Here is a 263,118-nt window from a genome sequence, read left to right on the forward strand (position 1 = left end):
TAATCAGCTTGCAGTATAACAACTGACCGCTTGGCATTTTTCACGTTTTTATCGGGACAGCTCCCAAACCCCTTCCTGTCAGAATCAGTAACTGTAGTCCCTAGTGGACTCTGATGTCTAGACTAGGATACCTCCTAACCTGTTTCTCTCCAAAACCCAGCTGTATCTCCTTGTCCTTTGGCTGTTGAGAATTAAAACTCCTTCCCATCGGAGTTCCAGTCAGCTTTTGAATCTGATTGGTCTGCTCTGATCCAGGAGCACAGAAGGCAGAACCTTCTCCTGTCTGTCACACCCTCTGAGCAGTGTTCCCGTTCATGTGAGTAACCGAGCAACTGCTCACAGATTCTGACTCCTCCGCTCACAGTTTCTCGGCTGTAGCTTACAGGTACTAACTTTACCTGCAGAGTAATTTAGTTTGATATTTGGAAACCATGTATGAATGACTGCTTGCATTGTTTTCTCTAAGTGAGAAACAATACAAATTAAAGTAGTTTATAGTTTGTACATTTTATATGGTTGTAGACTGAATTTTTTTTTTAAGGAGGTGCCCTCAAAACTTTAATGCAACTTCTTGTTTTGGCTCATGAGTAGATTTTTGGCTCACAACGCTGTACAGCTTAGAGGGAACATTGCCTCTAAGCTCAAAGGATAGGCCGGAGTGCTCATTTTATTACCAGTTAGAAGTACATTTGGGCTTTGAAATTGACCCATGAGATGGATGGAAGCTGACTGGCTGGTCTTGCGACTTACAAGCTAGCATACTTGCTTTCTGGTATATTCTGATTTGAATTATGCTTTGGATTGAGCACATTTATTAAGATAGGGTGTAAGTTTACATGACCCCATCCCACCCCATCAGTTCTTATGCAATTTCCTGCCCTGGGCGATTGCCAGTTCCAATCACACACGGGCTAGATGTACAATTTAGATAGTTATATAGTAATCCAGGTGGGTTGTCACGTTTTCCTCTAGCCCTGCTTCTGTGTCTCTTAACAGTAGCTTGCCACACAAAAATGAAGCAGATGAAGTTTTTTCTAGGAAAGAGGTTAGAAATCTGCTTAATTGCCACAGGAAACTGTTACTTGATTTTTGTTCTGATAATTAACAAGATGTGTCTCATTGGGAATGTATTATTGGCTTATTAAAATCTGATCACTAACTGAGAAGCAGAAGCTTAGCAGAGGGTTTTTTTATGTTGCTTAAAGCAAAACACAGCAAATTCATCCATTCTTTGAAGTACAAAAAAGCCTGTAAGATCCCAAATGCAACTTCTTCCCCTAGAAAATATAACAGGGCATTTTCTTAAAAAGCAAACACATCGTGCATTAATCACTGTTGCTTGATTTTTGTTCTGATAGTTAACAAAATGTTTGTGTGTGGGGGCATCTTACAATTAAAGTATGAATTTTGCAATGCTTTATATAATTCATTTCAGAATTTGGAGGAAACCAGCTTATGAGCAGAAGGAAGGCAGGTCTTCATTAGAAAGGACCAGTATTTTATTGCATTTACTGAATGCAGTAAAATTGAAATGGGTGAAGCTATGGAACTCCATGACCGTGATCCAGAGAGTTTATCTGGATTAGCCCAATGTGTATGCAGCAAAACCTCTGACTTTTTTCTTTTTGAACAGCAAACCACATGGTGGGTAAGAGAGCAGGAATGTTGCTTGCAGGTGTGAGTGTGTGTGACAAGGGGAGTGAAAAAGTGCAAAGCAGTGATTCTTAATGTCCAATCTACAAAATGTATTTGCATTTTTGAGCAGTCCCGTCTTCCCTCTTGGAATGGATTCTGTCAGCCAGCAGTGGAAAGTTGTTTTCCAGCACTGAGGATATAATTCCATATCCTAGATTTCGCCTTTTTAAAAAGCATCCCTCAGAAAATAGGAATCCCAACTTAACATTACGGAGTGGGCCATCAAGCAAAAGGCCTGAGATTTGTGTATAGGATGCACATATTTTAAATATATCTGTTTAAATAAATGTGCCTTGTGTTGGAGTGCTATTTTATGTCCTCCTTTTAAAAAACTTGTTTAGTTGGTTATGAGCCTGTAGTGGGAATAGTAGATTAAAGGTTAAGAACCTCTGGAATAATTGAAAGGCATTCTGTATCTGATTTCATAACCAGGGCTTTTTTTCAGGGGGAACGCGGGGGAACGAGTTCCGGCACCTCTTGAAAATGGTCACATGGCTGGTGGCCCCGCCCCCTGATCTCCAGACAGAGGGGAGTTTAGATCGCCCTCCGCGCCGCTCGGCGGCACGGAGGGCAATCTAAGCTCCCCTCTGTCTGGAGATCAGAGGGCAGGGCCACCAGATATGTGCCCATTTTCTCCGAGGGCAACCCACTGAGTTCCACCACCTCTTTTCCCAGAAAAAAAGCCCGGTTTATAACCATATAAATCAGCAGTAGCAAGCTGGTACTTGAACCCAAAGCATATTGTTGTAAAGAATTTCCTGATGAACGTCCATGAGAAAAATTTGCCAAGAGCTGCTTTCAAGAATATTGGTTCGGGTGGATTCAGTGAGGTATTTAGTACATTTTACTGGCTTGATGGTGGATGCGTGTTTGTTTTTCCACTGTCAACCAGATGGTGTCGCTACAGCTTAATAGATCAGGAATGGATGCGCCTCTTTCCAAGTCTGTATCTCATGCACTGTTGAAATTAGAAATCTGAAATTAAGAAAATTATTATGTACAGAAATGATTTAAAATATTTGATAGAGCAAGTGGGTTTTTGTGAGATCTGAAATTGAACCTTCCATGCATAGCTTACTTATATTATGGGAATGTATAGTCTATATTGTAGGTAATACTGGATTTTGGGTTTGCTCCAGCTATGTTATAGACTAGGAGGGAGGCAAAATGGGAGCACCTGCTTTGCCTGCAGAAGGTCCCAGGTTCAATCCCCAGCAACTGCAGCTGAAAGGATCTTGGCTAGCAAGACTGAAAAAGACCTGTGTGTGAAGATTCCTCACCGGTTGAGAAATCAGCAATGGACTGGGCAACCTTGTGGTTTGAGTTTGTAGTATGTCAAGTAAATATGTAAAATTTCAACAACAAAAAAATGAAGCCATGGGGAAAAGCGAATTTTCCTTCAGGAAAACAATACAGAAACTGGAAAAACGGAAATACTCCCCTCTCCATATCCAGCCTTTATTTCTGTTATTGCTCTAACAGTACAACCTGGAAATGTCAAATAGTATCTCTAGGATTCACGGAGTTTTATCACAGAGTTTCCAATGATTCCTAGAGCTACCCTTTGTAACTTCCAGTTTGTACTCAAAAATAGGGTTGCCAGCCTCCAGGTAGTGGCTGGAGATATCCTGGAATTACAACTGGTCTCGGGGCAAGATCTTGGGTTCCTGGCGCCCAGGACAACCCAAGACCGGCCACCCCTGCACGTGTGTGCAGCACGCACCCGGCACTGCATGATGATGTCAGTTTGTGATGTCGTCATGCAGGGTGGCGTGCCGCCAGCAGAGCGGCAGCAGTGCCGGCGGCTGAGAGGCTGCCCACGCCACTCGCCTGTCCTACTGAGGGGGTGGCCGGCTTGCTGCGCGCTCCCTGTCCTGCAGGGCAGGCGAATGGCGCGGGAGGCCTCCCAGCCCTCCATGCCACTCGCCCAGCAGGACGGAGCGTGCAGCAAGCTGGCCACACCCTCAGCCGGGCAGGCGAATGGCACAGAGAGCTGGGAGGCCACCTGCGCCACTTGGCTGTCCCACTGAGAGGGCAGCCAGCTTGCCGCGTGCTCCCTGTCCTGCAAGGCAGGCGAATGGCACGGGCGGCCGCTCAGCCACCGGCACTGCCGCCAGCCCGCTCCCAGCAGCTGGCAGCTGTACCTGGCACCCCCTTTTTGGTGGTGCCGGGGGCAGACTACCCCTCCTGCCCCCCCTCGATCCGGCCCTGACTGGTCTCCAGGCCTCAGAGATCAGTTTGTCAGGGCTTGCCACCGCTGCCACTGGGCGTGGCACTGGGCGGTCTGCACCTGACGTCATAGGGGGGCCAGGGATTCTGCAGGACCCTGCTCTGTGGAAGGAGGGGCGGTATACCTCACCCAGACTCCCTCTCAGTCCACTCGCTGGCCTGCTCAACCTGGCCTGCTTACCCTCTGTGTCCTCTTTCACTTCTTCCTCCCAGAGCTCTCCTCCAAACCTCCACACTTGCATCACACCACTCCACATCATCACTCCCTACTCACACCCACCACCACAGGGCTCTTCCCAGCCAGCTTTTATAGGGCTTCCTTCTACTGTCCCACCCCTCTTCCAGCCTGGTCTTGGGCTGCACCAAGCAGTTGCAGCTGGGGTGGCTGATCTGGCCCCACTGACCAGCACCAGCTGTGCCTTGTTCCCTGGCTGCCCAGCCTCCCTGCCTTGGCTGATTGCTGCAGGCATGTCCAGCTGCAGTCCCCTGGCTAGCAGCCCGGCCTGCCTGGCTGAGCTGATGGCTGAAGGTGGGTCCAGCTGCGGCTCCTTGGCTGGTTGCCCAGGGCTTCCTGCAGAGTGCCTCCAATAGCCCCACCTGGAGTGGCTTGGCTTTTGGCAACTCCTGGGCCAGGCTACTATTTTCTAGCTGGGGCGTGGCTTTGGGTTGTTGGGGCTGCTGCTGCTTCTCCTCCTCAGGTAAGGTTTTTGGGTGGGTGACTGCTGGGCCCCCAATCCCTCTGCCCTTGCCCCCTTCTGCCTTGCTTAGTCCCCTTTCCTTCCCCAGGGGAGTGGGACTCGCTGGCCTCCTTCTGTCTCCCCTTGCCTCCTGAGGCCCTGGGCCTTTGCCCCTTGCCCCTGGCACAGGCAGGTTCTGGCTCCATTTGCCCATGGGAGGGGTTGACCTGCTGTCCCCTGGCTGCCCCCTCTGCTTGCCAGTCAGACCGGTTGACCTACTGTCCGCTGGCTGACCAGTTGACCTGCTGGCTGCCCCCTCTGTTTGCCCGTCGGCCCGGCTGACCTGCTGTTCCCTCTTGTCAAGTCTGGGGGCTGGGGCTCAGACCCCGGACACAGTTCACCTGGAGAAAATGACTACTTTGGGGAGTGGACTCTGTGGAATTATGCCATGCCAAGGCCCTTCCCAAACCCCACTTTCTCCACGTTTCACCCCCCAGATCTCCAGGAATTTCCCAACTGGGAGCTGGCAACTCTACTCAGAAATGACGTAGTGACATTAGCAACACTCCGACCTCACACGCACGCATCCTTGTCTCTGCCCCCAGCTCTACCACTGCATGCCAGGCTCACCTTGGCAGCCCCGTCTCTGTGGCTCATCAGGTTTCATGACTGACCCGCTCCATCTAGTCTGCTATTAGATAGAGCAAAGATAATGTAAATCTGGTTATTTTGCACTTTCCTTTTTCTTTTGTTGTCTTACCCTTTGTATTATAAACTTAATATAAATATTATAGAAGATTCAAACCCTTAAGTAGGATAGAACAGATTGTTCTTCAGCATACAGGCCTGTTATATTTTAATATACTGTTCCAAGTATATTAAGTATTTAATATACTATTAAATATTTATTTCGAGGCTTCATATCCATTGGAAAATTTTAAACTAATGCCCACAATACAAAAGAAGTCGCTCTTGAACAATTGGCTTTTCCATTGTGAGATTATAGTGTGCTTACTGCTTTTCTCACACCTGAAGTGTTCGGCTGAGCAATACTGATATGCCTGTATCAAAATTGGTATGTTTGTCAATCTGAAAGGCTCAAAGTCTTTTAACTAGTCAAGCAACATTTTCTTTTTTAAATTTTAAATTTTATTGGAAAAGAAAAAAAACAAAGACAATAATCGATAGATAAAATATTATCAGCAAAATATATAACAATGCACAAAGACAATAGAAACAAAATATATAACAGCTTATTATACTACAAAACTATTTCTCCTCTCCATCCCCTTATATACACTCAACATTTTATATTCAAAATTTTAAAATGTTAATTTTACATTTGGTAAATAATACCAATAATAGTTTAATAATAGTTTTTCTTAAGTTTCAGCGATGTAGTCAAAAAATCCATTTTTTCTGAAATTCTAAGATTGGTCTATTATGTATATAAGAAGTTAATTTGTCGATAAACGCATATCCAAGCAACATTTTCAATCAACTCTGTCACACAGTGAGTTGATGTCTACATTTTAGTTTCTTATTTTTGTTCAATACATACTTCAGCTTTTTCCCTTTTTTACTCTTCCCTGAAATTAATCTGACTTCTTTTATAATGCTCTCCTATTGTATTCTGTTTGTTAAAGCGTATTAAATTTAAATACACTGGCTGCCACTTCTTTAGTTTTAGCCCTTAGGGTTGTGTCATAAGTAATAACCCAAGAGAGATACCTTGGTAAGGAACAGGGACTATAGCCTAAGGGAAAGTCTTTTGAACAGCGCTGATAGACAAATTTCCCCAAAGCATTCATAGAGTGCCATAAGGGAAAGCTGCACTTGTCCAGAGGTGCTGCTGTGGGATTAATGTAAAGCTTAGAGCTTTACCTTCAACCAGCCTGCCTCCCTAAAGTGGATAGTGCCCCAAGTGAAGCTGTCAGATTATTGAATCCCAGTTATCTAGAGTTCGTCTCCCCCTTCTGCAAGAAGCACAATTTCTTGAGTTCAAAAGGTTTATTGAAAGCCTAGGCTCTGACACAAGTATCCATATTCCAAGGCCTAGAAAGGATCTTGACTGAACACAGTCATTGTCGAGAATGAAAAAAGAAAGCACAACATGTGATACATCAAACCCTTCACTCCCAGCCTCCCCCTCCCCCATCTTCCATGGCGATGGGACCTTTGCTGTGGGAAGGCTCGGCCCGTCAAGGTCTCTGGCTGTAGAAACAGATAAGAGTATTCTCTCCCATGGAAAGCGCGGTCAAAATAACACCTGGGCCGATTCCAGACGGCCCCCCCGCCTCGCGAAACATCGCGCGTTGTCGCACGGAAAACGCGAAATATCGCGTTTTCTCGTGCGAGTTTTGCGTGACATTGCGCAAAACTCGCGCGAGAAAACGCGATATTTCACGTTTTCTGCACGACGACGCACGACAACACGCGATGTTTCGCGAGGCGGGGGGCCGTCTGGAATCGGCCCTGGACCTGGAGGGAGAGAAAGACTTAACGATTACAGAATTAAACATGGCGTAACTCTGACCAAGGAACCACAGAACATATTAGATCCTGACATTTGAGAGGTTTGGACTCTGCTCTGTTTTGACTAGCTCATGTGCACCACACACTCTTTCAAAAGGGCTGCACCAACTTAAGGGCAGAACGCACACCCAACCACCTTCACACAACACATGCATGTACACAATCCTATAAATGCAGCCATAATACTGTGTGATGCAAGTACAGTTTTGCTGGAATGTTTTGCGGCTTTGCATTGTCTAGTCCTGGTTACAAGGTAACATTTAGCACATGCCAGAGGAGGGGAAAATGGCCTTATAATCAACTTGGCCATCCTGTGCCACAAAAATCCAAAGCTTACTACTAAAATCTCCTACAGATTTGGAATTGGAATTATTTCCATTTAAGTATAACAGCCAGTATTTGATATACAGAAGTAGCTGTGCCATGAAATAGAATATACAAATTAAATAAAGCATTCGTTTTTGTCTCTTTTTTTAAAAAAAAGGACAGAATTTAATGTAAATCTTTTATTGGCTTACATCCTCTTTCTAAGTGTTTGCATCCTTTTTTACATTCATCATATTATAGGAAACAACCAGTGCAATCCTAAACAGAGTTACTCCAGTCTAAGACAATTGATTTCAATGGGCTTAGACGAGAGTAACTCTGCTTAGGATTTCAGCGGTAATAGGTCACTTAGAACCTTAGGGCACGATAGTGCTTCACGCATGCGCAACCAAGCATTCGCCACTCAATGGGCTTTCTCGTCAGACTGTCGCGTGGGGGTTGTCATCAGCAACGGTGCTCGACGTAGACTCGTACGCATGCGCTTACAGCTCAAGTCCCTCCCCTGAGAGGGCGGTGGCTGTCGATTGAATAATGGCGGCGGCCGCGCCGCGTCTGGCTGAGGAGCGCGTTGGGCAAGTGGTGCTGCCGGGAGACGTGTTGCTTCTCCCCTCCCAGCCGGAGGAGGACGGCGAGCGGCTGCGTCTCGCTCCCAGCGGGCCTCAGAAAGGGCGACTGGTTTGCGGGCCGGGGCTGCGGCGCGGTGGGGAAGGTCTGCTGGTCACCAAGTGCGGGCTGCTTCGGTATCGGGGCCCTGCCGGACAAGCAGGGGGAGGGACCGGAAGTGGCTCGGGCGGAACGTATTGGGTTGACTCTCAGCAGAAGCGGGTAAGGATAAGAGGGGAGGCGCATGCGTGCCGGAGCAGCCGGCTAAGCGCTTCTTCGGACGTCTGTTTCGACGTGTGTTTGCTAACAGCCTTTCTGCTCCCATTTTTAAATTTTTTTTATTTATTTCAAATAATAAATTCAAACATTAACACACAAAATCATATATCCACAATCATCCACTGCTTCAGTCATCATTAATCATCTAGGTCATATATATGAACCTAAACTCAACATCTAGATTCTATAAAAGAAAAATATAATGAATACATAATGAAACTCCTATATTTTATTGGCTTGTTTGCTTGCAATGCTCCAGACTGATCAGTTTGCTGTACACATTGTTACTTAATTTTGTATTCCTGATTCTAGTGCCTTTGGTAAGGGCCTTCAGTTTTATATTCATAACTCTATTCCCTTGTTCATTTCCATTGTTTATTGTCTGCCTTTCTAACTGAGATCCAAGGTGGGTTACACAGTGCTAGTGAAATAAAACACAACCGACAGGTAACATATCCACTGAGCATGTATAACAGTCAGAATATTCTGTGAAATACATACAGTAGGGCACAGTAGCAGAAAATTTGAAGATAAGCATGAAGTCAAGCATAGAGATGAAATCTTTCTGAAACAATTCATAACTAATTTACATGGTATGTTAAGCAATGTGGGAGCTCCCTAGTGGCACACATCTGCATCAGCATACAGTATCCAGTAGCATAGCATATAGTCCCTGTCCCCACCAAAGCATTCCTCAGAGCTATTTCTTATGACAGTCCTATAGTCTGGGTAGAAAGCCCTCCTGAATCATTCAGTTTTGCATAATTTGAGGAAAGTGGGAGCTTTCCTGACCTCCTCATGCATTATCTATCTTGTATTGTATGTTCACATTGTTGCTTGCATTGTCATTCAGTTTTGTACTATTACTGCTGTATTGTTAACTCTATGTCCTATACTGCATGATTGCATTCCCCGCCCCACTGTGGTAATCTGCCTTGAGTCTCAGTGAGAAAGGGGGCGGGGGATAAGTAGCTATTGGCTGTGAAGCTTGATCCCTTTCTTCCGAGACTGTCTAGTTTAGTTCCTTGCCTTGGAAGTATATAGAGTTTGATGTTTTTGTTCCCCTATGGTATTTCAGACCTGCAAAGGGAAGTAAAAAAAATTGCATATAGCAGTGCTAAGAAAATACTTAAAATTTCTAGGAATTGGCATTACACTTAGAGGCATTTGGAGATTTCATAGCCCAGAAATACAGGATTATGCCCAATATCTTGTACTTGCATCACCATCTGTTGTAATCAATGATAGATTATGACTCTGCTGTGTTCTAGATACAAGAATTGTGGATCCAATCCAACTGTTACACACTTATTTATATGGTGGAGTGCACACCAGCACTTTTTGAAATCTGTGTGACTTAATAGTGCTTAACATGAGCTGGATCATGCCCTTGTCTACATTATTGCGTTTTTGGAAGAAAGCTTCTAATGCTTCTTTTCAGAGGCATTAATGTGGTAAACCTTTCTCTGTTTCTCTCACATCTAGCTTTGGGTTGTAGTGTTTCGCTCATACTTTTGAAAATGAAAAGAATCAGGAAAACCTCTTATTTCAGTTGCTTTAGAGAAAGGTTCCAAAACTAGATCTTGCCTTGCTTTTATGTAAATAAATCATTTTTAACATATCCCCATTACATTTGCCAAAAAACAGGTATTAAGTATTGTCAAAGATTTTAATACCTGTATTAGTACATCTATACCAGCATTCAAGTTCACTGTTTAAATGCAGTTACTAAGGTGTAAGACTTTATGTTTTGGAATGCTCAGTTTATAGATACACTGACTTTGAAAATGAGTTGTGCGGTTTCACTGGTGTTTTTGACAGTGGGTTATGCTTCATGACACTGCTGCATAGCATTGGTATTTGTTGCAAGAGAAAGTTGCATGGATGTGAAGCAACTTTTTAATACCCGCATTTTTTTCATTACTAGTATGTCCCAGTCAAAGGAGATCATGTGATAGGCATAGTGACTGTCAAAGCTGGGGACATATTTAAACTGGATGTTGGCGGAAGTGAGCAAGCTTCTCTGTCCTACTTAGCCTTTGAAGGGGCAACCAAAAGAAACAGGCCAAATGTACAGGTGAGTACTCTAAAATATGATTGGTGGCAGGTAAAGGAGGGGAAAGAGAGCTGTAAGATGAAAAGCTACGCAGACGATGTGGTTATATCAGTGACAAATCCACTTATCTCCCTGATTTATGTAATGGAACAAATATTAAGATTTGGGCAGCGTTCTGGATACAAACTGAATAAGAAGAAAACAAAGATGATGTTACTTTGGACAACGAAAGAGGAATGTGAAAAGATCGGAAATATAACGAACTGTGCTATTACTACAAAACCGATAAAATATTTAGGGATATATGTATCATCATGAAATGAGAATCTCTTTAAAGATAATTATCAAAAAGTTTGGACAGGAATTATAGAAGACTTGCAGACATGGGAAAAATTAAATATTTCATGGCTGGGAAGAATTTCAGCTGTTAAAATGAACATCCTACCCAAACTGAATTTTTTTTATTTCAAATGATTCCAATTTATATAGAACAAAGAATCTTCAGCAAGTGGCAGAAAGTAGTAAATGACTTCATATGGAAAGGAAAGAAACCAAGAATAAGACTCAAAGTATTACAAGATGACAAAAAACAAGGGGGATTGGCTGTACTGAATATTAAATTGTACCATCAAGCAGCGGCGTTACTTTGGATAACAGACTGGATTACAAATCCAAGGAGTAGAAGAACCAAATTGGAGACAGTGGACACTAAAGAAGGTATGCATAATTATTTATGGACAAAGAAATCATGGAAATCCATTCACAAACAGGATGGGACCCATATTATAACAGATGGACTGCTTAAAATATGGTTCCGATGTAGAAACAGGCTGAGTGTACAAATCTCCCCACTGATGTCGCCAATTAATGCCTACTATGATGTAGCCACGAGAAATAGAATTGATCGACTCAGTTATGAATCAATGATGGATAAAGAAGGAAATAAAAAAAACTTGGCAAGAAATTCAAGCTCAAGACAAAAATATTCCATGGCTGATACATTACCAAACGGCATCAAGATTAAAGGAACAAATCCTCAAAGAAGGTGGCAGGCTGATAATATCTGGAGATCTGAGGCATCTCATGGGGAAGATCTATAAAATATTATTGTAATACTATAAAGAAATGGAGCAAGTAAAAAATTGTGTAATAAAATGGATGCAATCGACTTACAGGCGAAAATGGCCATTTTGGGTCTGTTTCGGCCTGGATCAGGGCTGAAACCATCCGGATTGGGTCGGTGCCAGGCGGAGGAAACCTCCCCCATCTGGCACCGACCCAATCCCGGCTGTTTAGGCCCCGATCCGGGACAAAACAGGCCCCAAAATGGCCATTTTTGGCTGTTTGGGGCACATTTCAGCCTGCATCGGGTGAAACCGTCCTGATCAGGTTGGTGCCTGGCGGGGGAAGCCTCCCCCACCTGGCACCGACCCAGTTCTGGCAATTTCAGCCCCAATTGGTTGTTTTTGGCTAGTTTGGCCTTCTTTTCCACTGGGATCGGGGCCGGAACGGCTGGGATTGGGTTGGTGCTGGGCGGGTGAACCCTCCTGTGCGTGGCACTGACTTAGTCTTGGAGGTTTTGGCCCCAATCCGGGCTAAAACTGACCCAAAATGGTGAAAACAGCCATTTTGGCACGTTTTGACCCGAATTGGGGCCTAAACGGCCAGGACTGGGTTGGTGCCAGGCGGGGGAGGTTTCCACCTCCCAGCACCAACCCAATTTGGGCTGTTTCGGCTGCGATCCAGGCTGAAATGGGCCCAAAACTTTACAAAGTCAGGTGGGCGGTGCCACCTGACTGTTGGGGGAACTACCGGAATGGCGTTCCGGTGCGTTCCCCCTCCAAATGAGCCCTGATTGGTATAAAATATTTTTTAGATGGTACACTACTCCCAAAGACATTATGAGACTCAGTAAGGGTTACAGTGGACATTGTTGGAAATGTCAAGAGTATGGATGCAACATTTTATCTCGTGTGGTGGACCTGCAAGGGAACACAGAGATATTGGATAAAGATACATGAAGAGATGCAAAAGATTCTTAAACTCAGATTTGAATTAAATCCGAACAGTCTGCTCTTAAATATCCTACCAACTAATGTTAGAAAAGAACAGGGAGATTTTCCGTTACATGGTGACGGCAGCAAGAGTGTTATTTGCAGCAGAATGGAAAGCGGATCTCTCTGCCCTGATGTGTTAGAGTGGAGAGAGAAGATTCGTGAATACGCATCATTGGTTAAACTGACTGCCTGTTTACATAATAGACTGATAGCTGAATTTTGGGAAAAAATGGAAGGACCTTTTTGATTACTTAGGCAGAAACTAACTGATATAGAAGCTTGCATAACTAAAACTAACCAGGAAGGAGGGAAGGAGAATTACGATGTATCTATGCTTAGGTGTAATAAATTTAGAATATTTATTGTTTATTAGGTAATCTAAGTTTAAATGTATTGCTTGTTTAACTCTCAAAACAATTCTATATGTACAGTCTATGCAGGATTGTACAAGTCTCAGCACAATTTCCAATCTAGTATCTGTATAATCTTTTATTAGCACTTCTTATTTTCACATCTTATCTTTTTAAACAGAATCTTTAAAAAAACAAAAAACAGTGATTGGTGGCAGGGATTCTCTTCAAATCCATATTCCTTGTTCATAGTAGTAATGTGGAATCAGCACCTCCTTGCCTGAGTGCACACATCTCAGACAAAGAGTCTGAATTCCTTTGCCTCTTTTTCCTTCCTCTGTCAGTTTTGACACGAGGATCTGTAATTTTGGGGGGGCATGTGGGATAACAACTCACGTCCTAGCCAGAAATAATAGGGAAGTTTGGATCATTTTTTTTCAAGAACACAAAACAGGCATATGTGGCAAAGCATTTGTGAACACCAGTCCTAAAAGTAAGACTGTCAAGATGTGCAATTTTGGCATTATTTTCCTTCAGTAATGGCTTCACTCCCTGCAAAAGCAGTATGAGCTAGAGGAGTTAAATATTCACAACTGGGAACGTCACTTGAAATCCAGCGGCTTATCTCTCTGCTTCCCTCATACTACTTAGTTTCACTGTCCCCTTCTGAAACTTGCATTTCAGCTGTGTTTAGTCTGCAAACGAAAGCTAGGCAAAGTCCTGTTAAGCTTCTTTTCCCCAACGTGAAGAGCAGCAGGTGCTTTGGGAGAGTAGCAGCTGAAATGCCTTTTAACACGCTCAAGCACAAGAAGAAAAGAGCTGAGGTGTATAAGGAAGCGCAAGCCCCGTTGTTCTTCACTCTAGGGAAGAGGCGGTGATTCTTAAAATCTTTTGCCTGTTCCTTGGCTTGCATAGTAGTGAGTTGAGCAGAGCGAGTTGTTGGCTGGGCTGCTCTGCTTCCTCTGATTTCTGGTCCATCAACGAGAACTGGATGACAAAAGGGTCAGCCCAGTTGGCAGAGTTTAGGAAATAATCCAATCCACGCTTTGGAATTTGCTTTCCATGAATTTACTGCAACAGGATTTTTGAAAAAGACAGTAACTGACTGCAGGCCATTTATGCAGCAAAGAGGCCGTCAGAGCACAAGCACTAACATACTGACACTCAGCAGAGAAAGAAGAGGTAGCTTGGACTGCAAGAGAAAACAATGAACCATAGAGAATGCTCCACAGCTCCCCCAAGGGTACAAGTGGACTAAACTACTCTTACAGCAGTATTTACAGTAACTAGACTCTTAGCAGGCTGTTGCTTCTCCAACAAGCACTGTGGCAGAACAAATGACTTTATTTCTTTAAATCATTGGTATCATAAAACACAATAGTAAAGAGTCCTTTAAGACTAACCAACTTTATTGTAGCATAAGCTTTCAAGAACCACAACTCTGTCAGCTCCATGCATCTGAAGAATAGCTGTGGTTCTCAAAAGCTTATGCTACAATAAAGTAGGTTAGTCTTAAAGGTGCTACTGGACTCTTTACCATTTCGCAACTACAGACTAGCACAGCTAACTCCTCTGGATCTATGAAACACAATGTGTATGAGATTATCTTAAGTAGATGGCGTAGTCCTAAATGTTTCTTCTTTCTGTAGGTGGGAGACCTTATTTATGGCCAGTTCATCGTTGCCAATAAAGACATGGAGCCTGAGATGGTCTGTATAGACAGCAGCGGCAGAGCAAATGGAATGGGAATCATTGGACAAGATGGCTTCTTGTTTAAGGTCTCCTTAGGCTTAATAAGAAAGTAAGTGTTGTAGAGTCCTTACTGCTTGAGCTTGGAAACTATTTGCCAAGTTTCCTTCATGACCCGTTTCTGCCTTGGATAATTTAAGCAGCAGATGGTGTTAAAACTGTTCTGGTACTGTAAAATATTAGTTTAGGGGGAGTAACGGATTACATGACTCTGGGCTTCCACTTAAAAAAATCATGCACATGCAGATTAAGACACCATGGGAACAGCTGGCCAAGAATTCATCTCTCTTTTGTCATGTCTCTGTAGGTCATTTTTAAAAAAGAAAATACAAAGGTGCAGTCAGTCATGTGACTTTGTGTTCCCGCCCAGCTGTGGCTAACCCAGGAGCAGGCTTGCCATTTCACGTGCTGTTAGGAGAAACCCGCCTTCTGGTCCACAGCTCCCCCATTGCACTGGTGCCCCAAGGATTTTTTTAATTGCACTTCCACTTGGAAAACAATAGAGTAAAAAAAAAACCCAAGCAGTCTGTATAGATTTAGTTATTTGCTAAAGGAAATATTCTAACTTTATGGAAGTTGCCATGCATTAACCTTTCTGCCTACTGTAACCTCCTTCTTTTAACAAAAAATTGATTTCAGACTTCTGGCTCCTGCCTGTGAAATTATCCAGGATTTGGGACAACTTTACCCATTTGAGTTGGTGTTAGGAATGAATGGAAGGATATGGGTGAAAGCCAAAACAATTCAACAGACTTTAATTGTGGCAAATATCTTAGAAGCCTGTGAACACATGACGGCAGAACAGAGGAAGCACGCTGTTGCCAGACTATCGGAGAGCTGACGAAAAGGGGAGGGGGGGGGAAACATTTTTTTAACGGTGTAAATTTTAGGCAGAAATGATTCATTTATTTTTTATATTTAAAGTAGTAACTGCTAATGTTCACCTTGACATTTATTTTGCATCTTTGTCTCTGGGACTTGTCCTGTGACTTACTGTGTATCCTGATGTTCCAAGCAATAAACTTCAAGATTTTTTGTACCAACCTCCATGATGCTGACTGGAGTAAATATTACTGATTTCCAAAAGAAACAAAAGCTTCACTCCAGCTTTTCTCATTCACATCTTCAGCCTGTTAGTAGTTACTGTTGGCAATTTACAACCCAGCACTATACATGTTTATGATGGCTTATTTGCAAGCAAACAGTTCAAGGATTTCTGCCTCTGTCAGCTATGCCCAAAGTTATTCCCATATTTTAAGGGGCTTCTGTCAAAGGAAAAGACATCCAGGGTTTAATGGAACAGGACTTTGCTGTTGTTAGGGGGTTTCAAGATAGATTGACCTTCAGAGAAACTATTGAGCCTGATCACCGTGCCTCTTCTCAGGTTCCCAGGTCTGACTTTCTCTTAACGCATGAATGTCCTTGATTGTCAGCCGATATACACAGCTGGCAGCTTTATACAATACATATTGTACTGGGTTGGACTGCCTTGCATATGTGAAATATAGTTGAAATGCAGACTCATCGCATGTAGGCCACAAACCTGCTAGACTAGGCTTGAACCCTTGTTCATAAAAGCAGGGAGTTTTTGCATGGGAGAACATGGATTATTGTGAATCCTCCTGCCTCTGGTCTGAAGCACTGCACTTGGCTGTACGTGGCTGCTGCCTGACGCATGGTGCAATGTGCCCCAGATGTTGCTCTGCCAAAGATCTACTTGCCTTGTAGTGCTGCAGCCCAGCCTAAGCCTGTTCTGATCCTGCATTTCAGCTGTGAAATTGATGGCCCGGAGTTCTCTCTGCCTTCCGCAGCAGAGGAAACCGGGAGTTTCACTTTATGGCTATGGCTGGATGAGAAGCATTCTCAAGGGTTTGAGTCAGCTTCCTATTCTCTCCCACGCTGCCCTCATTTCTTCAGGTCCCCCTTTTCTATGTTCCTGTAGGTTTCAGGCCACAGTGGCCTCTTTCAGAATGCATGGAGGGTAAGGTGGAAGAAGACAGAGTATTCCCTAACTGCTGAAGCAATAGCCATGTCTTCCGACTGACAGGATTCAAATGTACTGATAACCCTGAATGTGTTAGATTCTTTAATGCAGTGTATTGAATTTTCAGTGAGGGTGTTCAGTCAGATGCCTGCCTTGTGCTCTGTAAATCCTCTTATCATTGCAATATAACAGGCAGAAGGCTGCTGCTGGTGTCTTGGGTAGCTCAGTGGAGGGGGATGGTCCATTGACCCATTGCTCCATTGGCTTTATCTCAGATTCTGCATAATTTGGGGAAATGAGATATTCATTGGCTTCACTTCCATCACTAGTCAAATGTGCACTTGAAGAAAACCCAGGTTGGCAACCTGAAAAGAAACATATTATGTATTAATTAATGCTTTAGGCTGATCCTGCACTGGGCAGGGGATTGGACTAGATGGTCTGTATGGCCCCTTCCAACTCTGATTCTATGAATATAGATTGAGTAGACATATCTGTGACATACCTCTCCAACCCAGTCTCTTACACAACTTGTTTTTATCATTTGCCATTATATGAGATTCTTGTAAAAAAAAGCTACGTCAGCCATTCAAATTTTCAATTTGGATAACCATTTTGCATGTGGTAGCATCTCTCGTGCCTTTAACATTCCATGATACTATGTTGAAAATAAAACAGTATATCCAACCAATAAAGCTCTACTCCTTTATCACTGAATAAATGCAGGATATCACATATGGAATCTTATAAGTAAAATACTTATGAAAAAATAGTAAAGAGGACACATGGCAAAAGTACTAATTTAAACAAAATAAGTAGAACCAAAAATCTAAATAAGCCAGCAACTAAATCAGTCCACCACAACAGTGTGGCGGACACACAAACACACAAAAGACACGCTGTTATCTCTAATAGATTTTTTGATTTGTTTTATATTATTAAAAACAAACATACTAATAAAAAAACAAAAGAACAAAACATACAAAAACTATACGTAATATAATTACATATCTTTAAAAACCTTTCACTGTTAATGTATATGTAGTATACTTTGCATGTTCTAAGAGCTCAGCAGTAAACTACTTTGTCTCCAAAAGAACCCTGTGAGGTAGGCTGGGCTACGAGAGGACTGGCCCAGGCTCACCCAGCAAGTTTCATACCAAGAGAGGACTGGAAGCTGGGTGTGCCTGGTCCTGTCCCAATACTAACCACTGCACCACACTGTCTAGAAAACAGCCTTCTCCAGGCTACAGTTGCCAGCCCCAGGTTGGGAAATCCCTGGAGATTTGGGATCCTGGAGAAGGCAGGGTTTGGGAGGGAAAGGACCTCAGCGTGGTGTGATGCCATAGAGTCCACCCTTTAAAGCGGCCATTTTCTCCAGGGGAGCTGATCTCTGTGGCGTGGAGATCAGTTGCAATTCCTGAAGATCTGCAGGCCCCACCTGGAGGTTGGCAACCCTGCCCAGCTTCACGCCGGCCACCCTGCGCGGCTCCCTTTCTAGCGGCGGGTCAGAAGCGTCCCCTCCCCCGGCGGAAGCCTCCCGCCCAGCGCCCCCTGCCTCCGACCTCCCCCCCCCGCCCAGCGCCCCCTGCCTCCGACCTCCCCCCCCCCGCCCCCGGGGGAAGCGCGGGGCGTCCCCGCGCATCGCTGGCTGCGGGCTCGATTCGCCGGCCTCGGCTGCCCTCCTCGGCGCTCCGCCGGAGCGGCTTTGGGCTGCCTGCGGCGCCGCTGCGGGGTCGAAGCGCAGAGAGCGCAGCGCGGCGGCGGAGGCTGCGGGTCGGGCGGCTGCAGAGGCGGAGAGCGGCCAAGCGGGGACCGGCAGCTCCGGGAGCAGCTCCGGGCGCCGCTGCCGCGTGAGTCCGCCGCCTGCCCGGGCCGGCCGAGCGCAGCGGGATGAGGTTCCCGGGCAGCCTCCCTCTCGCGCGGGCGCTGCGGGGGCGAAGCGCGGGCGGGCTCGGGCTCGGGCTGGGGGGCGGCCGGCGCCAGCCTCGGCGCGGCTCCTGCGCCTGGCCTGACCGAGGGACCGGGGCCCCCCCGGAGAAGGACGCGCCCCTGGGTGGAGGAGGAGGAGGCGCGCGGCCGCCCCGGGCCATTCGGGAACGCTGGACTCCAGGTTGCCAAGTCCGCGTCGGGAGATTCCTGGGGAGAGGGGTATGGGGGAAGGCCCCTCAGTGAGGGATCATGCTCCGCCCTGCAAATGTTATGTATTCATGTATCTATTCGTGTTATTATTTCTAGTCCACCTTTCTCTCTGAGATTAGCACAGTCAAGATCAAGGGCATTTCCATAAGCCGCGCCGCAGGGTGAACAAATGCACGTTTACAAAGACACGGAAAATGAAATCCTGCCCTCCAGTCATAGCTGACTGATGGCAACCCCTGGTGGGGTGTTCATGGCAAGGGACTAGCAGAGGTGACGGATTGCTGCCCTCTGGAGATCAGCTGTAATTCCAGGAGATCTCCAGGGCCCCCCCCCTGGAGGTTGGCAACCCTCTCGGTGGCCGAGTAGTTCTACATCCTATTCCCCCTCTACCTTAATCCCTTTGTGCACAACTTAAGTGGAGGTCAGTTTTTAGAGCACCCCCTCCTGATTTGGAAGCTCCCACCCTATCCCGCAAGTGGTAAAAATAGTCTGGCTCTAAGTTATGCAGGTCTCTTCCTCGGGTGTAAGCACCTGTGCCCGAAGAAGAACTTAATGTGCCTTAAAAGACTGCTTTTGCTATTCCCCTCCCAAGCTCCTTGTCTTATTTGGTAGAGCTGCAAATGAAAGTCAGGGAGCGTTACTTTGGAGTAAACAGACAGGATGACAGGTTCTAAGCACCATGTCTCACTCTGGGGGACCAATCCATACTTTCTCTGACACTTTCATCTTTTAGTGTATGTGTTGTGCTTACTTCAGAGAAAGTTCCAGTGCAATCAGTAGGGCTGGACATAGAATCCAGGTACATAGAAATCACAGGGTACATTTTTCAAAAACACATTTTGGGTGTTTTTATTGAAAGATCATTGCAATCTGCTATGAATCAGTAGTTGGTTTTTATTGCTGTTTGTTGAATTTTTTATTCACTGATTAAAAAATAAATTAGCGTATAAATTTAGTGAACAAATAGCATAGCTTCAGCTCTGGAGGTAAACTGAGTTAAATTGAAATCTGCTGTTTTGGTGGGCATGTGGCTAGAGAGACAACAGAGAGGTTCTCTTGCTGGTTTTTTTCCTTTCATTTTGCAGCATGACTCAGCCAGTTCCAAAGGTCAGGCTTTCTATACCTACAAGGTCAAATTGCAAAGAACCAGTATGACGAGGGGGACAAAAAACTAGCTGGGCTTGTTCTGGCGACTTTTGCCGTCAACTCAATATGCAGAAATCAGCAAATGACACTTTTTGCACAGTAGAAGGAAACAGGACCTCATATCTGTCGTCTTCTTCCATCAGAGACACAAGGCGGCTTTCATGGGCTTATCATGACATCTCCCATCTGATCTAGCCACTAACTAGGTGTAAATCTGCTTTGCTTCAGCAAGTTTACTATTTCGTGTGCAGCCAAATCCTGTCTTGAGATGTTGGTTGCCTATTGCATGGTGATTACTGAATGGTATTCATTCCAGATTTTAGCTTCAGACTAAAAGAAGGATTCTGGTGAAGCGTGAAATGTCCACGTTCCCACCTTTTTTGTTGCCAAGTCCCAGTAGATTCTGGCAATATGTGAGTACAAAGAAAACAGTCCAAGTCAGGATGGAATTTCTGTTTCTGCAGACAGGTGCCAATTGGAGGGATTTAAGCAAATGCTTTATATACTGTGCTCGAGAAAATCAAGAAATCCCTTGTAAAGAGAGACAGGAAGGGCAAGCCTTTACGACATTGCTAGCTGTCCAGCCAGGACGTCTTTGGAAGGTGAGAAGACCTGGGAAGTAAATCTTTCAGTGACCTGAATCTTGTAGATAAACAGGATTAAGCCCCACAGGTGTAAGGGATGATTCCTTAAGAATAACCTGAGCCTAATTAATGCTGCTTCAGCTGGGTGGGACTTCTGAGCAAACAGGCTTAGGAGGCCACGTGGAGCAGGGACTGTACATATTGGGGAGGGGAGAAGACCAGGAAACAGAACTCACGATACAATAAAGGTGGGGCCCTATACAATGCATCTCATTTCTTTTTCCATTTTTCTATCTCCGGTCCTGCTTCTATGCCTTTTAAGGAGTCTTTCTTGCAGAAGTTTATTATTTATCTAATTCGGCTTTAGTCTCGTCCTGTTCACTGCAGAGAGATGGGAAAGTGTTATCTTTGCAACAGCAGAGGCTATATTTAAAAATAAAGAAAGCTGGGAATTGAGAAAACTGGGTTGATCGATGTTTCCCCCCCTTTTTTCCGTGAAGGAACCCCTAAATTAATTTTTCAAATCCCGAGGAACCCGTGCTGATGAAAATGTTTGCTGGCCAGAAAAAGTTAATGGCAGGTAGCGTAATTCAATTTCTGTTAAATCATCATTATCATTTGTATTGTCAATGCTCTGTAACAATATGAAACAGACACAATACAACTAGGTATAATCATAGTAACAGCGATATTTTGAGGGATATTTGGAATTTTCCGCAGTATTTCAATTTATTTTGGACAATGCAAAAAGAACAGCGTGTGCGTGCGTGCGCAGTTGCCCAGCGCTTGCCTTGGCGCAGGCCTTCCTCATTCCTCCGGGTCCATCAACACGGAACCCCGTTGTTCTGAGCTCTCACACTCAGTGAGTCAATGGTTTAGAGGAAGGACTGTGTTTTCTGTGTGATTGTGGTGCTGTTGCATGCAAAAACAGCAGCTCTGGAGCCTTGTCCCCTTGAAAAGAGGAGCGCGCGTTTGTGTATGCACGGCCAACACAGGTGCAAGGGCCGAAACTCATGGAACAAAAAACCCCAAACAGATCAGTTCCGAGCCAAGACTGCTCCAGCTGGAACAAACCAGTAAGAGAGGCAATTGTTCCCTAACCCGCAGAACCGACGATGAAATGGAAACTTTCTAGATGCCCCCCCCCCAGTAGATAGAGGCCTGGTGCCGATCCTTTCTTTGCCATCGGCTCTTTGCTTTCCCAGAAGTAAAACAAGGATAACCCCGACTCCCCTTGGAGAGGGTGGTGAAGAAGCTTTGTAAACAAAATGTGCTGTGGCTGATGCAGATAATGTGCCGTAGCTTCACACCTCTGCTCTAACTACCCCACCCTGCTGTTATGGAAGTGTCTTGGGGCAGCTGAAAGAGGAACATTTTTTTATCGTTGGCAGATGCTTTTGTGACCCAGAGCCTCTTTCAATAGCATTGCGTTCCATTGACAGAGAAGTTTTGTACTGAAAGCTACAAACAAGGAGCGCAGGCTGGGGTGGGGGGTTTACTACCCAGAAGGTCCCGTTTGCCTAGGGGACAGGAGTGTCACATAACACCGCAGACAGCACAGATGCAAAGCAGATCCAGTCAGAAGAGTAAATGATCCACTCGGTGTGGAGCCTGATGGATAAGCAAAGTACTACGGCCTTGAATGTGGAGGGAGGGCAGCATGGTATAGCCTGATCTTGTCGGGAAGCTAAGCAGGGTCGGTCCATGGAAGGGGGACCACCAGGGAAGACTCTGCAGAGGAAGGCAGTGGCAAACCAGCTCTGCTGCTCACTTGCCTTCGAAACCCCTTGCTGGGGGCACTATAAATCAGTGGGACGTGATGGCACTTGACACACACAGGCCCTGAATAGTGTACATAAATGTATAGGTGGGGAGGGGGGAGGTGCTCCAAATCCTTATTGAATTTCAGTCTGATAATACAAAATCAGATCAGAACCAACAGGTTGAAATTATCAAAAGGTTTTGGCTAAACATTAGGAACAACTTCCTGAGAGTTAGAGCAGTCCCTGAGTGGAACAGGCTTCCTCAGGAGGTGGTGGGCTCTCCTTCTCGGGAGGTTTTTAAGCAGAGGCCAGATGGCCATCTTGACAGCCTTGCTGATTCTGTGAACCTGGGCAGATCATGAGGGGGAGGGCAGGAAGGGTCACATCAGTGCTTAGTTCTCATGGCCCCTTCTTACGTTCCCAGGGTAAGGCCGATCACCACCTTGGGGCTAGGTAGCAGTTTCCCAGGCCAGGGCCGTTTCCAGACGGCTTACCAGCCCCCGGAACATCGCGCCACGTTGCGGGGAAAACGCAAAATATTGCGTTTTCTCGCGCGAGTTTTGCGTGACGTCATGTGACGTCGCGCAAAACTCATACGAGAAAACGCGATATTTTGCGTTTTCCCCGCAACGTGGCGCGACGTTCCGGGGGCCGGTAAGCCGTCTGGAAACGGCCCAGTTTGGTTAGAGATCCTGATGGAGTTTTGCCATCTTGTGGGCATGGAGCAGGGGTCACGGGGGGGGGGGTGTATGTCAGGGGGATAGTTGTGAATTTCTTGCATTGTGCAGGGGGTTGGGCTAGATGACCCTGCAGGTCCCTTCCAACCCTGTGATTCTGTGTGAATTCCAATTTGCACACGTCTCACTGAGTCCGAAACTTTGCTAAAGAAGTACGTATGCCGGCCTTGAAGGCTGTGAATGAATGTTGTGGTAGATTGAAATGCCCCCCCCCCCTCTGGCTTGGAAGGGAGGCATTGCTACCATACGAGAGGATAGATCAGCGTGGTCTAGCAGTTGGAGTGCAGAACTAGAGACCCAAGTTCGGTCCCCCACTCTGCCGTGGGAGCTCCCTGGGTGACCTTGGACCAATCACACACTCTCGGCCTGACCTACCTCACAGGGTTGTTGTGAGGATAAAATGGAGGAGAGGAGAATGCTGTAACCCCACCTTGGGCTCCTAGTGGGGAGAAAGGAGGGCTATAAATAGAAGCAAATACATAAATGAAAATAATTAAAAAGATCACATTAGAGGCTACGAAGGAGCCCTTGGTGGTACAGCTGCTGACGCTGGTTCCTGTGGCAGTGTCACTTGGGGGGATAGGAGGGCAGTGCCGGTGCTGGTGCTTACGGCAGATGCGGGGTGGCCCAGTATATGGGCTGTTGGTGGTGAGGTGGGTTAGGCTGAGAGGTGGACTGGCCCAGGGTCACCCAGCGAGGGTTCCTGTCAAGGCCCTGCCCAGAGGAAGAAGCCCGGGACGTTCCTTACTCAAAGCTTGTGCTCAAATACAGATCTGTGGTCCCTCTCCGTCGATCCAAGACTTTCTGGCAAGATATTGTTTTATACTTCTGCTGCATCTGAGACTTTGGGAAATCGGTTGTTTTGTTGCCAAGTGCTTACTGTGCAGAAAGATACGCTTTGATTGTCTCTTGGATCGCCAGTAGTCACAAGTCTGTGCCAGCCGCATGATGTAGGCATTGCTAGAAGGAAACAGCCTTGGCTGGCAGACTCAAGAGCCACTGAATTTATAGAGATGGTGCCTGAGTCATGAAGGAGAAATGAACTATTAACAGCTAATTGAGCTGATTAATTGCTTTTTTTCCTCCCTGCAAGGCTTTCATGCAGGATCAAAGGAAAGGGGAGATGAAGGCGGCCGTGTCTGCCTTTTCCTGTACCGAGTGAAGCACACCTGTTGGGTGCTGTGAGGTTTGGGAGCACCTGGTGTGGCGTTCTGTGATGTGGCAGACCTGGTCAGAATCTGAGCGGAGTGCCTGTTAGTAGAGTTGTCAAGAGGTATGGCGAAAAATGCCCTGTCCCTTTAATAGAGGCTTGCAGTGAATTCCTAAGCAGGGTGACTCCAGTCGACGCCCATTGATATAAACTGGCTTGGGATTTCACTGTTAATGTCTGGAAATCAGCAGCTGGCACTGTCCATGGCGGAGAAGTCCAGATCATCCCAGTAATCCTCTGTTAAAGAGACAGAACCCTTTCCTCCAGGCCAGTTGGCAACTGCAGCTGTGACTGTCATGAAAGAGCTGTCATAAGAGCTGTTTTATCGTATTTCTCTCCCACCCTTCCTCCAAGAAACTCAGATTGTGAGTTATTTTTATTTTTGCCGTGGATTAGGCTAAGCAAGTGTGACTTGTTTCCAAGGTCAAATATTGAAAATAATACAGAATATATATACTGGGCTTTTTTTCAGCTGGAACGCGGTGGAACGGAGTTCTGGAACCTCTTGAAAATGGTCACATGGCTGGTGGCCCCGCCCCCTGATCTCCAGACAGAGGGGAGTTGAGATTGCCCTCCACGCCATCAGCCATGTGACCATTTTCTCCGAGGAAGTTCCACCACCTCTTTTCCCAGAAAAAAAGCCCTTATATATACATTTTGTTTCTTAAAATCCCATATATCTAAAATTATAATTTTATAATGTCCACTGTATTCAAATTTAATAATAAAATAAATCAATACAAAAGAAAAAAAATTGAAACACACAAATATAAAATTATTTTTCTAGACCTGATCAAGGCAAATTATATCCACAGACTGTGTATAGTAACAACAATATATCTAATGCCACTAGACGCTCTTTAACCTCTTTATATATTTGAAGAGGAGGAGAGAGCCAATGAAACAGAAGTTATCTGGAGGTGATTAGCAACCGCTGAATCTGAGATTTGCACTAACCAATGGAACAGATAAATGTACTGGCATGGCATTTGTTGAGTAAATTAGAGAACAGAACGTTAAGGTAGCTCCAGTCTAAGACCATTGATTGAAATAAATTGTGAGATATTTTGTATAAGGGACTATTAGGAAAATCTACATATGACTTCCTCCTGGAAATGGTGAGTAAGATGCTAAAGTTTTATCTTTTGACTAAAATACCTAAGGGTATCTTTCCAGCTCCTGGTTTGTTTCAGGCTGTGGCTCAGTTTTAGAACCATTAGCCTCATGTTTTGTTCCAGATATTGGGTTATATTTGAAGGACACTGGCTCTTTTAAAAAGCATGTTAATAATATTCATTTGAAAGGAGAGGTTATATTTGATACTTTGGATCTTTGTACACAGATTTTCCTCAAGATAAAGGCCGTTTCCAGATGGCTTACCTGCCTCCGGAACGTCGCGGCATCTTGCGGGGAAAACACGAAATATCGCGTTTTCTCACACAAGTTTTGCGCGATGTCACGCAAAACTCGCACGAGAAAACGCGATATTTCGCGTTTTCCCCGCAAGATGCTGCGACGTTCCGGAGGCAGGTAAGCCGTCTGGAAACTGCCAAAGTATAGGAGAGAGCTTTATTCTAGTCCCACGTACTCCTTTGCCATGCTAGATTGCAGAAATATTTTAAGAAGGATTTTCCCCCCAATTTCAGAATCTTTTGGGGGCAGATTTCTGGCATAGTGATGACTTGTAAATTCACTCCAGAGTTGGCCAACGTGTTTATGGATAAACTTGAGAATATTTATGTACTCCGATGATAATATCTGTAGGAACAAAAGCATCCGATATAAGAGAGGCTTGGATGACAAAGTTACCATCTGGAAATAGGCTTGCTAGGTGCCTGCGGTTTGCCCCTCGCAATTGATGGAAGGTGGCAAGCTGCCCAGCGATCACCCATCACCAACAATCAACCTGGGCAAATGGGCAGTGCCATCATTTCCGGAAGTGATGTCATTGGATTGGCTGTGGGAGCGCTCCTGTACTTCGTGCAGGGATGATTGTTAAAGAATCTGTTCAGGGCCAAAATCAGCCCTGTGCAAAGTGCAGGAGCACTTACGTGGCCAGCTTGATGACATCACTTCTGGAAGTGATGTCATTGTGCGCTGGCCAAGAGCACACGCACAAAGATTACAGCCCTATGAGTACTGGCCTTCCTCCTCCCACCGGTTGCTGGGAAGACCTGGGTACCGTATCTGGGAAGGATCAGAGGAAATTCTGATACAGTTTGGTCAATTCAGTAATACTGTTCATCATACCGTAAAATTTGTTATGATTTATGATAAATCTTTTTCCTTGATGTGGTGATTAGATGGGGGGCAGAGAGCTACACATGAATATCTATAGGCAACCAACAGAGGCCAACTTTTTTAGCTGGGAACAGTTTTTGTCCATACCACCTGAAAAAGAATTTGCCTTATTCTCAAATGTTGATAAGATGAAACTGCAGCCATTATTCAAATTTTTTAAGACAAGCCTATATATTGATGGGACAGTGGAAGGACAGAGGATATTCTTTTAGGATTTTGAAACAGGCTTTTTAAAAGCAAAAAATACACCAAGATCTTCTCTATTATCATCTAAAAATAGGAAGAATAATTTAGAAAGACTGGTAATTCTTCCTATATTTGATGGAACATATGGACACGTAAAGGAAATAATAGAGACACTAGAATCTTTTGTAAGGGATTTCTAGATGCAAGTGTAACTACATATATATATACATAAAAAAAAATTTTTTTTTGCTCTTCCGGACACCTTAATGCCCGTTCAGAGTGGTCTACAAAGTCTGTTATTATTATCCCCACAACAATCACCCTGTGAGGTGGGTGGGGCTGAGAGAGCTCTGAGAGAGCTGTCACCTAGCTGGCTTCAAGCGGAGGAGTGGGAATCAAACCTGGTTCTCCAGATTAGAGTCCTGCTCCTCTTAACCACTACACTAAACCTTTAAGCATTCAAGGAACCTTAAAGACATGTTAGATGGGCGCAGATTAAGAGGACCAGCTACAGATAAGACTAATATATGGGGGAGGAATTTCAAATGGTATTTTTCCATGTGGTAGTTGTATAATATATTTGTGCTTTAAAACAAATACATTTTAAGATTAATCTAAAAATAAAAGATTAATATTAAAATAAAAATTTTAAGATTAAACATTGACACTGAGAGATCTCTGTCTTTCGGTGCTACACCTCTGAAGATGCCAGTCACAGCTGCTGGCGAAACGTCAGGAACTACAATGCCAAGACCACGGCCATACAGCCCAGAAAATCTGCAACAATTAACGTTCTCCGGCTGTGGAAGCCTTTGACAATATATCTAAAAATAAAAATTATTATATAAGATCATTTGTGAATTGTAACTTTAAAAGGGTTATTCGCTTACTTACTGAGTTACTTAATTTATACCCCACCTTTCTCCCCTAATGGGGACCCAAAAAAGGTTTACACCATTCTCCTCTCCTCTGTTTTATCCTCGCAACAACCCTGTAAGGTATGTTAGGCTGAGAGGGTGTGATTGGCCCAAGGACACCCAGCGAACTTGCATGGCAGAGTGGGGATTCAAACCTGGCTCTACCAGATCCTAGTCCAACACTAATTGCTACACCATGCAGTCTTTATGCTGTGCTGTTTTATGTGTATAGGAATTACATGACCAATTAAAACATGTACATGTGAACATAGAAGCTGCATTAGATGAGGAAACTACAGGCTCCGTTTGTTAAACATTTTGTGGCCTTGAATCACACAGATAAGGAGTTGAAAATCTTTAAATTCATATGGTTCAGCTGTACCGTCTTTTGAAGAAAAGAGAAACATTTTGGATTTTTACTGCAAATGTTTTAGCACCATAGGGTTGGACTGAAGAGACTGACTGGATGTGTTTGCTGTGTATCTGTTCAGTAAGGTATTCTTTAAGTATATTTTGTTATCTGTCTCTCTCTGTGTTGACGCAAGTTATGTAAAACCTCCATTGGTTGATGTAATCTCAGAGTCAGGTATTGCTAATCACCTTCTGATAATTATGTCCTGATAATTTCTGTGACTCAATATGAATGTAGGCAGATTGGGAGAGGGAGGGCATGAAAGGACAAGCCAGCGCTAGGCTTTTGTGGCCTTTTCTTATATGCCCAGGCTAACGCCGATTGCCACTCTGGGGTCAGGAAGGAATTTTCTGCCAGGCCAGATTGGTTGGGGATCCTGTCGGATTTTTTTGCCTTCCTCTGGGCACAGAACGGGGCACTATGCGTGTGTGGGAAGGTGGCTGTGAATTGCCTGCACTGAGCAGGGGGTTGGACCAGATGACCGATGGAGTCTCTCCAGCTCTATGTTTCTATGCTCTGTGCTTCTATTCCATCATCTCTTTGCTCCCCTTCTAATATATAAAGGGGTTAATAGAGCCTAGTTGCTTTAGGTATATTGTTGCTACTCACAATCTGCCGATATGGTTTACCCTCGTCAGGCCTAGCAAGGTAATTGTGTGCGTATTGTGTATTTATTTATATATTTATATATATTTTTGAATTTTTTTTTGTTTTGGCTTATTATTAAGTCCTCCTGACCTAGCTGGTCCAGTCTAGCCTGATCTTGTCAAATCTTAGAAACTAAGCTGGTTTGGTACTTGGATAGGAGACTTCCAAGGAATTCCAGAATTGCTACGCAGAGGCCAGGCAATGGCAAACCACTTCTGTTCGTCTCTTGCCTTGAAAACCCTGTGGCATCACCATAAGTTGGCTGTGACCTGATGGCATTTTCCACTATTATAAAATTTGAATATAGTGGACATAACAAAAATTATAATTTTAGTTACACAGGATATTAAGAAACAACATCATCCCCTTTTCTCTACAATATAAGTGTACCTGTAGAACGAATTCTACGTGGAGGATATAATTTTTACTAGGCCAGTTCATAACGACATATAGCATATTTTTTTGTACATAACTGGTTAAGGGATTTTTACAAAATAAAATTATAGCAATTAAATACGGTATCGTTAATTCATTTTGTTTTTCTTTTAATGTTTGGACTCCATTCTAGTCTTGGCCAGGCTCATTCTACTCTATTTAACAAATAGATGTCGTTGGTGTGTAGCAATTTAGGACTGATCTGTGGATAGGGTTGTTACCAGGCCCCCTTACCCTCCTGGTCGGGCTGGTACCTGGCGCTCACCTTCTCTGTGTCCCCCGTGCTTGCGCAATCCTGGCGATGTCATTGGACAGGCACAGGAGTGTGTGTGCGCTTCGCAGCAGGGTGAGTTGGGCCCCAAACGGGCTCAAATTTGGCCCGTTTGGGACCCAAATTGGCCCTCTGCGAAGCACAGGAGTGCTCTTGGGGCAGCATGATAACATCACGCCAAGGAAGTGATGTTGCTGCATCCTAGGAGCACGCCCATGAGGGCTGTTCCCGTGCTCCCCCCCCACTGGCCACTTGAGTGGTGGTGGGGGGCAGAGGGTAGTAGCAGGGGATCCCCTTCCCCCCAAGGGACTGATAACCATATCAGTGGATAACCTCCAGAGGCCAAAATATGCTTGATCTGGTGCTTACAGTATTTGTTCTCGCCACGAGAAAGTGTTTCACTTTACACCCTCCTCTGTACTGGTACTGTTCTGTTCTTTATTTTTTAGCATAATGGAAGAAATTGGATTGGGTGTTACATATATGGTTATGATTTTAATTCTTTGATTTTAATGCTCTATAGTTCATTAAAATTTATAGGTTTGTTTTTTACATTCTGTATTGTTTTCAATATTTGTTCATTTTTATTCCATTTTTTTCTTAACCTTTGGTTACCTAATTCTCTTTTGGGTTGATTTTGTCCCCCCCCCTGCCATTTTTTTAAGATTCTGAGATTTGAATACAGTATTATGTAGTTGGGTACACAGTTCAAGAGGTTTCCGGTAACTCTTTTATTAACAGGAACATCACCACTGAAAACATGATTTTCAAACAGCAGTTATAAAACACTCAACTCCCCACCAAAACACGCCCAAAATTTAACTCAACCAGTAGCAAACACCCAGTATCCAGAAACCCTATTCGCTAGTTCATTAGTCTGTAGGGGAATCCTGATTGGCTGGCTCAACAACCCAGCCAATTGGAATGCAGCTGTAAGGAGTTTTGCTACCAAGGCCTTTTGCTGAAGCTCCCAGTTCACTACATACAGGATCTCTGCTTTAATAATAAGTATACTTAGAGCATTTCCACAATTGCTGCTAACCGTGCCTTCTAGGGTGCAGTTGATAAAAACAAAAAGCCTTTTAGGGTGTTGAGCAGAGCTGCATATCCAGTCAATCCAGGCAGGATTGATTCTGCAACTTTTTTTTAAAAAAGTTATTTTTTTTCCCACCCTTCCTCCAGTGCAAACTGGGCCTGGTGACTTGCCCTGCTGCTGGTGCCACCCTTCTCCTCTTTATAGCTTTGGGTATAGATCTCTCTGATGAGTGAATGTAACACTTCATGCATCTAATGAAGTGGGCTCTGACTCATGGAAGCTTATGGCACCTTAGATTTGGTAGTCTTCATAGTGCCACAAGATTTCATTTTGGTTGCAGCACAACCCTCTGGAATATTTCTTGTGAACTTTTTTGCTGAGAGTAGGTATTCTTATGGTAGCAGACGCAGGCCACGTTTCCCAATGTGAAACAATCCTGTTGTGCCCTGCCAGTCACACATTCTTGTCCGTAGAATTTTTTTCTGTTTTCTGATTGAAAACAAGAGATTAATCATGCCTGGTCTACCTTTTGAGTCACTCCATAGCAGGGGCCACCAGTAAAAGTCTAGGGCCACCCCTCCACTGCAGCTGCTGCCATAAACCAGAAGCCCTCGTCCATGGGTTGGCTAGTTCCTTCTCAGTCTCTCCTTCCTTTGGGGTTTCCCCTTCAATTCATCCCTGTTCCATGACCATCTTGAATCCTACTTGACGTTTTTTCAGATCTAGGGACTGGATCCAGACTAGATGTTTCTGCAAGCAAAAAGATTTCCTCTCACCGAGCATGATTTTCCCACCTCCTTCCTTCCCAGAATAGCCCCAAATGTTCCATGAATTCCTGAACTACCTGAAAGTAGTTGGGTCTTAAAGAAATGGCTACAGATGTACTACCCCTTGTTGAGTTTAGCTCATATGTTGTATCCAGGGCTTTTTTTCAGCTGGAACGTGGTGGAACAGAGTTCCGGAACCTCTTGAAAATGGTCACATGGCCGGTGGCCCCACCCCCTGATCTCCAGACAGAGGGGAGTTTAGAGGGCAATCTAAACTCCCCTCTGTCTGGAGATCAGGGGGCGGGGCCACCAGCCATGTGACCATTTTCTCCAAGGGCAACCCACTGAGTTCCACCACCTTTTTCCCCAGAAAAAAATCCCTGGTTGTATGTAAGATGGGCAAGCAGCCCTGGCTTCAAGAGAAACTTTGCATACCCTAGCTATATTGCTAGTGTTTGAAATATGCAGGATTTGCAGGAGCGTATTTGGAAAAAGCCAGATCAAAGGCTTTGGCTCAGGGTTGTCTGTAGGCCACCTAAATTAGGTATGATACTTGAGATTAAGGGCAGAACGGAGCAGTCCATGAGTCTCTCTTCACGAGACGCCATAGCGCGTGTTCGTCAAGTGTAGGGAGATGCTGGGGAGCATAGTTTAAAAAGACAGAGCTAGCAGAGATTGCTCCTCAGAGGGTTTGTTAATTTCATCTCCTCCTCCCAGAAGGCTCTGTCAATTTCACCTCTAAAACTCTGTGGAATTGCTACCAGAGAGCAACGAGGAATGGAAATGGGCTGGAGCCTTCCAGAACTGGGCTTGGACCTAGTGTTACCTGGATTGGTCTCCTTGTGAGTAAGAGAGTGTGGAGGAATTAGCAGCAAGGAGTAAGGCTATGCAAGAGGGGTAACAACAGGATCTCTCCACTAATTTTTACGGAGTCCCTTCCCAAGTTAGCAGACAGGACTGGCGCTTTAAGTTCCAAAGAACTTTTATTGAAAAGGAAACACACACACACACACACACACGAGTAAATAATGAAATGGTTACACAGTCAGAAGTTGGAATAGAGTAAGGGAGGGAAAGTATATCTACCGATCCTGGAGAGTAGTCCAATCCTTCAAACGTCCAGCGTACTCGGCCAAGAGAGCAAGAGGCTTAGGGTAATCTCAAGGGAGCAGCCCTTTGGATCCAGTAAGCGTGCTGCATAGAGAGGCTTAGGGAAGCGACCCTAAGGGAGCAGCATCCTGGAAGCGTGCACAGTTTGAATAGGGCAAGGGTCCCTATTCTTATAGGACAAAATGTGCCCTGAGGCAGGAGAGCCCTCCCAGCTGTTGGAACAAAGACACCAGCGGTCAGTTCCTGAGAGTAACAAAGGTTTGATTTCCTCTTGATTGGTGCTGCCAGGGTGAGACAAAAGAGAAAGGTTTGCTCTCTTGTGGAATCATAAAGGAACGTTTGCAAATTAATGTCACCGGAGCTGAGTTGATAAATTTAGCTTTGGAGTTTACTTTTTCTCAGGAAGAAATTACAAAGCTTTATGGGTGCTAATTTATTTCTCCTCAATCATGGGCTGGGGATCTCATCACGGAAGAAAGGGAGAGGAATGTGCTAAGGGGGAATGACACTCAGGGTGGTGCCAGGGTTTCTGGTGCCTGTGGCTGCCCCCACATGCATGCACATGTAGTGCGTGCGCGCCCCCCCCGGACTGTGTGATGACGTCACCATGTGATGACGTCATCACACAGCAAGCCGGCCCCGTTGACGGGCGGGTGGCTGGGACGGTGTGCGGAGGCTACCTGCGCTCTGCACGCCGCCCCAGACACCTGCCGTGCCTGCTTGCGGCTGCGGCGCCCAGCTGGGGGTGTGTGGGAGCAGTGCGGGGCTGGCTGGCTGGCTGCAGCAGCTGCGGGCCAGGCACACCAGCTCTGTGGTGCGCACCTCCACCCCTGGCACCCCCTCCGGCGCCCCAGCGCCTACCTCACCACCTCAATGGTGGCACCGGCCCTGATGACACTGTGAGACCTTTCTTGCTCTGGTTCCACCCAGAGCTGAGAGGACTGTAAACTAATCACCATTCTGTATTTACATGAGGCATTCCATTCATGCCTGGATCTCCCGGGCAGGACTCAGCAACTGCTGGCTGGAATTCCCCTGTCTACAAATCAAACTCCATTTAATACAGGGGCCTTGTGATTTTTATATACAGGTAGCTATATTAAATAGCTGTTAAACATGGCGGAGGCCAGGCCATCTGCTTATACTGGAGCAAAGCCTTTTCCCTGCCACTAGCTCTTTTTAAAATACCCTTCCCAGCTAACATTGCATCTCCCGACACATGTTCTTCCCATGTCTCGTATAGAGAGACTCCATGTGAGAAGCATAATCCTCGGAATCCAGAGAAGTGATATGTGTGTGTGTGTATGATAAAGATCCAGTTTCTGAGGTACAATTTATGTGCCATGCCTAGTTCTGTGGCCTTCCCTAAGACTAGTAGAAGTGGAACAACTTATGAAAAATAAATATATGCATACTGCACACATTATTATGGTAAGTATCAGTAACTGCGTAAGGTCTGCTCCTCTGCCGCCCAAGAGTAGCCCTTAATTGGGCATATCTTTTCCAGGGAAGTCCGATTCAGGTCAGCTCTGAGACAGCATTTTATAAAACACCCAGTCGGCATTTGATGAATCTGCTGGTATGTGGTGAATATTTTAACAGCCTTTTACAGCTTCTGTTCCATTGATTTGATTAATATGTTAAATTAGTTTCGTATAACGTTTCATGGCATGTGATTAATTATCTCGAGCTCATTGGCGCTCATCGAACCCCCTTTTCCCAATAAAGTCTACAAATAAGCTGCATTTATACATCTCTTGGTTGCTTGTGGTAAGAACTACTTCTAGGAGACTCAGCGGGAATCTTCACAAAAGCAGGTTCTGATTTTTTTTCAAGCCGCCAATGAGTTAAATGGTAAGCATCAGTGGACAGTCAATGCACTATTGAATAACATGGCACTTACCTTGGGGTAGGCCTGTTTAGGTTTGCATCCCCTTCATATTCAACATCCACCCAAACATTACTTAAAAATAAATTCTCCACATCAAGCTTGATTCAAGCCCCCTGCAAGTCATTGACCTACTCTGCCCTTACAAACAATCCTCTCTGGTCACAGCAAATGGAAAACTTACGGGAAAGAACATAGGTCTGTTTAAGAGGGGGGGGGGATCAGAAAATCATGCTACCTGCCTGCCTGCACTTGGGCAATGGAAACTGGAGGCAATTAATTAATGCAAGAACACACATATGGCCCTTTTTGCAGCGGAACGCTGAGTGTCAAAAGAAAGGATTCGCCTTTCATCCTGGGAATGAAATTGCAAAGCACAAAGAAACTTGACAGCAACAGGAGGAGGCAAAGATAATAATTTATTGGCACTTTCATCACTTAGAAAAAGAAAAAAGTGAACATCAAGCAGGATTGTTTTAATGCCACTGCCACTGGACTGTAAACTAAATATGAGCAGTCAGTGTGATGCGGTGGCAAAAAAGGCAAACTCAGTCGTGGGTTGTATCAAAAGGGCCATAGCATCAAAATCGCAGGAGGTCATAGCCCCTCTCTATACTGCCTTGGTCAGGCCACACCTGGAGTATTGTGTGCAGTTCTGGAGGCCTCTCTTCAAAAAGGATGTGGACAAAATCGAGAGGGTGCAGAGGAGAGCGACAAGAATGATCAGAGGTCTGGAGACTGAGCCCTACGAGGAAAGGCTGAAGGCCTTGGGAATGTTTAGTTTGGAGAAGAGGAGGTTGAGGGGGGACATGATTGCTCTCTTTAAATATTTGAAAGGCTGTCATTTGGAGGAGGGCAAGGGGCTGTTCCAGTTGGCAGCAGAGGGTAGGACCCGAAGCAATGGGCTTAAATTACATGCACAAAGGTACCGGCTGGATATTAGGAAAAACTTTTTCACGGTCAGAGTAGTTCAAAGGTGGAATCAGCTGCCTAGGGAGGTGGTGAGCTCCCCTTCACTGGCAGTTTTCAAGAAGAGGCTGGATGAATATTGGTCAGGGATGCTTTAGGCTGATCCTGCACTGGGCAGGGGGTTGGACTAGATGGTCTGTGTGGTCCCTTCCAACTCTGTGATTCTGTAATATTTCATGGTTAGGATTGACAGCTCTGGGTTGGGAAATTCCTGCAGATTTTGGGGGTGGAACCTGGAGAGGGTGGGGTTTAGGAAAGGAGGGGCTTCTGGGTATACCATACAGTCCACCCTCCAAAGCTGCCATTTTCTCCAGAGAAACGGATCTCTGGGAGATCTCCAGCCGCCACCTGGAGGATGGCAACTTTATAATCATGGCCCTTGCGTGGGCTTCTTTGTATGGCTGAAATAAACAGGGTGGCTTCTTAGAATGCCTGTGGGTGCCTTGTGTAACCATGTATGAACTAAGAGTGCATCTTCTCACTACCTTGAAGAATGGGTGTCTCTCAAGCAGTGCCCTGTCATACAACCCACCCATATTTCAACATGTGTGTTGTATTACAATGCTCGGCACAGTGTGCTCGAGTGAATACCAAGGCTTTCATGCTGGCTGGCTGCCCAGTCCTGCCCCACGTTGTTATCTTTGAGGAGGTTGAGTCAAAACCATCCTCCTCGTGCGAGTGGCTGCCCGTCTGCCTGCTGAGCCAGATGCTTTCTGTCTTCCTTCGAATTCAGCTGAACGTTGCTCATTAAAACAGCTTGTATCTGTGCAGGGGCTGGTAAGTGCGTCCTCTTAACCCTCTTGGATATTTTGGAACTCGGAGCCACAATGAGGCCCTGAAGGGCTACTGAGAAAAACGTGTAGAAACTTTCCCAACATAATCTGTTTCACCTCACACCCTATGCGCTCTGTAATAAAGGGGTAGCTTGTTCTGTGTTGTGTCGAACCCCCATGCAAGTTTATTGTTTTTAACGTAGGGGTGTTTCATTCAGCAGGGCTTTGGGGCCAGGTTTTTTTACCCTAAATGGAAGAGGGAAATAAAACTTCCCACTTTTAAAGTATTAGAGCTCTAACTGTGGAAGAGTTCCTCTAGGCCAAATGCATTAAAGTGAAATGGGAGGGCTGTATTGTAGGGAGGGGGGTCTCAGATGCTTCGCTAATGAGTTAGGGACTGTAAACTTCATCACTATATTGCCTTACATGTTATCTGTTGCTTTAAATATGTACCGCCTGTGCTCCATGTTGTCTAATGTCAGTCCTAGAATTGATTATGTTCTGTTTCAGTATTTTTTCTACTCTATATTGGATTCTTGCTAATGCTATATCTTTGTAAACTTGTGTCTGTTTACCCTATGGCATTGTTTGTGGAATTGTCCTTGATACTGATTGTACTAATCCCATACTGTGTAATCCGCCTTGAGTCTCAGTGAGAAAGATGGACTATAAATGACATAAATAAAATAACTAAAAGTTAGTGTTCATCTGCAGCATCTTTGCTCAGGTTTGTGCTGTAAATGACTCCAGGGTAGTGAAAGCTCATTTTTAACACAAGAGGTGTTTAATAATAATAATAATAGCAATAGTAATAGTAATAGTTCAGTATATTGACTAGTATTGATTTGTGTGATTTTTTAAAAATACGTCTTTGTACATCTCTGACTCCACTATTGGAATAGTGAAGTGTAGCATTACCATGGCAAGAATGAGATTTTATGTAGATCAAGAAATTCTGTTTAGAATGCAGAAACTTGAGGGCGTGTGGGTGGGTAGTTTCAGGTACTCCCCCCCCCCATGTTTTTTTAAAGATTACTGTCGCCTTGGTTCTTAAGCAATCTGGGGGGGGGGAGACCCCTTTTGTCACTAAAGGTGAGAAAGACAGAGTACTTGAAAGGGACGACAAAGACATTTGTTAAAGGAAAGACGTGCATTCTAAGTGGGGGAAAGCTTCTTCAACCTAAAAAGTCGTCTTATTCCAGTTACTTGTTATTGGATGCTGACCATTCACAGGCGCTAACATATAGATAGACATTTGGGCTTGCCAGAAAGTATTCTGGCCTTTTCTGTTACTTGTGAGCAAATGGCTAATTTTCCAGCCCGTTCCCTTTGTAGAAGTATGGCAGCCCCATCTAGGAAGGAACGCTGGCTTTGACCTGGTGCTGGACTGGCTACTGAGATGTCAAGTAGACGTCTCGGAAGGCCTGTTTTTGACCCACTTACCGATTGCTTCTCCCTGCTATATGTTTGCATTTGTTCATTATCCACCAGTGTCTCAGGTCTTATATTTACAGACAGCACTGATAGCCAATGAGGTCAGTTTGCTAATTTTTAGGGGTATTTTGCTTTTCAATTCACTTATTGGGAATTGTATACCGAAGGTACACAAATTCAAGATTGCCAAGTGATGGAATTCTTCTTTTGTTCCAGATATTATTGCCCGATTAATGTTTGTTTCATAGATGAGGGCTACAAAATGTCCCTCCTTAAAAAAAATAATATTCTAGTAGCCTTGCTATCTTCCTCCTGTTTTTAAAATATTTTTATTAAACTTTTAAAAACAAATTAATAAGAATGAGGAAAAAACCATATATCTCAAAAAAAAGAAAACGAAATTAGGAATAAGTACCAATTTTCTCTGTGAAAAGATATATGAATATTACATATTATACCCAAACTCCAGATTCACCCTTACAATCAGTATTATAGCTTAACTCCAAATTTACCCTAAATAACTATTTTTCTTTTCCCTTTAAACATTTTTTTCCACATCCTAATCTTCAAATGCACAAACCATCAGTTCATTTCTCTCAGTTTCCCACAAAAAGTTGATAAGGGGGTTCCAGATAACAATATATTTATCCTGTGTGTGTGTGCGTGTGTGTGTTATGTGCCGTCAAGTCGCCTTCGACCTATGGTGACCCTATGAATGAAAGATCTCCAAAATGTCCTATCATGACTTTTCCCTAATCAAAGACGTAAGTTTGGCCATCTCAACATACTCCCGCTCTCCTCCTCCTGTTTTGAGCTAAACAGCGTGGTTGTGTTAATAAGTTTTATTTTAATTGTAGCGTGTCCTTTTTTTTTTTTAAAGTCAAGATTTGCAGTGGCAAAGCCTGAGAATCTATGTTGAGCAATATGCAGCTTGCCGTTTGCCGCGTTGCCGTGTTTTTGAAGTGTTGCAAAAACAAGATCATGGGAGGCTCTGAGATCAGACCTCTGGCTCATTTCCATCTCTTGGCAACTTGACTATACGTTCGAGAGATTTTTGGTTCTGCGCAATCATTGTTTGGTGTAACAAGCAAACACAAACTCATTTGTTAGTCAGTGGTTGCACATGTCTTCCCTGAAGATAGCACAACAGATAACACTGCCGTGTGGTTAACATCTGCATGGACATCACTGAATTTTCTTTGCTTTCAGTTATTCTGTGCAGTGACCAGCAGTCAAATGTGTACGAATTGATTCAATTGCTGGAGTTATCCAGCAATAATTGTTGATATATGAACTAGATCCCTTGTGCCTCGGGAGTAGAAACTGTGTCTATATTAGCTATCAGCAGAGTGACGGGAAAACTCTTCAGCTGGGTTGGATGGTGCATTTTCCGTCAGTTACCTCCCATGCTTCCAGGGTCAGCTGGCTTTGGAAAATCCTGCAGTTTCTTTTAATGACACAATTACCAAGCTTGTACAAAGAATACACACACACACCCCCGCCGCCCTTTAAAAAACATAAGAGCCCAGTGTATAAAGTCTGTGCCCTGGCAGTTGAAATTTTTCACTAAGAACGGCTATGATGGGTAGGAGAATTCAGCTTGTCACTGGGAGAGGGTAAGAATCGTGCAGGGCGCTCAACACCTCCCCCCCCCCACCCCAAGAAATCTTATCCACCCTCCTCTCTGGCTTCCAAGATTTCAGCGTGCATTTCCCCGCACAACCAAGTATATCTTTTCATCCATAAAAGGCTAGAAACTTAATATTCTTTAAATAACAACAGGCAAATTTATCAGCTAAAGCAGTGAAAAGAAAGGCTGCCGTTTACACAAGGCGCGTACTTGTTTGCATGGGTGAAGGGCAGTCAAATAAAAGGCATTTTTTCCCTGAAGGGCCTTTTGGATCACAAGGCCAATGGCTTGACCCCAGTTGCTAGGAGGGTCTGTAATAATCAGAGCTTGAAACGATTTGCATTTTATACCCGTCTGTCCTCCCCCAGATTATAGTGGTGCCTGCGCTTGGAACTCTGGAGAGAAAACTGACGTTTCAAGGATCCTTTCCTTTTGAAATCCAGAATAGCAGCCGCGGGGCTTTTTTTCTGGGGAAAGAGGTGGTGGAACTCAGTGGGTTGCCCTCGAAGAAAATGGTCACATGGCTGGTGGCCCCGCCCCCTGATCTCGGCGCGGAGGGCAATCTCAACTCCCCTCTGTCTGGAGATCAGGGGGCGGGGCCGCCAGCCATGTGACCATTTTCAAGAGGTTCTGGAACTCTGTTCCACCGCGTTCCCCCTGAAAAAAAGCCCTGAGCAGCCGGCTAACTGCTTTCCTTCCCTCTGATTCCAGATATGTCTTCGCAGTCCGACCTGGCTTACTCTACCATGGCCATGTGGTCCATCGGCACTGGGGCTGTTGTTGCCGCTGTGACCGGGATCATCCTGGCCAACACGGATTTATTTCTGTCTAAAGCAGAAAAAGCTTCCCTGGAGTTTCTGGAGGAAATAGACCTGAAGACTCTTGGAGAAGGTATGGTTAAGGCAGCTTGATGGACCCCCTTTGGCACAGTCATTTTTGACCTTACCTTAGCAACTCCGGGCAATGAGAGAATTCAGCATGCTAGGAAAGAAATACACCGGGTTGCACCCTGCCAGTGAGCTTGTGCAATGGGCTTCCTATTCTGTTTTTCTCCCCTACAACTTCACGCCCCCCCCCCTCTGCCCTTCAAAGCTGCTGCTGAGATTTAGGTCCAGAGGAATTGGGCATGCAGTGCCAGATCTAGGCGTGTGGGCGCCTGGTGCAAACCTTGCCCGGGCACCCCCGGCGCTGCATGATGATGTTACTTTCATGATGTCATCATGCAGGGCGGAAGGCATGCCCGCCCACGCAGCAAGCCGGCCGCCCCAGCACCCGGTGAGCCATGGAGCTGGTGGCGGCGCGGGCATGGAGCTGGTGGCGGCTGGCTGGCTTGCCGCGAGTGCAGGTCCTCCCAGCCCTGCACTCAGCCACCCGCGCCGCAAGCCCGCTGCCCCAGCACACGCCCTCATTGCCGCCAGCTCCGCAGCTCACCGTGTGCTGGGGCGGCCGACTTGCTGCGCAGCCGGCTGAGTGCAGGGCTAGGAGGCCCTCTGCATGGTTCACGTGCCCCACTGCCCTGTGCCGCCCATGCGGCAAGCCAGCCACCCCAGCGCACGGTGAGCCGTGATGCTGGCGGTGGCGGCGAGGGCGTGTGCTGGGGCAGCCAGCTTGCTGCAGTGGTGGCTGAGCGCAGAGCTGGGAGGTCCTGCGCACACGGCAAGCTAGCTGCCCCATCGGCAGGGCTGGCGAGGGTCTCCCAACTCTGCGCTCAGCCTCCCGCACGGCAAGCCATGGCGCGCTCCTGGGTGGCTGGCAGCCGCACCCGGCGCCCCCTCTTTGGTGACGCTGGGGGCAGGCTATCCCCCCTGCCCCCCCTCGATCCAGCCCTGTGGGTGTGTTAGCTTGTAGTTGCAAAATAGTAAAGAGTCCAGTCGCATGTTTAAGACTAACCAGCTTTATTGTAGCACAAGCTTCCAAGCTCTCTTCGTCAGATGCATCCTCAGGTCAGAGAGGAAGTTGGGGAAGGCGACTAGAGCTGGGGGAGAGAGAGAAAGAGCTTGTGAAAGAGAATTGCCCACCCAAGGGGAGAGAGGGGACCAGAGTGATTGCAACTCCCTTCTTCCCCTGTTCTGAGACCTGTCGTCAGGGCGACCCACCTTAGAGGCCAACGTGTAGGGCAGAACTTCCCCAGAGTCCAACCTCCCCGGAGTGGAGTCTGACACATGGGATGTAGTTGGGTGGGAGAAGAAACAGAATTTGACCTCCCTTCCTTGTGCTTGTGCAAGGAGTTCCATGAATGGAGCCGCTGTTTGTGCAAGATGGGGGAGAGAAAATTTTTTCCATTTTGCACCTTATGCCTGTAGCACCACCCGCTCCTTCCTACTCAGTTCCCAGAGATCCCTTGATCCTCAGTGGGAACCTTTAGTGGGATGGGGAAGAGATCCGTTCCGTGAACTTCCATTCACAGTTACAGGATCCAGCCCAGTATGTTCCAGAAGTACTGGGAAAACGGTGTATTTTCTTATCTTAGAAAATGCAAATTACAAACATATATGTCTGTTTTAACACCTATGACTACATACCACAATATCATCACAATACCATAAAATCATCATAATATTTAACCCACGAGTTGACTGTCAATGTGACACATTATGGGCGCCAGCCCCTCTGTTTCCCAGATTGTAATTTCCTTAGACCTCTGAAACACAAGTTAAGTGTTGTTTCCAGTGTGTTCCTCAGCCAGTCCTTTTCTCCTGGGACAATTCAAGATGATCAGAAGCACAGAAACAGTTAGCAAATTTAGCATTATTTCCTGATGTGAGTATTGCATCATGCCTACATCATTGAATAGAAGGATCTCTGCCTTTAAAGGCAAAACCATCAGCAGTAACTCTGCAATAATCTGATCCACCGTTTCCCAGTACTCTTAGGCCCCCTCACATCACCACTGTATAGGTAGGATGTCACTTTTTCATCAAGAACAATCCCAGCATTTTCAAGACTAATGGACCGTGCCAGCAGGATTTGAATCCAGTGGCATCTTAGAAACCAACAAGATTTTCAGGGTTGTAAGCTTGTGCGAATCAGAGCTCCCTTCTTCAGACACATGTGGTGTCTGGAGAAGGGAGCTCTGACACGTGGAAGTTTACACCCTGAAAATCTTGTTGGTCTCTAAGGTGCCACTGGACTCAAATCCTGCTGTTGTACTGTAGGTAAACACACCTACCCACCTAAAACTAGGAATATGTCAGATGAGCTTCCATGAGTGGGGAGAATTCCCTGCCCCTGGAAGTTGACCTTCACATTTCCACATTAAGCAAAGGCAGGGTTTTTTTTCAGCAGGAGCGCAGTGGAACGGAGTTTCGGAACCTCTTGAAAATGGTCACATGGCTGGTGGCCCCGCCCCCTGATCTCCAGACAGAGGGGAGTTTAGATCACAGCGGCGCGTAGGGCAATCTCAACTCCCCTCTGTCTGGAGGTCAGGGGGCGGGGCCACCAGCCATGTGACCATTTTCTCTGAGGGCAACCCACTAAGTTCCACCACCTCTTTTCCCAGAAAAAAAGCCCTGAGCAAAGGTAACATTTCTTCTTTTTTTGAAAAAGAAACATATGCCCTCTTCCAGGGAGAGGCTCAGTGTCCACGATCAGCCACCTTCTACCAAGAAGTACAGTTTGTGAGCCTCTGGCCCACTTGCTTAGGTGGCACCATCTAATCTTGCACAAGTCATGCATTGACCTTGAGTTTCCGAGCATGTCCAGGGGCCTGCCTGAGCATCCAACCAACAGAATCAAATCAACAATGTCATTGACCCATGGAACTGTTTGTTGCAAACTTCTTATTCAGGTGAATAAGAAGCAACACATTCTCTAACATATGCTATGTTTTGTTCACAAGCAGAGCAAACAACATTCAATGCCGGGGAGCTGTGGAGGAAAAATGGGGCCGTAATCATGGCAGTACGGAGGCCTGGATGATTTCTGTGCAGAGAGGTATGGCAGGTGTTTTGCACAGATGTTTTCCGAATAAATGTTGATTGAGTTGTACCAGCTGTGGGATCAAGAAACATGTTGATTGGATGCAAAGAGCAAAACCTAGAGATTTTGTTGTCAAGGAGAAAGCTGAGTCAGAACTCTTCTCCCTGATATGCAGAGAACATTTGTGTGGAAGAGCATTCAGTCACAGGAGCCTCCCCCTGATGCACAGAGTGGGGCGGCCCAGAAGGAGGCAGACTTGCTCAGTGAGAACGAGGCCATGGGCAGCGCTCTTCCAAAACTCTCCCTCTCTAGTTGCAGGGACAGGATTCCAGGCTAACTTACCCACAAGGGCCTGCACGTGGATGTGGAGGGTGTGGGAAAGGATAGCCCTTGGACAGGCCAAGACCGCAGTGGCTTAGCTGGCCTTTTGGGGGGGGGGGGCCCTGAGTCAGAGCATTGGTCCAGCTAGATCAGTGTTGCTTATTCAGACTGGCAGCCCCTCTCCAGGGTCTCAGGTGGAGACCTTTCACAAAACCTCCTGCCTGATTGTTTCAACTGGAGATGCTGGGGATTGAACCTGGATCCTTCTGCATGTCAAGCTAAGCCACTGCCCCTTCCTTCCAGGTACAGTTAGAGAGCAGCTGATGCAACAGCCTTGTAGAAGCAGTAGGTCTGGTCCGTGCTGGGGTTGGGTGGGGGGAGACCGCCTGGAAATCCTGCACGTGCTTCCTTGGGTTCCATGAGGGGATTTCTTTCATTTAGCAGGCCTGTAAGGCAGAGGTCTTCCACCAGGCATATGGTCGAGGCTGTTCTGTGCTATCTGGCGAGGCTCCCTACCCGTCTCCTATTTGGGAGGGTGCTGTGTTGCCATATTGGCCCCCCTTATAAATCCACCTGATTCGAATGCTGTCCCCTCCTTCCCTTCCCTCCCCTTCCCCCTGTGCATCATTAACTGGGGTGAATGCTAAGGACCGCCATCTTGGGGATTGCAAGCTGTACATTTAATGTGTATTATGATTACATGATTTTATTGTGATTTTATATTGTATTTATATCTAATGTAATCTGTCCTGACCCCATTCGCAAAGAGGGCAGGCTAAAAATGGAATAAAATAATAAAATAATAAAAATAATTTATGTACATGCAGTTAGTTATTAGGGCATTTGTAGGCTGTTTCCCCCCTCCCCGCTTATGGGCTCAAAACAGCTTACAAAAATGTCCATACTATAATACCATTAAAATTAAACAGTGACAGAGAAAGAAAAGAAACATGTCCTGATTCACTGGGCTGGATAATGCAGGCTCAAGGCTGTGAGGCAGGGACATGGATCCTTTGGGTTCGAGTCCAAGGGCTTGGGCTGCCGGCCATGCCGAGGCTCAAGTACCTGCAAACGGGAAAACAGACTCCCAGAGGGTGCTAGCAGGATCTGCCTTGCAAGATATGTGAAATCAATAAATACCCAGTGTGCAGTGGGCCCCACTGAACTCTGTGGGACTTCTGAGATAACCACGTAAGATTGGCAGTGTGGTGGTGGGGAGTGCCCTCAAGTCATAGCTTTGTGGCAACCCCTGGTGGGGTTTTCATGGCGGGAGACGAACAGAGGTGGTTAGCCATTGCCTGCCTCCGCAACCCTGGTCTTCATTGGAGGTCTCCCACCCAATTACTAAGCAAGGCTGACCCTGCTTAGCTTCTGAGATCTGACAAGATCAGATTTGCCTTAATTGGCTAGCAGGCCTAGTTTCAAGAATATGGAATTGGGCTTCCTTTGGGGATGTTAAAATACATATTTTTGGTAAACGTTTTGACTTTTTGCCCTCCAGTTAAACCAAAGCCTCCCAATGCCTGCTGTTCTCTAGGCCTCAGTTTAGTAACCACAGGTTTATAGGGGAGGAGGGGTGTGTGGAAGGGTTTTATCACACCCTTTCCTTTCAGTCCGTAGCAGTAATGCTGTGGTGCAGTTTTGAAAAGGCCACTTTCTGCCTCCCTGAGTGTCTGGCAGCTTTCAGAACAGGTACCTAAGGCAAATAGATGGTGCTAGAGGCTTTTGCTTTCTGGCTGTCCACGTTTAAATTTAAGATCTCCTTCTGTGACTAGATATGCTGACCCCACTGTGAGGATCATGCATGAGTTAAAGAACTTCATTGATAAGCTACCGTGTCAGGATCTTACTCCATCTTTGCCAGGAATGACGTTTCTCTACAAGCACAAGACATAAGTAGGAGTCTAAGCGCAGGTGAATTCCCAAATCCCCCCCATCCCCTTGAGGTAACGGTCAGCTGAGTTCAAGAGGAGGCATCTGGACAGGAGGAAGCAGAGCTGATGTATGAGGAGGTTCAAGGCCGTGAGTGTCCATGCAGGCATCTCTTCCCAGGCTGAGGAGAGAGGAGTTTAGAAGAACATACAGACAACAGTAGAGACAGCCCCTCCCTTGCATACTCTCACGTCACAGCCAAGAAACAGTGTCAGCCTTCAGTTATACCCGTAGCATTAGAGCACAAACGTTACACAGGGTCTTGCTGGGCATGACAGGTGATGCTACGTGCTTCATGTTGTGTTTCATGTTGCCAGGTCTTGCGGGGTTTTGTCCTTTTTTTGCAATTTTAATATAATGTGTAGTTGTTTCCCCTCCCCCTTGTTCCTCTGAACTTTTCATTAGACAGTAGGAAGCATTTTCTTTTTAATGCTTGTTCATTCCGGCGTCCCACCTTCCACCTTTCGTTCTGTGTTGAACTCCTGAAAATGTGTCGTGAGAAGCAAGAGGATGTCTGGAGGCAACGGAGGCTCTGCTGAACTTTCCATACATTTGGGGCTTAGATTTCCTTGGCTTATAATGTGCATTTATACCTTGTTGGCTGCAGACCTTCCCCATCAAACCCCTGATCTCCCAGTTTCAGCCTTACCAGACTGAGGTCCTAAAAACCTCTGTCAGCATAGATGCCTTTGAGGTCATCTTAACATGGATTTATGACCATGCCTGTAATAGTGGCCTGCGTAATTGGTCTTGGCCAAACAGGGATGGCTGCGGGTTATTTCACCAGCACAGGTTTATTCCCGCTTTTCTCCAAAATGCTTTGGGTGGCATCTGTGGTTCTCCCATCCTGTGTGTTTATTCCTCCCAGCAACCCTGTGAAGTAGGTTAGGCTGAAAGAGAACAAGTGGTCTCAGGTCACCCTGGAAGTGATAATAATAACAACATACTTTGTAAACCACTCTGAGTGGGCATTAAGTTGTCCTGAAGGGTGGTATATAAAGCGAATGTTGTTATTATAGCCAAATGGGGATTTAAACCCGATTCTCCCAGATACTAGCCAGGGTCTCTTCCCCTTACATCGCACTGCCTGAGGCTGTAACCTGGTATCCCAATACTTGTCTCAATTTCAGGAGGCCGCTGAGCTGTCCTCTCTGAAGCCTCAGCTCGACCAGCTGGGGGTCCCACTTTATGCTGTCATAAAAGAGAAGATTGGGAGTGAGGTGGAGGATTTTCAGCCATATTTCATGGGAGAAATCTTTCTGGATGAAAAGGTAGGCATGGCTGAGTCGTACTGAGACTGTAAAGAGAGAGCAAAAGAATGAAAAGATTTACCTCAGAAGTTTTGAGAAACTCAGTCTAATTAGTCATTTTCAGTCTCCATGGAAGTATCTTAGTATATATAAGGCTTAAATCAGTTTCTTGCTTAGTAAGTGCCCCACTTCTGCAATTAGGAGGCTAACAGTGAAATCCTAAACAGAGTTCCTCCAGTCTAAGCCCATTGATTTCAGTGGGTTTAGACTGGAGTAACTATGATTAGGATTTCACTGTAAATCTCCTGTGTCAAAGCACCTAAGCTTCTCTAAGGCTACTTTTCAGGATCTTGTTAATGCAGAAAGGACAGATTGGAGTGGCAGATGACCACGCTGACCAGTATTTGCATACTTTTTATTTTATTTTATTTTAATCAAATAAGAGGATATAGAAGGGGGAAAGGGAGGGGGAATACGGAAATTACAACAAATAGAGAATTAAGAATTGTCGGGCTATGGGTGACAGGCTGTGGCAGATAGACCCCCCCTGTACCATTGCAGCAAGAATTCCAGGCTCTTGGTTAAATGGCTTTATTCAGAAATCAGATCATTTCCACAGATATGTCCATAGGATTATTCAGAAGCAAGGTTAGCAACTAAGCAGTAAGGAACAGGTTGACAGGAATGGTAACGTGGGAAAACCCTTCCTCTTAACACACACGTTTACTCCTTCCCCCTCCCATCAATAAAACAGGACTTTTAGCACGAACGCGTCCTGAGACCGTCTCACATATTTGTACTATCAGGGCGAGACACTGAGAAAGCAGGAGATCAAAGTTGAAACATCGCAGTGCATGGGAGTGAGCAGTACACAAGGGCTGTTTCCGCACGGCTTACCTCAACACGGAACACTGCGCAACATGCCGAAAAAACCGCGGAAGATCGCATTTTCTCGCATGAGTTTTGCCCGATGCTGCAGCATCACGCAAAACTCGTGCGAGAAAACACGGTCTTCCGTGTTTTTTCCGGCATGTTGCGCTGCATTCTGCGTTGAGGTAAGCTGTGCGGAAACACCCATGGTCGTCAGAAGCACTGAGAGTTTCTACAGTACATCAGATAAGGTACCTGCAGCTTCAATAAGCCTGTGAAAGGAAACAGTTATGGCATTGGCAATATGACGCCAAGTTATAGCATGAAACATTGGTTCAGAACAACAGGTCAGCATCAAATAGTGGCATGGATGGGGCACAGACATGACAAGAATATACATTACAAGGACTATTGAAAATGTAACATCCATCTTGCTTTTAAAACATAACTTCAAATACATAACACGGCCAAACTCAAAGATATTTCTTCTTTTCATCCTTAAACCTCATTATTAAATCATCTATAAAATGTTTTACCTTGTCTATTAAGATAATTTTGAAACATCACATCTATCAAAAATACTAATCAACAATAAATATATCCGTATATCCTGTCAGAATTTTAGAACAAACAACATGATTATGCCCTCTGCAAATCAAACCCATAACAAAATTTGCAAAACTAACTTATATCTATCTATAATAATGACATTTGCATTTTGAGTGATTTACACTTTTAACATATTGTAAAAGTGTTGATCTTCTCTTCCAGTTGGACAAGCATCAAGGGATAAATGGCATGCGGATGAGTTTAGCAGAGGCGCTTCTTAAGAGGCTAAGCAGCTTTATGCCTTTCTATTTATACCGTTAATGAATCTATGCAGAAGATGGTTTTTATCTTTCAAGTATTGGCGTGTTCTTGCAAGCATTCCCCATGAACATGCACAGATCAAAAGAAAGATTAGGACGGCTGTTTCTTTCCTCCTTCATCCAATCATGGATAGCAAAGGAGTTGCCCATCCCAATTAAGCATCCCCTCTTCAAAACGCAGGAGCTGAAAAGAAAAAGAAAAACAAGTAAACCGACAGATTCTCCCCTGAAGGGCAAAAAGACGAGGGTAACTAATGGAAGTGTTGCTATGTTTACTAAACTTAGGTGTACTTTGCCTTTTGACTACTTGAGGCGTGTCTCGAAGGGGAAAGAGGCCATTCTGTTATTAACAGGAGGCAGAATAATTCCGCCCCTTCTGCCTTACTGCCTCTCTGCCTGGCACTGCCTCCCATAGCACCGGTGAGATGATAATAATAACAACGTTCTATTTATATACCGCCCTTCAGGATGACTTAACACCCACTCAGAGTGGTTTACAAAGTATGTCGTTATTATACCCAGGGCTTTTTTTCAGGGGGAACGTGGTGGAATGGAGTTCCAGCACCTCTTGAAAATGGTCACATGGCTGGTGGCCCCGCCCCCTGATCTCCAGACAGAGGGGCGTTTAGATTGCCCTCAGTGCTGCTCAGCGGCGCAGAGGGCAATCTAAACTCCCCTCTGTCTGGCGATCAGGGGATGGGGCCACCGTCCATGTGACCATTTTCTCTGAGGGCAACCCACTGAGTTCCACCACCGCTTTTCCCAGAAAAAAAGCCCTGATTATACCCACAACAAAACACCCTGTGAGGTGAGTGGGGCTGAGAGAGCTAGAAGCTGTGACTGACCCAAGGTCACCCAGCTGGCTTCAAGTGTAGAATCAAACCCGGTTCTCCAGATTAGAGTCCCACGCTCTTAGCCACTACACCACTTTTCTACTCTGTTCCTTGTCCCTTGTCTGGAAAGAGATCACATTTTTCCCACGTTAACTATTTGCAATTCCTTTCTCCAGAAACGATTCTATGGACCTCGGAAACGGAAGATGCTGTTTCTAGGCATCTTTCGGTGGAACGTCTGGAAGAATTTCTTCCGTGCTTGGAGGAGTGGTTTCAGTGGTAACTTGGAAGGAGAAGGCGTTATCTTGGGTGGCGTTTTCGTGATTGGTCCTGGGAAGCAGGTATTGGAGAGAACATGCATGTGTGCGCAAAATGTAATATCCCCTTCTGCTCTCCTGTTCTCTGCGCCTGTGTCCCCAGAAAGTTCTTGGGAGAGCAATCTTTTAGCCCGGCCTCCTGGGATGACTTATGGCTGAATTAAACTGATAGGTTAAGTACTTCAAAGAATAGGGCTGCTTCTTGGGATAACAGTCTGGGAACAGTGGAAATCTGTGTCACCACTAGTCCAATTCTCTCTCTCTGTCAATTCTTATGGGATAGCTGTTCATATTCAAAAGGCCAGGGAATTGTGCGCATTCATACTGATGCAGCAGAGTTCAAAATGCTGAATGCTTGACCAAGAGGGGGAAATGAAAGACCCTTCATTGCAGTTGGTTTTAAAGGCAAGGCTGCCTAATGATATGTGGAAAAAAACAAGAGTCCAGTAGCACCTAACTACTAGACTAAGACTAACAAAATTAGTGGTAAGGTATGAGCTTTCATGAGCCACAGCTCACTTCTTCAGATAATGATATGTGGTTTTTAACGAAGTAGGGAATCCATGTTTCCACAGCATAATTCTTCGTCAGTGCCACTCCTTCAATCTTTTATGTAATCTAAATTATTTAGTAGACCTGTTGAAACATGACTTGAATGTGTAGATTATACATGTGATGGGTATGAACCTCAGACTTGTACAATTGTCCTCCACTATACATAGAACCATGTTAATTGGAGTCTGTGGTCACACATGTACAACCTTAGCTTCATGGCAGTTTGGTTTTATATTTTGCTTGTGTTTATTTATTGAAGCATTTAGACTCCCTATTCCCATTGCTCAAGGCTGCTTATGATGTATAATCAAAATCATCCAATAAAAAACCCCTCTTCGCCCCCTGACCTGATAAAATGCTTATGATGTACACTCCATTAAAACTTCTGGTGAATAAAATAGTTTTATGACGCCTCCTGAAAGTTTCCATGGATTGTGCCCCCTTCACCTTCTCAGGGAGCCCATTCTGTAAAGTAGGAAAAACTAACAAGAAAGTAGTTATTGCGGGTGGGCTACCTTTAGTAAAGGAACTCACTCTGAAGATGCAAACTGAAGACCATAGCTGGTGCCTGGGGACATATGGGGTGAGACAGTATTATAAGATTTCCAGGCAAATAACAGTGTTTGCTGCTACAGACAACATAAAAGAATTCAGTGGCACCCTTAAAGACTATGGGTTGGATCAGGGCTTTTTTTCTGGGAAAAGAGGTGGTGGAACTCAGTGGGTTGTCCTTGGAGAAAATGGTCACATGGCTGGTGGCCCCACCCCCTGATCTCCAGACAGAGGGGAGTTGAGATTGCCCTCCGCACCGCCGAGCGGCGCGGAGGGCAATCTCAACTCCCCTCTGTCTGGAGATCAGGGGGCGGGGCCACCAGCCATGTGACCATTTTCAAGAGGTTCCGGAACTCCTTTCCACCGCGTTCCCGCTGAAAAAAAGCCCTGGGTTGGATCCCTGGGCACTAGGAAAGATTACAGCTTGGACAAAAGTCAAACCAGGATGGGTCTGTAATGAACAGAGGACTCCGGTAAGATCACCTGCCAGTCCCAGTTGAAAAACTGGTAGGCTCCAACCCTGTCCAATTCCTTGGTAGCGTAAGAACTGTTAGAATAGCACTTGTGTCTTAATGATTAGAGAAAGTTCTTTCTTCAGATGTTATTGCCCCCCTTTATATGAGAAGATGGCATGACTGGAGGCCTAAGGACCCCTTGAATGAAGGGCCAAACTAAACAATACCATGTCCTCAAGTCTGCCATCTCCCCGAAGTGGACTCAGGGACGTGGTATCATCTCATCTGACCCAGAGTGATTTCTCTAGAATGACGAGGATTAGAACCTTTATTATTAAAGGAGAAAGGAGGGTGGAGAATCTTCCCCTTGGTATCGGTTGGTTAACATGCACTGATTGGGCTAGCTGGGTGAGCTGCAGAAAACCCACTTGAATAGCGAGATCTGCTTTCCTGACCCATCTTTCCTCTTCCTGTTTTAGGGTGTTCTCTTGGAGCATCGCGAGAAGGAGTTTGGTGACAAAGTAAGCCTTGATGCTGTCCTTGATGCTGTTAAGAAGATACAGTCTTCTGATCGTTAAAAATAATAATAATAAAGATATATGCTGCCTTCTTAAATGCACAATTTACAATGTGTGTGGGGGGTAACAAAGGATCAAATTTCTTCCTAAATACCGGCAGCTGAAGTCCCAGCAGAACGGCTGTGTTTTGTACCATCAGCTCTAGACATCCAGGGATCCCTTCTTCTGCTGTTGTACTGGATTAATGAAAGGCTGGATTTAAATCCTTCAGATCTGGTCTAGACCGTTTCCAGTTCCAGCAAAACTGTTGGGTATATCTGAGTGTCTGTATGAAGAAGGTTAGAACTAATAAAAACTGAAATGATTATTAAAGGCTGAAGGTGTTTTTTTCCTTGCCAACCATTCACTTTTTCCTCACTGCTCCCGCTCTGATTTTTCCTCCCACCATTAGTGGAAAATATTTTGCTCAGTCATGGGAAAGATAAAGCCAGAGGCATTTGTAATACAACTGAGCGTTTTGGCTCAGGGACAGTTTTGCTGTTGCCCATTTCCTTACAAACTGGTTTGAAACAATAGAATTTGAGTCCGGCGGCACCTTACAGACTAACAAGATTTTCAGGGCATGAGCTTTTGAGAGGCACAGCTCCCTTCTTCAGGTGAACTTCGAATCTTAAAAGCTCATGCCCTGAAAATGTTGTTGGTCTGTAAAGTGCCACCAGACTCAAATCCTGCTCTTCTAATGCAGACCAACATGGCTACCCACAGAAAATTATCTGCATGGTATGAAACCAGAACTTTGTTGTATCTTACCTATGAAACCTCTGTTTTCTCACCCCCTCCTCCAAGAATCCTCAGTGCCTCCTCCAACTACCCTCCCCCCCCAACCTGCAATATCACAGTAATAGTCGTACTGGCCTACTAACATCATGCATGGTTGTTATTGTGACTCACTCCATAGTAAACCACACCAGGTACCAGCTGGCACCTTCTCCCTTGGCCATTCATGAAGCTGCCTCATCAGAAACATTCCTGACACGGTTCTTCTAAAGATGTTTTCATAAACACCAACCAGTACACACCTTGTTCCCCTTTCCTCACCTTGCTCACTTACAAAGGCCCTGACAGCCCTCTCCTACTTCATAGGATGATGTCACAGACGCTCCTTATGAGGTGTCATTGTGCCTCCTGGCTGAGAGGAGCCCACCAGGATGTGTCCCTTAGGAAGACCATGCCTTAAGCCACAGGAGTTTTAGTCCCTCTCTCAGTCCATCCTCCCTGAAGCTGCACTGACGGAAGAAGAGATGGTGAACATTAGGAGGCCAGGTAACTGCACCTCTCATGGCCCAGGATTAGAGGGTGGGGATCTGTGAGGCACCAGAGAGAAGGCTCTTTTGTGCCCCTCTCAGTGGGGTGGGAGCCATTACCCATGATGGCTGCATATCATAGCCACACGTGCTGGCCAGTTATGGGGGATATCCCCTTCCAGGTATGCAGTGTTATTCCCTCAGGCTTCAACTGAGAACTTTGCTGGTTCAGTGACATATTACACCAGAAACACCACAGACTTCTCAAGAGGGCATTGAGGCTTTGTCTCCTTAAAAAATGGAATATGTCAAGAAAAACTGGTTCTGGGTAGGTTGCTTTAAGTGGCACAAAAATTGTAAACAGGTCCTGTGAAGAATCGCCACAGGAGGGGAACCGCCTCCCCTCCATCTCTGTCTCCAGGATCCTTAAAATTCACAGGCTGATCCCCCCCCCTTCCTTCCTGCTGTTTCCCCCTTAATTGATACTCCTCAACCTTCAACATTCCCTTCTGGAGAATGTTTAGTTCTCATCAGGATGACTTTTGAGGAACTCTTTCTTGCGGTTGGTCTGCAAAGTCATATTTTTCTGCAGTTTTACTTTTTCTATGGGTGGCTTGTGTGGTGGAGAGTGCCCACAAGTCATAGCTGACTTATGGCGACCCCTGGTGGGGTTTTCATGGCAAGAGACTAACAGAGGTGGTTTGCTATTGCCTGCTTCTGCAACCCTTGTCTTCATGGGAGGTCTCCCGTCCAATTAATAACCAAGGCCGACCCTGCTTAGCTTCTGAGATCTGATGAGATCGGGCTCACCTGGGCTATCAGGTCAGAATGTGGGTGGCTTGTAGGGCTGCCAATTCTGGCTTGGGGAAGGAGAGATCTCAGCAGGGATGAAATACAATAGAATCCACCTTCCAAAGCTGCCATTTCCTCCAGGGGAACTGATTTCTGTAGTCTGGAGATCAGCTGTAATTCTGGGAGATCTCCAGGCCCACCTGGCAGTGATCTGGTTTTGCCACTTTCGTCAACTACAAGAGCCAGTGTGGTGTACTTGGCTGGATTAGGATCTTGGGAGTCCCAGATTAAAATATCTGCTCTGCCATGAAAGCTCATTGGGTGACGTTGGGCCAGTCATACTTTCTTACCCCACAGGGTTGTTGTGAGGATAAAATGAGGGATAATGATGTAAACTGCTTAGGGTCTGCATTTGGTGCCAGTTTGGTGTAGTGGTTAAGAGCGCAGGACTCTAATCTGGAGAGCCGGGTTTGATTCCCCACTCCTCCACTTGAAGCCAGCTGGGTGACCTTCGGCTAGTCACAGCTCTCTCAGAGCTATCTCAGCCCCACCCACCTTACAGGGTGTTTTGATGTGGGGATAACAACATACTGCTCTGAGTGGGCATTAAGTTGTCCTGAAGGGCGGTATATAAATTGGTTATTGTTGTTATTGGGGATAAAGGAGGTGTACAAATAAATATAAATACATAAGGGAAATAGGATTCTCTTGAGATGATGCATATCATAGGAAGGGGCTTCCCTCCGTGTCTGTATGAAATACCATTAACAGCTGGAGAGTTTTAGATGTAGCCAGACAGATTGGGGGGGAAATGAGATTTAAAGTGGAGAATTTGTCAAAACTGAAATTGGGAACACTGAAATTTTGAGGTTCTACTGGATTCAACTGAAATCTGATGGGCCAGTGTTTAGACACATGTGGCAACAGCGACCTCTACTGACCACCTTCAAATGTTTTTAATTTGCCATGTCAATACAAGTATGTTCTGTTCAACCCTGAGGGTTGCAGCTTTGGGGGAAAGTGTCAGTCCCTGGCAGTCAGATCCCCAAGTCCCTCACAGCAAGAAAACAGGAGCATTGGTCGAAGAAACTTTATTCAGAGATCTATTCAGTTCAGGTATGCACTCATAAGTAGAAATTGGCAGAAGTAATTAGTCAAACGATAGGACTGCTGATATAAGAGGGACGTTCTCCCGCCCCTTTGCATTCAGGCGCGAAAACCTAAAAAGTTACATGGGAACCAAGCAGTTTAGTCTAGACAAAGTACAGAGTGGAGTCATTCCCTCCTGTGAAAAGATACATTTCAGCACACAGCTGCAGCTTCGGCCCAAGGCCGCTCAAAAGTGAAAGCGCATATTTCTTAGAGATAACAAAGAGGCCACTTGCTCCTCTAGAAATTAATATTAGCAATCTGGACACCTTCAGATGGATTATATAAAATGCATAAGATCACTACGTGATCGAGTGGAGTGCAAGTGGAGCACAAGTGAACAGGGAGGAATACATGTGAGTCTGTTCACTTGCCATTCGTCACTTCTAGCTTGGCCCTGAGACCTTCTGCTTGCAAAGCAGTTGCTCTCCCCCTGAGACAGAAGCTTCCCCATCTGATCCATTTATGTCTTTTTCATTTCACAGTCTCTATCTCAAATCCTAGTGATAAGGACAGGTTGAAAATCTAAATAACTGGACAAAAAACCCTTTAGGACAGTGACCAGAACAATCAGATCCAGAGGAGTTGGCCATATTAGTCTGTAGTTGCAAAATAGTAGAGTCCAGTAGCACCTTTAAGACTAACCAATTTTATAGTAGCATAAGCTTTCGAGAACCAGTTCTCTTCATCAGAACAATCAGCTAACTAAGGAGATGGGCTAAATGTGTAAAGAGACTAAAGAAAAGAGTATATGCTGAAAGTATAAACAGGCAGCGATGGGGAATTACTTTGCAGAATGGAAGCTTCCAAGGAAAGTCAAAGATTCTTGGGTCATTTTAAAAGACGAATGGGGAAAAAAATTCCGAGCAGGATCATTCTCAGGCAAGCAGTTAAGAAAACGCATGCAGTTGGCGAAGGACGAGCCACCCACTCTTGCCTCCATATGCACAAGCATGGATTCTCTCGCAGCAGTGAGAACTGCACGCTGCAGGGTGTCTTTGGATGCGAAAGCACACAACGTGATCACCATCTGCGCTGCTCAATGTGACTAAGAGCATGTGCTCCTATCCATCTCGAAAAGTTTGTGCACATGTCCCACCACCCTTTCGGGTGGATGTGCATAGTTTCCTCTGGATTTGGATTCCAAGACTTTAGCGTTTACATGCTCGAAGCATCAGATGCAAGAGAGGCAGAAACATGTCCTGGCCGGTATGTACACAGATATGCATGACATACATAGTGCAGTAGGGCCCAATGGAACGTGACATTTGCAGTGGCATATACATCATTATAAAAGCATGTTTGTCGCCTGTAGTGCATGAAGTGACAGTTTAGTCTTTAAGGCAGTGGGTCTCAAAACTTTGGAGTAGCCCCATGGTGTGGAACAAAGTGCTGGTAGCGGGGTTAACAATTTCAAGGACCCTGCAGCGGATGGATTCTTTTTCCAACAACCTATTTTCCCACCCAAGATGATTAAAGAAGAGATTAAATCTCCTCATGGCAGAGAGAAGAAATCTCACAACGGCCTGGTAATTTGTGTGGGAAATATTGCCCTCGGCACTCTCTGTATATTCAGGTGCTAGACTGAACTGTGTCGCAAGAGCTAATGCAGCCGAGCAATTTGGAAGGTTGCTGCTGTGGAAGCAGCAAAGACGCTGTCTAAGCTCACTGATAATATACGGGCTTCATCAACGATTCCTCCACGAGTGGTTCCATCGACTGTACCAGCTTATTTGCACAATTTTGTTTTTGCAATGAATGTATTTAGCACAATGACTTCTGTGAATTGATTTATTGCATTCTCCTTCTGTTATGTGCACTGACATATGATCTTCCATATGTACATGGAGTGGGACATGCCGCTTATAGTCAAAATCTGATTACTTGTGGTGTAATACAAGCACTAGCGCTTTAAGAATTATAAAATGAGTATTTGAGTATCAACTTGTAGAATGTCTAACCAGAGCAAAAATATGTTGAATCTGTGCTCTGCTTATGTTCAGGAGTTAACCTAGTCCAGCAAGGGTTGGATTAAGATATGTTGAGTTTCTAAAATATGCCAAATTTAAGAAGCCCCACAGCATTACTAAAAAAAGTGTATTGTTTTAACAGTCAAATTTAGTAATTGGTATTTAGAGTCCCCTCATAATCTGAGGCCCTGAGTTATTGCTTACTTCTAGGTAGGGCCAGAAAACCCCTTCCTTGAAGCTTAGCTTTCAGCTCAGGTTGTCAACTCCGGATTGGGAAATTTCTGGAGATTTTTTGGGGGGGGGGGTACAGCTTGGAGAGGGCAGAGTTTAGAGAGGGGAGGGAATTTAGCAGGGTATAATGCCAGAGTCCACTCTCCAAAGCAGTCATTTTCTCTAAGGAAACTGATCCTTGTAGCCTGGAGAGGAATTATAATTCTGTGATTTCTCCAGGCCCCACATGGAGGCTGGCAACCCAATGTCCTGTCTCATGAACCAAGAATTGCCACAGAATCATTCAGTAATGAAAACGTCTAGAAAATCCATTAGGTAGAGAGGAGCGAGGAAGGAATAAAAGAAGGAATAAAAAGAGAAAGGAACCTCTTAATGTTTCCAAGGAGAGAGTAAAACAGAAGCAATATAGTAAAAAGGGAATTATTTCTAGAACCTCACGTTTACCCTACTTCCGTCTTTAGGTGCATTTTAAAGTTGTATGGAAAGAGAATGTCCTAGCTGTTGATTGTGTTGACTTGCACTGTGTGATCTGCCTTGGATCTCAGGGAGAAACAAACAAAGCGATCAAGAAGGACTTTGAATTGTACAAGGCTTAATTAGCAGCTCCCTTCTGACCTCTAGTGGGAGCAGTGGGAAAAGCAGCTGGGAAGGGATTTTCTTTGGTTGGCAGGAGAAACAAAGTCTGGAGAAGAAATCTCCACATTGAGGTCTAGAAACCTGGAATGTGATAAATTCCTTACCTGAACATAACAGAGAACCCATGCTTCTCATTTTGCCCCACTAACCATGAAAGCTGCAGAGACCGAGAAGGAAGATGGCCAAAGTAGGCCCCCATTTGTCATCCTCTTTGGCTAGCTACTCAGGGGCCTAAAATATCCTTTTCTATATTAATATTGGACGAATGTCCCAATGCACAGATCCTTATGCCTATGGCCATGAAAGACACGCAGACACAGCTGTGCGGAAGGATTCTATGCCTCTGCCTGCTAAACAGATAGCTGTGAATAGGTTGTGAAGAAGCGCAAATTTGAGGAGGTTGCCCATTTTTTAAAAAAAATACTGAGAAACACTTCTTTAAGGTTCTCTTCTCCTCCTCCTCCGAATAAGTTCACACATCAAAGAACAAGACTGAGGAATCTCTGAAGGCAGAAAACAGAGGATTCTTGGGGCACCTTTAAAGCCGAACCACCTTCTCTCATTCTGGCATAAGCTTGCCCCTGAAGAAGTGGTCTCTAGTCTATGCAAACGTATGCTTATGACTCCCCCACCCCCACCCCCACTGCTTTGTCTTTAAGGTACCACAGGATTCCTGTTTACTTTGCAGCACCAGACTAGCAAAACTCAACCTGATAGAGAGGTATAAACTAAATGCCATACAAGTAGTTTTTAGCACTTTTCAATATATATAGATCTATCTATCTATCTATCTATCTATCTATCTATCTATCTATCTATCTATCTATCTATCTATCTATCTATCTATCTATCTATCTATCTATCTATCTATCTATCTATCTATCTATCTATCTATCTATCTAAAAATCATTTATGAATAAGGATGTGTTTTGCCTCCAGTTAGTTGTTTTATTTGTTGAGATCTTTCTAGTACCCGGAGGAGCCCTTCTGTATATCTTGTGTAACGCCTCCAGATGGTGGCTGGAGATCTCCCGGAATTATGACTGATCTTCAGGCAACATAAATCAATTCCCCTGGAGAAATGGCTGCTTTGGAGGGTGAACTCTATGGCATTATGCACCACTGAGGCCCCTCCCCTCCCTCTCCAGGCTCCACCCCCCAAATCTTCAGGAATTTCCCAACCCGGAATTGGCAACCCTACATAAAAGGAGCCTCGGACCCCTTGTATGGGGCCACCTTTGTAGGCATCTGTGGGTAGGTTTCTAGTAGTTACAGACAGAATTTGCCTTAATGTGGTAAAGAGTCCGGTAGCACCTTTAAGACTAACCAACTTTATTGTAGCAGAAGCTTTCGAGAGCCACAGCTCTCTTCATCAGATGCCTCAATGTGGCAAACCTTACTATTGCCCTTATGAAGCCCAGGGACAGGGCCACAGTTTTGAGAACAGATAGTGGATGTCATTATAAAATGCTTGTCTTTGGGCATGGACAAGGGAGGTTACGTTTCCAGGGCCGTTTCCAGACGGCTTACCTGCATCCGGAACATCGTGCCACATTGCGGGGAAAACACGAAATGTCGCATTTTCTCACGCAAGTTTTGCGCAACGTCCATCGCGCAAAACTTGCACAAGAAAACTCAATTATTTTGCGTTTTCCCTGCAACGTGGCATGACGTTCCGGATGCAGGTAAGCCGCCTGGAAACGGCCCAGCTTTAGTGGCAGATGCCGTGTCCCTACTGGAGCTGCCTGCTGCCAGCCAAGTAGGTAGCAGCCAAGTAGGCTGGGGAGAAGACGGGGGTGGGGGCGGGAATAAAAGGGGGAAAGCACCCAACCCGAATATCAAGTCAGGAACCAGGAGGTTGTGCAACAAGAAATTAAAATAAAATAAATACAACTATTTATTGCACAGTGCACAGATTCATAAGATTAAAACCACCATGTATGAACTACCTTCAAAAGTTCAGAACATGATATACACCAAACACAGCCACAGACACACAAATCACAAAAATAGTCCCTTTTCAGGCCAGGCAAGTTGTGTATCAGTCATAAGAAAAGCGAATCTACAAATACTAGTCACAAATCACCTGTGCATAGACTGAGGAGCCTCACCCATCAGAGAGGACACAATGCTAGCCTTTTGTTATCATCTTTGATGGGTGAGGCTCCTCAGGTTATGCATAGTGATTTGTGACTAGTATTTGTAGATTCACTTTTCTTATGACTCATACACAACTTGCCTGGCCTGAAAAAGGACTATTTTTATGATTTGTGTGTGTGTGTGTGTTTGGTGTATACCATGTTCTAAGCTTTTTGAAGGCATTTCATACATGGTGGTTTTAATCTTATGAATCTGTGCACTGTGCAATAAATAGTTGTATTTATTTTATTTTAATTTCTTGTTGCACAACCTCCTGGTTCCTGAAACAGGGGGTGGAGAGATCCTGGTGCCATGATGTCACTTTTGGTGTGGCCTGGAAGTGATGTCATCACACCAGAAGTGACATCACTGAGTCACAAATGGTTTTGACTTTGTCAGCAACCCCACCCCCGCCCCTTCCGGTAAGCCTCTCGCTGGTTGCCAGCCTCCTCTAGGTGTGGGACCAATTGTAAAATGGCTGTCATGGGGACTGGGTCTGACACCACCTTAGGAGGTTCCAAGCCAAGCTTCGTCCTATAATGGAGGTGGCTGTTTCCCAGTGGGCACAAAGGTGACGCACCTCGGCCTCTTCTGAGGCACCTCTTGTGAAACCAGGCTTGGCTTTTGGGGGAAGACGGCACCAAGAAGCATGTTGGCAGCTGAGAACACAAGTGGAAATCACTGGGATAAGATGCCCATTGTAATCTTATGAATGTATCACCCTACTGTATACAATTAATCAGCCTGCTATGAGTCCCCGGGTCTCAATGGAAACAAGGGCCCTAATCTAGCCAAGTGAGTCATTGCAAACAATGACCCTTTAATCCCCATGCCCAATTTGTTCCAGTGGTTTGGGAGGCAAGAACAGCCTGATCCCACCGAAATCAGCATGTTTATGGACTCTATAAATGCCACAAAGCTGCGATTTACCAAGCAGTAAGTCCCCTTGAACATACTGGGATTTGCTTCTCAGTAAACAAAGGATTGGTTGTGGCTAGGGTTGCCAACAGGCCTGGAGAAATATTAACCTGTCCCTTTAGTAGAAGCTTAACAGGAGGTTATTACCTGGTGACCTTATTTATGTATCAGCTGGCCATTAAAACACTTTAAGCTTCTATTAAAGGGACAGGGCACTTTTCTTCAGGGCTGCCCGCACCTCTACTTCCCCCCTCGGCTTTGCTAAGCTTCTCCCTGCTGCAGTTAACTTGCTAAATTTCCTGTCACAAGCTGTGGTCATGGGCTAGTGCGGTGGAGAGTGCTGTCAAGTCATAACTGACTTATGGCGACCCCAGGCAGGGTTTTCATGGCAAGAAACTGAGGTGGTTTGCCATTGCCTGCCTCTGCAACCCTGGCCTTCGTTGGAGGTCTCCCATCCAACTACTAACCAAGGCTGACAAACATCAGAAATTATGGAGGGGCAACCTGCTACTGACCAATTGGGCTTCAGTCCCAAGTGCAGCTGTCAAGCCTCGGTGGGCTTTGGTCTGTGGGGGGCCCCCAAGCTTCACCCTCACATCTCCAGGAATTTCCCAACTGGAGATGGCAAGCCTAAGTGGGCTTTGGTCTGCGGGGGTCCCTCCCCTCCCCAGGCCCACCCCAGGAATCTCCAGGAAGTTCCCGACTAGAGTTGGCAAGGCTTTGGTGTGCAGAGGTCCCTCCCTTCCCCAGGCCCAACCTACAAATCTCCAGGAATATCCCGGCTGGAGTTGGTAAGCCAAGGTGGGCTTTGGCCTGCGGGGGTCCCTCCCCTCCCCAGGCCCACCCCCCCAATTTGCAGGAATGGCCCGACGGGAGTTGGGGCTCAGCGTGGGCCCCTAGCCCGATTCCGGAAGGGGAAAGCGAAGGCATCCGACGGGGCCGGGCCTGCTTTCGGCCGCCGCTCAGCCGTCCAGCGCCCCCAGGCCGGCCGCCTCCAGAGCGCTCAGCGTCGCCCCCTTCGCGAGCCAGAAGTGCGCCGACCGCCTGCCCCGCGCGCAGCCGCAGCCGCCCGGCTCTTCCGCCACTCGCGGAGCCTCGGCGGCGGGGAAAGGCGGGCGGCCCGGGCCGCGTCTTGCCGGGGAGGGGCTGCCAGTGCCGGAGGCGGAAGAGCTCCTCCCCGCCGGCCAGGCAGAGAGCGCAGCGCAGCGCAGCAGCGGGCGTGGCCAGGCGGCGCAGGAGGCTTCCCGTCCCAGGCGCGGGCGCTTCCCCTGCTCTGCTCCAGCCCCGCGCCCCGGCGGTCCGGCTCATGGGCTTCCTCGGGCCCGAGTGCAAGTGACATTTGGGGCGCCGAGCCTGGCCAGCCAGACGGTGAGTCCGCCCCGTCCCCTCCTCGTTGCCGGCGCTCTCGGCGGGTCTCGCCTGGGCCGTGCCCTGCCTGCCTCCCGCCCGGCCGCCCCTGCTTTGTGGCTCCCGCCCTCGTGGCTGCGCCGGGCTTTCCATTGTGCGCGCTCCTTCCCCGGGCCCCGCTGGCGCCGCTCTGCCCGGGGTGCGCTCTTGGGGCCCTCGGGCGCTTCCGCAGGGAAGGACCCCGCGCCGCCTGAATCTCTCCCGGGTGGAGTGTGGCCCCGAGCCGGGCGAAGTAGTCTGGCTTTTGGGGGAGCGCAGGCGCGGGTGTTTTCCGGTATCGCGGACCTTGTCTGGTGGGCTTGGTTCCTCTCCTGGCGATTCCACATTATTGCAAGAAAGCACAGCCATTTTTTCCTTGCTAGCTTGAAATGCTCAAAGTGTATTTCCATCCGTCAGTAGAATCAAACTGGTCCCAGTGACCCTTTAACTTTTTGTACAGTACAGACATGAGTCCAGTAGCACCTCTAAGACTAACAAACTTGGTAGGGTATGAGCTTTTGTGAGTCACAACTCACTTCTTCAGACTGTGACTCACAAAAGCTCATACCCTACCACCAGTTTAGTTTTATAGGGACTAAATTGGGGGGTGTACTAAAAGGAATGACAGGATTGCCCACTGGAAATAATGGGAACCAGGAATGTCAATTTACTTGCATGGGCTTCATTGAAATATATTACAGCAAAAAAAAAGTTGCAAAGAAAATATGGAATGGATTTTACTGGAAGGTCTCTGAGCCCAGATAGACTATTCAAGAACTGGAATGACAGCTCCTGGGAGTAGCAGAAGCACTCTGTGACTGGAATGACAGGCCCCTGAGTGGAATGACAGCCCCTGGGAGTATAAGAAGGGCTTCTGCTACACTCAGGGACTATCATTCCACTCAGGGGTCTGTCATTTCAGTCCTACAGTCCTTCTGACACTCCCAGGTGGCTGTCATTCCACTTAAGGGCTTGTCATTCCAGTACCAGAGCACTTCCGCTTCAGCTAGGGGCCATTATTCCACTCAGGGATCTGTCATTCCAGACCCAGAGCCCTTCTGATACTCCTAGGGGACTGTAATTCTACTCAGTAGTCTGTCATTCCAGTCCCAGAGCCCTTCTGCTACACCCAGGGTTTGGCATTCCACTCCCTGAATAGTCTGTCTGGGCCCAGAGACCTTCTTGGAAAATCTCTTCCACATTTTCTTTGCAACTTTTTTTTTTTGGCTGTCATGTATTTCAGTGGAGCTCATGCAAGTAAATTGGCATTCCTGGTGCCCATTATTTCCAATGGGCAATCCCGTCATTCCTTTTAGTACATCCCCTAAATGGGTCTTATGGGTGCTAGTGAAGTCTTGCTCTTTTCTGCTGCTACAGACAGACCAATTCGCCTACCCATCTTGAAGAATTATGGTATCTGAAGAAGTGAACTGTGACTCATAAAAGCTCATGCCCTACCACCAATTTTGTTAGTCTTATAGGTGCTACTGGACTGTTGCTCTTTTCTAACATGATGAACGTTAATTTTGATACTGATGGCTAATCTTGACATCCTGGTTTATATAATTGAAGTTCAATTCAATATATAATTGAAACTCAACTCTGCCTCCCATTTTTTGAAAGTTTGGCAACTTCTGCTTCCCTGGACTGCTGGTTTAGTAACACTGTGGCTATCACCTGCTTTCACAATACACATTTTTATTGTTTTTTATACTGCATTTTATAATACTTTATTATTGTTTTATGGATTGTTATATTTATTGATATTTATGGTACTGTGACTCACCCTGAGCCCTCTTGCAGGGAGGGAGGGATATAAATCAAATCAGTAAATAAATCACAGTTCTTCTAGAAACTGGCTAAAGCACATTGTGAACAGCTTCAAAAGTTTTCTTGAATGAGCTGCTCTTGCCATTGAGATAAAAAAATGAGTCCTCTTTCTGCCAGGGGCCTTTTCTGTCTGGTTTGATTTAAAAGGGGTTCTCATTTGATTTGCCCCCCCTCCCCCCGGCCTCTTTTCCTTGGGTTCCCTGACTGGTTTCAAGGGAAAATACTGGGGAAGCGAATGTCTGTTTTCTGATAGGTTAGTGTGAGAGGACAGGTGAGCGTGGCTGCACCTGACGGAAGATTGCAAAATATATGATGCCATGTTGGCATTTCTGTTATTTAAATGAATGCAAATCTTTATAGTTGCAGTTAGAGCCTTCGTGACATTTCACACTGATTCAAAATTTAGCTACATTTTAGATTTCAAATTGAGGGGCTGAACGGGTGGTGCAACACGTGCGCGGCTGTTTTATAGTATTTTATTGTTGGTTGTTGATTTTATATTTTATGCTGCCAAGTTTTATTATTGAGTACTTCTATATTGTTGCCTACTTGCAGGGAAAGCGGAATATACATTCAGTTAAATAAACACATTTTGCTTCTGAAATTTAAATTTCATCAATGCTTTAAAGAGACTTAAGGCTTGTCTATGAAATGGTTTTGAATTTATGATTCAAACAGGATGGCTTAGCTTGGCTCAGATGAAAGTTGCTCTAATACCAGTTCAGTCTTAATCTAACTTTGAAATATTGCAACACTTCTTTAAAAGAACAGCAAGAGATAAACTTCTAATCCTTTACGGTTAGCTGATTATGCAAGAGTTGAATATGAGTCCATACAGATAGCTACATCTGAATGGCGTGAGCCCTGCCGTCCGAGCCACATTATGAAATCCTCTTCGCTGTTTCACCTCCCGTCAGGCAAATCTGGGGAGCAGGGAGAACATTGAGCTAAGATCTGGCAGTCCTGGGTTCAGAACACCACCACTGTCGTAAAGCTTGGTGGGAGACCAAGAGCCAGTCATGTGCACTCAGCCTGACCTACCTTACAGAGCTGTTGTGAAGATAATCCGAAGGAGGGGAGAGCCATTTGGCTGCCCTGAGCTCTTTGGAGGAAGGGCAAGATAAATGTGTACTCACTCAGGAATCTCCAACCTTTCTGAGCTTGGGGGATCCTTTGGAATTTTGAGGGAGGGTGGTGAGTACCTCCCCCAAATGGCTGCCTCAGGAGGCAAAGCCAAATGGAATACCAGCCTCCGCACACCTCCTGGGAAAAAGAAAAACCAGAAGGGGGAATGAAACCAAGCCCTGACTACGGAAGGTCCAAGAGCTTGCCAGTCCTCCTGATCCTCTGGCAGAAAAATCTATTCATTTATTTATTTTTATACTCCGCTCTCATCGCGAGCAGGCTCAGAGCGGATCACCTCAGTAAACACAATATAAAAAATAAAAACTGGTAGCATAACAATAAAATCTACAACAATATGATTCAATAAAACACGTCTGGACATAATGCCCAGATCCCTCGATGTCCAAGATCCTATAGGGCAGGGTGGCCAGCTGCCAGATATATCACAGACCCAGGGGCAGCCCCCCCCCCCCCGTGGCAGGAGGCCAATTGGATGGCCCTCCTGCCTCAACCACCATCTGCCTTTCATTTGAAAGAAGGCAGCCAATGACAAGCCCTGCCTTACAGGGGCCCTGCCCACTTTCTAAAAAGCTTGGAGGGGGGTGCCATGGGGCACCCAGGTGCCATGTTGGGAAACCCTACACTACATAAATGTGTGGGGGGCTGCACGCTTAAACAGCACTACTCCGTGCTAGATCAAATGCTTAGAAAGCTTGGGGGGGGGGGAGAGATGTGGCTGGGTTCTTCCTGTATTGTGCACCACTTGCTGATAAGTTTAATGTTCTGTTGTTCTCTTGACAAGCCAGCAGTGGTTGCCTGTATTCTAAGTGAATACAGCCTCTGCAGTTCAATTCAATTTATTACAGTCAAGAGATATTAGAAAATATCAATAGGAAACTGAAATTTAAAACACATTTAAAAATCATTTAAAAGTCATAAAAATCAGACTGTGCACCTAAGACCTTTAAAAAAAGAGCACTAATTCAGAGTTCCCTCAGTCAGGCATTTCCACTTCCTGATTGCTAATGTGCAAAATTTTGCTTCCGCGTAGGATACAAGTAGGATACAGGTTTCTGGGTATCTTCTAAAAGATATTTCCAAAGAGTTTCAGTTCTAAAATTCATATAATGCTGCAATGGCTTGAATCTAGCAAGGAGCAGTGGAATAATTAATTGAGAGCAGGAACATGGTGGAACGGAGTTCCGGAACCTCTTGAAAATGGTCACATGGCTGGTGGCCCCGCCCCCTCATCTCCAGACAGAGGGGAGTTTTGATTGCCCTCCGTGCCGCGCTGCAGCATGGAGGGCAATCTCAACTCTCCTCTGTCTGGAGATCAGGGGGCGGGGCCACCAGCCATGTGACCATTTTCTTTGAGGGCAACCCACTGAGTTCCACCACCTCTGTAGCCACTCCAGGATTTGGGGCTTATTGGTAACTGAGGAAATGTAGGGGTGCAAAATGAGAGATCTCTGATTTTCTGGGGCGCTCTGTGAGAAGGTTGTCCTGTTTTAGCCGCGGGCCTGTTGTCAGTCTTGAGTCTTTGGCCAATGAACTGCCTCGTCGGCCTCTTAAGTGGACCTGCCTGTGGATCTGATAAACTCACTTAGTTGGTGGGGAGAAAACATGGTGAGCTTTTGCCGCCAAGATTTTAAACATAACCCCGCCCTGAGTGATAACATCCGCGTAATGATTCTGTCTGGAACTTAATGCCTCCTGTTGACAAGTTCTGGTTGCCTGGAGGTAAAACATTGCCCCATCTGGGGGTGGTGGCAGTGAGTGTTAGACGCTGTAGTGATGAGTAAGTGGAAGATCTAGTGGCTCTGAAGGTACCTGGTATAGGAAACCAGCCAATGTGGTTTAGTGGTTAGAGTACCAGACTAGGATCTGGGGGAGACAGGTTTGAATCCTCCATTCCACTGTGGGAGCTTGTTAGGTAACCTTCCCTAGAGAGAATGCCCCAAACTAATTCCCTAAGGTGATTGCATGAGGATAACATGGAGGAGGGGGAAAAGAGGTAAATCACTTTGGGTTACCTCTTGGGAAAAAAGCAGAGTATAAATATATAAATAAACCCAGTCTTAAGGTAGCTAAGGGGCTGAGTATGGAGGATGCCATAGGGAATTAGTCCCCATGGCAAACAATCTTTGTGCTGCTCCTAAAGTTTTCAGGCACACCGTGGCTGTTTTCACACTGCTTACCAGCCACGAAACATTGCACTGAGCTCCCGGAATGACAGTGTCTTCCTGGCGAGATTTCGCACGAGAACAGCGAATGCTGTCGTTCCGGGAGCTTGGTATGATGTTCCGTGGCCGGTAAGCAGTGTGAAAATGGCCCATATGTTTATCTTCTCTGCCTCTCCTTATTTTGTCTTGCCTCTGTTTCAAGCCCCCCCCCCAGCAGTTGGTATGGGGGAAAAGATGAGAGGGTATTGTTACCATATGTGCTCCCTTTCATGTGCTTCCTTAGATATATGTGGACTCTCTAACTTGGGTTTAGGACAGTCACCCAGAACTACAATCAATTTGGGGGAATTAAGCTCAGTATCAATGGGAACCTCTTCTCATTCCACAGCCTGGCTAGCTTGGAAAATGGACACACTTGCCAGTTAAGGGGAGCAGAACGTGATTTAGGGATCTTTCACCTGAATATTGGGCAGGCAAGCTTAAAGTGCCTCTACCAGTAACCACAAAACAAGCAGGTTTAGAATTTATTGAGGGAAATACAGGGAGAGGGGTATTCCATTGCTGTAGGCTGCGTTGTACAAGGTAGCTAATGCCAGTTGACTTGGGCAGAGCTTCCAGATCAGTGGCTCTCCACCCTTTTTGTGGTTTGGCCAAAATTGACAGCAGAGCTTAATATGAATTCAGAACTCTTGTAGAAGAGAAGTGTGTGTCTCCAGTGTGTCTCACACAAAACCATCCAGTTCCAGTTCCTCTAATGCCACTTCAATTTTCTCATTCTGATTGCCGTGTTCTGTGTTGAGAAATGGCCCAGCCCGCTTTCTCAACTGACTGTCCTTTTCAGCACCAGTTTGTGAAATGGCTCCCTGCTATTTTTTCCACTCCTCATCATAAAACACCAGGGTTTTGTATTAGTAGCCTCAATAGCCTAGGCTAGCCTGGACTTGTTATAGCCCGGAAGCGAAGTGTGTGGTCAGCTGTGGTTAGTACTTGGATGGGAGACGATCAAGGAAGGCCAGAGCTGCTATGTGGAAGAAGGTGATGGCAAATGACCTCTGCTCATCTCATTCCTTGAAAAAACCTTGAGGGTCACCAAGTCAATTTACAACTTCACAGTGCTTTGTTGTTGTGTTGGGGAAATTCTTTTATTCCTCAGTGTATCAATATAAGGTTTTTAGTCTGAGTAATTGACCAAGACTTCACATCGAATGATCACAGAAGTAAAGTTTATTTTCCAATAAACATGATGCACAAGGCAGATAGCAAATGTGCATACCAGAATTTGGTAGCACCAATTTTTACAAGTAAACAATTGTTATTTACAGAACAAGAAATTATTACATGAAGTGTAAGCAACAATCAAGTGAGTATATAAACAATCAAATAAGAGTTACATGACTTTCAAATATAATGGGTTGACAGGTTTAAGTTCATATCTGCTTTGGGTCAAATACTATAAACAAAAAGACTCCAGTGATATCTAGACATGTCTGAAAAGGATATAACCAAGGCTGAGAGAGAAGGGCCATAAGTGAAAACATCTGAGCCCTTATTCACTCAAGGATTAATATCAGGGCCGGTGCCAGAGTTTCTGGCGCCTAAGGCCGGGGCCAGCTTCAGGGCTGTTGCCGCCCCCGTGCGCATGTGCATGTGCGCACACTCAGACTGCTCAGTTGCTCCGCACTGCCCTGGCCACCTGCAGCTGTGTGCTAGCGGTGGTGACAGCAGCACAGGGCAACTTAGAGCTGGACCAAACGAGATGAGGGTCGCACAAGTTTTCTTGTAGGGATGGGATGGAATAATGACAGAAGAAAGCAAAGGGGAAGGAAGGGAGAAAGCAGGAAGGACCAAGAGAAACAGCCACACCTCAGGGTGTGCGCTTTGAACGATCTGCTGAAGACGCAAATCCTTCTTCCAGGCACAAGCCCCCCTCCTCAAGCCTGACGCGAGGGCATCCTGGGAGAGAGCAGCAGCAGCCCACCCTGGAATGGTCTTTGGGTGCCCTCGCGTCCAGCAGGCTTGTGCCTGGAAGAAGGATTTGAGTCTTCAGCAGCTCATTCAAAGCGCACACCCTGAGGCGCAGCTGTTTCTCTAGGTCCTTCCCGCTTTCTTCTTTCCCTTCCCCTTTGCTTTCTTCTGTCACTAGTCCATCCCATCCCCACCCCCAGTCCCCCAAAACAAACGTATCACTTTTCCTCTACTCCTTTCCAGTTTGTGTGCCGACAGGCAGGAGATGGGGGGAATGCTTGGTGTGCATTCGTCCTCCCGGCCCTCCTGCTCAGTTCGTGGCATGTGCCCCCACGCCCCCTCCGGCACCTCTGCACTGGAGGCGATTGCCGGACCTGCCTCCATTGACGCGCCGGCCCTGATGAATATACTTGCTAAGTTCAATTTGGCCTTTATCTTGTACTGACTAAGCACAGAAAGAACAGAGTAAAATGAAATAATAAACAAAGTGCGTTCAAGTGCATGTTGATTTGAGACACTTTAGTTACTCCAGAGCGTAAGAAAGATAGGAGACACAAAGGAACAGCGGGATACCCCATTTTTGGTCTGTAGGAAATGTGGAGCAGCTATTATGGGCCAGGCTGTACTTCGGCCCTATTTCTCACGTTATTTTTTAGCCTGTCAAACTCAAATGATTTCTTCTCACAGCTCTCAGCATTTCACCTCCTTTCGCCAGGCCTTAGAGAGCGGCCAGCCACTCTTGGGCCCCAGCCACTGCCCTAGAGCATAGGAGGCAGGGTGAATAAAAATTAATGATTTTTAAAAAATTAAAATTGGATTTTTAAAAATTCAAATTGAATTTTTTAAAGTAAAATATGTTTTGAGGAAAAATCTATCTAAAGATAGTTTTCTAATTAAGATACTTTATAGGAGCATAGGAGGCAGGGTGGATAAAGATCAATGATTAAAAAAAATAATTTTAAAATTGGATTTTTTAAAATGTAAATCAGATTTTTTAAAATAAAATGTGTTTCGAGGAAAAATCTAAAGATAGTTTTCTATTTAAGATACATTATAGTCCAAAGGTTATTCATCATGAAATAAGGATTAGTTTTTAATTACGTAGCATGAGCCTGTATTTTCATTCAGTGTTTAAATTTATGATAAATGAATTGCATTAATCCATTCACAATGGATTTGCCCTGTAATTGGGGTCCCCAGTTATGTGCTCTGTGTGTGTGTGTGTGTTCTTCCAGTAATTTCTGTAAGATTATTGGGCAATTTTTCTACCACAAAAAGATACCACAGAAGATACCAAGATACCACAAAAGCTTGGTTTTACAGTTCTCAAAACTGTGAATTTGTGTCTGCATTATTACACATTAAGGTAATGATTATTTTTCTCCTTCCAATAACGTACAGCAGAAAAGTTCTCCAAATATGAATGATTAACTTTTTAAACTGGAGATAGTTCATCTCACAATAATTTCATAATTATCTATGATGTGTTTCTAATAGTATAACCAAATCAGTAATTTTTGATATCTGTAAAACTGATCTGAAAAGTTGTTATTCTAAAAATGAAAACTTCATCTGGTTGTAAATATCAAGATTACACCAGTAACCATGGGTCTTTATGTAGAAAATCATGATTTAAATCTAGACTTACTAATGATTTAAATCAATTTAATTTAAATCAAATTCACCCTGATAGGAGGCTGTTCTACTCTATCATTTTCCAACTGTTCTACAAATGGTGGCATTCGGTTAGATGCTGTTGTTACCCAAATAGGAAATCTCCTTAATTGGTTGGGGGAATTAGCATTGAGGTGGCAAGTGAGAAGGAGTAATTCAGAATCTCCATCAATGTATATAGGCATTATTCCTTCAGAGAACTCTCAAATAAATCAGGTAGATGTTCAGCTGGAAAGGCTTTTATTAAATAGAAATAAAGTACAAAAATAGAAATAAAGTACAAAACACATGACACACACACACAAGGCTAAAAGGAAATTAGGAAAATGGAGAAAGCAATAGCAGGAGAGGCTGATAATTACCAGTCTCGAAGATAGGAGGGGTCTGTGGAGGCAGCAGTGAAAATGACCAGCATTTCATGGCAAGGAGAGAAGGCTCAAGTGAACTTGAGGGGTGGGTGTATGGATCCAGAACACACACACACACACACACACAGCACATGGCTGGGGAGCCCAATTACAGGGCAAAACATTCCCTGGGGCAAGCTTGACATCTTGCTCCAAAAACAATGGCTTAATGGTTTGTCCAGAGGTAGAACATTACATAGGGAGAAGTTTGATGGTTCCTATCTGGGATAGACTATAGGTGAAACATTGCTGCAAGTACTGGATGGGAAGAGCGATCAGGTTTGCTGAATAGCTTTGATTAGGGTAGGTGGGTACAGGGAAGTGAGACAGGCCGTTGATGGGATTCATCAGGAGTTTCTTGGGCGACCTCATTGTCTTAAGCTAAATGTTTCTCTCTGGGGCATGGAGGGCAATCAGTCAGCCAGCTGTGCTAACTCGTGTTCCTGTAGTTTTCCAGGCTCCTGTCCAACTGCCATCTACTCTGGGCCAGGCGGCACCTCATGGTATATGAGGAAAGGAGCATTTTTGATATTCCTTCCATGAACTGCCCTCGTAGTGTGAGCAAGGGGTCTGACCGCTAACAACTGGAAGTTCAGAATTGTGTCTAGTCTCTACTTAACCCTTTTGCAGTGCTAGAGCAGAGAGGGAAGTCTTGTGGCAAGCACTTACAGCTCAGATTTAGGTGCTGTGAAACCTTATTTGATGTGGGCCCTGCATGCTTTTCGCAGGAGGCCCATGAGAGGTCTGTTTAGCAAGCACTCCAAATTCTGCTTTCTCAGTTACAACACCAAAATTGCGAAACTCTTCTCCTCTGGATTCTTGACGGGTTATGTTCTGTGTGTGAAAAAGTTGATACGCACATTTTTTGCAGGTGGCTTATTTAGATGTGTTTATCGCATCCACCCTATGATGGTAATAGATTGCTGGGTGCCATTTCTTTGATTTTTGTGCTTGCTGAGCATTTGTGATAGATTTGATCAAGTGGTAGCTGTTAAAGTTTTTTAATCTTATTGTGCATTGTTTGAGGCTGTTCCCGTGCCCCAGGGAGGCTATTTTTTGGGTATATATCTCAATATGAGACTACATGGGATTCTGCTATATGCTGTTACAAGCTTCTTGGAATAAGTGAAATACATATGTAATAAAACTTTATCGCATTTTGAAACTTGCAGTTTTTAAGAAAGTGAATATTGAGTTTTATTGCCTCCCCCCCCCCTGTTTTTCAGTGACCTGGGATCAAAATGTGTGGGCCATCCAATTATATGACAGACTGCCCATTTTATCCAGTTCTCCTTGGAGAGTCAAAAATGTTCTGCACGCAGGCTTTTCTGTTGTTTCCATCTGTACTGTAAGTTTCTTAGGGCAAATGATTAATGTTTTGAGAAGCGGAATGTGGAATTCCGTTCTGGCGCCATTGGGGGATGCTTTTCTTATAAGCCTGGTGAGGCATTGCAGTACAGCGGTTAGAGCTTCGTGCTAGGGTCAGGGATGTGCCACCATGGTTCTCTTCCCCCGTTCATTTTCATTCTATGCCACTTTCACCCTGAAGGTCTGATCCTGCAGCCATCTTAACTGAGTCAATTCTGAGTTAGCCACAAGCTTGTGCACTCTCCCCCACCTCCCGCACTTCAGTACAGACTTTCCCATCTTCTGTTACTGGTAATCTTCCCTCACAGTTTAGCATCATGTCTGCACTGTCCCTAACCAAGTTCTCTCTTAACAAGACTTTGGAAACTAGGGGGTCGGTCTGTATGGCCCCTTCCAACTCTATGATTCTATTATTCAAACCATGTTTTTAAATCTTGGTTAAAGTGAGAAATTTCTGAGTTGGTTGTAATTGGCATTGGTGCAGTTATAACACCAAACTATAGTTAAAAAAGAAAATAATTTGGGTGGGGGTTCCACATTCATTCACACCTAACGCTGGATTTCCCCTCCCCCTTGTGTGAACTCTTCTTGTATGCCTCCTCCTTGCCGTCGCATAGAATACGGCCCTCTGTGTGTCTCTGCCTCCAGTGGATCAGAGATAGAAACAACAAGAGAAAACTTGTTGTTTGGATGTATATATGTTTCTTTACAGTGGACTGTCTTGTAAATATCATTTACAGCCCCTGAAGAAGTATATCGAAATGGGCTGATTTCAAGCTGGCAGGTTTATTGGCTATTGACGATTTGGATTTTAGAAGGCAATTTTTGCACTGAGCTTATGAGCTGGAATATGGTCTACTTCTTGCAGGAAAACATCTGTAAAACAAGATATCATCATCATTAAATGGACATTATCATTTTGGTTATATTTGATAAACAAATAGTTATGTAGGCCCCAGAAACCTAATTAAAGGATTCCATGTTTGGGCCGTTAGCAGAGTCTGTCTTTGGGCATAGGAAGCGTGATTATAGGTGGTTGTGAGTTGGTTCTGCTAGCTAGTGTGCATGCAGGAATGAAAATAATAAATCATACACTTGCTTTATATTTAGAAAAGAAATAAGAGCTCTTTATTGTAGGAACTCCATACTCCGATAGGAAAGGAGGAGAGAGAGAGATCCTAACTACCTATCTAGTCTAAGGATGGACATGGATGCCAGGACAAGTCCTGCATCCATGCTGCCAAGATGGAGGGAGGAGAAGAAGAGAGGTGTTGCCTGGAACAGTGCCAGGAAGTGAAAAAGTGAGAGGGAAGAAGTCAGGAGGAAGAAATCCTGAGAATAGCAATCTACATATCAAAGGACAGAGCAGTAAAACAGCAGAGTGCCCTGACCTCTCTATCTTTCTAACTCTTTGGTTTGTCTACCTCTGAAACCTGAGGAAAGGGATAGCGCTTAACCCTCCTCTTCCAACAATACTTAACTTGAGCACACCTAGGAACTAGTTGGTTTAAAGGACCTTGTGATATAAGACATCTCTAGGGAATTTTGAAGTTGGCACTCTGCGACTGCATTTGTATATATTGATTGATTTATGATATTTAAGATGTTACTATATACAATTACATAGGATATTGTTTTCACTTGCACTTTAACATTATATGACTATTTGATGGGAAATATTGTATTTATTGTCTTTGTCTTCAGAGGAGTTTTCTCTTGTTGTTGTTTCTGTCTCGGGATTCTGGGACAGCCTCTGTTTGTATAGCTAGTGTTCCACCAGATCAGAAGCAAAAGCAGCATTACTAGGACTTCTTCACACAACTTATCTGGACACTGAATGCATGACTTGGGTGGGAGAGCAGCACTACAGCACTACTCCCCTCCCTGACGTATGCAGTCGTCTGAATGCCGGGGCAGACTGGCCGTTAGAGCCAGCAGGGAATTGGTCAGTGGGTCAAGGGCATGCGCTCCCCCACTTCAGCCAGTACACCTAGAGTAGAAGAGCCAGCGTCTGACCCAGGGAAGGTGGCTCCTGTCCTGAGCACAAGCCGTGCCCAGCCCAGCAGAGCTGCGGTGCTGGCGAGCTCCCCTCCTCCCTCCCCCAGGATGGGCTGGGGGATTTTTTCCTCTGAGTATTCCCATGTTTGAAGGCTTGTAAGGGTCCAGTGTGTCCATACACCTTTCTCCCCGCAGGTGGGAACCCCTTGTGTTTGCATGGTTTCCCGTTACACAAAAGTGCCTACATGTATACATTTCTACACATGTAGGGCACTTAAACATTTTCAAATGAATGTGCATACTCTGGAGGCTCAGCGTGCTGCCCCATTTCTGCTCCCGTTCCCTTGTGCAAGTTCGGTTACTACAGACATTTTGTGTGGAAGAGGCTATTGGGGCATTTGAGTTCCACTCCTCTGTTGATGCAGCTAAAGTTCTACAGAGTTTTGGCCTTTGCAATTGCATTGTGTTGCTTGGTGGTGGCACTTGCTGACGTATCTAATCGGACTAAAAAGAGCAAAGTTTGTACTTGTGAGTCATGCTGGGAGGTCATGACTTTTTGCCTTGTTTGTGGTAACACAACAGGCTTGTCCTACTCTCTGTGGCCATCTCATTCTGTGCCTGTTCTTGTCAGTACAATGCAAGGAGTTCAGATGGGACAGGGCTGAGTCATAAGAAAATAAAGGAAATTCCAGGAAGTCAATGATGAGAAGAAGCTTCCCGGTCAATTTGTCTTGAAGCCACCACTGATTGTCACAGGAGAGCTAATTCACACCACATTACCTTCTGCTGAGCCAAGCCTATCTAGTCGGTATTGTTTGTTCTGACTGGCAGCCCTCGTTCCGTGTTCCCCGTTTCACATCTGCCCTTTAAAGCTGGAGATGAAACCTGATATTCTCAGCATTCCAAGCGGATGTTAAGAGGAGCCCTGCTGGGTCAGACCCGTGGTCCATCTGCTCCAGCATCTTGTCTTGCACAATAGCCAACCAGTTACTATGGTTTGCCAACAACAGGGCATAAAGGCCAAGGGCCTTCCCCTGATGTTGCCTGCACTGGCATTCAGAGGTTTTCCGCCTCTGAACATGGAGGTTCCCTTTAGTCACCGTGGCTAAAAGCCACAGGTGGACCTGTTCTCCACAACTTTGTCCCATCCACCAGACCTGTAAGATGGAGCTTTTCTGCCAGGCTTACGGTAGTGGCTGAGGTTTGGGCGGGCTACTTGGTAGGCCTCTCTGCTGTGGCCTTGGTTCGCTGTTTAGCTGAGACATCTGCAGCCTGCCCTCCCTACCCATATGAATTCCTGAGGAGATGTATTAACATCACACATTGCTGCTTGGATTTGGTTTTAATTTTATGTCTTTTATTGTATTATTGATTTTTTTATGTCATTGTTTTTATGTCATGTTGTTACCTGCCTTGAGCCTGCTCATAGGGAAGGCGGGCTAGGAATGCAATAAATTAAATTAAATTTAAAGCCATCCATGTTTCTAGCCATCACTACACTTTCTTGCACTGAACTCCACATTTTAATCACTTGCTTAAAATGTGGAATTCATTGCCAGGAGATGTTGTGGTGATCTACCACTGAACAGTGTTTAGAGTGTTGGCCATAGGTTAGCAAAAACTGGGTTCAAATCCTTTCTTGGGGCCCAACCAAATAGTACACTGGGAGTTCTGTGTCAGGTGTACTGGTACCAGTACACGTAGATTTGGGGAGACACTTCATTGGACCACTGTCCAAATCCAAATTTGACCCCCATGTACTTTTTAAAAAATGTCGAGAGCCCTGTGTCATCTACGTTAGACCCTCAGACCTGGAGAACTTGGTCAGGTTTCTATCAGTCAGCCTAACCCACCTCACAGGATTGTGGAGATAAAATGGGATGACCCTGGTTGTCAAAGGATAAAAAGAAGAGCTTTTCAGAGGAATACGTTTTTAAAAAAATTGGTTGTTCCAATGAAGCCATGCTGGCAAAGTGTTGCCTGTGAAAGGGAGGTCAGGTTAAGGGCATAGCTCTCAGTTTAGTCCTCTTCAGGGAGTGGGGATCAGTGCCAAAACATATAATGGTATATTTCCTGGTTTCCAAAGTGGCTATAATGGATGCATTTAAAACTTGGCTAAAGCAAATGCTTCCTCCACCCTATTTGTTTTCACAGGCCTGGTTTCTTTTTCTGTGTCAGCAGCTGTAACATCAGGCAGTTGAGCCAGAGATGTCTTGCACAAGCAGTATTACAGATTACCTAGTGTGAGATTAGTACAGTCAATATCAATGGCATTTCAGTAAACAGTGCCACAGGGTAAATGAATGCAAGTTTACAAAGACATTAGCAAAAATCCAATACAGAGTTGAAGAAATGCTGTCAGAAAGCATAAGCAAATCCATGCATTAGACAACATAGAACTACCCAGTAGGGTTGTACTTAAAGCAACAGGTAGTACATAGGAGCACTTACTTAAAGCAACAGATAGTATGTAAGGCAACGTAGTGGTGAGGTCTATGGTTAGTGAAGCATCTTTTTGTGGGCCCAAAGTTTGGGCATTTTCTTGGAGCTTTACTTTAGGAATACCTTTTTCAAGTTCTTTTGCTTGAAGGTCTCCGGATAAAAGAATATTCTTGTGGTGGGAGGGAATAGAGAAAGCTTGTTTGGGGTACCCTCTGAAGGATGCAAAAACCCTTTTGGCGTGTCAATGGATGAAACTGTCTCATGACCCCCATCCCAGTCAAATAGTCCATTGTAGGGAAAGAGAGAGGGTGGGGGAGCCTTCTTTAAATAATGCAGCAAGGAACAGTAGCTCTTAGTGAATATGGAATTCCATTCCACATTCATAGCAGAAGTTAATATCTGTGTGACCATATGAATTTTTGACATAGTACTCCTTTGTGGGAGCCCAGTGCACGCTTTCTGTTTGCTTTCTTGTGTGTGTGTGTTCTCCATCGCTTTTATGTTCTGTGTTCCTACACAGTCTATGCTGTTTGAAGTTTCTTCTTCACTTGAGAGGTGGAATAGCGACCATCTAGCCATGTTAAGTTGTCTCAGTAGCCACAAAGGACCGCTTTCTTCCCGCTGTTTTGTTACATAATCATTTTTTCCGGCTCTCAGTCCTGTGCAAAGCAAGATCATTCTGGGGCACATGTTCAAGAATGAAGCACTGTGGCAGAAAATTCCAGAGGCAGTTGCTGAGGAATGTCCGTTATATGATCTACTGGGGGACTGCTGTTTGTGGGGTGTTTCTTGTCCCCTTTCATGAGGTAAAATTGTTCAGTTTACCAAGGGTGCATTTTCTCCTCTGATCTCAGCCATTTGTGTTTGACCTTTGTATTTGGTTTGGTGCTAGAGAGACATTTTAGCAGCTACTGAAATATTTTTAATGCGCTGTCTAATCTAATCAAGTTACAACCTGTGCATGATGCAGAGAAGAGGACTTAAGATCAGGGCCTGAAATATCCATTTTTTCTTCCCTCCCCACACTTGTTTTGTTTTGTTTGACATTCATTCTGAGGAAGAGTTCTGGAGAACTTGAAAACTTGCACACTATTTTGTCGGATGGTTTGAGTAATCTGATTAAAAAGTTTTTCATGGCTTTTGTTAGAGAACACACTGTGACTCACGCAAACAGGGTGGGGTGGTGGTGGATGGGGAACAGTCGCTCGTGACACAGGAAGTGTAGGGTTGATAACCAAGGTAGAAAGGGCATTTCACTTTTTCTTTAATGTACACACACACACAGACATGTACATGCTCACACACAAGCACATACAGAGAGACAGAGAGAGGGAGACTTGTGGTATGTGCTTTTGATGGTAGGAAGGTGTGGTGGTGGAGAGTGTTGTCAAGTCACCCCTGGTGAGGTTTTCATGGCAAAGGACTAACAGAGGTGGTTTGCCATTGCCTGCCTCTGCCACCCTGGTCTTCCTTGGAGGTCTCCCTTCCAATTTCTCACCAAGGCCAACTCTGCTTAACTTCTGAGATCTGATGAAATCGGGTGCACCTGGGCTATCCAGGTCAGGATAAAGAAAGGAAAGTGTTCTTGAGGTATGGTGGTGGAGAGTGCCCTGAAGTCATAGCTGACTTATGGCAACACTTGGCGGGGTTTTCATGGCAAGGGAATAACAGAGGTGGTTTGCCATTGCCTGCCTCTGCAACCCTGGTTTTTGTTGGTGGTCTCCCATCCAATTACTAACTAAGGCTGACCCTGCGTAGCTTCTGAGCTAAATCAGGCTTGCCTGGCCAATGGCACCTTTCAACTACAGATTGATGCTACACGTCCAGAAACATTGGAAACCAAGCTCCAGATTATAACACCAAATGAAGAACTTTGTGTGAGTGCAATCACCATGTGAAGAGATTCATGATCTGCTGCTATAATCTGTATCACACTACATCAAACTATAGAACTTCAGGAGCATTTTTATACATACTGGTTTCTGGATGTGTGGGTTTGTTTGTTGGTTACAAAAATTGTATGACTGACCCCTAAGGAAGGCCGTGGGGCCGAAATGCAGATGGTCTGGTTTAGTGTTGGTCATTTGACAGTATCATCAACTGTATTTGGAGAACGTTATACTTATTTTAAGCACATTTGGGTAGCCTGCTATTCAGGCCCCATGTTTTTAATTTGAGTACTGTGTACACTGTATAATAAATACTTATTTTGAATATATTTTAAAGGTTTTTAGCTTGACCCTTGTAGTAGCAACTGTTCGTTTGGCTTGAGGTTTTGGGGTTCCTCCTCCCACCCATTTCTTTGTTTGCCTTCCAAAAATCTCAACACTGATCTGGAAAGCCATAGTCAGCTTTAAATACAGGTTGCAAAACTCCGAAGACCTTCCCATTTTCAGTAGACCAGCAGCCCCTGAGCACTGTTGGTCAAAGTGGGACAGAAGTGTGGACGTGGAATTCAAGAATTTTAACTGCAAGACAAGCATTAGTTACAGAGAAGCTGCTTAAACGGAACTCGGACTTAGGGATCCCATTCCCCAGGTGGGAGTGAGGGATCCCCCGCTTTCACCCTCCGCCCCCTGCCTCCACTAACCTGGCTGGCGGGGGAGGATGGCACGGGGCCTTCTGGGTGCACTCTTGGGGCAGCACAACAATGTCCGCGACGTCATTGTGCCACCCTGGGAGCACTCCCACACTTTGCTGTGGGCCGATTTGTGGCCCAAACATTTGAGGCCCAAATCGACCCACTGTGAAGCACACGCACACCCCTAAGGGAAGGAGATAAGAGCCAGGTGTCGTCCCCCCACCCCGCCCCCGCCCTGGACGATAAGGGTACCTGGCAACCCTACTCAGACTCCATTCAAAAGGAAGCTGTGCAAAAATGCTCCCACTCCTTGTGGAAATTAAATATTTTACCCAGTTTGACCCGCCTCGTTATTTTAATATGCTGGCAGTTCCAAAACTGAGACGGTCATACATGAGCCAGTTTGGTGTAATGGTTAAGAGTGCAGGACTCTAATCTGGAGAGCCGGGTTTGATTCCCCACTCCTCCGCTTGAAGCCCGCTGGGTGACCTTGGGCCAGTCACAGCTTCTAGGAGCTCTCTCAGCCCAACCCACCTCACAGGGTGTTTGTTGTGGGGATATTATTACTTTGTAATACTTTGTAAACCACTCTGAGTGGGTGTTAAGTCATCCTGAAGGGCGGTATGTTGTTGTTGTTGTTGTTATTGCAACCCATTTCCAACAGCCCGGATAAAGGGCCGTTTCCTCAAGACACCTTCAGACAAGTATTTTTGTGACTGCCCTTTGGCTGTAGTTGACTCATTGTCTCATACTTTTTTCCTACTGTCCAAAGCATGCAATAGCCAGAGAAAGATTTCTTTAAAAATGGCTGCGGAAGTACTCAGCCATTCCTGATGCATTAGCTGCAATGTGGACATGACAAACTTTTGCTTTACTGTGTTTTTTAATTCTTAAATTTTGTTTATATGGGCTGTTAAGCTTGAATAAACAACTGAAACTGAACTAGTTGGTGGAGCTAGCTGTTATCGGTGGTGCCCACTGATGACGTGGTAGCGCAGAGGAACTGTTATGCACTGTTAATCCTACGCTTTGGTGAGGAGGTTTGAGGTTTTCATGTAATCATAAAATCTCCCCCACTACACCACGCCAGCTTCTTACGAATCTTTAGGGAAAGCACCTATTCTGGAGCAAGAAAAATTGTAACCTAGATTTTGTGCAAGGTTAAGAGGAGAGTTTGAGTTTTTATTTAAAAGGGGGCTTAAACCTGCCATTTTTCTGCCTGACTAGAGGGTAGTTAGGCGTTCTTGTTTTCAATCTTCCTTTTTCTGCCCCTTTTGGCTTTGGCTTTTCTGTGAGGTGAGTGGGAGGGTGTTTTGGACCCTGACTTAGCTACTTCTCAATCATGTGGGTTTGGTAATAAGCATAGCAAAGCAAAAAAAGAGAATTACATGTTTCATGCTGTCGTCGACGGCTGCCTGGTTTTTGTTTTCTGCTAGAAGGTCATTTCTGTACATTCATAGGAGAGGCTAGAAGTAGTTGGGTTCTTGGCTAGGCCCTCACAGTTGAACATCCCGAAGTCATATCCTTCCTATACATCTTGTGACAGGCTGAAAGGAAGAAAAAAGCTTTCTGGAAACTATTGAACATTGTACAGCTAATATATGTGGCCTCTCTTTTTTCCAGTGATTTCCACTTCTTGCCATATTCTGCAGTTCCCAGAAGTTCCTTCAGTATCCTTTTTCGCTTGAGACTATATTTATCCACTGTTTTTTGGAAGCTTTTTACTGCCCCACAATGAAGGCCCTGCTGGTTTTCTGTACAGTTTCCTGTTACAATATTATTTGAGCATGCTTGTTTTGAAAAGGCTAAAACAGCTGTATTCTGGGTCAGCCTACCAGTGTATTCATGGGTGTTGCTGGAAGAAGCCGAGAAACGGATAACATGTTTCATCCAGGTTTGTTTTGACTGTGAGGCCAATCATGGCTCGAACAAGTCTTGCCTGCTAATAATTTTAACTTGGAGATAGATGGATGAGATGAAAGTGGGTGAAATGCTGTTGCCCTGTTGCCAGATTATCATCTCCTCCTCCATTGTGGGTGATTCTGAGCCATTTCACACTTGCAAGTCCGCCTGAAGGGAATTATACAGGTAGGGAATGGCTGGCCTCCCATGACTACCTGAAATAAACTGTAATTTCAATCTGGAGAAGACCAAAATGCATTCATTGGTGATGTACGCTCTGTTCACATGTTACATTGAACACACATACATCCTGCATGTACATCTGTTTGTAAGAAAGCCCTCGTGCATTCACTTTCCAGATGAAACCAGAGACCAGTACCTGGATAAATGTGCAGTTTCAACCACCTTTTCAGAACTCAGTGCGACCTAAGAATAACTCCGCACACATATAACGAAAAATGCGGTGTATGCTGTACATGAGTTGTACATGTATGCACATGCACTCACGTTAACATGTGAACAGGTCTGCAAATGATGAAAAATCTAGGGTTTATCCTGTTGTGGATGAGGCAGCTCTTCCCCCTAGAGAATTTGGTCCAATCTTTGGAGGGGCTGTTAGATGCAACCCCTCAAATGGACATCCTGATCATGAAAAATACTTGTGGCAGCTTCAGTTGGTTACAGCAGATGCTGCTCTTTTCCCGTAAGACCTGATCTGACCTGTTCTCCGTGGCTGATTAACATTCAGTGTTGATTACAGTAATGGAGTTTATTTCGGTTCCATATGACGGTTCAGAAACTTCACATGGTTCTCTATATAGCTGCATACCTGTTAATGGTATAAACAGGAAGTAGTCTTTTTTTACCAGAACGTCAGTAGCTGCTGTTTGGTTTCCAGGTACAACTTAAAACTGTAATTCTTGCCAAGGCATTCAATGTCTGTAAATTGTGTTGCATTCTGTACATTTGCCCCCCCACCCCCCACCCCCAATTTGGAATAAAGAGGCAAACACAAGAGTTGGGAACGAAAGGGCCGCTTTATTAAATTACAACAACATAACTATCAACACGGCAAGGGTCTAACTAGCGGTACAGGTCAGGCCCTGGACCTCCGCCCTGACCTGTCTATGTGAGCCCCCGCTGCCCCGGGTTCAAGCCGTCCATGCGCATGGCTGGGACCTGGCCTGGCGAAGTGGTTCCCCCCCTTGTCCAGGGGTTCCCCACCAGGGCGTCTGTCCTCGCCACTGGGCCGTAAAGCAGCCAGCCGCTCCTGAGAGACCCCCGTTCCCCACCAATGGGGATATGCCAAGGGGGCTCACCGACCTGCTGATTTCCCCCAACTTCTAACCTGCCACCGCGAAGGCCAAGCCTCTGCTTAGGCCTTCACGCCCCACAGATGGCAATAAAGCCCACCCGAGCCTTTGCCGCATCTCCTCCGGAATGCTGTTCCTTCCGTCTCCTCAGTAGAGGTCAGCAAATGCGGCCCTGATTTGCAGACGAGGGGACCCCCCCTTTCCCAGTACTATAAAGAGGGCTCTAGGGCCTCCGCCAAGCCCTTCTCCCAACTCCAAGCTCCTTGTGCACCACAGACTGGGAGCCTTGGACTGAAGTCGCAAACCGGGGCCCAAGCTTCTTGCACACACCCGGCAGGGAAGCCTTGGGCCCAAAACAAAACGTTTCACCTTCCCGCAGCCACAGGCAGGGAAGTCTTGTGCACCCAGGCACGCAGGCCGTGGGCCCAAAGCAAAACCTTGTGCACCCAGGCCGTGGGCCCAAAACAAAACCTTGTGCACCTAGGCTCACAGGCTGTGGGCCCAAAAGAAAACCTCCAAGCTTCTTGCACACACCCGGTGGGGAAGCCTTGGTGCGAGTACATGTGGGGATCCCAAGCTTCTTGCACACACCCGGTGGGGAAGCCTTGGTGCGAGTACATGTGGGGATCCCAAGCTTCTTGCACACACCCGGTGGGGAAGCCTTGGACCCTGCCTCAAATTCCAACTTCCTGCACCACAGGCAAGGAAGTCTTGCGCACCCAGGCACAAGTCCTCGGGCCCCAAACAATACAATTCCAAGCTTCTTTGCACGCACCTGGCAGGGAAGCATTGGAACAAATAACCATGGAAATACATAGGACCACTTAGCCTCTGAAGCACATGCTGCGTATAAGCTGTAGGTACTATCCTACAACAATGGTAAAACAACAAAATCTCATTAGTCTCCGGTGAGAGCTGGATAGGCCGTTCATTCTATGTCACGGGTCTCTGCCAGCCCCAACAACTGCACCCAGAGAGAAAAAACACAACCAGTAACTGCCTTAAACAACCAGGCCATAAAACTTAAACAATAACAGTCCACTCCTGCCTGTCGCTGGGCATCCCCAGTGCCATCTGTACCGCATCTTGTGCCCTGTCCTAAACGCGTACATGCCATGAAGGCGTGAGGAGCTGCACAAACTGGGCACACGTGGTGAAACTTGCAAATCTCCCAGGAGAAGGCCACCTGTGAGGCAAACTCCCAGCAGAGTGCAGAGTTGCCAGACCCTTCTTTAAGGGTGTGGGCCATCTCTGCGCTAACCCTCAGGATCCTGTGCCAACCATTAATGTTGTGCGACCCCAGAAATCACCTGGGCTTACATCAAACTCAGAGGTTTACTGGTAAACCTAAAGGCACCTAAGCTGCCTGATGGCTTCCACTGGATATGAGGCAAGCCCCTTAACATTCCATTCCCCCAGAACTGAGAGAGATCTCCACCAGCTTGGCCATAACTCCTACAGACCAACCTGCGCCCCAGCCTAGCGACTGCTGGCCAGTTGATCATAGGCTCACTGTGTGCTGGGGGCAATGGTGCCCGGTTGCAAAGCAACCACTGTCCTCCCTGCAAGCATAGGTCAGAGAAAATCCAAGGGACAAGCTGCACCGTTCCCTCTGCAGGTGAGACCAGGTGCTACCTAGAAACATAATCACCAGGACCAGTCTCCAGGACCTGTCTCAAAACCTATGCCACTTGGATGAAAGAGGGTTAGATATGAGCGCCACTACCTAGCCCACATGAAGTGGGCTGAGGGGTCATCTAGTTCTCTCCCCCACAATCCAACTGCCACGAGGACTGGAAAATCCCAAGCATATACAGTCTATAGTAAGATCCCCCCATTCTGACTGGTCAGTGAGCCACTGCTCTGCCCACCAGCGCCCTTGAAACCTAGAAGCCACTGAGCCCCAAGGCAGTGGAAACTCCAAGAAAACTCCACTTCTAGTTGCCAACACCCTGGAGACAAGATTTGGTGCCCTGCCAGCTGCTATAGCTCCCATAAAGTAGGCCAGCTAGCAGCCACCTGGCCCAGGTGCAGTAAACCTTCTTAAGTCTCACTAGACTCTCTCCTCAAGTCTGCCTCATCCTTCCACTTCCTAAGGAGGAGGGTTAACCCCCAACATGCTGCTCCCTTTATGGCTGTGCCTCTGGTGGACTTAGTCAAGTAATAACCCAGTGGCCAAACTGCAAAACCCAAAGGCTAGACCCAAGATGATATAATCCAGGAATCTAATCATGGGAGCCCCGGACACTGTTGCCTGACTCCCGGAGCCTCCATGGACATGCACCAGGGGTCGCTGGACTTACCTACCTTGTCAGTTAGGTCCACTGTTACCTCAGCAGGACCAGATTACAGCAGCCTAGGCCAGATCCGCTACTGTCCGTCAATTGTGTTAATCTGGTAGAAAGATCAGATCAGATCTTAGACTTCTGTGTCCTGAGTGACAGCTTTGCAGGTTCCAGCAATAATACAGCATGCCATTAAGTGGCAAGAGTGACAAAACCTAAAAACAGCTTTTTAGGCCCACAAAGGCTGCAAAATTGAGCAGGGGAAAGGGGCCAGTCACCACCTTGGGACTATCTACCCTTCAGATGACTGCAAGCCGTCACCCCCGGCCTCAGCCAGGACTTCACTGCTGCTGCTGCTATAAGTACTCTCTCCAGATAAAGTGAAAATAGTAGGGGAGGCCTAGATAGGCTGGAGGCCTGCAGGGGCTAGGCCTAACCCTGCTTCAGCCCTCCTGCCTGATAGACACTGATAGCCCAGTATTTCCTTCCCCCCTTTGGCCATTTCATAGGGTTGCCATGTCCAGGTTAGGAAATTCCTGGAGATTTGGGGGGTGGAGCCTGGAAAGAGTGGAGTTTGGGGAGGGGCTTCAATGGGGTATAATGCCATAGAGTTCATCCTCTGCAGCAGCCATATTCTCCAGAAGGACTTATCTGTGTGGCCTGGAGATCAGTTGTAATTCCAGGAGTTCTCCAGCCACCACCTGGAGGCTGGCAACCCTACCATTTCATCATCCTCAAAGGATGAGTCTTGCCCTTAGCAGGGCTACTACCCGTTTTGGGTGGCATGATGGAAATGTACAGTAATGTAATGTACTGTGAAATAACTGCTTTTAGAGCTTCAAAGCCCAATAGGAACACAGCACCCCCACAATGGCAGCCCAGACACTGTGTAGCCTGTAGAGGCCTCTATAAAATGGCCACCAGTGCAAGGAGGCTAAGCAGGCCGCCGTGAGACACACTCAAAATGGTCACCGCCAGCACAGGATAAGCTGCAAAAAGCTCCACAAAAATTAATACTACTGCCAGTAAGCAAAAGGCAAATCAGGCCACACAAAGCCCACACTCAAAATGGCCACCCCTGGTGCTATGCATATTGTAGATGCCTTCACAACATGGCTGCCACTGCCAGGAAGCTAAGCAGAGGCACCCCTCTCAAAATGGCCACCCTACCACATGATAAGCTGCAAAAGCCCCACTAAAATGGCTACTACTGCCAGTAAGCAAAAGGCAAATCAGGCCACACAAAGCCCACAAACAAAATGGCCACCCCTGGTGCTATGCATATTAGAGATGCCTTCACAACATGGCCACCATTCCCAGGAAGCTAAGCACAGGTGCCTCTCTCAAAATGGCCACCCTACCACATGATAAGCTGCAAAAGCCCCACTAAAATGGCTGCTGCTGCCAGTAAGTAGGAGGTCAATCAGGCAACAGAAAGCCCATACTCAAAATGGCCACCTCCCAGAGCTCTGCATATTGTAGATGCCTTCACAACATGGCCGCCACTGCTAGGAGGCTAAGCTGGCCACCGGGTGCCACTTTCAAAATGGTCACTCCTGACTGAATAAGCTGCCAAGCCCTCCCACGAAATGGCCCCTGCTGCCTGAAGGCCTTAGGCCAAGCTACTGCTGCAGGAAATACTTCTTCCCAAGTAAGTGTAAAGGGGGGGGGGGCTACTATTATCCACCCTACTAGGCCAGTAGCAATAGTGTATGAAGAAATCCTCCCCTCAGATGGCTGCAATTCACCCTTGTGGCCTACAGGAAAGGCCTTGTTGACGCTGCTGGAAGAACTCCTCCCAACAAAGTGAAAAAGGGGAGAAGAGCCTAGGCAGGCCAGAGGCCTTCAGGGCCTGGGCCTTACCCTGCTTTAGCCATCGTAACTGATAGACAAGAGGCACCGAATGTAAAGAAAAAAAAATCTCTTCCAAACCCCTGAGCCTGGCGCTGGGCCCTGGCTCTCCTCCTGGAGTCTGAAGGTAGCAAGCAGGGGGACAGGACAGCTTCTCTAAGGCAGCTACTGCTACCTTGCCCAGAGGGCCTTCAGTGAAACCAGCCTCAGAGGAGCTCGGCTGAGAGAGCTTGAGATGCGCTCCGCTCTGCTCTGCTCAGGCCAAACACGAGGCAGGAATGAGACACTGAGGGGTGAAGCCGCCCTATAAGGCCTCTTGCTCCACCGCCTCCAGCATTCCCATATGGCCAGGAAAGCATAGCTGCCTCCTTCTCCTTCAGGGAGGCTAATTACGGTCTCCAGCCAAAGCGTCTGTTGCCCCTGGCTGGGAGTGCCGTATTTTTTTAAAAATCTGCAGCTCCTTTTCCTCTGAGGTGCTCAGGGAAGCATGCACGATTTTACCATCCCCCATTTTGTCTTCACAACAACCTTGTGAAGTAGGTTAATCTAAGTCTTAAGGTCATTCAGTGAGTTTCATCCCAGGTGGGGGTTGAACCAGGGCCTCCTAGATCTTAGCCTGACCAGTATATAGGGTTGCCAGCTCTGAGAAATTCCTGGAGATTTTGGAGATGGAGCCAGGAGAGGGTGGGGTTTGGGGAAGGGAGGGGCCTCAGTGGGTATAATGCCATAGAGTCCACCCTCCAAAGCAGCCATTTTCTCCAGGGGGACTGATCTCTGTTGGCTGGAGACTGGCAACCCTACCAGTATATCATGCACTCCTTTGGGGGATTGTCCTGTGCCAGTTTCACTATATTTTAACTGGTGATGTAGAGAATGTTGGGTTAGTATTTTAAAAAGTATTGAAGTAGGTTGGTTTCAAGGAGTCCAGTGAGTGAGGCTTGGTCCCAGTAAAGGATCTGGTGATGAGGTGCAAACAGTTTATTTAGGAGATTTCTGTGCCGTCTCATCAGAGACCTGCTCAAGGCAGCGAAATTTTTTTGATAAAGGTTACTTGAGATGAGGTGGAGACTTTCTAATTGTTGTCCCTGTTAAATAATAAAACAAGATCTGAAGTTTAAAGCATTCCTTACAATCTTAGATTGTTGACAAAGGCTTCCCTGTTCGGAAAGGTAACATCAGTATAGACTCTGAAATCTCACCTTTTGTTCTGAGGAGGGGATATGATTGTGAGCAGCAGCTCTTCAAGTCGTATGCATGGATAAAAATGTCCAGGGGCTTTCTCTTTGAGTTCTTAGACCCCTCAGAATTTGAGTTATTAAATAATGTGTTGCCTTCGGCTGTTCTGAGCTTGTTTTGTTTGCATAGATCTATGACAGCCTTGTCTTTCTGTAGTGCAAGGAAGGGTATCATATTGAAAGATTGTCGGTTCACATCCAAATCAGAGCTGCTTTTCACAGTTGTTCATTTTAGGTTAGTGATCTGAGATTGTTTTAAACAGTTCAGAACCCAGCCAAGCTGAGTGCCCCCTGTTGTTAGCAGTCCAACCCCTCTGCACCCTCAGAGGGCAGTTTATGGATGAAATACCATCATCTGCTTTCCCATATTCATATGCCCAAGGCACTGCCTGTCCCAAGGCAGAGTGGATGCCAGCTGGCCTGGAGATGGGAATATTACCAGGACGTGAGTTAGAGGTGAGTGGCTGATTGACTACCCCTCCATGCCCTGGAGAGAAGTAGAGATAACGAGGCTTCCTGGAAAAACTTAGTGAATAATCCCGTCAGCACTCTTCTTTACCTCTCCACATTCACTTATCCTGATCAAAGCTATTCAGCAATCTTTATAGCCTCCCCATCTGTTGCTTATCAGGTCATCAAGCAGTATTTTCACCTACAGTACATCCCAGATAGTCATAGTACACCTCTTTCAACTTACTGTCATACCTCCGGACAAACCATTAAGTTGTTGTTTGGGAGCAAGATGTCAGCATTGTCCCAGGGAATGTTCGCCCTGTAACTGGGCTTCCTAGCCATGTGCTCTGTGTGTGTATGCCTTTGGATCCGAACACATGCCCGCAAACTAATTTGGGCCTCTCCTCTTCCGTGAAATGCTGTTCATTTTGCAGCTCCTCCACAGACCTCCTCCTCTTTGAGGTTGGTAATTAATTTTATTTTAATTTTAATTTATTCAATTTATACTCCACCCTCGCCACACCAGCGGGCTCAGGGCGGATCACAACAAGGCTTAAAACACATTGCACAATTCAACCATTATTACCATTAAAAACATAAAATACTACATACCACAATTTAAAATACCACATCTATATAAATATAGAAACAAGCATAGCAGCACATAATTTAGATGATCACCTTTTCACTGATATATTGTCGAAGGCTTTCATGGCCGGAGAACGATGGTTGTTGTAGATTTTCCGGGCTGATCAAAGCTATCAAGACCACGGCTATACAGCCTGGAAAATCCACAACAACCACCTTTTCACCGTCTCTAAAGCGTTTTCACCAGAAAAATTTGTGGGGATGGAAGGTGACATTGGACGGGAGGGCATATAGTTTATTTCCCCTGACTGGCGGGGGCGGGGGGGGCGGGTGTCACCGCCTAGCATCAACCATATGCCTGGCGGAACAGCTCCTTTATTGCCCTTTTCCAAAAACTGCTTTCCCATTTCCTCACTGTTTTCTTAGCAGCAGGATTCTAATCTGGAGAGCCAGGTTTGATTCCCCACTCCTCTGCTTGAAGCCAGCTGGGTGACCTTAGGTCAGTCACAGCTTCTTGGGGCTCTCTTAGCTCCACCCACCTCACAGGGTGATTGTTGTGAGGATAATAATAACACACTTTGTAAACCACTCTGAGTGGGTGTTACGTTGTTCTGAAGGGTGGTATATAAATCGAATGTTGTTTCTGTTAGCCCTGTGTGTATGCTGTGTGTGGTTCTCTGTATGCTTGCCTTTTTATCCCTCTGTTAATAAAGAAACTTTTTGGTTGAACACTTGCCTGTTTATTTGAGAGTTCTCTGAGGAACCATCCCCGTAGACATAGTTGGAGAATCCCAGTTACCCCCTCTCGCTGCCTTCTTAATGCTAATTCCCCCAACTAATTCAGGAGACTTCCTATTTGAGTAGTAGCCTTTTTGTTCAGACCTAACAGCTGTGTTGACAATGACTGTTGGTTCACCCATTGCATTTCCCGTACTGCTGTCAACTGGTGGCTGTGCAGAAGAAGGCCATGGTAACTAACGCTGATCATCACTGCAGCTAAACAGCCCCATGACACTGTAAGAGCTGCTTGGATTTGACTCTGCTAGGAACAGGCTACCAGCGGCCCACTGGGAGTTTACCCAGTATGCTAAATACCTTGTCTGTTCCTGAGAGAACTTGAATCTCAAGATACATGCTCCACTGTTAATGGATTTTTGGGGACCCCTCCTCTAAAATTAATACGTGGGCACTCATTTTTGCAAGATACCCACACAAGAGGACAACCTGTCTCGGTGGTTAATTCTTTCTCCTTCGCTTCTGAGATTAGGCTGAGATTAGGCTGCAGCTTGATCTCAGCACAGGTGAGAAAAATCTCTGAGCAAACTGTAATCCTTCTCTTGTTTTCATTCCATCGCCAAAATATTAGCCCTGGACAAGCTTCTTCCCAGAAGAGTTTCAAACTCATAACAAAAATATAGCTCCAGAAATTGAGGTGTTTGTATTATAGTGGGGTCTGACTGTCCTGTCACTCAAGCTTTTTGGGTACTGTGCATTCTGGGAAAATGTAATTGTGAAGAGACGTTTGTATTAACCTTTTTCTGTAAACAATTAGTGCCAAGGTATATAAGGTTCTGTGATGAAACTGTTCTTTATGCATATGAGCTAAGGAGAGTATGCATCTGAGCTTTATTTGGAAATAAGAAAGCTCATATTTCTTTTGTTTCACTGTGATTGGAGTCTTGGAATATATTTGGGTAAGTGTTAGTAGGGACATTTATAATTGGCAGCAGAGTACTATTTTAAAAATGCTCTTATCCCCCACCCTACATTTTCTGTTAACACAAGTCTTAAAACAATGTAGTTAGAGCAGGGTGGTCCCCAATCTTCTTGTGTCGGGGGGGCACTTTTGGTTGTTTGAGACCAGGGAGTAGGTGCCACCCAAAAATGGTTGCTACAGGGGGTAATCACAAAATGGCTGTCATAGGGACTGAAGCCAGTCATAAAATGCCTGGATGTCCCAAGCCAAGCATCCCCCTTTGATGTAAGTGGCATTTTTTTTCCTGTGTGGGTGCTCTGTGCAGACACCAAAAGTGAAAATGATGCTTCCTGGGTTTGTCTGAAGCACCTTCTTGTCCCAGGCTGTGGAGGGAAGCTGGAGCTGGCTGTTTGCTCTGCGGCGAAAGAAAATGGATGTCGCTGGAGGGAGCCATGGTGCCCATATGCACCACATTAGGGATCACTGGGTTAGTATCAGACTAGGGGTTTGGACCTGAATTCAGATCCCCGCTCTATCATGTGAGCTTTCTTGGTACATTTGGGCTTGTCACTGGGTCTCAGGCTAATCCAACTCACAGGGAAGGCAGAATCACGTATGCCATCCTGAGATCCTTGGGGAATAAAAATGTACCAGGTAGATCAAGCAGCAAATTCAAAGTTAGCTTTTAAATAAATTTGTACAAGCTGAGAATGAACAGTCATTTGTGACTAGCTTTTCTTCTCTGTCTTGTCAATATTAGACATTTGAAGACCTAAGAGAACGGTGGGGGAATGAAAGGAAAGAAACAAACATCCCAACTGGGGCCTTCCAAGGATCTTTCTGTGCTGTCTCCTGACAGTGACTATCCAGACAGGAGAGTTCATGGAGAGAGAGAGGAACCCCTGGCAGGATCTTTCTGGGAAGACCAAATGCTGTATTTTTCGGGGCGGGGGTGTTTTAGGAGGAGGGGGTCAGATGTGCCCTGTTCTCATGCAAGTGTCACTTCTTTATTTTCATAGATTTCTAACTGCCTGTAGCTATGCGGCAGCATCTCTTGATCACCTGACAGGATGTTAAGGAAAACCATCTTACCAGCTGCTTACATAGCCAGTTACCACTTATCTGTGTTCATTCATGATTTTAAGCACGGTTGCCCTGAGCCACACCTCATAAGCCCAGTCATTTCTTAAATATGTGAAAGGGTTGTTCTTATCATGGTCTGCTTCATGTGTGTGCTTCAGCAGCTGAAACTGAAGGATAGCAAATGGTTGGGTTGGGTTTTTTTGCTGATGACTGTAAAATGCATAAAGAACTCATGATGTTGCTTTTTACAGATAGTGATAGAATCTCAGGGTGTGGAACCATCGCCTCTTGGCCGGAAACTCATTTTCAGTGTTCAGTTCTTGCTGAAGTGTCTGAGATGCTTTAAGCTAATGTAGCTTGCTGTAGAAATATGAAAAATGCTTGTTCTGTTGGGTTTCGGAAACAGATTTTCACATTTTCTCCTTCCCCACCATGTTCCCTTTCTCTTCCCTGCCCCCCCTTCACCTCCTCCCCAGACCAGCTTCTCCCCTATGGCCCAGTTGCAGAGTGCTGGCTGAGCCAGGCTCAGTTGCATGGTGGAGAATCTGCAAGGACTGGTGAGGGGTACTTCATTTTTCTCTGTATGTCCTTCCTCACACGATTTCTTCTTTCCCGTCTCCTGGCAGCTCCCATATGCTCACCTTCCCCCACGCCCTTCTCTCCTTCAAACCCACTAAACAACTTATCTTTTACCTGTTCTCCATCTTCATCCATATTTATTAATTTGCCTCATTTACATACTGCCTTTCTTGCTCAGATCTGGATGCCAGCTGTAATATAGGTGTGATTGAAGAAACACCCATTATGCCGTCTGGTTCTCATGTGGACCATTTTAAACCAATTACAACAATGGATATTGACCAGATCCTGGCATCTGTGAAAGCCACAGTCTGTACACTGGAACCTTGTCCATCTTGGCTGCTAAAATCCTGTACAATGGCTGGGCCCTGGCTCTGCCCTCCAGGCTAAGAGCCATAAGCCAAGAACCCTTGTGCTCTCACCCTTTGGTTCATACCAAGAGGCTCCAGGTTCTGAATTGGGGCCGGCCTTTTGAAGCCGAGAGAGGCTCATGTGTTGAAAGACAAAAAAGCAGAGAACCAATACGGATGCTCTCCCCCCCCCCCCCGCCCCCACAAACATAGCTCAGCAGCATTTATTCCTCCGTTTTTAACTGTGTTTGGTATCTGTTTGGGGGCATATTCCTGGGGATGGCTTGGCTAGCCTCAATGCCAGTCACGGGCTTTTGCTTTCTGTAATGCTGGGCAACAGTTGTGATTCCTGTGTCTGTAGTGAAAATTATAGGCAAGCTCTGAAGAAGGCATGTTGTCTCAATCATGGAAAATGCCCAGAATAGAATCTCCTTTTCTGTTAGCATTTTCGCTTCTAACCCTTCACTGTGTTATCTTGAGTTTATTGCAACGGTCAAAAGATTCACAGTGTGACACTCGAACTACACAGTCTGCCTTGAAACCTCAGACTTGGGGGTTTTTCTTTGCAAAAGGCAAGTATTGGGAGGGGTTGCTTTGCAGGGAGGAAGTGGCAGATTCAGAAGACACGCTGCTGCTTCTATATCTCTACCCTCCACCCACCCACCCCACACTCACCCTGTTTTGTGGATATGTGATCTTGGGTGGGGAGCAGTTGGCAGGGAAGGGTTTAAGAATCCCTTCCATCATCTAAACATAAAAGCCATGTAATATTTGTTTCTCATTACTATTTATTTATAGTTCACCTTTCTCACTGAAATCCAAGGTGGATTACACTAGTGCAAGTGAAAATATAATCGAGAGCTAGGACATCCACTGAGCAGAGTACAAGAATAAACAACATTTAGGACATTAAGTGAAAATGATTCAATAGGGTATGGTAGCAGAAAGTTTGAAGAACAAGCATAAAGCTGAGCACAGAGATAAAATCTTTTGTAATGAAGCAGAACTAATTTACATGGCATGTTTAGCAACATGGAAAACTCCCTAGTAGGTGCAAGTCTACGTCAGCAGACAGTACCCAATAGTGTAGCATATAGTCAGTCCCTGCCTCTCCCAATGCATCTCTTTGACCTACTTCTTATGACACAGTCCCACTTCTTATGACACAGATTCTACTCACAATCTGAGTAGAAATCGTTCCTGAATAATTCAGTTTTGTTTTTAAAAAGGCGGAACAAAATGACTCTTGATAGCATAAAAACGTTTTAAGTTCTCCATGGCTCTTCGTCAGGTTGGATGCCTAACAAAGAGTGCTGCAGAACTTGAAATCTTGCACATTTTTTGGGCCATTGTGGCTGGTCTTTTTTAAAAAAAAAATTAAGATACTGCATGCTGGCTGTGGTGGTGGAGAGTGCCCTCAAGTCATAGCTGACTTATGGCAACCCCTGGTGGGGTTTTCATGGCAAGAGACTAACAGAGGTGGTTTGCCTTTGCCTACCTCTGCAACCCTGGTCTTCGTTGGAGGTCTCCCATCCAATTAATAACCAAGGTCGACCCTGCTTAGCTTCTGAGATCTGATGAGATCAGGCTCACCTGGGCTATTCAGGTCAGGGTGCATGCTGGCTACTTCTCTCTCCTGAAAAACGGCCTGCTCACGACATCGGTTTGCAAAAGAGCTTGATTGTTCTGAAGCACCTTTTGTAAACTGCTCTGAGTGGGTGTTAAGTTGTCCTGAAGGGCGATATGTAAATCGAATGTTATTATTATTGTTGTTATTGGTCTACCAGGTGCCCATCCACATTTGGAGAGCAAAACATGAATTTCTAGAGAGACCTGTTGTAAAAACACGTCGATCTTTATAGCAGCTTCAGCTACAGATTTTGAACTGATGTAAGCATTTGCTTTTGTTCAAGCAGGCATTTTATGATGTGGTTTGTGTAAAGATGGGGGTGGGGCCTTGTTTGTGCCGTGTTGGTTTTCATCCGTATTTTTATATTGCATTGATTTTGTTAGTCCCTTTGAGTTTCCTTCAGGGCAGACGGGCTTAAAACAGAAAGAAACCGTCCAATGGGGATTTGTGGTGGAGAGTTCTCAGCTTTAACGTTTTGATTTGATCTTAGCTCAGGGCTTTGGGAGGGGAAGGAAATGGCTGAGACCTGCAGATTTCCCACAGATTCTGTCTGTTAGGAAACACCAGTCTGAATGGACTTGTGATCAAAGGACAGGGTGAGAATGTGCTTGAAAGCTCGCAAGTGCTGTTCTAATATGCAGCTTGAAAGCTGACCAAGCCAGGATATGAACGACTACAAGAAACACGTCCAAAATGGCTGGACAGGAATGGCCCAGGCATCAGTCTGTTGAACAAAGGAGTGCTTTCGTCTCTCTTAGCTATAGCAGTGTTCTAGGTGTATTCAGGGCTTTTTTTCTGGGAAAAGAGGTGGTGGAACTAAGTGGGTTGCCAGCACAGGGGGCAACTCTTGGCAGGAGGTAGTGCCCCCAGTACCACATGCGCATGCGCAAGGTGCGTGCACGGTCCCAGGACCGCACAATGACGTCCTGAGAGGGGGAGTTTTTTAAAGTTTAAATCACCCTTGGTGAAAATGGTCACATGGCTGGTGGCCCCGCCCCCTGATCTCCAGACAGAGGGGAGTTTAGATTGTCCTCCGTCCCGCACCAGCCATGTGACCATTTTCAAGAGGTGCTGGAACTCCGTTCCACTGCGTTCCAGCTGAAAAAAAGCCCTGGGTGTATTAAGAGAGGGATGTCTGGACATGCTTGTGGTATCTCTAAATGTGCATCCTTTTGCCTCCTGTTCATATTCCAATCCTTTGCCAACTTTGGTTGGTTTACAGAGTCACAGCCAGAAGTGTTCATTGTGTACAAATTAGAAATCAGAGACCGCACCACTGTTAGTGTCCTGGCTATAGTACAGAAACTTCATTTTCAGGTTTGCTTTTTAGTGCTTTTTGTGTGTGTGTGAGTAGAGAATGACATCAAAGCAAAGCCGCATTGATTGTAACCTGCATAGAGCCATAATATTCTGGTTAAGCACCCCAGATGCTTCTTGAAAAGCCACTGAACATAGAAGCTGTTAGTAAAATTAATTGAGGGCTATATGTGTGTTGGTAATGCTTAACTTTTGAACTTCTGCAAGGTACAGGGTGCTCCTGTATATGTGTTACTTGTTGCGAGATCTTGAGTGTTTCACTTCCTAAAAAAAGGACTTGCAAAGAGCAGTGTGTGTGTTGAGACTTTATGGGGTTTTAAACAACAAGTCAGTGATCAGTAATGTTAAGATCTATAGTTTCAGTCATGCAGCTAGGCTTCCTTATATTGCCTGTTTATTGCGCTCTTACTCTAAATTCTGTCGGCGTTTGGCTCTTGAATTCTAAAAAGTTGCAGATCCCTGCTCTAACAGCTGCTCAGGAATGTTCTCAAACTGAACTAGCCAGCAAAAAGATGTGCTTGCTAATACTAATACTAATACTAATACTAATACTAATACTAATACTAATACTAATACTAATACTAATACACTGCGCTTATATACGGCTCTTCTAGAAAGATAAGTGCTCCACCCAGAGCAGTGAACAAGTTAGTGTTATTATTATCCCCACAATACAGCTGGGGAGCTGGGCCCGAGAGGAGGGGCTTACCCACCTACTGAGCTCATGGCAGTAGTGGGAGTAGAACTAGCAGAGTGCTGATTCGCAGCCAAACCACTTAACCACTGTGCTACGGCAGCTCGCAGCACATCACAAGATGGGCTAGGGGTTGAGGTGGATGGAGATTCTCCATATCTTGACTGTTTCCAACAGCAATAATGAATGATGGGAGGGTGGGGGGTGACAATGTAAACTGTCCAATTCCGAGTCCATAGATCAGTGATCCCCAAGATGGCACCCACCAGTGTATTTCCTGGCACCTGCTTGCTTCCTGAGTCTTGGTTATAAAATCAAAAAGGCTTTGAATGGCACAGGAAAAAAACAACAACAGGAGCATGGAATTTCTCTCTATCAGCTAGTTGACTAGCAAACCACAGAGTTCCTCCTAGACCATAGATCCAGAGGTGTTAGCCGTGTTAGTCTGTAGTTGCAAAATAGTAAAGAGTCCATTAGCAGTGTACCTTTAAGACTAACCAACTTTATTGTAGCATAAGCTTTTGAGAACCATGGCTCTCTTCATCAGATGCATGGAGGGTATGAAGAAACTGGCCAGAGAGCCTGAATTGTGCACTCCACCCCTTTCATGACTTTTGCAACTGATTTGCATCTACTCCCCCTTCCCCTCACCACCTATATATCTCTGGCCAGTTTCTTCATACCCTCCATGCATCTGACAAAGAGAACTGTGGTTCTCTTTTTTTTTTTTTGAAAAATTTTTTATTGGGTTAGAATCCGTTATTTTTACATTTACATCCAATTTTCCCCAAATTTTTCATTTCTAACCCCCTCCCTTTCCCCCCCTTTTGTTGACTTCCAACAGCTTTCCCACCCTTTGTCCCTTTTCCCTTACTTCTATTAAATTCCTCTGTCTAAAACAGATATACATTCTCCATTATATTAACTACTTTTCTTGTTATATACCCAAACTGTAAGTCTTTGTTTCCATCTTGGATAAACAATTTATCCCATTTTCCAGTTTTAAATATTTCTATATATCATAAACCTATATATCATAAACCATAAAAATCTTACACTTAAATCAAACAATTTGACTTATTTTCTATATATTACTCATTCTATCTTTTTATGGTAATTCTATATAGCTCATCACATAGTCAATCAATTTGACTCTTCTGTACATTCAGTTTGGTGCATTGTATAAATCTTATCAAAGAAAGAAAATATTGTTGGTTACTCAATCCTTATATTTAAACCTTATCATTAATTATTTTCTATCAATATTCTATCTATTAACCTATATATATCTATATATATATCAATCTGTTAATCTAACTGCTTATAAATTCACATTTATCTCTTCCTCTCCCGGTAAAGTCACCCCCCTCTATTATACTTTTATTATACTTCAGTAGTTCTCAAACTGCCACAGTTTTCCTCCCACCTCCCATTTCTTCTCCAAATATTGTTTCAGCTTCTCCCAATCTGTGTTAAACTGCCCTGAGTCCAGATTTCTCAGTTTTCTTGTCATCTTGTCCATCTCTGCCATGTACAGCAATTTGTAGATCCAATCTTCAATAGTTGGCACTTCTCGTACTTTCCATTTTTGCGCATACAAAAGTCTAGCTGCTGCTGTCATATAAAATGTTAACGTCCTATGATGGGCTGGAATTCCCTCCATTCCCAAGTTTAGTAGCAGGAGTTCTGGGTTCTTATTTATTTGAAACTGTAAAATTTCACTCATTTCTCTTATTATTTCCCCCCAGTACTGCCTGGCTACCTCACATGACCACCACATATGATAGAGGGAGCCCTCATGCTTCTTACATTTCCAGCATTTATTAGAAGTGTTCAAATTCCCTAGCGCAATCTTCTTTGGTGTCATGTACCAACGATAGATCATTTTGTAAATGTTCTCTTTAATATTAGTACATGTCGTTGTCTTCATTGTAGTTTTCCACAAGTATTCCCATGCCTCCATTGTTATTTCTTTATTAAAATTTATAGCCCATTTCACCATCTGTGTTTTAACTGTCTCGTCCTCGGTATACCATTTCAACAGTACTTGGTATACCTTGGATATTCGTTTCTTGTCTTCTTTAAGAAGGGTCTGCTCTAGTTCCGAGTTCTCTGTTCGTATACCCCCCTTTACAGAGTCCGAGTTATATAAGTCTCTGATCTGTCTATACTGGAACCAGTCGTAATTAGGTGATAGTTCCTCTTGCGTCTTTATTCTAAGTTTAGATGCTTCAGTTTTAGTTATTTCTTTGTACGTTAAACATTGTTGTTCATTATCAACAGCTCTCGGATCTATCACCTCATATGGAACCACCCACAAGGGAGTTCCTTCTTGTAAGTAAATTCTGTACTTCTTCCAGATTATATATAGACTTCTCCGTACAAAATGGTGCAGGAACATCGAGTTGACCTTTACTTTGTCATGCCATAGGTATGCGTGCCATCCAAAAAAATTTTTATATCCCTCTAGGGCTAATAGTTTCTTGTTCTTTAATGTCATCCACTCTTTCAACCAAACTAGGCAGATTGCATCATGGTAAAGTCTCAGATTGGGCAGTTGCATTCCGCCTCTTTCCTTTGCATCTTGTAAAACTTTTACTTTCACTCGAGGCTTCTTGCCTGCCCAAACAAAATCTGATATTTTCCTCTGCCATTTTTCAAATTGTTTAGAGTCTCTGATGATTGGTATTGTCTGTAGCAAAAACATTACTCTTGGTAACACATTCATCTTAACTGCTGCAATCCTGCCCAACCATGACAAATTCAGTCTATTCCATTTAATCAAGTCTCTCTCTATCTGAGTCCATAGTTTTTCATAGTTGTTTTTGAATAAATCTATATTCTTTGCAGTCAGTTCAACTCCCAAATATTTCACTTTGCTTGTTACTTCACAATCCGTTGTTTCCGTTAACAGTTGTTGTTTCTGCTTAGTCATATTTTTACATAATATCTTTGACTTCTTTTTGTTGATATAAAAACCTGCCAAGTCCCCAAACTCCTTGATCTTATCTATCACTTTTGGCATGTTCTCCAATGGGTCCTCTACAATTAACATTATGTCGTCCGCAAATGCTCTGACCTTATATGAATAGTCCTTTATTTTTATTCCACGAATTTCCTCATCTTGTCGTATTTGTATCATCAGAATCTCCAATACTAAAATAAACAACAGTGGAGACAACGGGCAACCTTGTCTTGTTCCTTTACTAATCGTCAGTTTCTTAGTCACTTCATCATTCACCACAATTGCTGCAGTCTGGTCTCTGTAAATTTCCTTGATTGCTCTGATGAATCTTTCTCCCAATTGTAGCTTTTCCATAGTGGCAAACATAAAGTCCCAGTTTAAATTGTCAAACGCCTTTTCAGCGTCAACAAAGAAGAAACCAACCTCTTTATCACAACGCTTGTCATAATATTCAATAGCATTGATCACTGTCCTTAAGTTATCTCTTATTTGTCTGTCTGGCAAAAAGCCTGCTTGTTCCTCTTCTATAACTTCCGAGAGCCATCCCTTCAGTCTCTCCGCCAATATCTTCGCAAAAATTTTATAGTCATTGTTAAGTAGCGATATAGGTCTGTAATTTTTCACGTTAGTCAAGTCTTGGCCCTCTTTTGGGATCAATGATATGTTCGCTTCACTCCAAGTGTCTGGAATCCTTTGATCCCTAAAAGCTCCATTCATCACCTCTTTTAGGAATGGTGCCAGTTCATTAGCCATTGTCTTATAAAATTTAGCCGTAAGTCCATCTGGCCCTGGCGCCTTTCCTAGATTTGCGGATTGTATTGCCTTGCTTATTTCCTCGTCAGTTACTTCACTGTTCAATTTATTTCTCCAAGCTTCCGAGATTTCTGGAAGTTTGGTTTTCTCCAGATATGTCGCTATTGATTCTTTATTTACTTCTTTCTTATTGTACAGCTTAGCGTAAAATTTATAAAAGGCTCTACTAATGGTAGTCTGCTCCAGATACGTTTTGTTGTCTTCACAAATTTTGTTTATTATTTTCTTTTCCCTTCTCTTCTTCAATTGCCATGCCAGGTACTTCCCAGGTTTATTGGCACCCTCAAACGCTTTTTGATTCAGTCTTTTAAGATTCCACTCCAATTCTTTATTACTCATTGCTGTTAGCTGCTCTTGGAGTATTTTAATTTCCTGGTATATTTTCTTTTTCCCTGGTCTCTTTTTTAGCTGTATTTCTTTGGCTTTTATTTTCTCCTCAATCTCTTGTCTTTTCTCCTCTTTCTTCTTTCTTGCTCTACCATTTAAGTCCATTAGTATGCCCCTTATAACCGCCTTATAAGCATCCCAAACTTTATTGGTTGGTACTTCTTTATTCACATTATATTGTATAAAAAACTTTGTCTCTCTTCTCAATATTTCCATATTCTCTCTTTCCTGTAACAAGTCCTCATTTATTCTCCATGCTTTCCTCTTTCTCCTTTTTCCTAGTTTCCACATAATTGGGTTGTGATCTGAGCCTACCATCGGCATTATTTCTACCTCCTTAGTCCATAACGCTAAGTCTTTTGAGGCCCAGATCATGTCAATTCTTGATAATGTAGAGTGCCTTGCAGAATAAAAAGTAAACTGTCTACTTTTAGGATATTCTCTCCTCCATACATCTTCGAGAGTCTCTTGTTGAGTCAACTCAAAAAAGAGCTTTGGCAATAGTCCTCTTTTCTTTTGTGCCGTTGTAGTCTTTTTATCTAGTTCCAAGTCTGTCACTCCATTGAAGTCTCCAGCAAGAATTATCTGGTCATATGAAAGGTCATCTAAATGCTTCCTCAAATCCTCAAAGAAGCTTTCTTTTGCACCGTTAGGTGCATAAAGTCCGACTACCAACACTCTCTTTAAATTCCAAATACATTCCACTGCTACAAATCTGGCTTCCACATCTCTCATAACAAATTTTGGCTGTAGCTCCTCTTTTATGTACAACACCACTCCTCTTTTTTTCTTGTTGGAGGCCGCTACAAATTCTTTGCCCAATTTTCCAGATTTTAAATATTTTACATCCTGCTTTCTAATATGGGTCTCTTGCAAACAAACAATATCACATTTTTGTTTTAGTAGCCAGTGAAAAATATTTTTCCTCTTATTCGGTGAGTTTAGTCCATTTACATTCCAAGATATTACTTTACATTCCATGCTCATAATCTTGTTGGTAAGTCTTTTTCATTGTCCTTAATAAATCGCTCCATCTCTCGCTCAGATCTGATACGTTTTTTGACCCCTCCAAACTCAAAGGACACTCCTTCTGGTAACTCCCATCTGTACCTGATTTTCATGTCCTTCAAGATCTGAATTAGCACTTTATATTTTTTCCGGTCCAATAACACTGACCTAGGTAGTTCCTTCATTATAATGATCGTCTTGCCATCAATCTCCAATGGATCTTGAAACTGTTTTGTCACAATCTTCTCTTTCATATTTCGTGTCGTAAACTGCACAATCACATCTCTTGGTAGTTTCCTCTGGGTTGCAATTCTCGAGTTCACACGATATGCCACATCTAGGATAGCCACAACTTCCTCCTCCTCCTTCCCCAGGTATTCAGCTAACACCTCAGTCATCTGTTCTTGCGCTGACTTTCCTTCCACTTCTGGCAAGCCACGAAAACGTAGCTGCTTCTCCATGTGTTTAGTTTCTGCAACTGACATTCTCCCCTTCACCAGTCTCATCTCTGTTTGTTGCGTGTCTGCTAAATTCTCCATCGCGTCTTCTACTGTTTTAACTCTCTGCTGCGTTCCTTGTAGTTCACTTTGTATTGTTTCCATACCTTTTTTCACTTCTGACAGCTCCGATTTTACTGTCTGTGTAACCTCTTTAACCTCTTTAATCAGTTCCAGTTTCGTGTCTTTAAGTTCTTTAATCACATCTAAAAGTTTTTTATCCAGGTTTTCTATTGCCGATTGCCACTCTTTTTTTGACATCGTGGGGCTTGCTTTAGCTCGCTCCCACGAGTCCGCTCTCTTCCTTAACTCCGTGGCGTAAAATTTAAAGTCTTTTTATTTTAAATGTCCCGGTCTTCTTGCAAAAATTAAATTTTAAAGAGTCCAAAATGTCGGGCGTCTTTTCTCTATGGTTTCTCTATAATTTTGTAATCCAAGATGGCCTACTTCCTTTTCCGCTGAAGCCGCGACCCTTCCCCTTTCAAAGATGGTGATTCCCTTCTTCCTGCCCTCCTGCAAGGGCCGCTTCTCTCCAGCCACTCTATTGTTATTACGCACTTCCTGTCTCCCGTCTTCCCACAGCAGATCTCGCGATGGTGTCTTTTTCTCACAGCTCCAAAGCCACAGGTATTCAAAACAATAGTCCGTTTTCTTTAATAACTTCTTTAAACTTAGTCTCTTTTCAGATACAACTCCTGCCGAGTCTTCCCCTCCTTTTCACTAGTCTGTTGCAGTTTAAAAATCTACTTTTTTTCCTCTCTGTTTTTGTCAATCTGTCCCGTATCGGAAGATAATGATCTTTACCTTCTCTTCACTTTTCTCGGGTTGTAATCGCTGTTTCGATTTTAAGTTCTCCTCTCAGCTTCTTCCCCCAATCGAAGCTTGGGTATGTAGGTCTTATGCCAGCCGAATTGGCCCCAAAACTGCCGCAGAGATTGTAGCCGACCCGTCGCAAGGTGGGACCTCAAGGATCGAGAGGGGACCCGTTGTGTAGAGCCCCCCCTCGTCCGAGATCTAACTCACCCTAGGGTCTTGAGCGTTCTTTGCCTGCTCTCCGCCTGAGAGCAGTCGGCCGCGGGCTATTTTCACCCCGCCGGCCGGTTAAAACGGCAGTCCGGTCAGCTCCGCAAGTGGAGCTGCGTTAGACCTCCATGGATCCCAAACCGGAAGTCCGAGAACTGTGGTTCTCGATAGCTTATGCTACAATAAAGTTGGTTAGTCTTAAAGGTGCTACTAGACCAGGGCATCATAGCCTTGTCCCCCTCAGCTGGGCACAGATACGAACCCGCGCATTTCAGGCTGTGTGTCCACATGGGGTTCACATTGGCATGGTGGGACTTAGGCAGCTGAAACGGATTTCCACCGTTACTTGGGTCTACTCTTGGCTTGCAAATTATATAGCACGTGAGTGGCTTGGTGAAGTTGAATGTCGTTGTATTTCTCTTGGTCACTAATCATCTTTTGTTGGTTTCTTCCTAGTTCTGCACAGTGACTGTTCTGTAAAAGATGCACTATTACCGGTATGCTTCCGCTGAAGTCAGCTGTTGGTACAAATACCTACTCTTCAGTTACAATATAGTCTTTTGGGTAAGTACGGTCAGCCATGTTGTGGTACGCAACTTGGTGGTGGTAACTTAAACGGACGGTTGGTTCTGTTGAAATGAAAGGGATTCGTTTATAAGTAAGCAGCGAGGTAGGTGTGCAAGCACAGTGACATCTCAAATCAAGAAATACCGTGTTGACAGATTCCCTTTTCTCTTCATCTTCCTTCCCTTCCCCTGATTGCTGGTTTCAGACCTGAAAATCCAAGAAGCCACCGATAGCTAGTACGGTGCTTTCTGGTCTGGCACATAGAAATGTAGCTGAGGAAACTTTCCCCAGATTTCCAGGCTTGGGAAGGTTTAGTTTGCTTAATTTCTTCTTGTCAGAATAGGGCCAGAAAGTAGAAACTTGAGTGTCAAACAGGTGGCCATGGTGGCCCTGATTCGGGAATCCCAAATCAAAGCTTCCACGAAGCATTCGGGTTGCTTCAGGAAGCTCTGGGGCAACTTTAAAGGACCCCTTCCTGCCGCTTGCAAGCTGTCAGGGCCCTTTAAAGTATCAGCTGTCAGGCGGCGGGGGGATCCCCCCCCTCCGCTGCCTGCCGGCAGATAGCTTGAAGGGACCTGCTGCTTGCAAGTGACAGGGCCCTTTAAACAACCCAGCCCCCAGCCCCTCACCCCCCCCAGCCCCCCACTTACCTTCCTTCTGATGCTGGGGTGATGGTGGCCTCCTCCACTGCCGTGCAGGCCCGCACGGCAGAGGAGGAGGCGGAAAGGGGCCATTTCCGCCCCTCAAATGGCAGCTGTGGCTGCCATTTGAGGGGCAGAAAGGGCATTTTCGGCCTTCTCCGCTGTCCTGTGGGCCTGCAGGGCAGCAGAGGAAGCCAAAAAGGGCCCTCCCGCCCCTCAAATGGCAGCTGCAGGAGGGCCCTTTTCTGCCTCCTCCGCTGCCCTGCGGGCCCGTGCAGCTGCCATTTTAAGGGTGGAAATGGCATTTTTTGCCTTCTCTGCTGCGTGGGCCTGCAGGACAGCAGAGGAGACCTCCACCACCCCATAAGTGTGGGACTGGGGTAGAGGGGTGGGGGGCTGTGGCTATAGAGGTGGGGGGTTGGACTGTTTAAAGGGCCCTGCCACTTAAACCAGCAGGGGCGGTGAGGGGTGGGGGTGCTGGGAGAAAACCCAGCCCCCTGAATCACTTTGGAATGCTCCGAATCTTTACGGCGCATTCCGAAGAGATTCAAATACTCAAATCGTAAGTGGCTTGCCACTTCGGGTTTTGGGTGTTTCCGAATGTTTTTCTGCTTCTGGTAAACTCGAAGCAGGAAACTCCGATATTTTCGGGGTGCATACCCCTGGTAGATAGATGAATGAGTTGAACTTTACCAGCGCAATGGTAGAGCAACTGTTCTGCATGTGAAGTGTCTGGGGTTCCATTCTGTGTATTTCTAGTAACAAGATCACGTAGGAGATGATGTGAAAAACCTCTGTGTGAGGGCTGCTGCCAGTTAGAGTAGCCAGTACAGATGGTGATAGCTATAACCTAGTTGGAATTGGGTGTGTGACCACAGCATTTAGAACCAACAAGGACACACATGTCCTGTCCCCCCTTTAAGGCTCTGATAGTTGCAGCATAAATGGGGATCAGAAAGTGTGTGAGAGATTTATGAGTAGAAATTGAACAACTAGTTCAATAAAATAGAGTGCCAATAAGGTATTTCCAGAAATTCTTTAACACCAGTGCTCTTAGTTCTTACTTGGTATCTATTCATCCTCAAGCTGTGCGAAAATTGACATAAAGCTCTTGGAGTTCCAAGTAGAACTCCAAGGGCTTATGACTTTAGAATTGGTTATTTGATGTGCGTCAGGGTCTCATTTCTGTTGCCCTTTGCCTATATAATAAGAGATCTGGATGTTCCCTTCCCAGTAACTGTCTTTTGTTTGCAGCAACAACATGTTTTGGCTTGAGTCCAGTAACATTCAGACAAAACTTCTGAACAAAGTTTGCCTGACTGTGTTTGTGTGTGTGCACGCACGCATGTGTAAGAGAGCTTCATTTGCATGCTTGTTCATTGCATTCACACCCTTCCTTTTTGTCAAGATGTGCAAGTGCATTTTACAGTTTAAGATTTGGCAAAACAATAAACAGTAAACATTGTCTTGATTTTTCAGGATTTTCTTTTTATTTATTTGCAAAATGTATACCCCGCCCTTCTGCCTTCCTTAGGGCCACCAAGGTGGCTAACAAACTTAATTAAACTTAATTTAAAATACACTGTAAAAACCAAGCATCATTCAAACAATTAAACCAAGCTAAAAGACACATTCTCTCTCTTTCTACCCCTCCTCCTCCAATAAAAGCAACAATTTAAAACCGGGCATGATGGAGGAATCGCTGAGGGAATGCCAAATAAAACAAAAAAAGTCTTCATCTGCGGGCAGAAGATGGCAACAAAAGGGGACAGGCAGGTCTCTCCAGAGAGAGAGAGAGTGCCAGAGTTTTGGCACCGCGAACAAGAAAGCTGTTGCCCAGGTTGTCACCCACTGAGTCTCAGAAGCCGGGACTTCCTAAGCAGGGCCTTCCTCGGAAAATGTCCGTAGCAGTTGGGAATGGTCCTAAGGGAGTTGATGGCCTGGAGATCGCTGGCCTGGATTTTGTAATTTCACCTCAAGGCATGTAGCTCTAGGGAGGGTGGAAGGGAGACACTCTTTGCTGGTTTCTCTAAGGCCTTTGGTGGACCCTTCCGGAGCTGATGGAGTGAGCTACTTAGTTATATGGAAAGAAAAATGCACAAGAGCAGAACTTCTTTCTCCTTGTATTTGAGGAATGGGAGGTAAGAGTCCAAAACTTTTGGGGGGAAAGATGCAGCAGAAATACTGACTTTTGTATCGTGTTTATACTGCAATTCTTAAAGAGCCACCCTAAGAAAAATTATACCTTTCAAAATCCATTGAAGTCAGCGAGCTTAGAAGGGCACTGTGAGTGTGTTCAAAGCAAATCACATAAACGAAGCGATCCTGTTGCATTTATTGCTCCATATATTGGAGAGACGAGGGGAGGGAGGACTGAATCCACAACAATTAACTGGCTTCCTTTAACGCAGTCTCGTGAGTTTGTTGTATCTGAAGACAACCACGGATATTTATGGCTCTTATTCATAGGCCCACTTTACACAGTGGTAGAGGCATCCCTAAATGTATGCCAGGCAGAGAGCTGTAGCCAGTTGTTGAACTCTGTTGAGAGGCTAGTTTACAGAAACTTCTTTTTCACAGTTGTCTTCAAGTGGGCAAATGTACATATGAAAATGATATATGTGAAGAGGCCTGTAGCTACTTAGCATCCTGGCTCAGAAGAGCTGCTTCTTGAGCACTCCCTCTGGTACTAGAGGGAGTAGATATCCTTCGTGACTAGCAGCCATTAATAGCCTTGTCCTCCCATGAACTTTTTCACTTGCCTTTTAAAGCCTTCCAAGTTGGCAGCCATTACCACATCCTGTGGCAGCGAGTTCCACAGTTTAACTGTGTGCTGATGAAGAGGTACTTCCGTTTGTCTATCCTGAATCTCCCACCCTCCAGCTTTAGTGGACGACCCCAGATTCTAGTACTGTGGGAGAAAAGCTTGGCCATTTTCACACGTCTTACCAGCTGCGCAAAATTGTGCAAAACTCCTGGAACGATGGCACCTTCCTGGCGCGATTTCCTGTCATGACTCGGGTTTGTGGCACGATTTGTGCCACAAAGTGAAGTCATGATGGGAAATCGAGCCAGGAAGACGCTGTTGTTCTGGGAGTTCTGCGCAATTTTGCGTGGCTAATAAGACATGTGAAAACAGCCCCTTCTCCCTCTGAGGTGGAAGACATCTTGATGGGTGACTCCCACCCTCTAGTCAGGGAGGCAGGAACAAGTTTTCTACTTCCTGTCTTCCTAGAGGGAGTCACCCCTTCTTTCAGTTTCATTCCTGCCTCAACAGGGAGAGCAGCTTCATCCGTGCGCTGCCGTGCCTTTCTACTGTTTTTCTTCCTTTCCTTCACTTCTCCTTTTCAGAACCTGATTCTTGCCTTGTTTCTTTCTACTCTACCTACTTGCTATTCTCTTTCTCCCTGTGCACCTGCTAGAAGGCTTGCAGGGGAAGCTTTCTCCTTCCTTCCTTCCTTCGGCTGTGGCAGCCATTTCATGGCAAGACAGAATCATGGACCAGCAGAACATGCTCTTCCATCACAATAGGATTCCTCTCCGAAGGCCCCCTCACCGCTGCTTCCCCTGGCAACAACCCCAGAGACAGTGGGGCAAACCGCGAGGAAGCCGCAGCTGCGGCCACTCATATCGCAAAGAGACCGGTAGCGCAAAAGGCAAAGGAAACATGGCAGCCATTTCTTGCCTCGCAAATGAGGGCAACATTACCAACCAGCTGGGAGGCTGCTATGGAGTGGATCCCCCCCCCAGATCCCTTTTTAAAAATGGATGTTACGTTGGCCACTCTCCAGGCCTCTGGTACAGAGGCTGATCTTAGGGAGATGTTGAAAAGATCGACGCTTTTGTGTTGGGTTCTTTAAGAACTCTGAGATGGACACCATCTAGTCATGGTGATTTGTTAGTTTGCAGTTTGACTATAAGTTCTAGACCTTCCTCTCTTGTCCCCACTATTTGCCCCGACTCCTCATCCTCCCCTCTTGCAAACATCAGTTCAGGGACAGATGCCTGCCCCTTCAGATCTTCACCAGTGAAGACAGATGAGAATTCATTTAGCTTCTCAGTAATCACCTTATTTCCCCTTAGTACTCCTTTAATTTGTTATCCAGTGGTCCAGTGTCATCCAGTGGTCATCCAGCTAAACCACTTCCCTTGCCATTTTTCTCCTCTTGATGTATTTAAAGAATTATTTGTTGCTGATCTTGATGCGTTTAGCAACAGGTTCCTTAGAATCCTGTTTTTGCATCCCTAATTGTCGGCTTGCATTTTCCTCGCGCAAGTTTGTGTTTGTTTTTGTTTGCCGCATCCAGGCAAGCCTTCCAGTTTCTGAAGGAAGCCTTTTTCTGTCTCACAGCTTCCTTCACCCTGCTTGTTAGTGATGGTGATCAACTTCCTGGGCTTTGTACTTCCTTTCCTGGCCTGTAGCATACATTCCAGCTGACCGACGAGTATTGAGGGTTTGCTCCCCCTCCCCCTCAAGCCTCTTTGAGAGATTTGACCCTCTGGATTATCGCTTTCAACCTCCTTTTTACCAGATCCCTCATTTTAGAGAGGTTTTCTCTTTTGAAGTCAAATAGGACCATATTGGAGTTCCCTGGTGCTTTCCAACAATTCGATTTGATGGTTACTTTGGTCGTTGTTAACAATTGATTAAATCACATCCTCGTCTCTCATTAGGTCCTGGGTACCTCTCTTTTTTTTAAAAAAATTTTTTTATTGGGTTAGAACATTAATATTTTTACATTACATTACATTCAATTTTCCCCTAATTTTTCGTTTCTAACCCCCTCCCTTTCCCCCCCTTTTGTTGACTTCCAACAGCTTTCCCACCCTCTGTCCCTTTTCCCTTACTTCTATTAACTTCCTCTGTCTAAAACAAATATATATTCTCCATTATATTAAGCAGTACATCTTTAACTCTTTTGCTTATTATACATCCAAACTATACTTCTTTAGATAAACAATTTATCCCATTTTCCAGTTTTGAATATTTCTATATATCATAAACCATAAAAATTTCCCACATTTAAATCAAACAATTTGATTTGTCCTCTATATATTAATCATTTCTTCTTAGTCAGTCGTTTTAACTCTTCTATACATTCAGTTTGGTGCATATAAGTCTTATCAAGTAAAAAAAAAAAAATTATTGTTAATTACTCAATCCTCATGTTTAAACCATTAATTATTCTCTATCAATATTCTATCAATTAACCTTTACATATCTATATATATCTCAATCAATTAATTAATCTAACTGCTTATAATTTCACATTTCTCTTCCTCCCCCGGTAAAGTCACCCCTCTCTTTTATGCTTTTATTGTACTTCAGTAGTTCTCAAACTGCCACAGTTTTCCTCCCACCTCCCACTTCTTCTCCAGATATTGTTTCAGCTTCTCCCAGTCTGTGTTAAACTGCCCTGAGTCCAGATCTCTCAGTTTTCTTGTCATCTTATCCATTTCAGCCATATACAGCAATTTGTAGATCCAATCTTCAATAGTTGGCACTTCTTGTACTTTCCATTTCTGCGCATACAAAAGTCTAGCTGCTGCAGTCATATAAAATATCAACGTCCTATGATGGGCTGGAATTCCCTCCATTCCCAAGTTTAGCAGCAGGAGTTCTGGGTTCTTATTTATTTGAAACTGTAAAATTTCACTCATTTCTCTTATTATTTCCCCCCAGAACTGCCTAGCTACCTCACACGACCACCACATATGGTAGAGGGAGCCCTCATGCTTCCTACATTTCCAGCATTTATTAGAAGTGTTCAAGTTCCCTAGCGCAATCTTCTTTGGTGTCATGTACCAACGATAAATCATTTTGAAAATGTTCTCTTTAATATTAATACATGTCGTTATCTTCATTGTAGTTTTCCACAAGTATTCCCATGCCTCCATTGTTATTTCTTTGTTGAAATTTATAGCCCATTTCACCATCTGTGTTTTAACTATCTCATCCTCAGTGTACCATTTCAACAGTACTTGGTATACCTTGGATATTCTTTTCTTGTCTTCTTTAAGAAGGGTCTGCTCTAGTTCCGAGTTCTCTGTTCGTATGCCCCCTTTTGCAGAGTCCGAATTGTATAAGTCTCTTATCTGTCTGTACTGGAACCAATCATAGTTAGGTGATAGTTCCTCCTGCGTCTTTATTCTAAGTTTAGATACTTCAGTTTTAGTTATTTCTTTGTACGTTAAACATTGTTGTTCATTATCAACAGCTCTCGGATCTATCACCTCATATGGAACCACCCACAAGGGGGTTCCTTCTTGTAGGTAAATTCTGTACTTCTTCCAGATTGTATATAAACTTCTCCTTACAAAATGATGCAGGAACATCGAGTTGACCTTTACTTTGTCATGCCATAGGTATGCGTGCCATCCAAAAAATTTTTTATATCCCTCTAGGGCTAGTAGTTTCTTATTCTTTAATGTCATCCACTCTTTTAACCAAACTAGGCAGATTGCATCATGATAAAGTCTCAGGTTGGGCAGTTGCATTCCGCCTCTTTCCTTTGCATCTTGTAGAACTTTTACTTTCACTCGAGGCTTCTTGCCTGCCCAAACAAAATCTGATATTTTCCTCTGCCATTTTTCAAATTGTTTAGAGTCTCTGATGATTGGTATTGTCTGTAGCAAAAACATTACTCTTGGTAACACATTCATCTTAACTGCTGCAATCCTGCCCAAGGTCCTGGGTACCTCTCTTATTAGGTCTGGTTGGTTCCACGATCAGCTGTTCTAAGGCACAGTCATTTAAGGCATTTACAAGTTTTATCTCTTTGTCATGACTGGAAAAACGCATTTATCTAGTCAATGCAAGGGTAGTTACTAGTTCTCCATTGTTATAATTCCCTCTCCTTTGAACGACTCCCTGATTTCATCCTTCATCTCAAAGTCACCACAACTGTTTTGGTTGGGGAGGCAAAGCGCACGTCCCCAGTACTAAATTACTTGGAAGGCCCAATATTTTCACCTACAGTCAATCTGCAGAGGAGCCCACCCCTTTTAAGGTTTCTAGCTTGTTACATTACGCCCTCCTCAACGTACGTAGCAACACCCTCTCTAGTATTCTCGTCCTTGTCATTCCTGAGCATTTGTATCTAGGGATGAGTGTTTGTATCCAGGGATGAGTGATTTTCTCCTTTCCTCCAGGTTTCTGTTATGATCACTTTATCTATGTTTTCCCTTAAAACCAAGCACTCCAACTCCCCCATGTTAACTGCATGTGTGCTATGCATTTTATTTATTTGGAGCATTAATATTGCACTTTGTTAGCGTTTGACTTTCTTCACCACCCACCCACCGCCCAAAACCCTTACATGAAGCTGTTTTGGACAGGATAGAGCAAGAGCCTCCAGTCTTGTGGAAACACTGGCCATTTTTATATCAAGCACCACAACAAAGTGGCTGCCGTGAGGGGCTGGGTCCAATCACATCACATTGGGCTGTTCTGCAGCAGTGCCAGCTCTTCCAAAGTAGGTTCTCCCTGCAGATACTGATGAAGTGCCTCACGAGGCACCTCCTACTCCAGAGAAGCGGGGAAAAGTCAGGGGTGGTTCTTAGCTTTAGGGAAGAAATGCTTCGGCGGGAAATTAAGGGGCACCAGGAAAACACATCATGGACACCATGGTGTCCACAGGTACCATGTTAAGAACATAAGAACATAAGCAAAGCCATGTTGGATCAGGCCAGTGGCCCATCCAGTCCAACATTCTGTCACACACAGTGGCTAGAAATCCAGTGCCATCTAAAGGACTGTCAGTGAGGCCAGGACACCAGAAGCCCTCCCACTGCCTTCCTTCCAGCAACAAGACAACAGAGCACCACCTCCCCACAAAGAGAATACCATCTATCTCCTGTGGCTAATAGCCACTGATGGACCTCTGCTCCATATATTTGTCCAGTCCCCTCTTGAAGCTGGCAATGCTTGTAGCTGCCACCACCTCCTGTGGCAACGAATTCCATGTGTTTGTCACCCTTTGTGTAAAGTAGTATTTTCTTCTATCTGTTCTAACCCGACTGCTCAATAATTTCATAGAGTGCCCACGAGTTCTTGTATTGTGAGAAAGGGAGAAAAACACATCTTTCTCGACCTTCTCTAACCCGTGCATTATCTTGTAAACCTCTATCATGTCTCCCCTCAGTCGTCTTTTCTCCAGGCTAAAGAGCCCCAAGCGCCTCAATCTTTCCTCATAGGGAAAGTGTTCCAACCCTTTAATCATTTTAGTTGCCCTTCTCTGTACTTTTTCCAGTGCTATGATATCTTTTTTAAGGTGTGGCGACCAGAACTGTACACAGTACTCCAAATGAGGCCTCACCATCGATTTATACAGAGGCATTATGATACCGGCTGATTTGTTTTCAATCCCTTTCCTAATAACCCCTAGCATAGCATTAGCTTTTTTTATGGCAGTCGCACACTGTGCTGACGTTTTTAGTGAGTTATCTATCATGACTCCAAGATCTCTCTCTTGGTCAGTCTCCGCCAGTTCAGACCCCATCAACTTGTATTTATATTTTGGATTTTTGGTTCCAATGTGCATTACTTTGCACTTGGCTACATTGAACCTCATTTGCCACATGGATGCCCACTCTTCTAGCCTCGACAGATCCCTTTGGAGTGCCTCACAATCCTCTCTGGCTTTCACCACCCTGAACAATTTCGTGTCATCTGCAAATTTAGCCACTTCACTGCTTAATCCCAATTCCAAATCATTAATAAACAAGTTAAAAAGCATTGGACCCAATACCGACCCCTGTGGCACCCCACTGCTCACCACCCTCCACTGTGAGAAGTGCCCGTTTATACTCACTCTCTGTTTCCTATTAATTAGCCAGTTTTCAATCCACAAGAGGACTTGGCCCTTTATCCCATAGCTACTGAGCTTACTTAGGAGCCTTTGATGAGGAACTTTGTCAAAAGCTTTCTGGAAGTCAAGATAAACAATATCTATCGGGTCTCCCTTGTCCACTTGTTTGTTCACTCCCTCAAAGAACTCTAACAGATTGGTGAGACAAGATCTTCCCTTACAGAACCCATGCTGAGTTTTCCTCATCAGCTTTTGGTCATCAATGTGCCCACTAATTTTATTTTTGATAATAGTTTCCACCAACTTACCCGGTATTGACGTCAGGCTGACTGGCCTGTAATTTCCCGGATCTCCCCTGGAACCTTTTTTAAAGATGGGGACAACATTAGCTACCTTCCAGTCCTCAGGAACAGATGCAGAGTTTAATGACAGATTACATATTTTTGTGAGGAGATCTACAAGTTCACACTTGAGTTCTTTCAGAACTCTTGGATGTATGCCATCTGGACCCGGTGATTTATCAGTTTTTAAATTATCTAGCAGTCGCATAACCTCCTCTCTCGTCACCTCAATGTGACTCAGGTCTTTCAAAACCCCTCCCAAAGTCAGTGCTTCCGGAGTGGGCATGCACTTCTTATCTTCCACAGTGAAGACAGAAGCAAAGAACGCATTCAGCTTCTCGGCCATTTCCCTATCACCCTTTAGTAATCCTTTTACGCCTTGGTCATCCAAGGGCCCCACTGCCTCCCTAGCTGGTTTCCTACTTCTAATATATTTAAAGAATTGTTTATTGTTTTTCTTTATGTTCTTTGCAATATGCTCCTCATATTCCCTTTTTGCCTGTCTGATCACAGACTTGCACTTTTTTTGCCACAGCTTATGCTCCTTTTTATCAACCTCACTCCGACTAGTTTTCCACTGCCTAAAAGAATCCTTTTTACCTTTTACAGCTTCTATTACATTGCTTGTTAACCATGCTGGCCTTTTCCTAAACCTATTTGTGCCTTTCCTAACCAGCGGTATATATTTAATTTGAGCTTCCAGGATTGTAGTTTTAAATAGTCTCCAAGATTCCCCAAGTGTTTTGACCTTTTTTACTTTCCCTTTCAGTTTCTTCTTCACGTACCCCCTCATCTCAGAAAAGTTACCCCTTTTGAAGTTAAACATGGCTGTGTTGGTCTTATTTGGCAATTTCCTATTTATACATATGTTGTACTCAATAACATTATGGTCACTGTTCCCAAGTGGTGCAATCACATTTACATCTCTCACCAGGTCTTCAGCATTACTGAGGACCAAATCCAGGATCACCTCTCCCCTAGTAGGTTCTGTAACCATCTGTTCCATAGCACAGTCATTGAGACAGTCTAGAAACTCACTTTCTCTCCCCCGATTCGAACACCCATTGGCCCAGTCAATGTGTGGGTAGTTAAAATCACCCATTACAACACAGTTTTTTTGTTTAGCAGCCATCTTTAATCCTGTCATCATTTTATAATCCTCCTCTATTTTCTGATCTGGAGGGCGATAACAAACTCCCACAGTTAAGTTTCCATTTGGGCCCGTAATTTCAACCCATAGCATTTCCAGAAGCGAATCTAATTCAGTTACCTTCTCAATCTTACTGGAATGTATACCTTCTCTGACATATAGAGCCACCCCACCACCAACCCTTCCCTCCCTATCCTTCCGATATAATTTATATCCAGGAATCACCGTGTCCCACTGATTTTCCTCATCCCACCAAGTTTCTGATATGCCCACAATGTCTATGGATTCGCCCAACACTAAACATTCCAGCTCCCCAATTTTACCTCGGACACTCTAGCATTTGTATATAAACACCTGTAACTTCCCCGGCACACTTTGCCTCGAGACGTAGTTAGGTCATCTGCACTGTTTGTCTCCATCTCAGTTGACAACTCTAATCTATCTCCCTGTAGAAGTGTTATACCTAGCCCTTCATCTCTCTGAGATGAACCATCCTGAACCAGAGACACTTTATCTCTTGTCGGCTTTCCCCTAGCATTTAGTTTAAAAACTGCTCTGCCACCTTTTTGATTTTAAGTGCCAGCAGCCGGGTTCCTTCTCGGGACAAGTGGAGACCGTCTCTCTTGTACAGCTCCCGCTTGTCCCAAAAAGAATCCCAGTGCCTAACAAACTTGAACCCTTCCTCCCTACACCATCGTCTCATCCACGCATTGAGACTCCTGATCTGCGTTTGTCTCTCTGGCCCTGCGCGTGGAACAGGTAGCACTTCTGAGAAGGCTACCTTGGAGGTCCTGGCCTTGAGTCTCCTGCCTAACAGCCTAAATTTTTGTTCCAAGACCTCACGACTGCATTTCCCAACATCGTTGGTTCCAACATGGACCACGACCGCTGACTCTTCCCCAGCACTATCTACCAGCCTATCTATAACACGCGTAATGTCCGCTACCTTCGCACCAGGCAGGCAAGTCACCATACGGTCAGAACGCGGTTGTGCCACCCAGCTATCTACTTGTCTAAGGATCGAATCACCAACTACCCAGAGCCTCCCTCCCGCCCCACCCAGGGATGGTTCCTTGATGCGAAAGGAAACCTGCTCACCAACTGAAGAAGAGGTCCCTTCTGAGGGCATGTTCCCCTTATCCTCAGTACGGTGCCCTGATTCCACAAGATCCTCATTCTCCTTGACAACAAGAACGCTGCCATTTTTAGAGTGGGACACATCTATCCTGTCCCTGAGAATCTTGTCCTCGTGCCTATCTAACTGTCTCCGCTTCTCCAGGTCAGCCACCTTGGCCTCAAGGGTACGTACTCGTTCCCTGAGAACCAGGAGCTCCTTGCAGCGAGCACACATCCAGGACTTCTGACCAGAAGGCAGATAGTCATACATGTGACACTCAGTGCAATACACTGGAAAGCCCCCAACCCCCTGCTGGCATTCTGACTTCATTATTCTGTTTTAGGAATAACACACTAAGAGGAAAGAAAACAGCTATGATCCCCCGGCTAAGAGCCACAGGCCAAGAGCCCTTTAGCTCTCGCCCTTCGGCTCGCGCCAAAGGCTCGCGCCCCTGCCCAGCAGTTGCCTTTTCAATGCAAAGGGTCACTTCCTGCTAAGCACAGGAGGTGAGCACAAAGGGGGTGTGTGGCTTGTACTCCAGCAACCCCCAGCAGCCTTACAAACACACTCACCCTCAAACACAATCAAGCCCAAACACACTCAGCCTCAAAACTACACTCAAATCAACACAAAACTACACACAAAAAGCCCCAAAGCTAGAGAGGACCACCCTTAGCTTCTCAGCTTAACCCACCACAGCCAAGAAAGGCAAAAAGCCCTTACCTCCTCTAGCAGCTGCAGACCATGTGCTCCTGAGCCCAGGTGACTCTGCTCTTGTTTGGGCCAACCAGGGCTTTTTTTCAGGGGGAAGGGAGTTCCGGAACCTCTTGAAAATGGTCACATGGCTGGTGGCCCCGCCCCCTGATCTCCAGACAGAGGGGAGTTGAGATTGCCGGCGCAGAGGGCAATCTCAACTCCCCTCTGTCTGGAGATCAGGGGATGGGGCCACCAGCCATGTGACCATTTTCTCTGAGGGCAACCCACTGAGTTCTTTTCCCAGAAAAAAAGCCCTGGGGCCCACTAATATACAACAACAACAACATTGTGCTCATATACTGCTCTTCCAGACAGATCAGTGCCCACTCAGAGTGGTGAACAATAGAGGGTTGCTGGGAGCCATCAGAGACCTTCAAAAAGGGTTCTCGCTGGGCCTCAAATCAAATAAAAACAAATAGCATGATCTCCCCAACTTCCTGGGTCCCGAGAGAGAACAAGGTTCTCAAAATTTTGTTCTCCTAGTCTCCAACCCCTCTTGCCAGTCCCCTAAAAGAGGAGGAGGAGAAAGAGAAGGCAAAATCTTTCAGAGCAATCGTTGTTAATCCAAGATCACACATATTCATCCCTTGCTGATCAGCAATTGCTGGAGTGTATCAAAGAGCCATCAGAATCATAGTGAGAAACTTCTAGGTTCCCTCTTCTTTTAGTCCAGTCTGTTTTATGCACTGGATATCAAATCCTCAATGTACAATAAGTACAGAGAAAGCAATGCACAGATGTGAGGGAACTGGCCTCCGGAAATAAAGAACGAACAGTATCTCTGAACTGAAAAAAGTCCAGCCCTTTGGCCAGTTCTTGCAAGTTAGATTTGAAAAGTTACTGTGAACTGATCACACTTTCCACATACAGATAATTTCCTTTTCCCTCTCCAGTTTATTCATTTGTTGTGAGTTGCTCTTCTGGCTTACTGCACATGGACGATGTGTTTTTCTTTTCCTCCTTATCAAAAGTCCCACATTGTCAGCGTTTCCGGCCATTGATCTTCCTGATCTCGTTTCATTGTACACAAGTTACCATTGATGGCAGGGGAGCTTTGGCTTCTGGTCCCAATAAACATGTTCAGTCTTTTAAAGTTCCACAAAATAGTTTGATACTGATTGTTGTGGGGAAAACTGCACCATAGAAAATAGTTTGAATCTTGGTGTATGAGTGTGCAGCCAGTTTGTAAGCTAAAGAAATTGGAAGGTCAAAAAAGCTGCCTGAACCCTAATTAAATGCCTGTCCTTTTGTTTGGGGTCAGCAAGCCTAACCCTCCATCCGTCCATTTCTGGCAGTAGTAAATGTTGCCTTAACTACTACAACACCCTAGTCTGTAATGCCTCCCACAAGTGCCCCAGAGAAGTAAATGGCTGACTTTTTGTCCCACAGCTCTGCTACTGGACAGATCTGCTATTGGCCCTGTTGCTCCCAGGGATGCAGTCAGAAGAACAGGCTGTATTCTCTGAATCCTTCCATCTTCGCTTTGGTGTCTTGATCACTCTAGAGGGTGTTGACGTGGAGTTCTGTGTGCATCTGTGTTATGCATACTCAAATATATTGTACCTCATCCAACCACTCAGAGTCAGGGACGGGGGCTAACTACAGGATTGTCCTCAAGTACAGTACACCCACTACGCCAGTATTGTATAGTGATTAAGAGCAGCAGGACTCTAATCTGGAGAGCCGGGTTTGATTCCCCACTCCTCCACTTGAAGCCAGCTGGGTCACCTTGGGCCAAGCTCTCTCAGAGCTCTCTCAGCCTCACCCTCCTCACAAGGTGATTATTGTGGGGATAATAACAACACACTTTGTAAACTGCTCTGAGTGGGCATTAAGTTGTCCTGAAGGGCGGTATATAAAGTGATGGTTGTTGTTGTTGTTGTTACATCATTTTCAGTTGCTGAAGTGACTGGTAACCTTTAATCTGTCTAGGAGAAAATACAGTTATCACGTTTTTATCTTGCCCTCCCCTCAGGGAGCTCAAATATGTAGTTCTGCCCGTTTCTCATTATATCCTTTTTTTTTTTAACAATTTTTTTTATTTTTTTAAAAAAACCAAACAAATAAACAAACAAAAACAATGTACAGAAGTAAAATAGAACAACAACAAAGTCTTAGTGAACTACATACAATTATATGCATAGATGTGAAATTTGTGAAATGCTTTAGTTTTTATACAGGAATAAGGAAATTAGATAATAAACGTCATGCCAATATAGTTAAAACAAAGACAACTAGCATTTTTTTTTCAATTATTTGATAGTCGTTGCTTCAAATCTGAGTAACAAAAAGTAAATGCTTAGGTGGAGAGTGATTTGTATTGGAAATGAATTCAATGAATGGTAACCATTTTGCAATAAAATCAGTTTCTTTCAAATAGTGTTCATTCTCATTATATCCTGACAACATCCAGCAAGGAGTTTGGGACCGGCCCAGGGTGACCCAGCAAGCTGAGTGGGGTTTTGATCCCATGGTCTTAGAGCCAGGTCTGACAGTCTTGGGGTGCCCTTGAATACTTCTGGGTAGTGAGCTAAATTTGTCTCTCTGTTGACTCCAGCCATTTAGAACCAAGCCTAAACTTGCTTTCAAACCCCTCTTCTGGGCTTTGCTTCTTGGTTTCTCTCCGTCTTCAGCATTTTTAAAATGTATAGGAATTAAGAAACTGGGTTTCTGGGGAATTTGCTCCACCCATGTTTCAAAGAACGTTATCTCCGGGCACCCTCTGCCTGTTTTTGAAACTTAACATCTAAACATTCTTAATCATGGTGGATGGTGAAACATTTAATCAAACAAGCTTAAAATTATCTCTGTTTTATCAGTCCTTTTTTGACCTTGATATAGAAGTGTATTATGGTCTGTAAACAAGGATGATTAAGTAAATGTGTGTGTGTGTGTAGGGTGACTGTGCTCTTGCTACTGAGCCTTTTTTTTAAAAAAAAATCATCCTCCCTACCCCCCCCCCCCGGTTAAAAACGGCTTTGTTCTCTTGGCTGGCTAGAAGGTCTTACAAAGTTTTGATGCCGTGTTCTTGTTTCGGAGTGCAGCCTGGAATCACCTTGCATGGGAGCAGTTATAATTTGTGGTGCCAGAGGAGAAGGCTTGCCCTTTAAATCTGTGATGGATAGTAACTTCTGTCATGTTTGTCATGTTTTTTTTCTTCCCTCTGTGCTTGGTCTGTAACCTCAGGGAAGCACCACACAGAATCCAAGGTCCCAAATGCAGTTGGGATTTTTGCCAAAGCCAGCCACAGTAGTAGTAGATTGATCTGCCATATATCTCTCTGGGCATGGAGAGGCTGCTTTGGATGTCTAGAACCACCATGCTACCCCAAAGTTGTTCACATCTATGTGAACCGGAAAACCAGGCCCCGTAGGGAGATTACCCGTAGGGAGATTGGCAACCCTAGTGAACTTTTAGGGGGAGGTGCATTTGACCTCAGGACACATTCAACTCCCAATAGCAACTGCAGGCTGTTTAGAATGTGGGGTGTGATTACCAATCAGGCAGCATATGCAAATGACCTCTGTGTTCCAACTTTCTCTGGGGGGTGGGTGGGTGGGATGAAGTGTGGAATGTTGTGAGACCCAATCAGCCCGCATATGCAAATGACCTTGAAAGATTGGACCAGTCAGGGAAGAATGTCCAAGCTGGCAGTGGGTGGGAGCACAAACAGCAGCAGCCTGCCAGCCACACAAGCTGTATCCCTTGGGGAAAACACATTGACTCCTTTTGACCCCCTTAGGGGGCGATTTTCTTAAAATCCCTTCTTAGTGGGTCTTTACATCAAGAAAGGAATGTTCTCCCCAAATTTCACAGCTGACCCATCAGGGAGTGGGAGGGTGCGAGCAGGCAGGAACCTTGGAGCCACACAGGAAAGCCAGGCCCCACAGAGAGCTTGGCTACCCTAGAGGGGAAGGCTGGGAGGTGTATTTTTTCCTCAGGACACATTCAATGATTCCCAATAGCAACTGTATACTCTTTAGAATGTTGGGGAGATGACCAATCAAGGTCACATATGCAAATGACCTCAGGGCAGAGTGGCACTGGGGGGGGGGGGGAGCATCCTGCCAGCCATACAAAGAAGCTATATCCCTATGGGAAAACACATTTTACTCCTTTTTACCCCCTTAAGGGGTGAAAATCCCTTCTTAGTGAGCCTCTACACCACAAAAGGAACGTGTTCTCCAATTTCATGTTTCTAGGTCCAGGGGTTTGGGCTGGGCGTTGTTAAGTCAGTCAAGACACTTGTCTTTATATATATAGATTTTATCTGTTTAGTTCGTACTCTGCCGTTCTTCCCAATGGGAACCCAAAGCAGTTTATGTTGTTCTCCTCACCTCCATTTATCCACACAACAATCCTGTGAGGTAGCCTGGGCTGAGTGTGTGTGATTGGTCCAGGGTCACCCAGTGAGCTTCCATGGCAGAGTGAGGATTCGAACTTGGCTCTCCAAGATCCTAGTCTGACATACTAACCACTAAGTCAAGCTAGCTGCAGTGGTGTGTCGTGTCCTCCTGCAGCCCGTATTACTTGAAACTTTTTTCCTTTCTGTATACCTTCAGGTATTTTTCTTGTGAAGATACTTGTTTTCTGTTCCTTTGGCTTGTTGTGCAAAAGTTAACTATGTCGAAATGGCAGCCAGCTGTGTTTATTGTTGGGAGCTCAAAATAAACTCCATCTGGAGAGAGTAAAATCCAAGAGGCGGAAGCCTGGATAAATACTGTGCCTCAGTTTTGAATTCTCCTAGCCCCTCTGTCTAGAAAAGGAACAAAATCAGGAACTGTGTTGAGACAGGTCAATGTGGTGTAATTGTTACGAATATTGGACTCGGATAGGAAAGACCTGAGTTCAAATTACGCTTGGGCAGATAGCTCACAAAATGACTTAGGCCGGTCAAGCTTGCTCTCTTTGGCTAACCAATCTGAAAGGGTGGTTGTGTAGGTAAAATGGAGGGAAAGGGGGCGTGTGTTTTTTTTCTGATTTCCTTGGAGGAAAAGGCCAGACATTCAATGAGAAGGAAACAGAAGGTTTTATTTCCCTGGCTCTCATTTATGTATGTATGTATGTATGTATTTATTTATTTACATTATTTATAGTCCACCTTTCTCGCTGGGACTCAGTTTTAGTTCACCCCCAGTTCATCCTTCACAACTCTCTCAATTTTTTTTTTTTTTAAATTTGCCTCTTTGGAATGTTTCAGGTTCCATATGAGTCCTGACTTTCTCCTAGACTGCGTTCTGGCCACTTTTTATGCACATGCGCATGCATGTGTGTGTGTGTGTGTGAAGGGGGGCCTGGTAGGAAGAGTTTTCCCCCCTTCCTCTGTTCCCCCCCCCCTCCTTCTGGCTCCACAGATTGAATTTTACGGACAGCTGCTCCCTCGAGCCAGGCATTTTCTGGCTCAACCCAGTTATGCGTTTTGGATGCATTTATTTATATCCTTCTTCCCTTGCCAGTGGGGGGGGCCCGAAGTGGCTTAGAACATCATTCTCCCCTCCTCCATTTTCTCACCACACCAACCTTGTGAGGTAGGATAGACTGAGAGAAGGTGACAGGCCCAGTAAGCTTCCATTGCGGAATGGGGATTCAGACTCGGATTTCCCAGGATCCTAGTCTGACGCTCTGTCCACTGCGCCACAAGGGCTCTCAGTGGCTTTGGCACATCTCTGTTGGCTCGAAATGTGCTCTGAATGGGACCTTAGAGACTCCTTTGAGGGCACTGGTCCCCGCATTCATGTTCAGCTGCAGTCTGAAAAGAAACAGGCAGCAGTATGGCTTCTGCTTGACCTAATTGCCAGCTGCATCCAGCTCTAAGCTGCTTTGAGCGGCCAGCCTTCGCTGGTGGGTCAGGGTTAAGCTGTCTGTGTGTGGGAGAGACAGACAGAGAAAATGTGGCATTGAGTGTTGAATCCCCATAATTATTTTTGATTCCATGTGGATCAAAAATGTCTGCAGGGAATATGGTGTATCGTTTAACAAATTTCTGGTGGGGGGGGGTATTCCCCCCCAGTAACTTGTCATTTGTGCAAGTGCAGATGATGTAAACTCAAAAAAGGAAAAGGGAGGAGGAAAACGTGCAGCTATGAGAGTGTGGTGCAAGAGCGGACATGGGAGGGAAGGGATTCCCTGCTTGACCGTCTCTGTATTCGAGTCTCTCCTGACCTTTCCCCCTTTCCTACCTGGCACATCGGCATGCAGGACCACATTTTGCAAAAGGAGTGAGCAACACTGCTAATATTCATCGGGACAGAGCCCCATGCCCTGTGATATGGTCCCGCGGTCTGGTTTTCCAGCACTCTGTGGTTTTTGAGCCTTGGCAAGCATCCAAGTATGGCTGCCCCCTTTACCTGTCTCGAGTCATGATGTCAGCAGCCTTCAGTCTCTTCCCCAGGTGTTTCTCAGCATGGAATTTCCCTCCTCACTGCTGCTTCATGCAGAGCTGCCGCCCACTTTTCCTGGGTAGCGCCAGTCCGTTTTCGTCTGCGTGCAGGACTACATCAGTGGACGTCAGAAGCTAGGAATTAGTTGTTCCAGTAAGCACTGTTTACCTTTTGGTTTGAATCTCCTTGTAGTCTTTCATATCTAGGCAAGGCAGCTGTTACAAGGAGGTCTTCTGGGAGCAGGCTTTCGCATGGCTGTGTGTGTGTGTGTGTGTGCCACTCCTGACCCTGTCTTGAGTCCATCCCATTTATGATCTTGTATTACATCAGAGTGACTGTTGCTAGGTGAGGAGCAATGGTTAAACAATGATTTCCTGTGACTAATGAGTTTTTTTCATCTTATTTTTCCTAGTTAGCGGGAGTTGCTTTTCTTGGAGTTGGTCTCTGGGCCTGGAGTGAAAAGGTAAGGAAATTGTGACTCTTTTAAATGGCGGCAGATTGAACTTGGGGGGGGGGGGGGGGACAGCGGGACCCTCATTTAAACTATTTTTGAGGACCTGTTGACTGTCCAGCTCTACACCACTTACCTCCTACACAGCATAAAATGCATGAATCTCATATCAATACGGAACAAGTTTGCCTGTTTAATTTTGGTGTTTAATAGTTGTGGATATATGGCATTACTGAGAGCAGTCTTGGCTATATAGTGCATTATACAAAGGCTATATAGTGCAGTATGCAGAGGCAAACTCAGATTTACCATCAAACCTCCCAGGACCTCCTCTTCCCTTCTGGCTTTGCAAACTACCTGGAAGAGAGTCACAGCCCATTTTTGCAGTTTAGCTCAGAGTCCAAGAATTGTCATGTTAAGATTCCCTCTTCGAATGGCTCATGTCACATAAGTGTAGTTTCTGAGACTCTGGGCATATATTCTGTTCTACAATTAACCAAAAAGGGGGGGGGGGCTCTGCAGGTTATGGCTGGAAAGGGGAGAGCAAAGGGATAGTCAGCTTATTAACATTTAACTTAGAGGTTACATCTGAAGCTTGGAGGACTGCAGGTAAAAGTCCCAGTCATGGTATCTCCCCCCTCCCTTTGGCCATGAAAACATCGCTTGTTTCACCACTGCTTTGAAGTTCAGCATGCTGGGAGTTGAAATTTTATTTTCAAATGCTTTCAGTTTTGCAGCAAACAGCTTGACTGCCTTTTAATGTGAATGTTAATATTGATTTGAATTTCAGGGATGTATATATTGTGTTAAACTGTTTTGGAGATCTTGCCAGGGGAAAAAAGGGTCAAAATCTAGAAATAAATTTTACATTTTATTTAGCTCTTTATCAACTACCCAGCAGTCTTTCCTGACAGTCTGCAAGTACAGGATCACATTTATTTACTTATTTATTTATTTATTTACATTATTTATAGTCTGCCATTCTCACTGAGACTCAAAGCAGATTACACATTGAATAATTCAATACAATCAGTAGCTGGGGCATTCGATAAACAATACAATGAGACATAAATTGTAGAAATCTGAAAACGAGCAGAAACCCCCCATACAGAGCTGAAACAAAACATAAGCAATCTGACATTGACATCGTAAACAACAATAACAGACAGTGCGCAGCAGTATAGTATACAGTCCTTATCCCTTTATTGAAGCATCTCTTTCAGCCATGTCCTCACAGCACAGCCGTATTAGTGTATAAGACAGCCCTTCTGAATAATTGATTTTGCATAGTATCCAGAAATCCAGGAGATTGGGACTGGGAGCCTTCTTGATCTCTTCCGGCAGTCTGATCCATAAGGTGGGGCCACCACAGAGAGTGTATGGACAACTCTTTATTTTGCCCATTTGCAGAGTGGCACCTGCAGAAGGCCCTGCTCAGATGAACGAAGCTGACATGGAGGCGCATGGGGAGAGGGGCTGCCATAGATTTGAGGGGCCAAGTTCATGAAGGGCTTTCTACGCGATAGCTGAAACTTTGAATTGAGCCCAGTAACTGATGGACAGCCAGTGGAGTGACTGCAGAAGAGGTTTAATATGCACGCTCTGCCTTGCTCCTGATAAAAAACTGAGCTGCTGCATTCTGCACTAACTGGAGTCTCCAACTTGACTTTGAGAGGAGACCTAAGTAGAGTACGTTATAGTAGTCTAGTCTCTACATTACAGTGCTGCGGATCCAGGTAGCCAGATCAGGCCATGTCAAGGTAGGAAACCATCTGTTGGGCTAGACTGAATTTGTGTAAGGCATGTGTGTTGTCTGAGACCTGTTTGGCAACTGCATCAGCTTTTTTCTCTTGCAGCAGCACCAGGTCCAGTATAATCCCTGGGCCCTAAACCAAGTCTGCAAGGGCCAGTGGATCACATCAAGAAACATGGCTTCTATGCGTTGAGCTGATACTTGACTGTGATTGTTTCACCATATCAGGAATACTTGCTGACCTTCGATAGGTTGTGAAAATAGTAAAGTGTATCTGTGTCATAGTGTCGACCTATGAGATCCAAGTTGGTTGTTGATTGTTTTGGCTGTGCGGCCCCTTTCCCGCAGATACACTAAAACCGCCAACTAATTGTTAGGCTACAGTAGTGGATGCCTTCTGTTTCCTAACTCTCTTCTTGGCCTCTTAGTGCCATCTAGTGGTGGCGTGTTTAGGATGGCCTGGTCTTTTGTCTTCCCTTTTGCTGTCCGAGCATACCTTTGCCACTGTAAGGGCTTGAAACCTCTACTCATTCTAATGAGAACTGCAGTTCTCAGCAAACTGAATTCCACTCCTGCTTTCACATCCAGTGATTTCTCTGTACTTCTATGGAATCGTGGCACACGCAGCCCTATTTTAGAGTAGGTGTTTGAAATATAAGTATCACAGGGCCTTATTCTTTCTTCCTTGTTCCTTTTTAGGGTGTATTATCCGATATATCCCAAATGACCCGTCTCAATGGCTTTGATCCAGTAGTCCTCGTCTTGTTGGTCGGAGGGGTGATGTTCATTCTTGGATTTGCTGGCTGCGTAGGAGCCCTACGGGAGAATATCTGCCTTCTGAAATTCGTAAGTTGTTGGATGTGGGCTGCCTTGGGCGTCTTGCTGTTTTTAGCTGATGTAGATGGGATTGTGGCGCAGTTGAAGAAATGCAGAACAGTGTAAATCAAAACCAGTATAGATCTGTCGCTATATGGAATTGATCAGTTGGGATTCCGTTTTAGATTTGAACTCCCTCCATTTCTGTTAGAACCAGCTCTGAAAACATCCCAACTAAGACACCCAAAGCAGTGTTCAGTATGAAGGAGCATCATTTGAATTCAATGCACTGATGGTTGAGTGGTTAATATAGGAGATGACAGTCCTAATAAATATTTCATTGAACTGCTTCCATACCATAGGAGCAAGCATCAGCTGCTTCATTTCTGTTCTTCAGAACTTTGAGTAGCGCGGCCGGCCTCGTGCAGGTGGCATCTTGTGTTGTAGAGGTTAGATAGGATGCACAGGACCAGCCACTGGACTTCTATGAAGAGTCATCTTCTAGATGACTTTCTGGTCCATCAATTGAAGTTTTTTTAAAAAGTGAGGGAATGGTTTTTAAGGTAACACAAGGTTGTTCTTGAAATAAAAGGACATGTTTGTGTTGTTCTTCATGTTGAAATTTGGGGGACAGGGTAAAAATAGAATATACATTTTCAGAGATTCACAGTCCAGTTCTTAAGACCGATAGAAATTCAAAGGAATGTGAATAAAGGCCTTGGCGATAGCCTATCTTTATTTGATCCTGGAATAAACCTTTTCATGGTGTTGAAAAGCAGGGCTTTTTTCAGCTGGAACATGGTGGAAAGGCATCTCTTGAAAATGCTCACAGGCTGCACTGCCACTCGGGCACCCACTTTGCCCGATGCCAGAGGAACGAGGGAATCCCCTCGCCCCTCTCATACCGGGTGAAGGAAGCATGGCGGGATGGTAGGTTTAAAAACCTACCACCCTGTTGCTGAGGTGCCCCCTTCGCCCGATGCCAGAGGGACAAGGGAATCCCCTCACCACTCTCGCACCAAGTGAAGGAAACACGGAGGGGTGGTAGGTTTAAAAACCTGCCGCTCAGACGCCCACTTCGCCTGATGCCAGAGGGACGAGGGAAGCAGCACCCAGCTGGAAGAGCCCCGTTCCATGCCGATCACAAGCAACCGGCACTGAAAGGGGCCCTTTAAAGTTGCTGCAGCTGGCTGGCTGGGAAATCCCCACCGGTCAGCTGAAGCTGGGGGTTTAAAAGTTAAAGAGCCCCTTGCTTGCAAAACAAGACTCCCCCCCTGCCCTCTGTTTTACAAGCGCTGGGGAGCTCCCGCAACCTTCATGATGTCACTTCCCAGAAGTGATGTCATCACGCAGTCCTGGGAGTGCATGCGTGCTTTGCGCACTTTGCACGCATGCTTTTCCACTTCCTGACGGGAGTTGCCCTATGTACTGGCAACTGAGTTCCACCGCCTCTTTCCCCAGAAAAAAAAGCCCCAGCCCCAGAGTATTTATTTTAACTCTGTGACTAAGGTTGTTACTGATCCATGTAATATTTTTGGCAGCTGTGCATATGTCTGTGTTTGGTGTAACTTGGTTTGCTTGTTGGATGCAATGTATATATCTTCTGAATTTAAAAATGCAACAAAAATCCTGCTAACAATACATTTAAATAATAGTAAGCTCACAGTCACTTAGAGGGGAGTTCTAAGAAATTCATTTTCTTTCCTGACAAGCCTGATAGTTGACTTAGCACAAATGTGGGGGATTTAAAAGCTTTTTCAAATTTGTGTATTCTGGATGAGCCAGCACTCTTAGTCTAACTTCCTTGCTTTGCCAAGTGCAGTGAATTACAATGCTGTGTCTCAATATATTCCATAGTTTCAAGTCCAATCAGAACATTAAGCTCAGTTCCATAGGATTCCTTTGTGGCCCATTTTAGGGGGGTTTGATCCTTGCCTCGGCCAGATTTATGCTTGGCAAAGGCTGTGAATGAGAAGCTCCCCCTCACTGGCAGTTTTCAAGAAGAGGCTGGATGAATACTTGTCAGAGATGCTTTAGGCTGATCCTGCAACTGGGCAGGGGGTGGACTAGATGGTCTATATGGCCCCTTCCAACTCTTATGATTCTAAGCCTCATTTGACTACAGGGGCTTCCAACCAAGATATTTTTCTCATTGGGCTCTTTATCTATGAAACCTTGCAGAGGAGCTGCAGCCCACGGTAGAGGATTTTGAGGCTTATTCCTAGGTATGCTTGAGGAAATAATAGTGACACCCATTGCGCTTCATTGTTGTCCTGTAGAAATTCATGATTGGTCCTAAAAAGCATTCATTAGACAATATAACCAATAGTGGTGTGGAAGTTGTCTTCAAGGGAAACTTTATCGCAATAGCAGAGGTTCTCCTTCAAGAATTTCTAATAATCCACTGATCTCCAGGGTTTCTTGGAATGTGAAATATTACTTGTTTCTCGCACCTGGGTTCCTTCCGTTTGTTAACTTCTTGTTGCTGTTTTTTCTTTGCCTTTTTTCTTTCAGTTCTGTGGCACAATTGTGCTGATTTTTATTCTGGAGCTAGTAGTGGCTGTGCTGGCATTCTTGTTCCAGGATTGGGTGAGGGACCAGGTAGAGACCTTCTTCAAGAACAACATCAAGTCATACCGAGATGATATTGACTTGCAGAACCTCATAGATTCTATGCAGAAAATGGTATGCTATTGTTGATGAATCTTATTTTATAGTCTATATTCTTAATTATGAAGCTAGTAGGCAAAAAAAAAAGGCATGACTACTCTAAGAGGAGTGTTGGGGCAGGAGCTGCAGAAAAAATAATATTAGCAGTACAAATGCAAGTCACAAGAAAAAAGGGAATATCCAAGGAAGGGTGTAAACTCTTCTCTTTTCTGCCGCTTTGTAAACCAGTCTCCTGCAGGCCAGACTTTGTGCCCGGTGGAACCTCAAGGGATGAAAGTCCTGTGTGTGGGCAGCCTGTTCCGAGCCTCGGTCATTACAGCAGCCATTGTGACAAACCCCCCGTCTCTCCAAATGGCCGTGGTGCGGGTTTAAACCCTACTGCCAACTACCAGGGTGCAAGAGACGGGGCACCTTGTTGCTGCTCAGCTTCGAGGCCCAGTGTGCTCCGATCCACCGCTGACTGGGTGGCCGTGCACGGATCATTAGCGCGATTCGCCCACTTCCTCTCTAAGCATGGATGTAAGGAGATGGCTAACCTACTAGCTTCAATAAAACCGCCTCAGGAAGAAAAAGCACTTTATAACCTGTTACCTTATAAATCGATTAATTCCCAATAATTCTGAATGAAACTGCAAGACCACCAACAATGTATAAAATCTCTACGTTGGCCACAACACTTCCAGCATTTAGTGGCAGTATAGATGTCTGGGGCTGCACCCCCCCACCCCACCCTGTGCTCACTGGCACTCACAAGCTTCCTGTCTCCTGGACAGTCAGGCAGCTGGGAGCCCCCGCCATTCTGGGATGAAAACGACATTGGCAGCAGGGGTGGGGGGGCTGGCTGAAAGAGCACTGAGGCTGAACCCAGCCCAGGCAGGGCAGTCGCAGCCAATACAGATGAGCCGGGGACCAGCCTTGGCCTTTGCGGGGAGGCAATACTCCCAAGGCATTTCTGTTAGGAAGCAGAAGGTGAAGGGCAGGAGAGCCTGGAGGAGGCGGACACCCGAGAACTCTGGCCAACGAGCATCCCGTTGTCTTGGGGAAGGGACCCACAGAAGCCCTCAGAAGGGGAGGAGCCCGGGGAGGGCCCTCCCCCCCCCAGGGACAGCCTCAAAGGGGAAGCTGGGAGAAGCCAGGGAGGAAGAGCCAGGCGTCACCTGAGACATACTTGGACGGGTAGGCTAGGGGGAGTGAGGGAACAGGGTGCTGAAACAACACCCACCCACCCACCCCCCTGGTTTGGAGTCTCCTTCCTTGGCCTGATGCTGGATGAGCCAGTCCTGGAGGGGGCTGCAGCCCCAGACTGTCCCCCTGCACAAGAAGAGGAGTCTGACAATTAGGGTTGCCAGCCTCCAGGTGGTGGCTGGAGATCTCCCAGAATTACAACTGAGCTCCAGGTGACAAAGATCAGTTCACCTGGAAAAAATGGTGGACTCTATGGCATTATATCATTCTGGGGGCCCTCTCCCCACAAACCGCACACTCTCAAGGCTCCACCCCCCAAATCTTCAGGAATTTCCCTTTCTGGACTTGGCAACCCTACCGACAATAGGCTAACATGGTAGCAGTCTCAGTCCTCCGGTGCTGAACTTAGCTGCATCGAGACGTAATAGCTCTTCTGCACACATTCCTCTACACTAGAGAGATGCTGAGTGGCTGAATACTTTGCACAACCCTCCTCAACGTAGATGGATTTTTCCTCTCTTCCAGAACCAGTGCTGTGGTGCCCAGGATCCAAACGACTGGGACCTGAACGTCTACTTCAACTGCAGCAGCAACAGCAAAAGCCGGGAGCGCTGTGGAGTTCCTTTTTCCTGCTGTATCCCTGACCCTGCCGTAAGCTATTTCTTGGCTTCTTGGATATTGTTACTCGAGAGCGCGAGAGGAAGCATTTCCTCAGCTGCGTGTTTTTAAAAATATCCTTCAAATGCAAGTAACTTGTCAGAAGGCTTTTGACACTGGGCTTTGGGGTGTTTGAAATTGGAAATGCATACAAATCCTGTTTTAACTCTGTATTAACTCTGTAACTGTGACTTCTTTTTAGCAAAAAGTTGTGAACACGCAGTGTGGCTATGACATAAGAAGTATGGTGAGTATTGCTGTGTGTGATTTTTTAAGAAAATAATTTATCTCCCCCTTTCCTTTTTCTGTCCCGTCCTGTGTGTCTTATATTTTTAAAAAAGGCATACTTGGTCCAAATTATTTTTGAGTGAATTTTTCGTTCCAAGGAACAGAATAATTTTAGCTGAGCTTCATTAAAGATCTACACATCAAAGTCAGTTCCCCCCCCCCAATTTCCCCTCCAACATTTCTTTGCTCATTTTGTTGAGGATGGGCATCTTGATGTATGAACTGCCCAATCAAAAAGCACTGCTGGGTATGGTTGACTTAAAAGTGCTGCTGGTGGTGGTAGCTCATCTGCGCACACAGCTTGATTTTGCAGTAATGTAACCAACTTGTACATGAGAACGAGTCCATAACTCCGGTTCTGTATGAACTGCAATTTTAAAGGATTGTGGAAGAAGGGCAGGTGGTGAGTACAGAGCTGAGGTATCTGAGGAGCCTCTTTAAAGAAGAAATGGGAGTTTCTAGCCCTTAGGGTTGTGAATAAATACACAAAAATGTGCTGGCTGCTGAAATTTCAGAAGCCACAGTTAGCTGAATGAAGTTTCCAGTGGCTGGGGAGAAGACTCTGCTGCCTTTGCACTTCCCATAATGTCTAAATGCTTACGTCTGCAGGGTCGTGTTCGCTTTGTGAGTAGCCCACAGGGTAGACCTGCTGTAGCAGCGTGGTTAAACAGTTAGGGCTCCTAATGTGCACTCTGCTGGTTCAAACCCATGAGCTCAGCAGGTGGCCTTGGGTAAGCCCCTCCTCTCAGCCCCGATTCCCCAGCTGTATTGCGGGGATAATAATGAACACTGACTGCTCTGACTAATCTGGACTAATCTGTCCAGAAGAGCAGTGTAACAACAACGACGTTTGATTTATATACCACCCTTTGGGACAACTTAATGCCCACTCAAAGCAGTTCACAAAGTGTGTTATTACTATCCTCACAACAAGCACTCTGTGAGGTGGGTGGAGCTGAGAGAGTTCTAGAGAGCTGTGACTGACCCAAGGTCACCCAGGCTGGCTTCAAGTGGAGGAGAGGGGAATCAAACCTGGTTCTCCAGATCAGAGTCCTGCCGCTCTTAACTGCTACACCAAACAGGGTTTCATACATAAGTGCAGTTATTATTAGAGAGAGCTGCTGTAGCACAGTGGCTAAATGGCTGGGCTGTGAATCAGTGCTCTGCTGGTTCCCACTCCTGCCATAAGCTCAGCAAGTGGCCTTGGGTCAGCCACCTCTCAGTCCCAGCCCCCCCCAGCTGTATTGTGGAGAAAATTATAACACTGACTTGGTTCATTGTTCTGACTGGGGCACTAATCTAGAAGAACGGTATATAAGCACATTGTTATTGTTGTTATAGTTGTAGAAACTGAAGCTTTTTAAAATCCATTGTTTATTTACTTCATTTATGCTGCACTTTCTCCCCCAATGAGGATCCAAGGCAGCTTACGTTGTTCTCCATGTTGTCCTCACAACTGTGGGCCTGAAAGCCTGAAGAACTTCCCGCTAACTTAAAAAACACAAAGAGACCCACTGTGTACATGCTTAGGACCTCAACGTATTAGTTGAGAAAACCGTGACTGGATCTCTTTCATTCTTCCTTCCTGATGCGAGTGGCATGGAATGCTGAGGGGACTATTTGGGGTGTTTTTTGTTTTTGTTTTTACTACAGGCCCCTTTTTTGTAATCAAAACCCAGCTTTTTGCTGTGCCGGGAAAAATAAACCTATAGTTTCACTGTCCCCCTGAGGCAAGCAGCAACACAGGGGAAGGGAAGTTATTCCCCACAGCATGGGATTGAAGGGTCTTGGCCCTAAAATGTAGTTGGGATTTTACAGAATTCAGGGAACAGCAAGATTTGAGTCAAGTAGCACCTTAAAGACCAACAAGATTTTTAGGGTATAAGTTTTCAAGGTAGCTCCCTTAAGGGAGCTTTGAATCTTGGTGACTCTGTTGTAGACCAACACAGCTACCCACCTGAAAAAGATCTGTGGGAAGTTTCTCTGCATATGCAGTGCACTTGAAGGCGAAACCTGAAACCAACCCAACTGTCAGTCATCCTATTGTGAAGCCCTGCAGTCTAATGCCAACACTGCCATCTTGCTAGCTTGGCTAAATCAAGTCATGACTTCTCCATAAGAATTCTTTGGTGGGGTATGGAAGCATGGAGAATTCTGGTAAAGATCCTTTTACCTCAGTTGCCATCTGGAAGGCTTGCTGCCAGGCGAAATTCATTATTCATTTTGCGTGTTTGTGCTGCAACCAGGGCTGTTTTTCAGCTGGAACGTGGTGGAATGGAGTTCCGGAACTTCTTGAAAATGGTCACATGGCTGGTGGCCCCGCCCCCTGATCTCCAGATAGAGGGGAGTTGAGATCGCCCTCCACACCGCCAAGCAGCACGGAGGGCAATCTAAACCCACCTCTGCCTGGAGATCAGGGGGTGGGGCCACCAGCCATGTGACCATTTTCTCTGAGGGCAACCCACTGAATTCTGCCACCTCTTTTCCCAGAAAAAAAGCCCTGGCTGCAACTATGAGCTGATGTTTCCTTAAAAGTGACCGGCAAATCACTCTATCCTCACAAGAGTCCTGTTGGTCGGGCAGCCTAAGAAGTGATTTGCTTGTGTCTCATAGCTTGGGCAGGAATTTGAACTCACATTAACACTCCCATCTGGTTCCTGGCTGCTGGTTTCTGTAAAATTACGCAGAGTGAAGTTGCAGTATTTAGGTCTTGACACAGAATTGGGCTTGCCTGGCGTATGTTTAATTTTTAAATTATTTTTAATAGAGTGATGCTGTGCAGCATACACACAAACAGCGACTTCCTGCTTGATTGCAGCTGGTTGATTTCCAAGCACAGTAATTATTATTATTGTTATTAATTTGTTTTTAAAAATTGGACCAGGGAACATTCACACTCAAACCCATTCTCTCTCTCTCGCTCTCCCTCCCCCGCCCCCGCTCCAATGTCCCTCCTCTAGCCTAAATCGGTTTGGGATGAACGGATCTTCACTCGGGGCTGCATCCCTGCTCTGGAAGCTTGGCTGCCCCGGAACATTTACATTGTGGCTGGGATCTTCGTAGCCATTTCCTTATTGCAGGTGAGTGGTGGTAAATGTCCTGACCACTTGGTGGTGAGATCTTCTGTCGGCTGTCATGGGATGTGGGTGATGAACATAATAAGGCCAGTAATAAGGGCGTTGGTTTGTTAAAAGGTGTGTTTTTGCCCAGTTTGGGCCCAAATCACATTTTGGTGGTGGATTTGAGGTTTCTCCTGGTAGGAATGATAGGGAGTTGCAGCGTTAATTGGCCTCCCTACCCCCTACCTGCCATATTTTTAGAAGGTTCACTTGCCAGGGAATTCTGTTGGCCCTTGTTAGGTGCAATGAAGAGGTTTGCTGGGGGGGGGGCAGAGTTGGAGAACCTCCTGCTCTGTGTCCCAAGAATCGGCAGAGGGGGGCTCGCTAGGTTCTGTGAGAATCGATCCTGTTTTTCGGAATTTCGAGAGTGGAAGATCCTGTCTTTTCTCCAACACTTGACTGCCTTACATAAAATGGCCTTACCAGCTGGTTTGTATGGGGCACTGCAGGACTCTGACTGGCTTCTTGCTTACTGGCGCTTTGCTTTTCAAATAAGTGCCAGTTCTGTGCCTTTGCCTTGGCACTAGGGCGATGGGGTTGAGCTGGTTGTTTTGAGAAATGGAGCTACGAAACCAACACGGCTTCTCCGTCATTTCTCCCCCACCACGCCCCAAGTTTTGCCTCTGCTGTTGGCAGTATCTTCTGAAGGGGAATAAATTCCTGGTGTCGTTCTAAACAGGAAAAAAAGTCTCTCGTGGTTTTAAACATGTTTTGAAAGAAGAATCATCTGTACAAAACAATCGAGTGACAGGACTTAACAGACCAAGTAATCCACAAACTTGGGGTTTTTTTTAAAAAAAAGGGATTATGTAACAGAATCACAACAGTGCAGGGTATCAAGGTGGGTTGTTTTTTCATCTGCCAAAATGATTATTGCCCCAAACTGGTGAAGCTGGTGAAATTCGCAAAGATTTGGGATTTCCGAATCGACCCCAGTGTGCCAGGTCCATTTTGGAAACCTCGAATCAAAGATTCCCAAAGCGATTTGTATTGCTTCGGGAAGCTTTGGGTCAAGGGGTTTAAATGTCCCTTTCCGTGGCACTGTGCAGCAGCACAGATGGGCATTTTAAGCCCTGAATCAGCTGCTTGGTGGGGAGTTCACAACCAGGCAGTCGAGTCAAGCCGGCGGGGTTAAAATGCCACTTTCCATGCCACTGTGCAGTGCCACAGAAAGGGGCATTTTAACCCCCAAATCAGCTGCTTGGTGGGGAGTTCCCTGCCAGGCAGCCAAGTCAAGCCAGCAAGGTTAAAGTGCCACTTTCCGTGGCACTGTGCAGCAGCACAGACGGGGGCATTTTAAGCCCCGAATCAGCTGCTTGGTGGGGAGTTCACCACCAGGCAGCTGAGTCAAGCCGGCGGGGTTAAAAATGCCCCTTTCCGTGGCGCTGCACAACAGCACGAAAAGTTCTCCGCCAGGCAGCCAAGCTGAGCCGGCTGCGCAGTGCCGCGGAAATGGGCATTTTAACTCCGCCGGCTTGACTCGGCTGCCTGGCAGGGAACTCCCCACCAAGCAGCTGATTCGGGGGTTAAAATTCCCTCCTCCCCCTCACCAGAATGGGGGGAGGAAAGAACCCCCCCCTCCTCCCATCGGATGAAGTAAGTGGCCGGGCTGGAAGTTTAAAAGCTTTTCACTGTGCTCCGAATCTTTATGGAGCGGACCGATGCCGGTCAATAAGCAAAATGGCAAGCCACTTCAGAAATTGCTTATTTCTGACTTTTTTTCCTGGTTTGGAAATTCCGAAGTGGGAAATCCATTTTTTTTTCTTTTTCTTGTACACCGCTGGTCCTAAATAGTTACATACCCTTCTAAGTCCTTTGACATCAAAGGGTTTAGAAAGTTGTAACTCTCTTTAGGGTAACACTGTAAATTGTTCGAACTAACAGTGCATTCTTAAGCAGTGCTAGCATTCTTGATTCAGTGGGTTTAGGAGGGTGGAACTCCGTTCAGGATTTTACAGCAAGTGAAATAATATTAATGAAACTTTGCAGACAATAATAGGTAATTTTTGAAGCTAGCTGTAAACCCTTCCTTGTTTTTTGAAAGAAATGAGGAAATGGATATATAAACATTCTTCCTTAATAGTTTATTTTAGTGGTTGGTTTGTACTTTTCAAAATTTTCTTAATATTAAGACTTGTTTGTAAAATTGTAAATAATACAAATGTGGCTGGAACAATTTGTGTCTCATAGCTGCTCAGTGGATTAAGGCCAAGCATCCTTGAACACGAACCTCTGTGGAATAAATGTTTGTTTCAGAATAATGTTAAATAGTTTCAAAAATTTGTCTCTGCAGTAGAAATCTATGTATAGCCTTTTCCAGGTTGTACATAAGAGCTTGAGACAGGGCTCTGCTTTTTACCACTTTCAGGAATCGCTGCAATCTGAAGAACTGTCTTTTCTAAATGGTACCATCTCTTTTTTGTTTGTTTGTTTGTTAGATATTTGGGATTTTCTTAGCCAGGACACTGATTTCGGACATTGAAGTGGTAAAAGCAGGCTACCATTTCTGAAGACGAAGGTCGAGATCTTCTGTAAGGATGCTCCGTATTCGCTTCCCTCACATTGACAGCAGCAAAAGAGAAAAAACCTGAGAATGCAGAAAAAACCTGAAACGTCTAGAGCTTAAAGCCATAGTATTTCCTTTTAAGATCTGTAGCTGGATGCCATCCTGTTTAGCCACAAGCCAGAATGGAGAGAGAACCTGTTCCTCAACCACCTCCATGAATATTTTTTACAACTCTGATCTCCTGAAGGAAAGTGACTTGTTTATCTTCATGCCTTTTGTACTGGGATTTGAAGACTCAAATTGACAGGAATGGAATGCTAGTGATGGCTGCCCAGAAGCCATTTCTGTCATAAGGACTACTGTCTTGGTTAGCATTTGCAGTATTGTTTACATTTCAAATGTTGATTGATGCAAAAGAAGTCCCATAATGCCAAAAGACCTCGTCCTAAGGAGGGGAGAGGGGCCAAGGAGGGAGCGGGAACTATATGGATGCCTTTAAGAACTATTGAAAACTTGTTCAGGGATTGTTACGTATATTGATGAATTCAAGAGTACAGTGTGAGCTTTTTTTAAAAAAAGAAAAATTTGGAGCCTTATGTGTACAGGTTTTGGAGACCCATACAAGTGGGCTAACGTCTTAATCCTCTACTGTACGGAGTTAGGGATTTCTTCCTATTTAAGCCATCTGTAAAATGCATCCATTTTCAGATGCTAAAGATCTGAAAGGAGAACACTGGAAAAAATTTTAGAAGGATTTGTATCATATTGAAAATCTTTTCCTTTATGGAGTTGTACAGAATCAGTCCATTTCTACGCTGAGTAGCGTCAGGACAGAGACCTGAACTGGAAGGTCAAGACTGAATTCTCATGCCTTGTTTTTCTTTTTTAAGACTTTTGTAATATGTCACTATTTATAGATGGTAGAACAAGAGAAGGTGTTTCCTTATCCTTTTGCTAACATTGTTTTACCTAGTACCCGTTTCTTGAACCATTTAGTTTGCTAGATGCATAGAAGCCCTAATTCCTTGAGAAATGCACATACTTGCACCTCTCTGCTTGCTTCTAAACATGGTTATTTTTCACCATTTTAATGGCAATTAAAAGAAGGCTGGTCTTGGCAGACGAAAATGATTCCAAAGTGTCCTAGGTCGATGCAAGCTATTAGATGTATTTCAAAGTTCGGTGTGATATTGGAATGCATGCCCTCTTTTGTGGGGCTCTTAAAAACACACCCACTCCTGCACACACTCAATAGTATTGCCTAATCTTGTTTTCGTTCAGTGTCTCACCAAGAATTGGACTCGTCTCACAGTGGCCTATACCAGACCTGAGTCTGCCAGGACCTTCGTTTTAGCTGAAGATGGCCTTACTATAATGTTTCACGTTGAGTTGACTCTGATCATGTGGATCGGGGGAACGTTCTTACAGGCAGTTTAATTCGGTCCTCCCTGCAGCGGGGCCGCAAGTGCCTTCCTGGTTTTGCTCCCCTCCCCCCCCCTTCAGTCATTCCAGGGAACTTCCATGGTAGAACACGAACTTTGGATGGCAGGAGCAGTGATGTGTTTCAGGGAACCCCTAAAGGGCAGGATTCAGCTCCAGTTGGGCACTTTTTCTCCAGTTCAGTTCACTCAAGAGAGTGGGAAGACCATGCTTAACTTCCTCCTGGAACTCAACAGGCCTATAAAAGTGCTTAACTTTAGCTGCGTTGTGCCCAAATTATTTACTACTAATCACCTTTTTTTTTTCAGAAACGGAAAACATCTCTCTAGGTTGCCTAATATGCCTTGTAAACTCTGTATTTTTGTAATTCCAAATGTATTTGTGTTTTTTACTGCATGGAAAATAAGCAGCAACAAAAGTTTTTTTTCAATGTTTGTGTGATTGTTCTCATTTTCAAGTAAGATGCTTTGGAGACTAAAATTGGAAAATACTGTTTTTAGATGTGTTACCCAAATCACTAGACACGTGAAGGCCTCATAATCCTTTCCTGACATGGAACAAACGTGTATTAAAAATATTTTAGGATCTTGAACCAAGGGTATGCCAAGGTCCTCATTCATACAGCGCCCGGAAGGACGAGTGGGAATAAGTGTTCTTAAATAAAAAAGCTTTTATTGAATTAACACAGAGAAAATTAAATAGCTGTTACAACTAATAAGGAGGAGAGAGGGGGGAATTTTAAAAACACAATCCAGAAACCTTTCCCTAATAACTATCTGCCTATAAGGGAAAAACAGAGAGGAGAAACAAAGACATACGAGCCTGATCCCACCGAGGAAGGGGGAGGATTCTTTGGCGGCAATGAGGTGACGGAGCTTGGAAATTAGCCGGACAGAGGAAGACAGCACAACAAAGCAGGTCTGAGAGAGGCCAACAATGAAGTTGGGGTACCTAGAGGAATTCCACAGCTACAAAAATTGGGTCTGAGGGATAACTTTTCTGCCTAAAATGAGGAAGGGCATCTGAATGGGAGAGTGATGAAGATTTGATTTTCCTGGGGATGGGCAGGTTTGAGTGATGAAGTTATGTCAATGTTGTCCTGGAGGAGGTTTAAAAAAGTAGAACTATGGCTGGGTAATGGACAGGATTAGGGAAGGGCAGAAATCTTCCCGTACAATCATTAAGATGTTGGGAGGCAGGGACTGGCTGGAATCAGTCTGTTGCTTATTGTTTTGGAAATTTGGGTCATTCGTTATGGTCAAATGACTTAGGAAGGATACTCCAAAGCCCTTGGGAAGATAGCCCTCCAGTTTAATCTCTCTTAGGGAGGGCTTCCATTATACCCCTGGCATGACTCACTGCTATTTGATAATTGGCTTGATGCAGACTCCATTTTTTATTTCTGGGCCCAGGCTGAGAGAAGATGGGGATCGAAAAGGAGTTCCCCCTGAGGTGAGAATCCTGGGGGCAACAGATGAACATGTGCTTCAGTATTTGAGGACTGATGGGCATTTTAGGAGCTAACCAAGCTAGGGTGGAGTGTGCTGAAATTGAAGCCTTGGCAATTTTATGACTTCACGGAATGCTGTGCAGGATATTTTCTAAGGGATGTTTGTAATGTTCTTTCTTGAGCTGCTTGGGTTCCTGGGTTTCTCTTTGGTTTTGGCAAAAGGACAGAGATCAGCAGGAACCTTTTCTGTCCCATGGACTGAGAGTCTCTCTGCCCAAGACACTCCAACGCGTGTTCATCAAGTGTAGAGAGATGCCATGTTAGCCAGGAAGCATTGTTTTAAAAGAGACAGCCTGCAAAGATTGCTCCTCAGAGGGTTTGTCAATTTCTTCTTCGCTTCCCTTTCACCTCTCTAAAACTGTGGGGGATCGCAAGCAGAGGGCAGCGAGGAATGGAAATAGGCTGGAGCTGCCTTCCAGAGCTGGACTGGGACCTGGAGAGGTTATAAGGGGCTGAAGTTTCCCTTCCATTTCACAGTCCCTTCACACATCTCCATTGAAAGCCTTTGCCCTGTTGCCGGCTCTTGTCTTTTTAAACTACCCTTCCCAGTTACCATTGCATCTCCTGACACGTGTTCTTCATGTGTCAGATGTTTCATGTAGAGACTCTTAAGTTTTTTGTCTGCATGGTGGTCTTAAAGCCCCTGTAGGCATTCTCAGAGATAGGTAGAAAGAGAGCACTTTTCAGAATGCAGGAACGGGCCTCTCTCTGCTGTGTCTTTACTGCATTCGCTGTTAAAGCAATGGCAAGACATGAGGGACAAAACTCCACTGCTTGCCAATTTTTATTTTTGCTTTTAGGAAAGCGTTCTGATTTTTGATTCTGTGTCTGATTCTTTAGGCCCCTCAGGGAATAATCCCACATGAACAAAAACTCGGCATAACTTGCAGCAGTCTAAGATTTGGGAAGGAGGGTGGGGAGGATGCAGGAGGAACATCTCCATATCCTTGCCTGGCAAAGCAGCCGTGGTCAGGAAGGATAAGAGAGCCAGCCGGCAAATTCCCTGTCTGGCGGCTATCGAGGAGTGCTGTGGATTTAGCGGCAGAGACGGAGCTACTGCCAGGGACCTCGAGATTTCGAGGCTTTCCTTTGGTTTATTTTGAAGGCCTCTAAGGAGATCATCCCCAGGCAATTTCTCTTTCACATCTTGCAGTGAAGAGGAATTACACGACAGTGTCGATTTTAAGGGGTTGTGTGTATCAATCTTTTATTCTGCCTCACGTGCCTCCTCCAGTTTCAAAAGGTTGGCTTAGTGCGTGTAAGAACTACCTGTCTTCAGAGCCCACCCTGGATTTTTGGGCACAAGTCCTTGTTCTGGGGCTGCTTCCTGCCGGAAAAAAAGCAAGGCCTGTCGCATTTTTTTATCTACTTCCCTTCAATGTCCTCAGAGTGGCACACGCAGTCCTGCCCTTCTACACGTTGCCCTCATGACAACCATCTGAGTTTATTACACAGAAAATGCGACTGCCCCGGAGTCATTCATGGTTGACCCCAGGGATCTGGAGCAGTGAACTACGTAGAAGTGCAGTGCGCAGCCTCCACTATGGGTGGGTATCCCTGCCCCACCATCACAAGTTTCTGATTTCTCCCAATACAGAGTTTAGGAATTACACTGAGATGTTGCTGATAAAGCATTGCTGCATCGGGTTATCTTTTTTTGTTGTTGTTTTTTTAAAACAGACTAAATATAGAAGTTTTATGAGCTGCCAGCAACTTCAAATTCTCTTTCTCTCCTGAAGATGTCCGCACTCAAAGGTCTCCATCTCCCCCAAAAAAGCCACTGAAATTCATTTAAGTGTTCCAAGTCTTCTCAAAGCTACCCCACTGAGTTTGAATTCTCTCTTGTGGTTCTTATATTTTCCTTTGTCATTGCTGAACCACAGTTCGTCACATCTAGAAGAATTGGACGTTCAGGTCCATTTGCTCTTTCTCCCTGATGGAGAGGAGGCCCTGTTCTGGAGATTTTTCTAGTTTAGGTTGTTTTCTTTTGTGACGAAATGAAATTGGGCCCCTTAAGAAGTTGGAATTTGATTCTGAGTGGGATTCTTAACTGAGATTTAAGCAGGTTCAGGATCCTTATTACTGGGAAACGGAGACCAGCATGCTGAGGCACCCAAATTCAGGCTATCTGGGGTGCTGTCCTCATGGAGTGGCTATAGGATAAAGATGCGGCACCTACAGAAGCCCTTTGAAGTGTTTATGTGAGAGGCGGGTTGACACCAACCAGGTTCAATATTTAAACAACACAGTTCCATTGGTAATAATTTGTACGTTCACACTTCAGAGACGGAAGTGCTCCTTATTAGCCAAGGCAGGACTTTAATCGTAGTTGCACAGGAGTGTGGCATCGCAAAGGAGAAGCGCTGCCTGATTCCGCCACCTATGGCTCAAAGAGGTGGTGCTCCTCGTTCAGGATCTGCAGAGCCATGAGAGCTTGCTTGGCTACATTCCCATTGCTGTGGCTGCAGAGGGTCTCCAGGGTTTCTTTCATCCGCTCCTTTTCAGCTTCTTGTCTCATCTCAGCTACAAGAGATCAACCCCATCTTTTAGCTGAAAGGCGGCAACTCATTAACCGGCACCTTGGGAGAGGGCTTCTGAGGCAATGTGGTGGCTTCAGGGCAGAGAGATCAGGCGGGTGGGCCCTTCCGCTCTGCCTGACCAAGTGCAGAACCTACAGCCCGGAAAACCCACAACAACCATTGCAGAACCTTCCTTTGTCGGAATCGGGGGGGGGGCACAGTGGCAGGGGACAAGCCTCTACAGGCAGTGAGGCTTTTCATTTATTTCTCTGAACCCAAACCATGGCCTGTATGGCCATACAATGGCCTGTAATGACCTAGGCTTGCCATTCCCCCACTCGGCAGGGGATCCCTTGCTCCCACCTCCCACCCCCTGCCCTCACCGGGACAGTGGGGGGGGCCTCCCTGGGGCGTCCCTCAGCAGTGTGGCACACCCCCGAGCAGCTCAACGTGCTCCCACGCCCCACAGCAGCGTGCTCCTCACCCTGCAGAAGGCCTGTTTGGGGTCGAATCGGGCCCGGGGGGGCAGTCAGCCCTCTGGCAAGCATAAGAGTGCTCCCAGGTTGCTCTTTGATCCATGTGATGGCATCACTTCCCGGAAGTGACATCACACCAGATGGGAGCGCACATCTGAGAAGGACATGAGGGGAAGGAGGGAAGGTAAGAGCCAGCGGCCCCATCTCCTGCCAGGAGAGTGAAGGGACCTGGCAACCCTAATCTGACCATCAATGCACAGAGCCTTTCAAAATGTTCCTGCAGCCCCTTCGGATCATTCTTGGGGGCGCAGGATCCATGTGAAAGAGCAGCTGGGGGGTGGAGTAAGGTGAAACAAAGGGATGCAATGGACCTCTTTTCCTTAGCAGAGCTGTGCTTACAGAAGAGTAAGGAGAAGCAATTTCTCCCCCTTGTCCTGCCTCACTTAAACCCCCCCCCCAGTGGCTAGGCTTCTGAGGTGGCAAGCCCCCTGGAGATCACCCGCCACCAGGAGGCAACCTGGGGAAGTCTGCACCAGGCATGCTCCCAGCAGGGCACGACGATGTCACTTCCTGAAGTGATGTCATCACACTGGATGCAGGCATGGTCCCACGCTTCACGGGGGCTAATTTGAATCATGGAGGAGGTGCGAGATAAGTGCCAGGTCCCCCCACCCCCCACCCAGAGAGTATAGGGGCCTGGCAACCCTACATATGGCTCCTACAACCTTAGGAATTATCTTTCTGGGCAGAAACAGAAAAGAATGCAGGAAAATTGCATTCTCTGCCTGGAGTGACAGGGAATATGGCATCATATTTTATTTCTCTCAAAGTGGCCTACCTCAGTCTTTTCTCCTTCATTTTCTCCTCATAACAACCTTGTGAGGTAGGTTAGGCTGAGAGCATGTGACTGGCCTAAGGTCATCCAACAAGCTTACTTGGCTGAGCAGTGGATTCAAACCTGGGTTGCCCACATCCTAGACCAACAATCTAAACCTGTGAATCCACTCAGAGGTGCAGAGCCACACTGGCTCTTTTATGTGCCTCCTGTTGTTTTTCTGAGCCCACGTTGCCAGCTCTATTCCAGGAAATTAGGGTGCAGGTGAGAGGTGCTGTGTATAAGGCTAGGTTGGCATATTCAGTTGAATGCTAGCCCATAAAACAAACTACCGAGAAGTGAGGGAAAACAACACTATGTGCTCAGAGGTACTTTGGTAATTGGTGGTGGAGAGTGCCCTCAAGTCATAGCTGACTTATGGTGACTCCTGGTGGAGTTTTCATGGCAAGAAACTAACAGAGGTGGTCTGCCACTGCCTGCCTCTGCAACCCTGGTCTTCATCGGAGGTCTCCAAAATCAAAAAAAGTCCAGTAGCACCACAGACTAACACGGCTAACTCCTCTGCATCTATGACATTGGAGGTCTCCCATTCAATTACTAACCAAGGCCGGCCCTGCTTAGCTTCTGAGATCTGACAAAATCAGGCTCACATGGGCTATCCAGGTCAGGGTACTTTGATAATTAAAATGGAATCACAAATGCACCTCTCCATAAACCACAGAGTGAAAGCTGCTGATCTAACCATTATTCCATTTGCTCAACATTTTAATGCAATGCACTGACTCATTGCTGGGAAAGAAATATGGAATATGAGGTGGCAGATGTGTAACAGTCACCACATCTGTGATGTGTATCAATCACATCTGGGATTATAATTTAGCATTAACTGAATGAAGGGTGATGCCCACATTATAAAGTCTTCATGGCTGCTGGATATGTATTGGGAATTCTCCACCGAGAACTTAATTCAGGCATGTGCATTTTTTATGTGGTTCAAGAAGAAAAGACTTAAGGCTCCTCCCCCATCCATTTTTATGACCTGAAACAGCCCCAGGCAGCTCACATTTGCCCCACTGGGGAAACTTGTAGCCGTCAGTGCATGTTAAGTTTGTCCAATGAGTCAAATAGTGGCTCCACAAGGCTGTTTCAGGTCTGGCATACCCTTAAGCCTCCATGGTCATATATCCAGAGGAGTTACCCGTGTTAGTCTGCAGTCGCAGAATAGTAGAGTCCAGTAGCAGCTTTAAGACTAACCAACTTGATTGTAGCATAAGCTTTCAAGAACCACAGCTCTCTTCGTCGGATGCATCAATTCATTCAACGAAGAGAGCAGCCGGTTCTTGAAAGTATCAGTTCATCTGTGTGGTTCTCGGATGCATCAATGCATCCGACAAAGAGAGCTGTGGTTCTTGAAAGCTTATGCTACAATAAAGTTGGTTAGTCTTAAAGGTGCTACTGGGCTAGTCTTTACCCTTAAGCCTGTTGTCGCTACGGACCAGGGTCCCAGTCTGAGCCAGGCTTGTACACTGCTGGGAATTTAGCTTAGGAGTGGGCTTCTGATGAGGTGGCCAGGAGAAGGCCATCAAAGGATTAGAGTTAGCCTGAATCAAATGGCAACAGAGATGGTGAGCAGTCTGGAGACCAAATCCTGTGAGGAAAAGTTGAAGGAGTTGAGTGTATCTAGCCTGGAGAGGGGACGACTGAGTGGGAATATGGTATCCATCTTCAAATATTTGAAGGGCTGTCGCACAGAAGAAGAGGGTGGAGCAGAGTTGTTTTCTGTTGTCCCAGAAAACAGACCAAAACCAGTAAGTTAAAATCAGGGGTCATTTTGTAGAAAAAGAGCTGGAGGAACTCATTAGCATAACTCATTAGCATATGCCATTGCTGGGAATGTGTCATTAGCACAACTGATTTGCATATGCCACACCCCCTGACATCGCCCATTCTGGCTGTTTTGGACCCAATCCTGGCCATTCAGGGCCGAAATTGGGCCCAAAATGGCAAAAAGGGGCTGAAAATGGCTGAAAAGGGGCCCAAAATGGTCAGGATTGGGCTGCTGCTGAGCAGGAGAGTGATCCACCACCCATCAGAGGCCCGATCTGGGCCATTTCGGCCCCAATCCAGGATGAAATGGGCCCAAAATGGCCAAGAGTCAGGTGGGCGGGGCCACCTGACGTGACTTCTTTGGGGAACTGCCGGTGTTCCGGCACATTCCCCCTCGAAATGAAAATTAATCCAAAAGAGTTTTTGACTAAACAGGAGGAACTTCCTGATGGTTACAGCCCTTCCTCAGTGGAACCGGCTTCCTTGGGAGACGGCAGGCTCCCCTTCTTCAGAGGTCTTTAAGAAGAGGCGACATGAACCTCTGTCCACAATGCTGATTCTATGACTCGATACAAACTTGGGCAGATCGTGAGTGGGAGGGACAGAAGGGATGAGCCAGTGCTTGGCTCTCATGGCCCTTTCTTATATGCCCAGGGTTATGCTAAATTTGCCAATCACCACTTTGGGGTCAGCAAGGAATTTCCCTCCAGCCAGATGGCCAGTAGGAATCACGGAGTTTTTTGCCTTTCTCTGGGCACTGAGCATGCGTCACTGGGGAAAGGAGGGTAGCTGTGAATGTCCTGCACTGTGCCGCTCTGTGTTTCTGTGACTTTAGGCTCATGTGTAACTCAGGTCTTACTGTTCATTATTAGATCTTAATTTACCGTGTTGGGTAGAGACACTGAAAAGGCATTTGGGAAATGATACATGCTTTGCTATGCTCCTACTTAAGTACAAGTATTCTAAATTAATAGGTATTTAGCATCTTGCAGTAATGAATTCTTATTCACACCCAGTGGTCTTAAGTTACCTGAATTGAGGAGGCTGCACAACAGACCCATGGAATTATATTTCACCTCTGGACCTGTACTGTCTGCTTTGAGCAGTTTGTGTATATTCTGAACCAGCTTGGCTTCTTTGAATGCTTCTTTGATATTTTCTGTAACATAGAAGAAGAAACTTTTACAATTAAAAAACCCAGATCTCTTCCCCACTACCTTCCCGCAAGACACCTCTGGAGAATTGGATCCTTAAAAGTCTTGTAGAGTTTATAAACTGGGCAGGTATGTGGTTGATGCTGGATTAATTAACAGAGCAGGGTGTCATTGGAGAAAGGCTCCTCAGAGGAAGTTATCAGCGGGAGTCTTTTCCCCTGAGCTGCTGCTGCTATCTGGAAACTAAAGACCTCCTGCGATCAGCTTTACCAGACCTCTCCCTTGCCGCCTCACCCTGTATGTGATTGATTGGTCACCCTTTCCTTGTAAACTACAAATACCTTTTGCCTGTGCAATGAAGTACCGCCTGTGAACACCTCAAGTGGGATTCCTCATCTTCTTGGAGCTCTCTCTGCTCCTTTTTGCTCGGCCCGCTCTACAACCTGCTTCTGTCTGCTTTGTCCCCTTGAGTTTATGGAATGGACTTCAGCCTGAAGCTTTAGCGGCAGATCCAATCCACGCCTCGATTTCTACACCATCACTTCTGGGAAGTGATACCATTTTGCAGCCCATGTGCCATCTGGGAGCATTCCTGTGCTCTGCAGGGGGCCGAATCAGCCTGAATTTGGCTGGATTAAGCTTGATTAGGGCCTGAATCTGGCCACTGCAGAGGGCGAGAGCGCTCCCATGCTACGCAACAGCCCTATTCAGGCAGGATTCATCCTGCTTTGGTCCAAGCGCAGGAGTGCTTCTGCACTCCACAATGACCTGATTTGGGCCGAATTAGGCCTGATTTGGCCTCATATGGACCCAAATTGGGCCACTGCACTGTGTGGGAATGCACCGCCCTGCCTAGGAGAGTGCCCGGGCAGGTACATTCCCCCCACCAGCTAGGGGGCAGGGGGCGGGGGGTGGGGGGCCGGAACGGGGATCCTCCACCCCTGGCGGGGGACTGGCAACCCTACCTAGAAGTGCAACTGAGATCAGTTCCCCTGAAGAAAATGGGTGCTTTGGAGAATGGACTCTTACAGCATTGTACCCTGCTGACATCCCTCTCTAGAATCCACCACTCAAATTTCCAGGAACTTTCCAACCCAGGGTTAGCAACCTTTTTTACACAATACTTAATGGTTTTGCTGCCTGTTTACTAGGCCCCAGTTGTGCAGAGAGGCCTTGGGGCTCTCCAAGGCACAAGGAGGGACAATTTGTGAAGTTTCAGATGGAGTGAGTTATTTCATATATAAAGGTCTGTGTGCAAATGATGGGGCTATTGGGAGAGTCTGTGTTGCATGTCTGCTTGAGGAATGGTATTGAGGAAGTGCTTGGATACCTAAACCGACTGCGGATGCAATGGCCAAGGCGATCAGAGCTTCATTCTGCATTATGACATGCTCACTTGTTGCCATGGAAACCAGGTGCTTCACTCCTTGAGCCTCTTGAATGGCTTTGACAACTTCCTGTTTGCAGAACAAGAGGGAATGGACAATCTTAATGGAAAGCTTGCAGAACACAAACGGTTATTACTGTTGACACTGGTTAGGTGAAAAGGTCTCCTTGCATGCTCAGAGAAGCGGACGGGAATGCTGCCCTTGAAACGACAGCAACTCTGGCTTTTCCTCTGCTTCCCCCCACCCCAACAACTGGCAGTTGAGCTGTTCTCAAATGTTTTTGCCTCTGAACTGAACATCCAAAGGTCCATTCTCCCTGGTTCTGGAGCACAAGGGTGGGCTTTTAGCGTGTGCTTTTGGGTGTGCGTTTCACTTTTGGGAACTTGACTACAGCTCGGCTAAATCTGGTCTTAAGAAATCTACATTGGCTGTCCTCAGCTGTAACCTGGAAGCAAGACAGAATGTGTGGAGGGAGCCATGGCTTACTGTCTGTCCACTTGGGGGCCTGACCCCTTCACCTGAAAACTGTTTATTGGACTCATGTCGAATAAAAAAACTGTTCTACTCTAAGGGTACTAAGGTTACTAATAGTAGGGGGTGGTATCTGTGAATTGTGTTCTGGGAACGGAGAAAGAGGCCTCATTCAACTCTGCCATGGAAGGCAGCACGGATGCTGGGCTGCAGCCATCTACTCAAAATTCTCATCCAACCCATACGTGAGATCGACTGTGACGTAAGAGCGATGCCAGCAGTCGGTTCGCTTCTCCGCAGACTCCTGTGTGGTCCTTTGAATCACACCACTGCACCAGTCTGTTTAGCAATACGGGATCTTGGCCCATTTCTTCTGCCGCATCAGCTGAAAAAGACAAAGATTGGAGTATGTTTTGCATGGCCTCCGAGTTGCCATGGCTGCCCCCTTTTGTGCTGATTGTGGGTGATAGCATCCTTCGGTAAGTCTTTTTTATTCCCTGCTCAGTTATACATACATGGTAACAGCCATCTGTGTACACATCCTCATCCTGTCAATTCGTGGCTGTGATCCCAAGAGGGTGGAACTATAGGGGATAAGATTCTGGGGCCAGGGCAGCCGTGGACCTGGGCAAGTCATATGCTTTGTTTTCCTATGGGTTAGATCTAGGTAGTGTGAAGGGGGTATCCAGGGATGATCATGATAACATCAGAAGAGCACTGCTAGATCTAGCATTCTGTTTTACACAGTGGTCAAACAGTTACTCTGAATAACCAACAAACAGGGCATAGAAGCAATGCCTGTCTCTATGTTGCCTCCCAGGCAATTTACTGCCTCTGGATATGGAATTTCCCTTTACTCTCCATGACTAGTAGCCACTGATGGACTTATCCTCAATGAGTCTGTCTAACCCTGCCTTAAAATCATCTCTATCTGGGAACATCACCTCATCTGTTGACAGTGAATTCTACAAACAACAACAACATTCAATTTATATACCGCCCTTCAGGATGATATAACACCCACTCAGAGCAGTTTACAAAGTATGTCATTATTATCCCCACAACAATAATCACCCTGTGAGGTGGGTGGGGCTGAGAGAGCTAGAAGCTGTGACTGACCCAAGGTCACCCAGCTGGCTTCAAGTGGAGGAGTGGGGAATCAAACCCGGCTCTCCAGATTAGAGTCCTGCCACTCTTAACCACTACACCAAACTGGCTCCTAAATGAATTACTCTATATGTTTGTTTGAGGACATCCAGTGGTTCACCACAGCCTTGTGGATAACTGCACTGCTGCAGCATCAACATAACATGGAATTCATGTCATCTCAAATACAGCACTTTCAGTGGAAGCAATGCACTAGGGGTGTGCACTCAGAAAATTTTCATTTCCATTTCGAATCAGGGGCTTCTAAATGAACTATTTACGGTTACTGAGATTTTTCCCGGTGGGGTGTTGCCAGTTCAGCTCAAATGTTTATTTCCCCCCCATTATCACGAGTTTCAGACCCATTAGTTGCAATGAGGCCTTTTGGGTCAGCTGTTTTTGCCCTTAATGGCACTAAAAGCACACAGTACTCTAAACCATCCACCCACCAAGTTTGAGCACTCACAACAATGGGGGTTCAGTGTTTACAGACCCTGAAGAATGCTTGGAGAAGGCATCAAGGCAAGGGTTAGCTGCGCATGCTCGCGCAGTTCTTTCAAGGGGGGGTGGGGTCCTGCCAGCACGCTCCTCTTGCTCCTCTAAATGCACTCGGCAGCCAAAGGGAGTCGAGTGCGCTGACGGTGGCAAGAGGGACAAGGAGCCTATCGCCGCTGCCAGCTCCCTCTAACAGCTGCTGGCGCAATCTGCTCCCTTTTGCTGTCGCCCGCACGCTCAGCTCCCTCTGGCTTTGGAGTGCTTTTAGAGGAGCAAGGGGAGCCAGCAGTGGTGAGAGGGAGCCGAGTGGACTAGACAAGATGCCTAGAGAAAGAACCTCCGCCAGGGAGAAGAAGGATTCTCTCCCTCTTCTCCCTGGCAGAGGTTCTTTCTCTCTACACTTCCTGTGGAACCTTGCGGGAAACTGACGCGTATTCTCCATGCGTCAGGCATCTCTTCTGTTTTGGCTCTATGACTGAAATCTTCCAGGGCTTTTATGAAGTTCGATTGATCAAACAGACCAGTTGCTCCCCACCCAGCGGCACTTTTTCTCACAGTGATGGCTGTCCCTGATGTGGGTGAGGGAGAACAGACGGGTGCCACGGTGCTGGATTTAGTGCATCTCTCTGGCCAACCTGTGTCTTCCCTCCAGGAGATCTCCATGTCAACCCAGTCCAGTACCTTTCCTTACGATGTTTTCAGGCAACAATTCCCCCATTTATTTGCATAAAAGGATCCTTTGCACTTGTGGAGGATTTCTCAGTTTCCGTTCTTAAGTTAACTGTGAAGAAAGAGAAGGAGCTGCCGGCGGAAGCAAGCAGAATCGATGCAGTGGGATCTGACTCATCTCCATCCTCCGGCTCTGATCTTTGAACTCTGAAACTGAAAAGCCCAGAAAGAGAGCAGAACTCTTTCCGGGCTTCAAAATTTAAAGTGAAAGGCAACTCCAATCTGAAGGCCTTATTCACAACGTCAGATCTATTGTCACAGCAGACCAGTCGGTGAGTCCTGCAGAAGGCACTTAACTTGATGCGCTCGGCCTCTGGGCATCTGGTGTTCTTTGAAAGTTCTTAATGTTACTTTGTTTTTTGACCCCAAAATAGATGATAATTTTGCTTATCGTGCTCCTTTGCTTTGGGCCCTTGGCCTTTTTCTCTATCTTAACGACAGGGTCGTTCACAGCACACCCCAAACATGATAGAGCCCTTTGACTGATAAATGTTGGCTGCTGCCATCAACATGGGAGTTAAATTGGGAGGAGTGGTTGTTGGGGGTTTTTTTGCTTGTGGGAAGTTGAGATTCACGTTCTAGCAGTATATGAAGAAGTGAGCTGCGACTCAAGGAAGCTCATGCCCTACCACAAAGTTTGTTAGTCTTACAGGTGCTACTGGATGCTTGCCGTTTTCTAGAGTCAAACGGAACTTGAGCAAGCTCGGTTTGTACAAGAACAGCTAGCTTCAGGATTGTACAGGTATGCAGACATGAGAATGGTTCCATAGATAGATCTTTTCTTTAACTGGTGCTGTTGAAAAGTTGTTGACACTGAAGGTTCAGACTTCTGTCCTTAAAAAAAGTAAAAGGAACCTGCCTTTCTAAATTCCACAGACACCCCATGATTGTCACAGTAATGAATTCACACTAGATAATGCAATCAGCTAATTTAGCAGGGACTTGTTAGTAGACACATGTTCACAGGAGTGTATTGTGCCGAGTTAATTAAGGTCAATGTCGGCTCACGGGTAAATAGAACAGCCGGCAATTAAGTAGGAGGTTCCTGAGCTTGCGGGCCACGGAAGGGTAAATCTGAAACAGGGTTTTTCCCGCTTTGTGCTAAGTGAAGTAACTATAAATTTTAAAAGCTGGTGCTGGTGGGCAGGAATCCAAGCATCATAAACAAATGTGTTGTCCAAGAAGAAGCTGGTTTCTCTTAGCCACCATTTGTACTCTATTGTGGGTGTAGCAATTAGAGTGCAGGATTAGGGCCTGGGAGATCCCTGTCAGCCGTGGAAAGTTGTTGGGGGACCATGGGCCTCTCTCTCTCTCTCTAGCCTAACCCACCTCGCTGAGTTGTTAAGAAGACAAAATAGAAGGCAGGCTGAGGTTGCAAGTCCCCGTGGTTCTTCACTGGGAAGAAAAGCAGGGTAGAGACTTCTAAATAAATGAATTGGCTCTGGAAAGGAGAGACCCCTTCTCTCACCTCTTTTTTATACCCACTCCACGCTTCCTCTTCATAGACACACAAAGGAGCGATTCTGTCACACTCCCCTTCTTCCAGGTTTCATGCCAGGGACCGTGTCTGCTAGAGCAACCGGAACTAGAAGCAGGGCTCTTTGGGTCCGTGTTCCATGGCCGCTTTACAGCAAGCCGTTTGCTGTATCAGAGAAAAGGCGGGAGCTGATGATTTTTCCTTTGAAGATCTGGTATGGCTCCATTACTCAGGCAGTCCACTGGTTCCATCGGTCTGTTATTAATACTTCTGGGCTGGGTCTGCATTGTTTTCAGTCCATCTTGGCCTGACTTCCAAGTTTTTTGTGTCCCACTCCTGGCTTTCCAGCCAGTTTCTATATGTCTCTTGTAGTGATAGAACTTACGTTTTTAAGATGTTCCCCTTATTACTCTAATGTGTTGAGGACTGTTAATTTTAAGACCTCCCCTAAGGTCTCGTGTTCTAGTAGTCAGCTGTTTGAGCTACTCTCTCATCCCTCATTTGGGAATCCTGAACATTCCCTCTCTGCCTGCTCAGCTGCCCAATCCTGCACAGGCCTTCCACAAGACCAGGCTAGGTAGGGTTGCCAGGTCGCCTTACCCTCCTGGTGGGAGAGTGAGAACCCAGCACTTACTTTTCTGCTGCTCCGTGCATACCCCTCATGCACATGTGCATGGGCTCAAACCGACGTGATGATGTCACTTCCAGGAAATGGTGTCATCACACAAGGATGGGAGCGCATGCACTTTTCGCAGCAGGCCAATTTGGCCCCCAAATGGGCCCAATTCAGCCCATTTGTGATCCAAATCGGCCTGTTTGGAGTCCAATTTGGCCCATTTGGGGTCCAACTTGGCCTGCTGTGAAGTGTATACAAGCTCTTGGGGTGGCATGATGATGTCAGTGATGTTGTCACATGGGCCTGGGAGCACACTGGGAGGCCTGCTCCCCGGTTCTCTCCCTACTGGCCAGGTAAGTGGTGGCGGGAGGTGAAAGGTGGGAGCATGGGATCCCCCACTGGGGGAATAGGATCCCTATGGCTAGGGTTGCTATATCACCTCATTGACATTGATTGAGGGAATGCCTTCCCCACAAGACAGCAAATCCTTCTATATAAAAGGCTAACCATGTTCCGGATAACTCACTTCCTACCCTGGTGCACCTCCAGAAGGCGCTGCCATGGAGGGACGCCCAGAAGAGGCAGCCTATTCCTCCGACAACTTGCCACGGCAGGAAGCCCAGACCGGGATCAGGCACAGAACAGGCAGCAATGCCCGCCCCCACCTTCACCCAGATCAGCAGCAGAGCAGGTGGCAATGCCCGCTCCCCAACTTTACCCAACTGGGATCAGGTGTGGAGCAGGTGGCAATGGCCACCCTCCACCATCACCCAGCTGAGATCAGGAGCAGAGCTGGTGGCAATGCCTGCTCCCTGCCATCACCTGGCTGGGATCAGGCACCGAGCAGGAGGCAATGCCCGCTCCCCCTTCACCCACAGGGATCAGGAGTGGAGCAGAGGGCAAGGCCCAACCCCCACCTTCACCCAGCAGGATGAGGTGCAGAGCAGGAGGCAATGCCTTCCCCCACTTCATCCACCCAGGATCAGGAGTGGAGCAGGAGGCAATGTCCACCTCCCCTTCACTCTGCTGGAATTATGTGTAGAGCAAGTTGCAATTCCTGCCCCTCCTTCAACTGGCCAGGAGCAGGCATGGAGCAGCTGGCAATGCCCATCCCCTTCCCCCAGCTGGGCTCAGGAGCGGAGCAGGAGGCAATTCCCACCCACCTCACCCAGCTGGGATCAGGAGCAGAGCAGGTGGCAATGCCCACCACCCAGCCGGTTTGAGGTGCGGAGCAGAATGCAATGCCCGCCCACCCCTTCACCCACCCAGGATCAGGAGAGGAGCAAGAGGCAATGCCTGCTACCCCTTCACCCTTCTGGAATCAGACATGGAGCAGGTTGCAATGCCTACCCCCCTTCACCCAGCCAGGATCGGGCACAGAGGGGGTGGCAATGCTTGCCCCCCTTCACCTGGCTGAGATCAGAAGCGGAGCAGGAGGCAATGCCCACCCCCACTTCGCCCAGCTGGGATCAGATGCGGAGCAGGCGGCAATGCTCACCCTCCCTTCACACACCCAGAATCAGGAGTGGGGCAGGTGCCAATGCCTGTCCCCCCCTTCACCCTTCCAGAATCACGCATGGAGCAGGTTTCAATGCCTGCCCCCTCCCCCTGCCAGGATCAAAAGTGAAGCAGGTGGCAATGCCCGCCCCTCTCTTCACCCAGCTGGGATCAGGAGTGGAGCACGTGTCAATGTCTGCTCCCCACCTTCTTCTGGCCAGGATCAGTGATGGTGAATGCCTGCCCTCCCTCCCCTTTCTAGATCCCGGTGTATTTTTTCCCACAACGGACTTTGTTACTAGTTTTTTAACATTCTTTTCCACCCTTCGCATTTCTCATTTGCATTGCCTGTCCTGAAGTAGCATCTGAAGCAATGTGCAGTTTGTAAACAGGCAACAGTAGTCTCATTTAATAGAATCGGTTGCAGTCACTGTTGAACAAATACAACCCCAATATGTTCAGTTACACAACATTGACTATCTGAGTAGGCTGTCAGAAGGGAATGGAAGAGAAGCAGAGGAAATCTACATTTTGTTTTTATCTGGCTCTTCCTCCAAGAAACCCGGTAGGGCCCATGTGGTACCCCATCTCTATTTTTATCACAACAGCCCTGAACAAGAGATTGGCCAGCTCGACTTGCATGGTGGTGTAGAGAGCTGAACCAGGCCTCCCTAGCCCAACATTTACCATTACAGTATGATGGTATTTTATGGCTGTTTTCACACATCGTTAACATTGCGCAAAATTGCACAACACTCACGGAATGCTAGCATCTTTATGGTGTGATTTCTGATGTCATCGTGCCACAAAAACGAAATCATGACGAAGTGACGTCAGAAATCATGCCACGAAGACGCCACCATTTCGTGAGTGTTGTGCAATGTTGCGTGACATTAAAGATGTGTGAAAATGACCTAAGTTCGGATCACAGATAAGAGGCAGCCAGGCCTGAAGTCTGGCCCCGTGCCTTGAAAGCAAATAAGGAATTTGCAATTTTCATTAAAGAGATGCTACAAGTCCTGTTAACAGGTACAGCCCAATTCTATGCATATTTAATCAAATGATGTCCCAGGGGAATTCCTCCAAGATTTGTACACAGCACAGCAAGACAACAAAGCCCCCTCAGCATGTGCGGGCATTAATATTTACAGCATTGGGCACTAAGGTATACGTTCCCCTCTCAGAGATTTAACTTCTAGAAATCCAGGGAAGGGGGCTGAAAACCAAACACCAGGAAGGAGCCGACCGGTGTGCACAGAAACAATATTTTGCAAGAGAATTGTTGATGTTCTTTCAAAAGGCAAAGCAGAGCCATTGCTTTACCAGGGAGAGGTATCAGAAAATTGGGGCCGTTCCTGCTCTATGGGGACTCTTGGATATGTCATCTCTCTCTTAAGGAACCATTTGGCAGGTATACCACCACTTGTATTATCTAAGAGAATATCATAGTCAAGTCTGCTTTCCCCCCACAACTATGTGAGAAACCATCATTTGAAAACCTATATCTAGTGCTTTTGCTGTGAGTAATCTTACTGAAAAATCTTGCAAGGTGGAGTAAACGAAGTTTTGTATAGCTGGGGCCTTTTAGCTCCCCCCCCCCGGGGGCCAATTATGGGTTGCTGCCTGTGATGGGGGGCGGGGGGAGGGTGCCTTTTATTGCTTTTAGCATTTGGCTGGTTGCAAAGAGCTGCATCCTGAGTCCGATCCAAGAGAATGAGGAAAACTGAAATGTCAGCATTTGTCATGGGCCGTCATATTGCCTCCTCATCAGACAAAGAGATTGAGGTCTCAGGTGAAGAGGGGGCTGACAGGACCACAGATGGAGGCAGGACCACAGGTGGAGGCAGTCCATACCACCTGGCCTTCTGACTTAAACTTGGACCTGGAACCCCCACCCCAGAACAGGCCCTGAAGTGTGTCCCCAACTGACCCTTCAAGCTACACAAAGCCAAGAACCAGTCCAGCCCCACTGGAGTACTTGCTGCTGTGACCAGGCACAGCATCTTTAAGAGCTGGTCGTCTACTGTGGGGAGGGTGGGTCTTGCATAGCCACCCCCATGCAGTAGTACTTAAGACCTCTGTTCACTTGCAGCTGGGGCTGCTAAGTTGGGGCCCGGAGGTCTCCCAGAATTATAAGTCATGTCCAGGCTAGGACTGGGTTATGCTTTCCAATCAATCACTTTTATAAAGCTCGCCACCTATTGCATGAAGTGGCTCTAGATCCACCACGGACCTGGCTACAAAACACGGCAGGCAGAGTATGGAGCAGCCTGGCTATGCACCCCACTTTCCTGCTGCACCCCCTGAAAAGCTGTTCTCGTGGCATGGGCTGGCGCTGGGGAGGACTGCAATGGGAACAGGGAATCAGTATAAGTCAGGTGTCCCTGACTTATGTGCACAAAAGCACCTTCTGCTCAAGCTGTTGGGACTAAGTCGTTGTCTTCTGCTTGACAAAGGCTCTGTTCAGATACAGTGTGAAACCTATGGCAAGTTTCAAAATCAAGATGCAAATCACTAATAATCATTCAAATTAGGAGTCCCCAGTGGGTGTCATGGTACCCACCAAGTGTTTTTAGAAAGTGGGTGAGGTTGGGTGGGCCTTTTGTCCATTAGGGCTTCTGATTGGCTGGGCAGATGTTTAAAAAGTTGCATCAGTGGCAGCTGCCACCACAACACCAGGATCTTCACTGTGTGACTGAAAGTAAGCTATGTGAATATAAGAAAATATTTTTGAACAATGTGTGCATTAAACAATGTATTCTGTCAAAATGTGGAAAAGTTTCTATTAGAGTTATGCACAAGCTCACTCCTTGAAATCTTGTGGTTGGCTCTACCTCCTTTAGCAGCCATTTTGTGGTTGTACCCACCAGTAGACATGGGCATGAATTGAAATACGAAGCAAATTTCAGCACGAAATGGCCCGTTTTGTGTGTCACGAAACAGCGTTTTGTGGGGCCGGTATCACGAAATTCACAACTTTTAGGCCTGTTTTGTTCACTTCATGAACGATTTGTAATTTCAGATAGGCTGGCACCGATCCATTGATTCCCTAGGCAACAATGGAAACTCCAATCATAGCCCACTTACTCTTGATTGGCAGCTCTTCTAGCCATCTGGAGAGCTTCCATTCTGCCCTATACAGCCAGGAGCAGGGGGTTAATCCCCCAGGCAACCAGGGAGGCGGGCCTTCTGTAGCCATGGACACACCAATCTCACTCCTCCAAACCCTGTTAGGCAGGTCTGTCTGCCAACCACAGACCTCCTGTTCTGTTCTATGTCAGCGTTTTTTATAAAAGGCATGGAGGGACAGAAGGGAGCTGGTCTGGAGCATCAACCACCTCCTGGGCCCGCGAGGAGGGGGCAGCCAACAACAAAACCCACATGCTGGAAGTCATGGGCGCCCCTTAGGGCACATCTCAGGATGAATGGCAAGGTTTTGGAGAAATATCCAGCTCCTCCAGTCCACATCCCAAACTCTTTGGACTGTCCCTGCCTGAGTCCACCCCTCACTCCATCTTCCTGGCCCAGCTCCACACCACGGCCAGTAATCCTTCGTCCTCCTCCTGACCCAGCAAGTCCTGTTCCCCGTCTCAGTCAAGCACTCTGGCAGCACTTGCCTCCCGGTCAACATATTGCAATCTTGGCCAAACTGGGAGGGAGGGTGGAGGAGAACCTGCTGAAATCTTCCTGCGAGTTTGGCATCTCTGGGTGAAGCCGGTTCCCGGTTCCTTATTTACAGTTCCTAGTTCCTTATTTGCAAATCCAACCACAAATGTTGAGGATAAATTAAAAGCCCTGTTCCCAAAACAAAGCTTAGAGCAGCGCATGTCATGTACTTCCACATTCCCACCCCCTGGGGGGATCTGTGCTGCTTCTTGCTCCAAAGCCCAGTTCTTGCGCTAACTGCTCCAGAGCAGGGTGCTGGCAAGACAAATGCACAGGCAAAAGGAGGGAAAGCTGCACCCCAGAACAAAAGCTGCATCCTGGAAGTGACGTCACGGCACCCATAACACCAGTGTTCTTTAAAAAAATGTCTCCTGCTGCCACTCAGAGCTGAAGTGGGCAACACGGGTTGCCAGCTGAGGCCGTCCCACCATAGGGGGAATATCTGGCACCCCTACCTAACCTTATAGACCAGTGGTCAGTATAAGGCACTTCATGTGTTAATGCGCATTCAACTTGAGCCAGCCACACACATAAGAGCATTTATTTCAGGATCATGTGTCGTTGTCATTCTCTTCCTTTCAGAAGGCTGCAAACAAATCCTAAAGAGAGGAGCAGCTTGAATGCTCCTGGCATGTTCCTACCTTGACCGTCGATCAACATTCTCAGTGTCCCAAGGAGCTTGAATTGAACAGGTGGCACCTCTGACCTCAAAAGCATCTGGATCCGCTTGCCGACCCCTTCATCCAGCATCTGGACCTTGTTAGCCACTGGAAAAGAGCATGAGAAGGCAGGTGTTACAATCGGTGCATTTAATACTCGAATGGCAAGTTGTGACACTGTACAGCCAGTTTGGTGTAGTGGTTAAGAGTGCGGGACTCTAATCTGGAGAACCGAGTTTGATTCCCCACTCCTCCACTTGAAGCCACCTGGGGGACCTTGGGCTAGTCACAGCTCTCTCAGAGCTCTCTCAGCCCCACCCACCTCACAGGGTGTTTTGTTGTGGGGATAATAATGGCATACTTTGTAAACTGCTCTGAGTGGATGTTAAGTCATCCGGAAGGGCAGTATATAAATCGAATGTTGTTGTTGTTGTTGTTGTTGTTGTTGTTATTACTGATGACCCCCTCCAAAAAAGCCCAACCAAAGCAAGGCACAATCGGTATACAGAACAGCTGTGACAGCAAGCAAAATTGTTTGATGTATTGTCGAAGGCTTTCACGGCCGGAGAACGATGGTTGTTGTGGGTTTTCCGGGCTGTATTGCCATGGTCTTGGCATTGTAGTTCCTGACGTTTCGCCAGCAGCTGTGGCTGGCATCTTCAGAGGTGTAGCACCAAAAGACAGAGATCTCTCAGTGTCCAAAATTGTTTGGTTTGTCATTCTAAAGCCATGGGAAACTATTTCGCTGTGCGTCTTCATGTTTTAGTGTTTGTTTCAAGGACTTGGTGTGTTCAGAAGTATCTGAATTCTAACATTGACATCAATTACTTAGAGTCTCTCTACACGATTCTATTTACAAGGATGCTCAAGTGTAGGGATATGTGATGTTAGCCAGGAAGTGTAGTTTCACCTCTCTACACTAGGGTAGTTTTAAAAGACAGAGCCGGCAGAGATCGCTCCTCAGAGGTGAAGATGAAATTAACAAACCCTCTCTCTTTCTCTCCCCCCTTTTCTCTCTCCCCCACCCTTTCCCTTCCTCCTGCAACACCCGCCAAAGGTGGAGCTTCGTCACAGCGCATTGCAAGGCATCAGAAGCCTCAATTTGCAACTTTGCATCTTGGCCGGACCTTTGGAGCAGCTCAAAAGAAAGGGGGGTGGCAAGTGAGAGAGAAAGCGAGTGAGAGAGAAAGAGCAGGGCTTTTTTTCAGCAGGAACGCGGGGGAACGGAGTTCCGGAACCTCTTGAAAATGGTCACATGGCCGGTGGCCCCGCCCCCTGATCTCCAGACAGAGGGGAGTTGAGATTGCCCTCCGCGCCGTTTGGCAGCGCAGAGGGCAATCTCAACTCCCCTCTGTCTGAAGATCAGGGGGCGGGGCCACCGGCCATGTGACCGTTTTCTCCGAGGGCAACCCACTGCGTTCCACCACCTCCTTTCCCGGAAAAAAAGCCCTGAGAAAGAGTAAGAGCCTTTCTCAGTGCCACAGCACCTGCCTAGATCCACTGTGCTGGGGAGGCAGCGAAGAGGCCTATGCATCTAGCCAAGGGCTTGCCACAGCCTCACGGCCAGCAAAGCTCTCTCTCTCTCTCTCTCTCTCTCTCTCTCTCTCTCTCTCTCTCTGTCTTCTGGACACAGCCGGCAGAGATTGTTCCTCAGAGGGTTTGTTAATTCTGTCTCCACCTCGGAAGAGCGATCTTTTAAAACTATGCTTCCCAGCTAACATTGCATCTCCCTAAACTTGAGCATCCTTGTGGAAGAAGTCTCGTGTAGAGAGACTCTTGGGGTGCTTAGGAATACAGGTGGAAAACTTGACTTTAATTCATGCTCTCTTCATCACTGAAAATCACTTCAGACTGTTTTCGTTAGCCTGCCTTAATAGGGTACGTGGCAGACCCGGTGTTTGAACATCCCGGCATACTGCTACTATTACTAATATATATTATTTATATAGCCTATTTTCAAACGAGTGCCAGCACCGTGTAGTGGTTCTGGTCTCTGACTACGATCTGGGAGGCCTGGAAGCCTTCTGGGCGCCCTCGTGCCAGCCGTTCTCTCTCAGCCGAACCTATCTTACAAGGCTGTTGTTAGGATAAAATGAGGAGTGGAGAACCGTGTTGTAAGCTGCTCTATATCCCCATTTAGGAAGAAAAGTGGATACAAATATCTAAACATTTTCGTAGAGACGAGTGGACAAAGCACTTCAAATATCTTATCTTGGTAATCCTTTAATTTGGTGAACCTTATAACACCCAAGCCTTACGTGGCTTGGGACTGGGATATCTGATGGACCGTCTTCTCCCATATGTTCCTGCCTGGGAGTTAAAGATCACAGGGCCGGGCCCTTTCGACGGTCCCATCCGCTAAAGAAGCTCACTCGGTGTGTACATGATAGAGGGGGGGTTTGGGGGTGGCATTCCTATGAGGGGCATTCCTGGGGAGGTGTGCCCGGCCCCCTCATTGCCAATCTTCAGGAGGCAGCTTACAACATTTTCTTAGAACAGTATTTAATTAACTTTGCTTTTACGTGTATTGGCAGTCATAAACTATGTCTCTAAACTTTGTTTTATTCGTTTTATTATTTATATTGTAAGATGACTTGAGTTCCTGAAAAGTAGAAAGGCAGCTAATAAATGTTTTAATTAAATACATTTTAAGGTAGGCCAGTATTGTTATTGAGGCAGAGAGAATATCAGCTTGCCTAAAGCCTCACCTAAGGGGTTCACAGAGTCGGAAGGGGCCACACAGACCATCTAGTCCTACCCCCTGCCCAGTGCAGGATCAGCCTAAAGCATCCCTGACCAATATTCATCCAGCCTCTTCTTGAAAACTGCCAGTGAGGGGGAGCTCACCACCTCCCTAGGCAGCTGATTCCACTTTTGAACTACTCTGACCGTGAAAAAGTTCTTCCTAATATCCAGCCGGTACCTTTGTGCATGTAGTTTTAGCCCACTGCTTCGGGTCCTACCCTCTACTGCCAACTGTGACAGCTCCTTGCCCTCCTCCAAATGACAGCCTTTCAAATATTTAAAGAGGGCAATCATGTCCCCCCTCAAACTCCCCTCTGCATGAGCTGGACCTGGCACACCGGCCAGTCTGCAGACCCTCTGCGCAAATACACTGTTATTCCTGATCAATAGGCACGCCATGATCAGGGGAAACATCTTGGCCTTGGGTCTTTCTCGGCATGTCTCAACATGTTCTCTCATCCCTCACAGAAGCTACATAATATAATCACACAAGCTCACACTGTCTGCTATGCTTCACAGATAAGACGAAAAGCTGACCACAGCGTGTTTTGCTCAGTCGCCTGAAACTGTCTCAGATTGTAATGTAACTTTTACTTGCTGACTTATTTGGTCTTGCTCTCTTCCGGGACTTCCTGGAAAGTTTCTAATAAAGCCCTCGCCTCCAGAAGGGGGGTCAGACTTTGCATCCTGACTACGTCTCCTGTCGTTCCTTCGCTACACCCCTTCTCCAAACTAAACATTTTACCTCCTACGTGGGTTCACATAGGAGGTAAAATTCAAATGAGGGGGGATTCCTAGGTTTTGCTGTCACTGCACACCCAGTTCTTGATCAACAGTGTTGCCACATATGCTCCAGAAGATCATCTGAATGGAGCAGTATGATGGATGCCCTTTCTACCACATGCTTTTGCAACTGCTGTATAGATTTGTGTGTGTTATGTGCCGTCCAGTTGTCTCTAACATATGGCGACCCTATGAAGGAAAGACCTCCAAAATGTTCTATTGTTAACAGACTTGCTCAGATCCTGCCATCTGGAGGACGTGGCTTCTTTTATTGAGTCAAGCCATCTCGTTTTAGGTCTTCCTCTTTCCCTACTGCCCTCCACTTTTCCTAGCACTATTGTCTTTTCCAGGGAGTCTTGTCTTCTCATGATGTGACCAAAGTACAATAACTTTAGTTTTGTCAGTTTAGCTTCTAGGGAGAATTCAGGCTTGATTTGATCTAGTACCCACTTATTTGTCTTTTTGGTTGTCCATGGTATCCACAAAACTCTCCTCAAGCACCACATTTCAAATGAATCAATTTTCTTCCTGTCAGCTTTCTTCACAGTCCAACTTCCACATTCATACATATTAATGGGGAATACCATAGCGTGGATTATTTTGATCTTGGATCCCAGAGAGACATATTTATCTTTAGGGATCTTTTCTACTTCCCTCACAGCTGCTCCTCCAAGTCTCAATCTTCTTCTGATTTGTTTGCAGCCCCCACCCCCCTCCTTTTGGGGTGATGATTGAACCAAGGAATAGAAAATCTTGAACCATTTCAATTTCCTTGTTGTCAACTTTAAAATTGTGTAATTCCTCAGTAGTCATGACTTTTGTCTTCTTAATGTTACAGCTGTATACCTGTAAGTATAGATGACTGGGGAAGGCAATGGCAAACCACCTCGTAACAGACGTCACAATGCGACGTCCCCCCATGGGTCAGTAATGATGACTCGGTGCTTGCACAGGGGACTACTTTTACTTTTACCTTTAATGTTAAGCTGTAATCCTGCCTTGGCACTTTCTCCTTTAACCTTCATCAGTAGTTGTTTCAAGTCGTCACAATTTTTGCCAGTAACATGGTATCCTTTGTATATCTCAAACTGTTAATGTATGGATAGAAGTCTATAAATCCCCAGACGATCGTGCTGCTTTGCCCTCATGCACTGCTGAATCCAGGCTAAGCAATTAACTCCTCCATTTGCATGCCAGCTCCTTTGGGAACTAATTAGTCCTCTCCTTTCTCTTTCCGCTATCCAAAATGACACTCAATGCTGGGAAGTGATCCCATATCATCTAGGAAGATAAATACTATGCTGGTAACATTGGTGAGAAAAAACAAAGGTGAGGTAGAAGTTGTGCTAAAGTATGGTCAGAAGGACAAGCATCCCTTCTCCCCACCAGGGTCTGCTGTGTAAATAATAGATCATGTTTGGTTTCAGGTACGGGCAGTTAGTCCAGGGGATGATCTTCCTTTCAGATGGAGATGGACAAGTCGCTTCCATGCCACCGGGCCAGTCTTGCCATCAAATGTTCTTAAGTAGAATCCTTTGAACCTGTTAGCTGCCTGTCATTGGCTCCACTTACCTTTCTCTGTCAAAGCAAACACAATATAGCCCCTTATTGGGCAGAGGGGCAACAGCCAATCCTATCTTCCAGTTTCATTGCTGAACAAGTCAGGAATACTTGTTCGAATGTTAATCGAATGTTATTATTACTTGGCTGCCCTTCCAGCTGTCTGAGGGCCAAGCTACAAGTGACGAATGACACTTGAACGACAAGTGTATTTCTCCCTGTTCACTTGCGCTCCACTCAATCCACTTGCCGTTCAAGTGTCATTCGTCACTTGTAGCTTGGCCCACAGTTTTAAGTGTCTATTAAGGTTTGCTACAACCTGACGAAGGTTTTGGACTCAACGTCCATGCTCCATCGTGCATGCTGGAACAAGCAGACCCTCTTATGACTCTGGATTAATCTGCTGGTGAAGGGAAGGGGCTGTGGCTAGGTGGAGGATAGGATTGCCAACTCCAGCTTGTAAAATTCCTGGAGATTCGGGGGCAGAGCCTGGGGAAGATGGAGTTTCAGGGGGGGAGGGGTATACTGTCATGGATTCTACCCTCTGAAGATGTCATTTTCTCTAGGGGAACCGATCTCTGGAGTCTGGAGATCAGTTGTAATTCTGGGGGCCGGCAATCCTAGTGGTAGAACATGTGCTTGATAAGCAGAAGGTTTGAAATCCAGTCCCTGGCGCCTCCAGTTCAAAGGATCAGACAGTACGCAATGTGAAAAATTTCTGCTTAAGAATCTGTAAAGCTAGGGATGCCAGTCTACCACCTGGCAACCCTGGGCGAGATTGGGGGAGGGGACAGGTGCAGTGGCATTGCACCAGCACGTGATTTCACTTTCTGAGAAAAAACAAGAAGTGACATCAGGGGGTGATGATCTAGGAAGCACGGAAACTCTATGGTTAAACCATAGTCTGGCAAATCTTATAAAGTCCCCTCTGACATCATGAGAGAGGTGATGTCACATGGTGTTAGTCTCACCCCATTTGCTCTGATTTTCCCCCAGCTGGCCTTTGAAGCATTAACAGGCAATGTGGAGAGGGGAGGATTTGGGGGGGGGGGTCTCCCACCATAGGAAGACATTTGGAACCCTTATGTAGAGCTTCTGCCAGTCAAAAGCGACAGTATATTGATCTTGATAGACCAAAGGTCTGTGTCACATCCCATCACCTGTCGGGACTGCCTGCTGGCCCTCCGCCATCCTGCCTCGCTACCCCCCCCCCCCCCTGGAACTCCACTGGGCCTCAGAAATAGGGGTGGAGGGAGCCTGGTTACTTACCAGCCCCCCTCAACCTTTCCAGGGAATGCTGCTTTTTCAATTGCCAGTCAACACTTCCCCAGCGTATCCTCCCGGCCCAGCTCTAGAGCCCTCTTTTAATTCTCTCCCCTCATTACTAACTCCACCCTAGGGTTGCCAGGTTCCCCTGGCAGGAGGGCGGAGACCTGGCTCTTACCTCCTGGCCCTTTAGCTGTGTGGTGACGTCACTTCTGGTGACATCACCACGCAGATGCGGGGGCGCACCCACTTCACAGCAAGCCAATTTGGGCCTCAAAGTGGTGAAGCGCAGGAGTGCTTCTGGGGTGGTGCAATGACGCTAGTGACATGGTTGCGCTGCCCCAGGAGTGCACCTGGGAGGCCCATTCCTGTGCTTTCCTCCCCCACCAGCCAGGTAAGTGAAGGCAGGGGGTGGAGGGTGAAAGCAGGGAAAGGCTGTGTGCTCTCTCCCCAAAGGGGCGGTGAAATTGACAGAGCCTTCAAGGAGGCAAAGATGAAATTAACAACCCCTCTGAGGAATGATCTCTGCCGGCTCTGTTTAGGGAGGTGAAATTGCAGAGCCTTCAGCTCTGTCTTTTTAAACTATGCTTCCCAGCTAACATTGCATCTCCCTACACTTGAGCATCCCCATATAAGATGTCCCATGTAGAGAGACTCTCCATGGGGAGACAATGATAGTTAAGACATTATTTCCTGTAGAATCACTGAAGTGTGCATGTGTGTGCGTGTGTGTGTGATATAAAATATAAATATAAAAATAGTCCTGCTAATTCTTAAAATTAAGAGCTACCCCTATGGAGCCGTTGCTGGTAACTGTGCCAGCTGAAAGTTCCACTTTTGTTCTGAATCATCCTTAGATGAAGATGAACTTATGCACAGTCTGACGATGCACACACAAAGCATCCAGGAAGTTTAGATGTGAACTCCGTGGGAGGGAGAAATCAACAGCCGTCCTTTTTGCTTCAAGGTCAACAAGCCACTTTTATGCCTGTTGAGGTATTACTCTTGTATCTTGAACATGCTTCATCATAAGAAAATGATAAGAGGGGGAAATAGAATGATCTCAGGTAATAATTAAAAGCAAATGTCCCTGCGGGGAAAATAGTCTACTGACAGCCAATTTCCTGACGCTGCCTTTGCTTTTTTTCTTGCCTAGGGCAGGTGCAGTGGGCAGGCACCCTTCACTGGCATCTTGATCATGCTGGGAAGCTGGCGGTTAATTAACTTGTTTGTAATTTCTTTGTGCTCAGTAGCAGAAAGTTCACACCGCAGGCCCTTGAGTGTGGTGGGAATTTCAAAGAGAGCCCCCTGGGCAAGACTCGGAGGATTTAATCAATCAATAATGGCCCTTGTGTCTATGCAACGAAACGTTTAAAAAAAAAAAGATTGATTGCTTTCATTTCATATGCAGCTTGACTTTCATTTTTGGTTTGCTTTATCGCCTTTTTAAAAAGAAAGCCCATAAATCGTCAGGATATGTAGATTTTCAACCTATTATAACCTATTTCAACCTATGATATAGCTCTGAAATGGTCTGGGAAGAAAAAGGATTTTGCAGTGTGGATTTTCTTACAGAATTCTCTGCTAAGTAATTGCTTCTGCTCCTTTGTCTTCATAATGTTTTCATCATTTCTTCTGAACCCTCCTACTGTGAGTGAAGAATACAGGCTTTTCCCTTACAGCCTGCCAGCTGCCAGTACAGAAAAGTTCAGACCACAAACTTCTTTCTGATCCAGTGATGCGTAATACAGAAAGAAAAAAATCATGTGGTATGACATGCAGCTTGAAGTTGGATTTCGATGTATTACAGAAGCAAGGCACAAAAGGCTTACTTGGATCCAGCGAAGACACCTGTAACTCTGCTGTTATGGCTGGTCAGAACCAAAAGCGGGAATCCACAATCCGGGGAAAGAATTAGTACTCCAATTAACAATATAAATTTCTATTAACTGTAAAAGTGTAAAGTGTACAAGTGCTCAATAATAGTCAGATTAACTACAATAAATAGTATCTTACATAATAAATGTAGGTAATATCCTCATACAAAAATACATCTATATATAATATTCCATACAAATATAGGCAACGGCCAGACCATCAATGGAAAGAAGTCCAATCACACCTAATATTATACTTCCTATTCTCTTGCAGGTGTGTGGATACTCCAAGGTGCTCCAGGAAAGGTATGTATAAGTCCAACAGGCAAGTAAGGGCCGGGTTGTAAACCACCATCCAAGAAGAAAATTCAATGTATCCTTTTCTCTCTCAATAGGTGGAACCAGGAGTGTCAGGACTCGATCCTTCTGAGAACCCGACAAGCGGCCAGCTGTTATGTTTCATATGAAATCATTTCATCAGGGGTCCTCTATCCACCACAGATTGGTAGGCACACATAACATGTTCCTGTATGTCTGTCCTGGTGCACCAAAAACCAAGCCGGCGTGGTGCGTCAGGAAGCTGCTGACATTCTCCCCTTTCCCACCATCCTTTGATCAGTTGGAACTGCCCACTGACTGGATCTGATATTGGAAGTGAGGAGGATTGGGGGGAAATGTGCTTCAAACCAGGGCTTTTTTTCTGGGAAAGTGGTGGTGGAACTCAGTGGGTTGCCAGCACAGGGGGCAACTCTTGGCAGGAGGTAGTGCCCCCGGTACCACATGAGCGTGCGCAAAGTGCTTGTACACTCCCAGGACTGCACAATGACGTCACTTTGGGTCAGCTGGAACAAAGGGGGGGGGGTTAAAATTTAAATTGCCCTCTGTGAAAATGGTCACATGGCTGGTGGCCCCGCCCCCTGATCTCCAGACAGAGGGGAGTTCAGATTGCCCTCCACGGAGTTCCGGAACCTCTTGAAAATGTTCACATGGCTGGTGGCCCCGCCCCCTGATCTCCAGACAGAGGGGAGTTGAGATTGCCCTCTGCGCCGCTGAGCGGCGTGGAGGGCAATCTCAACTCCCCTCTGTCTGGAGATCAGGGGGCAGGGCCACCAGCCATGTGAACATTTTCAAGAGGTTCCAGAATTCCATTCCCCTGCGTTCCCCCTGAAAAAAAGCCCCGCTTCAAACCGTGATGCCTCAAGAGACAAGGCAGGGGAGGGCTCAGGCCTGGTGCCCTTACACAGGGCTTTTTTATGGTGGTTCTAGCACTGCTCTTATCAATAGGAGTGCCATTCCACGCAAAAATGGTCAGGCATATGAACAAATGCAGCCACCTAATCCTATTGGCTCTGGCCCTTATTAATGGTTTCCTGTGATGTCCAGAGAGGCTTCTAGTGCCTGCCTCACTTAAGTGGTGACAATCCAAGCTGGTGTTTCTGGGCTGTGAACACTTGTATTTCCACCATTTCTTCTCCCTCTCCTCATTTGCCCACTTCATTTGCCCCCACTTCCTACAGCAACAGATATGGGTTAACTTTATTTTCTGTGCGGCTTTTGCTGTACCTGGTATGGCAAGGTTTCGGAGAGCACTGAGCGCAGCATGTTGAACCGAGACGTCTCCGCTTTCCACGTGTTGCTCTAAAAGATCCAGCAGTTGATGTACCACTCCCAGCTGCACCATCCGAACACAGTTGCTGTCTTAGGAAATTGAGAGGGAAAGAAAATATTCCAAAGATTAGAATTGCTGTGCGCCGTGACGTCATCACTGGGGCTGGCAAGGAGGCTCATGCCGTGACATCTTTGCTAGCACCGGCCAGGAGGCTAGCAAGAGTGCCATGGAGGCCACCCAGGTGTCCCAGCTGCTCCTGCAGGTGCGCGCAGCCTCCGAGGCCAGCAGATACTCCGTGGGGGATGGACTGGTCAGATGCTCCTGCAGGTGTGTACAACCTCAGGAAGCCATCTGGGTGCCCAGGCTGGCACCGCACAGCCGCAGAAGTTGGCAGGAGCACTGCAGAGGCTGCTCAGGCTGGCCGGCCACTGTGCTCAAGGCCTTTGCCTGGGCGATAGGGGGAGGGGGAGGTGTCCAATATTCAGGGAGTGTTTCCCCCAGACAGTCCTTCCAAATACTGGACTGTCCAGGTGAATACTGGACACCTGGCAATCCTACCTGTTTCCAAATTTCCAAAAACGTTCGCAGGCTCAACAATGGGCCACTTTGGGGTCAGGAATGAATTTTCCTCCAGGCCAGAGTGGCCTAGGGATCCTGGAGGATCCCTTTTTGCCTTCTTCTGGGCATAGCACAGGGGTCCCTGGGGGAATGTGGGAGAGGTAGCTATGAATTTCCTGCATTGTACAAGTGGTTGGACTTGAAGACCTGGGGTCCTTCCAGCTTTATTTTTCTATGTTTCTAAAATCAGGGACTTCTAACGCAAGTTAACAAAAACTGACACTTGTTAGAAGGGCCTTCAAATGCATATTGGTAAAAAAAAATGTCCCCAAACAGACTTGTGGCTTCTTGCTTGTGAAAGCAAAATTCTGCAAGATGTCACAATTCCTTATAATGGATACTGTAAAGGGAGGTGCCACTTTTGGAGGCATGGATGTTGTGAATTTGTATATGTCAAATCAGGTTGGAGAGAGTCATTAATCGAAAGATAAATCAGCTTATGTGGAAGCTGTTGAAAGGTACTATAGGGAAGAGTAGTATAGATGGCAAGTCCATTTCTGACATAGCCTCAGCTTGTGGGTTTTGCATACTCTAGTGAGGTGTGAGAATACGCCTCTGTCTTGGCTTGTGTGCACTCTTCTACCACGGCTGGAACCTTCTGTGCAAACTGGGACCTGGGCACGAACAAACTGCATGGTTCACTGATTATTCTGGGTGTGTGATGGGCAAACTAAATCTAAAACTCTACATGGTTTCCATTGCGTACTGGAATACAGGCTTTGGCTATAGAAACAAAATTTCTAGAAATCTTGAAGCTCCGGGGGAGAAAACACATTTTAGGTTCTTTAAGCAGCAAAATAGGTTTAGATTTTATAGAAAAAGAAAGCATCCATTTCAATTTTTTCCAAAATTTCCATCCCCCCGCCCCACGGAAAAGCATTGTATTCATGTATATAACTTTGTTAGCATAGAACATTGTATTAATTGGCATATTTGTAGAATTTAGAAATACACAAAATGTTGAAATGAGAGAGCGGCTAACTGCTGCACCCTATGATAAATTAACACTTTACATCCATTTCGAAAGGCAAAAAAATAGTTTTTTTCCCCCAGTCCTTCTCCAAAGTCCTCAGTTTTTTCCACTGTAATCACTGAAAACCAAGTCCACAGACTTTTCTATGCTATACAGTTGAATGAGAAAACCCTTGTCTTAAAAAACATCTCACTTATTCTAAAAAGGGGATGGGGACATAAGCATTTCCTCCACCATGCTTCCTCAAAGTTCTTAATTTTCCATTGGAATTAGTGGAAAATTAGTGGAAAAATTTTCCTTGGGGAAAAAACGGGAGGAAACCCCCCAATCCCTCCCCCCCCCCCCGCCCCAGCATTTATATCTCTAGTTTTTGCTTGTAATTTTAATAGCTGCCATGGAATTGTTTCTGTTTTTATTTTTGGAAAGAAATGGAAGTTCTTTAACCATCATGAATCAAAATAATTTCTTATATATAAAAGGTAGTCATTATTAGATGGTGCATGAAGTCTCTCCCTGTTATTCTGAGTACTCTCTCAACACTTTTCCGGGAGGCAATTAAACCATCTCATGGATAACTTCCCCAAAGCTAACAGGTAATGATGGATCACTCCAAAAATGCCTCGTTTGCCACTTTGTGGCTGAACCTGAAACTCTTGGGCAGCCATAAAAAGGTTATTCTTTAAGGAGCCAGGTGACTTTCTTTTGTATTTAATTTTTCCTTTTCTGTACCTAATTTTTAAAAGAAAAAATTACCCTCCCAAATCAACCATCTAGGAGTTCTTATAGGGTGGAGTGGAGAGTGCCCTCAAGTCATAGCTGGTGGGGTTTTCATGGCAAGAGACTAACAGGTGGTTTACCATTGCCTGCCTTCGCAACCCTGGTCTTTGTTGGAGGTCTCTCATCCAATTACTAACCAAGGCTGACTATGCTTAGCTTCTGAGATCTGACAAGATCAGGCTCACCTGGGCTATCTAGGAGCCAAGCTACAAGTGACGAATTACACTTGTCTGGCAAGTGAACAGACTCGCATGTATTCCTCCCTGTTCACTTGCCATTCACTTGCTCTCTGCTTACCAGGCAAGTGTAATTCGTCACTTGTAGCTTGGCTCTAGGTCTTATAGGGAGCCCCCCTCTAAAAGCATTCTTAAACTACAGAATTGTCTAGAACCCCAGATGCTGAAGCTGCTCCCAGGAATTCAGCAAAAAGAATTGGTATGGGGGCTGGAGAGACAGCCATGATGTCTGTTTAAAGAATGAACAGTGGAAGTCCTAGAGAGTTACACCCTCCTTAGCCACTGACTTCAGTGGAGGGTGTAATTCTGCTTAGGACTGCACTGTTAGTTTGCAATAACTCAGTCTTAAACACATCTGCATGGACTTGCTTTCAAGAAAGTGCTTTGAGAACCGCAGCTGTGGCCATTGTAATAGGAAATGGATGGGGATCCTTACCGTTCCTGGCAAAGTTAGCAATTGCTAGAGCCCCTGTCAGTTGTAACTGGGTGTGCTTGGATGCCAGCCACGTGCCCACACTCTGGTAGATCACGCCATGCCCTTCTGCAAACAGCTGCTGCATGGATTCATCTGCAGCACAACAAACAAAGACAGACTGATAGTGCTGGTACAGCCAACTTAGGGCAAGCCCATCTCTGGTTTTCAAGGCAAGAAATGTTTACAGGTGGCTTGCCATTGCTTGCCTTTGACTAGCAACCCTGGACTTACGTGGTGGTTTCCTGTCCAAGTACTAACCAGAGCTAACCCTGCTTAGCTTTCGAGAACTGATGAGATTACCTATCCAGGTCAGGGGAAATACTCCATGCTAAACTGTACAAGAACTGTATGAATTTGACGTTCCAGTTCTTAAATATGTTAGCTGCTGACAACATTAGAGGAGGGTGCAGGCAGACCCTCCTCCAGATTATTCTTTGCCCCAGGTAACCTCATTAGGTTCATACCTCTGATTCTTGTTTAGGACTGTGTGAATGTCTCAATTCTGTAAGAGCACAGAAAGTGCAGAATGTAGGGCTGCCAGGTCTCCTGCTATGGTGGGAGACCTCCCATTGGTTGCCCTCTTTGTCCACTGTTGTTCTGACTGGTGGTGAATTTTTTAAAAAAAACAGTTACATCAGAGGCATTGCTACCACGTTTCCTGGAAAAAACTGGTATCGATCTAGGAATTGCCAGAAACCTTATGGTTTTACTATAGAGTTTCTAGTGATTCCTAGAGCTACCCTACATCTCTTCTGGGTTTCCTCCAGAAGTGATGTGGTGACACTTCTGATGTTGTGCCTCCCCATGTCCCTACCCGCCCACTTGTTGCCACCCTGGGAACCCTAGCAAAATGTGATATTGGGTCCAGGTTTAACCTGCCTGGTTCATGTTTCCTTCATCTTGGGGAACCAGTACTTTTGTTTTCTTGTCCAAGATGGCACCATGCTTATGACAAATCTGTTATTTAACTCATTCACTATGACCACAAGCTGTACTTGGAAGTTTTTTCAAAGTTTGGTGTGAAAAATTGTGACTAATAGAGTGAGGCAAACAAGTCAAGTGAAGCCTTTCTGCAATGTTAATGGTGCAATCTGGGCAAGAAAATAATTGTATGCAGTGGCCTTAACACAGATAAATATAGAAAAAGAATTTGTATTCTAGTTCTACCATGCTGTCACTTTTGTAACTGGCACAACAGAGGGAATCATAGACAATGTCCGAGTCAATCTAAATGTTGCTTTCGGTGCATGGAAAAAACGTTTTCATGCTGCCACCATAATGCCACCATGTGTGACATTGTTTTCCTTCATCAGATGGATGTTCATATTGTTGTGTCGGCTGCAGCCAAGAAGAACACGACTTCCTGGCTGCAGGATCTTCTTGCTGGCTGCACATCATGCAACACACCATGGCTGTGGAGAGGACATCAGCTGGGTGACATTTCTCTTTCCTCCTTACGGTAAAGGTAACATGTAGCCCAGCACTGAATCAACGAAAAAGTAACAAAATCATCATCATCATCATAGCAAAAAGAACAAACAAAACCCAAGACCCTCTCATAAGTAATGTGATAGGAAATTAAAGTTCTCCCCTGTCTTAAATTTCAAATCAACAATTGAATTAGTAGCAGAATGCCTGTTTTATATTAGTAAGCGTCCTGTGTATCTTAATTGCTGCAATTTGTATAGCCATTAAAAGATTAACTGCAATTCTCCAGTATTTATATTTGGAAGAAATGTTAAGATCCTTATTTTTATCCAGTTAGGTGAAATAGTAAGAAATGCAAGTGAAATTCTTCTGATAAAGTATACTAGTTGGCTCAGCAATATTTAACCCACTGATGCAACGTTACCTAGACTTGCTAAGATCAAGCTGTATTCAGAACTTTCTTATGTGCTATTTCATTCAGAAAGGAAATAGGATTTCTGTCCATTTTACACTTAAAAGCATTGCTCCAAATGGGCCACGTCTGTAAGCTGTAGGATACTCCAGAATATCTTTTACAGGCTGTTTCCTTATGAGGCAAGAGCACTTCAGCTTCCAGGCTTACTTGTAAGATATTTTTTTTAATGTGTAGTTTGAAACGGTGGAGAGAAAGCACTGCCCTCAGGCTCTTTCAGTCCAATACCCCTATATTCAGATTTCTTACTTGGACATGTTTTGGCATGCTCTTGGGCCAGTCATTTACTCTTCCTTAGCCTAACCTACCTCACAGGGGTGTTATAAGGCAAAAGGAAGGAGGGGAGAACCATGTAGGCTGTCCTGAACTGGCAGGATTAAAAAAAAAAATTACATATATTGCCAAATCATATCCTGAAGATGGTATACCAAGTTTTTCTTCTATAATAAGCAAGTTGTGGAGATCCAACTGGGGGCGGATTGAACTGAGACGTTGCTTCAGTCTTCTTCCTGGAACCTATGGCCCAAAGGGGCTTAGTAACATTAAATGCCTGAGATGAATCTTCATTGTGTAGACAAACATGGGCACTACCAGGGCTTTTTTTCTGGGAAAAGAGGTGGAGGAACTCAGTGGGGTTGCCCTTGGAGAAAATGGTTACATGGCTGGTGGCCCCACCCCCTGATCTCCAGACAGAGGGGAGTTCCCCTCTGTCTGGAGATCAGGGGGCGGGGCCACCAGCCATGTGACCATTTTCAAGAGGTTCCAGAACTCTGTTCCACTGCGTTCCGGCTGAAAAAAAGCCCTGGGCACTACAATTGTGGTACAAATATGTGGTCATTAAACAATGGCACCGGAGCATCTGAGTTCCCTACTGCCTCTCTTTAGTCTTACCCCCAAGCAGCAAGGACACGACGAGATCAGATGCCGCCTTCAAGCTGCACATATCTTCTGGTCTGAAGCTCTCCTGCAGCCTCAGCAAGATCTCTACCAGAGCCTCCTGGACACCAGCTTCTGCCAGTTGCAATTTCAAGGCATCTGTGGAGGTCAAAAAAATAGAAGTTGGAAGCTTCTTGGGTTTGTATCCAAACGAAGCACATAAATAGCTGTTTCTCACGGTTCGCAGACTATGGCCGTTTCCACACGGCTTACCTTCTTCCGGAAAACAGCATCTTCACGCCTGAAATCACGGGAGAAGACGCTGTTATCGCGCGAAATTGTGCGAGAAGATGCTGTCTTCCATGATAACAGCGTCTTCTCACGCGATAACAGCGTCTTCTCGCATGATTTCAGGCGTGAAGACGCTGTTTTCTGGAAGAAGGTAAGCTGTGTAGAAATGGCCTATGCCTTTCCAGGGACAAGCGAAAGAAGATCTCCTGGGAGGGACTGATCCTGTGAGAAATTCCTATGTCAATACTCTTGGTACCAGATGAGGGCAGGCTGTGGGGATCTAAGGGGAAAGAGCTGGCAACCTCCAGGTATGTTGGGGGCTTGGCTGCTATCAGCAACATACTGATTTAAGATTAAGGAAGGGGCCATTGTTTTTCACTTTCAGCTAGGAATCTGACAGATCCTGTGGACACCGAAACAAGCTCGGAAAGAAAGTTAATCCTTTCCTTCAGGTAGCTAGTTTATTGCTCAGCCTTCTGAAAGGGGGCTGAATGTTCAAGAAAAAGTAGTGACATGAATTCTAGAAACAAGAAAAAAACCCACAGTATATTCAAAGGCAGAAAGGAAAACTATAGGTGGAAATGTGGAGTATATTCAGTCTGAATAAAGCAGTCAAGTAAGCCCAAAGACAAAGAGAAATAAAAACATGAACACCTCAGTTTCCAGCATTATCTAAAATACTTTGAACATCAGGGTGAGGCTTTCCCTCTCTGCTACTGTGGACAAGAATAGAGCAAATATCAGATGGCTGGGTGGCTCTTTTTATATATCATTCTAGAGTCCAATTATCCTATTGTCTTATTTCTAGAGGGAAACTGAGGTACTCACCTATTTATCTACAGCTCATGGGGTCCTGATAGACCATCTGCTTAACTGCTGAGTATTCCCTCCAGCCATCAGCCCCCTAGGATTCGGTGAAGTTCACAAACAGTTACAGCTCAGATGCAGAGGAAAGGGATTTTCTGGAGGGGTGATGAGACCCCCACAGAAGGGGGACACTGGCATAGGGACTCTCCACATAATCTGACCTTTCCGTGATCTTTTTGAGGTTTAGGCAGGGTGAAGTAGCCCTCCTCAAGTTTCTGAGTTTTGGAGTAACCGCAGGGCAGCAAAATGTGATTTGTTTGGTTAATATTGTCTTTGTGCTTTCATGGGGTGCACCGCATGGATCTTCTCCCCTTGGGCACCAAAACATCTTGGGCCATCTCCGTGGACACCTCTCAGGGGTGAAGGACTTCTTCTCTCAGGTGCTTTAATGCTTGTTCCAGCTGCAGAGTCCTGTGTATATTCTCTTGTTAAGTAGAAAAGGGCATCGTCCAAACTGCTCTATTTTCCTTTCTTCTTTAGACAGTCACGCCATCCCACTGGACAGTTACCACTCCGCTATTACATGGAAAAACATGGCTTCCATTACACCACTGACAGTCGTATGGAAGCTGTATCCTTACGGTATGATCTCACATGGCTGCTGAACATGTGATAATACATGAATCATGTCGGCAGGGCCAATGGCATACAACCAATTGGTGCCATTCCTCCCGCCAGGTAGGAATGATGCAATTCATCTCATCCTCCTGGCATTTTTCATATGAACATATAAGACACCATCTTATTTTCAGATTGTTAATCAATCTAGCCTGCCCTTGTCTACTCTGACAGGAAGCCTAGCCTACCTTATAGGGTTGTTCTGAAGCAAATGGAGGAGGGGAGAACCATGTATATTCTCCAAAGCTCCTTTGAGGAATGGCTGAATACAAATATGAACAAGATTGATATAACACGTAGTTCTATCACCAGGGTAAACATTTCACATAGCAAAGTTATGAAGAATTTCAGAGGAACTGGTCTAGGACTGATGGAAGTCCGACACTGCCTCAGTCTTCCTCATGGAATCTCTGACCCAAAGCTGGCCTAGTCACATTAAGTGACTGAGGTGACTTTGCATGTCTATTCTGACAGCAACAGAACTCTTCAGCCTCAGGCAGAGATCCCGAATCCCTTTTAGAACTGCAAATGCCAGGACCTGGGCCCTTCTGTATGTGAAAAGCCTGCTATTTTGAATGTGAGAAAAAATGGAATGTATAGCCAATGACAGGGTGAAAGAACAATCTCCTAGTTGCTCAGACCAGCAAGCAGACAGGACCCCAAAACATCTTGGAATATCACATAGCCTGCCTTGGCTTCTTAGTTAAGAGCAGCAGGACTCTAATTTGGAGAACTGGATTTGATTCCCCACTCCTCCACTTGAAGCCAACTGGGTGACCTTGGGCCAGTCACAGCTTCTAGGAGCTCTCTCAGCCCCACCCTTCTCACAGGGTGATTGTTGTGGGGATAATAAGTGTGACATTAAGTTGTCGTGAAGGGCAGTATATTATATACCCAAACGTCCTGCCTTCAGCCTGAATTGGGAGGTGGTAATTTGCCAGTCCTAGCCCTAAAAGAGATTTCCAGGCACACTGCAGCCGTGTGCTTGCTCCATGTTCAGGTAGCTGCAATACTCCACTGCACTGGATGTGAGAAGAGGCTTCATGGTGATAACTGCACATTTTCAGAATAAAATTTGTCCAGGACACAGCAATCCTATGTGGAGTCTAAATCCAGAGAATTCTTAACACAACAACAATCATACTGCTAATTAAAATCAGGAGATATTGTTACCTTTAAACAGGAAATTTAAAAATCAGAGCAGAAGGTAGGAAAATAATTACAACTATGAACAGCTATGATATTTCCCTTAAGTTGTATCATTAATCATAATGGTGATTTTAATTAATTGAAGTTGCCATGCTGTATTAATTAACCACCAACACCTACTAGGATTTTACTAAATCTAAGTCTTTGGGGACTTAAGATATCACGGCTGCAACTAATGTGCTAGTGAGGCAAAATCATACGCCTGTCCCTTGTCTGTGCCTGGTGCCTTTTGCCTCCCTGTGTGATCTGTAGGGTGGTGGAAGGGCTGGGAAGGGGCCCTGGCTGAGCTGCAGAGCATCTGCTTGGCATGCAGGAGGCCCCAGGTTCTATCCCCAGCATCTCCTCCTAAAAGGACCAGGTGGGAGGTGATAGGAAAGACCCTGGAGAGCCTCTGCCACGCTGAGCAGACAACACTGACCTTGATGGACAGATGGTCTGATTCAATATAATGGGAAAAAGGGAGGGTGCATCAAGGTGAAATGAAGAAGAAAAGGCAAAGGGCGCAAAGGGAAGAGTCTTTAATAATTATGCAATCCCTACGTGTTTCACAACAGCTTGGGGAATCATCCTTCTCAGGGCTTTTTTCCTGGGAAAAGTGGTGGTGGAATTCAATGGGTTGCCCTTGGAGAAAATGGTCACATGGCTGCTGGCCCCACCCCCTGATCTCCAGACAGAGGGGAGTTTAGATTGCCCTCGGTGCGTAGGGCAATCTCAACTCCCCTCTGTCTGGAGATCAGGGGGCGGGGCCACCAGCCATGTGACCATTTTCAAGAGGTTCCGGAACTCTGTTCCACCACGTTCCAGCTGAAAAAAAACCCCTGGTCCTTCTGATTCAATATAAGGCAGCTTCACTTTGCTGTCACTGCTGTTTTTACTTATTACCTTTTGGGGGGTAGGTAGTCACATTCCTCATCCTAAATATGCAAATTGTGTTTTAAAGCATCTGGCTGACAGAAGTAGTTGCCTCAGAGAAATCCTAGTTGGCTCTGGCTCCCCGCATCACCTTTTCATGCCGTACTGTGTGAAGCAGCTTTTAAAAAGCACATTCCCATGAGTCTAAAATTTGGAGTGGTGATTTTGTTCTCTTTTGGGGGGGGATGGTGGTAGTGGTTTGCATTCATGCACAGTATACTTATCACTTGGACTCCAGTCTCCAAGTTTCCAGAATGAAAATCCCTGTGGTTAGTTTGCTGGCTGTTGATCTAGGTTTAACCTGGTTGGCTGATGCTATGAACAGTGACGTCACAAAGGAAACAAGAATTGTTCTCCTTCCTCAAGTGATGGAGCTCTACAGAGGTCTGCTTGAAGGACATATGTAAGGAACAGATTTTTAAATACTTCTCTTTCTTCTTCAACTAGCCATTGGCTACCTTGTCAAAGTGTTTTCTGTATGCATACTTACACCAGGTTTTCTGGATGTTCGATCCATGAGGATTGGATCTGCTTTTAGGCCTCTGGAATTCCACCCTTGAAGGTGTCGAAACAAATTGGTGTCTGTTTTTTCTGCACTAGAAAAAAATGCCCTGTTTCTGCAGCAAGCTTTCTGGGGAAAACCTCAGTTTTATCAGTTGGTCAGCTGAGGACAGGTTAGTTTTGTCAGTTGATCAGCTGAGGAAACTTACAAAGTTGTTTTTTTTTTAAGGCACCAACATTGCAATGTTGCTGTTTAAAAAGAAAATAAAAACGCCAAAAAAGAATGGATTAAAAAGTACAGGGAAACTTTAACATATCAAGTGGGATTCGGGGCTGTTTGCAGAATTTTTGTGTTAGCCCTATTGCAATATCCCCCCCCCCATTCAGTTTTTTTCCTGTCAGTTGCAAGGTTGTTTTTTTTAGGCACCAACTTTGCAATGTTGCTGTTTAAAAAAAAATCTGTGCAACCAATCAAGGTGCAGGGGGGATAAAGGGGAGGGCAAAAAGCAGGGCCAGGCCTCACACTGCAGAAAGCATTCTGCACTTCACAAAAGCCTTGTTTAAGTTCACTGGAAAAAAATAATAAATCGGCTTATGTGACACGTGCAGGGAGAAGAGCAGCAGAAAAGCTGAGGATTCTAGGGCAGAGGCAGTTTTTCTCCATGCAGAACACAACAAAGTCTGGGAAGCAGTTTGGAGACTGAATTAGGGTATTTTGACCATGCATGCAGAACTCTGGAGAGAAATCGATGCAGTATGGGTCAAGAATTGATGGGAAAGCCCTGTGATGAGAAGAAGACCCAAGTGAACAAGGCTCTTACCATTCTCTGCTAGTGTCTGAAGGACCTCCAGAATGATCTCGACCTTCTCGTGATGGTTCACCCGTCGCAGTTGATGGACCAGCTGTTCGGCAGCCCTGGTCTTGCTAAGGGCGTCTTTAGCCACATCTGCATACAAATAGCACTTGTATGAATTACTACATGTGTATGAAGAAAATCCCCCGCGCATCTGAGCTGAGAAATGGTAGCCTTGATTATCTCCTGAAAGGGTTCTGTATTCTGCTGTGACCTCCAGCCTGATATGAAATTCCTACACCAGGAGAAGGAGAAACGTAACCCTACCATCAGAGCTGGAGGAAGAGTACAAATACAATTTAGAATAAATTATATGATCAATCTATCATGCTTCTTATTAGGAATATTTGCCCCAAAAAAGCCAAGACAGCATCCATCAGTTTTATTTAGTCTTGGCATCCATTTTTTTTTTTGTTCAAGTAGATGGTTCAAACTGAGTATCATAAGGAGCTTAGAAACAGCAAATGGTTCTGGGCTTAGACTAAAGTGGTATGCCTGGAGGGAACCAGAGCAAAAGTACGGTAATGTGGCTTAACAATTGTAGATCTCCTCAACGGAACTTGTCAGGAAATGGCTCTGGCCAAATACGAGGCAGGACTTAGGAGTCTGCATAGGAAAAAGATTTGGTCAATTCGGTTTAGTAATACCAAACTGGAGAAAGCATTTAGTATTCCCTGAATACTGAATTGATTCCATAGTTTGGTTTGGTATTACAGAGCAAATTAGGGGAAATTTGGCCATTGTTTCCTATGGGAAACTTAATTTGGGTTTATTCAGTGGCCTGAGGAGTCATTTTTTTACCGAATTTCACCAAATGTTCAGGTGATTGGACCTTTTCCATTCCCATGAGTGCTGCCCTGACTTTGCTGTGAGTACGATCCAGGGCTTTTTTCTGGGGAAAGAGGTAGGGGAACTCTCACCTGGGGCAACTCCCAGGAGGAGGGGCTGCCCCTGTCAGTACATGTGCGTGCATGTACACAGTGTATGTGCGCTCCTGGGACTGCGTGATGATGTCATCACGCAGGCCGTAGCTGCCCCTGGAGAGCTCCTAGATCAGGCTAAATTTGGCCCAGATTGGGCCTGAATCGGCCCTGAATGGGCCACTGTGGCACGGGGATGCACTCCCTCACCTGGCAGCAGCCAGATCCGGGCTGTATTGGGCCAAAATGGGCCTGAAATGGCCCAGATCGGGCCCAAATCAGCATGGAACAGGCTGCTGCCACGTGGGAGCGCACTCCCCCCCAGGCAGTGACCCAATCATGGCCATTTGGGGCCTGATCATGGACATTTCAGGCCCAATCCTGGCTGTTTCAGACCCGAATTGGGCCCCAAATGGCCAAAGGGTGCCCAAAATGGCCAAGATCGGGCCTCTGCCAGGCCCGATCTTGGCTGTTTCAGGCCAGATCCTGGCCATTTGGGGGCTGAAGTGGGCTCAAAAAAGCCAAAAGGGGCCCAAAATGACCAGGATCACACCCGATCCTGGCCTACGGGCCCAAAATGGGACCAAGATGGCCCAAATGGGCCCTAAACAGCCCAGATTGGGCCTGAAACAGCCTGGAACAGGATGCTGCCAGGTGGGGGAACCCTCCCACTCCTGGCAGCAGCCCGGTCCTAGCCGTTTCAGGCCCGATCTGGGCCCAAACGGGTCCAAAATGGCTGGGGCATTTTAAAAATACCCATGTGATGTGGGTATTTTTAGAGGTGCCAGAACACCATTTTGGGGCTACTGGAATGATGTTGTGGTAAACTGGGGGAAGGGAGGGAATACTTCCCAATACCATACAAATTGGGGCAAACAACCCTTGTGCAAGTGGCTAGAGAGAAACAGACCAACAAGCTGCGAGTTGAGAGGGCAAAATCTCTTTCTCTCTATGAATCTGATATTGAGGTAGGTGATACAGTAGCAGAACTGCTACACCATAGGGGTTAACTAGTTGGGTTGTGAATCAGCACTCTACTGGTTCGAAACCCACTACTGCCATGAGCTCAGTATGTGGCCTTGGGTAATCCCCTCCTCTCAGGCCCAGCTCCCCGGCTGTATTGTGGGGATAATAATAACACTAAGAGCCAAGCTACAAGTGACGCCTGACACAGATTGGACACTTGTCAGCTTCCCTCAAGTTTTGATGGGAAATGTAGGCATCCTGGTCTTGCAGCTGTAATGGAGAGCCAAGCTGTAAAACCAGGACGCCTACATTTCCCATCAAAACTTGAGGGAAGCAGACAAGTGTCCAACCTGTGTCAGGCGTCACTTGTAGCTTGGCTCTGACTTGTTCACTGCTCTGGGTGGGGCACTAATCTGTCTAGAAGAGTGGTATATGTGCAGTTGTTGTAATATGATGCCCTTTGGGAGTGCCTCTTGCCTCCTGGGTGCTCTACCTGTATATTTGAAAATACAAAAAATACTTTTTAAAATGTCACAAGTGTTCAGTGGTCTCTCCTTCAAAACGGACCAAGCCAGGTAAGGGCTACCTCTGGCACCTCACTGCTTGGGGAGATGGGGGCATGTGCAACAGAACCCTAGCCTTTGGATTCATGCACAGGCCGTTCTTCCATCTGGTGTACTGGTACTTTCTGTGTACTGGTGATGGGGGTGAGCTAATCCAGGGTATGTCAATGCATTGACAATGGTATTGACAATATTTTTCCTAAACCACAAAAGATGCTGTTATTTTTAACGAGATGTTCTTAGGGAATATACTTAAAGATAAGTCTCTTTCAGATCAAACATAAGCACAATACAACTGCAAGGAAAAGCAGACTGCTATGTAAGGCAGTTTTGTATTCACCTAGATCTGCCAGGTTGGACAAGGCGAGCATGTTGACGCGGACAAGGGGTTCGTTATCTGGATAGTCTGACAATATTCTGACCACTGATGTTATCACTCCTGCCCCCACCAGCTGTTCTTGAAGATCATCTGCAAAAGGTAAATGCAGAAATGAGGATCTAGGAATGACCTGTCAGACATCCAAGTGAGCATGAACCAAACTAAAAGTGCAATTCTGGGCATAACTACTCAGCCCACCGGGCTTCGTCTGGAGTAACTCTCCATCGGACTGCACTGTAATGATGCTAAAAGTAAGTAGTGGGGTATGGAGTGAAGAATGATTGCCCTATATAGGGAAGGATGTTAAACTGCAGACTTGCCTTCTCCAGTATGTGCATTGTGTTATGATGGCCAAACAAGCATGCCCTGAAGCTCTCTCCAAGACAAGTTTGACTATGAGCTTCATTTACATGTTGCAGTTCCCCCCCTGATATCCAAGGCTTATTGTCTGATTATGTGAAACAGTGCATATTTTATTTGTTTATTTACCTTAGATTTTTATTCCACCCTCCCTGCAAGCGGGTTCATGGTGGAATACAACAAATTAAAATGCATTAAACATAATGTATATGGTATAAAACAGTAAAAACATTTTAAAAACATTCAATAATACAACATACTAACAATATAGTAACCAGATAGCAGCAGTCGATATGTGCTACTCAGGGCTTTTTTTCAGCCGGAACGCGGTGGAACGGAGTTCTGGAACCTCTTGAAAATGGTCACATGGCCGGTGACCCCACCCCCTAATCTCCAGACAGAGGGCGAGCTAAACTCCCCTCTGTCTGGAGACCAGGGGGCGGGGCCACCAGCCATGTGACCATTTTCTCAGAGGGCAACCCACTGAGTTCCACCACCTCTTTTCCCACAAAAAAAGCCCTGGCGCTACTTAAAAAGCAAGATGGTGGACAGCCCTGATAGGGAGGATTCAGATCTTTAACTCATCCTCAGCCATATGCCTGCCGGAACATCTTTGTCTTGCAGGCCTGACGAAACGATAACAAGTCCTGCCAGGCCCTGGCCTCAACAGACAGAGAGTTCCACCAGGCTGGAGCCAGGACTGAAAAAGCCCTGCTTCTGGTTGAGGCCAGGCGGGCCTCCCTAGGGCCAGGGACCACCAATCGCTGTTTCTCTCCCAATTGGAGCGTCATATGGGGAGAGGCGGTCCTGCAGATACGCTGGTCCCAGTCCGCATATGGCTCAGCGTATGGCTCCATCCTGCTCCATGTATCATTCAACAGCAGAGAAACAGGAAATATCAGTATGCATTAAACGATCTCATATTCTTTGGGTGATGTCATCTGCAATCTTCTTTCATTTGGCAAGGGACACAGGTGGCATTCTTGTGGGGATTTAGGAAACGTCACACACAACAGAGGCTAAGGTTTTAGCCTAGAGAATGCTTCTTTCTCTTTAACAACAGTGAAGAAAGTTTCAATCTTGGCTTCTTTAGATCCCGTATCCTTCCCTTCCAGAGGAAGCAAAACTCTGGTTTTGTTGCACAGTAGAAGAGACTGAAAGAAGGGTAGCAGGACAAGGGGTAGAGCCCAGACAGGAGAAGCCCATCCAGTAGAAGTGCTTGAAAGGCAGGGAAGTTGTCTGGCATTTATGAATCTTCGTGATTGATTAAACACACAGCCATGCAAATCATGGTTGTCAAGGGACTGTGCCTCACACTTTTAACCAAAACAAGGCAAGAAAAGTAAAATGGCCACAAGAAAATAGAAGGTTCTACGGATCCGAACAGTGAATCCGAAGAACGGCTCCTTCAGTGAAAAAGCTTCGTTGACACTTCCAAACTCTAATTTCAAAGCATCAGCTGCACCTGCTTGTCCCACTGGCTCATGCGTTCAACACTTAATGGATTTTTAAATAAGGGAATGTAATATAAAGATAAGAAGATAAGCACAGGGAAATTACCAATCAAAAAGCTAATATTATAGTTTGTGTAAGTATAAGTAACCAAGGAGGGGGAAGGAGAGCCATTATACAATAATATTTAGTTATGACCAATTCTGAATGTATTTTTATATTAGTTCATCTAATTGTATAAGTCTTAAACTAATTCCAAATGTATTGTTTACATAATTTTGTATAAGTCTCAACTCAATTTCAAATGTATTGTTTGTATAATCTTTTACTATGCACCTTCTATTTTCATATATTTTCTTTTAAATAAAATTTCTATCCAAAAAACTCCTCACTTAACGATGGCTACTTACTGTTATCGTAGCAAATACGGCCAATGGCCCGGCCGACATGAAGCAGCATCTCTTGATCGGTGCTGTCCAAAAGGGGTACCAAGACGGGAACCAAACCAGCATCAATACAGGGGACCTTCATTTCCTCTTCCCAGATAAAAAAGAGAGGTAACATCCATCTGTCATTCTGATTTTTAGAATTTTAATTAAAATTAGCATTTTAGAAATCCAGGAATGTAGCTCTTAGGGCTCCTTTGAAAGTCAAGCCACTCAAACTAGGGCAAGTGTTCAAAATTTTGAGCGCGTTCAGATCGCAATCCTAGCTTACAATCATCATAAACTTTCCCTGTTTTTTTTCTTTTGCCATGGGCTGACGGAGCACTTCTTATGCATTCTTGGTCACGTGAATGGTTAAAACCAGGGCTTTTTTTCTGGAAAAAGAAGTGGTGGAACTCAGTGCGTTGCCCTTGGAGAAAATGGTCACATGACTGGTGGCCCTGCCCCCTGATCTCCAGACAGAGGAGAGTTTAGGTGGCCCTCCATGTCTGGAGCTCAGGGGGCGGGGCCACCAGCCATGTGACCATTTTCAAGAGGTGCCGGAACTCCGTTCCACCGCGTTCCCGCTGAAAAAAAGCCCTGGTTAAAGCGCTCTGAGGAAGTGTCTGATCACAGCCCAACACCTCGCCTGAAGCTCTCAGCATGCTACCGTACATGTGCAGAGCAAAAAAAATAAAATTGAAAGGGAGGTGGGCGACTATGAGGCAAGTGCCCAATCTCCCCTCCCAAACTGCAAGGTAAGCGCTTTTTGGGGGTGCCTGTGGAGGCTGCATTTTCAGAGTGACTCAGCAAAACACACAAAAAGTAGGCAAAGGGTGGGAATGACCGGCTGTATATGGAAACGGCCAATGTTGTATTTATTTATACCCTGACTCACTACACTGCAACAGGGAATGTGACTGTACCCCCCTCCCCATCTTCCCAATGGTCCTCACAAACCTGCATTATCTTGAGTCAAGCTATTGGTCTTTCTATTTCAGTATTGTCTATTTTAACTGGTAAAATAAAACACGGAATTATTTCCAGAGTAATTTCAATTTCCCGGTTTGCCCCTGCTCCTACTTTCTTTTTTATTCTTTATGGAGGCAGCAGCAGCAGGAGAAAAAGGGAAGGGAGCTGCAGCTAGCTGGATTTCAGCATCTGGGGGGCTAGAATCTCTTTCTGCATTTACAGCAGGTTTAGGAAGATAGCAGTATATAGAGGCTGAGTTCACCTGCCACCTCTCCCTGCAAGATAAAACCATCTTTTCACATCTCCCCATTTTTCTTCCCTCTTTAAGCATCTTTATATTGCTATGAGGGGTTTTTTTTTGGTCTTGGGTAAGTAGAAATATTTTTAAAGCATTTTTTCTGTTTACTACTTTCTGAGAGACTGAGGCCTCATTTTATTCAATGGGGCTTATTCCTTGGTAACTTGTGCCTCGCCTATATTTAATGGACGGTGCCCTCGAGGGTCCTGGCCAGGCACTCTGCTGGAGAGGCTTCCTGGTTCTGCTTTGTTCTGGTTTGTTGGTTTTATGGGGGGAGGAGGGGGTGGCAACATATCTTATTGCAATTATTTTTCCATTCTCAGCAACAGAAAGCCGAGTTATATGTTTATTTATGACATTTGTTTTAGATGAGAGGGGTTGCTCCATAGAGGAAGGCAGCGCCAAACCCCTTCTGCTCATCTCTTGCCTTGAACACTCCATGGTTGGGGGCACTATGAGTTCATAGAATCATACGGTTGGAAGGGACCTCCAAGGTCATCTAGTCCAACCCCCTGCACAATGCAGGAAATTCACAACTAACCCCCCCCCCCACACACACACACACACACTCCATGCCCAGAAAATGGCAAAACACCTCCAGGATCCCTAGCCAAACCAGCCTGTGGAAAATTGCTACCTGACCCCAAGGTGGCGATCAGCATTACCCTGGGCATGTAAGAAGGCCACGAGAACTAAGCCCTGATATAACCCATTCTGGCCTCCCCCTCATGATCTGCCCAAGTTTAAGTTGGCTGCTACTTGACAGCACAAAGCACATGCTTCTTCATATGGGGAGGAGCAGATGGAATTTTTGTCTGGGTGCCCATAGCGGCTCTCACAGGCCCTGCAGTTTATAAGGTCCTCAGTCCAGTGAGTTACAGGAAGTGGGCTTTTGTCTTTCCAGTGCTGTAGTATTTTAGTGACTATAAGGGCACAGAGGGTCCATTTCCATTGACCATCGGTGAAGTTTCATGAGACAGGCAAATAGTTTAAAAGGACATAGATATCCTCAAAAAAAGAATATTCTAATACAAAATTAATATGGGTAATAACTTCCTCCCCAAAGGGCCAAATAACTGGAAATGTCCAAAGCATATGCATAAGAGACACATCTAGTAAGCTGGACAACTGGACACTGTACTTAATCTTTTATTTAAAAGGCACTGTGGTGTCCAATATATCCTAAACAGGGCTTTTTTTCAGCTGGAACGCGGTGGAATGGAGTTCCTGCACCTCTTGAAAATGTTCACATGGCTGGTGGCCCCGCCCCCTGATCTCTCCCTTTGTCCACTCTTTGCCAGTGGTCAACAGCCCCCTCTCTGTTAAGCCACAAATCCAGCCACGAGGTTTGCTCACAACAGAATTCAGTACTGCCTCTCATGTTAATTTAGCCTACATGAGGACATGAACTTGGCGCTTGGGTGTGATCTAGAAGCTCAGCCTTTGCAGAGCTTGATCTTGCTTATTCTGATGGCAAAGTAACATTGTTCAGAACAGGTCTAAGAAAAAAGAAAGATTTCTGTAGCATTTTGCATGAAACTGATCCACATGCTGCAAATAACTAGATTTTATTTTTAAAGGAAATAGTTTGGTTTCTTTTTAATAGGAGTCTTCCATCTCTGAAGAAGAACGAGCAGGTCTGTATGCTTCACAGCTGCACTGTTAATGAACAGATTAGTATATTACAGGAATCCTGAATAATTGGTTTTCTTTTTAAAAATGTCACGCTACATACCATTTTTAGCTATCTCTGCAAGCACCTGGGCTGCCTTCACTGCACAAAGTGGAGTGCCCTGCAGAAGTCTGGCAAAAGCTGGCAAAATCTCCCCTTCTGCAAGGAGACTGGAAGTTCTGTGTTCTGCAATGAGAAGAAACATGGGTGGGTTAAAGGGCTGGGGGACAGTGTTAGAAATGTGAAACTTGAGGCACTGTTAGGGCTAGGTTGCATTTTCACAATGATCTACAGGAAAAACAGGGACAAGTGGTTTAGCAGGGACAGATACCTGAAAAGTAGATCTTGACCCAGGTAAATAGGGTTTTCTGAATAGTATGCCTTTGTGGTTAGCAGTTGCCATTAGCAACATCCTGTTGCACTGGAGTTTCTGCTATCTCGTCAAATCTAATTGACATCCAATTAGAGAAGCTCCCAGGAGATGTGCACTTGTTTGGTTGTCTCTTTCTTCCTTTCTCCTTTCTTCTCCCTTCCTCATCCCCTTCTCTTTTGCTTTTCAAGAGAGCTAATTTTTTCCTTGCTGCATTTTTCAATCAGCAAGCCTAACAGTAAACTGTTTAAACACTAGATATGGGTATAAAAAGGAGGACAAATAGGAATGTATATAAACACATGTAAAGTATATATAAATGAGCTGCAGGGCAGCCACAGCCCAGGGAAAAACCCATTCCCACAAATGCCACCTTAAAATGGCAGCAGCTTTAAGGAGGGTCTAGAGATCATTCTGTGTAGATTCAATTCGCAGAATCAATCAGTTCCATGTGCAGATTGGCTTTACGTACAAGAGATACGCTTGTACAGGGACCTGATAAAGTGCAGGGACCCTGATCTGGAAAGAGAGCCTACAAATTTGGGCTGTATGCCCAATGGAGGCTGGTCTGCCCCACTGCCTCATTCTCCCGAATAGGGGGAGGGGGCTAAATACTTGGCTATAGGGAGCATGCCAGTCTTTTACTGAGATCGGAACCTCCAATAAAGGGGGGGGGGTCTGCCTATACCGAAGGGAACAAGTCAGAACCGGGACTCCCTCTTTTCTTGGGCTGCCTGACCTAGTTCCTGCCATTGCAATTTAGTAGAGTCAAGCTTTGGAGAATAGGTACCTCCTGTATATTTACAAAGAATTCAAACCTCTGAAAATCACCCGTTATCTGCAGCCAACTACAGCCATTACCTCCTGATGCATAATTACATAGGAATGCAGTGGAACTGTAAAGATGAACATAATTTCTTTTGGCATACGCTTTCTTGAGTCAGAACTCACTTCTTCAGATCCATTGGGTTTGATTTCATATATGGCGAGAGAGGATGTATGTATAAAACAAGAATACGTATCAAATCTATTGCAGGATGAAGTGAAAGAGTGGAACAAATTAGCCTTTTGAAGGTGAGATATGTGAGACGCTAACACCTGAAGTGACTTAGGAATCCAAGATATCCAAGATAGCCACTGCTACAGATCATAAAGCAACTGTTCTCTTTCAAAAGAACTTCACAGATAGGATCCCATCCTAAAGAGCTGAATTAGAGTTCATGAACAAATTCAAGACAATATAACTCCCCCCCACACAGACACACTTGACAGGAAAACCGGATTCCTGTAGGACCTATTCGCATCTCTGTGTAACACCCCCATCCCATTGTAAATAAAACTAGGTCCAATGGGTGTACAACACATCTAATGAAGTGAGCTCAGACTCTCAAAAATGTACGTTGCTATAAATTTTTGCAGTCTTTAAGATGCCACTGGACTAACCAACTTTACTGTAGCATAAGCTTTCGAGAATCACAGTTCTCTGTGATTCTCAAAGAGAACTGACTTATGGTGACCACTGCTGGGGTTTTCAAGGCAAGAAACTAAAAGAGGTGGTTTGCCATGGCCTTCCTCTTCATAGCAACCCTGGTCTTCTTTGGAGATCTCCCATCCAATTACTAACCAATGCCAGACCTGCTTCAGCTTCTGAGATCTGATGAGATCAGGCTCGTCTGGGCTCCTGGGGTGGCGCAACGTCACTGTTATGTATTGCTCGAGTAGGAACGAAGGCTCCGGAGGCCTACAGACTATTGGTCTGTTGTGCCGGTAACGGCCAATCATAACTGTTGCCTTATAGTCCAATCACTGTGCTGCAAGTAGTTACTTTGTATATAGTTCATGCAAATAAAGGATTCTAGCCATTTCCCTTGTATTGGTTGTTGTTAAAAGTGGGTGTAGTTTCTGTAAGTATAAATTAGTTACTGTTGAGCCTGTCTGCTGTCTGTCTGCTTCCAGCTTTCAATAAAGATGTTTACTATAATAAAGAACTGTTAATCTCAATATATAATACTCCAGGAGTGATGTCATCGTGCCACCTCTGAGAGCGTGCCTGTGCTTCTCAGCAGGTCGATTTTGGCCCCAAATGGGCCAAATCAGGCACATTTGGGGCCCAAGTCAGCCTATTGAGAATCTTGTGCACATTCTCATGCCTGTGCAATGATGTAACTTCCTGGAAGTGATGTCTTCTTGTCGGCGTGGCAGTGTGCATGCACTATGCACGCAAAGAGCACCCAGAAATGCTGAACAGGTAAGCGCCAGATCCCCCCTCCCACTGGGAGGGTAGAGGAACCTGGCATCCCTATTTTTAATGGCAGTGACATAGTAATAGACCAACCTCCATGAGGGAGGCTTTCTTACCTACAAGTTGCTTGTGTGCTATGCCTGGCACACTCTAACTTCCAGCACAGGTTCTGTTCCCATGGCAACCACACCAAGGCCTCCCTGCTCTGGAGAGCAGGTGACAGCTGTTTGCTGCCAGCTGGCAGGTGAAATAACCTGCTGCCATCTCAATGATGCATAAGCAGAACAGCAGTTAATAATGAGTAATTGAACTTTTTCAGCAAAGCCTCCCTACTAACTACCTACTAAGGTGCCTGACTGGATTTGGCTGTCTTCCAGGGAGCAAAATAAGGGCAGGGCATCAGTGGATAATTTGCATCTCAAAAGGTATTCATTGTTCTAGCTCTCAGATAGGTTTAATAAAGGGGTTAATTAGAGGCAGAGATGAGCTGGGGATAACTGAATCTTTTTGTATCTTCTCAAGATGGCTGACCAGAGGGCCAGTGTTGCTACTGGTTTTCAAACTTCCAACCTTTGGGAAACTCTCACATCAAAGAGACAGTGTTGCATAGTGGTTAGAAGGTGGGGCTAGATTCTGGGAGACTCAAGTTCAAATCCCAACTGATTCATGAAACTCGCTGGATGACTTTGGGACAGCCATTTTTTCTCAGCCGGATCTCTCTCAGAAGCCTGTTGTGGGAATAAAATGTGGGGAGGGAATACCACCTTGTGGGCACTCCTTGGAGAGTCAGATACAAAAGTAATACATCATTTTGTCTGCTAAGAAACCTTTGTGTGTGTTTTGGGATTCAGACTTGGTTCACCTGGTGTACTGATAGGGTCACCACCCTCAGGTGGTATCTGGAGATCTCCCGGAATTACAACTGATCTCCAGCCAACAGAGATCAGTTCCCTTGGAGAAAATGGCTGCTATGAAGAGTGAACTCTATGGCATTATACCCCACTGAGGCTCCTCCCTTCCCCAAACCCCGCCCTCTCCAAGATCCTCCCCCCAAATCTCCAGGAATTTCCCAACCTGGACCTGGCAAAACCTATGTACTGACCAGGCCCCACAGGCCTCACTATTGCCCTCTGTGAATTAAAAGTGTCCCCCAAATTCACCACTTGTAGCTGTTGTTGCTAAGAAACCAATACTTGTTCTTAATTAGAACCATAGAGCTGATTGGAGCCTGAATATATTTAAGAGAAATAAAATGAAATTAAATGAAAAAGGTCCTTCAGATCACTGGCAGAATCCTCACAGCATCACTTCCAAGTCTCTCTACACAAGTGATTTGAGACCAAATTAGATGTTCCATTAAATACTCAGATAAGAGTGAAAACTGGGACCGTGTGTGGAGTTTTCTGCCTATCAAACCTGGCATAGGCCACACCCTTTCTGAATGTTCACTGTGCCGTGAGTTTTTCTGCCACTCTTCCATGTAAGTGTAGGGATTTCTGGATATGGGTAAAGTTGGGCAACATGAGCAAGGCGGGACAGTAGTGGCTGCTGCTTATGTATTATAACATCTAATTAGGTTTTCATATAGTCTAGATCCAGAGGAGTTAGCCGTGTTAGTCTGTAGTGACAAAATAGTAAAGAGTCCAGTAGCACCTTTAAGCCTAACCAACTTTATTGTAGCATAAGCTTTCGAGAGCCACAGCTCTCTTCATCAGATACATCATCAGCTTTTGAGAACCACAGCTCTCTTCATCAGATGCATCTGATGAAGAGAGCTATGGTTCTTGAAAGCTGACAATGCATCTGATGAAGAGAACTGTGGTTCTCAAAAGCTGACGATGCATCTGATGAAGAGAGCTGTGGTTCTCAAAAGCTTATGCTACAATAAAGTTGGTTAGGCTTAAAGGTGCTACTGGACTCTACTATATAGTCTAGAGTTTGCATAATGCGTTTTGGGAAATCATACTTTTTTATGCCAGCACTTCTAAATGTAACGAAATATACCACCGAAGTAGGATAGAATAATTCCTTTGAAAAATAAGAGTCTTAGATTCAGATACCATGTTGGTCTGTGTTTTGGGATTCAAACTTAGTTCAGCTGGGGCTTGACTAGGCCTCACAGGCTTCACTTTTGATTCTCGAAAGCTTATATCTGAAAATCTTGTAGGTCTCTAAGGCGTTGTTGGACTCATATCCATATTTTATAGAGATGGTTAAGAGATGCTACTGCAAAGCAATTTTTGATGGATTTGAGGAGGCTGATAAGGGCTCCAACTAGGGTTGCCATTCCCCTGCTGAGGGTGGGGGATCATCCTCTCCCAGCCTCCTTCCCCCCCCCCACTCACATGGCTGGTGGGGGGAAAGGCGCTGTCATGTATGCCTGCCTGCAGTACATGCCATGAGTATGTTCTATGTAACCTATTGGTTCTCTGACACGATGCAGAGTTCTGTGTACCACTCAATGCCTGTTATTTAGAAGTTCACTGTGTTATCTCTGCTCTGAAGCTAAACACTTTCATTTCTGCAGCTCATGGCCTTGAGACCAGATGCAGCCAGTCTGAAATGTATCTTCCCTGAGAACAAGGATGATTTCATTCCCAATTTGCTATTGTTGCTCATCGTAGTCTAAACTCTAATACTTTTTATCTCTGGCGTTCGTGCCAGAATTCAAACGGGCTACTAACCTGGGGGTGGGACCTTAACCTATAACTAACCAGGCTTTTCCTCAATACGTCACTTCTGCCAATTCTACTGTCTGAGCACCTTGAACCTGATAGATCTCTGTGTGATTGCTGTGGAAAACTTGGGGATTTACTTGCCAAGGACTGACAGGTGCAGGAATGGGCCTCATGGGGCATGCTCCCAGCATGGCATGATGATGTCACTCCAAGGAATAGATCCAGAGGCATCTGACAAAGAGAGCTGTGATTCTCAAAAGCTTATGCTACTATAAAGTTGGTTAGTCTTAAAGGTGCTATTGGACTCTTTTACTATTTTACTCCCAGGAATGACAGCATCACGTAGGCCCCAGGACCATTCCCAGGCTTTGCGCCAGGTCAACTCGGCCCGTTTGACAGCCCAAATTGGCTCAGCACAAAGCCTGGGAGCACTTCTGGGACCTGCACGATGACATAACTCCCCGAAGTGACGTCACTGCACCACGCCGGGAGCGCACGATGCTTTGTGTGTGAGAGAGAAGATGATACAGGTAAGTGCCAGGCCCCGCTTCCCACCAAGAGAGTAAGAAGACCTGGCAACCCTAGTTCTAACTGAACCAGTTGAAACAAGGTATCAGTAATCTCCCTGGATCAAGAAAAACAAGTTCTCTTGCTATTTAGCTGACATTTCTAATGTTCCCTTAAGAAAGACATTCACTAGTCCTCGCTTTCAAACTATGCCATCCGAGTACTGACAGGGCAGATATCAAAAATTACCTGTGGAACAGCGTCTCTGACCTTGCCGTCTTAATAAGGTGGAAGGCATAGTATACTACTTTTTATGTTGTCCTTTCTCATGGGCCCATTCGTAATAAACTGCTGAATCACTTGTTTGCACATTTTTCTGGCTCAGATGAGGAATGTATTAAATGTCTATTGGCTGATGTTTTCCCTCTTGGTACTCTTAAAATAGCTATTTTTATCTTTTTATCTATAAATATAAGGAAGAAATTAGTACCTGTAAAATTTTTAGCTAAATTGTAATTCCATGTCATTTCATGGGTTTTTTAAATCTCTTTTCCCATCTTAGTTTTACACTTTTAAATTTTATTCTCTTATGTAATATGTATTAAACTTTTGCTGTGGTACGCTGTTTCATGTTGGTGCATATGTGGGAATGTTATGGCCTCTGGCTACAATAAACCTATCAATCATCACCAATACTTAACTGTCTTCAGCCAGAGCTTGCAGAACTCCATCGAGACTTTCGAGAATCTCATCTTGACCTTCAATGTCCTCACCACCAAATCTGAGTCGTTCCAGGTGTAGACTGAGACACTCTGTCAAAAGGTAAATATATGCATGCACACTCATGAAGCGTCCTGATACTGAGTAAAGCACTGGTCTTTAAAAGTTATTGATGTCTATTTCAATTGGCAGTGGATCTCCATGGTCTTAAGTATTTATATCACTCGTTACCTGAACCTTTTTAAACTGGAGATGTCTGGGAGTGAACCTAGGAACGTCTTTATGCAAAGCAGATATTGTATCTCTCAGAGGCTGAGCATAACAATGTGTACTTACAAAACTGGCCTACTTGAAAGAAAGATTAGACATTTCTTCAAAGATGCACCCAGTGGAATAACATATTCCCATAAACTGCCTACTGCTTATGAAAATTAATCACAAGTTCTTTCCCCTTCCTAGAAGCATCCAACCCACCAGTTACTAAACATCACAGTCCTGAATAGAACAGACGGACATCATGCATGGCTGCAGCATTTTTTTCAAATTCAGTTTTTCCTGCCATGCTAAATAAATAAACTGATATTCTTATTGTTCAGATATAACCAGGTTGCATAAGTTATGCTCCTGAAATATAGAAGTACTTCAAATACTTCTCTTAATGCATGCATTGAGAGCTCCACCTGTACATGATTCTCAGAAACCCTTCTTAACTTGGATTCTTTCATTGTGTGCCTGCTTGAACATTTCTTTATGTGCTTGAGGAAAGGGGGTTATTGAGAACCTGCTGTTTCACCACTTGCATGGTCTAAATCTTAATGAAACAAAGCAGGGCAAAGGCTACGCAGTGCCCATATGAGGTTGCTAGGTCCATACCTGGAATGGAAACTTTTAGAGGTGGGATATGGGGGAAAGGATGTTGGCGAAGTGCCAGTATGATGTCACCAACACTCTAGGATTTTGCTAAATGTCAATGGTAAAACCCACAGCGTTTGGGAAGATTCCTAGAGCCTCATCAACATAACTTTCAGATTCTAGCTTGAAGTGGTGTCTACGCTCCACTGTTGCCCACCCTCCATTTCTTCCCACTGTTCAACTGAGCACCCACAGGATGGGAATGTGGGAGTTTGTTTGCCAACAGTGGACAAATGGCAAAGCTAGCCCAGATAGATGACTGCCCTATGTATGGGCGAGGGGCCATGGCTTGGTCATTTGCTGTATATGCAGAGTAAAGGACCTAATATGGTCAGTGCTGGCAAAGAGCTTTCTCTGCATAAGACCCTCTAAAAGCTATTGCTGGTAAGAAGAGGTCATTTCAAGTTAGACAGCCTAATGGTCCGACTCAATGTAAACCAGCTTCATACATCAGGGATATTGTCTCCTGGATAAGTGTCTGAACTGGATATAGGTTGAGATCTAGATAATTTTCCACTCTGTTTTGCCTAATTCCTTTCCTTATTACCTCTTCTGTTTCTCATGGCTCTGGGCCAGGTAGTCCCCATGATCCTCACCCAGTGTTACGTTTTTGGTGGCCAAAAAAGACTCCCTCCTCTCTTTTTCACCAGTGAAAAAGCTGGTTGGATCCAACCCCTAGTTTGTCCATGGACCAAGAATGCCCCTGTTGAGTTCTGCCTGTTTAAGAAGCTAACACAAAAGACATGAGTGCAAGCAAGTTTTGTGTGACAGCAGGAGGAAAATGGCTGCACTTGCTTGATGGTAACTTGTGGGAGTGCTGGAGCTACACAACACTCTTCAAATTCAGGCCAGGGACAATTCTGTGCCTGGATGGAAAAGCAACATTTTTTGTTAAGTATTGTTATATTTTTCCTTTCAAGCCAAGCTGTCTGCGGTGAAGTTTTCAATGTTGTTAAATACAAACCATTACATTAAAGGAAGTTGGGTGTTTGTTGTTGCTCTACTATGTAATAGCCCGTGCTGTCAAGGAATGAGGTGATGTGGGTGTGGAAGGAAGGAAGGAAAGCTGTGGATATGAGGCTTCAAGAGTTCATGGCAAGGATAGACTACTGCCAAGAGTTAGATGTGTGTTTGCCGTCGAAGACTGTCCAGAAGGTTCAGCTAGTACAGAATGCAGTGGTAAAGGAAAGTGGTTTCTTTTTAAATATTCTGCAAGTAGCTCTGAACACACTTTGTAGGAAAGCAACAAATAAACATAAAAACAGCTGTAGAGAACAGTAGAAATAAAAAGAGGCTCACGAGGCAATGATCCCACAACCTCAACAACCTCTGGGTTCAAAGTCTTTACCAAATACTTCTCATACCTATCCATAGCCACAAGGAAAGAAATATAATGAAATAAAACAAAAAATAATGATACTCAGGATGAGAACAGTTTGGTGTAGTGGCTAAGCGCGGGGGACTCTGGAGAGCCGGGTTTGATTCCCCACTCCTCCACTTGAAGCCAGCTGGGTGACCTTGGGTCAGTCACAGCTTCTCTCTCAGCCCCACCCACCTCACAGGGTGTTTTGTTGTGGGGATAATAACAACATACTTTGTAAACCGCTCTGAGTGGCTGTTAAGTTGTCCTGAAGGGTGGTATATAAATCGAATGTTATTATTATTATTAAAACAATGATTTCTCTTTTCCGCCATTTGTTTTCCAAGCCGTTAATACAAGATGGGGTGATTCACCACTAGTTTTAGATGGCTTTGAAAAAAGTCATTGGTAAATTCATGGAGGTCTATCAACAGCTGACTAGAACCTGTATTTCTCTGGACTTCCCATAGTAATTTTCCTCACTGTTGTTGGAAACATAATGCTGGATTACTGTTTTGATCCCATAAGGCAATTCTTATATTTTTATACTTTCCCCCCAAGCTTAATGCTGTCTCCTATAAACAGCTGCCTGCTGCTCCTTAATGTCACCGGCATAAGAGAGTGAACTTCAGCATGTTCTGTGTGTGACCTAATATTCGTAATTGTTTTTTAATCCTATTAGAAATGTTTAACTACATTCCCCATTTTGGGAATAGGTAATGCAATGGAGACCTCTTCATTCCAGGTGGATTGTTCTATACCTGGCAAGGTATTGAATGGTCAGGAGGACCCTGGCTCAGTCATTAGACATACAAAGTAATACCATTTTTAAAAGTCCAGGATCTTTGTGATTTCCCCAGCGACTGGCTCAGCAGAATAACACCACATGCACAGTGACTTTTAGTGTCCTTGAAACTCCTCCATCTGGTTAACATCTATTTTGTTACAGTGTGACGACAGAGTAAGATACGGAGAGACTCAGTTAAGAAATAATACATTCCCATGAGGATCTGAAGAAAAATTTATCGATATGTAAAGACTTCCAAAGATGCCTATTTTAAATTGCTTGCTCCACTACCTCACAGCTGACATTTATATGACTATGAAATGCTGCTACTAAATCAGGGCTAGGATTCCCAAAAGTTGAAGAGGAAGGAATTTTGTTATTCTTCAGAGATGTAGGACTTTCTGCCTTCCAGACAAACAGTGACGTGTAGATGCCCCTTCAAAATTATTGAAGCAAATAATCATTTATTTCTTCGCAGTGCTTCCCGCTCCTTTCTGCCAAACGTGTGGATAGTCCTGAAAGTCTGACTAGAGCCAAGCTACAAGTGACGCCTGACACAGGCTGGACACTTGTCAGCTTACCTCAAGTTTTGATGGGAAATGTAGGCGTCTTGGTCTTACAGCTTGGCTCTCCATTTAATTATAGTTTACAGACCCCCCCCACACACACACATACACAGCGGAGGGGAAGGGGGGCGCCCAGCAACAGCCTGATGCCTGCACTCCCCTCCCAACCACAAGTTCTCCCTCCCATAGACAGCCGCTCTGTAAACCTCTGTAAGCTGCAAGACCAGGATGCCTACATTTCCCATCAAAACTTGAGGGAAGCTGACAATTGTCCAACCTGTGTCAGGCATCACTTGTAGAAGTTGAACAATACCCATGTTTGCCCAAACATACATTTTCCCTCCTAAAATAAGCTACACATTCTTGTGTCTTTGGAGCGGAGCAGTCTTTTGGCTTGAAGGCCCTGATCCACATGATGAGTATTTCTGAGAGTCACCACAGAGAAAGCATTTTTGTGGTGTCTCTGAAAAAGATGAAGGACATTCTTTGTTCAGAGGAACATTGAATAACTGGCTAGCAACATGGAACAAGGGTCTTCTTGAGCACTCTTGAACCTGGATACGAAAGCATATCCTCCATTGCTCCAAAACTGTATTTCTGTAGCAATAATTGCCTTACAGTGAGAGAAGGCAGCATGTTATAGCAGGATCGCGTCAGATCTTGGAAGCTAAGCAGGGTCAGTACTTGGGAGACCACCAAGCAATACTCAGCAGAGGAAGGCAATGGCAAACCACCTCTACTTCTCAGCTGCCTTAAAAGCCACTTGCTGGGGTTGCCATAGGTCAGTTGTGACTCGATGGCACTTTACGTACACACAATTGCTTTACATTGGCAGCTTAAGCAATTGTTCGACTTACAAATACAGAATCACTAGCTAAAGTTAGGGCACTTCATGTGGAAACTCCGTACCCCATCTCTGTCAACGCCTTCCTCTGAGAAATCAATAGCAAGCTGAAGAGAGCTGCCATCTGAGCATTCACAGAGTGAATGGAGCGCGCTTTTAGCTCACTGTTGATTAAGGTTTGAATTTCAGCAGAAGGACGGAACTTTTCCAAGGAGTCTACTGGAATTTAATGCAGTGTGGAAGAAGTGTGGGTGGGTGGGTGGGTGGGTCCTTTGCTGCTACTATTAAACCTTAAAACTGTCTGCTGATCAGAGAATTCTTAGCCAATCAGTCATTTGCACTGATTAAGCATTAAATCATGTACAGGGCTCAAACTGAATAGTGGTAATTCAAAATGGTAATTCAGGATTTTGCCTTGATAGCAACTAAAAAAATATTATAAAAGTGTGTAAGGTTAGCTTTTCAGTACTGAAGTCATTAAGGATATCTGCAAGATGACAGATGCAAAAACCAGATCAGCAGATCCAGAGGCTTGGAAAAGGCAGAAGGTCAGGTATGCTGACAAGGTCCCACTTCTTACTGGTCTTGTGCAGGGCTTTTTTTCAGCGGGAACGCAGTGGAACGGAGTTCCGGAACCTCTTGAAAATGGTCACATGGCTGGGAGTTGAGTTGAGATTGCAGCGGCGCGGAGGGCTATCTAAACTCCCCTCTGTCTGGAGATCAGGGGGCGGGGCCACCAGCCATGTGACCATTTTCTCCGAGGGCAACCCATTGAGTTTCACCACCTCTTTTCGCAGAAAAAAAGCCCTGGTCCTGTGTCTGTAGTCTAATACAGTAAAACCCTTAAGAACTCAATATATGCTGTGATTTTGTAGACGTGCATACAAAAGCAGTAATAGATGGAGAATTCATTTCTCTCAGAATCTTAGGTCTTTAAATTTCTAGGCTCCATGGTGAAAGGGAAATGCTTGCTGAAATCTTAGAAGCCAATGAAGCAACTGAATAAAGGTTATGTGAATACGTGAAGCTGCACCAGCTCCTTAGTCCATCAAGCTCAGCATGGTCAACTCTGACTGGCAGTGTCTCAGGTAGAGATCTTTCACCTCACCCACTCCCTGGGATCTTCTACATATCAAGCAAATGCTGTGCCACTAATCAAGAACCCGTTCTCTCCGCTGACAAACTGACCCAGACCCAGGGCTCATTTGGAGGGGGAATGTGCCGGAGCAGCATTCCGGAAGAGCTGAAAACTGGTCACGTGGGTTTTGGCCCCGTCCATGTGATTCCTTTTCCTCCCCTCTGCCTCCCCTCCAAAGGAAGCTAAGCTGCTTCAATTCATTCTGCTGCTTTATTTTCATTTGTGAGAGTGAGTGAGAGAGTGCAAGCTGGGCTGCTGGGGCTGGCTCTCCAGAGGAGGGTAAGCTGCTTTGAGTTCATTCTGCTTTATTTTCAGAAAATACCGGGAGATTTTTGGGGAAAGGGGCCTGAGGGGTGGGTGTTGCCTTCTGACACACTTCCGGTGATGTCAGGGTGTGTGTCAAATGCTAATGAGATATGCTGAGTTATGCTAATGAGTTCCTGCAGTTCTTTTTCTACGAAATGACCCCTGCCCAGACCTATAAGAGGACCTGGTTGTTCAGCCATGCAACATGGAGCATGGAAGTTGGATCCGAAACCTTAGACAGGTTGTGAGAAGTCCTACATTTCAGCTCTGATCGATGCCATCCTCTCAATCTAGTTCATAAGAGTACAGTGAAACATTTTCTGACATTTTTCTCAGATCCAAATTGATTTTCCAGAGGATATTTATAAAGTGCTTTGGGTGTCTTAGACGCTAGTCAATCATGTTTGTTCCTTGTTCACAGTTTTGACCTTTGTCAGTCTAGATACTTAGCAATTGTAGGTCAACTGCTTAGGCTACAGTAAAGTCAATAGATACATGTTGATTTTGGTCTTGACATCCTTCCCTGCACAATTCTCATAGTACCAAATGAATGTCTGGAAAGAGGTGGAGGGAAGGATGCCGATTCCCTCCAGAAGATTAAAGCTGGGGACCTGCTGAAAGTGCAGAACATGGAAAATGATGATAGTTCTTCCTGCTGGGTTTCTCCCATAGGTCCAGTCCCTCTGGGACTGTTTCAGGCTGGGAAAATGGCACAGGGGGAAAGGCCGAGGTATGGTGTTCCAGTTTCTAATTGGGCACTTAGAAGCATGGGAATCGAGGAGAACCTGCAACTCACATGTGATTGTTTTAGGTCTGACAAAGGGTGGGGACCCAGTCCTGACCTGTGTGTGGTGAAGAGCGCCCTCGAGTTGACTTATGGCGACCCCTGGTGAGGTTTTCATGGCAAGAGACTAACAGAGGTGGTTTGCCGTTGCCTGCCTCTGCAATCCTGGTCTTCCTTGGAGGTCTCCCATCCAATTACTACCCAAGGCTGACCCTGCTTAGCTTCTGAGATCTGACAACATCAGGCTCACCTGGGCTATCCAAGTCAGGGCCCAGACCCGTCTACTCTGAAGAAAAATGACCATATGGTTGTTTAGTGATTTGTACTAGAGTGAGTTTGTTCAAAAAATCCTCCACAATTTTTTCCTTTATACATTTGATGTCAAATATGCATAGAACTTTTTCTAAGTGACTGGAATGGTCACTGAATATTTACTATTTGTCTTTTGCTATCAAGATATTTGATCTCAGCCATTGACTTTGCATTGGGTATTTGAAAAACGATAGATGTCAGTCTTTAACTTTTAACGGTATCTGACAGGTGGTAGGTGTTGGCGGTAGTAGCAAAGGAAATATATGAAACCTACCAGCAACAAAGAAAATCAAAAGACGCGGACAATTTTGAGACATTCGAATTCTGAGATAAAATTTGCTATTTGAAATAGGTGAATTTTGTAGTTTGGGAAAGCTTGGTTTCAACCCTAATGCTGAACCCACTGACACTGTAGCAATGTACTGAACTTGAAATGGCAGCCTTTGGTAAGGTTGCCAACTCTGGGCTGGGAAATTCCTGGATATTTGGGGGGTGGAGCCTAGGAGGGCAGGGTGGGACCTCAGCAGGGTATAATATAGAGTCCAACCTTCAAAGAAGCCATTTTCTCCAGGGGAGTTGATCTCTGTTTTCTGGAGATCTGATGTAATTCCAGGAGATATCCAGCCCTCACATGGAGGTTAGCAACCCTAGCCTTGGGGTACCAGTTCATATGATCCTTGGGTGAATAACTGGCTACTTATGATCTGCTGCTGATAGAGCAAGTTTACAGCTAGGGGTGGCAGGGTGGTCAACCTTGGTTAGGTTTACCAGGTCCCCCTAGCCTCCCAGCGGGAGGTGGCAGAGCCGATGCTTACTTTTCCAGCTTTCCCATGATCCTTCAGTGTGCGCGATTGTGTCACTTTTAGGAAGTTATGTCATTGCCCAGGTGTCAGGGCATGTGTGCACTTGGCCACGGGGTGATTTTATAATATAATAATAATGAAATTCCATTTATATACCACCCTTCAGGATGACTTAACACCTAATCAGAGCGGTTTACAAAGTATGTTATTATTATCCCCACAACAACAAAACACCCTGTGAGGTGGGTGGGGCTGAGAGAGCTAGAAGCTGTGACTGTGACCAAGGTCTGTGACCAAGGTCACCCAGCTGGCTTCAAGTGAAGGAGTGAAGAATCAAACCTGGTTCTCCAGATTAGAGTCCTGCGCTCTTAACCACTACACCAAAGTGGCTCTCAAACCTACACCTATTTTGGCCTCAAACCTGCCTAAATAGGCCTTGGGGCAAAAATCGGCCCACTGCGAAGCACACAAGCACTTTTGGGGTGGCACATGGAATATGCCGCCTCCCACTGAGCTTTCTATTAATTTTTTTTTCATGTGAGTTTTATGCCGCTCTGGTCTTTTTTGGTAGTTGTTCATATCTTCTCTTATGATACCTCTCCCTACTATCTGTTAGTAAGTCCCTCTCACTTTTTAGTTTAGCTGCTCTTTGCATAGGTTTTATTTAGGGGTGAGAGGTGGTGGTGGCATTGGAGTTAATTTTAGTGGGTTATATGGATCTATATATTTGAGATATAGGCTGATTCCACACATGTTGGATAATGCACTTTCAATACACTTTATCAGTCGTTTGAGGTGGATTTTTTGTTCCGCACACACAAAAATCCATTCCAAATGATCTATAAAGAAGATTGGAAGTGCATTATCCAACGTGTGCGGAATCACTCATACATTGAGATGTTTGAGGTTTTAATTTTATTTACTTTGGGTGTGAGGCTGGAGTTCAGTTGCCTACCATTGGCTTTGCATACTGAAGATCCTGAGCTCAGTCAGCAGTTGTTGAAAGCATTAGGTAGTAGATGATGTTAAAGAACTCTACATGATGTCTGGAGAGAGTGAATAGTGCTGATTTTAATAGACCAATGGTCTCATTCAGTAGAAGGCAGCGTCATGAGTATTTTGTTCATTATGTTGTGAGCTTTCTTGCGAACAATTCAGCTGAGGGTTGGGATATAAATTGTTCAAATAAATAATCTGATCTTTTCTATTAGCTCAGACTCAGTATAGTTCAATGTGGTGGAGAGAGTGCCCTCAAGTAATAGTTGACTTACAGTGACCCCTGGCAGGGTTTTCATGGCAAGAAGCTAACAGAGGTGTTTTGCCATTGCCTGCCTCTGAAATCCAGGTCTTCATTGGACGTCTTCCATCCAATTACTAACCAAGGGAAACCCTGCTTAGCTTCTGAGAGAGGGGGGGGGGGGTCTTCTGGATATTTGGGACTCTGTTCCAGGCGTACCCTCTGGATGAAACCACAGTACTGTCTGTGTCCTCTACAAAGTGGATTGTGAGCAGGACTCTGCTTTGGGGACACTGGTTAGTGAACCAGTATGGATAGCTTTGGGAACGTTTTCACATTTGTGTTCTCTTATGTTTAAATAAATTGGATTTACATTATGAATTTGTGGACATTACTCTAGAAACTGAACATGGCCCTTGGGACTCTGGAGTTACACTAGGGCACATCAACACGTTCCCATATATGCATGCCCACGTGCCAAGATCTTCATCAGCTGTCCTGCTGTTGGATGGGTGGTAACCAAAGACAGATTCTCTTCAATAGACTTTGGAATTCATTACCTAGAGATGTTCATTTGGCACCTTCCTATCTTAACAGGTAAAACAATTTTATTTGTTTGGGCACTTGGAGCAAGAGGGATTTAAGATACGGTCTGCTGATAGCTTTTCTGAGATGTTTTGTCTGATATTCTCACTGATGAAATGTTGTCGTTTTAAATTGCTTCGTTATCTGCCATATGCATGTTTTGGCAGGAAGGCAAGATATAAATATTTGAAATGTGACAAATATGGAAACAAAACTCCTTAACACTGAAATTACCATCACATTCTAAGTCAGGTCTAAGAAGAAGAGGGAGAATATGTGCACCAATTCATCCAAAATATTTTATCATCTCATTCTCATTCCAAGTACAGTCTAGACAAAAATTACCCTCCCCCCATTAGTCCTTCTCTAGATACTTAATTTGGTGGATAATTAAGATGAAGCCCGTTCAGAATGGCTGGAATTTTTACATGCAGCCGCAGCGTGATGGGGGGTGGGTTGCTTCTCACCAGCCGTGTTGTCCTTGCTGGTTTGTTTGAGTTCTGCACCAGATAGCTGCAAACGCCGTTTGTTTCTAGTCCTGAATGATCCACACAGGGCTGCCTTCCATGTTATCTCACATTCCACCACTGCTGCTTCTTTAGCTTTCTGAAAAGCAACCGATTGCTTAGTCATTGAGTTTGAGAGAGAGTTTGAATGTTGTCCTCATGGAAGATTGCAGCCAAGAGTAGTGTGAGGTGTATTCCGGATCGTTGTTTCCCAGAATGAGTGGCTTGAAAGAGTGCATGTGCATACATGTCAGTCAGACTAGATTGTTGATCAGCTAAAGTGTCGCCTACACAGGGCTTTTTTTCTGGGAAAAGAGGTGGCGGAATTCAGTGGGTTGCCCTCAGAGAAAATGGTCACATGGCTGGTGGCCCCGCCCCCTGATCTCCAGACAGAGGGGAGTTGAGATTGCCCTCCGCGCCGCTGAGATCAGGGGGCGGGGCCACCAGCCATGTGACCATTTTCAAGAGGTTCCGGAACTCCGTTCCCCCGCGTTCCCCCTGAAAAAAAGCCCTGCGCCTACATAAAATATGGCCTGATCTTGTGCCTTTACTCAGAAGGCAGTTCAGTGGGATTTACCATCAGATAAATGTACCTACGATTGCAGCCATGTAGAGAAAAATTTATGGGCTGAGCTGCTGATGTAGATTCTTCATCCTAGCAGAACAAAGTCAGTCCCTGAAATGTTATGTAAAGAAGTGGCAAAACCCCAGAGAGAGGTTTACCGTTATTTCATTGAATGGTTTGGCTTCTATTTTTGCAAGCAAAGCAGTTGGATGGCAATCTAGGCACTGAATGCTAAGATGACAGTTCTAAGAAGGAGTTAGAGAATTCTCAGGACGATGACGTCAACTATTTAAGTGCCCGGGAGGTTTAACGAAGAATTAAAAGACCAGGTTAAGCAATATCTGATGGGATGCTCGAGTCAGTATATCCAAAACTTCTCTCCAGCTTTGCTGCCCAGGATTACGTTTTCCTTGTCTGAAAAGTTGTAATAATCTAAATTAAAGTATCACCCAACAGGTTGTTCTGGCTTTTTAACCATGCTGGCTGGACTATGATTTCTGAAATGGGTATAAAAGTACACTGGTGTTCCCCTAACAGCACTGGATGTGGGCATTTGCACTCTGATTTATAGGTGAAATTTTGGTTAATTTAATTGGTCTAATCAGCCAGTTTGTTTTTGAAGGTGGCAGCTCTTCTAAGATAAGCGCCAGCTTTAATGGGCAGATTAATCTTCAGCCGATTAACTGCTGGGGCTGAAAGTTAACAGCACACTTTTGAGAGCAATTTGGTTCTCATGCAGTACTGTTGATGGGGGTGGAATACTTTAAAGACTTCTCTTTCCACCAGTGAGTGGTAACTTTAATTAAACCTATCTCACAGTTTGTTCCATTTCTCATCAAGGTTTGTATATAGAAACTTTAGACAATATGCAGTTTTTAAAACTCTGATTAATCATCCTGGCCAATCAATCAGCTAATAATTTTTGTTTAATTGGTGGCAGTCCTGAATATAACATAACATAACATAACATAACATAACATAACATAACATAACATAACATAACATAACATAACATAACATAACATAACATAACATAACATAACAATACAATACAATACAATACAAATGGGTTTTATATAACACACACATGCATGCATATACACACACTGTAATCGTTTTTGCAGTTCCTACAAGGTGAAGAAAAATGATTTGACATATATGAAATAGCAATTTGCGTTCTAAATTTAGCAGGAGCACTACTCACCCATGGCTGCTGCAGCTTTCCAGACTGGGGATAATAAGGAACACACAGTCTGTGAGGCTCTCTGCTTTACAACTAGCAAGCTGTGAGTAAGGAGAATATTTTATAGCTCTCTGGCACACCGGTAGCCTAGAGCTCCCCTCTTTCCCTCTTCGCTTGACCTTCTAATGCTGCTTAATTACTTAATCCTCAGCTCTGCTGGTGTGTCCAGTTTAGATGTCATTAAGGGGCGGGGGGAGGAAACAGTCATAAAGATTATGCCGGACAACCACCCCTCTCCAACAATGTGAAGTGTCATCGCAAATTTTGTTTGGATTTATTTGATGAAGTTCTCATTTTAGGGGAATGTCAAACCTTCCAGGCATGACTGCTAAACTTCGAAGGGGGCAACTGCACACATTTCCTTCCAGCTCACGCTGACCTAGGCTTAAATCTAATACAGGGCTTAACACAGGGGAACTGTTGGGAGTGAAACAGATCTGGGTCAAGCTTGGCCACTAACAGTAGCATGCTGTACGCTGTCAGTCTGAATTTTTCCCTTCTGCTTGGTATGCTAGGTCACGAACTCAGTCAGCTTGAATAGAATAGGATTAAATTCATATAAAATATAATAGGAAAGGCTGATTGAAAAGCCAAATTCAATGAGCTTCCTCCCATTGATGTCATAATAAAGTACTTGAGTACGCACAAAGGGAAAGCATAAGATTAAAAATTTTTACATGCAGATTTTTGGCACCTAGCAATTATTGACCACTGATACCAACCTGTCCAGTCTTAATAAAAGGCGCTCATGTTTTTGAGCTGAGGCTTCAGTGGCAGAGTCCAAGCTACCACTATGGTAGGTTTCAGATGGAAGGAATGAATGGCTCACTCAATCTCGACTGCGCTGCAGTGCCTCCACCACAGATGGCCAGAGGATGGTACTGCAACTACCAGTCTCATATGGTTCACCCAAAGCTAAAATAGCATCTAGGCTTGCCAATTGTCTGGCTTCAGTGGACAAATTCCTACCTGCAGTTCTCTTCCCCTGCAGTGCTTCAATAGAGAGGCGGCGAGAATGGGGGAGTTCAAATTATGTCACATGATGTGTCAATGTCACTTCTGGGTGAAAACCTGGATATGACATCACTGTGTAAACAGACTGTCCAGGAATTCACTCAATCTCTATTGTATTAGAGACATGGAGTATTCCTAGATTGTCGCTAGCCAACAACAGCTTGTCTACAGACCATCAGCCCTGACGTTGGAGTGGAACTATTTTAGTTGGTGTAGATTTTCTGGAGTGTACGGCCATGGTCTTAGCGTCGTAGTTCCTGATGTTTCACCAGCAGCTGTGACTGGCATCTTCAGAAGTGTAGCACCGAAAGACAGAGATCTCTCAGTGTCAATGTGTGGAGAAAATGTTAGCAGGTAATTTATATCTACTCGGGAAGGTGGGCTTGGGCTGAGTCATCCTGTAAGAGTTTCCCAGGTTTTGGCATGCTAATGGGGGGAAGCTTCACTGTATCCCGAGGAGGTTCTTTTGCATATGGATTGGTGGTTGATATGCTTATCTTATCTGTAGGGCTATTGTAAGATGTCGGGTGTTTTGTTAGTCTGGTGTTTTTCAGGGCTGGTAACCAGGCCTTATTCATTCTTAAACTCTCTTCTTTCCTGTTGAAGTTGTGCTTACGCTTATGAATTTCAATGGCTTCCCTGTGCAATCTGACAAAGTAGTTGGATGTGTTGTCCAGTATTTTAGTGTCCTGGAATAAGATACTGTGTCCTGTTTGAGTTACATCGGGACTACACAACGTAGCATCCAGACAAGAATAAAAGAACATGAAAGACATTGCAGACTTGGCCAACCTGAAAAATCAGCAGTGTCTGAACATAGCCCAACTCAAATATTTATAAATATTTTTGTTTAAAAAATCATATTATTTCCCAGCAAGATAAATACAACACAGATGAAATATAGACTTAACAGAAATAACCTGCCTATATGAAAAAAGCAGGAAAGAAAATCTCTCTTGACAAAAAACAGTGAATTTCATCTGCAAACTGAATAGACCACAGATTTAATTACACAGCAAGTTACTACACATCTTAAATACATGCCTACATTTTCTAGGGTTTTCCCCCCCTCTGGGATATTGATCTTTCAAGATCTTATGCATGTTAAATGAATAACCTACAGGCATCAATTTACTGAATGTATTTACATGCCTGCCTTTCTCCTGACCGAAGCAAAAGCAGGTAACAATAATATAAAATACAATAAACTGTATATAGACCAGGAGTTAGAAATGCTTAAACATTAAAACAATAAATACAGAATGTGTTAAAATTCCGCTTAAAGCTCCAATCTAAAAACTCCTTATGGTCTCACCAGCAGGGAATTTCTTCTTTCTTTCCCCAGACTCAGGTTGCCCCCCAAATACTTTGGAACACCTCTCTCTACACAAAACATCTGGCGTGTGTTCTTCAAGTGTTGGGTGGTGCAGAGCTGCTTGGGAACTTGAGCTGAGCGGCGCGGAGGGCCATCTCAACTCCCCTCTGTCTGGAGATCAGGGGGCGGGGCCACCAGCCATGTGACCATTTTCAAGAGGTGCCGGAACTCCGTTCCACAGCGTTCCCGCTGAAAAAAAGCCCTGAATGGGACCCATTTGGCATCAACCAGATCCCTGGCCTTTTCTGTTGTGGTCGCTGTTCTGTGAAATGGGCTCTCTGAGGAGGTGAGGGGAGCCGCCTCCTTGGGAGATATTCAGGAGGCACTGCAAGACATGCTTATTTGCCAGGGCATTGAAGGGGTGTGAAGGGCAGGTGAGAGGGACAGATTTTATCTTGGTTTTTAATCTGCAAATTTTTAATTGCTGTGTAAACCTCTTTGAGCTATGTAGAAAGGTGGGGTGTAAATGTTTCAATAAAACAAACAAACAATGCCCCTTTGACTTTTTAAAAAGAGATAAAAAGGGGAAGGAATAGAAGACTTACTGGGCTGGCTAGCAATGCAGAGACTCGCAAAAGCTTCTGAACGTTTCCAGAGCCTTATGAAGACCTGGCTAGCTGCAATTTGCAGCCAGGAGCCCATGTGCTGGTCTGACTGCCATTCCCTGGTTACCAGGGCCCGGGCACGCTTGGTTACGGCTGACAGAAGACCAAGCCAGTGGGCAGCGGCAATGCAACCCTGGAGAGACACGGTGGGCTGATGCTAGCCGGTGCAGTAAATCATGCCTTCCTTCCCCTTTTCTCCACCAGATCATCAGGTTGCTTCAACAGGTTCCCCCTACTAACAGTGCAGTACAGATTGATCTGCTTTATGCATACATGTGTTCTTCTCACACATCCCACCTGTGTTCTTTTCCCACTGCTGTGCCACTATTCTGCATGGCCTGCAATTGTTTGTTCACACACACAGCAACGACCTTTGTTGGCATAAAACAATTGTTTAAACAGATAAATCAGTCAGAAATTATAAACATCGGTAATAAATGCGGTGTTTAAAAAAATCCTACTGTTTGCCATTTGTCTAAAGCTGTGTTCACTTGTTACACTGAATCCCCAGACTATCTGCAAATATGTGTGTACACCAGTTGGTAAGAAAGAGCCTGTATATGTTCACTCTACAAATGACACTTGGATGCAGTAGTTGGATAAATATTTAGCTTAGGGTTGCCAGTCCCCCACTTCCACCCTCACCCCCCCCACCATTTCCCTGGCTGTTGGGGGAAAAGGTGGGGGAACGCGGCTCCAGGGATGCACTTCCCGATGGCGCACTCCTGCACGCTGCAGTGAGCTGATTTCAGCCCGAATCATGCCCACTTCAGCCCCAAATGGGCCAAAATCAGCCCTCTGCAGAGCACAGGAGCACTCCAGGGTCCATTGTGCTGCCCCTGAAGCACTCCCGCGCTCCACAGTGGGCCAATTTTTGCCTGAAACGGGTCTGATTTGGCCCCAAACGGGCCTAAATCGGCCTGCTGTGGAGCACAGGAGCACTCCAGGGCCTGTCATGCCGCCCCTGCAGCGCTCTGACAGTGGGGTGATTTTGGCCCGAAATGGGCCTGATTCTGCCCCCAAACAGTTCTGATTCGTACCCAAATGTGCCAAAATCAGCCTACTGTGGAGTGCAGGAGCACTTCAGGGCCTGTCATGCCACCCTTGGGAGCACTCTTAGGGGCGGCACATGGCCTGAAGTGACATCATCATATAGCCCCAGGAGTGTGCACGTGCAAAGCGTGTGCGAGAGGACATCTATAAAGTGAGTGCCCGTAAGGTAAGGGGACCTGGAAACCCTAATTTAGCTGCACACGTGTTGAATGTTACATGAGAATTACTCAATGCACATATAAAGAACAATCAATGTAGACTGTGCACGGATTATACATGTATTCACTGTGACTTGTGACTGGGCCTTAAGACGCAGGCCGTAGTGCTATCAATGGATGCTGGCCTGTTTGAATCTGCCATATTTTTGCATCTGTGCAGACAGTTTTGAAAACTCAGTACAAATGTGTTCAGCAGACATTTGAGCCGTTTGGTGCCAAACCAAACAAAAACAGTGATCGGCTCATCACTGAATGTCACAGTTGAACAAGGTGACTGTGGAACATGTTTGATACAAAATTCACATCACCCGTTACTACTGTTTGGTTTCAAAAAGTAGGGGGTTTGGAATAGTGTATGTCAGATGGCCAATCAGAACCAAAGTATTATGCTAAAATTTTACATTCACACATGCACATACGTGTTCCACAGTTCCTGGGGAATCGTGGCCAGCAAAGCGTCGGCCTCGGGGGCAAGCTGGCGAAAACGGCCCATCTGAAAGCGAGACAGAGCATCTGTGGGGAAATGTGCCTTTCCACTTCTGTCCTCTCTACCCTGCTTCTAGTATTGGTTTAAAAGATAGATGAAGGGCAGGAAGATTGTCCCATGCCATCTAGAGAGGGTTTTATAAGACAGATACTGGCACACTTTAAAAGAATTGGACCAGTCTCCTGGTTTCATACCGGTCTTCCATCTCCAATTCCATTTACAGCTCTCGTTTCCCATTTGTACATATTGGCATTGTAAGCAATGAGGATTTTGATTTTACAAATAGAATTATGAAAAAAAGTAGAAAGCAAACATAAACTCACAATTGTATGAGAGTATATGAAGCTGCCTTACATTAGTGATTTATCTAGCTTACCGTTTAACTGGCACTGACCTTATAGGAAGATCTCTTTCCCGGGCCCTTTAAAACATGTAAGAAGCAATTTCCTGCTGAGGCTCCAGACCGTTAGCCTTCAACCTTTCATAGTGTAAGAACGATTATATGAATAACATAGATGTCAAATTGTTGAAATAATTGGCCTGTGGAGAAGAACCCCAAAACCGGCAGAATAAACAGCTAGCAGGCCCACTGGCCAGTTTTGCTCCTGGGGTTACAGTCTGCACACACGTGAGATTCTACGGTACCACGTCTTCATGTCTGAAAGACAAAACTCATTATACATTGGAATTATAACATTTATGGAACTTTCCTTAGAGCTCACCCGTCTGTCAGTAGCTGAGTATTGGACCCTGTGAAGAATATATGATTGAGTACTGTGGATTATGAAATACTGACTGTATGGAACCCTGTGGGAAAATATGTGCAGTATGGTTGTTAAGAAGAAAACATTAGTTACTGTACAAAACACATTGTTATTTGTACTGTTTTTGTAACATGCACTTAATAGCACTTGCACTTTAAAAATTTATAAATTTGTATATGAATTATTGAGTTGCATTGTTTAGTCTCTGGTGGAGGTTTTTCTCCCCCTGTTGCATTGAAGTTTCTGGAGCTGCTCAGACTTAGGAACTGAACTAATCCTGAATAATATCCATTACAGATAGAATACGAATGTGTTTTTCCCTCAACTCTGTGTAATCACCATTCTTATTGCCATTAAAAGATGGATAATCATATTTCAGAAGTTGGTCCGAGACAAGAAATTTCTGGTGTCCCCACCCCCCACCTCCTCACCAATCAAAAAGAAAACCAAGCACTGTAAAACAAAACCTCCAGCAGGCATAACACCATATAGCCAATTCATTTTAAAAAGTAGCATCAAACAACCAAAAAGGAAGCCAAAGTACTTCTTAGCAAATTGAATGTTAATGCCCTTTACACGGGCTTCTTTTACTTCCTTTGAATATTATCCAATTGACAACACTGAATACTGGATTAGATACGGGGTGATCTGTATGAACAGAACAATTTGCTCTTTACAAAAAGCTGCAGGCTCTAGAATGAGCAGAATGAAATACTGAGTTTATGGGTAAAGGCAGAGAGGAAAGTGTGTGGGATAAACTCATCTTCTGGACTATACATCATTGGGGAAGTGCTGTGAATATCAATGGCAAACTCGAGATGCTTTGTGTAGCGCAGGTGGGCAGGCAAAGGAAAGTCTGAGCTGAGCAAGCTGTGTTTAAAATATTATTTGCTGTCAAACTTGGTTGCAAAGATCATTGCCAAAGAAGATTGGAAATTGGGACCCACTAGCTGTGAGCGAGAGCTGGCTCAGACATGCATGTTTGTAGCAATGAGTTCACCACCAAGCATTACATTAAAGCTGGGAAGGGGATGTTGCAGACAGATTCTGCTTCGGATTGCCCACTGTGGATTTGGAAATTCCTGGAGATTTGCAGGTTGCATTTGTGGGACGGGAGGAAGTACCGCAAGGATATACTGCCTTAGATTCCACCCTCTAAAGCTGCTATTTTCTCTAGAGATCCAACTGATCTCTGTAGTCTGGAGGTCGGTTGTAATTCCAGAACTGTAGATCCCACCTTGAGGCTGGCAACACCAATCCTGCCCCATCATTTCCAGTGCCACTTTTTACCAGTCAGATCACCTATTTTTCTGCCACCCATTTAGCATACAGTCAAGTGCTGAGAAACTGAATCATGTGCACATGTATTTCATAGATCCAGAGGAGTTAGCCATGTTAGTCTGTGGTAGCAAAATAGTAAAGAGTCCAGTAGCACCTTTAAGACTAACCAACTTTATTGTAGCAATACAATTACAATATTTTATGTTACAATAAAGTTGATTAGTCTTAAAGATGCTACTGGATTCTTTACTATATGTGTCTTTCAAAGTGTCGTCTGCTTGCGGCGCAGTGGTTAGCTTGTTGGGACAAGTAAATGGGACAACCAGGTAGGTTCAAATGTGTGCCCTGACATTAAAACTTGCAGTGGCCTTTTTGGCACCGGAGATTTCTGCCGCTTTTGGCCCCACACCTGTTTGGGTTTTCTTTTGAATTCCGGACAATTAACTCCCCCTTCAGATTTCAATGCTACATTTCAAGAGATCTCTTCCAAGTTTTCTGCCTGCTCTTTTTCTGCATGGGGAGAATACTTGCAAAAGAACCCTTGAAACCAGGGCTTTTTTCCTGGGAAAAGGGGTGGTGGAACTCCGTGGGTTGCCCTAGGAGAAAATGGTCACATGGCTGGTGGCCCCGCCCCCTGATCTCCAGACAGAGGGGAGTTGAGATTCTGAACTCCCCTCTGAACTCCCCTCTGTCTGGAGATCAGGGGGCGGGGCCACCAGCCATGTGACCATTTTCAAGAGGCTCCGGAACTCCGTTCCACCGTGTTCCAGCTGAAAAGAAGCCCTGCTTGAAACATCTGAAGGGGAAGTTAACTGTCTGGAATTTGGAAGAAAACCCGAAGAGGTATGGGGCCAAAAGCAGCAAAAATCACCCATGCAAAAACGGCTAGTGTGACTTTCGTACTGATAATTTCCATTCCAGCCTAACCTACCTCATAGTAGAAAGATGCAAGAGTCCAGTAGCGCCTATAAAACTAACAAAATTCATGGTAATTATGAGCTTTTCAGAGTCACAGGTCACTTCTTCAGATACAGCTAGAATGTGAATCGATCTGTCCTTCTGTCTTGGAAAGTGGAGTAAAATCTTTCTGGGATCCGCACTTGTAAATTATAAAAGCCACCAGTTATTCGGGAGGCCATGTCAGCATTCCCCCATGTTCTTCATTTCTTTCCTAACCTTTTCTTTATTTGAAAGAACAAATTAACAGCATTTTTTTTAAAAAAAAGCTTCTACTTAAAAACCTAACAATGGTGATTAAGTTCTTACTGTTTGTTGTTGCAGGAGGGATATGACTTCAGGTACATAATTACAGAATGTTTTGAAAACTAAAATTAGGAGCAGAAATGCAGCCACTGTTGCATAATCACCCTTTTTGAATACAACTTCATTTTCTCATTCTCTCCCAAATGTTTATGTAAAGACGTTTTCACAGGATTCAAGTTTTATTTCTAGTACTACAGACTGACAGAATTACCTATCTAAAACTTATAAGGGTAAATAAATAATGTTCAAGAATGCCTAGGGCCAAGCCTGCCATACTTTTTGGAGGTCTGCCTCCTCCTTTTTCTTCAGTTGTGTTAGTTCTGTCTTCAGTGCTCTGTGTTTATACTCAGAAGGCATATCTGTGAGAAAGGCTCAGGGCTTTTTTTCTGGGAAAAGAGGTGGTGGAACTCAGTGGGTTGCCCTTGGAGAAAATGGTCACATGGCTGGTGGCCCCACCCCCTGATCTCCAGACAGAGGGGAATTTAGATTGCCCTCCGCGCCGCTGAGCAATCTCAACTCCCCTCTGTCTGGAGATCAGGGGGCGGGGCCACCAGCCATGTGACCATTTTCAAGAGGTTCTGGAACTCCGTTCCACTGCGTTCCAGCCGAAAAAAAGCCCTGGAAAGGCTTATATGGATTCATATAATTTTTACTGTAATGCCTTCCCCTTAAAGATCTTGAGTCTCTCTACTTGAGACACCTCGGTGTGTGTTTGGCAAGTGTAGGGAGATGCACTGTTAGCTGGGAAGCATAGTTTAAAAAGATAGAGCCCGCCAGGGATCGCTCCTCAGAGGGTTTGTTAATTTCATCTTTGCCTCCTGGAAGGCTCTGTCAATTTCACCTCTCCAGTCTAAAACTGTGTGAGATCGCAACCTCGTGTAGAGAGACTCCTTAAGTTCTGGGCCATTTCAAGTTTTTACTAAATGTACTTTTTGTTCTGAATATAATTGGAAAATGAAGACACTGTCAGTGAAACTAATGGCATGCTTTTTGTTGAGATCTCTCCTTTTTTAAACATCAGTGAAATTCTGTCGTATGTTTGTGGCTGTTCTGTAATGCCTTCCCCTGAAGAATCTTGGAGAGATCTGAGAGCTAAGAACTCTCTGGTGGTGGTCCCTGACCTCCCCTTATGTAATTACATCCCGATGATTCTCTGAAATTGTGTGTAATGGAGATGGACCCAAAGCAATAAGCAAGCACACCAGTGGTTACTATGTGTGCCCATAATGCCTGAGTACAGCGTTTGCAAGTACAGCGTTTGCATATGCTGCAGAAAGCACAAATTGGCTGCACTGCTATATCTGTACGCATGATAAATGTGGGTACAGGACTACACATGAAGGGCTGGATCAGAAATGAGTGCACTTTTCGTGAAAGGGGAAAGGGGGCAGTTCTGTCCAGGATCTCCTTAGAAAGGCTGCCGTCTTTCCCAGGGGCATCAGAAAGAAAACTACAAAAACTGGGAAGCAAATCCTCCCTTTCCAGAGTAGCACACCACCGCCAGTGTCTCTGACTAACCCATGGCTTGAGACTAAGAGGCAAGCCTCAAGTCCTCTGGGCACTAACCAAACAGAAATCCACCTTGCAAGGTGGGCACCTTGCAAGCTGAGTCTACAAAAAGCATGCCATTAGTTGGGTAGTTTATGGCAAACTGGTCAAGGTACCGGATTCAGACTGAAGCAGTAACGCTCAATAACTCCATGCAAATATAATTGATAGGATTTTATTCAAGGAAGTGCAATATACCGATTATAAGGAAATATAGGAGTATACAAAGAAGACAAGCAAAATAACGATGACTAAGTAGCTAAGATATATTTGAAACTTACAAACCGAATCCAGCTGTTACCTTTCAGGCAGGTAAAAAAACCCAACAGAGCTGTCCAGCTCCTCTTCCTGTCCAGGGGCAGAGTCTGGGGTTGTGGTGGCCCCCTCCAAAGATGATTATCCAGGGTTGGGCCAAGGATTGGGCCTCAAAATGGGAAAGGGGAGGGGGTTAGTGCCTCACCTTTGCCCCCAAGGCTAGCTCTCTCCCGAACAGCTCTTGGGAGCAGCCTGGCCCTTCCTCCTCGGGATCTCTTGGCCCCAAATTTTAAGGCCATCTCTGGGAGTGGGCTTCCCCCAGGTTCCTCCTTCTCCACCTCCCCTGGGATGGATGGGGCTTAGCCTTAAATAGGCCCCTGGGTTCCTGCCATCTCCCCCCAGGAATGTCCAGTTGTTGTCATGCTGCTCTCTGGCAGGGCCAGCCTCCTGCTGGCTCTCTGAATTCCCTTCCCTGGAAGATGCTGGTCTTGCCATGGGGGACCAGCCCCTCCTCAGGCCCACCCGCCCCTGTTGCTGCCACAGCTCTGGGTGCTCCAAGCTTTGCCGGTTTGCTCCTGCCGTCATCGCTGCCTTTGTTACATCTTCCTGCCATGTCTGGGGAGGGCAGGGCCCCTTGTTCTGACCTCTTATTCTGGCTCAGCCAGCTTGTGCTTCATTCTGTTCGTGACTACGGAACCGGAGCTTCCCAGGGAAGCCTCCCTCTCATTGGGGGTTGCCTGGCTGGCTCGCTGGGTGAGCAGCCGCCTCGTCTCGAGTATGGCTTTTTTCTCAGCATCCTTGCTTCATGCTCCAGCCTCAGGGGCATGTTGGTGATTGCTACTCCATCCTCGTTGCTCCCCGGTGGCTCTGGTAAGTGGGAGGGGGGAGAAAGCCCCATACAAGAGCTTTAAGATGTTAAGTCCAGAAGTCCATGAGAAAAAGACAAAATGGACACTCATTATGGGACTCCACCCATAGTATAGTCCTCAAAACAAGCGATTGATCCTTCAGGTAGATGTGGACCCAAGACAAAAGACTAGATTAAAAGACAACTTTTAAAAACTAGCTGCCTGCAGCAGACCTAAACAACTTAGCTGATCAAAAAGGGCCAAGGGCGTTTTTTCTGGGGAAAGAGGTGGTGGAACTCAGTAGGTTGACCTCGGAGAAAATGGTCACATGGCTGGTGGCCCCGCCCCCTGGTCTCCAGACAGAGGGGAGCTTAGATTGCCCTCAGTGCAGCTCAGTGGCACGGAGGGCAATCTCAACTCCCCTCTGTCTGGAGATCAGGGGGCGGGGCCACCAGCCATGTGACCATTTTCAAGAGGTTCCGGAACTCCGTTCCACCACGTTCCCGCTGAAAAAAAGCCCTGCCTATGATGACTGGCTCTACAGTTGACTGCCTTCACAAGTGGAGGGGGAAGAACGCCTCACTCTACTCTTGTGATGCCGTGATCTGATTGGACGGAATGCCAGTGCCAGCCTCTCGAACTACCCCATCCTTGGGAATTTAGCACCTGAGTTGCCAAGGCTCTCTCTTGTCCGGCTGAGAACTGGCATTGCCGCCCAAGCCCCAGTCTTCAAAAGAAAAACTGCTCCTCTCCAAAATCAAAGGGAGGGAAATAAATCTAACGGCATCTTAGCTAGGCCAAAAGCCTGAACCAAAGCTTTTGATCTAAACAAGAAACAAACCACTGGGTATGCTACTGGCTATGCACTATTAGAAAGAGTTATATTTCATCTGATAGCAGCGTTATCCAGTCAGAAACGTTTCCCCCCAACGTGCAGTAATTAATCTTCAGGCAATTAAATTGCAGAAAAACAGAATTTATAGTTTATTGATGAAGATTTCATTCACCTCAGTATGCATTATGAGTCAGGGAAGCGCCAGCCACTGTGGAGTTCCTTTAATCAGAAATGTTCTGGTCCCTAAATCAAGCTCAGGTTCTTAAATAGAAGCTGTCATGTCACAAATTAAGACTTGTTTCTTAAAAAAAAAAACCCTTACCTGTGAAAAACCATTGCTACAAAAACCTGGTGCATATACATGCCCCCAGGGGCAGATCTACATTTTTGGGGCCCTGAAGCATGAACTGTTATGGAGGCCTTTTTGCAACCAGCAACAACAGGGCAACATCCAACAAGGTCCAAAGGGCCTTGCTGCCCCTGCAAGGACCTCGAGGCCCAAATGGCAGAGAACGGGGTGGTGGGGTGGAGCCCTTGAAAATGGGCCGTACAGTGAGGCCCTTTCGACCAGCAGCGAAGTCAGGGGAAACCACTGTTATCTTCTTGAGTGGGGTTGTTCCATGGCAGATCACCACAATTTTTTTTAAAGTTTAACCACTACATCTCAGATTTTGATTAAAATTGTTGTACTGAGTTATATCACATATCAAAGTCACTTGTATGAATAAAAATCTCCTAGGCTATGCCTTATAGTTTCTGAGTTATGGGGGGTGAAAATTATGGAAAGGTTGTCTACATACATGACGCATCATAGAATCTTTAAACATAAAAGCTGAGCCATGTTCCCAACAACTCACTTTTTATCCTGGTGCAGGCGCACTGAGGGCCCTGCCGTGTGCCTGTGCCAGGATAAAAAGTAAGTCAGTGGCAGCAAGCTTCTAAGCGACCACAGAGACGGCAAAGAGGCGAAGCATGGGGAGCGCGCCTGTGCGGCCTCCCCCCAGCTCCACGGCCCCTCAGAGGACTGTCTGGGAAGCAGCAGGGAGGAAAAGCACGGGGGAGCCCTCCTGCGTGGTCTCCTTGCCAGCCCCACGGCCCCTCAGAGGCCTGCCTTCGGAGCTGGTGGGAAGGCACAGTGCAGGGGAGTCCCCCCCCCGGTGGACCTCCTGCTGTCTTGCGCTTCCCCGCCATCTCCACGGCCCCTCAGAGGCCTGCCGGTGGAGCTGGTGGGGAACTGCGGCACAGAGGGGGAGCCCTGCCCGGACCTCCCACCACCTCCATGGCGGCAGTGGGGTGTTGGGCCCACTGCTGGAGTCCATTGTATTTACTTTTACAATGGGCTCTGTTGTTAGTCTCTAATAATTGCACAGGTTACCAACTTTTACCTGCAATAATCCAACAATCCAAAGCAGGCCTTGAAACAAGATCTGGGCAGGCCTTTCCCCACCCTTATGGTGCATAGCCAGGCCAAACTCCTCAGAAGCATTAACAAATAGAATACTAAGAAAGATGTATTGCAACAGTACTAAAAGGATTAATAACTATAAAATCACATATTTTTCACAATCATATGAATTTCCCATTAAAAGTCTTAATAATTCCAAACCAACATTTAATAACTTCCCGAGAAGGAACTTCACCTTTGTTTTAAAAGCTCTCTAATAATTGCACAGGTTACCAACATTTACCTGCCATAATCCAAAGCAGGCCTTGAGACGACCAGATCTGGGCAGGCCTTTCCCCGCCCCCTTCTGGCGCTGCTGTGGCTTCTTCCTGGGCCAGGCTGGGCTGCTGGGAACAACCAGCCCACTTTAGGGGAGGCTACAGCACCGAGCACGCTCCATTCCAAGGTCAATACCTTAGAGTACTTCAACCCACTGGCTTACGATTCTATCACGAAAATAGCCTTATTTTAATAACAAACACTTTTTAAAAACTCCATTAATTTTTGTTGAAAAATTCACTCATTAAAAAAAAAGTCGCTTCAGGGGCCCTCTGGGATTCGGGGCCCTGAAGCTTAAGCTTCATTAGTTTCACAGTAGATCCGCCTCTGCATGCCGCATCCCAGCTGCAGACCTGTATTCATAATCACCTGACAAATGTATTTATTTATTTATTTCCCACTTTCCCCCACAATTGGGACCCAAAGGAGCTTATATCTTTCTCCTCTCCATTTTATCTTCACAACAATCATGTGAGGTAGGTTAGGCTACTGAGCCAAGGTCACCCAGCAAGCGTCCATGGCAAAGTAAGGAGACTTCAAGGTCTCCCAGAGCCCAGTCTGTCATTCTAACCACAATACCATGTAAAAGAAAGATCTGGAGGAGTTAGCCGTGTGCCTGTAGTCACAAAATAGTCAGCATCTGACAAAGAGAGCTGTGGTTCTTGAAAGTTTATGCTACAATAAAGTTGGTTAGTCTTAAAGGTGCTACTGGAGTCTTTATTATTGTAGACGAAAGAAAGAGTCCTAGTCTAAAGCATTACTTTCCCTTATATCACCTCTGACTAGTTCAGCATCGAGGCTGCGTGACTGTGAGAAGGACATCCCCCATTGTAGGAAAGAGGGAGGTAAACGCAACCTCTCTGTTTGGAAGCCATGAGGCAAGAAAGAGAATCTTTCAGTGGAGTCAGGAGGCATTCCCATCGTAAATAAAAAGAAGCAACTTGCTTATCAGGAAGGTAACACGTACACGCAGAGACACATGCAGCTCCCCTCAATGTCCAAAGCATGCTGAGTCACCTGTCACAACGTGTACTGAGGACTTGCTAAATAATATGTGAAGCAATGCTGAGATATGGAGGGGAATCAAAGCTTAAATGGATTCTTATGCATCTTATGCAATTTGAATGTGATATTTCTGATTTGAATTTGCCTTTGGAATGTGAAATTTTATCACAGCGCTTAAAGCGAGCAGGTCTTCCGTCTCGGGCAGGCATGTCACAGCTTTCAAATGTTCTCAGATACTAACTATCATTCCAGGTCATTATCATCAACTGTCAGACACTGAAATCAGCTATCATAAAGTGTCAACTACGGAACTGAAGTTTTGGCAAACAGTTTGCAAACATTGAAGCATTCAGAGACTATACTGTTTTAAAAGAGGAGTACATAAATTTAGGCAGTAGAGGTGTCATCAAGTCATAGCTGACTTATGGCAACCCCTGGTGGGGTTTTCTTGTCAAGAGACTGAGGTGGTTTGCCATTGCCTACCTCTGCAACCCTGGTCTTCATTGGAGGTCTCCCATCCAATTACTAATCAAGGCCGACCCTGCTTAGGTTTTGAGATCTGATGAGATCAGGCTCTCCTGGGCTATCTAAAACAGGGCAAATTTAGGTAGGACAGGTCTACAATTACCCATGGTAGCAGTTTCAGAGGCACTATATCTCTGAATACCATTTGCTGGAAGAGAAACCATAGAGGAGAAATGTTGCTGTCATGTCCTGTTTCAGGGGTTCCTAGGAGCATTCTACTGGAAACAGGAACCTGGGATAACAGAGCTTATCTTATGTTCTTCTGAAGAATATTCAACATCAAAACTGGCAGAGGGGAATTTTTTGGAGTTGTTCACATTGGTTCGAAGGAATGAGAGATTTGCTATTGAAAACTTGTGTGCTGAGTATGATGTTTCTGCAATGTTATCTAATATCAAACAGCAAGGTGTAGGAGTGGGAGCAGCGGGAGGAAATTATAGAGGATGGAGCCAGAGCTCATGCTCGCACTTCAACACATGCATTAAAAAGTGACAATTATTCTGGGGGACCTGCTTCCCCCCCCCCTCCTGCTGTCATGCAACAGGGACAGCTAGAGCCCACAGAATGCACAACAACTCCTCTGAAGGTATTTGAGAGTGTGTATAAATCACACCTTGGGCGTTTTGTTTGCAGTCTTGATCTTCTGTGCTTTTAGTCAGAAGTCTGATTAACCCAGATGGAAGAATTCTGCTGGAAAATGGGCTGTGGACATCAGATCAGTTTGCGTGTATGTAATATATGGTTGCCAGGCACATGGGGGAGCGGCCATGGATAATGGTTACATGTTCCATCCCTTTAGCAATCACCAGAAACTGTTCCATTCTAGATCTTCTGGGCTTTATCCCCCAGTCTCAAGCAGCAAGCAGGCAGCACTGGCAAGTACCATGTTGTCTCCAAATGCCATCCTGGACTAGAGAGTGAGAGTTTTTACTTCAGGAGAACAGATGATTCTGAAGGAATGTTATAGATAATAACCTAATTATGATGTAGTAGAAAAGAGCGAGAGTCCAGTAGTACCTATAAGACTAGAAAACTTGTGGTAGGGTATGAGCTTTGGTGAATCGTGAGTCACTGCTCACGTCTTCAGGTACAGAAGAAGGTACCTGAAGACGTGAGCTGTGGCTCATGTCACGATTCACGAAAGCTCATACCCTACTACAAATTTTGTTAGTCTTATAGGTGCTACTGGACTCTTGCTCTTTTTCTACTGCTACAGACCAAGTAACATGGCTACCCATCTCGATCTAATTATGATGTGTAGAAAAGGAAGAGAGTTCTCTCTTACTCTCTCTCATAATGCTAGAAATCATCCGATGATGTTGATTGGAAGGAGCTTTAGGACAAAGGGAAAAAATGGTATTTTGGCTTAATTTAGAATCAGCTTACGGAATTTATTACCACGATTCTTTTTTTTTTTTTTAAGAAAGAATTGACATATTCACAGAGACAGGTCTATCAATGGCAATAAGCCATGTTCTGCGAATGGAACATCCATATTCCAAGGCAATATACTGCTGATTGCCAGATGAGAAATGTGTCGCAAACAAACAGGGCAAATCCTGGAGCAACAGCTCAAAAGCAGTGGGGAAAAACCACCTGGGATTAAAGAGACAGTAACATAATCTATGTAGAGTGCTAGTGCTCCCAAATTCATACACATTTACAACGTGCAATTCATACAACAAGTCCAAAGATCATATATTAAATACAAAATACAAGGTTCTAAGAACAAGAACCACACATTCCCCTCCCATACATTCCAAGGAAGCAGAATGCCAACACCGAGTCCAATAAACAGGTAAGTATTGCGCTTTTAACAAAGTTCAAGTCTCATTTAGTTCTTCTTCCTTGCTGATAGGTTTTCTTCAGTATTCCAGATAAGAGATCCTGAAGGGTAGTAGCCCAAACTGGGGGCCGGCTGCAGTGCCAGATTTCGTCTTCCCGACTTCCTCAGGGGCAGGCAAAAGATCACTACAGCATTCAAACACAATACAATAATGGCATCAATCACACAATGAATGTCAAAAACAAAAGTAAAATTCATGTTGCCACGCTTACCCATATAGAGATTAATTATTTCAAATGTCCATTTCCTCACAGAACCCGGAGAGTGACGCAGACACAGTGATCATGCGTGCCTCCTTAGGGTTCTAATTAGCTTATATAGAAATGCCCAGTTGCAGTAACCCACCAGAGACTGCCCCCTATAAGAGGACATGTGCTGATGCTGATCCAGTCTCTGGTTCTGGAGCTGAGGCCTCCTATTTCGCCTTTCTCCCAGAACCTTGTGTAAGCCTGGACTGGAGAAAGGGTTTGGGGCCTAGGCCCTAGGTCTGATTAATAGACTGCAGATAGACCAGACTAGCAGTTCACTGAGCTGTACCTAGGGCTGTATTAATTTGCATGTTTAGCAAAGGCTCATGGGGCATGTGTATAAAAAAGGAGTTCACCATGACTTGGAGAGGTGGTATAACAGAGGACTCTGCTAGCTGCAAAGACTGGAGAGACTGAAGAGAGTGGTGTTGAAGCTGCTGCTCTGTTATTGATAAAGGTTGTTTCTGGTTGGGTGTTAAGAATATCATAGGAATGAACCCTTTATTTTTTGAGAAAACTGCAATAACTCAACTTGCTGACTGCCTGAGACCAGTACCCCACTACTAAGCTCCCCTGATTTGTCTTGCTAGAAAAAAAGGGAAGTGTTCCTAGGGCAAGAAGCAAGCTCCAGGATTCAGGCAGCCAAGGCCTTCTAGATATTTGGGACGCTGTTCCAGGCATAGCCTCTGGCCAAATCCACAGAACTCTCTGTGTATTTTAACCAAAGGACTGTGAGCAGGACTTTGCTCTGGGGTCACCGGTTACTGATCCAGTATTGATAACTTTGGGAATGTTTTCAGAGTTGTGTTTAAATACATTGCATTTATATTTTGATTTGGTAAACATTGAACCTGGTCCTCTTGACTCTGGGTGTTACACTTGTATTAGACATTGCTGTGAAGAAGGAACTGGGAACCATAAGAGGTCTCTGCACTCCCCCCCCAAATAATCTTTGGATCACCCCAAATCACAGCCCTCAACTCCAGAGACTGTCCCCTACAAGAGGACATATGCTTGTGCAGATCCAGTCTGTGCTTCTGGGGCTGAGGCCTCCTATTTCGTCTTTCTCCCAGAACCTTGTGTAAGCCTGTACTGGAGAAAGGGTTTGGGGCCTAGGACCTAGGTCTGATTAATAGACTGCAGATAGACCAGACTGGCAGCTCACTGAGCTGTTCCTAGGGTTGTATTAATTTGCATGTTTAGCAAAGGCTCCTGGGGCATGTGTATAAAAAAGAGTTCACCATGACTTGGAGAGGGGTTATAAAACAGGAGTTTGCTGGCTGCAAAGGCTGCAGAGACATAATAGAAAAGAAGCAGCTACTTTTTTCTTTAAAAAACCTTTTTTCCAATCTGGTGTTAAGAATATCATAGAGCTGAACCCTCTACCCTTACACAAGAGCAGTAACTGAATGCACTGACTGCCTGAGACCGGCACACTAGTACTAAGGTTCCCCAACTTTGTCTTGCCAGGAGAAAAGTCGAAGTGCTCCTAGGGCAATCAAGCAAACTTCAGGATTCAGTTAGCCTCTTCACAAACAGAGTCCTGCTATGGCAAAGCCTTCTGGATATTTGGGACACTCTTCCAGGCACAGCCTCTGGCCAAATCCACAGAACTGTTTGTGTACTTTACCAGGGGACTGTGAGCAGGACGTTGCTCTGGGGTCACCGGTTACTGATCCAGTACTGTTAACCTTGGGAATGGATTCATAGTTGTGTTTAAATAAATTGCATTTATATTTTGAATTGGTAAACATTGAACCTGGTCCTCTTGACTCTGGGGGTTACACTTGTATTAGACATTGCTGTGAAGAAGGAACTGGGAACCGTAAGAGGCCTCTGCACCCCCAAATCACCTTTCGATCACCCCAAATCACACAGCCCTGAACTCCAGAGACTGTCCCCTACAAAAGGACATGTGCTGGTTCTGATCCAGTTTCTACTTCTGGAGCTGAGGCCTACTATTTCACTATTCTACCAGAGCCTTGCATTAGACATTGCTGTGAATAAGGAACTAGGAACCATAAGAGTTCCTAGTTCCTACATGCCCACATAATCTTTGGATCATCCCAAATCACACTGCGCTGAACTCCAGAGACTGTCCCCTACAAGAGGACATGTGCGGGTGCTGATCCAGTCTGTACTTCTGCACCTGAGACCTCCTATTTCACCTTTCTCCCAGAACCTTGCATTAGACATTGCTGTGAAGAAGGAACTGGGAAGCATAAGAGGCCTCTGCACCCCCAAATCATCTTTGGATCACCCCAAATCACAGCCCTGAACTCCAGAGACTGTCCCCTACAAAAGGACATGTGCTGGTTCTGATCCAGTCTCTGGTAGCGGAGCTGAGGCCTAATAATTTCACCTTTCTTTCAAAGCCCTGCATTAGACATTACTGTGAATAAGGAAGGGGGAAATGCAAGAGGCCTCTGCACCCCCAAATAACCTTTGGATCACCCCAAATCACACAGCCCTGAACTCCAGAGACTGTCCCCTAAAAGAGGACATGTGCTGGTTCTGATCCAGTCTCTACTTCTGGAGCTGAGGCCTTCTATTTCACCTTTCTCCCAAAACCTAGCATTAGACATTGCTGTGGATAAGGAACTGGAAAATATAAGCCTCTGCGCCCCCAAATAATCTTTGGATCACCCCAAATCAAACAGACATGAGTTCCAGAGATTGTCCCCCACAACAAGGCATGTGCTGGTGCTGGTCCAGTCTCTGGTTCCGGAGCTGAGGCCTCCTATTTGACCTGCCTCCCAGAACCTTCTATCACACAATGCTGTGAATAAGGAACTGGGGAAAATAAAAGCCCTCTCCGTAGGGTTACCAGCTCCAAGTTGGGAAATTCCTTCAGATTTGGGGAGTGAAGCCTGGAGAAAACCGGGTCTAGGGAGGGAAAGGACCTCAGCAGGTTATAATTCCGTAGAGTCCACCCTCCAAAGCAGCCATTTTCTCCCGCTGAACTCATCTCTGTGGCCTGGAGATCAGTTGAAATTCTGGGAGACCTCCAGCCACCACCAGGAGGCTGGAAACCTTTATGCCTCAAAACAATCTTTGGACCACCCCAACTCAAATAGACCCTAACTCCAGGGACTACCTTCTGCACAAGGACATGTGCTGGTTCTGATCCAGTCCCAACTTCTGGAGCTGAGGCCTACTATCGCACCTTTCTCCCAGAACCTTGTATTGGACATTGCAGTGAATAAGGAACTGGGAAACGTAAGAGGCCTTTGCACCCCCAAATAATCTTTGGATCACCCCAAATCACACAGCCCTGAACTCCAGAGACTGTCCCCTACAAGAGGACATGTGCTGGTGCTGATCCAGTCTGTGCTTCTGGAGCTGAGGCCTCCTATTTCGCCTTTCTCCCAGAACCTTGTGTAAGCCTGGACTGGAAAAGGGGTTTGAGGCCTAGGACTTAGGTCTGATTAATAGACTGCAGATACAGAGATAGAGCAGACTAGCAGATAATTGAGCTGTTCCTAGGGTTGCATTAATTTGCATGTTTAGCAAAGGCTCATGGGTCTTGTGTATTAAAAAAGGAGTTCACCATGACTTGGAGAGGCGGTATAATAGAGGACTTTGCTAGCTGCAAAACCTATAGATACAAAAGAAAATAGACAAAGGTTTTTTTCTAATGTGTTGAATGTATCATAGAGCTCAACCCTTTTCCCTGAGATAAGAGCAGTAAGTAGACCAGCACCCTAATTCTGAGCTTCTCTTACTTTGTCTTGCTGGGAGAAAAGGGGAAGTGTTCCTTATTTAAAAACAAACTTCAAGATTCCGACAGCCTCTTCACAGAGTCCTGCTATGGCAAAGCCTTCTGGATATTTGGGACACTCTTCCAGGCACAGCCTCTGGCCAAATCCACAGAACTGTCTGTGTACTTTACCAGGGGTCTGTGAGCAGGACGTTGCTCTGGGGTCACCGGTTACTGATCCAGCATTGATAACTTTGGGAATGGATTCATAGTCGTGGGAACCATAAGAGGCCTCTGCACCCCCAAATCATCTTTGGATCACCCCAAATCACAAAGCACTGAACTCCTGAGACTGTCCCCTAGAAGAGCACATGTGCTGGTTCTGATCCAGTCTCTGGTTGTGGAACTGAGGCCTCCTATTTCGCCTTTCTCCCAGAACTTTGCATTAGACATTGCTGTGAATTAATTTGCATGTTCAGCAAAGGCTCCTGGGGCATGTGTATAAAAAAGAGTTCACCATGACTTGGAGAGGCGGTATAATACAGGACTTTGCTAGCAACAAAGCCTGCAATGACATAAGAAAGAAGGAATTTCTGCTAACCAAACAACAGCAGTTTTAACTGTGCTATTTTCAGGCTTTCCAGTCTTTGCAGCTAGCAGAGTCCTCTGTTATACCACCTCTCCAAGTCATGGTGAACTCCTTTTTTATACATATGCCCCAGGAGCCTTTGCTAAACATGCAAATTAATACAACCCTAGGTACAGCTCAGTGAACTGCTAGTCTGGTCTATCTGCAGTCTATTAATCAGACCTAGGGCCTAGGCCCCAAACCCTTTCTCCAATACAGGCTTACACAAGGTTCTGGGAGAAAGGCGAAATAGGAGGCTTCAGCTCCAGAAGCACAGACTGGATCAGCACCAGCACATGTCCTCTTGTAGGGGACAGTCTCTGGAGTTCAAGGCTGTGTGATTTGGGGTGATCCAAAGATGATTTGGGGGTGCAGAGGCTTCTTATGGTTCCCAGTTCCTTCTTCACAGCAATGTCTAATACAAGTGTAACCCCCAGAGTCAAGAGGACCAGGTTCAATGTTTACCAATTCAAAATATAAATGCAATTTATTTAAACACAACTATGAATCCATTCCCAAAGTTATCAATACTGGATCAGTAACCGGTGACCCCAGAGCAACGTCCTGTTCACAGACCCCTGGTAAAGTACACAGACAGTTCTGTGGACTTGGCCAGAGGCTGTGCCTGGAAGAGTGTCCCAATAGCAGGACTCTGTCTGGGAAAAGGCTGTCTGAACCCTGAAGCTTGTGAGGGAATGTTAGTGCTAGAGTGCTGAACTCAGGCAAGCAGCACATTCACTTATTGATCTTGGGTGAAGTAAAAAGGTTCAACGCTACAATATTCTTATCATACTAGAATAGAAGCTTTTTGCAAGCAAAGATCAGCTCTTCTTCCTCTCTTCAGTTTTTGCATAGTTTGCAGCTAACAAAGTCCTGTATTATACCACCTCTCCAAGTCATGGAGAACTCTTTTGTATACAAATGGCCCATGAGCCTTTGCTAAACATGCAAATTAATGCAACCCTAGGAACAGCTCAGTTAGCTGCTAGTCTGGTCTATCTCTGTATCTGCAGTCTATTAATCAGACCTAGGTCCTAGGCCCCAAACCCTTTCTCCAGTACAGGCTTACACAAGGTTCTGGGAGAAAGGCGAAGTGAGGCCTCAGCTCCAGAAGTAGAGACTGGATCAGAACCAGCACATGTCCTCTTGTAGGGGACAGTCTCTGGAGTTCAGGGCTGTGAGATTTGGGGTTATCCAAAGGTTATTTTGGTGTGCAGAGGCCTCTTATATTTCCCATTTCCTTATTTACAGCAATGTCTAATGCAAGGTTCTGGGAGAAAAGCGAAATAGGAGGCCTCAGCTCCGGAAGCAAAGAATGGGTCAGAACCAGCACATGTCCTCTTGTAGGGGACAGTCTCTGGAGTTCAGGGCTGTGTGATTTGGCGTGATCCAAAGATGATTTGGGGGTGCAGAGGCTTCTTATGGTTCCCAGTTCCTTCTTCACAGCAATGTCTAATACAAGTGTAACCCCCAGAGTCAAGAGGACCAGGTTCAATGTTTACCAATTCAAAATATAAATGCAATTTATTTAAACACAACTATGAATCCATTCCCAAAGTTATCAATACTGGATCAGTAACCGGTGACCCCAGAGCAACGTCCTGTTCACAGACCCCTGGTAAAGTACACAGACAGTTCTGTGGACTTGGCCAGAGGCTGTGCCTGGAAGAGTGTCCCAATAGCAGGACTCTGTCTGGGAAAAGGCTGTCTGAACCCTGAAGCTTGTGAGGGAATGTTAGTGCTAGAGTGCTGAACTCAGGCAAGCAGCACATTCACTTATTGATCTTGGGTGAAGTAAAAAGGTTCAACGCTACAATATTCTTATCATACTAGAATAGAAGCTTTTTGCAAGCAAAGATCAGCTCTTCTTCCTCTCTTCAGTTTTTGCATAGTTTGCAGCTAACAAAGTCCTGTATTATACCACCTCTCCAAGTCATGGAGAACTCTTTTGTATACAAATGGCCCATGAGCCTTTGCTAAACATGCAAATTAATGCAACCCTAGGAACAGCTCAGTTAGCTGCTAGTCTGCTCTATCTCTGTATCTGCAGTCTATTAATCAGACCTAGGTCCTAGGCCCCAAACCCTTTCTCCAGTACAGGCTTACACAAGGTTCTGGGAGAAAGGCGAAGTGAGGCCTCAGCTCCAGAAGTAGAGACTGGATCAGAACCAGCACATGTCCTCTTGTAGGGGACAGTCTCTGGAGTTCAGGGCTGTGAGATTTGGGGTTATCCAAAGGTTATTTTGGTGTGCAGAGGCCTCTTATATTTCCCATTTCCTTATTTACAGCAATGTCTAATGCAAGGTTCTGGGAGAAAAGCGAAATAGGAGGCCTCAGCTCCGGAAGCAAAGAATGGGTCAGAACCAGCACATGTCCTCTTGTAGGGGACAGTCTCTGGAGTTCAGGGCTGTGTGATTTGGGGTGATCCAAAGTTTTTTTCTGCTGCAGCTGCCACCCTTTTCTTCTTATTGAATTGTTCTGTTCCTATTTTGAAGCTGTTTACTCAAGATCTGGGTTTTGTAGGATGACCCGGTATAGGTCCACTTAGAAGGCCAAGTCTGCTGAATCTGGAGGTGTATAATATGTGGCCCTGCAAACTTCATTTTGAAGTTCAGAGCTTTTCAATTTCCCCACAATATTTGGCTTCGGCTTTGCGAATAAGGAACTAGGAACTGCAAATAAGGAACTGGGAGCCAACTTCAGCTTCGTTCTCCCAGGTCTGACACTTTAACCACTGTACTACAACTGACTCATAAAGCTTGGTAGAGGAAAGGAGGCCTCTGAAATATTTAGGCTTACTTGTTCACTCAGTTAAAGGATATTATCCTCCTTCAGCTCATACAAACTTTAGTGATAGTTTTGGAAAATTTAGAAGTGTGTTTCTGGAGGCATAAAAAGACTGTTGGGAAACTCAGCTAGAGTTGCCAGCCTCTAGGTAGTGACTGGAGATCTCCCAGTATTACAACTGGTCTCCAGGCCACAGGGATCAGTTCACCTGGAGAAAATGGCTACTTTGGGGGGGGGGGTGGACTCTATGGAATTATGACATGCCAAGGTCCTTTCCCTCCCCAAACCCCACTTTCTCCAGGTTTCACCCCCTAGATCTCCAGGAATTTCCCAACTTGGAGCTGGCAACCCTAAACTCAACATCAAATACTTGTTGGGGTGAATAACAGTCAGGGTCTGGTTTACAGATTCAAAAAACTTGTGTATGATTGGGGGGAAACTCAAGTCAACACGAGTTTAATGTGTGACTGCATGTTGTGCTTTAATAGCTGCTTTGCAAGTTGTTAAAATGTGGAAGTTTGACCCGTTGAGGAGGTGGTAGTCTGTTGCCAGACAGACTCACCCTCTAGACCTGCAGGGGGAGAAAGGAAAGGAGAAAGATGGAGGAGAAGGTAAAGCAGGGCCTGTAACAGAAGAATAAAACCTTTTGTTAAGTATCCTGCCTGATGCCTCCTTGCCTGCATTAAGCTACAAAACAGCACTCATCTTCAAAGTGGTTTGGGGAAAGGGGAAAGGGCTCCCATGTGTGTGCGCAGAGGCAGGGAGCACCTAGAGGCAGGTGAGCTTGATCGGTCCCTGCTTTCTACCCAGTGTGCTTTCACAGATGGAAAGAAGCAGTGTGTGTGGGGGGGGGGAGGGCTCTTTCTCTTACTGCTTATTGCACAGCAGTAACAGAACATCAGGAAACATGAGGGAAAGAGAGAGAGAAAGAGCCAGGGCTTTTTTTCAGCAGGAACACGGGGGAACGGAGTTCCGGCACCTCTTGAAAATGGTCACATGGCTGGTGGCCCCGCCCCCTGATCTCCAGACAGAGGGGAGTCGAGATTGCCCTCCATGCCACTGGTGCGGAGACAAAGACAAAGACAGAGACAAAGTCTTTTGGTGCTACACCTCTGAAGATGCCAGCCACAGCTGCTGGCGAAACGTCAGGAACTACAATGCCAAGACCACGGCAATACAGCCCGGAAAACCCACAACAACCAACTCCCCCCTTGTTCCAGCTGACCCAAAGTGATGTCATTGTGCAGACCTGAGTTCTACCACTGAGTTCCACCACCTCTTTTCCCAGAAAAAAAGCCCTGGAAAGAGCCCACCCCCATCTCTTTTCTACCAGCAAAAGCACGTCGGGCAGAAAGCAGGGACAGACCAAGTTCTCTTGCCTCCATGTGCACCCCACCTCTGCACATGCACATAGGAGCCCTTTTGTGATCCCTACGTGATCAAGTGGAGCGCAAGTGGAGGGCAAGTGAACAGGGAGGAATACACGTGAGCCTGGTCACTTGCCAGGCAAGTGTCATGCGTCACGTGTGGCTTGGCCCTCAGCTAAATTGTTCCTTTGCAGAGGCCCTCGTGCTGGCATTTCTGTACAGCAGTCACCACCTTGGCCCCGCTGGTTGACTTGTTGAGAATTGTCACTGGAGAAGGTCAGGCCACCTATGTCAAAAGCATTGTTAGTCTCTCTGTATTAGCCATACTCTTATTTTCAAAACATGCGTTCACTTTCCCTGGTGTGTTTGATTCAGAGTCCACTCCTCAATCCCACTTTCCATCTTTAAACCTCCACCAAGAACACTTTTCCTGTGCAATCCGGTAGCTTCTCCTTCTTGCCTCAAGCTCCATCTCCCTATTTCCCAGAAACACTCATAGCGGTACTCACAAGGACCTCATGTAATTCTCAACTGTTTCCATGTAATACGGCCATTGCTCTTGTGTCACAGGATAGCTCTGCTAAGAGCCGTAATGAACGTACGTTTGCTTTTGCTTGATGCACTGACAGTTAAGTGAATTATATTCCTTATGGCTGCACATTCGTAACCTGCTGCCTCCTGGTTCCTGTATTCAGATCACATCATGTTTGGTATGTTCCAGGTCCTTAGGGATGAATGGCCCTAGTTTTTTTATTTCTGTCATCATCCGGTATTATTCTTCCCTTGTATTAATGGATGTTGGCAGTAATTATTTCATCTCCCTTGTATTTTTTCTCAGACTAATAGGGCGGCTGACTTTATTCTGTTTTGCAGATACAAAATGCTAATTTGAAAGGTCACAATCCAATAAAATATTCTTATTACCAAGTTTCAGTGTATAAACTACAGATCATATGGCAAAACAATTTCTGGGTTGTACAGTTTTAGACTATGTGGTGTATGTCTGGGTAGGTGATCCCTCATAGATTCCAGCATGAAAAATGTTTAAGTGGTCAAAGTTTCCAACCTGCCCTGTGAAAAGTATCCCTGCGTCAGTGAAGTTGGATTCCCATCAGGGACACACAGGCCATTTGACGTACAGGGGGGCAGCAGTCAAGGCAGAGAGTGAATTTTGCCCCCATCCCCAGTCAGAATCAAAGGCGGACACAAGGCTTGGGTATTAAAGTAGGGCCACTTTATTAATTACAACATAAAACTGTCAATACGGCAAGGATCTAACTAGTGGTACGGGTCAAGCCTTGACCTGTCTGAGCGAGCCCCCACTGCCCCGGGTACAAGCCATCCAAACACATGGATGGTACTCGGCTGGCCAGGCAAATGATTCCTCCTTGCAGCTCTAACCCCCCACAGCCATGGAGTTTGGGGGTGGATTTGTACAGGGGTCCCTCTAGACAGTCTGCCCTCATAATGAAGCCTACAAGCTGCTCCTGACAGACCCTAATTCCCCACCAATGGGGATGTGCCAAGGGGCTCATTTTCCCATCCTGTCTTGCCAGTGGCCAAAGTATTTACAGAAGATACGCCTCACTGTTCCACCTGTTGTTTGCACACTGCTGTGTCCGGCAGGCTCCTCTCCTTGTATAACAGCAGTCCTGTTTGCTGCAGTGGTGATAATGAAGGCAGCTTTACCTGTTGAACATTCAGTCTGCTCTGATATGGAGCACATGCACAATTATATGCTGCTTTGTCGTAGTTGCTGTGCCCCCCTGCACCATCCCCTCTAATGACACTGCCTCCACTTAAAAGTTTCATTGTTAAAAGGACCAAAAGTGTTTTTGTTTGAGACTTACTCCTTGATGTCTCTGTGTGCCTTTTTTTGGTAGAGTAACTTGCTGCCCCCTGAGTAGCTGTTGAGCCTCAACAAGGACTGATTCCAGACGGCCCTCCGCATCGCGAAACGTCACGCGTCGTCGCGCAGAAAATGCGAAATATCGCATTTTCTCACGCGAGTTTTGCGCGACGTCATGCAAAACTCGTGCGAGAAAATGCGATATTTCGCATTTTCTGCGCGACGACGCACGATGTTTCGCGATGCGGAGGGCCGTCTGGGATCGGCCAAGGACTTGCTACTTTACTGTGATGATCTCCAAATTCTGGAACAGCCTTCCAAAGAAAGTCCAACACGTTCTCTCCTTCTTCTTTCATTTACGAAAAGTTGTAAAGCTATTCTTTTTTGTAGAGTGCTTGGTTGGAAGTCGAAAGCCAGGATAATGCTGTTCTTTTGTTGCTGTTTTGCACATATTATTTTATTTTTATTTTATTTTGTGTCTTGTTTTGTATGTGTGTCTACTGTCAAGCATTCCACTGTAATCTGTAGAAGCAAGATAGAATTTTTTTCAATAAATAAAGAAAAAAGCAGTGAAAAGAGGCTTAGCCACATAGCAGTAAGGTCAAAACAGCCACAACCAAATTGATGCAGCAACACTGAAACAGCTGCAAGAGAGGAGTGGGTCACTGAAAGGGAACAGATGCAGGCAGACACAATTGCCATATGTTGTGCACAACCAAATCCAATGAGGGAATCTGGGACAGCCAGAAGTGATAAACCATGAGGAACAATTCTGATTGATGACTGAAGACAGCTACTGAACACTGCTAGAGGTGATACATTCTGCCTGAAGGCAACAGATCCGTTTTCTATATGGGCAGAAGTGGGGCTACCAGGTACCTGCCAAGTCTTTTTGCAAAGTGGGCAGCGCCGGGTGGGGCTTTTGCCAAGCAGGGCTTCTAATAGGCCAGAGGAGGAGTGATTGAATGTTTCGGTTTTTAAATGTGCATCGTCAGCAGCTGGCACTGTACCACGGGAACTTCAACGCATGACTGAAGATAAGCCATGTGTAATTAAGAAAATGTTTTAAAACAATATGTTCATTTTAAAAGGCAGAGATTCTGCTTGAAATGTTGAAGAGTTACTATTAGAGTTATGCATAATTTCACTCCCTGACATTTTGTGTTTGGCTCTGCCTCTTTCAGCAGCCATTTTGTGGTTCTGCCCACCACCCTATGTCCAAGGTGCCCAAAAGAGGACCCCTGGTGTGGCAGGGCACATGTTTGAACACATGATCTTCCTATTCTGCTCACATTCATACTTTGTGATCTTCTAGGAGTTTCCCCACTGATCAAACTTGGACTGTAAACTCTTCAGGGAAGCAGCATGCGTTCCCACGCCCCTTATGGTATGGCACTGTAGAAAGCTGAATGTATGGTGATCGTTTAATAACAATAAATATTGTTTGTTAAACACCAAAGCTTGCTTTTGAAACAGGTAAAATTGGTCCATTAACAGAGAGCATGGCAGCATATTCTAAACCACTTATTTTTAGGCAATTAAATTTTATAGCATTTTTTAAATCAACCATCTGCTCTGCTGCTGCTTAAATCTGTCACTGGCCTACATACCATAGATTACATGTACAAAAAATGGAAACAATGTTAAGACCTTTATCTTTTTTTTTTCTGTGCAGCAAATGGTATTTTTAGAAAACAGAGCATTATGTAACATTTTAAAACATCTTGAGAAACAGTCTTTAACAGAGCACAGAACTGGGAGGGGGACACGTGAGGCATTTTATTCCCTTTATGAGACCTGTGTTATGCTGCCTCTCTGACTTCCTTAGATTTTCTCTGCTACCAAAGGTTCTCACCTTAGGCCGAATCCACACTTCCTTTTTGTTTCCGCGCCTTTTTCACAACCGTGGCGCTGTTCAAGCAGATACTCGCACGCTTTCTAATTCCGCGTGTTCCCTGCCATTACCGCGCCACAATTGCGCCTCCTTTCCGTACCACATGATAATGGTGGAAATCTGTTTTTGCCCGGCCCTTTTTTTAAAAAAAAAAATGGGCTTTCATAGCGCATTTACCCAATAAAGAAAGGTCAGTATACCACAAAACCTACTTTAGTGAGCAGCGGTTTGCACGGGGAAAGGCTAGGAACATACTGGCTGTGCTGTGAAGCATGCTAACCACAATCTGAGCCATCATTAGAAATATCACACTCTGAGTATCCATGTTAGCAACTACTAGAAGCAGAACACCAGGGTTTCCGGAGAACACACAGGGTTTCCAGAGAATGTTTTAATGTGACAAATTATTTTCAAATTTGCCCGCCATAACAACCAGCCAATTGATAGAAAGTGGTCTGTGATGAACAAAAATGGGCCAATCAAAGTTGAGGGGGAGGGGGCCTTGCCATTTCTTAAAAGTTGGAATATCGGTATAGCACAAAAGTAACTTTTTTTTTTTAAAGGGAAGTGATGTGCGCCGTCAATGCTGACGACGGAGGAGGGAACCGCCCACTATAATGCTTTACTCAGTGGCGTGTGGAGAACTGATTGCGCCACGAAGACACACTGGGAGGGTGAATGTGATGATGCACAGCATGGTAGCGGAATGAACCCAACTGCCATGACTGCGCAAGATAAGCAGATGGTGAATGCGTGTGGATTTGGCCTTAGTTCTCTCTCAGTTTAACCTGCTGTCTAGGAAGGCTTATTTATATGTAGTAGATTAACAGAATGGTCAGTGTGTAGTGGTGGCTGTGAAGTATACAGGAATCCTGTATTCTAGATAAAACAGCTGTTTTTCATAAACAGAAATAGAGTTTATTTAGAAGTACATGTATAATGGTTTTACGGTAGTTCCAAAAGTATAATGGTTTCATTAAGATTGCTAGCTATCTAGTTCCAAGATAGGTATAAGATTTCTTCAGATTTTCTGAATAGACTCCTGTCGCAAAGACTTAATTCCCTCAGGTGCCACTTTGGCTTATACCACCCACAAAAAAAGAACATATAGATGTCCAGGGCTTTTTTTCTGAGAAAAGAGGTGGTGGAATTCAGTGGATTGCCCTTGGAGAAAATGGTCACATGTCCGGTGGCCCCGCCCCCTGATCTCCAGACAGAGGGTAGTTTAGATGGCCCTCTGCGCCACTCCAGCGGCGCGGAGGGCCATCTAAACTCCCCTCTGTCTGGAGATCAGGGGGCGGGGCCACCAGCCATGTGACCATTTTCAAGAGGTTCCGGAACTCTGTTCCACCGTGTTCCCGCTGAAAAAAAGCCCTGCAGATGTCTTCCCTCAGCCTCCAGCACCTCCCACTCGTACAAGTATCATCCTATCATGAGAAAACTTCACTCACCCATCCAGCCCCAATTTCTTCTCCTTGAAGCCTGCATATTAAACTCTAGCACATTCAAACCCCCACATAAGTCAGCAGAAATAAAACACAAAAAATATTTTTATGGCCAAACATTACAGAATGCATGGTCCAAATCATGTGACATCAAAGCTGAAATCAGAAGGCCATTACTCATTTTAGTCGGCATAAGTTATATATTTACTTCATAATGTTGGAAGTGAACAGTCATACATCACACACTAAAAGACACTGCAGGGAGATTGTAGATCTCTGCTATGTTCTCTTGGCATTCATATGGAAATGAGGATATATATGCAGGTATGTCTGATAAATGAATGGGCCTTCATTGATTTCCACTACTTCATGACTTTTTTTCTGTTATCCCGGTGGAGATGACTCTTGTGAAAAGATTCTGCACATATTTAATTCCCCCCATACTTCAGTGTCCCAACTAGTAATGTTTCTGCATTTTGGTTGGTATGTGCTGATCTACTGTGATTAAAAAAGAGGGGTAGTGTAGGACTTCCCCTCATTATGTACTTTGGGGCTCTCTCTACAAAGAAGTAGGGGGTGCCTGGTCCCCCAAGAACAAAACTAGGGGGGAAGGGAACAGTGGGTACAGACCCCATGCATACACGCAAATTGCTTCTGTGTTGTGCCAGAAAAAGGCATCATTTTCTGGTACAACATTGAAGCTCTGTATCTAAGGTTGCTGGTTCCCCAGTGGGGGCGGGGGATCCCCCACTCCCACTCACTTGGCCGGTGCAAGTAAAAGGGTGGGAACAAGCCTCTTGGGGCACTCTCCCAGCATGGGCAATGCCATCTTTCCCAGGAGTGATGTCATTGCGCAGATGGCAGGAGCGCTCCTGCCCTTTGTGCCAGGCCAATTTTGGCACCGCAGGTGTGGGAGCACTCCCATGGCTGATGCCATTACATCACTCCTGGAAGCAAAGCCATTGCTTATTGGCACCGGGAAGTGCACATGCAGAGGTGAGTGCTGGGTCACCCCCCTCACTGGGATGGTAAGCAGGCCTGGCAACCCTGTCTGGGTTACACTGGGGGTTAATTTTTAGCCAGTTTCCCCCCTGGCATGATCTGTAGCTTCCAGAAAATGGGCAGGAAGGCAGGCCGTGCCATCAGTCAATTGCAATGGTAGCAAGCAGCTGCTACAGCTTCCCTCTGCTCCCAAGAGCAGGAAGAGGCAGAGCCTGTGGGAATCAATGGCAGCTTGCGGCTGCCGGAGTCAGGTTCCAGTAAGGGTGTCAGCCTCTAGGTGGGGCCTGGAGATCTCCTGGAATTATCATTCATATCCAGGCTACAGTGATCAGTTCCCCTGGAGAAAATGGCAACTTTGGAGGGTAGACTCTATGGCATTATAATCTACTAAGGCACCTCCCACCCGAAACTCCTCCCTCCACAGGCTCCACCCCCAAATATCCAGGAATTTCCCAAAACAGAACTGGCAACCCTAGGCGCCTGCTCTGCTATAGCAGTACCTCCTTCATTCCATTGCAACTTGCTTTTATATCTGGGTTGGGAGTAATAGAGCAGCAACGGCACTTAGCATAGAGCAACTGCACTGTTGCTCACTCACCCGCAAGTCCCTTTGGTGCCACATTCCTGCCCTCTGTGGCAGTGGGGCCCATGGAGCAGGGGGGTGATTAGACCTGCCACGGGGTCCCCTCAAATCTTCACTGTAGTACTGGGAGGCAAATAGTGGAGGAAGATATTATTATTATTAATAATAATAATTGATTTATATACCACTCTTCAAGACAACTTAATGCCAACTCAGAGTGGTTTACAAAGTATGTTATTATTATCCCCACAACAAAAGACCCTGTGACGTGGGTGGGGCTGAGAGAGCTCCAGAGAGCTGTGACTGATCCAAGATCACCCAGCTGGCTTCAAGTGGAGGAGTGAGGAATCAAACCCGGTTCTCCAGATTAGAGTCCTGCGCTCTTAACCACTACACCAAACTGGCTCTCATGTCCTTCCAGCAGGATTCTCGACTAGATGAACCTTTGGCTTAAGAACATGAGAAAATCCCTGCTAGATTGGATCAACAGTCCACCTAGTTGGTTTCAGCATCTTCTTCCACACAGTGGCCAACCAGTCGCCCTGGAGGGCCAACAACAGGGTGTAGAAGCCAAGGTCTTCCCTAGGTGTTGCCTCCTATGCTGGTATCCAGAGATCTAGTCATCATGGCTGGGAGCTACAAGTCTTGTGGGTTCAGTTGCTGTAGACCATGGGACCAATCCACCAGGAAGTTCTGCTGTGAAGCACCATTGACATTCGTGGGGGCCGCATGCCACAAGGGGCCAAACTCCAACATGCTGCCATTTTCCTGTTGCCTCATTGCACATTTTTTCTCTTGGCAGCAGGACTGAATATGAATCATGAGCTCATCTGTAAGCCCCAGAGATGTTTTAGTCCCTCCAGGGAAATGACACCAACCACATCCATAGATGTGGTAGCTGCAGCATTCATACATTCCAGCTCAGCTCTCCCAAGGGATTGCAGGGAAGCAGAGCAGCCTGTTTCCAATGAGAAAAGTGGCACCACTGCCAGCACTTAAAGGCGATAACTGCCAGGAGGCACAAAGATAACGCAGTAGTTTTAGACTGGCTATTTTATTTTGTTTTTATTTTGGTCTCATAAAACTCTAAAGCTTGTCATTATAATATCGGTTATAGAGATGGAAACCAAGCACTTTTCGGCCTGTTTTTTACAATTCATTAGATTGGCTTGCAGATTAGTCCGCATCAGCAAGTTCTTTTGGCTTCTTCTGTCATCCTCAAGAGACAAAAACGGATGGAATAGAGGTCAACGTTCCCAGCAGTGAGCTTTCTGCATTCTTCATTGTGTGATGATGCAAATATGATCGCTCACAATATATAAACCTGAATGTGTTTTATATACATTGGAACACGAGAGCCAGCATGATGTAGTGGTTAGAGTGGTGGACTGGGATCTGGGAGACCCGAGATTGGAACCCCCACTCTGCCATGTAAGCTGGGTGGGTGACCTTGGGCCTACCTCACAGGGTTGTTGGGGGGATAAAGTGGAGGCGAGGAGAATGATGGAAATCAACTTGGTCCCAAATGGGGAGAAAGGTGGGGTATAAAGTGGTGGTGGTAGAGAGTGCCCTCAAGTCAGAGTTAACTTATGGCAACCCCTAGTGGGGTTTTCATGGCAAGAGACTATCAGAAGTGGTTTGCCATTGTCTCCCTCTGCAATCTTGGTCTTCATTGGAGGTCTCCCATCCAATGGCTAACCAAGGTCGATCCTGCTTAGCTTCTGAGATCTGATGAGCTCAGGCTCTCCTGGGCTATCCAGGTCAGGGCATAAATAAAGTAAATAAGCATAAATAAATAAGAGTCTACGGAGAACTCAGGCTTGATTTGATCTAGTGCCCATTTATACTTCTTTGATACCAATTGGGATGTCTGTATAAGGACTATTGAGCTGTAAATGTGGGCCAATGGAGGGATGTAGATTTGGGTAAGAGAGGGCTTATAGGCAGGAGTGTAAGGAGAATTAAGAACATAGAGAGAAGGTGGGGATGGCCTGACCATTCGCTATGGACCTCTCAGTGTTAAAGGAGTTACTGAGCATGAGTCTGTCTGGTATGAATATTCCTGCTTACAGCGGGCCTCTCTGGGTTTGACCTGTCGCTTACTAGGAAGAGGTTACAATGGCCTGGTTGAGAGAAATCTGAAGTACAGCCAGGGCTTTTTTTCTGGGAAAAGAGGTGGTGGAACTCAGTGGGTTGCCCTAGGAGAAAATGGTCACATGGCTGGTGGCCCCGCCCCCTGATCTCCAGACAGAGGGGAGTTGAGATTGCCCTCCGCGCCGCTCCCCTCATAATCTCAACTCCCCTCTGTCTGGAGATCAAGGGGCGGGGCCACCAGCCATGTGACCATTTTCAAGAGGTTCCGGAACTCCGTTCCCCCCGCGTTCCCCCTGAAAAAAAGCCCTGAGTACAGCTATGTCGCTGGGCACATGACTAATTCAGTAAATGTCTCACATAAAACTGCTGTGTCATCTTAATTATTAACCCCCCTCCCATCATCAGCAGCCTCTAATTATGCTAGTAATCAATTCAGTTGCCTAATACGATGTGAGGCTAATTCAATATGACTGTTGCGTTATGCATAATGTAGCTAAACTGCACTAGAGAGTGTATTAAAGGAAATCAGCACCCGTGTGATATACTTTGATGCATTTCATGGGAGACAGAAATGCTACGCATACATATTTGTGAAAGAAAGAAAAGATGTATCATTTGGAGCTGCACTGCGCACGTCCCTTTTGCTCTGTATGAGTTGGTCTTGAAAATAATTCGGAAGAATGATAAGCCTTTGGAAACATTATTGTTGCTACTGATCGACTATTGGGGTGCCTGTCAAATGGTGGAAATGTTTGCAATTCTCACCATGGTCCAATTTGCCATTGTGAGTTAAGAATTTCTAAACAGGTTGACGAGAGGGAAGGTAGAGGGATAGGGCTGCTCGCATCACCAGGGTTCTTTCTGAGCTCCTAGAAAGAGGAGGAAGCCAATTTTGTCCCCTTTTCCTGGGGCAGAGAATCCCTGCCGCTGAGAGAGCTTCATTTTCACATTAGCTGAATGGCATGTGAAGGGCTAGCTGCCCCATGTTCTCATTACAGACCCTCTAGAGTTTCCTGGCATGCACTCATGGACTTTCAAATAATCTATTATCTGGTCCTTTTAAATAAGGCTTCAAATTAGGGATTCCAGGTCCCCCGGCAGGGGGGAATCCCCTTCTCCCACCTTCCGCTCCCTGAGCTGACCGGGGGGGGGGGAGAAGAGGAATAGACCTCATGGGTGTTCTCCTGGGGCAGCATGAATGCTGCAGGACCACTCCTGTGCTTTGCAGCAGGCCGATTTGGGCCCCAAACAGGTCAAAATTGGCCCACTGTGAAGTGCTGGAGTGCACCTATCCCTTTCCATATTTCACAGTGGGCCAGTTTGGGGCCCCTATCATCCCATTGCAAAATGCGGGAGCGCTCCCAGACCCAGACACTACCCGGAAGTGATTTAATTGTGCTGCCTTGGGAGCACTCGTGCAAAGACATCCCCAAAGGTGAATGCCAAGTCCCCCCTCCCACTGAGAGGGTAAGTGGATCCAGGAACCCTGCCTGAGCTAGGGAACTTCCACGTACACATCAGGTGTCTCCCACTAAGGCTGCTCGTGTCACCGTGGGTACACAGACCCCAGTTTGCGGGGGTGACATTTTGAGCAGTTGTAATTCGTCTTGTGTGGTTTAGCTCATAGTTTCACCACTTCTCCCTTGCTACCGCTGTCTTGTGCCTTTGAAACCCTCTTTCTTCATTATGGGATGTCATACTTCAGACAAGTATTCCCCCTTCATTTCTGACAAACTGAGCACTGACTCACAAAATTTGGTTGGTATTCAAAGTGCTACTGGACTTGAATTTTGCTCTTCAACTACAGATTAACACACCTACCTGAAACTTTGCTCCCTTAGTTCTTCGTTTGCATTGCTTTTCAGTTCTATCTTCCTGTGACATCACAGTGTCCTTGAGATGATCCCCCCACCCAGGGCTTTTTTTCTGGGAAAAGAGGTGGTGGGACTCAGTGGGTTGCCCTCGGAGAAAATGGTCACATGGCTGATGGCCCCGCCCCCTGATCTCGGCGCGGAGGGCAATCTAAACTCCCCTCTGTCTGGAGATCAGGGGGCGGGGCCACCAGCCATGTGACCATTTTCAAGAGGTTCCAGAACGCCGTTCCACGGCGTTCCAGCTGGAAAAAAGCCCTGCCCCCACCCCTCAAATGGACTTGGAAGATTTGTGAAGGAATTGATAGCTGATAAAGCAGGGGAACCTTTCCATTTCCCCCAGCAGCACTGAACATGTGTTGAAGGGAAAATTCTCTACAAACAACGTAACTGCTTACTGGACTAAATACCACCCACCCATCCCCACTCCATCATCAAGCTGCTTATCTTGCACAATGCACTAAAAATTAATCAGGTGCAAATAGTCCTGTTTTGTATGACATCCAAAAGATATCCTTGCTGCGGTCCCTAAATAAAACAGGAATCCTGCAGTGATTTAAATGATTATGAAGTTTTGACAACTTTGTTCCTTTAGTCTGGAGCAGTGTTTGAGACTGCCCTACTCAACTCCAGGATTGGGTGTGGACAGGGAAGCAGTGCTGTTTCTTGGAAAGGCTTTATTCCTTATTTTATTCAGTTCCTTAGCACAACATAGTTCTCAGGCTGAAACTACAGCAATGGGAACTGCACACACAGCTCTGTAAGGCTGCAAATATATGAAGCTTCCTTCTGCTAAATGAAAGCATTGGTCAGTTTAGCTCCCTACTGTGGAAAGTGATGGAATAGGTGACTCTGCATGCCTTGGACATTGTGGGGTGCTGTATGTCTCTCTGCTTGTATGTGTAACTCTCCTGATAGGAAGCGGCTTCTCTTTGTCTAAGGTGAGAATGCCTCCTGACTCTCTGTCCCTGAGTCTCTTGGGAGATGCCTCAGTGTCTTCCAAAGGAGAAGGAGCTGTGATTCCCAGAGCTCCTGCTATGAAAGCCTCATCCACAGACCCACCTGCAGCCTCGCTGCCAGATTCTGGCCGTAGTTTATTAATAGGGCAAGTGACTTTTTAGATTAGGACTCTTTCTCTGTACTCCATGGTATCGCTATATATGGAATCTACCTCAATAAACTGTAAGTTTTATCTTTCTACAATTTGTCTGAGAATTAATGAATGCACATTGGGCTTCTGACTAAGTAACTCTGCTACCAAAACTGAAATACAATTGATTCCTGATAGAAAGCAGTGGCTCCATCAGTGAAAAATGTTTCCCCACACCTGCCTTGAATAAGAGATTGGACCTGGGACCTTCGACGTGCAAAGCACGCATTCTGTCAAATGAGCTGTGGCCCCTTCCCTTGTGGGGTGCAAACTGCTTTTGAAACATACAGAAATTTCAGAAAGTTGGGAAGTGACATGGAAATGTACTGTTATTGTTTTTTTTAAAAAAAAATCCCACTGCACATGTGCAAGCTTTGGCATGCACCCCAAATAGTTTTCTGGAAGTTTGCCTGTGCATAGACGTGTGTTTATGAGCATGGAAAAATAAAATGTGAACTCTCCCAAGTGTTTAAAGCATTGTACGCGTAATACAACTAGTAGCAAAGCATAACTAGTAATGAATAATATTCAAGTAAAGAGAGCCCATATATCTTGTTACAGAAATTGAGAAACTCCTGGAATGTGTAAACTACAGTTGGGAAAGTTCACCTGGTTGTGTCACCCTCTGCCCTTTGTAATGTGGGTCAGATTTTCCAATACTCTCTACCAAGTGAAACAAAAATTGGAGTTGTGCCCTTTCTGACCAGCTTGTCAAAGCTTTAAGAAATTCTGCTGAACTATGCATGCTTTGCCAGACTCCAAAGTAATCATATGTAGGGCAAATGGCAGCGAGGGACACTAACAGACAAACTGCAGAGCTCAAAAGTATAAGTGCCAGGCCACACAGTGAAACGAGAGGTGCCCTTTAAATGTTACATGAGTGACAGAGGAGGCACATATGTGTGGATTCTGCCCACATCTCTGACATAATATTTGAAGGTCCGTGGCAGATTGCAGAATCAGATAGGAGCATCAGGAAGCAGGCATAGGGAATGCTTATAAATCCTATACCTACCAACGTTTTACAGATGTTAGCTAGCAGAGATGCTCTTATGTTGGTGTACTATCAGGGCTTTTTTTCAGCAGGAACGCGGTGGAATGGAGTTCCGGCACCTCTTGATAATGGTCACATGGCTGGTGGCCCCGCCCCCTGATCTCCAGACAGAGGGGAGTTTAGATTGCCCTCCGCGCTGTGGTGGGGAGATCAGGGGGTGGGGCCACCGGCCATGTGACCATTTTCACCGAGGGCAATTTAAACTTTAAAAAACTCCCCCCTTGTTCCAGCTGATCTTACCCTCCCACTGCCGGGGGGTAGGCACGGACGTCAGGGGGGTAAATCCTCTTCCCACGCTGGTCCAGGGCCTGGCGCCTTCCCTGCCCTTCGCCCTCCATGCCTGGCTCAGACGGGTCTGTCAGATGCGATCCAGTATCCATCTCTTCCAGTTGACGGGTCGGGGAGTTAAAAGAGAATTCTCAACAAAATGTCAGACTATGAAATCCCAATTATCTAGAGTTCATCTCCCCCCTTCTGCAAGAAGCACTAAGTTCCTTGATTCTAAAAGGTTTATTGAAAGACAATGCTCAAGATACAAGTATCCACATTCCAAGGATTTCAGGCCTTGGCTGAATGGAAGCTTTGTTGAGAATAGCACATAAAATGAAAGTAACAACACTTCAAACACCCCTTCCCAACCTCCCCCCTTAGTCCTGTCTAGAAGGCCTGGGAAGGCGAGGACATCAAGGTCGGCTGGGCTGATAAGATTTCTTCATTCCCATGGATATAGGTGGCCTGGGCAACACCTGGGCCTGGAGGGAGAGAACTAAATAACTACAGATTATAACAGGAGAACACGGTGTAGCTTTGGCTTGAGAGCTGACATTCTGAAACTTTATCTAAGCTTAATAAGTCTTTGTAGGTTATCCATTCTTCTCCTTTATATTCCATATTGAGATTTACTACTTCTGCTGGTACAATCCACATAGGTCTCTCTTCCTTTATAAATCTCTTGTATTTTTGCCAAACCATAAAGAGATTCTGTCTCACATAACGGTGTTGAAACTTTATATCCATTTTATGTTCATCATACCATAGGTATGCATGCCATCCAAACAATTTATTATGGCCTTCCAAGGTCAATAATTTATGATTAGAGAGTAATACCCACTCTCTCAACCATGTTAAACATGTTGCTTCATGGTACAATCTTAAATTTGGCAATTGCAGACCACTCCTTTCTTTAGCATCACATAACACCTTCATTTTCACTCTTGGTTTTTTCCCTGCCCATACAAATTCTGATATTTTCCTTTGCCATTTTTCAAAATACTTTTTGTCTTTTACAATTGGGATCGTTTGCAACAAAAACATTACTCTAGGTAATACTTTCATTTTAACCACTGCCATATGCCCCAAACACGACAAATTCAATTTGTTCCATTTCAGCATATCTCTTTCTATTTGCGACCATAATTTTTCATAATTATTCTTGAGCAAGTCTATATTCTTAACTGTCAATTCTATTCCCAAATATTTTGTTTTATGGACCACTTCATAGTTTGTTATACTTGTTAACTCTTGCTGTTTCTTCTTCGTCATATTTTTACAGAGCAATTTCGATTTTGGTTTATTAATGTAGAATCCCACCAAATCTCCAAATTCTTTAATTTTATCTAACAATATCGGTAATGTTTGGACTGGTTCTTCCACTATAAACATTACCTCGTCGGCAAATGCTCTGAACTTATACGAAAACCCTTTAATCTTTATTCCTCTAATGTTGTCATCTTCTCTTATCTGCCTCAGTAGTACTTCCAACACCATAACAAATAACAACGGTGATAGTGGACATCCTTGTCTTGTTCCTTTTCTTACCTCAAATTTTTCTGTCAAATCGTTGTTAACACATAGCGCCGCTCTTTGATTCTTGTAGATAGTCTTTACTGCCTCTATAAACTCTTTGCCTAAGTCCATCTATTCCATTGTTGCAAACATAAAATCCCAATTTAAGTTGTCAAAGGCCTTTTCTGCATCCGCAAAGAAAAAGCCAACTTCTTTATCCGGGTGTTTATCATAATATTCTATAGCATTGAGAACCACTCTCAAATTGTCTTTTATTTGTCTGTTGGGCAAAAATCCAGCCTGCTCTTCTCCTGCAAAATCAACTAACCAATTTTTAAGTCTTTCTACTAGGATTCTTGCAAATATTTTATAGTCATTATTTTATATTTTATAGTCATTATTTATTAAAGATATTGGTCTATAATTTTTAACGTCTGTTAATTCTTGTGTCTCCTTTGGTATCAGTGAGATATTTGCTTCATTCCATGTATCTGGTAGACCTTTTCCTTTCAATATTTCATTCATTACTTTCTGCAGTGTTTGCACCAAGTCTTTTTTCATTATTTTATAAAATCTTGCTGATATTCCATTTGGGCCTGGTGCTTCCCCCAACCTAGTTGCTTCTATGGCTTTTATAATTTCTTCTTCTGTTACTTGAATATTTAATTTCTCTTTCATTTTGGTTGAGATCGTTGGTAAGTTTGCTTTTTGTAAATAACTATCTATATTTTTTAAATCTATTGTCCTTTTTTGAAATAACTTGGCATAATACTTATAAAATACTCTATTGATTGGTGTTCTATTAGTTCTTTACCATCCACTATTATTTTGCTGATCAATTTTTTCTCTCTCTTCTTTTTCAGTTGCCAGGCTAAGTATTTCCCTGGCTTATTTGCCCCATCAAAGGATTTCTGCTACAATGTCCTCAATTTCCACTCTAACTCCTTGTTTTCAAATGCCCTTAACTGCTCTTGTAGTATCTTAATTTCTTGAGTTATTTTTTTCCCCCGGTTTTTTCTTCAATTCTTGCTCCTTTTTAGAAATTTTCTCTTGTATTTCTTGAAATTTTTCCTCTTTCTTTTTCCTTTCTCTGCTGTTCAACGTAATCAGTATGCCTCTCATCACTGCTTTATATGCATCCCAAACCGTGTAAATTGGTACTTCTTGATCTATATTGTATTGAAAAAAATATTTTGTTTCTCTTTGTATAAATTCCACATTTTCTTGATTTTGAAGAAGATCTTCATTCATTCTCCATCTTGATTTCTTATATCCTGTCACCGCTTTCCACAACATTGGATTATGATCTGAACTCACTCTTGGCATCATCTCTATTTTCTTTGTCAAAAAAGCCAGCTCTTTAGTTGTCCAAATCATGTCGATTCTTGAAAAAGACTGATGTCTTGTCGAGTAAAATGTATAATCTTTACTCTTAGGGTTCCAGCTTCTCCATATGTCTTCTAACTTTTCCTGTCTTACCAATTCAAAAAACGATTTCAGTAACTTCCCTTATTTTTGTTTGTCTAATTTTAATTTTCTGTCTAATTGCAAGTCAACAACTCCATTAAAATCTCCAGCCATTAAAATTTGTTCATATGAGTATTGATCCAGATTTTGTATTATCTCCTTGTAGAATTCATCTTTGGCTTCATTAGGTGTATATATTCCCAAAATCAAAGTCTTCTTTGAATTCAAATTAATTTCTACTGCCAGATATCTTCCATTTGTACCCTTAAAAATGAATTTAGGTTCCAATTCTTACTTTACATAAATCACTACTCCTCTTTTCTTCTGTTTTGCAGAGGTCAAGAATTCTTTCCCCCATTGTTTATTCTTTAAAAATTTGTAATCCTGCTCTTTAATATGCGTTTCCTGCAGGCATATTATGCTACTGTTTTGGCAAGCGAGGTGCTTATATCACCTGCTGCCACCCCTCTACAGGCAGAAGAGGGGCAAGAATGCTACATGACCCTGAGAGTGAGTGATCTCGGTGGCGGGAGGGGTTCTGAATAATGGATTTCCCCCACCACCTTGAGGTCCCCTCAGAGAAGGGTGAGCTAAAATCTCTGCAGTGCTCTTTTGAGTCATTGATTTGGCATAAGATCTTCAGAAACTAAACTTCAGTAACAGATTTGACTAACTTAAAACAGAAGAAACAGCACGAACAACCCAAAGAGACAAACAGAAGGTATTTTTGGACTGGATTTTAGAATACAGTGGACTGAGCTAATAGAAGAAGTAAGGAGTTAAGCATTTTGAGCAAAGAAACCTGAAATTGAAAAGTTTAAAAGTGTTAAACAAGAGAAAGTAATTTTTGTTTATGCATACCTGCGGTTTTGGTGGAGATAATTGGCAAGGAAAAGGGGAGGGAGACTGAGAAGAGCGGGAACAAATATTGCGAGAGAACACAGAGCTTTAAGAACAGCGAGTGACCTTGCCTAGAGAGGCTCAACGAAAGCAGGAAAAAGGAAGAAAGGGAACAGAGATGCCCTGGAAGCAAAATAAAGGAAAGCATCATGAGACGAGCTATCGAAAGGTCAGAAGGAAGCGGAAGCATGCCATTTTAAGTAAGGGAAAAACAGACGGCTGTACCATAGAAAAACTGCACCTGACATCTTTGTTGAGGTCAAATCAAAACAAACTTTAAAACGAAGTATAAAAGCGATTTGGACTAAATAAAATAAAAGGGGAACATAAAAACGGAGCTCAGGAAGAGAGCAGATACCTGGGGTGGTGGGAAAGCTAGCCCAGGCGTGATGAAAAAAGCGGACAAAGAGTGGCAGGCAGCCATAGAAACGGCAATTGAAACATTGGAAAAAAAGCTCTAGATGGCAATAAAGAACTGGGCCAAACTATACAGAAAATGCAAGAAAGTCTGGTTAAAGATATAAAGGACTTAATAAAAACAGAAGTAACAGAGCTGTCAAAAATATAGAAGAGGTTAAAAGAGAGCTACAAACAACAAACAAGAATGTTCAGGAAATGGAGCAAAAAACTACTGATCTGACCTCTAGTTTAAAAGCAGAGAATCAAGTTCTACAGGAATGGGTGGCAGTGATGGGATGCAAAATAACAGAAAATCAGCTGAGATTTAGGGGCGTGCCAGAGAGTACTACGCAGAGTGTGCAAGAACAAATGATAGAAATTCTGGCAGAATTTCTAAATAAACAACCAGAGGAAATTACAGTAAATTTGGATCTAGCGTACAGGGTCAATTCTAGCTATGCACAACAGAAGAATCTACCAAGAAATATCATCATCCAACTGATAACTAAAAGAATGAAAGAAGAAATCATGAAAAAGGCATTTTGAAAGCTCCTTGTCACTGGATGGAAGCAGAGTCAGAATTATGAAGGAGCTGCCCAGGAGGATATTGCAAGAAAGGAAGAAGTACAGAGAATTGACGCAAAAATTGAGAGACAAGAGTATAAGATTCAGATGGGAACTACCTGAGGGACTGAGTTTTCAATTCCAAACCTTGAGAATCACTATCAAATCAAGACACGAAATGGATTTGTTTTTTGGAGAATGAGAAGGACTTTCCCAGAACAGAGAAAATAAGAAAATGGAGTACAAATTAATATCTTGGAATGTTAATGGACTAAATTCACCGCAAAAACGTAGAGCTATATTTCATTGGCTAAAGAAACAAAATTGTAACATAATATGCCAGCTTTTGAGTTTCACTTCTGACCCCCAAGCTTGTGGAACAGAAGGGTTTTTCTACAAGAGGTATTAAACAATATAGGAAAATGCTGTGTTTAAAAAACATTGCCTATACCCTCTCCCAATTTCCCTTTTGGGGTTTCCTGCTTATTTGATTATCTTGTTTTTTATGCGTGGAAGGCTTGAATACTGACTGAATGTTAAAAAAAAAAAGCATTTTAGACAAAAATTGATAATTGTTAATTGAGAAGGATTGTAGAGGGTTGCCAGTCCCCCGCTTCTACCCCCCACCCCTGCTTACCTGGCTGGTGGGGGAGGCATGGGTCTCCTGGGCGTGCTCCCGGATGCGTGGCACACTCCTGGGTGGCAGGGCACACTTCTGCGGGCCCAATTTGGGCCTGGATTGGACCGCTGCCGAGCAGGGGGGTGTTCTCCTGCTTGGCAGTGGCACATTCCATTCCGATACAGACCATTTTGGCCCCAATCCAGGCTCTTTCAGGCTCGATTCAGCCTGGATCAGGCTGCTGCGGAGCAAGGGAGTGCTCCCTCACTCAGCAGTGGCCCGTTCCAGGGCATTTGGGGCCTGATCTGGTCCATTTTGGTCCCAATCCGGGCTGTTTTGGGCCCAAAATGGCCTGGATTGGGGCTGAAATGGCCTGGATTAGGCCTGATTTGGCCCAGATCAGGCCCAAATCACCCCACCCCCCACCCCATGGAACACAAGATCGCTTCTGGCCTGCGCGATAATGTCACTTCCCGGAAGGGAGAAGAAGACCAGGTAGGCGCCAGGTCTCCAGTCTCCCTCTGGGGAGGTTGAGGGACCTAGCAATTCTAAGGACAATGCTGAAGGGATGAAAAACGCATGATAGATGGTTGGAAAACAACTGTGTTGGTTGACAGAATATACTAAAATTAATAAAAAGTAAACAAAATAATTCAATGGATGGTGAAAACAATTTATCAAAGACATCCTCCCCTAATCTATTGCAAGAGAAAAATAATGGGCAGTTGATGCCATTCTAAATTCTCATGGACATCGTTTGCTAAAATGAAATGCCGCCATTTCCTTCCTTATACAGTCACATTATCCTTGTTATCAGATAGTATTCTTTGGTTTCCATGTGTTTACACCGCAATGGTACCATTTTGGAGCCTGGCGCCTATTTATTATGAATTATCCATTAAGGTTTATTTTTCTTTCTTCCAGAAAATTAAATGCTTGTTGTCTAGAGTTCAGTTTCTGGTGCCCATTGCAAGTCTGTTCTTCACAGTGATATCTCTTCAGGCATCCTGTCTTGGTTTTCCTAATTAAATTATTTGTTTAATATGGGGTTGTCCTATTTTTCCTTAAATTCATGCAAGTTAATTTGAGTAAATTTGCAGCACAGTGCCACCTTTCCCCAAGCTATTTATTACATTTATATGTTTCACATTGTATATTTAAAGTGTTTTATGGTGTTTAATCTGCTTACTGTAACAGCCTGGTGAAGTAGGTCACTATAATTACCACTTACAGAGGAGAAAGAAGCTGAAGGAAAATGACTTACCCAGAGCCACAAAACTAGTCCATGGCATGGGGAGGGGTTCTTAACTCCGAATAAAAATTGTTCCCTGTAAGCTCACAGTGTGTGTATTAGATGCACAAGCTGTTTCTGACTGACGGTGACTCTATGAATGAACAGCCTCCAGAACATCCTGTCACTGACAGCCTTGCTCAGGTTTTGCAAACCGAAGGCGATGCCTTCCTTTATGGAGTCAAGCCATCTCATGTTGGGTCTTCCTCTTTTCCTACCCTCCTCAACTTTTCCTTGTATTATTGTCTTTTCCAGTTAGCTCCTCTCCTCCTGATGTGATCAAAGTAGCTTCGGTTTTGTCATTTTCGCTTCTAGGGAGAATTCAGACTTGATTTGATCTAGAGCCCACTTATGGGTCTTTTTGTGCATCCGTGGTGTCTGCAAAACTCTTCTCCAACACCACATCTCAAAAGAATCCACTTTCTTCCTGTCAGCTTCCTTCACTGTCCGACTCTCACATCCATACATTGTAATGGAACACCATTGTGTGAATTATGTGGATCTTGGCCTCCTTAAAGATCTTTTCCAATTACTTCAAGGCTGCCCTTCCAAGTCTTAATCTCCTTTTGATTTCACTGGAGCTGTGTGAAGCAGCTGTGAAATGCCAGAAGGGAAACTACAGCCCATTATAACTTCACCAGGTCCAAGCTCTGCTCTGGAAGGCAGCTCCAGCCCATTTCCATTCCTCACTGCCCTCTGGTTGCGACTCCACACAGTTTTAGACTGGAGAGGTGAAATTGACAGAGCCTTCAGGGAGGCAAAGATGAAATTAACAAACCCTCTGAGAAGTGATCTCCGCCGGCTTGTTAACTGAATTGGTCTCCTTGTGAATAAGAGAATTGTGGGGGGAATTAGCAGCAAGGAAGATGGCTATGCGAGTGGTGGTAACTACGGGATCTTTTCCACCAATTTTTACGGAGTCCTTTCCCAGATAGCAGACAAGGCTGGTGCTTTAAATTCAAAGAGTCACTGCCCTCTGGTTGCCACTCCACACAGTGTTAGACTGGGGAGGTGAAATTGACATATCCTTCAGGGGGGCAAAATGAAATTGACAAACTCTCTGAGGAGTGATTTCCACCTGCTCTGTTTTTTAAAACTACGCTTCCCAGCTAACATTTCATCTCCCTACACTTGAGGTGTCTCATGTAGACAGACAGTCAGTAGTGTAGGGATAGGCAATGCTGGCATCCCAAGTACTGATGTGTGCCAGCACTGCTGTGCCAGATTTTGGACAGACAAAAGGTAGCATTATTTTAAATGTCTTTACTAAGAGATTAGACAAATTAATGGATGATAAGGTTCCTCCATGGCTATTAGCCGTGATGACTCCATGTTCACAGGCAATATCTCTCTGCATAGTGGTTGCTGGGGAGGCAGCATAGTTGGTGTCTTTGGCCTGCATGTCTTTCGAGGAGCTCCTGGCTGGTCACTGTTGGAAACAGGAGGTCAGTCTTGGTGGACCTTAGAGGACCCAACAGGGCTCCTCTTCTGACTTTCTTCAAGTTGGAAGTACTTCTGCATGAAGAAAACACCTAGAAATTCTTTGTGGGCACATAGTGGTAAGAATCTACTTCCTCTCCAGTTTATGCAGTTTGGAGAATAGGTAGGACATTCACGACCAGTTTATAAAAACGAGCAATGCAAATCCCTTTTATTTCAGAACGCTAGAGAACAAAAATAAACCTGTAGAAATCTGGCTGCCACGCTGCATAATGGCTCTTCCAGGAATAGGATATAACATGAGGCAAGCAGGTTTTGTGTCAAGCTTGTGCGTTTCTTTTTTCCTTTAAGCAAGCTGGTTCTTCAGTGAATGATGCCCTGCTTCCAATTTGTTCCTCTGCCATTTCTTCTCTCTTGCCTTCATGGCTCTCAAGTGAATCTGTGAAATGTCTCTGCCAAACAATATCGTATTTGAGGGTGACATGAAAGTCCGGCCTGTGGTGATGAATCTGCTAGGGGTGGGATTCTAGCTCAAGAAGAAGGTAGCCCCCACCCCAGATATGAGGCCGCTGCCATCGACCCACCAGCATCCAGATTAAAAGCGTGCTGCATGAGGACAAAACTAGAACTAGAAATATGCACAGAGCCAAGACTTATGTAGTTTATTTCATGTTGTGTATGTGTGTACAATGTGTGTACATATTTTTTTTTAAAAACTTAAATGCCTATTTCTTAAAAGTCAGAATCAGCTTTTTCCCTATTCCTCCTCCCCTTTTCAGTGCAGTGAGAAGGAGAGAATTGGGAGAAGTCACTAACCCCCTCTTAAGAAAATTTAAGTCCCCGTAAGTCTTCAGAATATGGTTGGATACCGTGGAGTAACTCTGTTTAGGAGTTCACTGTTAAAGATGAGGCTGAACACACGGTTATCACCCATCTGTTAAAAACGTTTTTCGAAGCACTCTGCACAGGGGAAGTCATGACCAGTTTTTACTGACAATTTTCTTAGCATTTCTACCCTCTTTCTGTTAACCTGACACATGTAGAAGGTTAACAAATGAGAAACTAGTAACACAAATCCAAGCTTAAATGAGACCTCAAGAGAATAACAAATAGGTAGACTAGCCCCCCCCATTGAATTCCGCCCCAGGAAAACTCCCCTGATTCATTTGCACATGTTAGTAATCCCATGATCTCTAGCCAGCAAGTAGAGGACAACAATGAGTGAACTGGCTGAAAAGAAATGTTATGGAAATTGCAAGCTAACCACTGATAGTAGCAGCTTTCCCCCTTCCCCCTTCTCTTTTTAGGGTTGCTAACTCAGCTTGGGAGATTTCAGGGGATTTGGGAATAGTGTTTATGGATTACAACGATTGGGAAAGGGAAGGAGCTCAGTGGGATGTGGTTTCATAAAGTACACCCTCCAAAGCAGCCATTTTCTCCAGGAGAAAATGATCTCTAGGAGAAATTTGGACCCCGCCTTAAGGTTGGAAATCCTCAGGGCTTTTTTTCAGCGGGAAGGCGGTGGAACGGAGTTCTGGAACCTCTTGAAAATGGTCACATGGCTGGTGGCCCCGCCCCCTGATCTCCAGACAGAGGGGAGTTGAGATTGCCCTCCGCACTGCTCGGCAATCTCAACTCCCCTCTGTCTGGAGATCAGGGGGCGGGGCCACCAGCCATGTGACCATTTTCTCCGAGGGCAACCCACTGAGTTCCACCACCTCTTTTGCCAGAAAAAAAGCCCTGGAAATCCTAATTTTCCCACATGATGTCTAGTGAACCAAATCCAGTGAGGTAACAGTTTCCCTGCGTGTGCTCCTTTGTGTTGGTGGTCGTTCCTGAGACAGGGAAACTCTCAAAGCCGTTTCACCGCTAACATAATTTGTAGGCTCAGTTTAAGTACGTCTCTCCCCACCCCGCTCCAAATTTAGAATCCAGTTTGGCCATTAGAGGGCGCCCTCGACTTAACTATGAGCTTCAGAGGCGAAAGATGAAATTGAAAAGGAAAGTCGGAGACAAACAAACCATCCATAATTATGGGTGAGGGGAATCCAGTGTTAGGTATTCCATTTTTTAAAAAATTGATGGAAACAACTGTGTAGATCGGACACAGGAAAGATTTATTCTTATCATTGCTTCAGTGTGTGGGAAGAGGAGCTCAAATGCAACATTATCCTCAGGCTGTTCTCTTCCCTCGCCTGCTTCTTGATCGAGATTCCATGGTCTGCAGTGCAGTGACACAGCAATTCTACAGCTAGAGTTCACATAATGAAATGTAAAATAGCCTGTGCATTTATGGGAGCATAGTACAGACGGCTTTCTTGTTTAGATCTTTAGGCCCTGCTTTTCTCCGCAAATGGGCCCCAAAGAGGCTCAAAGGATTTTACTGCCCTCCGTCATCTTTCCTCACAACAAACTCTGTAAGATAGGTTAGGCTGAGAGCCAGTGAGCTTCCATGGTGGAGTGGGGACTTGAACCGGGTCTCCCTTATCCTAGACCAACACTCTAGCCACTGCTGGCTTGGTTAGTTATTCCTGACAGGGTTGCCCTCTGGCCTCACGTCTCACATGGTCCTTGTGCTATATGGTACCTGTCTGGTTTGTGGACTTAGTGCAATTAAGGTTACCTACCTCTGGATGGGGCAAGGGGATCAGTTATATCTGATCTCCAGACTACAGAAAACAGTTCCCCTGGAGGGAACAGCACCTTTGGAGGGCAAAATCTATGGCATCGCATCCCCCGCTGAGCCCCTGCCCCAACACAGACTCTCCTCAAGGCAATGCCCCCAAATCTCCAAGAATTTTCTAAGACAGAGTTGGGAATGCTGATAACCTAACGGATAATCAGATGTTTAAATGATGATGCCTGAATTTAGAAATTAAAAACATGATGGGAACTGTTGTCTTGATGTTGGCATCAAAGGTATCAAATCAACTGCTGAAGTTTTCAGAACCAGCAATTTGGCAAAAAGTTTCAATGAAACAGCATGAAAATTCTGAAGCTAAAGCACAGTTGTCAGTCCAGATGACCTTCAACTTGTAGTCTATAGGCTCCCTAGGCTCAACCTAATTAGGCTCAACCTAATTTTGACTGTGGGCCAACCTATACGTTTTGGTGTCCCTAGTGTCGCTCCACTGTAATGGTATTTGCCATATACATCCTGGCACTGTTTTGGGGAAAACAGCACTGGGCAGGGGGGGGGGGGGAGGCAGGAATCCCTTCTCCTTTTTCCGTGATGGTGGCAGTCAGAAACAGTTCCTTGTGGACACTGAGAGATCTCTGTCTTTTGGTGCTACACCTCTGAAGATGCCAGTCGCAGCTGCTGGCGAAACGTCAGGAACTACAGTGCCAAGACCACGGCTATACAGCCCGGAAAATCCACAACAACCATAGTTCCTTGTGGTGTTGTGAAAAGGTGCTCCCAATGGAAACTCCTACAAAATGGTGTGGTGTGCCTGGTGGTGGCACCGAGATGCCGTATCATCTAGTTTAATCCTCACACAACTCTGGTGTGCGGAAACATGTTTCCCAAGTACTTGGCCCTCCACTTCATATCAGGACTGCCATACATGTATGTGGAGGGAAAAGGGGGCTTCAGCCTCCGCCTGAACCATTTCCTGATTGCAAATACTCCAGGTGGGGCAAATAACCAGACACTGCATGTGTCAGGTTCTGATTGTGTTCTAACCAAAGGGACTCCATTTTAATCTTGTCAGTGTATTAAGTGTTTCTTTTGCAGGTGAGAAGCCTCTCGATGACAGCTCACAGAGAGGAGATGAATGTTATGTCTACGCCTATCTGCCTTTTCGACACCCTTGAGAAACTTTCACTTTCTCACCCTCGGGCCGTTTGTTTTGAGAACTGTGGGGGAGGACGGGGCCTGCTGGGAACTGCTTATTCTGTACCTCAGCCTTTGCTCTTCATTCATAACAATTTCCAAGTTCAGCTAAGATCCGTGTATCTTGGAATGTGTACTCTAATGGTTGTTTATCTCCAGTAAAGCCTTTTGAAATTGATGGACTTTTGTCTCATTGCAAGGGGTAGGCTGAGTTGCAACTTTTAGCAAGCCACAGTCTGACATTTTGTTACGAATGAAGAGCAAAGGCTGAGGTACAGAATAAGCAGTTCCCAGCAGGCCCCGTCCTCCCCCACAGTGAGAAAGTGAAGGTTTCTCAAGGGTGTCGAAAAGGCAGATAGGCGTAGACGTAACATTCCTCTTCTCCCTGTGAGCTGTCATCAAGAGGCTTGCCACCTGCAAAAGAAACACTTAATACACTGACAAGATTAAAATGGAGTCCCTTTGGTTAGAACACAATCAGAACCTGACAACATGTTAAAAACCATCCTGTGTAGTTTGGCCCTGGCCAGTTTGCCCCCAACCAGGAGTGTTTCCTGGTTCTCAGAAGTGAAGATGCCGGAGAGGGTGGAGTGACATTCTAATCCAGGCTAAATATAGAACTGAGTGTAATTGCAATTCCAGGGCTAGTGATTCCAGGGTAAAAGGTCATGATTTTGCACAAAACATGCAAATTAGCATGCAAAAAAAAAAAGGATCTGGGGTGTAGTTTAATGTTTTAGTCCTGCCTTTGATCTTATTTGAGGAGGTATGTTTGCTCTTTTAACACTGACCATGAGGTAATTTTATACAAATTCCTCAGCCGAGGTGGGCTTTGGCTGTATCACATAAACTGTGAATGGAAATCCTTTCCTGCTGCATCAGCACCTTCCCGTTTTAGCCAGAGAACTGCTTAGTTCAGGGAAAGGCACTTCCAGAGAAAGCAGAGATGGAAGAGAATAGCAGAGCAGTCCTCCTGCGCACAACGGATCACAGAGCGTAATTACGGAGGGACATTTTTGATGGTGCCCAGATGTTATTAATTATCTTGGAATATTGATTCCAAGGAATATGAAGGATATGATTTCAATGAATTTTAAAAAATGGATCTTGGATATATCATTGGATTTGGATAGATTGTGTGAAATCCCTCTTTATATACATTGTAGATATATTAATAAAATTAATGATTTAGTCTGGAAATTTATATGGAGTTCAACACCAGTCAAGATGTCATTAAAGAGAATGCAACTTTTAATGAATGAATGACAATTTGGTCTTTCAGACCTTAGTATTTATCATCGAGCATATTTGTTAGTATTTACAAATTACTGAAATTACTGGGATCCATTCCCTCCATTGGAGTACCCATCTTGGGATCTTTTGGATATCTCTCTTTTGGAACCACTTTGCATACGGAATGCATTAGTATGTTAAAATGGATTTGTTCCTCCAACAATTTTTGCATCTAGAGAAGTATGGCGTATAATATCATGACACTATCAATCTGACCCACTCTCACATACTAAACTAACATTATGGTCAAATCCACACTTAAAAATAGGAAAGAAATCTTTCTTATGGAAGGCTTGGACAAGTAAGGGAATGTTTAGATCAACTGATAGGTAAATGAGTTCTTGTCATTTTTTCTATTGACATATAAATCTGATTTGTCTGGTGAATGGCAATATTTGCAATTGCAACATTTGTTGGCATCCAAATACGGCCCGGCAGCTTTGAGTGCTTCAGAATCTCCCTCACTTTTGGAGATTCTTATTAGATCAATACAGAAAGTGAAATCTATTTGGTGTCAGCAGCAGCTTTCCGTCCTGCTGCCTGTTGGGCCTCCGTGGCAGCGCCATTGGTGGCTGCATCACTGGCTTCCTGCCTTCTTCCATCTCCTTCTACTGATGAGTCCGGGAGAGGGAGTGAGCCTCAAACCCTGGACAAAACCAGGGCTTTTTTTCAGCAGGAACGCGGGGGAACAGAGTTCCGGAACCGCTTGAAAATGGTCACATGGCTGGTGGCCCCGCCCCCTGATCTCCAGACAGAGGGGAGTTGAGATGGCCCTCCGCGCCGCTGAGCAGCGCAGAGGGCAATCTAAACTCCCCTCTGTCTGGAGATCAGGGGGCGGGGCCACCAGCCATGTGACCATTTTCTCAGAGGGCAACCCGCTGAGTTCCACCACCTCTTTTCCCATAAAAAAAGCCCTGGGCAAAACTATTTGCCTGTCTCTTGGAATCTAATGGACGGTCAATGGAAATGGACCTTCCATGCCCTTACAGTTGCTAAAAGACTTATACTTCAACACTGGAAAGACAAAAGCCCACCTCTTGTAAATCTCTGGATTGAAAACCTTATAAACTTATCAACATTTGAACGTATCGCATATAAAAGGCAGCTGCACATGGTCTTATTTTTAGATATTTGGAAATCTTTTAAAGATATCTATATATAGAGTTGCTAGTAGTGTTTTTGTATCCAGAACGGTTTTCGTTCTTTTTATCCTGTTTTTTTCCCTGACGCTTGCTTTTTTATTTTTATGTTTTTGCACTAATAATTTTTTTTAAAGCATACTTTCCTGGGAACAAGCCCTGTTGAGCAGACCTGAGTAGAAGTCAAACATTCTCTGTTGCAATTAATCTTACTGTAGCCAGTCACTCGTCCCAGCACAGGCCTCTGAGATATCTCCCGGAGTCCAGAGTAAAAGATAAAATATTTAAAACAACAAACAGCTGTCCAAAAGAGTGTCCAGGTTACCCCCCAGCATGCATCCAGAATTATGTGTCAGAAAACCTCAATTAAACTTGAAAGAGATTAAATGGGGTTAAAACCATGGAGCTCCAGATTACACATCTGCTCTGGTCACCATGTTTTCCTCCTCCCTGAGTAGGAGTCAAAGTAGACCTGCTTAGGATTGCACAGGAAGAAATAAAGGTGTCATTTATTTACATTTAAAAAACCTACTAAAAATAGAATGATCAGTCTGTTCTTGCCACTACTGGTTTCCTCTGCTGGCTATTGCATTTGTTCCTGGAGGAACCTCTTTTTGTTGTTTCACATGAGGTCAACTCCAGCAGCGATGCCAGCATCACATGGGCACATCTCAATTACTTGGGGAATGGGGAAGCCCCGAGTGCTGAGGAAAAATCAGACTGGCATGCTGCTGGGAGGAACCTGTCCCGGGACTGCCTAAACCTGATCTAGAACGATGCTGAAGTCTGTGCAGTCAGTTGGATGGAACTTGAGGCTTGTATCTAGGTCTCGGATTAAAGTCCTACCCATATTGTGCTACAAAAGTTGTTCTCTCTCAGCATCAGTTCTCCCTGTTTACAAAATGGGAATAAAAGAGGTCTACCTTCACAGGTGTAACGAGTCAGTTCCCGTGTCTAAAACCAAGTTTCAACTTGCCAAGAGAAAGATGGATCTCTCTCCGGGGAAGCAGAAAGCAGTTAGTCTTTAGACCTGTCAAACAGATAAGTTCTTTGAACCAGCTGTTTATCAGTACATTTATTTATATAGGGTTCAATATTGCTTTGCAACTCCTTATCAAACACACAGACACCAATCTAGAGTTTATTTCACTTTATTGAAAATACACCCTAGTTTTTTAATGAAGCAAGCAATCAAAATATAAATGGCTATTAATATGAATCCTATAACAACAAAACATAGAAAGGCAATAAGAAATAAGTTCACTAACATTTCTCAATAAATCCTAAGTTTAACATTGCTCAAAGTTTCTATGAAATACATAGGTAGAAATAGTTTCTCACCTAGATTCTCTCAAGAGATTTCTTCCATCAGTACCCTGCTTATTCTTTCTGTGTTTGCAATGATATACCTAATCATATGCAAATATTTAGGGTCTATTCACATGATAGCACAAACAAATATTGATTGGTTTGACACTTCACTGAATATTCATAATTTCATAGTACAGCCTTCCAATTAGTTAAAAAATTATGTCATAATCTAAACTTCACAACAAAGCTACAAATCTCCAACAAGTGTCAGGAAAAGTTAAGTTGGACGATCACCATTGGTTGAATCTCTGATAGAGGAACATCAATCTCAGTAGAGTCCACTATTTTAATTAATTGTCAAAGGATGAAAGCACACCTGCTGAATTACCTTATACATAGAAAAAATACACTGAAAGTTCATGTAAAGTTTAAAAGTTCATCTAGAGTATAGAAGCTAGGCCTAGTATTGTTCAGTATTGATTATTGGCATATGATCTTAATCTATATTGGCATAACACAGGGTTGTTGTGAGAGACAAGTATAGCAAAGGTTGAAAGCTAGCATATTACTTACTGATGAAGAGAATTCAATAAGTGCTAGGAAATCACTCTTTAAAATCTCACATCAGCCACAATCTCCCTGGGTAGCTTTAGACCATACAGTCTCTCTTAGGTTCTATAGTATATGAAGCCTGACTTAAAGGGCTATTGTAAGAATTACTGAGATAATGTCTGCAAAAGCACTATCCCAGTGCTCAGTATTATTACCATCTATTTAAAAAGAAACCTGGACTTCCATAAATTCGTAGGAGGGTAGCAGAGTAGTGTTAATTGCAGAGAGAACATGATGGGTGTTTGGAGCTAGCTGGCTGGTGTGAGAGCGAAAAGAACAAATATGCACTTAGCTTAGGTTTACAAAAGAAATAAGAGTTCTTTATTATAGGAACTCCATACTCTGATAGGAAGGAGTAGAGATAGATCCCTATGAAGAGGAGAGTCAGTTGTGTGACAAAGAGAGGAAGAGAAGGATGTCACAAGGAGGAAGTCCTGAGATTAGCAATCTACACATCAAAGTATAGTTCAGGGCAGCAAAGGAGTAAACAGATGCCCTGACCTCTCTATCTTTCTCACTGGTTTGTCCCCCTCTAAAACCTGAGGAAAGGGACAGCATTAAATCCTCCTCTTCTAACACCAACTTTGACAGCCCATGGCTAGTTTTTGGTTTGGTGCTTTACATTTTCTCTTTCTCTTTTCTTGTAACAGTTGTTTAATTGGGTTTATGTTACCTCAGTAAAAACCCTTTTCATTTTTAAGAGTGTTTATTCTCAGTTCTGGGCTGGGCTTTGTGTACACAAGTTAAAGATCCTAAAATACTGTTGTAATACCACACTGTGCATGTGTTTGTTCTGGGCCAGCAAGGGGGCGCCTCTGCTTGTTACGGGGCCTCCACCTGTATAGCAGTTTGAGTAACACTAAGACCTCAAGGCCGAGCTGAGATTGGTTCCATGTCTCACATCCTCACCGGTACTAGGATTGCAAGCTCTGCCTTTGGACATTCCTGGAGATTTGGGTGTGGTGCTTGGGCTGGGCTGGCATCAGCATACCTTGAGGCAGGGCATCTGCAGGGCCTAGGGTTTCTAGTAGGGCCCACTGCCATTGGCCTCCCATGTGTACGCCTCCTGTGCCCCCTGTATGTGCCACCCCTCCCTCTCCCACTTGTGTGCAAGTATTATGCCTCCTGTGCTCCTAGATACTTGGGCTGCCCAGCACTGCCAGGGAAGAACGTGCAGATAGTCTTCCTCACAGCAGTGGCACTCCCTGCCCCACGCACCTCCCATTGCCACTGAGGGAAGGGCACGCAGGTGCCTGTGGGAGGTGTCATGAGCAGGCAGGGGAAGAAGGCTCGTGCAGGTGGGGGATACATGAGGCGGTAGGGAGGTAGGTTTGAGCAGAGATCCTCATGGTGGCTGTAGGAGGGGAGGGTGGCCCTTTCTGCCCAGGGCCCATCAAAACGTGGAACTGAGGGCCAAGCTGGAATTGACGAATGACACTTGAATGGCAAGTGAACAGACTCACATGTATTCCTCCCTGTTCAGTTGCGCTCCACTTGCACTCCACTTGTGATCGAGTGGCGTGCAAGTGGAGTACAAGTGAACAGGGAGGAATACATGTGAGTCTGTTCACTTGCCATTCAAGTGTCATTCGTCACTTCTAGCTTGGCCCTGAGTAAGACAGAGTTTGGGGAGGGTAAGGAATTCAGCAGGGATGTGATGCTGTAGAAGTCTGATCTCTGCCGTTTCCTCCAGGGGAGCCGGTCTCTGTGGTCTGGCGATCAGGTGTAATGCTGGGAGACCTCCAGGCCCCGCTTGGTGTTTGGCAACCCTTGCTGGTCCACTAGGGTTTTTGCTTGGGATGTCTGTCGAGGGGCCTCAGTTGAAAGGAACTCTGTGCTCTTAAGCAAGATAACTTGGTTTCTTTCCTCCTTTGTTTTGATTTCAAAGCCTGGTGAGTTTCAGGACATTGTACTGGCACCTCTAGCGCTTGCCATCAGACAAGAGCATTGATACAGTCTTCCCTGAATCTACTGGTTAGTTCGTATAAAAGTCTGAAGTCTCCACCGCTCAGCTTTCAGTCAATGAAAAGAGGCATAAACAGCTGGGCTGACACAGCATTATTTGTAAGTGCAGTGATGGCATCCAGATGTAGACATTTCTAACTTTCACTTCAAAATAGCAGCTCAAGTTTTTTTTGGGGGGGGGGTTGGTGGAGAAAGTGAAATTATTCAGTAAAAGATTAGAAATGTAGCTTATCAAAACTAGCAATGGCACTATACCCGTAAAACACAGCTAGATGCCTGCAGTTAAAGAGCCAACTGGCTATTTCAAATCAAACACAATACTACAAAGAAAGAGTATTGTTGTTTCTACTACTTGATGATCTTCCTACAGATGCTGAATTTCAGTATATGCTTTGAGTTGGTATACCAGTAAAAAGCGTATTTGGGTTCTGGAAACTTGGGGTACATGTAGGGTGAAGGTAGAGTTTGTTGTTGGAAGGGAATCTTTTTGCAGGGGGTTGCTGTGTTTACAGACTGATAATCTTAAATTCTGAAGTCAGTTTCTTAATGGTTTGGTAAAGAATTTCTTAGTATTTCTGGATGTTGGGAAATAT

The 263,118-nt window shown here is 45.3% G+C and overlaps 4 protein-coding genes across 8 annotated transcripts; 3 read left to right on the top strand and 1 right to left on the bottom strand.

Moving 5' to 3' along the window:
* Positions 1 to 7,981: 7,981 nt before the first annotated feature.
* EXOSC3 (exosome component 3) lies at positions 7,982 to 15,588 on the top strand. Its single transcript, XM_054983505.1, has 4 exons — positions 7,982 to 8,288; positions 10,273 to 10,422; positions 14,458 to 14,609; positions 15,197 to 15,588. Exons 1-4 carry the CDS (start codon positions 7,995 to 7,997, stop codon positions 15,396 to 15,398), a joined length of 798 nt encoding a protein of 265 aa, XP_054839480.1. The 5' UTR covers positions 7,982 to 7,994; the 3' UTR covers positions 15,399 to 15,588.
* A 2,327-nt stretch (positions 15,589 to 17,915) lies between these two features.
* PRXL2A (peroxiredoxin like 2A) lies at positions 17,916 to 51,662 on the top strand. 5 transcript variants are annotated; one of them, XM_054982090.1, is made up of 6 exons: positions 17,916 to 17,988; positions 39,612 to 39,791; positions 42,739 to 42,833; positions 46,202 to 46,342; positions 49,070 to 49,234; positions 51,252 to 51,662. In XM_054982090.1, exons 2-6 carry the CDS (start codon positions 39,614 to 39,616, stop codon positions 51,348 to 51,350), a joined length of 678 nt encoding a protein of 225 aa, XP_054838065.1. In that variant the 5' UTR covers positions 17,916 to 17,988; positions 39,612 to 39,613; the 3' UTR covers positions 51,351 to 51,662. The 5 variants fall into 5 exon arrangements, with proteins under 5 accessions (XP_054838065.1, XP_054838063.1, XP_054838068.1 ...); XM_054982088.1 differs by lacking the exon at positions 17,916 to 17,988 and adding an exon at positions 18,192 to 18,394; XM_054982093.1 differs by lacking the exon at positions 17,916 to 17,988 and adding an exon at positions 18,198 to 18,394 and having other exon boundaries at positions 42,742 to 42,833.
* A 9,953-nt stretch (positions 51,663 to 61,615) lies between these two features.
* Positions 61,616 to 138,134, top strand: TSPAN14 (tetraspanin 14). Its single transcript, XM_054983041.1, has 9 exons — positions 61,616 to 61,797; positions 103,514 to 103,621; positions 123,232 to 123,282; positions 125,723 to 125,869; positions 128,354 to 128,524; positions 130,220 to 130,345; positions 130,554 to 130,598; positions 133,600 to 133,719; positions 136,197 to 138,134. The coding sequence occupies exons 2-9, from the start codon at positions 103,541 to 103,543 to the stop codon at positions 136,266 to 136,268; spliced, it is 813 nt and encodes a 270-aa protein (XP_054839016.1). The 5' UTR covers positions 61,616 to 61,797; positions 103,514 to 103,540; the 3' UTR covers positions 136,269 to 138,134.
* A 3,460-nt stretch (positions 138,135 to 141,594) lies between these two features.
* On the bottom strand, positions 141,595 to 193,721 carry LOC129332385 (rap1 GTPase-GDP dissociation stimulator 1-like). Its single transcript, XM_054983470.1, has 13 exons — positions 193,622 to 193,721; positions 187,187 to 187,309; positions 184,167 to 184,292; positions 181,906 to 182,034; positions 179,084 to 179,209; positions 173,880 to 174,023; positions 171,050 to 171,181; positions 167,964 to 168,098; positions 158,152 to 158,277; positions 148,130 to 148,269; positions 147,356 to 147,482; positions 145,902 to 146,030; positions 141,595 to 141,737 (listed from the first exon to the last, which is right to left on the bottom strand). The coding sequence occupies exons 3-13, from the start codon at positions 184,285 to 184,287 to the stop codon at positions 141,595 to 141,597; spliced, it is 1,452 nt and encodes a 483-aa protein (XP_054839445.1). The 5' UTR covers positions 184,288 to 184,292; positions 187,187 to 187,309; positions 193,622 to 193,721.
* Positions 193,722 to 263,118: the final 69,397 nt, after the last annotated feature.

This window comes from Eublepharis macularius, chromosome 6 (assembly GCF_028583425.1).
Source record: "Eublepharis macularius isolate TG4126 chromosome 6, MPM_Emac_v1.0, whole genome shotgun sequence".
NCBI classification, from domain to species: Eukaryota; Metazoa; Chordata; class Lepidosauria; order Squamata; family Eublepharidae; genus Eublepharis; species Eublepharis macularius.

What these genes read in the sequence shown, in the direction of transcription:
- LOC129332385 (XM_054983470.1), bottom strand. Translation starts at nt 184,287, where the DNA reads ATGAAGGTCCCCTGTATTGATGCTGGTTTGGTTCCCGTCTTGGTACCC. An exon ending in TCAGACACTAGCAGAGAATG is followed by an intron (nt 174,024 to 179,083) that starts GTAAGAGCCTTG and finishes TGACCTCCACAG; the next exon opens with ATGCCTTGAAATTGCAACTG. An exon ending in AATGTTGATCGACGGTCAAG is followed by an intron (nt 148,270 to 158,151) that starts GTAGGAACATGC and finishes TGTCTTTTTCAG; the next exon opens with CTGATGCGGCAGAAGAAATG.
- EXOSC3 (XM_054983505.1), top strand. Translation starts at nt 7,995, where the DNA reads ATGGCGGCGGCCGCGCCGCGTCTGGCTGAGGAGCGCGTTGGGCAAGTG. An exon ending in TTGACTCTCAGCAGAAGCGG is followed by an intron (nt 8,289 to 10,272) that starts GTAAGGATAAGA and finishes TTTCATTACTAG; the next exon opens with TATGTCCCAGTCAAAGGAGA. An exon ending in TCCTTAGGCTTAATAAGAAA is followed by an intron (nt 14,610 to 15,196) that starts GTAAGTGTTGTA and finishes AATTGATTTCAG; the next exon opens with ACTTCTGGCTCCTGCCTGTG.
- TSPAN14 (XM_054983041.1), top strand. Translation starts at nt 103,541, where the DNA reads ATGCACTATTACCGGTATGCTTCCGCTGAAGTCAGCTGTTGGTACAAA. An exon ending in GTTACAATATAGTCTTTTGG is followed by an intron (nt 103,622 to 123,231) that starts GTAAGTACGGTC and finishes TATTTTTCCTAG; the next exon opens with TTAGCGGGAGTTGCTTTTCT. An exon ending in TAGCCATTTCCTTATTGCAG is followed by an intron (nt 133,720 to 136,196) that starts GTGAGTGGTGGT and finishes TTTGTTTGTTAG; the next exon opens with ATATTTGGGATTTTCTTAGC.